The sequence below is a fragment of the Botryllus schlosseri genome, chromosome 1 (genome assembly GCF_051294905.1).
Source record: "Botryllus schlosseri isolate E-star chromosome 1, Bs_hap1, whole genome shotgun sequence".
Taxonomy (NCBI): domain Eukaryota; kingdom Metazoa; phylum Chordata; class Ascidiacea; order Stolidobranchia; family Styelidae; genus Botryllus; species Botryllus schlosseri.
Window position 1 is genome coordinate 39,115,859 of NC_137236.1, and position 288,358 is coordinate 39,404,216.

Below are 288,358 nucleotides of genomic sequence, written 5' to 3' on the forward strand. Positions count from 1 at the left end.
GCGCAGTTCGTGTATTGTTTTGATAGGAAAAGGAAACTCGATCAAGTGACGCGTTCATAGACAGTTCTTGAGATCAATCAAAAAGGAATCAGTCTGGCCATACGCCGTTAAAAGAATAGAACCGGCTAGTCACTGCTAAGAGCGCCAAGTATAGGAGTCAGGGTCGTGCTTTAGAGAACTGAAATACTAATTTGAGTTTGAGAACGAGAACGGGGAATTCAAATTAAGTCGCTGGAATTCCTGCAGCATGCTGTATTGTTCAGTAGGCCTGCAACTGTTTAGGTTTAATGCTAATGTATGATGAAAGAGATAATATATAATGTAACCTTTTCTTAGCCAATCGCAAGTTTTCACCGCATAAGCGACATTTGCCTCATTACGTGACTAAAAATTGGCCGTGAATGTTCCTGCGCGACATCGATCTGTCTAGCTATATATGTATTTGTAATATCACGTGGGGAGCTGGTCATCAGAAGATCTAACACCACAGCATTACGAAGTTGTAAACCGAGAGTAACTTCAATAGTAATTTGTCGTAGTTGCGGTCGCCTACGCCCTACGGGCCTACATGTCTTTGAAAGCTGCAACTGTCTGCAAACATAAATATCAAAATCACAGAAGCTCAAATATGCAGATGCCTGTGTTTTGTTTAGATTTTAGGTAATCTCATTCCCAGAGGTGGTCAAAGTAGTCAAGAAATCTACTCAGGTAGAAGTAGAAGTAGCGACGAAAAAAATCTACTTAAGTACGAGTAGAAGTATTTTATTTATAAGCAACCTAAAACTATTTGAGGTAGAAGTAGAATTGACTGACTTTAAAAGTACTCAAGTAAGTAAGTAGTTACGAAAACGATCCTAATTCGTTCACATGGATTGTAAAAAGGTGCAAATTGAGCGATAGGTGACGAGCTTGATTCATATTGATGCAAACTAGCAGGTATCATATTTTCGATAGCATAAGTATTCGTCCACATCATGGGATGAGAATGATAGCATTGATATCGAAATGCGATGCTAATCCTCTGTTTTCTCGAACAGCACGTTTTAGAAAATAGCATGGTACGGCGCCATTCCCCATATTATAAGGCCCGTAGTTTAGTAGAAGAGCAATACGGAGAAGTTGTATAGGATACGGTGTAAACACTTTGAGCGATTAGTAAACGTTATTAAAAAATATGGTGGACCGTAAAAATGCCATATTGTGTAGCTTTATTTCCAGAAATTAAAGGCATTACTACACTTGCTTTTATATTTCAACATGCATGTTATCCAGACAAAAGAACTGATGATAATTATAACTCAAAGTATATGATACTGGGAATTGAAAGTGAAATATAAATACTACTTCTAAAAGCAGGACATGTATTTCATGTTTTTAGTCCTGAAAGTTTCAAAGGTGGTATGCTAAAACAGCTCTAAAACTAAAAAAGAAGTCAGAGTTCACTTTTCGAGATTAGGACACGCCATGGACATGCTAGATTACGATATGACAAGTAAATGCTAGATTGCGAAACATCAGTTTCAAACGTTATGATGAGCCATATATACTGTGATGAATTATGTGATATGGACGAAGGGCAACAATGTGTTGTGAACGGAACCACGCCAACCCTCTACCTAAATTATATCCACCGATACTTTCGCGAAATCATATTGGTCACTCCGTATCCAGCACTGCGCGCGGAGTGCGACGAAAATCCTGGGCTTTACTAAACTTTTATGGAAATTAAATGTTGATACTCCGTGAAAACAGCCCCGAAATTCCTCAGGCTATCTTCCTGATCGGAAGATTGAACTACTTCTACTTGACAAGCTGAAAACAGCGAAAAGTAAGTAAGTAGATCACAAAATATTACGAAGTAGAAGTAGCGAAAATCAGATCTACTTGAGTAAGTATCAGAAGTAGAGGAAAACTACTTGAGTACTGCGAAAAAGTAGAAGTACTTCGTTAATGACCACCTCTGCTCATTCCTCATCGCTTCATTGCAAGAAGAATAAATGGATATAGCAGAAGTTTCAGTGTGAAAATAGGTGGCCAAAAGAACCCATCACTACTCAAGTCGAATTAGAAGTACTGTCACAGTTCCTCATTTAATTACGTGTACAAGCAAATATTTACCAGACTACTTCAAGAAAAAGTAGACAGTGACGTATCTCAAAAGTTTCAATTAGTTTGAAAAAAGTCGGAGCGTCGTGTCGTCAATATGTTATTAAGCAAGTACTTTGCGTCGAAAATAGTTGAGTAGAATTGGAAGTAGACTGAAAGGCAGGGTTGTAACCAAGGCATACAGTTCCGAGTCACAAGTCAATCTCACTTTTATAGTTTTGACTCTAGTCAAGTCGAGTCATTCTCCATTCTTAACCGAGTCAAATACGAGTCCAAGTCAGCTAGTAGAGGGTCGAGTCCGAGTCATAGTATTTCGACTCGGGTCCAAGTCCAAGTCATTAGGTTGACTATTCGGTTTGCAGTTCAATCCGGTACAACCCACTTTTTTCAACTCTGCCCGAGTGATATAGAATTGCTCGCATTCATAATATATTAATTTTCCTCAGTTTTAACAGCTTCTTGACCTATTTTCCGAGTATGTCAGCTGATAGACGAAATACCAATAATGTGTTTGTTGACTGTACTATTCTACGTAGCTACAATGAAATGTCTGTCCCTATGTATGTATGTATGTATGTATAGGGGGATGGAGGGGGGGGGGGCTTCTCGGTAAATTGAGGCCTTTTGCACCATGTAGCCTATATTTATTCATGGAGCTATAATTCCATAGTGGACGATAAATCAAAGTTTAACAGTGATTGAACCGTGTAAGGACTTTCCAATAGCAAACTAAATGATCGTGGAATATTATGTCTATGATCGGATTGAACTAGATGAACCCTGCATCGATCGTAGCGATTGCATGATGTAACAAAATACTCAAGCGTCTCTGGTTGATTACATGCGTGAAATGTCTGTCTTGGCCGTCCTAGTTTCGAGTATTATGACTTGGTTCGAGACATGCACAATGACTTGAGTACAAGTCGAGTCAATAAAAAAAAGACCAGAGTCGAGTCAAGTCTCCAAAGAAATCACGACTCGGGTCATTATAACCCTGCTAAAAGGACATGCACTTGTATAAGTAGCCTACCAGAGTACTACCGTAAAGTAAAAGCAATTTGTTACCAACTGCATGTATACTGATATAAGACGTGATTCCGTGTTTTAGCTGGATGACAATAGTATCAAGTGAGACGGAGTGGCAGAAATAAGTCATCTTCCTCGTTTCTTTATAATACTCCGGTGTGTTTAAAGTGAGGTTGCCATATTTTGAGACCCGAAAAAGAGGACACTTTTCATACAGATATTGAAAGCTAGAATACCGAAGGTGAAATCGGGTGAAGGTTTTTTGAGTAATAGTATTGGGTTGACTGAAAAAAGCTCATTTTGCCGACTCTACTCCCGAAATACCCGCCTCCAACTTGTGTTCGGCGTGTTGACTAACAAAATTGTCATTTTCCGACATCGCTCCCGAAATACCTGTCGGGTCGTATTATCTGTGTGTATTTTCTTGCCAAGCATGGTGTTCGCTGCTTCGGAGTCGAGTTTCTGCACGCATTTTAATACTTTCTTCTAGAAAAAGAGGAAAAATTCTTGAAAAGAGGACAAGTGGGCGTCTTCCGAGGTGACTTTAAAATTCTTGAAAAAAGAGCACAATTCGCCTAAAAATCGGATATGTGGTAAACCTAGTTAAAGCGGTCATCGTTGGTACTTAAGCATAGATAGAAGTTACATCGTAACGAACTACTCCCGATGTGGAGATATTGCGATTTCCAAACAAGTAGAAATTCCGCACTCAAGTCCTAGTATTACCTACTGTCAACTAGAAGTATTTTAAAATGATCTTGAGTTAGTAGCGCAAGTACACAATATCTATCTACGCAGACTGAAGAAATACAAGTAGTTCGTTACTGATCACCTTTAAATATACTTTGTATTTCGGACGATGCCTAATCAATAATCGTCTATCTTTACTTTTGCTATGTCGTGACTTAGAACTTTACTTTTCCCAAGTTCCTAAATGTTAACATAATACACCGACGATGGATGCCTACTGCACAGTTGCAGAACATCTAGCCGTTGACACGGAGCAGGACCACGGTATTGCCGCTCGTCTGTGGCGGAAAGTACTATGCCTCACGTCTGGTCCACTGACGGTGCTGGACATATTTGCGGGAGTCTACTCAGTCGTAATATACTGGATCGTAAAAGATGATTTGCTCCGTGGCACTGAGATCGCTGGAATATCTACATTCAGCTTAGCTTGCGGTTCAGTGCTATTCACGATTTCTATTATAGTCGTGGCTTTTCCGCATCGATTTGCAATGACCCGGGGATACGTCCATGAAAGTATAGTCGGTCTTAAAACAGTTGAGATCTTAACCGGGGCAATTCCGCGAATGTGGATAGCTTTACACGTGCTGTCCGCGGGTCCACCGCTACATATGTATCAACGGATCTATCTTTACGCAGCAGGCGCTTCATCATTCGTCTCTGCGTGCGTTGGTATGGCAATGATTGACGACCTTTCCCTGATAGGCGTTGAAAATCGGAACAAGTCCATTTTTATGAGAGTTATGATGTGTTGCGTTAAAGCCTCTGTGCTTTTTGCGAGGATATTAGTGTTCGCGTATATGACAACGCAAATAGGATGGTGGACTGCTCTGCTAGTTGGAGTGCATTGGTTCTTATTTGTTACGCTTTTCATGATAGCGGACAGGCAAAATAAATCCGCTGATTCATCGGGACTTTTAGAGACTATATTGTCAAACTGTGCCAGCGCTGCGTTATTCATATTTTCGTGGCCATCCGTGGCTGGTGAGCTCACCGGAGTGGCTGATCTTTGTATTTCGCTGGTATTTCTACTCGAAAACATGGTGGGATTCGAAATCGCGAAGGGAAATAAGGAGATGAATTCACAGCTTTTACCGCACGTGGACACAGTCGTTCGAGTGGTCAATCTCGTGCCCACCGTGCTCGTGATAGTGTACATTATTGCGACGGTAATAATTGGTAAAATCAGTCGACGTTCTTTACGCAATGAGGTTATAATTACGGAACATGAAGTCAGTACGTAACTGAGCTGGCTTTTGTCGTCTATTATTTGATCGTGGCACGATGCAATTACCCCCGTCCAAAATAGAGAAGCATTGACAACAACCCAAGCTAAGACCGCCGTTAACTCTTGTGCAACACCAATGGGTGCGGGTTCGAGTCCGACCGAGTTCGACTTCAGAATTCCGATATCCAAGTGTTGGAGGTTTACCTAGGCTCCTCCTCGCCACCTCATTCGCGTCAGCGGTGTCTTACAAAAGCCTAGAGGTGGGCCGTGCTATAAGTCGGCAGTTACGGAAAACACAAAGAATATCGGCTTGGTGTAAATGACCATAGTAGGCGACAAACATCATGAATACCCCAAAACAAACAAACAAACAACTCTTGTACTACTCCCAACACAAGTAAAGTTTTACTCTAACTTGAAATCAAGCTAACTTGACCGTACTGCAAACCACAGCACGAGCCAACATTTCCGTCGACCCTCACGAAATCTAGGCTAAGCCCGAAAACGATCTACCCCAACCCTGACCGTAACACAAGCTAATATTACCTCTAAGACGTAGGTTGGTTGCTGGAGTTCCAAATCCAAGCCCATGCCTTCTGAAATGCCAATTATGTATCCAATAATTGGCTCAATTGTAACTGGTCGATTGGTAATACGTCGCTATTTGGCGGGAATGCCGCTTCAACCTGTGAATAATTCGCAACAATTTGAGTTTCGTGTGTTCTATTGCAGCTAACAATCAATGTGTTGTGACTATACATACATCCTATCTGTTCATGACATCGCATTGTACATTATGTGTGACTTGTTCATATAAAAATATAACCCAACCATGTTATGTTATGTTATGTTATGTTATGTTTACATCAGAGATGAGCGGATTTGAAATTTCTATGTCCTAATCCAATCCAAATCCGAAACTTCAAATCCAAATCCAAATCCAAATCCATAACTTTTTCATATTCTAGTCCAGCGGTTCTCAACCGGGGGTCCGCGAAGCAATTTCAGGGGGTCCGCGAGACCTCTATTTTTTTTTCTGTTTGAGAAAGCATGATGCAGTTTCGCACCACAACTGCTAAAACCTCATGACTCATATCATCAGAATAATCGTCTGACATGAACTATCGTTACTAATTATGGAGATAGCAACGTCAATCAAGGTGACTTCGCAATGTCAATCAATCAATCAATCATTTATTTGTCACACCAGTGAAAATCCGGTACGGACCAGGATGACGACGAGGGGCCGCAAGGCCTTAGTACACAGTCGCCACCTGAAAGAGTCTGCAAAATGTCTGAAACCTTCTCGATTTGAGGTTGTCAGTCTCATCAAATTAGTGAACAGTCATTTGAAATAAAAATTTCCGAAGTATTTCCCTAATTTGTCCCATTGCAGGTATTGAAACCTCGCCACGAAATCCATTTCATCCTGTGATATACATAACCACTATTTGAACAGGTTCTTGGATCTACAGAACAATTGAATAGTATATTCATATTGAAATGAACCCGAATATTTTCGGCTGACACTCGTCAAAAATCGGACAGTGATATACCTGCTCTTAAAGCTCGCTCAGCTATCATATTTGGCGCATTCTTATTGCAGGTGCTCTATCGATATAAGGCTGGTTTTTTTGATGAACAAGGAGTGTTTCGTTGCTATCAGGGCATTACGCTCCAACTTTGAAATTCTTATCACCAGTTATATTGGTATGCAGCCTTGTCTTGTTAATGTTCAATTGTTCATGGTCGAAAATGTTTGCTCGTAAATTTATATGTAAACCGAAACAGAACAAGTCGTTTCATGACAGTGTTTCTCAGTGAAAGACTTGGATCGATTCTTTGGCGCATAAAATTTGTCGATACTTTTAGATTAGGATTTCACTTTGACGAAAGAAACTCTCTGCGGGCCGATCAAAATGCCACCGTGGGCCGAATTTGGCCCGTGGTCCGTATGTTGCCCGTCCCTGCCCTCGATGCTGGACATGATATGTTCACAAAATATATGTGTTTTTTTTTCATTTTGGTACCATAAATGTTGCGCTCACACCAAAAGTATCGTCGGAAGCGTTATGCGTTGACATTGTATTAGCCTCGATCTATCTTAGCGGGAATGGTTTTTGGCACTCTTCGTTCATATCAAAACGAAGACGCGGATTTTCAAGATACGACCAAGTACTTCAAGAAATACAGTAGCAAAATTAGCTTTGAAATAATAAAAGTCTACCAATTTCTACCCGAGAAAAGTCATTATTTTGCTGTTTATCACAAGCCTACAGTTCATATTTGCACAAGATAGATATGAAGGTTGCACCATAATAGAGCTAAAATTGAACTAAAACTTGAGGGGGTCCGTGAGGGTCCGTGACGGTCAAAAGGGGTCCGCGAAGCCAAAAAGGTTGAGAACCACTGTTCTAGTCCATGTTCAATCCTAATCCGATTCCAACTGGAAATTCAGAAAAAATACTAATTTATGCAATGGAGGGATTCGAAAATTTTCTTTTACAACCAACGATTCACTTGATTCTAGATAACTTAGTAACCATAAGTACATTAATAACTGATCTGAATAAAGTTTGTGGCCATTCGCCACACGACATTTCAATATCCCAGAAAATAGGTAAATCCAATCCAAATCCTAATCCGTTCCAAAAAAAAAATGTCTAATCCAAATCCAATCCAAATCCGACGAAATTTCACAAATACTGTTTTTTCAAAACCTAATCCTAATCCATGCTCATCTCTGCTATACATGTTTTTGGGAATTGGTTTACAATTCAACTGCGAATAATTTGTCTTTCGTTTTCCTACTCTATGATTTTAATTGTCTTATTGCGTTTGATTTGATTGCTCATTTACTGTACTTTTCGTCTCTTCCATTGCCATATACATTGTCTTCCTTAGTATTCTCTCAATCTCTTTCTATTTTTCGTGCATAGGCTCAAGAATATTGATATATACAACAATATCTTAAACCTTCTTCGTCTTGGAGCTTCTGGTTTTGTTCAGTTTAACACAAGACTAGTGTGCCCTACACAACGTTTGTCAAGTCCCAAAGCAAGGTTTAGTAGAGTCTACAGTATTCGACACCTGTTTAATCGATTCAGAATCAACTCGGGCTGTCGCATAAAATCAATCTATGTTTGCCAGAATTTATTCCACATCAAGATTCACGGTTGCCTCTCATCAGCAATAAACGTTATTAAGTAAAGGCGGTATCCGAAGACAATATATATAAATTTGTCTGTAAGTGCAGACTGAACTAGTCTCGTGAATGAAATATGACAGCGCTCATTGAAAAGTTTGCCTTTACATTTGGTTTTAAAGCAGGAGCGCGCAACTTCTCCAGTCGCGGACCGGATATGCGAAAATGATAAACGTGGCGGGCCGGATTCAGGAAACGATCGCTTTTTTATCTAGGCATAAAAGGAATAAATCGTATTCAATGTAAACTTCGAGTTGAAAGCAGAGACCCAAAACAGTATTTATTGAATTTATTAACGTAATGTAGCCTACTTTAATAGCCGTTGAAGTCAATGAGACATATCGGTGGTCGAACAAAGTTGTCAACAAGTTCTCTGAACTCTGGCTGCATGTCGGACGTACAAACCCTTAATAAAGACTGCACGTGGTCAAGAGTTAGATTGGAAGGCAGTTTTGTTTTGTTAATATTCAAGGTCGAAAATGTATGCCCGCAAATGTTTGTAGTAGACCCGGGCTACGGGTCACATTATCATAAAGACCGGAAACTGTCTGCGGGCCGATAACAATCCTCTCGCAGGCCGTATGTTTCCCACCCTTGTTATAAAGCTTAGTTTGAAAGAGTTTTCAACCAATGAAAAAGCCTGTGGATATATTCGTTGAAAATTCAGCAGCTGAGGACTGATATCAGGGTTGTAATGACTCGAGTCACCATTTTTTGATGACTCGACTTGACCCGAGTCATTTTCTAAAAATACGGTAATGACTTGACTCGACTCGAGTCAATCTGTATATTGACTAGACTTGGACTCGAGTCATTGCGCATGACTCGAACGTCAGACGGCCAAGACCGACATTTCAATGTAATTTCTAAGAATACTAAAGTAACTTCACTATTGAGATTTCGTCTATTGGTACTGGTACTTGAAAATGCGACCAGAAGCTGCTAAATGTCAGGAAAATTAGTATATTAGAAAGAGCTTCTTGGAGGTACAGAACTTCAATATACAATTGAATAGTATATTCATATTGAAATGAACCCGAATATTTTCGTCCGACACTCGTCAGGGGTAATCGTCAGCAACTAGTAGAGAAATGGAAAGAACATTGTATATCAACAATCGTATCACAAAATATGACGTCACCAGCATGAAATTTCGTGAATGAGAGAGCGTTCAATGTACTATTTTTAGGTGGTACACGAACTCCTTTTGTTGACAGAGTTTTGGTTGGTGTATTTTGATAAAAGTCGACTCCAAGGCACACAAATGGAATTGTGAACGGCCTCGCTAAACCATTCGACATCACCAAACAGAGTTATAAAAAGTGGATTTAACAAGACTTTAACTGGAAACTGAGCAGTCACACAATGACTTGGACTCGGACTCGAGTTATCATACCATGACTCGGACTCGACCCTCCGCTCGCTGACTTGGACTCGGACTTGACTCGGTGGTCAATTGAAAATGACTCGACTTGACTCGAGTCAAAACTAAAAAAGTGAGATTGACTTGTGACTCGTAGCCTTGTGACTTGGTTGCATCCCTGACTGATATCAATTGACGTACGGGCGTTGGGTGGCGCATTTGCTAAAATTTTAGCAACACGCTTCGACAACATCCTGACAACATCAACCTAAATCCGATACACCCAAAACACTGAACTAATTGTAGTTTATTTGCTGAAATTTCACGTACGTATGATTACAGCCATAATCATAATATTCCACTATTTTCGAAAGAAAAAATAATCGAGTGTCAATATACAACACGAATAAAGTTTCAAAATCATTTTTTCTTCAATTGATTTTCTTGATATATATGTAGGATGCATAATGAACGATGGTATAATTTGAAGAAAAAATCATACTTAGACCTCATAAAAACGGTATACAATGTTAGTAGCGCGAAAAATTAACATTCATTGGTAATGGTTAAAAAATCCGACCTCATATAGACAATGCGATATTCGTTTGGGAGGAAAATTCAGATTCAGTGAGTCATTCGGGTTTATGATTTATTTGCCCCTTAAAGATCGTAACCGGGGGTACAAATTCACATTTGGTTTTCAACTGAAAGACCGATTCTTCTCCTTTGCGCTATCAACTTGTCGCTCTGTTCTGCAAACGTAATGCTTTGTTGCATTCCTCATATTACTGTGAAAAGAGAGTACATGAGAGTCAAACAATATATGATTGTAACGAGTATTCATTGTAAATCAGGGAGACTATTGCTGTTCCCTTTCAGAGCCTAGTTAAGACATGCGATCCTCCACCTTAGAAAGTGCTATCGTATTGTTCGAGACGAAACGCCGTTAAACAAATTGCTTAATTGGTAATGTGATTAGTAATATTGGAGACAGAATAGGCATTTCAGAAGCAGGGGTTTGCGATTTCAAACCTTAACCTTCTTCCCTGTTTAAGCACCTAATTGCCTGCAGCCAATGGTGGCCATCCTGCGTGCCATCACGAATCATATGTATGACTCGAAGCAAAATTTACGACTCAATTTCAAGTCATTAATGATTAATCGATGTCTACTAAATCGCTGTATCTTGTATAACTTCGTATTGCTGAAGCTTCACTACTGTGCGTTTTACCGAGCCTCCATTGTTATATCACAAATAAATTGATCGCAAACGCAGTAATATGGGAGCTTGCAAATTAGGTTGTCGTAAACTTGCTCACATTAACCAACTTTCTTGTACGATTTAAATCAAACGAATATCGTTAATTCGTTTATAATTGTATATCATGGATATGTATAGGTGGGTAGGGTATTGCACCATATCATTTATTGAACTTTCTTGAGGTTTCGTATGTTATCCTGTATTTTGGCTGATAATTGTAGACTGGGGGTATACCGCTTTACGTGCGTAGTTTAGCAGTTCTACGTATGCGTGAGCGATACAGCGCCTTTTTGCGCGTATAATGAAGTTTTTATTCGTTCTTCGATTACGAATAAATGGGGACTCCATCTGTATTTAAAACAGTTAGCAAAATGCAATGACTTTGAATCATGTCTCATACTTTGAAAATTCAACTTGCCGTGATTAGTCATTAGTGACTTGTGACTCGAAGGTAGTGGTTTGATCCCAACACTGTGGAACCTCGGTCATCGAACATCGCTTCAGACTGAGCACTTGGAATACGTAGGAGTACTTTGTTGGGGACCACCCCTGATTGTGACGGATATTTAGGTTCTTACCTCGATCCCAAATTGTAAAATATAGGGTTCAGACATTCCGACAGTCGCAGAAGGCAATAGGCGGTGACAAAAAACTTCCATTCAAAACTGGCCTGCATGCTCTCTCCGCTGTTTCGTAGAGTAGCCGCTATGACTTTGTACGCTGCGTGAAATACGGTACGTGTTATCAATGCGTCGGAACAACATTATCATCACTGCTCTTACTCAAGTCTGGAATGTAGCCGAGCATGAACGAGGCGATTATGAGAACGAGTTGCATTAGGGCGTGCTTCTCTTTGCGTGAGCTCTTCCTGGCCGCGCCTTTTCTGACATCTACATAATTGGGCAAGTTCAGTATATTATTAACAATTCTATCAAATCAATACACCACAAGAATGTGATACAATGAAAAGATAGGAAGACGTTGAAACGATTTGGAGTAGTCTTTGAAATCAGACACCCATCTGACCTAGGAGATAAAGAGGAGACATGCACAGTGAATGAAAAGTAATGGAAGATAACATGAAGGCATAAAATCTTATGTCTCTACCAAATGTTCACCCGAGGTGGTCAAAGTAGTCAAGAAATCTACTCAAGTAGAAGTAGAAGTAGCGACGACAAAATCTACTCAAGTACGAGTAGAAGAACTTCTTCTTATAACAACCTAAAACTACGTGAAGTAGAAGTAGAATTGACTGACTTTAAAAGTACTCAAGTAAGTAAGTAAGTAGTTAGTTGTAAAAACGATCCTAATACGTTCACATGGATTGTAAAAAGGTTCAAATTGAGTTATGGGATAGGTGACGAGCTTGATTCATATTGATGCATACCAGCAGGTATCCAATTTTCAATAGCATAAGCATTCGTCCACATCATGGGATGAAAATGATAGTAGGCTATTGATGGGGAAATGCGATGCTAATCCTCTGTTTTCTCGAACAGCACGTTTTATAAAATAGCATGGTATGGCACCATTCCCCATGTTATAAGGCCCGTAGTTTAGTCGAAGAGCGATAAGGAGAAGTTGTATAAGATACGGTGTAAACACTTTGCGCGATTAGTAAACGGTAATAAAAATTATGGTGGACCATAAAAATGCCATATTGTGTAGCTTTATTTCCAGAAATTAAAAGCATTAATACACTTGCCTTTATACTTCAACATGTATGTTATCCAGACCAAAGAACTGATAATAATTATAACTCAAAGTACTGGGAATTGAAAGTGAAATATAAATACTACTTCTAAAAGCCGAACATGTATTTCATGTTTTTAGTCCAGAAAGTTTCAAAGGTGGTATGCTAAAACAGCTCTAAAACTAACAAAAAAAGTCACAGTCCACTTTTCCAGATTTGGACACGCCATGGACATGCTAGATTATAATATGATAAGTAAATGCTAGATTGCGAAACATCAGTTTCAAACGTTATGATGAGCCATATATACTGTGATGAATTATTTGATATGGGCGAAAGGCGACAATGTGGTGTGAACAGAGCCACGCCTACCCTCTACCTAAATTACATTGACCGATACTTTCGAAAAATCATACTGGTCACTCCGTATCCACTGCGCGCGAAGCGCGACGAAAATTCTGGGCTTTACGAATATTTTATGAAAATTAAATGTTGATACTCCGTGAAAACAGCCCCGAAATTCCTCAGGCTATCTTCCTGATTAGAAGATTGAACTACTTCTACTTGACAAACTGAAAATAGCGAAAAGTAAGTAAGTAGATCACAAAATATTACGAAGTAGAAGTGGAAGTAGCGAAAATCAGATCTACTTGAGTAAGTACTAGAAGTAGAGGATAACTTCTTGAGTACTTCGAAAAAGTAGAAGTACTTAGTTACTGACCACCTCTGATGTTCACTAGGTATGAACAGCAGTGAACCGGGCCCAGTGGGCCGTGTTTCTTAGAATTGCCAAAGATGGATTTAGTCGATGGGTCACATGCTTTTAGCAGAGGATCTGAGGTGACCATACCTGCCTATTTGCAGCTGCACGTTAACCCTAGGGTTACCATAAGCCGTCTTTTACCAGGATTTGTCCTCTTTTTTCCCCAAAAATTGAAGTGTCCTTTGAGGACCCCTAAAAGTCCTCCTTTTTGGTGAATTATTCTTCTTTTTGCAGAAAAAGTATTAAAATGCGATGAAAAAGTTGACTTCTACGCAGAATTGGTTAGCAGAATTGTATAAAAGTGGGAAATGCGGGAGGCGATCAAAATGATAACTTTTTTTTCAGTCAACTACCGGTACTCAAAAGTATCGTTAAAAGCGTTTTTTTCGGGAGGCGAGAAAACGTGATGACCTTTTTTAGTCAACGCAGAAGTTTTGAAAGAAAGCTTTTCAAATTCACGAGTTTTCTCAGCTGGTACTAGAGCTTTCAGAATTTTTGAAAAGTTGTCTTTTCATCGGATCTAAAAATCTGGTAACCCTATTATAAGGTTTCGTTTCGTGTGAAATTCATAATACAATGGTTTTGTTCCTTTAACCCTCTGTTGATGCACAGTTCGTTTTGTCCACCAGTAGTCTATTTAGTAATGTGCTGATGTGTGATAGTTACATGCGCTAGAATCTTGCTGTTTTTGCTCGGAGTATCACCGAAGGCTGAGAGATTGGCGTAAGAGTTTCCAAGTTTAGAAAAGGTCAGGATCCATTGAACTACATAGAAGTAGTTACGCGAAGAGCGATGGAAATCCCAACATTACCCTTGTCTCGTCGTACGATTCTCTTCGCTAGAAGCAAGCATACGACTGTAGCCACAATCACGACAGCTCCCATTGGTATGTAAGTGACTATCGGGAAGCCTATCTTCACAAATTCAGATAGCATCCCAATCCTGCAAAGATTGGTTGACACGTTAACCAACTGATCCTTGGCCGTGCCGTGCGTCATATGGAGGCTCATTCACACTCTTTGCGTGAATGTGAATGTGCATGTGCATCAGACATGGGGTAATCGCGATTAGTAATCGTAATCGATTACGACGATTACAGCATTTTCAAGTAATCGTAATCGCAATCGATTACATTCGAAAAAATCCCGAAGTAATCGTAATCGTAATCGACTACTTCCCATATTTAATCGATTTTTTTGTGAAAGAACGATTACTTTTTATTTGTACAAGGACTGTGACATAAATTGAACTCTCGTGAACAAGGAATACATATTATACTAGTTATTGAGAGCACAAGCGTCGGATTTTCTAATGCCACTGCTCATTATTACGTCAGAGGTAGCCTATTAGCTTTGTTCGTCTTTGCGTGAGAAGTGTCCAGTCCACACATTGTAAATAGATATTCGGTGTACATTAGTGTGATTGTAAGAAACCCCATCGTGCTGTAAATCGGGTTATCGATACATTTCAGACACCACTACCTCGCAACAGGATACTTAATCACCTCCCTGCCTAAGCAACTTGTGTATTGAAGTTTGGTTCTGCTTAGTTAAACTATAGAATGTAATAGTTCTGATTCTATAGTTAAATGCAGTTTCAGTTTTGCTGCTTGGCGAGCAGTAGGCCCATATGGTACGAACCTACACCAGACAAAGGCTTGAAATTTTGTACTAGTCAAATAAAACATTACGGTTTCCACAACGGCGCATTAAAATCAACAGCTGCTGATATATATCATAACTGAGCCGTTGGTTTGCCGTTTTCGTAACGGCAGCCTGCATTACATTATCTGCATTAAGTTGAAGGCATAATTTTATGTTCACTTTCTCTTATTCTCATATTATTCTTTCCTTGTCTCATATTATTCTACTCAACACGGGCGCCAATTTTTTACTGAACATTTCGACCTGCCGCCATAGCCATCGGCTTATATACCATGTTAGCGTGGGTTAGAATCAGGATCAAAACCGCAAAAGTTTCCCCCCCAAATATTGGTCTTGTGCCCCCATAGAGTAGTCAATTTTGAAGTTGAATATTTAATTTATTCAATAATATTGGTAATTGCATTATATTGCATTTTTATGCCTATCTCAGCGCCCGATGGCCAGATTAACCTGAAGAGCAGGGGGCTCCTAATTCATAATTATAACATCTGGTATCCTGCAATAATTACTTTATTGTATGCTTTTAATTCGTGACCTCCGGTCTGTTATGTAGCCAAAAGATATTGATTGTAGTGGCCCAAACATATCAGACTAAAAGAAAAACTTGCGTGAGACGCACTCACGAATTGTCATGTGTAATGCCCTGTGGGTGCCCGGGTGGCATTTGCGTCGTGGGCTCAGATTGAAAGGAATGGACTGTTAGTCACGCCCACCCAGCGCGGCTATTGACAATAGACACATACCCTAAGTTTCCGCCAATGTCGTTCTTTAGTAGCACACTTCGTGGAGTCTCATGTTGGCTGAAACTGCATATGTCTTTTGATGTGTCGAGGAGCGGTATTGAATGGCACCTAAATGCCTATTACTATGAATGATACATGCTTTATTTCTTGAGGGGGAGACGTATGCATTTCGAAATCAATCTATCCATACTTCTGGAGACATTTAAATCGCAAAGCTCAAAGAGAATTTCCAAGTTAATGAAATCTCTCGAAAATACTCTATAATTTATGTTGGTTTACGAAATACTTTTGAGTAGCCTACCCTCCAACCACGCTCCCCACCCTATTGGGGAATTTGGGGTGCGGCGGTTATGGACCTGGAAAGAATGCAAAACGTTGTGTGCGATAAACCGTCCTCTATAAAATGTGCAATGGGTGCATTATGACGTAACAAGGAAATGTCCCATCTCATGTAAAGACAGATGTTATATCATTAGGCCTATTCAGCGCTATCCATGTATTGTCTTCCAATATAACTACTACGATGCAAAATAAATGTAATCGTGAGTAATCGTGATTACTTTCCCAATGTAATCGTAATCGTAATCGACTACTTCCTGATTTTGCTGTAATCGTAATCGTAATCGTAATCGCGTGATTCAGAAGTAATCGTAATCGCAATCGATTACATTCATGAAGTAATCACCCCATGTCTGATGTGCATTACCCATCACAAGGTCAAAAAACCGCCATGATCACATAGCAAATTGAGGAATCCAATATAGACAACACGGTAAATTAGTACATGGAGTTACACACGACAGCAACATGCGTATGTAGACGTAGTGGTCACATAGTGACGTAATCATAACAGTCTACCAGTCTTGCGTCACAATGCCAATAACGACGGAACGGAGTAATTTCCAATAATGCAATGCTCAATTCCGAATGACAGAAACGATAGGCATTGGACTCGAGCATGCAATGCTAAATCTAATTGCCTAATTAGGCTAATTATACCGAACTCTAATCTATTCTAATCTAATTCCAATTTAATTTGTGAATAGTTTTTAGGCTCTCATTTTAATTCAAATTTAATTGCAGATTTGCATGAAATGGAACATGAGAGCTGTAAAGTGCAAAACGACATTTGCTACTCTCATGAATATGAAAATAAAATCTGATTTGATATGAACTGAAGTGAACTGAACTTGTATCCAAGTGTTCGCTAATTCAGTAATTCTAATTCCAATCTAGTTTGAAGAAACTGCGTAGCTACAATTCTAATTCGTGTATAATTTGGGGAGACAACTATTGAAGTAATTCCCTTATAATTTGGAAAAGCTGAAAGTTTTCCAGCGATGTACTGTACACGCCTGTTATTTATGTGATCCAAGTCCCAAGTGCGTGTTCGGTTAAAAGACTGCTCCAAATCGTTCCGACTCCTACCCATCTGTTCGTTGTATCGCAATCTCGTGGTGTATTTAAATGCTGAAATTGTCGTCTAAACTGTACTGAACTGATGTGTGTATACCTACCAATCACTGGAGGCCGTGCAAGCTTTCTGGATGTCGCCGTTAAACGTGCGTTTTCCTGGCGGAAATACTTGAGGCCAAAGGTAATAGATTACGAAGCCGACCGCGAATGTCTCGATCCAAATTACGACGACTGCTATCTGAAACGTACGTTGAGAATCATATGTAAACGGGAAGTGTATGGCAACTTGAATCTATTCAGGATAATGGCCTGTACTTCGTTGTTGGGCTTTTGGCTACACCTATGCAGAAGTTCTCAAAGTAGTCAAAATAGTGCGAATTTCCAAACTATGTCAAAACTATTCCGAGTATTTAAAGGTTGATCTGAGGATGCTACTTTTGAAATTGTATCTTCGTGATTAACGCGAAATGACCAATGACACTTCAAATATACGCTGTTTGGACCGGCTGATATAACGATGTCACTATAGTCAAAATGTTGCAAACATGCCCGAAACTATACTTTCTACTACACATGGTGTAAAAGGTATGTGGTTTTGTCTAATAAAAACTGTTAATTGCAATTGAATGTAGTCTAAAAAATAAACACCATTGATTTATTATGGCATGTACGAAAGCTGAGTACTCCGAAACTAGTGAGTACTTAGCTCATGATCACCATCATAGCGAGTAGCTACTTCAGTCGATGTGTTTCGGTAATATTAAACATAATTCATTTACAAGACGAGCAATGGATACAATATTATTATGCGGGATAGAGGGATTTTGACATACAAGAACTCATTTAATACGTCGTTGAGTATCAATCTAATTGCCTGATTATGCGTCAACCACAAATGCCAAACGTTTCAAATACGAAATATCAAATTTGTGATGCTTCGTCAATCCAAGCTTTCGATACTGTTTTTTTGTTTACTGGATTCCATTTTCCGTTTACAATTTCAATATGGTTATAGTTACATCACCAGCGAAATCACATATTACGCAATATTGGCATAACCTTAACTGCCGCTATAATGGCCATGATTGCCATGATAATATCATTAAAACGACGACTCAATATAATCAGTCAGGACATAAAAACTCAAGTTGGGCATTTGTTATCGGTTTGAACGCATTTGATAACAACTGATTCCAGCAGGCTCAAACATTGGGCTACGTTCGTTGAGCAAATCCTAAAGATATCGTATATCATAATATCGGATATCAGCGCTTTAGATATGTCCTTTTTGAAAAGTTTGTTAGCAGTTGCAACTCACCTTCGCGTGACGGGATGTGATCATTCTGAACTTGTGAGGAAATCGTACTGATATCAACCGCAAAAGGGTAAATAGCAAAACATGCTGAATGGTGGCACACGATGTCCAAAAGTCTACGGCTATGCCAAGCTGCAATGCATATCAGAATCAAGGTCTTCTCCAAATTTGCAATATACAATTGAATAGTATATTCACATTGAAATGAACCCGAATATATTCGGGTTGTCTTGTCAGTAGATGATAAGAATTGGAAAGGACATTGTAAATCAACCGGCGTATCTCAACAATATGACATCGCCGGCATGGAATTTTGAATAATTGAAGAGAGCGCTACAGATAGCCCAATGTAATATTCTAGATCAGGGGCGGGCAACATACGGCCCGCGGGCCGGATCCGGCCAGCGAAGGGATTTTGTCCGGCCCGCGGACATTTTTCCGTCTTACATGATAATGTGGCCCGCGGCCCCAGTCTTCCGAGATTCCCCACTAATTGCTTACATACATCAAATTTTAGTGACTGTATGTTTTTATACACAATTACACGTGTATGCGCACTGCGCAGCGAGCGAGGGTGAAGCGAGAAGACTTGCATTATCGGCGTTTACGATGTGCTCAACTCTAATGTCATTTGTGGTAAACATGGTTTTTGAACAACCGTAGTGCAGGCTACTTCCACACACAATTAAGATAATCTAATGTTGATGTGTTTTGATCGAGTAATGAATGATTACAATGGTAATTCACACCACGCCGATATTTCTTATTTTTGATTCCGTAACCGTCGACTTGTAGCACGGCACACTTCCAGCCTTTTGTAGGACACCGCTTATGCCAGGGGTCGCCATCTCAAAACAGGTCTCGGGTCACTTTCAAAATCCGAGGCCGCGTGCCGCATGAATTCAATATCGAGATAAAATAGGCCACACAGTCGAACAACCACGCTATCTCGTCACCTACTAAACCCTAATAAATTCATAACTTGGTAAATTTGGGGTACCGGGCTTATCGAACGCCTTGAAATCTTCATTAAGGATTGCACAGTGTGTTGATTGATCAGAGAGAAGCAGACATGGTGGTGCCTGTATGACAATGCTGTTCTCAAATCCACATTGTCTTCGTCATAATTGACGAGAAATGGCTTTGAAGTTACATTGCTGTCGTTAAAATACATTCGTTAAATACGATTTATTCCTTGTATATGTGGATAAATGGGCGAATAATGTATCAATTCAGCAATCCGGCCCGCCAAGTACTTAATTTTCCTGTATCCGGCCCGCCGACTGGAGAAGTTGCCCGCCCCTGTTCTAGATGGTACACGAAATCCTTTTGTTGGCACAGACTTGGTTTGCCTATTTTCATAAAAGTCGATTTCGAAGCACCCAAATGAAAGTGTGAATAACGGCCTCTCCCGACGACGCCAAATATGTTGTCACGATAATTTTCGCACAAATAGGATTGAAGAGCTTCTTGGAGGTACGGAACTTCAATATAAAATTGAATATACTATTCAACAAATAGGATTATGCAGCGAATGTCTACCACTGGCAGAATTTATGACATTTGTCTGCTCTGTATTAAGCTTCAGGGGATGAGTCAAAGGTGTGTTTTTCTCAGATCGTGATGCGCGTGTTTTTATAAAGCTACAGACTCACAAATATACTATTCAATTGTATATTTACTAGGGATGGTGTGAACCTCTGAAAGGTTCAGGTTCGTGTGAACACGAACCTTTCTGAAAGGTTCTGTGTGAACACGAACGTGAACCTCATGACGTCACGTGACGTCATATTGCTAATCCCAACCCTATCTTTCAATGAAGTGATAGCTTATATTATTGTACACGATATCTAGCGAAGACTCGGGCCACATAATGTCACAATGCTGAAGTGCATATTGGCGTCGCTTAATATATTAACTGAGGCGATCAAATGATATAATACTTCCATAAAATCAATATTATCCGTCGCTTTGCCAACAATTTCGATGAGGACTTGCCATGGAACATATGCTTACGCCTTAACAGTCTTGGCCAGACCGGACAATGTATTCAGCGTCTGAGTATTGCTACATTGATTTTGAGCAGAGTGTAAAACGGGGTTTCTATACTTGCTACCGATATTCTGCCATTAATAAGTTATACAGCAGTAGCCAACACCCCAATCGCACGGTGTTTTTTATGATACAATAAACATATGAAGTCAAGATTGACTGGTTGAATAAGCATCATTCGCTGACTACATGTAGTGTATTTCGCTCGTGACGTTGTGTGATTGCGAGTCGAGCTCTTAGCAGAGAGTCGCTAAATATTCACAAACGGAAATCTGGATATTTGGAGCAAACTTTTGTAGCAAAGCAAGTAAAATTTTTGAGATTGTCAAGTTGCATATTTGTTTTGTGTTGATTTTTTCTGCTGCCAGCGGCATGCACAGAGTGGCCCGCAGTTGAAATGCAATAAATTTGTACTAAAGATGTCATAATGAAGTGAAAATTGTAATATATGAAAAAGGTTCACAGTGCAGAACCTATCAAGGTTCTGTTGTGAACGCGAACCTCTGAATTTACGAGGTTCACACACAGAACGCGAACCTGAACCTCACGTTCACACCATCCCCAATATTTACGTTCCGTACCTCTTCACATTTGCAATATACTAATGAACGCTGACATTCTTTTCAATAGAGGTCGCGGTAGGTCCTTGTATAATTTTCACAGTGATGAAAACCAAGCAGCTAGTTCCATTTCTGTGAATCAGACTGTGACAACCCAGGATAACAGATAACCCAGTTGTAAAATTAGTGCGATCAGAGCGAAGTGCCCGTAATCATGTCATATGCTTTAATTGCATTTCTAATCTATTGTCGAGTTTGCCAGAACATGCTACAGGATACCTGAATATTGCGAAACGAGTCAACCTATGCGTACGGACATTTGCCATTCACGTGCTTACGAGACAGGACTCTGATATGGTATGAACTTATCTTGATTTTCGTTGTGTGTCTGTCTAATTCGGGAATTCTAAGTCCACTTTAATTTGGAAAGACTGAACACATTCTCTTAGTGAAGCGCTGCTGGGAATTTGTTCGCCCGATTAAGATATTAGACAATATTACAAGGAACTTTACAGTGACGTATATAAATAAGTAAATAGCAGATTTGATCAGCTAATCGGCAACGTTTAATATCCGCTGATTCTCAATTTATCAGAAGGTCGTTTCTCGTTACGATTTCATCAGATGTGTATAGGCTACTTGTAGACATTTTATGCGATCTTGTGTCTTCAGGTCTGGATACAATTAGGGTGTATACAAAATATACATATATGCATCAGCAAATTTCGGTACAATATTACACCTTTTCGCCCGTTACAGTGGATGCCAACCAGACAAATTTCACCATTTTAACTGGAGATAAATCCCATGGGTGTATTAGAGGGTAAGGTTTTCCTGTAACACTTCAAAAAAAAAAATGGTGTACATACAAAGGATATACCTCCATAAGGATTAGTAGAATTGACTAATTTTGATTAAGATGTTGTATTCGATTAATAAGGCCGAGGTAGGTTCTGGTCTTGTGTGCATTTGGTATATTCACGCCCGTATATCAGGGGTGGTACACTGGTTGGAGCATACTCTATTTTCGCTAAGAGTGCATGAGCATATTCCCTACCGTCGAATTTGCAGTGTGCAGTAGGCACTAACAACAACCAGCATATTTCAAAAACCTTGCATAGGAAATGCGGTAGAATCCATTGGTAAAAACCCCACGTGACTCGGTAGAGGATCAGCGGGCTGACGAGAGACGATAGGAAGTCCGAGACGCAGAGGCTCATAAGGAAAATGTAAAACGCGGACCTGAATGACGACAAAACATTTAGCTCTCGCTGTTAGAAATAGTCATTTGTTTCCATGAGTTTACAGACTAGTAACTATATATAAGGGCGAAAACTTCCCATTAACGAAACCGTTAGTTGACAATGTTAAGGATATATACAGATGTCCTTCTTGCAGGTAAGCCTACAGAACTGTAATATACAATTGAATAGTATATTCATATTGAAATGAACTCGAATATTCTGCGTCTGACACTCGTCATGGGAAAACGTCACCTACTAGCAGAAAATTGGAAGGAACCTTGTATATCAACAATCGTATCACCAAATATAACGTCACCGGCATGGATTTCAGCTTAATGTTTATGTGCTATTTTTAGATGGTACATGGAGTCCTTCTGCTGACACAAACTCTTTTGGCATATTTTTCTAAAAGTAGACTTAAATGAACACGGATAAAAGTAGATTTACCCTGCTGCACTGCATACCGCAGATTATACGCTTTCTACTTAACGTGACGCAAACCTGTACTTACAAATTTCCACTTTGGACTAATTCCGCTTCTACTGCGACAGTTTTGTTTAGCAAAACTACTATAAGAATTAACAATTTGGATTTTGAACAGTATAGAGTGCTTTTGAGTTAAGTCTGCATGAAGTTTACAAGTGAAATTGTCGTAAGAACCGGCTCGATTGGGCCCTGTATCAGGGTAACTGAATATATTTTCGATGCTTGTACCTATTAGTAGCGTCCGTGATCATTTGAATAATTATCACAAGTTCCAAACTAACCACCCCGTTATTAACCGCTACGAACCAGACATGGGGTAATCGCGATTAGTAATCGTAATCGATTACGACGATTACAGCATTTTCAAGTAATCGTAATCGCAATCGATTACATTCGAAAAAATCCCGAAGTAATCGTAATCGTAATCGACTACTTCCCATATTTAATCGATTTTTTTTGTGAAAGAACGATTACTTTTTATTCGTACAAGGACTGTGACATAAACTGAACACTCGTGAACAAGGAATAGATATTATACTAGTTATTGAGAGCACAAACGTCGGATTTTCTTATGCCACTGCTCATTATTACGTCAGAGGTAGCCTATTAGCTTTGCTCGTTTTTGCGTAAGAAGAGTCCACACATAGTAAATAGATATTCGATGTACAATAGTGTGATTGTAAGAAAACCCATCGTGCTGTATATCGGTTTATCAATACATTTCAGACACCACTACCTCGCAACAGGATAATTAATCACCTCTCTGTCTAAGTTAAAATAGCAACTTTTGTATTGATGTTTGGTTCCGCTTAGTTAAACAATAGAATGTAATAGTTCTAATTCTATAGTTAAATGCAGTTTCAGTTTTGCTGCTTGGCGAGCAGTAGGCCTATATGGTACGAACCTACACCAGACAAAGGCTTGAAATTTTGTTCTCGTCAAATGAAACATTACGGTTTCCACAACAAAGCATTAAAATCAACAGCTGCTAATATATATCATACCTGAGCCGTTGTTTTGCCGTTTTCGTAATGGCAGCTTGCATTACATTATCTGCATTAAGTTGAAGGCCGAATTTTATGTTCACTTTCTCTTATTCTCATATTATTCTACTCAAAACGGGCGCTAATCACTATTTCACAATTCTTTACTGAACTTTCAGACCTGCCGCTATAGGATAGCCATTGGCTTATATACCATGTTAGCGTGGGTTGTAGCTTAATAAGGTTCAAATCCGCAATAGTTTCCCAAACATTGGTCTTGGGCCACCATAGAGTAGTCAATTTTGACGATGAAGATTTAATTTAATCAATAATATTGGTAATTGAATTATATTGCATTTTTAATCTCATCTCAGCGCCCGATGGCCGGATTTACCTGAAGAGCAAGGGGCGCGTAATACATAATTATAGCATCTGGTATCTTGCAATAATTACTTTATTGTATGTTGTTAATTCGTGACCTCCGGTCTGTTATATACCCAAAAGATAGTGATTGTGGTGACCCAAACATAGCAGACTAAAAGAAAAACTTGCGTGAGACCAGAGGTGGTCAAAGTAGTCAAGAAAGCTACTCAAGTAGAAGTAGAAGTAGTGTCGCAAAAATCTACTCAAGTACGAGTAGAAGAACTTATTTCATAAGCAATCTCAAACTACTTCAAGTAGAAGTAGAATTGACTGACTTTAAATCTACTCAAGTAAGTAAGTCGTTTTGAAAACGGTCGTAACTCGTTTGCGTGGACTGACAACGTTTTATTAACTACGTTAAAAATATTGTGGATCGTAAAATTACCATAGTGTAGCTTTATTTTCGGAAAATAGAGGCATTACTACACTTGATTTTATACTTCAACATCTATGTTCTGCAGACAAAAGAACTGAAAGTAATTAAAACTCAAAGTATGATTCTCGGAATTGAACGAGAAATACAAATACCACGTTTCAAAAAAGAAAGTTTCACGGGTGGTCTGTTAAAACAGGTGTAACTTTCAAAAAAGGCAGACTCCATTTGTTCAGATTGCCATACGTCACGGGCTGCTATATAACGATATGATAGGTAATTGCCAGATTGCGAAACGGTAGTTTCAAGCGTTATGGTGGGCCATATTTACTGTGATGAAATATTCGGTACCTAAATTATATTCACCAAGACTTTTGCAGAAACATATTTGTCACTCCATAACTACTGTGCGTGAAGCGCAAAAAAATTTCTGGGCTTTACTTGACTTTTATGAAAATTAAATGTTGCTACTCCGTGAAAACAGCTCCTAAATTCCGCAGTTTATCTTTCTTATTGGAGGATTAAACTACTTCTACTTGACAAACTGAAAATAGCGAAAAGTAAGTAAGCAGATCACAAAATATTACGAAGTAGAAGTAGAAGTAGCGAAGATCAGATCTACTTGAGTAAGTACCAGAAGTAGAGGAAAACTACTTGAGTACTTCGAAAAAGTAGAAGTACTTCGTTACTGACCACCTCTGCGTGAGACGCACTCACAAATTGTAATGTCGAATGCTCTGTGGGTGCCCGGGTGGCATTTGCATCGTGGGCTCAGATTGAAAGGAATGGACTGTTGATCTCGCCCACCCAGCGCGGCTATTGACAATGGACAAATACCCTATGTTTCCGCCAATGTATTTCTTTAGTAGCACACTTCGTGGAGTCTCATGTTGGCCGAAACTGCATATGTCTTTTGATGTGTCAAGAATCGCTATTGACTGGCACCTAAATGCCTATTACTATGAATGATACATGCTTTATTTCTTGAGGGGGAGACGTATGCATTTCGAAATCAAGCTATCTAGAGACATTTAAATCGCAAAGCTCAAAGAGAATTCCCAAGTTAATGAAATCTCTCGAAAATACTCTATAATTTATGTTGGTTTACGAAATACTGTTGAGTAGCCTACCCTCCAACCACGCTCCTCGCCCTATTGGGGAATTTGTGGTGTGGCAGTTATGGACCTCGAAAGAATGCAAAACGTTGTGTGCGATAAACCGTCCTCTATAAAATGGGCAATGTGTACATTATGACGTAACAAGGAAATGTCCCATCTTTTGTAGAGACAGTTGTTATATCATTAGGCCTATTCAGCGCAATCCATGTGTATTGTCTTCCAATATAACTACTACGATGCAAAATAAATGTAATCGTCAGTAATCGTGATTACTCTTCCAATGTAATCGTAATCGTAATCGACTACTTCCTGATTTTGCTGTAATCGTAATCGTAATCGTAATCGCGTGATTCCGAAGTAATCGTAATCGCAATCGATTACATTCATGAAGTAATCACCCCATGTCTGCTACAAACACGACCAGTCGACCGAATCTACGTTTTAACTATACCGACATTAGTACTTTTCGGTACATTCATTTGTTACTTTCGCTTGAATTAGTGTTTCGCGGGTATTGGAAATTACTACATCTACACGTATTTGAGTGAAAATTTGCGGTAAAAAGGCTGTCGATGAGTAATTTTGGTATAGCATAATACCAAACCTAGTCAACTAGATAAGTCTAGATTTCTATAATTATACTAATTAGAGTGAGCAATCTGATCACAATCTAATTTGCGAGATGTTTCTATATGCTGTAACTTTAATCCTGTGCATGATGCGTACACATTGCAAACTGGTTTTGCAATAATGAAGTACAGATTGTTAAGGCTGTTCTACTCATAGGTATAAGTCCATACTTACTTGTGCAACTTCGGTGTTTTCAGAATGACTAAAAATGTGAAGAGGTTCGCCGCCATGCCAAACAAAGATAACGCTCCAATGTACGCCGATAGTGCAACGGCTTCGCCAAAAGAGAATATCTCGGCCAGTTTCCTGAGAAAGGGGGGGAAACGATTGAGTGTCGATCTCCGGATTGATGTTCCACTCCAGCTAATTTCATGTCTGTATCGCTATACTGTGTTTTTCACCCATCTTCGTCATGGCGAAGAGTGCACATCAGTACAGCAATCCATGGTGGAAGACCTTTGATATAGACTCGTGAATACAGCGAATTTCTATGGTGTTATACGCCAGGTAATCCAGGACTGGTCTATTCACACTAATTGGTGCAAAATGCCGATACAATCTAATTCTAATCGAATCAGTCTACTATTTCTATGCCATAGTTTTGATTCTAATCGCATCTCTACTTCCTTGAAAATACTATACTTCAGTTCACCAGTTTATTACGAAATTCATCATTTCAAAACACCACAAGGCTGCGATACAATCAAAAGATATCGAAACGACTTGGAGAAGGCTTTGAAATCCGGCAACCATCCGGGCCTAGGCCATGTGAAGATGCATGCACACTGAATGAAGAGTAAAAGAAGATAATACAAAAAAGACAAGCGGCAAGCGAGAACTGTTTCGCGTGAAACGAGCCGACCTTGACGCATTGAAATTCGCCATTCTCAGGATTATGAGAAAAAACCCTGATGAATATACCTTGATTTCTTTTTATCTCTCTATTAATCTGAATATAAGTCAATTTTCAAGTTGTCGTGAATTCAGCGAATTCTTATCCAATTAGGAAACGCTCGAAATTGCTAGTTGTCATTGTTGTCGAAGTCTGTTCCCGGACTGCAGTTTGCAGTGGTTCATGTTTACGAACGTCAAATCGTTGTGCTTTCATGAGATGGTACGAACACAGATGTAAACTGTACCTGGTTACAGATCTCCATAAGGATTCGTGTATTTTACTCATTTGCACTCACTAGAAGGGGTAAGGCACAATTTTGATAATGAAGGGTGCGCCATTTACCCATATTCACACCCCACGCTATGGTGTAAATCTAATAAATACACCTATTCTTCCCCTATACGGATCTACAGTTTATGATAAAACTCTAGAAGATAGAAGCTGTTGTGAGTCATGTATTTTCAATGTTGGTGCTCCCAGAAGATTTTTATGGGAACAGATTTTACACACATTATCCTGTAATCGCATTGTCTCATACGTACGCTTGATCCTCGTAATATCGCTGGAGCTGCTCCGATTGATTCGGCGTTACCGAGTGTGTAATTGCCGAAGCGGTGCTTGATAGCTTGCTGGCTATATCAGACATTTGAAGACTGGTTGCGGTGACAAAGGCGCGAATCTGGAACTGATAGATGGTCACAGTTATTGTAATGAAGCAGTTAGGCATTTTTTTGAGGTTTTCCTGATAATACAATGTACACTGTGACCACGAGTCTATCAATATGACTAGAACTACTCTGTGGTGAAAGGATGTCTCAGAAATGTTTCGGAGCGGTTAACAACTTGATAATACGCTATGTTTAGCATGTTGCATGTCACCGACATTATTGATAACGCTCTGAAAGCTCTTATGATGGTCTCATATGCAGGGTCAGAAAAATACGCAAAATATACTTCTCTGAATTTGGCTGGTGGAAACAGGCTGGGAGTCCCCGTTTTAGATGTCATAGTAGGCTATACAATTCAAGCCTCCTTATTATCGCAATTGAACACCTGCCATCGCTTCTCGCCACTAAAGGTAGCTATCCGTATTGGACATAGGAATCTTTGCACGTTACCGGTATAACTGAACAAAGGGTTGTATTAACTAGAGTCCGACCGTCAATATGTATGACTCGAGTCAAGTCAGATGACTCGGACCTGACGTGTGGAACGGTATCCCGCAGGCCACCCGACAGTCGTCGAGCATGTCCACATTCAATTCAAAATACAAGCAATTTCTACTGAATAAATACTAGTCCACCCCCAAGATTACCTAACCACCACCTGACCTATCGATCTCGCCTCCCGTGACATGCCACCCCATCTTTTTTGTCGCTTGCTTTTTATTATACCATCTATTTTTACTTTTCATTCAGTGTGCATGCCTCTTCTTTACATCGCCTAGGCCAAGGTGGGTGTCAGATTCCAAAGACAACTCCAAGTCGTTTCGACACCTTACGATCTTTTCATTGTATCGCATTTTTGTGGTGTATTGAACGGATAAACCGCTAATAAACCTGCTAATGAACCGAGCACTAGGTCGACCAAGACAGACGTTTCATTGTAACTTCTAAGAATACTAAAGTCACCACATTATTGATATTTCGTCTATTAGACCTGATACTTGGAAAATAGGGCCAGAAACTGTTACTACTGACGATATTATGAATGCGAGCCATCCTATATCACTCGAGTAGAGTTGAAAAAAGTTGAACCGCATTGAACTCAAAACTCAACAGTGGAGACAATGACTTTAACTCGGACTCGGACTCGAGTCATAGCACTATGACTATGACTCGGACTGAACCCTCTACTCACTGACTTGGACTCGGACTTGGCTCGGTGGTGAATTGAAAATGACTCGACTTAACTCGAGTCAAAACTATAAAAGTTGGATAGATTTCTGACTCGGAACCTTGTGACTTGGTTACAACCCTGTGAACAGCACTCATCAAACCAGCAGCAAAGTACTTAAATCTAGAATGCGTAGGTTATATCTGCGAACATTAATTATATATCAGTACGTACCTTTTAATATTACCAGCGAGTTATAGTCGAAAACCAAATCCAATTATAATTTCTTGTCAATATCTTCACCAGATGTTTGCAGGCCGAAATAAAAGGGCTGTACACTTATCAAATTGACAGACTGGTTTCGAAGGCTGTGAGCCGAAGACGTTGATTGGCGGTTATGAGTCTCTTCAATCCTTGTATGCGACAATTTTTTTCATACAAACGACCTAAGTACATACATGCATATTCTACTAGCTGCAAGCTGTATTGTTTCGAATAGAAGTATCATTTCTGGTCACACCTGATATACACGCTATACAAGTATACGATTCCTGTGAGATAATGAGATTCACAATAGAACGGGAATGACAAAACCTTTCCTAACTTCACGAGACCATAAAAAATCCACTAGACCGACATCTCCAAATTTTCACCGTGCAATGCAAAAGCGAACTTATATTTCAATTAGTACCTTTCATGTTTCTGTGCTCCATTTAAAAAAAGAGACAATTCTGTCGCTGTCGGCTGTGGTGCAGCGCCACTTCCAGATGTTTGATGTGTGACATGTTGTGAGTCGGGCGTAGCCTATATATCCAATTTGGTTATATACAAAACCGAACCGCGTTAATCGAAATGCCGATAGCGTGAAATTCAAGACGTGATACTATCTCTGAAATCAACCCAGTGGTTATAGGGTTGCATTTAAAACCAATCGCACCTGTTTAAAGCATTTGAACACACTGTATGCGTTGCTGCGGAACAAAGGGAATATTTACTTACCCCCACCCAATAGCAACCTGACTAAGAGATCTATCGACTACTCAGGACCTATATCATCTGAAATGCACTACCACATTCTATCCGTGAATTGCCTTATAATAGATTAAAAAGGAGCTGCTTAATTACGCCTTGTAGTCATATTAACGCTGTTGTCCTACCTCGCATAAACATTGCTTCATTGATCATCATTTCGTGATGCAAGTGGTGGCGAGATAGCGCAGTGGTGTAACCCGCGGCTGCAACACCAGTGGGTTACGGGATCGAGTCCGACCGAGGTCGACTTCAGAATCCCAATATCGACGGGTTGGAGCGTAAGCGTAAGCGGTGTCTCACAAAAAGCGTAGAAGTGGGTCGTGCTATAAGTCGACAGTTACGGAATGAAAATGAAGAATATCGGCCTGTTGTAAATGACCATAGCAGTCGACAAACACCATGAATACCACACAAAAAATGTTATGTACCTTCTTGCGATTTGACTTGATCGTAAACAATCGAACAAGCACAAGCATTTACCTACTTACGATAGGATAGCGGATATACAGAGCAGTCAACTTGGAGTATAATTAAAATCGAATAATAAAACTGCGTCGATCGTGATGTCTGACTCGAGTATAGGCGGATATGCTGATAGAGAAGCGTTGAAACATTTTTGGTTTAAATTGGAAACCTGAAGACAGCTCAATAAAAAATGCCAGATTCCATTTCATTCCAAATGCACTATAGCTTCAAACTACAATTGAATAGTATATTCATATTGAAATGAATATTTGCGGCTGGTACTCGTCATTCGGGTTGATTTCAATATGAATATAGGCCTAGTATTCAATTGTATATTGAAGTTTTGTATCTCCAAGACCTCTTCAAACAGCTTCAAACTGCCAAGTGTCGAACTATCATCATTTTCTATTGTCAAACCGGTAAAGTACATGTCACTAGTGGGGTATTCCTGTGATGTTATTGGAACTAGTCAATATCTAGGGAGTAGTAAAACCCTTGTTAACTTCACAAGACCATAATCAAAAAATATGTCGTAGCAACTCGCCAAACCGTCTTATTCAGATCGTCCATGTAGCTCAAACCAATTCCGGCGCCTGCCCTCATTTACCGCTGTAGGAGATGTTTAATGTATGATATGCCGATAGTCGTGCGTACCTAGACAATTTGTTTATACAAAATCATATTACTGCGATCGAAATTTCGGTAGCGTGAAATCGAAGTCCTGATACGATCTCTCAAATTAAACCCCGTAGTGCAGATTGCGTTTATGATATCGATTTCGGTTAACATTGCCTTCGATTATCACGAACTGTTTACTATTGCAACACGCGTACTATCGCGATATGGTTGTCACAACAAACTATTTAAACGAGATCAGTGGCGGATTTAGGAGAAAATCTTACCATTCAGCTTCAGATGTAACTTCAGTTTCACACAGGCCTCAGATGTACACTACGTGTGAAATTTATGCCAGCTATCTACAATTAGACAGAGTGGTCCCAATAAACAAAGCTGAGGATAAGACTTATGACACCAATTACTGGCCGATATCTGTTCTCCCGTGAATTAGGAATGTATGCATTTGAAAAGTTGCTCCTTTCCTTTTGAGTGATTTTTATTCAAGCATGTACATAAAATATCAATAATTTCATAAAGAAAATCTTTCTCCTTCATCGGGTCAGCTCGTCTCAGCCGTCGCCGAATTTGGATTTGTAGTCGAGGTCGTAGCCGCTCGGTTCATCTCATCTCGCTGGAGTCGATGTAAATTTGTAGTCGTGGTCGTAGTAGGAGCCGCCGGTATCTGGCGCTCGTTTGCGTTTGTGGATTGGGTTGGGTGTCCAGACCAATTTCATACCTCGCCAAAATGTCTATAATCTCCCCTAACCAATTCGGCTTCCGCAGCAAACAACAAACCTCACGCATATGCCCGCCTAATAGTGGCTGAGAAGTAATACCACGATATCCTGAGGACGTGAACTATCAGTTATTGACCGTGGATTAAAAAAAAAACTAACCGTAAACAAAGAGAGAGAGAGAGAGAGAGAGAGAGAGAGAGAGAGAGAGAGAGAGAAAGAGAGAGAGAGAAAGAGAGAGAGAGAGTCAGAGTCTTTATTTTCAACCAACCCAAATACATAACGACAGACGGTAGTGATGGTGGTACAGAAAATATGCATTCACTGCACAGTATTCGGTATTACAGGAATGGTCGATATGACCTAGGGTCAACTAGTCTGGTCACACCAGTGTTGGGATGACTCGAGTCATGACTTGACTCGAGTCAGACTCGAGTCAACTTTTTCGTATGACTTGACTTGACTCGAGTCACTTTGCCAAAATGACTTGACTTGACTTGACTCAGCGCTTCAAAAATGTGGATTGAATCGTGACTCGGAGCAAAATTCACGAGTCAATTTCAAGTCATCAAGTTAACTGGCTCGATCAAGTATCTGTGTCTTGTGTATGTTCGGATTGTTTGCGATACGCCGATGTCACTTGTTAGAATAACCACTCATTCACTGATTGTACGTTTCACTGATCCTCCATTGTTACATCACAAATAAATTGACCGCAAGCGAAATTATCACAGGTTACGTTGTAGTAATAGTAGATTAATCTAATTCTATTAGCAACGCATCTCTAATTCTTAGACGGCTCACCTTTACCAACTTTATTGCGTGATTTAAATCAAACGAATATAGTTTATGCGTTTATAAGCTTACGGATGTGTAGATGGATGGGTAGTGTATTGTACGATATCCATTTGTTTCAACTTCCCGAGGCTTCGAATTCGATCTTCAATTTTGGATGATAATAACAGACTGAAGCATGGAGCTATACAGATACTCACGTATTTTATTACCAGTTCTACATATGCATGAGTGACACAACACCTTTTGACATGTATTCAGCTTCAAATTTGTTATTTCATTCCTGATAAATAGCCAATTAATATGTAGCCTACTTCACGCAGCGAGCAAAATGTAATGACTTTGAATCATCACTCATGCTTCGAAAATTCAAATTGACTTGAATTGTGACTTGACTCGGGACTTGACTTGACTTGACTCGACTTGACTCGAGTCACCTCCAAAAAACGATTGACTTGACTTGACTCGAGTCACCTTCGAAAATCGATTGACTTGACTTGACTAGAGTCAAAATGTGCAATGACTCGAGATGACTCGTGACTCGAAGGTAGTGACTTGATCCCAACACTGGGTCACACTCGCGTCGATCAGGTACACTTGACTCTAAACAGTCTGACTGTAAGAAATGTTAGTTAAAAGAACGAAAATAAATAGAAAAAGTAAACGATGGTAGCAAAGGATCAATTAAGCACTGAATTGGCGAGGTAGGCCAACAGTGTTAATATAACGACAAGAGGTGATTAAATAGGTGTTTTTAAAATCTATTATAAGGCAATTCAGGGATATGTGGTGGCAATGCATTCCAGATGATAGGTCCTGAGTAGTCGATAGGTCTTTTGGCCAGGTTGCTATTGGCTGGTCGCTGGTCTGGTCAACATATTTCTAACGATAAAAATGCGACATACCCCGGGGATTTAGTGGACTCGATCACTCGAACATATCCGGGAAGAGTCACTTACAATAGCGAAAAACAAAACTATCACGGAACTGTTGTCTTTTCTACTGCCTTATGCCGCGCTCGGCCCTTCTGCTATCATTTCCTTTTATATCTTCTTTTCTTACTTTTGATTTAGTGAGCAATGAGCATGCCTCCTCTTTATACCGCATAGGCCCAGATGAGCGTTTGATCTCGAAGACCACTCGAAGTCTTTTCGACACCTTCCTATATCGTTTCATTGTATCGCAGTCTTATACTGTTTTGAATTGATGAAAATTCCGAATAAATCGAACTGCGGTGAGCTTCAAACTGTCATGACACCAGTGGATCGCTGATGTTGTTGGCCTATTTTAAAAGTTGTTTTCTCGCATTGCAGCGCCATTATAGGGACACTGTGCTTTAAATATGATGTTTTGTCACAAAATTATAGAAAAGAGTGAGCTGCGCTTCATGTATCTCTGTGGTAAGGAGATCACACGTCGTCACTACAAACCACTCGTCTTGTCTGTCATTTCATTGATTTCATGACAGTTGAATAAGTTTCTCGAAAAGTACGATATATACATCACAAACCTTAGCCTTCAAAAGACGCAACAGCACAAAATTTCATTGCAACTTTTAACATATACACATGTAGGCCTGCATTGCATAACCAAACGACCATACTGGTAAAGGATCGGTTGTACGCTATCGGTACCGTAAAGATGCCTTCTGACTGTGTGGGGAATTAACGTTTAGATCCGTTTTAGTGATGTTTATTCAAATATGTACCTAAAATATCAAAAATTTCATAAAGATCCGATCACGAATCAGTGGCGTAGCAGCCACTTGGCGGTTCTGGCTCTGCGCCGGGGGCGGCAGGCTCCAAGGGTCGGCAAAATGTGGCTGCACACTGTGTGTGTGAGAGAGAGATCGCGTTCTTTTTCGCCGGCACCATCGAACTTTAAAGTCTCTAGACTGTACCCCCGTTTTTTTCTCCTACGTGATTGCTGAGCGCCTAGCGGGATAACCGCGGATACCAGTGTTCGAGTCTTTGGTCTGACCCGGCCGGGGATCGAACCCACGAACTACCGATCAAGAAACGCGACGCATCACCATTACACTATTTCGCTCGGCACAGTGTGCACAGCCAGCTAAAAGAAGCGTAATTGGTGGACCTATAGCTGGTGTCCCGTGAGCTAAAGGTCTCAATTGAAAGCTAGTGTCGCGCTGATTCCCAAAACACGAATTATTATGTTAACATGGCGACGGAGACACTCCGAAATAGCCGTCAAGGCCGATTGCTCAGAAGGTTGCTACCTTTTCGTACAAACCAACATGAGGCCTCTAGGACGAACACAAATTAAGATATGATCATATGAGGTTGTTCAACTTCAGATTTTTAAAGGGTTAAGAGCGGAGCAGTGAAACCACGCTTGATAGTGGTGCAACAGCGTTTGATGCTTTACAATGGTTAGTTAATGCAAAGCTACTTGATTCGACGCCTTATTTATGCTCGTGTCTGAAACTTTATCTGACCATTGGTGAGGAGCTTCTCAAAGCTCAAACTGATTTCGTCTTATTTACGTTCTAGTATGAATGATGATCGGCTTCGGCTATCAGCTCTATCCATTCTGTCTATAGAAAGAGACTACGTTCAAAAACTTGAATTTGAGGATATTATTGCTGATTTTACTTTGAGGTGGATATTGATTTTTTATTTGCACAATATATTCGTTCCCTATTTCTTGTCTTTATTATTTTTGGCCTTAGTAACGTTGTGACGGTGAGGCTGAGACGCGGCATAATATTGGTATTTATTTTTATTGACAAGATTGCTTGAACGTGAATCTACTCATTCTATGTCGAAATATGCTGCGGTCTACTTAGAGGGGCGGCATTTCAAGCGAGAGCCAGGGGCGGCAGCACATGTTGTTACGCCAGTGTCACGAATGATCAATGATCAACCCGTAAGATTACCGTAATGACGATTTTGCCTCATTATTTGATTTCAGATGATGCTCATTCTCGGTACCAGGGCTTTGGAGCAGCCGTAAATTTAAACTGCTCCAGCTCCGGCTCCGGAGCTTTCTTCTATCATACATTAGCTCCGGCTCCAGCTCCGGAGCCGCATTATTTCCACTGCTCCGGCTCCAGCTCCGGCTCCGGCTCTGAAATTATCGAATGGGCCAGTCTATATCAGGGGTGGCCAAATGTGGCCCGCGAGAGGGTTTTGCGTGGCCCGCTAGGTAATTTCCTATTATATTATCGAAAATGAATTGCTCAGATTGTGAACTTGCAATGCCAACCAAAAATTACAAGTCTGGCTGCGACACTTAGGATGTTGATGACAAAAATATCAGTTCCGACGCATTGGCAGATCCCTGGTCCAGTCACATTTTCAGTAAATTGTCGTACATTACAATAAACTAAAATAGTAGTGAAATTTTTATTCACGCTTCGCGTGTTTAATTGTCACACGATTTCTTGCTTGGTAGCCTACCCCCTACCGTAAATGAAAAAAAACGCCCACCTTACCCGATTGAGTCTATTCGCAATTACGGGAGAAAGTCTTTTCGCGTTTGAGCTTGCATAAAGATCGTTGACGATGAAATGTAGGCACAAAATCATAATCGCATGTTATCGGAGACCTTCGATATCGATGTGGCCAGACGCCAAATAGTCGTGTCCTTGCAAACTGAGCCTAGCGGGCGGTATACAGTAGACCCGCAATATACTCAAGTAATAATATTATTGACCTAGTTTATATATAAACTTTGAAAATTTTACCCGCTTGGCGCGGCTAGTGGACCGCGCACTCGTTCGTCAATGCATGTGCCCCTTTAGCCGAAAAGGGTGGCCATTTCTGGTTTATATAGATTACTAATCTACCCATAGGTTAGTTATCTATATTAATCTAGAGTTTGTCAACCGACAGTATCATCCGATGTAGCAACGAAGACATAGGTGCCGCCGTTCCGGCTTGTGACGTTATAATGAATACTTATCAATGGTCGATAACATCATAGTTGCACTAGAACGCACTTTAGTCTATGCCATTGCTGTACACAGCATTAAAATTCAGGCCTGCTGTTCAATTATGATAAATCAGCAGATGCGGTTGCTGCATTTATATTAGCATATTATGAAATACGTCGGAGCCGGAGCTACTCATCAAATAGCGGGCTCCAGCTCCGGCTCCGGCTCCAGCTGAATTTTATGTAGAGCTCCGGCTCCGGCTCCACCTCCGGTGAAAATGCACGGCTCTGGGGCTCCGGCTCCGGGCTCCGGCTCCGGCTCCAAAGCCCTGCTCGGTACCATCCAACATCCATCGACTGGTAATGTCTTCGGCTGGTGTTACAGCATTCAGGGCTGTGGTCAAATCTCTGCAATGACCTTAATTCAGCATGGTTAATTTGAATCGGCCATTGGGAACTTCCAACCATACCTTCAGGAGAGGTTCATACAGTACCGGTATAGCGTACAGAACCCTACCTGGACCGGTACGGTGATTACAGGGAGCAAGTTGCAATGAGAGTCTGTACAGTGTACAGTTGCATCATATTGAGCAAAGTGACCAGACTTGTATAAACTACAGTAATTTCAAAGTCCGCGACTAGAACTAGAACAGTAGCCTAGGCCTAGTTGGTTAACCGCTAACCATCTAGTTTGGTGGTTTGTACAAGTCTATGCTGAGCGACGCATCCACCATTTACGCGTCAGCGAAAGTGTAACTCTGAAGAAATGCTGCCCATTTCTTCATAATTTGAGAATGCCCCTTTCAAGCCCATGAATTATTGTCCGAAATCAACATCTCGAGCAAAGGGGATATTATGAACCCCCGAAATTATGTCGGTTTTAATGATCATGAAATGCACAAATTAATATAGTGCACTGTTACGATTTTCTGAATCCCTGTTTAAGTCACAAAAACGAAATGCCTTCAAGATATTGATACATTGGTGTGCAGTTACCGGGGCGATAGCATACAAATCTGTCTTCACAACATTCGTTCATAACGCTACCGCGAATTGCGTTATCCACGATAGCCGGTTTCAATGAGCCCATTTACATGGTCAAGTCGTCTTGAAGCCAAGTCGTCTTGGAGTGACGTCATGAGACGGCTTGCCAAAGTGATCGCGTTTACATGGCTATGTTTATCGCAGCTCGAGTGATACTATAGATAACTAACCTACGGAGGTTAGTTATCTATAGCGATACACAGCACTTTGGGATTCAGCTCGGGAATATGATACGGCAGTTGAGATATCCAGAAATACTTCAACACAATTCTACAATGACCAAATACACCGTGTATATATTTTTTCTGATAGTGAGTTGTGCAAGTTATATTGTTGGCTGTACTCGCTTCATAAGTTGTGACGCTGAACAAGTAAGACCAGGTGCATATTATAAAAGCAGTACCATGTACTGATAGAGCTTTCATATTCACCCAGTTGAAATACGTGCCGGTTTCGTGAAATACGAACATGAAATGTTGGTATGTTGCTGTAGTCTGGATTCGTTTTCAAGTACCGGTACTGTTCAAGTCGTCTCCAAGCGACTCTGCGGAACGGATTGAGCTCAAGACGGATTGAAGCCGTCTGCCTTTTTCTCTTTTTCAAAAACGAGAGAGTCGGATTGACGAGTCAGCTTCGAAGCTGACCCAAACGGCCATGTAAATGGGCTTATTGACGCAATAAAAACCATATGCGCGACACTTGAGACGGAAACTCGGATTTGTTGCCGGCCGATTGACCGTGAACGCGGACTCTGTATTTCTCAACAATTGCCGGCGTGATTAGACAGTCCGATTTGTGGTGTTTGACAACGGGATACGCTTTCTAGTGGGAACAACATCAACAAATATAGGGTCAGGAGCGCCAATTACGTTCGCGTACTGCCAGTCAGTATAGCGACTTTAATTCATTTGATCCTCAACCTTGACTTGGGAAACTAGATGATTCTAATTGTCTAATTGGAGTGAAACGCCATTAGTCTAAGTTATGAATTGCTTCTATGCTCTGGGCGATTTCAACTCTATTCTGAATTTCCTGAAAATACCACAGGACAATTTCACACTCACACACGCTCCAAGTAGGCTACTGTACTTCGATTTGATAAGCTGTACTTGATTTTTGTCGTGGTTGTATCTGATTCAGAGATTTCGAGTCGTCGCAATCTAATTTGAAAAAAAAAACGATGTACAATTGTACATATACTGTTACTATTCTTTCGTAATAATTCTAATGTAGTTTCTGGTTTTATATAGGGCGAAACGAGCCAAGCTCGGTCTACAGAGTTTTGCCCTTCCCGTGATTACAGTTTTTTTGCAGGTAGGTCTAACTAATGAAGTCGTCGCTTTGGAATCAAAGCTGCTTGTGTTCATTTACGCATCTCGAGTAAATTACATTTACGTAAAGTTCCCGTTCCCTTTGGGCAAGATATAGCCGAAATGAAATGAATTTATATAAGTTTGATAAATGGATCTCAAAATTTGAAAACGTACATAAGAAATAACTAAGATTAGGCTATAGCCGCTATACCGAGACGAAGTATTCTTAGGCGTCGCTTTACCTAAAATATGGTTACCATATGTCCTCTTTTTGAGAGTGTTCTCGGAGTAAGCCTGAATGTCATTTTTTGATAATTTTGGTTGAATGTACGTGGAAATTGGACTGAGATATAGGAAATCAGCGGCCAAGCTACTCTCCGACGTGATTTCCGGGACTTGAGCAAGAAAAATGACTTTTCTAGTCAACCGACCACAAAGTCCGGAAAAATTGACCAGTGTTGCGACTCTGAAAATTTCGAAAAAGTGTCCTCTTTCCACATTTATAAAATATTATAGCCCTGCCTAAAAGCTGACAGCTATTGAATAGTATATTCGTATAGAAATGAACCCGAATATTTTCGCTTGAAACTCGTCAGGGTTAGGCCTATAGTCAGCAAGTAGTAGAAGAAAGGAAAGGACATTGTAAATAAACAATCAGATCACGTCACCAGCAAGGAATTTCGAATAATCGTGGCGGAAATTTCATGCCGGCGGCGTCATATTTTGTGATACGATTAATGTGTTGACCGAAAATATTCGGGTTCATTTCAATATGAATATACCACGCAATTGTATATTGAAGTTCTGTACCTCCATGGAACTCTTCAAACTGATCGCTGACTCATAGAATTAATCTAAATTCTCAACATATTGAGGAAGCAGTGATGGTACTGAAAATCTTCTTCAAGTCAAGTAGAAATCAATGACCACCTCTGATCGGCACAAAACATGTATTAGACGCGATTCGAGAAAAAACAATTTATTGCAGAAAAAGATAAGAGCGAGAGACCAGTATGCGTTGTTTCAACACGTGCGTGAACACGTCGGTATTAAATTGGCCATCCTGGTCCGTTCGGGATTGTCGTGCAGGCTCAGGTATCGCACGATAGCCGACGGGGAAGACGCGTCCTGGTCGATCAGGTCTCGCACAAGCACTTTCCAACGCTCGAACTTGAAGCCGGTCACCTATAAAGGCGAGTTAGATACCGTTTTCGGTTATCGCGGCATATGCAGTGACAACAGAATTGTACGAATTAGTGGATTTTCAAAAATGCGCAACTATAACTAGAATGACTCATTTTTCAAAATACAACTATGACTAAAATTAGAATTACTCGCCTTTCAAAAGTCCCAACTAGAACTTGATAAAATTGTAAGGTTACTTAAAAACACGAAAAACGCCGTACGCAAATTTTGGCTGAGTCCAACCAGCGCAAAGGAAGCTATCATTGTAGAAAAATTTGGATTTATGAGATGAAAATAAATGTGATTATTTAAAATGTTACTGGCAACCACAAGAAATTGAGCTCCGATTTTGCAGACAACCCTACATTTTCACTGGGTAGCCAGTCAAATTTGAAAATTTTCAATTTATTTTTATTAAATAAATCTAAGAGTTTTTACTATAATAACTAGGGCAAGTTTTTAAAACTTTTGCAGCTGTTTTTACAGCTTCCGCAGCTTCCTAAATACTCGGCAGTTACGCAAAATGGTGCTTTAGGCTGTTTGGAGGAATCTTGTATCGCAACTTTTCTCCATTTTTTCATGCAAATTTTTGCAACCTTTTATTTGATTTTTCATACATCTTTTTGCAACATTTTTCGATTTTTCATGCAATAACTTTCTACTGGAAATATTTGGCACCATATGTAAATAGATCGCGTGATTATTCCACCGTCGTTTGAATCTAAGGTCCTCTCTCATTTGACCAGGGGTAGGCAAACTTTTGAGCTCGCGTGCCGCATTCAACATCTGAATCCATTCGCGGGCCGCACTAGATAAAATTGGGATTATAAACCAAAACGCTTAATTGATATTTGATTATACAGTGAGGACATGGAGATAATATATGGGCATATTTAAAACAAACCAAGCATAGCTTTGATGATAACGTACACGCGTCAGAAACATATAGTGGCGAGATTTCATAGGCTGGCGAAGCTCAATCACCAATTTGTCAAAACTATAGATGAGATGAAAGTCGGTTGACCCGATTCTTAGAACAGGATTGAAATTGAAATCTGTGAGCAGCGATCTGTTCATAGATTTACTAATTCCACTTTTGGTTCAGTTCCAGGACACACAATGCTGACAGCATCATAACCATGTTAGCTTCAAACACGCTTCTACTGTAGATAAAATATAAATACCTAATTCTACGCATACAGACAACGAATCTACCTAAGACACGCCCGTATCGTTTTTTATAGGCACATCACTGAAATAATTAAAAAGGGAGTGGCCAATCTGAAATCCCACTCGTGATCCAAATTATGTTAATCTCGTTGCAGCTATCCCGCTATGATATCAAGTATTTACCTTAGATCATTGGTTCTCAAACTTTTTAAGACACGCCCCCTCCTCCTTATGAAGGTGAAAGATTTCGCGCCCCCATATCGTCATATCACAAAACGCAACCAAGATGCTAGCAAACCTAACGGGTAGTTTGATGGCATGGAAGGTTACGACTGTGAATGAGAGATTTTTAAATATGTAATTCAGACTAAATACAGAGCAATAACTATGAATTGGATGTAAAAAAAAATTTTCAGTTGAGCTCAGTATCGCGCCCCTCTTCAGGTGCTTTCACGCCCCTAAGGGGCGCGCGCCCACCAGTTTCAGAGCCACTGTTTTAGAATTATCATAGTAAAATATACTAAGAAAAAGTTAATCAAGTCTCTGCATTAATTCGATTTTTAGTACGCAATTTATCAATATTTTTAAAAAGTCTCTTTAGACTATCGCGGGCCGCACAAAACCGTGTGGAGGGCCGCATGCGGCCCCCAGGCCGTAGTTTGCCCACCCCTGGATTTGACGTACATTCAGGCTGTACCGCCGAAAATTATTTTTTCACTCGGTCAATTTTTTCAGGCTAATGATTTTGTTGAAGTGGCCAACACCGAGTATCTCATAGCCTAATAATTTCAAGGAATCTGTCCAATGTCCATAAATGAAACTCTTTAGTGCAACTTTCGTGAAAAATTAATGCGACTTTCGAGGGATTTGACTGCAACAAAAACTTGCCCTACTTTTCAGCTAGTGAGGAATAGTGTTGTAGCATACAAGAGAACAGCTTATTTTGAACAACAAACAACAACCGGATGTTTTAAACTGAAATCAATTCAAGCTTTCTCAAATGCTTCACTTGAGGGCTCTGGCAAAATCTCAGATGAGATGGAGGGACACGGAATATGACCCCAAACCTCGCGCATACCTCTTCCAGAGACTTGATGTCGTGCTCTTTGAACGAATAGCTGTAGTGTTTCAACCAAAACTCTAACAGCTTGCTCAGTTTCGTCAGCAGCTCCTTGCCGGTCGTGAAATAGTCTTCGCGATAGGTCGATATCGCTTTCAAATATCTGCCGAATGAAGTTCGCGAAATGCTCGTTCAAAAATTACATTTTCTTATTCAAATTTTACAGGCTACCTAAAAAAACGCTGTACACCAGTTTTGGCTCAATTCCAACCAGTGGGAGCAAAGTTATTGTGGTAGAAAATTTTGGATTTATTCAACAAAAATGAATATTATTCATTTTCAAATTTCACAGGCTACCCCATGAAATTGTTTGGCTGTCTGAAAAAACGATGCACAACAAATTTGGCTCCATTCAAACAGGTAGAAGCGGGGTTACTTGGGTACAAAATTTTGGATTTGGAAAAAATAGTATTTACGGTAGCAAATTCTTTCCTTGTTTATGATAGACCTACACACCATGAAAATACCATGATTTGAAATCCTAAATTTTCAACATTCAATAACTTTGCTTCTACTGGCGCTTTAAAATGCGACCAGAAATTGCTGAAAGTGAGGAAAATTAGTATATTATGAATGCGAACCATTCGATATTACGGAACAGAGTTATAATAAGAGGGTTTAACAAGACAGTAACTGGAAACTGAGCATTGAACACAATGACTTGGTCTCAGACTCGTGTCATAATGACTCGGACTTGACTCGGCGGTGAATTGAAAATGACTCGACTTAAATCGAGTCAAAACTTGTGACTCGGAGCCTTGCGACTTGAATGCAACCCTGTCTTAGCCTAATTAAAACATGCAGTCAGGGGCGCAGTCACAGGATAGTATGGGAACTGTTGGGTTATACAGTCGACCTTTACAGTATCTCACAATCCAACCCTAAAAATTTTAAAATACTCGTGCATAAATGCAACTTTCTCACAAGTTTAGTGCAACAAAAACTTGCCCTAATTACAAATAAAATTAGCGATTGTCAAGACAACTCAAAACCAACTTGGATGAAAACAAAGAAGGCCTGAAAAAGTTCAAATGATTCAATTCCAAGACACATAGCATGCACGCCGTAATTTAAATCTAGACACATAAGCATCGTGTACGAATTCAGATCAGTAATTCCATCGTTTGAGCTTACACTGGAAGCTCTCCGTCGAGATCGGCTATCAGTAATATGATGATGCTGGTATTGAGACAGCTTACGTTTTCCTGAAATAACAAAGAAATAAGTTAACACGATATTGTGATACTAAGATAATAATCAACACACGCTCACTTGCGATAACGTCTTGATGTCCAGCAGCTGCACGAGATTGAAAATAACTTCGATACGCTTTCTCAAAGGCGAGTAGAGTCTTAAGACTCGCGAAGACCTGATCAAGTCTTGAAATTTATCCCCGCAAGACCGGAAGTGCCGCAAAGACAGGACCATACAACGTACGAACATGTTCGAATCGACCAGGTTGTTCTCTACGATGTGACAAAGCCTGGAAAACTGTAAAAGAACAATATATGAGACAAAAATGATATAAAATAAACAAAAAATATTCTTCCGGATCAGTGGTTCTCAACTGGGGGCACGCTAAGCATTTCCAGGGCGTCCGCGAAGCCTCCGCATTCGCAAAATCGTTGATGAACTCTTGCGTATTTTTTTAAATTAGAGAAATAACGGGGCAGTTTCGGTTCATGACTACTAAAACTTCAGGAGTCAAATAAACAGAATCAAATAAACAGAACGGCCGTCTGAGATGAAATGTTCTACTGCGCAAACTCCAGGGTCGCAATGACTCGAGTGTGACTTGAGCAAATTTCTCAAAACACGGAAATGACTAGACGAGAGTCAATTGGAATATTGACTCGACTTGGACTCGAGTCATTGCGCATGACTCGAACCAAGTCATATGACTCGAGACTCAGACGGCCAAGACCGACATTTAGTTGTAATTTCGATGAAAAGCAAAGTAGCCGCACAATTGGGATTTCGTCTATTGGTACTGGCACTTGAAAATGCGACCAGAAACTGTTTAAAGTGAGGAAAATTAGTATATTGTAAATGTGAGCCACTCGATATCACCAAACAGTTACAAATAGTGGGTTCAACTTCAACAACACTTTACCTGGGAGCTGAGCAGTCTACTCAGTGACTCGGAGCCTTGTGACTTGGTTAGAACCCCGGCAAATTCATTTTCAATTGCCAACTTGCCAGACCGATACAAACATATTGCTGTTTAGAGATGTTTATTTGGGGTTTTGGAAAAATATTGTTTGCAAAAATTCATTTTCTCCCGTGATATACATCACCGCTATTCCAGAATAACTTCAAGATGAGCCGCGACATAGAAATGACTACGCTGAACGTTATATGTTCACTGAAGATCTGTTTCTAAATTTTGGTGCCAAATAGGCTAAGTTGCGAAATTGCGACCGTACCCGACGGTGGCGTCATGTTAATTTCAGGAAGGTCGTTTAGTGGCTGGTTATCACCAGCCTACAGTTAATACGTGCACAAGAGGTATGACGGTTGCACGAAAATCGAGCTAAATTTGAACTAAAATCATGGGGGTCCGCGAAGACAAAAAGGTTGAGGACCACGGTCCCAGACTTCCCAAATTTTTTCCAAATCTCTTTTTTCAATTCAAAAATTAATTAGGATTTACATTTTTACTTTCACAATATTCACGAAAATATAACACTAATACAAAACATGAGTTCCGTTTATTATTAATAATATTATCCAATCGAAACACCACAAGACTGCGACACAATGAAACAGCATCGAGTGCTCTTCGAAATCAGACACCTACCTGGTCCTACGCGGTGTAAAGAGGGGGCTCGCACACTGAATGAAAAGTAAAAGATAGGCCTTGAATTTTAAGAATTATATCATTTTTAAAAAATTACAATTTGACTTGACTCGAACAACTTTGAAAATTTGAGTCACTGAACTTGAAAAATTGAAAAAAAAAACTGGAAATGACTCGAGAATCAGAGGTAATACTTTGAATTTGAAAAATAGCGGAATTTGAGATGATTTTGTGCGAGTCAACCAATGATCTGGCCTGAAAAATTCCTAAACCACCGAGTCAAAGTATTTTAATGCGACTCAAAACGACTCGAGCTACCTTGTCGGCGCAGTCTACGATGCGAGAGAATCCCTCGAACGCGACGTCGTTGTCCTTCATGAGCGAAGCCAGAAGATCGAAGTGTCCCTGTATCACCTCGGACGAGGGGGTTTCGGGCGACAGCAGAATGCCAAACAGGTCCTGCGAATGTTACTTTCGATTAATTTATTACTTTCGTACGGATGTTTTCACTGATATTGCTGCGATTCGTTTTGATAATAATCGATGACTGAGGCTGGGCACAATGATTTTCGTAGAGTAGGGAGAAATACTTTTTTCACGTATTTTACCACTAACAGTTGATTTATGAATGAGAATTATAATTTTGATACTATTTTCCACTGTGATTGGTCATATCGTATCATACAAAACATGTAGTACAAAGCACGCAAGTGGAAATGACAGATCTATGAAATCATGATCAAGCCACGGCAGTGCAGTCGTATAGGGATGCTCGAAAAAAAGACCAAGTAATCTATAATGCAATGTAGGAGGAGTGACATTAAATTATTTGTGGACCCATAAAAGGTACACTTTCGAACTTCCCATCTCATCGATACTGCTGTGACGCGATAATGAGTGATACAAGACCAGACTCACAGCCATATCTATTACAACCCCAAGTACAAGTTGTCGTGATAATGTGAATCTACACTCGATTCCATGTATTATAATCAAAGGGCGATTTTGTTGACATGTCAAAATTTGTCATAATTTTGTCAATATTGTTTACAAAGTCCAAAATTTTCTGATCTCTGCATTTCGTTTGTATCGTAGATTTTGCACTGTCGGTGAGCTCGTCATTTGATATTTTACAGCTTGTAGCCTACTTTATGGGCCTACCGTTGTAGACGGCCATTTCTCTGCTCATTGTGAATCACAAACGGTCAAATGAAACAAATAGGTTGGCATGGTGTTGTGGTCAACATACCGCAATATCCTAACTGAAGCAAGACTAATCGGGCATTGCATGGTTCTTATATCAAGAAGCGCATGATGAAAAATTTTGATGTAGACAACATTGTCAGAATGAAACAACACTTTATGTCACCAGCAGTGTACGCACAACTTGAGTGTTGTCAGCCAACAACTGCTGCTGTTAAACGTTCTTTCTCCATTCTTGGCAAGCTACTTAGTAAGGAGAGACACTTTCTACCCGAGGATGTAGGAAAGTACTACGACAAATTTCAATTATTTCTACCATAATACGTGATGCGACTACTGGAATTCTTGATAGGGCCAGATTTCGTTGAGATACCAGTTTTTTCAGGTTAAAATTTGTCAGTTGTTAAGGCAAAAACGTTTTTTCAGGCCAAACTACTTCGTCAGGACAGACAGTTCAACCAGAAATGAAGATAAGTAGTACAATTTTAACAATATGTAGGAAAACGCCTAATTTGCATACAAGAGGTCAAAATTTGATCAAAATTCATTTTTTAGGTAAAAAAAGACGATATTTTGATTTTCCAGGTCACAATTTTACATTATTAGGTAAACAAAAATCGCCCTAATTATAATAATTCCCCCATGATATGCTACATATATGCTCCAATCGAAGACTTGCGTTCTCACCTCTAACAGCCCTCTCTTGAGCAAAAATACTTGATCGAATTTACAGCGTGCCCCGCGGAGAAACGATTCCAGCGTCCTCGTCATCCAGAACCTGTCAGAAATTAAGCCAATGCCTCTTCAGATGAGTTGTTCTTAAACTTTTTTGAACCCCCCCCCCCCCTTTATGATTGTAAAATTTTCGGGCCCCCTTATCGCCATATCACAAAATGCAATCAGAATGCTAGCAATGCCGACGTATCGTTTGATGCATGGAAGTTTACGACTGTTGCTGAGAGAATTCTCAAATACGAAATTTGGACTATACGCAGAGTAATATAACTGCCACAGATCGGTGAGTGCCATACATTGAAATAAACTGAAAATGCATATCGTTACCACAACATAACATTATGTCGTTATGTGATAGCTCTTCATACATTTCAGCACTTAATGCACGAGTTTGCAGACTTATTGGACTTGTCGCAATTTATACTTGACTCTGAGCCATTATTTTGATGTTAGTGAAGTTGTGTTAAAATTTATTCTTCACAGAGACGATATATGAAGGTCTATGACCAGCAGAAATCAAGATAATTCCTAGTCTGATGGGTGTTCATCCATGCGTATGACTATAGTCTGCAAGAATCTCTTTCCAGGTTTTCAGAAGCGGCCTTGGATGGATTTAAACATAACCAACATCCTTTATTTTAGCATTCACAAACAGAAATGGACTACTGACTATTGATTATATATATTGTCTTCTGTTATATTTTGTGGCATATTTAGAGGTCAATCGGAGCCGCAAGAAGACTACCTTGGACCATTTGATACAAATATTCGGTCATCTATACATAGGATCGAACCCAGATTACCTTAAATACGAATCCCGCGATTCCCTTTTCATTTTCTCGATGAGTTCCACCAGCAGCCCCTTGTCTCTTTCGCAACACTTTGTTTTATCGAGCTTGTCAAAATCGTCAGGCATCCGCATTCCTAACGACACTGAACACAAAAGGCTGTCGTAAATACGTCTTATCAAAAGGGGCGGGTCAAAATCGAGTAACAGAATGAATTGATTATTAGGTTTCAAGCATTTGAATGTCACTTATTATCCCGGCACAACTGTATGAATAATGAGGAAAGTTGATACACAATTTTAAGCGACTACATAGAACACAATGCTAGTTCTATATCACATTAAAGTACGATTGTAATGACTCGAGTCACTATTTTTTGGTGACTCAACTCGAGTCAATTTTTGTATTGACTTGACTTGTACACGAGTCATTGTGCATGACTCGAGACTAGGACGGCCAAGACAGACATTTCATTGTAACTTCGAAGAAAAGTGAAGTCACCACATGATTGGTATTTCGTCTATCAGTCCTGATACTTGGAAAATAGGGCCAGAACTGTTAGGACTGAGGAAAATTACGATATTATGAATGCGAGCCATTCTATATCACTCGAGCAGAGTTGGAAAAGTGGTTTGAATCGGATTGTACTTAAAACTGAACAGTGAACTATGACTTGGACTCGACCCTCTACTTTCTGACTTGGACTCGTATTTGACTCGGGGGTGAATTGGAAATGACTCGACTTGACTCGAGTCAAAACTATAAAAGTGAGATTGACTTTGAGACTCGGAACCTTGCGACTTGGTTACAACACTGTCATCAAAGATTATTTGGCCTTTTTCGGACAATGTGACAATGCTGTGGGTCGATCATGACTTCATATATCATTACTTCACGTATCATTTCCACTGAGAAGCGTAGCTCTACATGTTCCATATACTGTGATGCAATATTCCAGTAGAAAATAGAGTCAAAACCATTATTTTTGTTGACAAGTTAACAGTGAGTGGTGAGGAACATATGATTTCAGTACGGTAAAACATTATCTCGCACTGGACTCCCTAGAATTATTACTCAATTCAGATTTGAGTGCTTGAATTGGAGTGCCCAGTCCCAAGTATCAACCCTTGCTCCGAATTCGACTTACCTGCGATTGACTCGATCTCCGACAATTCTTCTCGATTTAAGAGAAGGTAGCGATGGATGTGATGGTCCGCGACCGCGTACAGCAAACGGAAGTAGTGTATCTTGACAGCCTGTTCCTGAAACCAATTACGGTGTCAAGATAATCGTGACTAATTAGAGCAAATGGTAATCTAATTCTAATTCTAATTCGTTAAATATTTCTATGCTTTAACAGATTTCCTGAAACTGCTTCAGGACAACTATAGCGTGCGAACTGCTCATACTCATGACAATGAACTCTGGTTTGGTGTAAAATGAACGCAATTTCATTTCAGAAGAAGAAATGGTTCTCAACCTTTTTGACCTCGGGCAGTAAAACTTCAAAATGTATGCTTCTGACCAGCGGTACACCTTCTAAATCCAAATTAATCCTATATTTAGTTACGGTTAATGTTTGCAGCAATGTAGGCTGTAGTGTAGAGCTACACTCTCTATAATTGAAGAGCTTCTTGGAGGTACAGGACTTCAATACACAATATTTTCGGCCGACTCCAGGGTCGTAATGACTCGAGTCCTTTTCTCAAAATATGGAAATGACGCGTCTCGAGTCAATCTGCGTATTGACTCGACTTGGCCTCGAGTCATTGCGCACGACTCGAACTAAGTCATACGACTCGAGAATCAGACGGTCAAGACCGACATTTCATTGTCATTTCGTAGAATAGCAAAGTAACCACACTATTGGGATTTCGTCTATTGGTACTGGTACTTGAAAATGCGACCAGAAACTACTGAAAGCGAGGGAAAAGAGTATATTATAAATGCGAACCATTCGATATCACCAAACAGAGTTATAAAAAGTGACTTTAACAAGACTTTGACTCGGACTCGAGTCATAACACCATGACTCGAGCTCGGCACTCTGCTCGTTGACTTGGACTCGGTGGTGAATTGAAAATGGCTCGACTTGACTCGAGTCAAAACTATAAAAGTGAGATGGACTCATGACTGAGCCTTGCGACTTGGTTAGAACCCTGCTTCACGGACAGGGACAGCTTACCGGGCCTTCCTCGTGGCTTGGAAAATGATCCTCGCCCGTAGTCACCCATATCAGTTTCTCCACCGACTTTTCGAGCCCCCGTATCAGGTCGTAGCTCATAACGTGTTCCTGCATCTGGTGGTAAAATAAATATAATATTCAAGCATTTTCAAGCAATCGTGATTGATCATAATCGAAGAAAAACCAAAGTATCCAATAATTTCCTACATCTAATCAAAAGAACTGTTACTCAACATTACATAAGATGCATCTTGCTGTATACAACCTAGCCACCACTTATTAACCGCTAAATTTAAGTGAACCTGCAGTCAAATCTGTTTGCCAAACAAGCTGTTTTGACACGCCTTGAAATTGGTACCAGGGGTGTAATGACTCGAGTCAATCTGTGTATCGACTCTACTTGTACTCGAGTCATAGCGCATGTCTCAGAACAAGTCATACGACTCGAGACTTGGAAGGCCAAGACCGTCATTTCATTGTAATTCCAAAGTGGAGTAAAGTTGACAGAGTATTGGTATTTCGCCTATCTGTACTGGTACTTGAAAATGCGACCAGAAACTGTTGGTAGTGAGGAGAATTGGTATATTATGAATGAGAAGCATTCGATATCACCTGACAGAGGGGTAAAAAGTGGGCTTAACAAGACTTCAATTCAAAACTTGACAGTCAGCACAATGACTCAAACTCGAGTCATATCACTATGACTCGGCGGTGAATTTAAAATGACTCGATTTGACTAGAGTCAAAACTATAAAAGAGAGATAGACTTGTGACTCGGAACCTTGTGACTTGGTTACAACCCAGATTGGTACTACGAATGGATCTGTGACTCAAAATTCAAGTAATCAAGTCGAGAGGCTCCGAGTCACAAGTGAATCTCACTTTTATAGTTTTGACTCGAGTCAAGTCGAGTCGTTTTAAATTCACCACTGAGTAAAGTCCGAGTCCAAGTCGTTATGTTGACTGCTCAGTTTCCAGCTAAAGTCCTGTTGAACCCACTTTTCATAACTCTGGTGATATCAAATGGTTCACATTTATAATATAATAATTTTCCTCACTTTTAGCAGTTTCTGGGCGCATTTTCAAGTACCAGTATCAATAGACGATATCCCAACAGTGTGGTTACTTTAATATTCTTCGAAATTACATTGAAATGTTGGTCTTGGCCGTCTGAGTCTCACGTCATATGACTTGGTTCGAGTCATGCGCAATGACTCGGGTCAAAGTCGAGTCCATGCACAGATCAACTCGAGTCGAGTCATGAGTTAATCTGTCATTAACTAAATGCGATATCTTGGATATTTTGTGACATACAATCAATGATGACACAATGGGAAAGTCTATCTATATTGGGCGGAGGCATTTTTTGTCACCCAGTTGGTACGATACAGCATGTTAAGCAATTTTACCAACCTTTTTCCTGCATTTTCCAGAAAGCAGCGTGCTCAGCATCAAATAACCGTCGGCCCGCGCAGATTTTTCGCAATACATGGCCGCTTGGTAGATTGCACTATCGCTGTATTCCTCTGCCAAAGGAATCGGAGATTCTAAGTATAACAATTTCAAAGCAAAAATGCCAACAATTAGCCTAATCACCAACATGATAACGTGGAAAAAAACGTGTAGCGCAATTCTAGTACTACTCTAATTTCTAAAAAAATGTGTAGCTATAATTCAAATTTCGAAAGAATGGTATACGGTAGGTGTAATTACGATCTAATTTAGAAAAAAATGTGTATCCATAATTCAAATTTTACACTTATTACAAAAGAAATGTGTAGCTATAACTCTGTTTCGAACTTAATTTAGAAAAATCGTGTGGGCCTATCCATAATTCTAATTTTACTCTGATTTCGAAAGGAGTGCGTAGCTATAATTCTAATTCTAATTCAATTTTTAAAAAAAATGTGCAGCTATAGTTTTACACTCATTTCAAAAGAAATGTGTAGCTATAACTCTGTTTCGAACTTAATTTAGAAAAATCGTGTGGGCCTAGCTATAATTCTAATTTTACTCTGATTTCGAAAGGAGTGCGTAGCTATAATTCTAATTCTAATTCAATTTAAAAAAAAAAATGTGTAGCTATAATTTTACTATAATTTCGAAAGAAGTGTGCAGCTATAATTCTGATTCTAATCTAATTCGTAAAAGCTGGAAATTTTCTAGTTCCACAACTCCGGTCGCTACAAGCCATCAGTAAATCATAAAAACCGGACCTAATCTCAACCGTGCAACGAGGGTTCAACCATACCTGCCATTTCCGCGTCGATATCCAACATGGAGAGGTCGAACGAGTCCCCGACCACGCGCAGGAGCAGTTCCGCAAAGCTCCCGGGTATCGTCGACGCCACCGATTTCGTAGTGGACGCGAATAGATGGTCCAGGAACTTCGGAAAACTCAAAAGGTACTCTGCGATAAAAATGTGTTACTCATGCTATCAGTCTTGGAAATTGAGATTAGAGGTTTTCAGTAATGACGTACTCATACTATTTCAAAGCGCTCAAATGTGCCCGCGGGTTCATTTCCTACTTTTTGATGAAGCCGCTGGTTGCAGAATCAATAATAGGGGCATTCGATGTATATCTCAAAATACGGAAATGACTCGAGTCCAGCCAACCTGTGCATTGACTCGACTTGGACTCGAGTCATTGCGCATGACTCGAACCAAGTCACATGACTCGAGACTTAGACGGCCAAGACCGACATTTCGAAATTTTGAAGTATAGTAAAGTAACCACGCTATTGGGATTTCATCTATTGATTTGATACTGATACTTGAAAATGCGACCAGAAACCGCTAAAGGTGAGGAAAATTAGCATATTTCAAATGCGAACCATTCGACATCACCAAACAGAGTTATTTAAAATGGGTTTAAGACTTTAACTCAGTGGTTCTTAACCTTGCCTCCAGCGCCCATCAAGGGGCGCTGGCGATTTTGAAGGGGGCGGAAACGCTCAGGGGGCGATATGGGGGGCGCTGGGCTCAGGAGGGCGGTATGGGGGGCGCTGGAGAAAAATGACTTCGCAGTAGACGATGTGGTGGTAGGACATATCCCTAATGAGTATTCAGAGTAAATTAACACCGAAAACTTCGTTATATATAGCCTACAAAAGACATATAGGTTTAGTTGTCCATGGGCGCCTAAATGACTGGCACCGAATGTTCCTGTCTTGGCAATCTGAACCCCAGACGACGAATTCCATCTGGCAGGGAAAATTATATGCAAGTGAAGAAATACCACTCTGAAATCGTGTGCGTCTTTTAGTTTAGTACGATTGGGCGACAGAGATATCTAAAACTAGATATTTTTGTTGGGCGATATCCCTGTTGGGTGATTCTATATTTTTTGACATAGCAGACAGGAGGTCACGAAATAACATCATGCAACGAAGTCATATCAACGGGTTCGCCCGCTCAAATATGCCTATAATTATCAGTTACGGGCCCTACAGTTTCCAAGACACCTCACAAGGTTCACTCTAAGTTTTGATGAGTCTGCGCACACTCAACAACTCACTGCGCTGCCCCTTGGACAACAGTGCGTAACGACTAAAAAAAGGTAATAACTTCGGATTTGTTGTGCGCAACGTAGATTTTCTGTGCACAGACACCGTGTAAGCACTGCGCACGAGCGCAGCTTAGAGGGAACATTGCACCTCACTCAGCTCTACCGGTAAATCTGGTAACGTGAGCAGAGAGGTCAAGAAATTGATAGCAATATATATGCAATTCCCGATCTTACTGACCGATTTTATTATGAATTAGCGAAAGTTTTCGCGCTTCGCACTGGCTCGCTAAACAGTACAGCTGATTCCTGGCAAAAGCGAACGACGTGATTGGGGGCAGTTGGTTTATCACCCTATGGGAGCCCAAGATCCAAGTTTTTTCGGGGGCCTGATGAAGTGCAGTTTCGTTCCTGCCAACATGTATACGCCCGAAGATGTATAATTATTATTGAGGAGTCCTACCTTTTCAATCACCCATCACTCAGCTTTACCGGTAAATCTGTTTACGCGAGCAGAGAGAGGATAAGAATTGATTTCAATATGCATGCAATTCCTGATCATATTGACCAATTCAATCATTAATTAGTGAATTTTTTCGCGGTTCGCTCGTCTAGGCGAGAATAGCTGCCTCTGTAAATGGACACCCAATTTAGATGACTAGTTTCAGCAAATAGCGGATAGCCGAAGGGGGACCCCCGGAAGTTTGGTTTATCACCCGATGGGGGGCCCAAGACCAACGGGGGGGGGGCTGACGAAGTGCTGTTATGGCCCTGGTAACGAATTAATTGTACCTACGGGCACGCCCAAATATGTTTAATTAATAGTTATGTGCCCTTTATTTTCCCTTACAACAGCTCACTTAGCGCTACTGGTAAATCTGATTACGTGGGCTGAGAGGATAAAAAGTTTATAGCGACTCATATATGTAAATCATTCATGCATTACAGAAAGTTTTGGTACCTAGGGCGACCAGGCCAGACAAACTTTGATGACCATCGAAATCACGCTACGGGGTTCTTGGGGGCAAAGCATTCAGAAGTTTGGTTTATTACGCTATGGATGCGCAAGGCAATTGTTTGTAGGGGGGTTGACGAAGTGCTGTTACGGCCCTCCCTCTAAGTCATTTTCTTTATTACACTCCTTACAATATGAGGTTGGGGGGCGCTGGAGCACGATAATTTTTGAAAGGGGGCGCTGGAGGAAGAAAGGTTAAGAACCACTGCTTTAACTGAAAATTGAGCAGTCAACACAATGACTTGGACTCGAACTCGACCATATACTCACCAACTTGGATTCAAACTTGACTCGGTGGTGAATTAAAAATGACTCGACTTGACTCGAGTCAAAACTGTGAAAGTGATATCGACTTGTGACTCGGTTACAACACTGCCTTGTAGACTGGCATCATCGTGGAAATGTGATGTCCTATCGTAATATGCGGCACGAATAAAATAGCATTTTTAAATAATTTAATTAAATTGTTGTTGCACCAGGCACATAGGCCTGTTCAAAAATAATTATTTTTCCGGATTCCAGCCATTCACTGATTAAATTGTCAGGCTACCGATAAAAACGCTGCACACCAAATTTGGTTCAATTCTTACCAGTATAAGCCAGTATAAGTATGCTTGCCGTGTATGTAAAAATTTCAGCTGAAGTTTATTCCTCACCTTGATTCGCTTTGTTCAGCTGAATTTTCGCGTCGTCCATCAGGATTTCATCGAATTTCTCTAAAGAAGCGTCCATGCCCATGATAGAGTCGCCTACCGCAATAGCGGAAACGAGAATGTGATACAGATGAGCTTGTTGTATGTGCATTAGGTCGCGATTTAGTACGGCCCTGCAAAACATCATATATAAAGCGTGTTAGACTTTAGTTTTGCTGTCCGATCTTTTCTTCTCCGCGGACAAAACATCTCCAAACAGCAATATATGTTTGTATCAGTAGGCTAGTAACAATTAAAATGAGTTGAAACAGAATAATATTTCATCTCTGACTGCCATTCTGTCCTGAAGTTTTAGCAGCTATGTAGCAAAACTGCCATGTCAGTTTTTCTATTTACAAAATACAAATTATGTTGATACGGTAGCCATTTTGTGAATTTGGAGGTTTCACGGAGCCTTTGACAATGCTTCACGGACCCCTAGGGTCCGTGGACCTCCGTTGAGAATGAGAGTCACTGTTCCGAGATATATGGAGGTGATATCAAAATTGTTTTTTGATCACTCAAGTTCAATTTCACTTTTATATTGACCTCGATGGGGCAGTCGGCGGGGGGGGGGGGGGGGGGCGCAATTTTGACTAGTTTTTAGTGCTGCTAAAGTGATTTTCATTGCATTTTTCTAACTGAGCAGCCAGCCCACTTCACTTTGTGTATTATGTAAAATTGAAATTTACACTGTGTCTTAGAGACAACCAATCAGTTATTAAACATCTGAATATGGACCAAAGCCATATTCACGAGACGAAAACATTAACAGATGACGTTAATCTTGATCGGCTACTATGAATTCCACGCAAAGTGATGTCATAAAAGCAGACAATGCATTCCCGATCAGCAAACAATGACACCGGAACGCAGCAGGATATAACTGCAATCGATATTTCGCTAATAACCGCGACGAATCCGCTCCAAAGCCATCACAATACAGTCACCATTATCAGGCCTGCATATTTTTTTACACACAAAGACCTATCGAATACAATAAGGACACAATATCTTAGTCGCTTGATAATGAGCGCTAGTTTGAAAACTGCATTTAGAAAAACTGTATTATGATTGGAAGGGCTGTAATCACTCGAGTCACGATTTTTTGGTGACTCAACTCGAGTCAATTTAGAATGCGAGCCATTCTATATCACTCGAGAAGAGTTGAAAAAAGTGGGTAGAATCGGATTGAACTTAAAATTCAACACGTGAAGGCAATGACTTGGACTCGAACTTGACTCGGTGGTTACTTCATAATGACTCGACTTGACCGAGTCAAAACTATAAAAGTGAGACAGACTCGTGGCTCGGAGCTTCGTGACTTGGTTACGACCCTGTCATACACTCACGGTAGACAAGGTATCTTTTTCATGTCGAGATAAACCACTCTGGGTTCCGACAACAACATTTCTTCGAGCAGTAACGTTGCGTCCGCGAACATCCGCTTTTCTCGGAGCGTCAGCAGGCTGAACAGGAAATGGAGCAGACGCACGTTTTTGCACAGATGCGATATGCCAATGTCGAGCTGTTCAAAATTTCAAAAAGTAGTAAAAAATTAGTCGGCCAAATTTCAAGAATAGAACACAAAACACGAACTAGGACCGAGTGAAATAGTGTACCTGAAAGCAGAATCGGACCAGGGTTGTGACCAAGTCAATCTCACTTTTATAGTTTTTATTCGAGTCAAGTCGAGTCATTTTCAATTCACCACTGCGTTAAGTCCAGGTCATCGAGTAGAGGGTCGGTTCCGAGTCATGGTATTATGACTCGAGTCCAAGTCATTGTGTTGACTGATCAATTAACAGTTAAATTATTCTTAAACCCACTTTTTATAACTATGTTTGGTGATATCGAATGGTTCGCATTCATAATATACTAATTTTCTTCACTTTTAGCAGTTTCTGGTCGCATTCAAGCACCAGTACCAATAGAAGAAATCCCAATAGTGTGGTTACTTTACTATCCTTCAAAATAACAGTGGAATGTCAGCCTTCGCCGTCCGAATCTCGAATCATATGACTCGGTCTGACTCATTCACAATGACTCGAATCCAAGTCGAGTCAATACACAAATTGACTCGAGTCTAGTCATTTCCGCACTTTGAAAAAATGACTCGAGTCATCAGAAAATCGTGACTCGAGTCAATACAACCCTGGTATAACATGCCTCTAAGAAACAGGGATTAAAATTCTGACTCGGATGACGAGTTGAAAATGACTCGACTTGATTTGAATTAAAGCCATGGAAGTAAGATCAACTTGTGACTTTATTAATAATGCAACGAACGATGGCCTGGACTGGAGTCACAGGCTACCATCACAAATTGTATAGCCTAAACCAGTTGATTGTGCGCCTTGACCTTCAACTCTTGAGACTAGGTTAGCAGAGCCCCTAGTGCCCCATAGAACACTGTGTTAGCCTACTCACAAACAGAAAAGGCACACTCACCGTACGACTCACAACTTGAATTATTTGAAGAATTTGTTTGACGACATCCATAACGTCTTCCGGCACTTCCTTGATGTTTACATCCTCGCCGATATTTTCATGTATATTGTAGAAAGTGTTTACAATGATGTTCACGCAGAGCTGTAACAAAATAACGGTCTCGATCTGACGCCAAAAATGCGCGAGGAAAATCACAGGATTTTTGGATAAATTAGCATCGTTTTTACGAGTGAAACTGTCATAAGAGCCGCGAGAAATGGCTCATGTACTCAGGGAACTGAATATATTGTACCTGTTTAATAGGGCTGTTCAAAATTAACCTTTTTTCCTGAATATTGCTGGTTACTTCATAATCGTTAGGTTGCCTTAAAAAACGACGCACACCTAATTTGAATTCATTCCAACCAATATTCGCGGATTTCGTAGAGTTTGAAAATTTTGAATTTGCCTAAAAATGCAAAACAAATTTTTTTTCAAATTTTTCTGCCAACCCCATGAAATTGTTGCGCTGTCTTCAAAAACGATGCAAAACAAATTTGACTCAATTCGAAGCCGTAGAAGTGGAGTTATTTCAGTTTTTCTTTGATAATTCTGGGATTATCCTTGATTGGTGGATCATCCCAGAATTATCATCAAAAAACTTGAATAACTCCGCTTCTGCAGCTTGGAATTGAGTCAAATTTGTTTTCCATCGTTTTTGAAGACAGCGCAACAATTTCATGGGGTTGGCAGAAAAATTTGAAAAATTTTTTTTTTTGCATTTTTAGGCAAATTCAAAATTGTCAAACTCTACGAAATCCGCGAATATTGGTTGGAATGAATTCAAATTTGGTGTGCGTCGTCTTTTAAGGCAACCTAACGATTTAATCAAGTAACCAGCAAGATTCAGGGAAAAAGGTTATTTTTGAACAGCCCTACTGTTTATAGTATCATCATCAATGCTACATCTTGACATATGGAAAGTGGCAGCCACTAACTATCAACTAAAATTCATCAACACTTACCAAATCTAAATTTTGAACTTTACCGATGAAGTAGGCTTACTTTAAAGACCATTTCCTATTTGTAATTGACTTTAAATTAACGGAATTACTTCTTAGGGTGGAGTGAAAAAAAAGAATTTTAATTTCAAAAAGTGCCATTGATATTTGGTCCCAAATCTCGAATGAATTGCTTCTATCATCACTTGGATCATTGCAAACTTGGTAAAAACCAAGCCATATTTTTAACGACGGCCTAAAAATCAATAATTTACTTGTAACTTTTTTTTCTGTATATACATTTTCAAGACAAAGTTTTACGGAAGTGAGATAGAAACATGTTGCTTCCGCAGCTTTTAAGCCCAAAACTAGCTTTCTGGCACAAGCGGTTATTAAGATCATGGCAAAATTAGCAATTTTTAGTGAAATTGCACGGTTACTAGAGGGAGCAGAAACCTGAAATGATGATAGAAGTAATTCGTTTGATATTTAGGACCAAATAACGATGGAACTTTTTGATATACAAATTTTTCTTTATTCAACTCCACCCCATTACTTCCACTTCAACTTGAGTAGCAAGGCTGACTGTGCACACCACCTCTGGCCATCACAAAAACGAACAATAAAACAAAATATCAATGCCCTTACCTCCAAACCCCCAGAATAGTACACCTCCAAACAGGCGTTCGTCACTGGAGGCTCCATCATGATTGGCTCGATGATTATCTGAAAAATTGACAGAGTTCGACCAACAGCAGAATCATAAAAGATTGGGCAAAAATATCAATCTAATTGTACTCTGATTTATTAAATGTTTCTCTGCTATCATTTCAATGCTAATCTAATTTTCGATTTTCTTGAAACGAGGCATGGTGTATAGACATGTAGTGCCATTCTTATACTTATCAGAATGTAGGCCTATGTATGATTAGATATCAACTGACCATGATTACTGTTGTATTTCTCCTTAATTCAGAATTTAATTAGGTTTCCATTTTTTTGCGAATTCAGTAGTTCTAATTCTAGTCTAATTTGAAATGAACATGTGTGGCTGTAATTCAGACCCTAATCTAATCTGACGTTTAATTCAATTTAGGATTTTGGATGGAATTCTGTCACAGATCAAACTCCCAAACATGATCTCAAAACATACCATGATCATCACCTCCCAAGAATCGAACACCAGATAAGAATTTTCGCCACAACATACTTGCCATGAGAAATATAGATAAGCCATGTTATGTGGTGACTAATGCTGCCCTATCAGAGTGAAATATACAAGCTTGTATAGTTCAGTTTAGGTTTAACAAAACTTTCATCATTTCTTAACACCACAAGATACTGTAAGGATAAAAAGATAAGAATGAATCACATTCAGCTGTGATGAATATTAATCCTCATTTTTTTGTTAAGTACTGTGGGAATACATGTATAAATGATTTGTTCTTGTAATGTAACACTGTTGTTGATGGGCGGACCATTTTGTACACTAAGTTAGAGCAATGTGTTCAATGTGAAATGTAACATAGAGGTATACAGATTGGACTAAGTGTGACGGGAGATAACATAAAAGGGCAAGTTGTGAAAATAAGGTGATGCGTGGCTGTAGGCAAAGTCAATATGTGGGATCAGGTTCCTGTTATCTCGAACTGACACTAATTGTTTTATTATGACAAATACAATTGAATTTGCGACTGGTTCAACAAACAAACTATGTTGTGGGTATAGTAAACAATTAAATCACTGTAAATTTGATGTAGTGTAGGCTATGTGTCTCAGAGACACGTCAATGTAAACAGGCCATTAACAATCGTGGATTTCAGTAGGTTACACAAACAACCTTCTAAAGCAGTGGTTCTCTAACCTTTTCGTCTTCACGAACCACTTTTGGACTGTCAGGGACCCATGTGGACCCCGAACACGTTTTAGTTCAAATTTAGCTCAATTATCATGCAATCGTAATCTGTCTTGCGCAAATGTTTACAGTGGGCTGGTGAAGAACAACTACAATTTGACATTTCATGAAAATAACTCCATCTATATGTAGGCTAGAATTTATCGAGACTTGTAGGCCATTAGTTCAAAGAGAATTCTGCAGCATCATATCCTGAAATATACATATGTGTTCATGTCTTGGAAATATTGCGGCCACTCTGCTGATGTGAGTCCTGCCGTCTGAGCAGTCATGAGGCGAAACCGTCTCATGATCTGCCCAGCTTGAAAAATTACAAATTAGGTTGGGCCTATAAATCATGTTGTAGGCCGCGGACCCCCTGGGCCTGAAAATATTTCACGGACCCTCGGTTGAGAAACACTGTCCTAGAGCACTGTTTGAAGACATTGTTGGAGGTACAGAACTTCAATATACGATCGGATAGTATATTCACGTTGAAATAAACCCGGATATTTTCGGCTGACACTCGTCAGGGGTAATCGTCAGCAACTAGTAGAGAATTGGAAAAGAACACTGTATAGCCTATCAACAATTATATCACCAAACGACGTCATTACTCAAGAAGACCAATGATCCCTCTAATTATTGACGATTTCGCACACACTCACCAACTTACTGCGTGGACCCTTAGACAACAGTGCGTAACGACTAAAAAAAGGTCATCACTTCGGATTTTTTGTGCTCAACTTATTTTCTGCGCGCAGAGACCGTGTCAGTACTGCGCATTTGCGCACTTGCGCAGCTTAGAGGGAACATTGCTCAAGACCACTGTTTCTTAACCTTTTTCTAGCGCCCCTAAAATTCTTTGCGCGGCTGTGTGCACCTTATGACATATATTATTTGAGAAGCTGATGACTAAATAAGGTAACCACCGCTGCTATGGTGTCATAATGCCCCCTGCTCACATGGTTGGCTACAAAGCAACCGGATAATAAAAAATAAGACAAAATATGGACGTTAGGTAAAAATAGCTTTAGATGTTAAAGGACAATATTTTGTTGTAGTTTCAACATTTGCATTTAATGCGGTATTGAACGATTAGATAATTCTACTTTTCCAGTATGAGGAATTTAGATCGAAATGCTGGCAATCTAATTCTAATCTAATTAGTGAAATGTTTCTATGGTCATATTTCAATTCCTATCTGATCCCTGGTTTTCCTGAAAATGCTCCAGCAGTACGGTGTAGTGAAAAAAGAGCCAAGCTTGATGCAGACGCATTTACTATTCTCTGATTTGATAATATGAAGTGAGTTCAATTTCCAGGTTGTTGTGAATTCAGCAATTCTAATTCTAATCTGATATATTTTGGAAAAACCCTTGTAGCTATACTTGTAATTCTAAATCTAATTCGAAAAAACCTCTATATAGGCCTAGTACTAATTCTAGTTTATTTTGGATGAGCTGTATAGCTGTAATTTCAATTCAGAAAAAACTGTGTAGCCACATATACCGTAATGCTAATTCTAATTTGATTCGGAAAAATTGTGTTGCTATAACACTGATTCTAGACTAATTTGAAAAAGTGTGTAAGCTATAATTCTAATTCGGACCTAATTCAGAGGAAAGTGTGTACATGTAGTCACAATACTAATTCTAGTGTAACCCGGAAGAAAACTGTGCAGTTTTAATACTAGTTCTCAAGTCTAATTCGGAAAAGTTTGTAGCTATAATTTTATTCAGACATAATTTGGAAAAGTTGAAAATTATTGCATCTTACTTTAAACAGTTCTTTCACTGCAGGACTTTTGATATCGAAGGACTGTTCCTCAAATAACTGAAACAATTTATGTAAGGCTGCTGGCACTCCATTGACTTCTTTAAATCTCTCTTGATAATCTTCCACAAATTTCCTGGGAAGCTGAAATAACAAATTGTTTGCATGTAATAATACATAGCCCTGTTACCAAACCACAAGAGGTACTTTTCCTAGAAGAAAATTGTGTCATTCATCTTATATCGCTGATATCGATACAGAGCCGATTAGGCTACCAAGCGTATCGTATTTCATGTTATGGGTGCATTTAGCCTACTTATGAACAGAAATAAGGCGTTGAATATTACAATCTAGTGAGGTATGGGTATATTAACACTGTAACACGACACTGGTTCAGTTGATATCCAAGTATATTTGTTCAGATCATGATTTTGTTTATAAGTTCTGTTTCACTACCAATCAAATGCCTTGGGGCGGAAATCAAAATCAATGGCTACCCACCAATGTTAAAATGATATATATAGAGCACACAATAAACATAATAGCAGCCTACATGAAAATTAGTCACTGCATTTTTAATAATGTGATGGTTGAGCTTGTTTTTGCTCCGATAATGTCTAATTGCTGACTTGATGGTGGGGGAAGAAAGTAGACCCAAGATCAAGAAGTATGTTATGGTAGTTTTAGTATTTCTGTTAAATTTCCATTTATTTCTATTGGTATAGTGGATAAGACTTAGAGATGATAAATTTGGTCAAACTTATTAATGGAGGCCTGATTTAGAGGCACATCCGCACATCAATAAGGTGACATAGATTGCGTTCAATTCTTCTCCAAGACTCAACGAGAACTGCCAATTGTTAAAAAATCATTGTACACAACAATAATGACCAAACCTTTGAAAAACATCTCTTTGGTCGTCCGAACACTTCAGAATTTGTGAACCCCCGGACGATATTGTGTGGTTCTATATGTCTCGGAGACCGCCGTGACTTTTTTGCCGCTCTCTGGTTACTTCCGGAGGCTGAACTTTCCAAACGGCTATCTCCATGATGTGTACTATCCATTATAACAATTAGTCTACCGAATGTGGGTAGGTATTCTGAAATTCAAATTGCACCAGAACATGATAACTTTTTTGAATCCACGAAGTAAGCAGAGCAATATTTACGAGCATATTAGGCCTGCTTCATACTCTGACATTGAATTGAAAAGTGTCGCGAGCTTTTCAAGCTACATAATTACAGTAAGGACATGCTGTTGTACAGATCACGGACTCGACAGACAACAGTAGGGCTGGGAACAATGATTCGAGTGCTTAAATCTGAACCGAGCATTACAGCTAATGACACAGTCGAGCATGGAGAGATGATTTTCTCGAACCTCGAACTATGAAATTACACGTTCATTCTCAAAATGAGTGTTACTCGAACTCAATGCCTATTGCTGGATTCAGAAAAGAATCTCCCACATCTGCCCAGTCCTATTCGTTACCATTGTAGAGTTGATTCAGGAATTTGTGGGATTTCAGAGAGACCACAACTTCACAAATTAGCAACAAGAATCAAATGCTAGTAACAGAATTCAGATTTTAAGCCAAATATCAAAGTATGGATGTTTGCAATGGAAATGCTAATACCGACAATAGGCTAGCTCAAACCAACTATTCAACAACACTAAAACATATTTTTAAAGACTATCATCAACAGACAATATTCAATGCAAAATTGATTATGCAGAAATATGAATTTGGCAACCGAGGAATGAAAATACTCATATGCAGCGAACTGGCATTTACTACAATTAGCCGACAAAGACTAGATACAGTTGCATGTAATAATTACCCTCAAGTAGGCTACGTTGATATTGAGATCTTACTGCTTTATGAAACTGTGATGTACAAGAACTCAACTATGATACATGCGGCTAGGTTTTCAGTGAAGGACCGAACACTGCCGCGACAGAATGATAGCGCACCTCCGCAGATGTCCTTGAAAAGTCTCATTTTCAAAATCATTGGCAGATATACAAAGGCTTCAGTCTATGATCGTATACACTGGGGGTGATATCAATCATATCATACATATATATATGAAGAGATAGTAATGAGACAATAAACTGACATAGTGCATTATAGCAAAGTAGGCCTACGTCATTGGTAAAAAATACCGTGAAATCAAATCCCAGCTCTAACAAACCTCATTATATATAAATAAAGATATCAACATCACCAATCAAGATTCCTATCAACACGACAAAATGCATGGCATTTATAATTTGGCTACGATTGTGCATCGTAAAATTAGAGGGCTGCGGGTCTATATGCTATAGCAAAATCAAGGATTTTGGTTAGATTATAGTAGTATCATCAAATTAGGGTTGGATTTTCATAAGATTATGGTTATAGGTATAGGGTGAAGTGAGGTCAGAGTTGAGGGTTACATTAGGTGGAAGTATCTTAGGATTAGGGTTGGGATAAGCGTAATGAATGTTCCTACAATACAATAAACTTTGAACCCTAAACCTCTTATAAACTTCACAAATTTTGACATGTTCATGGGGAAACCCAATTGATGATGATCAACTAAACCCCAAATCATTTAGCTTTCGCTAATTTGAGTGCGCTATACTATAGTACAGACAGACTATAGATCACATGGTGAATTTGAGTAGGCAAACAAGCAGTTATTATCACACTGTCGTGTTATTGAAATGATCGAATATTTGAGATTTCTAAGATGGCAGTACACAGATTTACTATTGAATAGTTTCAAAGCATCGTAAAATTTGATAAATAGAAGTAATTGTGCACTAATATACATTCAACTGTCTTTCTTCGATTCAAAACTCATTCCCTTTGATTCCAAGTCTTTCCTCGCCTCCAACACCTGTGCTTTAAGCTCTTCAGCGGCTTCGGGGCAGTCGTTAAATGTCATTACTCGATATAAGATGATGACGATTGATACGACTCCAAATATGAGGATCAGTATCAACGGTAGAGGCAAAAATGCGTCTTGCATATACTTGGGAACAGTTCCGGTGACGTTGAATGTGAAAAATATCCATACGGCCAGGATTGTAAAGGTTGCCAGCACCCATTCCATTAATTTTGTCATTTTTGATAGGTAGGATGTAGCTATTTATTACCAAAATCTGAAATACAGGGGGGGGGTTAAAATACGATGTAACGCTGTCTGTTTGCCTACAAGCATCCTATATATTGTTCGAGTATATTCTGTGAGCAACCTGAAAAATGTTGTTGCTCTTAGGTTCAAATTTGAAAACCACCAAGACCTTTTTAATTATAATTGTAATAAACTAGGCTTACCATATTCTGGAAATCTAAAAAGAGGACACTTTTTCAGAAATTTGAGACTAGCAAAACCGGAGAAGAATTTTCAAAACTCGGTGAATTTTTCCCACTTTGTGATCGGTTGACTAAAAAATAAAAATAAAGGTCAACTTTCCGCTCAGAAAGCCCAAAATACCGTTTTTTTTTCTCCCCATTGCTAGGTGGTTGACTAAAAAAAAAAAAAAGTCAACTTTTCGCTCAGAGCTCAAATCACCGTTTTTCACTCCGAAATACCTGCCGGAGCGTCACTTCTGTGCTGATTTACGGCATATCACTCGCATTTTGCTTTAAATGTTATTTAAATATTCAAAAAAGAGGACAAAATCTCAAAAAAGAGGAGAAAAGGGCGTCCTCCGAGGACACTTTCAAAAAAGTCAAAGAGGACAAATCCTTATAAAAGAGGACGTATGGTAACCCTATAATAAACCCTAACCCTGTTGTAATTATAACTTCAACGTTTGCGTCACGTTGAGGCTTACGGCCACGGGCAAAATGGTACCGGTATCATAATATATATATAATATATTATATTCGATTTCATTGATACCTCATTTCTGTACAGTATATTAATAAGTTGCACGAAAATATAACAATACACTTATATATAGCTAGAAGTATTTCAGCGTACGGAACATTTGACAAATTTTTATACTAACATATTCAAGCTAAATGCTTTTCAAAACACCAGCAGCAAGGAGAAGTTTACGGTAATAAAGTCCAAAGTCACTCAACTATGACAAGTCGTCCGAACGTATTTTCATGGAGCGAGAAATGTTGCACAACTTGATGTTATGTAGTATGGCGCCTTACGGCGAACGTCGTTGTAGGTTGGATTATTTGGAGTTCGCGGCGCAAATATGGCTGGATGTGCTGTGAAAGGTCAAGAAAATGACGCATAAAGGAAGGATAGCTCAAGAAGGAAGCAAAATAGTGTCTGACAGAGACTGTCCTGTTCTATTTCGCTTCCCAAGAAATCCAATCCTCAACGTCGTCACTTCTCACTTTAGAAGAAGTGGGATCAAAGGTACAGTACCGTAGTATTAGTAGTAAGTCTACTGTAGTACATGTAGTGTTCGTAAAAGTCAAGTATAGAGACCTTTAGCTTTCACATACGGTACACAATGAAATGTGGACTGTTAATTTCTCAAAACTAATATGGTGTGAAGTTAACTTGATACAGTCCATTGTTGTTATGAGTATATACCAATTGAGTAATAAAAATACTGAAATACAAATTTGATGTGTCTCAGGTGACCATCAGCATTGATCATTGCCTAGTGATATGACACGTTCATGGTTCATCCTCAGTGTCTTTATATTATCCTAATCATGGGTTATATTTTATGCAGCATATGATTTCACTGGAAGAATTCCACCAATGGAGAGAAGATTTTGTAGTCTTGAAATTATTTTTCGCTTGCTAACAAACCGGTCAAGGTGGTACATGTTGTTTTGGATGAGTCTTCGTGCGGATGTGGAAAGCGGCTGGCTGGTAAGATTCAATTGTATACTGCTGAAGAGTACCATTGCTTAGCATTGTATAATACCGTTTGCAGATAGGAATGAAATACCATCTGCTGATAATCTAAGATCAGCCCTGAGTTACCCGTCAAGCATATTCAACCATCCGTCACTAATCACGATACCATATGATGTTGCGAGAACAGCTGCACACTGCACAGGTAAGACATTGTTTGATGCTGCACAACCTTTTACTCATTGGAAACCTTATCCCTCGGTTATGGAACAGTGTCGGAGGTTCTCACAAACCCTGAATTTCTTAAAGTGGCAATATCATTTTCATCGTATTGTCGTGCTTTGTCATTATCAGTGACCTTGAGCATTTTTCAAATGATTACATCTGTCACTAAATGAAATTTCCAATAATAGCCTACATGGAAACCAGTTGAAGCCGGCATTTGACTATCGAGCATACTTTGTAATGTAGCCATACGCAGTTGGTGTTGTCTGCAAAACGCATCCTTGATTTTCTCTGGTTTGGGCAGTCCACAAAGGGTGCACTCGCAAATTTATTTAGTTTGGTACAAGATCAATTTTAGTGTATTTATTCATTTAGTATGTTATATTTTTATTCAGGTCTGCATGCGGGAAATTATCATGCAACATCAACGGAATTCATTGCTTCTTGTGAAAATGATGACGGTACCTCAATTCCATATTCCATGCGAACCCCAAATTGATGACTCGGAATATGAACGCATGGAATCGCTCTCAGACGTATCTTATACTATCTGGCCCTGGTGGGTTGGACATTCACCAATCGTTCATTTTTTCGTGGTGCACTGGACGATGTTCGTGCAGCCAGCCCACTATGAACCGGTCCTATACCAATACCGAGAAAACCATTGCCGAGAATGCTATTACCGAGAATGGACATTACCGACAGTCGTCAAGCATGTCTATTGTCTAAGTCTACATGCTTACTGTTTCTACCGTTCAATTGTTTTCCTTATATTGCCATCTTGAGGTGTTTTGATCTGATGGAAATTTCAATAAATGGCTGGGACTACCTATATTTCGTGTCATCCAAATACATGGATCTATCACAGAAAGCACCCGTAAATTTGTTGTCAGATTTAGAATTGTTGAAGAGAAACGAAGAATCGTACGAGGGAGAAACCAGTATGCTTGGAAATGTGCTGCAAGGTCAGGTATAAGACGAAAAATATTAAAAAACTTATTTTTACATCTGAGGACTTTGAGGATAAGGTTTCTACATGTTAGTTCTCATCTATTGCATAAAAGTTGCTGCGGACATGTGTTTAGAAGCGGAGGCTAGTCAGAAATCCCGGTGTGAATGGTGGTAGTTGTCTGCTTGCAGGTTGGTTGTCTAGTCAGTGAGTACTCCAGTTCCATTGGGCAGTGATACCAGGTCATGGAATTCGTGCGGCTATAGTGGAATGTAAAACTGGACGGTCATGACCAGCAATAATCCTGCATCCCGACTAGTAATATTTTCGGTCTACGCCAAGATTGATATTGCAGCATATATAAGGTATATTTCGTTTGAAGGTCAACCATATAGAAATATTTCGTTTTAATATCGTTGAAATACATACTGCAATCCTTGAAATCCCACACAGCCAAATAATTCTCGGGAAATAACCGTTAAAAGTCGAAATATAAGGTCGGCAAGCACGGATTTCCATTACCGCAGGTTAGCGCCGACGGACTTCTGTGCAACATTTTGCGCTCCAGTACTCTCATAACATTGCGCTTATTAGTCGGACGACTTGTCATAGTTGAGTGACTTTGATAAAGTCATCAAGGTTTTATTTGCTAACTACTGTGTTGAAGACAAGTATCGCATGTATCGTCATTTATACAGATTCCAACCTGCCACATGTAAGAGATCGAGAGAGAGATATTTATTGATTTGTCCTACCGGAAAGAAAATCATAATGTCGGATGAACATCATAATAAAAAACAATCAACGGTGCAGGATAGGATTCCATCGATATTACTCTAGAGTTGCCTTATTCTGGGATCCTGAAAAGAGAACACTATTTACAAATCATAAAAGTTCGACTAACGGACTAGTAAACGGGTAATTAGAACATTTTTACAGAAAATCGTCTTGTGTTGAGTGAAGAAAAAAAGGTCATGTTTCCAGTCCAACACCCGAGAGACACGCTCGAACGTCCACATTGCAGATTCTGCGTCATTTAAGGCGTTTTTTAGTTGTGCCTAGCTGACAAAGCTACAAAGGATTGCCAAAAAGGAGGATATTCAGGCGTCTTCGGGTGACATTTTCGATTTCCTGAAAAAGGAGGACAAATCCTTCTAAAGGGGGACAAATGGTAAGATATTACTCTAGGTATCGTCAACTACTGTGCTGCATTTGCCTGCATTCAACAATTGCAGATGTTATCTGGAAATTTGGTTAGGGTATAACATAACATAACATGGTTGGGTTATATTTTTGATCTGAACAAGTCACACACAATGTACAATGCGATAAGACACAATGCGATGTCATGAACATATAGGAGGATGTCGAACGACACGCATCAGTAGCGATCATTTACTCAGACACCTCGGCCTAGATCAGGGGGTCTCAAAGGGTGGGCCACAGAGCAATTTGAGGTGGGCCACAAGGCTATTTAGAAAATTTTAGAATGAAGCACGTTTAGTTTTATTTGTTATCTTAGACGCTAAAAATATATTCATAAACTTTTCATCCGACTTTGATGAGACGTAGTGGCACGTCTGAAGTCAGCATGTACATTGTACAATTGTACACGTCGAAAACGGGAAGGACAAACGGCGGCTTTTTCCATTGGCCATGACAACCAACGGCTAACAGCAACTAAAGTAATTTCGAGTATATGATAACTGGAAGGTAATGCTGAAGTAACTAAGTATCCCGGCAGGGTCATATGTCGTAGCCTATGCCGTTGAAAGGGGGTGCATTAAACTCGGAATGAAGTGTAATTGATGTATAGATTTACCGTACTTCGGCAGGTCGTATTATTGTAAGATAAAAAATAGCCATAATTGAAAATTATTAGCAACTTCTGATGAAGGTATACTGCACCGTCACAACGAATCGTAATGGATTGAGGATTTAGCGGAGCGCATTAATCTTTGGAGTCGGTTTAAAAGGTCCGGCCTGGAAATCATTGAACAAAATGTAATTTTCACATGAATTGATTTTATCATTGGATTGGATATTCTGACATTGCAACTTCAGTTGGTTTGGAACAAGACATACAATGTACATTGTACAGCATGCATATTAAAAAAATTATTCTCCACTTCTCTGTAGTATTAGCACCCCAATCAATAATGAATTGTTTGAAGCTGGCCCAGAATGATTATATTATTCCCCACAACAGTGGAACTAAAACCCTAATCACACAGTGGATGAGGGGACTTGATCATTGTGTTTCGCGACGTGAATGGAGCAGCGGACGATCATAATATACACAGGAGTTTAAGCCTATGATCTACTAGGGCCGTAACTGCCACACCCAAACCCCCAATTGGGAGAGCTCGAAGGGGCCCAACATTATTTCATTGGTGGTTTGTTGGAGGATTTTATTCAACTCAAATTTTTGTCGCGATTTCATGTCCCTAGAGGTCTAAATTTAAATATCATCAGTAAATTAAGAGAAAATGCGCTTATTTTAGATAAATAGGCATTTCGGCGCCGTCGACTACCACGCATTAAACAGGATTGTGACTCGAAGATAAGAGGTGGGCCACAGCGCATTTTCAAACCGGAAAATGGGCAACGGCCGAAAAAGGGCTGAGAACCCCTGGCCTAGATTGCCCGATGTCACAGTTCTTTTTCGATGTTGAAGCCGCGGCCCTTTCTACTAGTTCTTTCCAATCATTGTGAGTGCTTTCTTTTCGTCGGGTCTTTGTCTGGGCTATTTTGTCGCCATAAGAACGGCAACGGCAGGGGAAGAGGAGCCCAGATAAACCTCCGTCTGCGTGCTGGGTGCTTATCGTAAGCACTACACTACACTATAGGCTATCTATCTATCATTCAGCTCAGCATAATGTTGTTGGAACAAATGATCGTGGTGCGGTAGTCTCAATCGTTGACTTGAGAGATCGTTGTGCTCTCATGTAATTTTAGGTTGATTACGCGATTTTCGGAATCTCTGGGAGGCAGATATATCGTTGTTCTTGTTCTATGTTCTTCTTCTTATGATCATTTGCTACCATCGTTTAATTTTTCTTCTATTTTCCTTTTTTAACTAAACATTTTTACAGCCAGACTGTTCAGAGTCAAGTGTAGGGGAGATGTGGTACCGATGGATCAAAAATTGCAAAATGATCTCTGGCCCTCAAATCTTCAGCCGAGAATAGTGGATCTTTTGCTGTCTCAACACTTCGATACAAGCTCTACCTATCGCGGACATTTACATGAATATCCGCCTTTTCAAAAAATATTTATAAACGCTTAAAATTTGTTGCTCGAACGTGTCATCGGTCCCCACCCGGTGGGTCCAATGGCACACGACCATGGGACCTATGAGACATACGCTCAACAACTCAAATTCGTTAACTTGTTTTGTTGTGTACTATAAGCTAAGCTACAGCAAGCCAATGAAGAATGTTTCGTCGCGACCTTCAAGAATAAAATAGATTATATCAACTCAAATGTTGGCCTAAAATCATGTTTTGATTTACGCCTAAACTTGCAAAATTAATACCACATACATATTACCCGCAAATAGACATTTTGACTTTCAAATACCTCGTAATAGCGATAAAACACCACAGGTGACTATGATTTACAGCCTATATATATGTAGGCGAGTTTCTGTTGTTAGGTGATTAGTTGGTCCATCTATCTTGCTTGATTTGGCTATCGTATCATAGGTCCCCCGCCCCTAAATATTGTAATTGACTTGAAAATAGTCCACTCGAGGATGGTATTGATTCAAAAAATATGTGCCATTATATACCCTGATACAAGCCCTATACTTCACATCGAAAATTATGGCGGGTTTGTTAGTCTGAAAGGTGATATAGAAAAATGCAAACGTCGATCCAAATTTACTTTACACCCCCTAAAACGTAAATCATTCGTCACAGACCCCATAACTTACGCAGATCGATTTTTTTTGCATGAGAGGAAAGATTCTGTCAGCATGTCATTGTAGACAAATTCACTGAGTGTAATCATGGAATTATCATGGAGAATTTTCAAGTATTTTCGGTCCCATTGATCCATCGGTACCACATCTCCCCTACCTGTTTGATGCCGGTGTGATCAGACTAGATGACCTTCACGGTCGTATCGATCATTCCTATCTAATACCGAATACTGTGCATGCATATTTTATGTACCACCATCACCGCCGTTTGTTATGTACGTATTTTGGTCGGATGAAAATAAAGACTCTCTCCCTCTCTTACTATTGAATGCGTTGGAACTTCGCGTGTGCGGGAAAATTTTCAAATAATGTATTTTCATCCGCTCGATACGCGCAATGTGATGTAATGAGCTATAGATAACTAACCTACGGATAGATACGCAACATAATTGCTAATTCCATAGCTGACGACCCGCGCGCTTAAATTCGATAAAGTTGGTCTTATATGAAAGCTACTGTCGCACTGATTCCGAAAATATACATTAAAATCTAATCAGGGCAATGGAACCCCCTTGAAATACACCTCGAAGTCCGGAAATCGGCATTGTTTTGAACAATCGCAAACACGCAAGGGCCATTGTTGTGGTCATTGTGTTGCGTCGCCACGATTGTTTAGAACAATGCCGATTTTCAGACTCACAATACCGGAGTAAAATCCGGAAAAATTGGTAAATTTATTACGAGTTTGTATTTGGTTGAACAAAAAAAATGTCAACACTTGAGCAGGCTACTGATTTCCTATATCTCAGTTCAATTTTAACATACATGTAACCAGAATTTTCAAAAGAGAGGACAAATTCCCAAAAAGGAGGACATTTGGGCCTCCTCCGAGGACACTTTCAAAAATGTCAAAAAAGAGGACAAATCCTCTTAAAAGAGGACGTATGGTAACCCTATATTATTTAGGCCTACGCGGCATGGAATGTTTTTACTTTGGAATTTAAACTCCGAACGACGTAGTTTCGAGCTTATTTCGAATATTGTACGGCTCTAGTACCTATAGCTATCATTCCAATTCCATGAAGAACATAACTTGTCGCGTGCTACATCTCGAGTTACATTATTGCACTCTGATATTGATTGCGCAACGCGAGATCTGACGACACTTCTGTCGTGTTGCTCGACTATATAAAGCCGCGACGGACTCAATTCGAGAGACATTTTGTTATAACCGAACGTTTAAGTATATTCGAATGTCTTGATCGAGTAATATGTGTGGATTCAAGAACACCTCGTACGCACAGGACAGAACTACCCAGTTGAGTAGGTTACCCAAGCCAGCTACACTTAACACCTTTGGTTAGCTCTACTTCTACTTCACGAATTATAACTCCTAATCACCTGCAACACTAATGAGGACGATCCATACATAGACGAGATTTGGGCCCACAGTTAACTACTCAAGTCGTTGACAAGCAACACGATTTTAAAGTCTATCTTTCTCTGAATATTCTGCGAAACTTCATCTCCGTGTAGATCAGGTGTTCGGGCACGAAACTTCTGTTGGAGTAATACTCCCACCAAATTCCCTTGTCGCCCGTTTTGTTGAAGTTTCCATTCAGATTGCTGTTGGCGCAACTGCGATACCACCAGCCTCCTTCGTAGTCAGAAGAGCAATCGTTAGCGCTACTATCGTGATCGGCGTCGTACGTTGAGAATTGTCGATTGTTGTGATATGAGAAAGAATCGCCACTTGCATTCCCGGTGTATCCCGATACAGTCAGTCTGTAGTTGTCGGAAGCTGGCCCGATTTGGAAATTGCTGAAAATGAAGAATTGTCAAGGGGTTACTGAAATGGAGGAAAATTGTGTTTACAAATGAGGCTCGCAGATCTTGAGATGGCCGCATTGGACGCAACGAGGACGCTTTAGCTCAGATATCACTTTTTTAATCATGTGATCGCTTTAAGATTGTTACGGTAATGCTCTGGATGCCTTCATAAACGTTAAACTCAGCTCAGTTCTTACTTAGTCATCCACTCAATTAATATCCGGTGGTTCTCTACTTGCGGTCACGTTGTTTAGTTTTGTTCGTAATTTTATTCCACTAATAATTTATATAACTGGTTTATCGAATTGCGACTTGCCTGTAATTAGCCACAGAATGAATTCCGGTAGCTTTCGCGATCATCTTAATTTCCAATGCCATATTTCCTCCCTTTGTCCTTTCGTGCAATTCACCGAGTCCTGAAAAAACAACGTTCTGGAAATATGGAACGCGTTGGTCTTAAATCAAACTATACCTCGTCAGGCTAAGATTTCATAAACCAAAACCGCTACATGACGTAAAAAATGCATTCAATATAGACAATGAGCTTTATAACTGGTATGTGATACCAACTTAAGAGCGGCAACATCATCATAGAACTTGAAAAAGTCAAATCAAAAGCTTCCCACCGAGCCAGTAATCTCCTTCACTATTTCCAAATCCCTTCACGTAATCATTCCAGCCTCGATAGAAATCCACGTCTCCATACATTCTTCGCTGGAAAACCTGCCACGAAATCAGGGATTTCTAGAAGTCCTTGAGCGAAATGCATCAAACAATCAAAGTTTTAGAATACACGGGATTTCTCTTCTCTCAATGCGTTCAAAGTTATGGTTCAAAATTGTATGATGCCTCAGCCGTATTTTGACCTTTTGTTCATTTTGAACTGATCTTGATGCTCACTGTAAAAGACCTCCGTCTGTAGTCGATCATACACGATTCAACAACTGCTGTAGAGACTTTATTATACGTCCGTCCGCCGAAGCAGCCGGAAGCAAAAGAGGCAGATACAAGACGAGATATCACTACAACTGTAACAGGGAGGGGTATAGAGCACGTCTGCCACTCTCACGACGTATAGCAAGCGATTTATCTTTCAAAGATTTCAAAGTCGACTCACAGTCCAATCCTTGTCTGCAAGCCGTCTCTTTTCATCTTCGGCTTTGAGTTGAAGTTCATTCATTATCTTTGACATTCCATCCGGACCCTTCATGAAACATACACAGAATAGAACGTTCAGTGTATACGTGAAACTATACTCGCATACCAACCCCACAATCCACCTCTGAGATCCATTTACCGTCGACGTAACTTCTCGCGCAAGATAGCGCTGAAAAATATAAAATTCTCAACTCATTCAAGTTCAAACACGAGCTCCTGGTACCTGATGAACGCGGGCAGATCATCCCGAGTTTGAACACTAAAATAATCCAAATTTTAAGCGACATTTTCAGAAGCAATTTGATATTCAACATCAAGTGTCGTGACGATGCGTATATCCTACTGTGTAATCCACGTTTCCTTAAGTGTTCTCTCAATGTGAAATCTGGTAGTGTCGCGTGAAAATTGAGATATTGGCTAGTCGACTTTCAAACTGTTGCGACATATTCGTACGGCACATGAAGAGTATAATCAAAGAACCAAATTTACTATTATAATCGACTTAATGCTTTTCTACGTGTATGATATCGGCGTATATTTTCATCCACTGAAGAGCAAGATACAACAGACTCGAAACACAGAGCGATGTAATGAACATATAGGAGGATGTAAAAACAGCCTAGTGCGGCCTCTCAATGTGATCAATATATTTCGCTCTACCGGCATTACTCCTAATAATACTCGATATCTCTGCCTAACTCCTGATATGCCATTGTCATAGATTTCTATTTTAAACTTTTTCTCGATTTTTGCCATTTGCCCTTCAACTGGTGCATGGGCGTTTCTGCAAAGACGCCGAAAGAACAGCGTCGTGCGTTGCGTAGTTTTTGATGCTCTACGAAACTTGCTACTCAATAGAACTACGCGCACGTCATCGGCGTCTGCTCTTATACTTGAACGCAACTAAAGCTCACCATGCAGTTGCTATAAGTTCTTAACATCCGTTTCGGAAGGCGAGTCATCATGCCGAAAGTAATGATAAGTTTTTCATCTGTAACACCGCACATTCGTCACATGAGGGCGATGTTATCGATGCTTTGTTTAAAATTTAAATGAATGCAGCATGCTCATTACAGGTACATAGTGCCACACGGGGTTATGTCATGGTCATAGCTAATTTAATACGATGCAATACGATACGAGCACAACTTTATTTAGGAATCAATAATTGGGAAATCTTGGTTGATTGATTTGATAATAATAACAGCTGAAATGTTACAAACATTCAGGTTTCTGTGTCGATTTAGAGGATTGTAATATAAGTATAAAAACTTCCAATGCAGTTAGTTGGGGTCAACTGGGTAGTTCTAGTTGCGCATCTACTGAGGGATTTAGTTGGCGAAATATAGAAAACACATGCGTTCGTTTGGAGTGAGTAGTGAAACCGATGTTTTGCTGTGTGACATTCTTGCGACCATTGCTAGCTCAGAATCATCACTATACTAACAGTGGCGTAGAGCCAGGGGTTTGGGGTCGAAACCTCTCCCGTTTCAAACCCAAATCCCCGTCTTTTTGAAATACCGATTCTACCTCCAATATTTAGTCGCCTATCAATAAAGGTCGTTAGATATATATATATGTAGATAGAGAGAGAGAGAGAATCTTTATTCGTATACATTACATATCAGCATCACACTACTAAAATGTAACAGTGAAATGCAACATATGCAAGGTAGACGGGAGGCTCGATATGACAAAGTCTTCAGAGCCGATCCACCCAGGACAGGAGCAATTTTCACAGTCGATAACTAATAAATAAAAAATAAAATTAACTAACGAACGAAAAGAAAAATAAGACACAGTATCATGTACCAATTCGAAATACACTGCAAATACAATTTAGCGGTAATTAGAGAAAAGAGAATGAAAACATTGATTTTCAAAAGCACAAGAGTCTAAATTACGGAGATTAGGGGGCAGCTTATTCCAAACATTGACACCAATAAAACTGATTGAATTTTGTAATAGACTGGTAGAGTGGTGTTGCACAGACAGAGACAAGTTAGAAGAAAATCTGGTATGATGTTGGTGGGTATCTGAAAGTATCTTGAACAGATTATCAAAATATAGTGGCAGTTCACCCTGATGATAGCTATGCATAAATTTCATTACCTCAAATTTGGAAATGCCTTCCACTTTCAATATTCCAACGCTTCGATACATGTTATTACAATTTTCATATCTAGATTTCCGACAGAGAATTCGTATGGCTCGGTTTTGCAAGACTTGCAATTTCTGCAGATGTTTTTTTGCAGCAGGTCCCCAAACTAGGATCCCATAAATGAGATAGCAGTGAATTAAGGTTTTAGTCCTAGCTGTGAGTTCTAAAAAGGGAGAAGACTAGTTGTAATTCTAATTGCGCATTTTGAAAATCCAGTGGTTATTACAAGTCTGTGGCATAGTAGTGTCGCTTGGACTAGCCGTGGTCATGGACATGTAGGCGGTTGAAAGTCTGAGGGTGAGAAACTATATAGATAACCCTTGAAGTCTGAAAATCACCATTGCCCGAAACAATCGCAACCACGCAAGGATCGTCGATATGGTCATTGCGCTGCGTCATTGCGATTGCTCAGAACAATGCCGATTTTCAGACTTTGAAGGCTATTTGGGGCTGGTTCATTTGTCATGATGAACGTTGAATGTATATTATCAGAATCAGAGCGACTGTAGCTTTCAAATAAGATCAACTTTATTTAATTTGAGCGCTCTGGTCGTCATCTATCGGATTAGCAATTACGTTGCCGTTTCATGCTATGAAACGACAGCCAATCTGCCGTTGTCGCATGACTGGATCGTGAATCACGTGTTACGCATCTATCCGTACGTTAGTTATCTATAGAGAAACTTTGATCGATTCCGAGCCTACTGGCGCAAAGAGACTGAAACTAAATATGGAGCGAGAGAAAACGTAGTTAAAATCGTTGTGATATTACAAGCGGGAAAGTCTGCCTATGAGAGTTTGAAAATAGAGAGAGAAGTGCGATTCAACGATTTTGAGAGACGGCGGCGAAAAAGAAACAATTGAATTAAAAGTATAGTACTGCAGATTGCAGACATGCAAAACTAGCCTACTTGATTAAATGGATACAGCCTGAACGGAACAGTAGAAGAATATGGTTACCGTCTTAATAAGGGGGAGCTATAAAGATATGTTGAACTTTTTTTAGGGGGCGAGGAGTCAAGTTTGGGAATCACTGGACTAAGCCATTTAAGGTTTATAAACTAAATCAGATGTGCGTTTACTTTGAAGCATGTTTATTCACGTACCGTGTGTGTGTGCACTGCGCTTTAAGATGTGGTCTCAATTTGGAGATATTTATTAGCGTGAAATTATTTTCGGAAGCAATCATTTCCCACAGAAAGCCACCGTATTCAAACTGCTGTTTTACACGGAAGTTACTTTCCACACTAGACCAGTGCTCCTCAACCGAGTGTTACATAATTTTTACGGGTGTGCCACTTTGATGGGGTGTATTTAGGGTTGCATTTAAAACAAAAATCAGTTTAAAACAAACATAATTAAAACAAGGCCCTTGTTTAAAACATGTTTATTTTTTTAAGCCATGACGTCACCAATATTCAGTTGTGACGTCATAGTGGATTGACATTGACAATTGAAAATAAAGGGTAAGTATAGCTCCTTTGACGAAATATCTGTATTATTGTTGTTGAACCGACTATTTTGATGGTTCCAACCATCCCATATCGATATACGTCGGCTATATCCAGTGGTAATTGTCCGTAGGCTCATACAGCATGTTTTTTGGAAAGTATTTACACAATTATGGCATAATTTTACAACTTTAAAAAAACACATTTTTTTAAAAAAAGACCTCTATTTAAAACACTGTTTGAAACATGTTTTAAACAAATTCTTTTGAAACACCGTCTGTTTTAAATGCAACCCTAGGTGTATTGGGGTGTACCAGATACCGCAATAAACTGAGCTGGTAAAGTAAGACATTTTATGACAAACGAACATTCTGCTGATATGAGCCATGAAGTTTTAGCAGTTATGAAGACAAAACTGCATCATATGATATACCCTAGCTTACAAAATAAGAAAATAGATTAGAATCATTTTGTAAATATAGAGGTTCCGCGGACGCCCTGAGAATGCTTCGTGGTTCGCTGATTGGGTACCAACTGTGTCGGATTGAACTCCGGTATTCTCAGGCGACGATTAGTATTTAGAATTAGCATTTCCTAATACGATATTACCCCGATGTGCAGGTTAAACGAGCCCCGCGCATCGCCAACTACAGCTGACAACCAGTATTTTGTTGTTTCAAGGCTTACTCATAGTCTGACCTTGTCACGTCATTTCAATGTTATGAGTTTTATTAAATGAGCTTACTGATTATCCATGTGTAGTAACATGCAATTTAAAAAAATGCAAATCTTTTCCGATTATTTCATACACGGCCGATAATACGCAATGAACTAGAATCAATTGAAATTCCAAGTATATTTAAGGACACGGAACTATGGAAAGGCATTTGCGTGTGTGGCTCAGTTGAAGTTGGTCGCATTATATTCTGCACCTATATATTCGGCTGTACGTACACCAACACCACCAACTATCATATCAAGTTCTGTTGTATTGCTTCTGAAAATGGCGTTCAAGATCTGGATTCCTTTGATGTTCGGATTCGTAATCTACCTTCGTTCATCAGGTACGAAGAATTTGTGTGTTGCGTTCGAAATTGAATCCAAGTGTGTGTTTTGTATTTTCCAGCAACATTTTGCATGAAAAGGTACGTCAACGGTAAATGGATCTCAATGGGAGATTGTGGGGTTGGTATGCCAATAGTTTGACGTCATCGGCTAACATTTTTTTCTGTTTGCGTTACATGAAGGGTCCGGGAAGGATGTCGGAGATGCAGAAGGAACTTCAAATCAGAGCAGACCACGAAAAGAAATGGACTGTGGGTAGAATTTCAAATCTGTCGAAAATGGAGCTTTTGCAACGCCATGAGAAAACTGGTTTTGAGATGAACAAAGGTTCAAAATTAGGAGGACATAAGGTTTGAATCACAACTCTGTAAGTAGGCCTACTCGGAGAGGATAATTCATGGCATTTCTGATTCTGTGAATAAATTCGCACACAGGTTTTTCAGAGAAGAATAGATGGAGGCGTGAATTTCTATCGAAATTGGACCGATTACGTAAAACGGTTCGGGAGTAGTGAAGGCGATTTCTGGCTCGGTATGGAAGTTTAGGTTTGATTCCTTGGGCTGTCGAATTTCGTAGATCTTAAGTTTGTTGCAACCTGAGTAATACAGTTGATTCTGGTTAAGCAGTTTGATTTCAAACTGCATAATCAACATGATCGAGAATGACACAGGAACTCATTAGGTGGCTAAATACAGGAAGGTTTGGCTAGCACTCATTTACGTTACAAAATCTCAAAGCTACGGAATCCATTTGACGGCCAATTTTTCTTCGAATTTCTTGACACTAGCAATAATTCCTAGGCATATGCTCTTTCAGCAATGTAGCAACACACTATCTCCAGCCATCATATTAGTCACGACAATCCTTGCTATATTTAGCAATTTTCGTATTGGAGCCGGTTCCGACAACTAGGCCTACACACTAACCGTATCCAGATACTGGGAATGCAACTTTCCATGGTCTCGCATATCACAACAACCAGCAATTCTCAACGAAAGACGCCGATCACGAAAGTTCCTCTGTGAACTGCGCTTCCTTCCAAGAAGGAGGCTGGTGGTATTACAACTGCGCCCGCACCAATCTGAATGGAAACTTCGATAAAACAGACCACAAGGATAGTGGGAGGATGGTAGGGGAGACCGGGGACAAATGTAACTAGGGGCAAATGTAACAATCGACCTCACCGCTAGTAGGATGGAGAAATCAGCTTGATATTTTAAGTGCGCATGCAGTAGTTATCTCTCCTATTATACCTATTATATACGTTGAGTTACGATGCGAAACCCCGGAATAATTTGCAAAAAGCGAAATTTTTGACCCTTGAGTAAAGTTTTTCTGGTCTGGAATAATTTGTCTAGACGAATAGTAGGCCTACCTCAAGTAGTTACAACGCAATATGTGTAGCTGGAACAATGTTACTATAGTCTACCGTGATGATGGAAAGAATAGGACTTGCATCGCCGGGAAGCTACCATATTGAGACATTAATCATGGTCGAGCGTGTCAGGGGCAATCGTAACACTATGTTACTTTTGCCCCGTTAGAATATGTTATCAATTCTGAATGTCTTTGTTCATATGTTGGTATTACCATTCATCTACTGCAGAATAATCCTGCAACAGCCAGACGTTCACCAGAACAGATACTACCTTGCGATAGCAATTCTAACATGATCATCTGTCGAAACGGCCATACAATAGTGGTGATGTGAATCTGACGGTTCGGTTATTTTCGTGATTCAACCACCCTTTCTCATGTTGATCGACTTTTGGTGTGTCGAACTTCAATGCTCATGACTGAATTCTCGTCCTCTGACTTTGATCATGGCCCACTTTTTGATATTTTAGCCAGGTCGGTTTCGCACATTCGCAGGTGACCGAATGACCAACCCATTATGCATGCTGAAAAACAGAACCTTGGTAGAAGAGACCGAATATGTGTAGGGAGATGATGGCATGAATGTGTCTCTTGTACACTTTAAGCTTGAACAAGACACGAAGGGTGATATTGCATTCAGATGCCATAAATGCGATGGGGCGTAACCTGGAAGCGTTCAAAAGTCTCTTCCTTTAGTTTCGTGCAATATTACAATTTGTGCTTCCGTTTTCGTTGTTCATTTCGTTTGTGTTTAGTTATAAATAACACTGTTAAAATAGCCCCGCGAGGGTGGTACAATTGCCCCTGGGTGCGGGGCGATTGTAACATTTGAGCAGCGATTTTTGCGACCCAAAATTTCCATGATTGATTGTTGATTGAGTTCCAATTTAGTTTTTATATCAACTATCGAGTTGTTGGCTTCTTTATATAAAACTTTGGAAGTGAAATTTCCACGAGAGAAACACGTAATGTTGGAAAATACAAAAAGTGTTACAATTGTCCCCGGTCTCCCCTACCCACAGACGCTACCTGTGCTACTCGGAAATGAAGTTTCGCTGAAGATTACGAAAAGAAGGATAAACTTGAAAATAAGGATTTCTAATAGCCTGATGAAATGAAATATTTGTACATAAATCCGCATACGTGTTCAGAACAGTGATAGTCGGACCGTTGACACGAAAATTTGACACAACAACACATTAAGTGTAGGAGCACCTTCCTCTTGCATATGATTCAATGCCCCCAGCCCCCATGCGTATAGTAGTGTGTGAAAACCGGCTCGGTAGAAGAGATATTATTATATTTGGATAGTGACGCTTATGACCGATTAGGTCTTTAGCTCCATTGTATAGGCTACGTGGTTATTAGCATACACAGGATTTCACAGACATATCTCACACGATAGAACAGATTCCACAACCGGGGTTACCAATTGGGGAGTCGTGAGAACATTTTCAAGGGAAAACACGATGCCGTAATATTTGCACGATTCAACTAGAGATCGACGGTGAAAATAGAATCGAAAACAATATCATATAAAATGCGAGACTGTTTCCGGGGTGCCGCATTTACACAACTGGCAGACTGCGAGCATTTGATACGGTATAAATGTGAGTTCGCAAGACGATGACCCGTCCTCAGACGGAATAATATAGGGTAGTATACCCGACTCGATGCTTGAGGCGGGAATACGATAATTTATTCCGAAGAGCTCTGCGGGCCCGAATGTAGCTTGAGTGAAAATTCATTCCCTGTCTCATCTACTATTTCAGGCCAAGACAGATCCCATCAAAGGACATAACTGAAAGTGACCTACTGCATTTTATAAGCGCGCGTGTTTACTTTTACGTGGATCCAATGCATTAGGTACCGCGATATTGTGTGCTAATAATCGAATGACGGTGATGACTTATTTCGCTGTATATCGCGATGTCAATAGAACTGGAAATGTGTATTTGGGTGTGGACGGCCTACTGTTTCATAGGGATTATTTGAAAGCACTCTCATTCGTTTGTGGAATCTGTAGACCTCTGATAAATCAATAGCAATATCATATTTTATCGGATCGATTGACGTTGCCAAACAATATGTTTTTAAGACTAAAATTTTTCATAATATGCAAATAGCTTTCGTCTGAATTAAATATGATTTGCATATTTTATACGTGACTCATTTCTGCCGATGTGTGTTACTCGCTATATCCGATCTGATGTCAATTGTCTTCGTCAACTATCGCCTCAGCGCAAATCAGGGATACAGCATTTCTTGGCTGGATTGATTTCTGAGGTCATTATTGATATCTCGTGATTTGTTAATCATTGTGGGCCAAACTGGGGAGGATTTTCATTTGAGAGGCAGTATGTCTACAATTTTGTCTCCGTCTCGTCGTGTTCGAATTATTTTCGAACAGTCAAAAGTAATTACAGTTAAAAAGTAATGAACGAATTCGATCTCACGGGATTTCGCATCGAAATCACGCGAGTTTGTGCATTATGAGGGTATATTGGATGAATATTTGCTTTTTTCATAGAATTAGGTTCGAAGTCACGAGCCTATAGTAAGGTCGGCTTAGGAATGTAGACATACTTAGCTTCGTCGTACGCAATTACCAATGAGCGAATCAAATGCAAGTCAAATCTCCCGTCAAATCTTTGCTGCCTGCATACTGCATGTAGCTAGAAGATGTGCCATTTGCGATCAGTAAGAGAAATATAATTTCATCCTTATTCGTGCCGATATGAGACATCTAGTAGCACATATCAGCGTTTTCAACAAAGAATTCGTCAACATGTTTCAAGTAAAATGGTTTAAGTGTAGGATGATGACACTTCTAGCCGATTATCGCAGTTACTAGATTCCGTGCTTGACTATGATCGGATAACGACCTGCAACGATGCCATCGGACATCATCTCATAAAGACATAAATAATTAACAAATCAGCTATCAGTTTTTCATCGTTTATCGTGGTCGATTCATTTAACGGTCTTTCAATCAAACATTATATAGTAGTTAACGCAGTCGATCCTCTAATGCCCAAAAACATCTTTATACTCTGGGAATATTTCATTAGATTTGTGCTTTCATTGGGTTATTTTATACAGCCAACTTTGTCTCTGTCGTATTACCGCGTGTGACATCTGGTACAACACGTCTCTCACCTTTGAATGACTATGGTCTATTTGTTATCGTAGATCCATCAGCAGCAATGATTTGTGTACGACTTGAGATATCATGTGTTGGTCGGGTCTCGGGTGTCAGCCATAATAATGGATTCTAAAAGAGATTACTCCAAGTCGTCTCGACACCTACTATCTTGTCACCCTATCGCAGTCTTGTGGTGCTTTTAAATGCTAATAGACTGATACTGATACTGAGATTGCATCTGTAGGACCTATCGATCAAGAATTCCGGGCGCTCTGTAGTTACGCTATATTTTGCTATAGTTTATCAATTGATTACAACACGAACCGATAGAAGAGCATGAAGAGACGTACGTCAAAGTGTAATAAGAACTGCCCTGTAGGATGAGAGTAACCAACGCCGTCTCGTGACTCGGGGTGTTTCACGAATTGCTGAAGTAACTGTGAATGTAATGTGACAAAATTCGCATCATTGAAAAATATTTTTCTCTTATCTCGGTTACGGAAGAAAAATGCGTCTGGTTGCCATGAAAACTAAAGCTCTATACTTCCTTACGCACAAGGAAAAACCAGTATTGTCAGTAGTGTCGCAAATCAAATCAAACTAGGAAATCAATAGTGAATGAACTTCGACAAATATGTCATTTTTTTCCTGAACAGAAGATCCGTTAAAGGGAAACTGCGCTCTAAAAATTATGTGGTCTCAAATTGAAGCGCAAATCGAATACAAATCAAACAGCTATTTTCTTCAGAAAGCCACCATGATGGAGCTGCAATTAACTGAGATTTGCATTAGATCTTTCCGTTCCAGCTGTCGCGACTGCGGGTCATACTTTCTTAAACCGTTTCGACATTGAAAATTGACATCATGGAACCTATGCGATTTAGTAAAGTTTCCGAATATGTTTTCTGACGCTTCGATTCCGCTATTTATATTCCAGTACTTCTGTGGTGATGTTGGAGTCGGTTAAGTTGTTAAATAACTGGAAAATAATGACCTTTCTCTGCGCCACACGTTGTAATTTTCTTGCTTATGTCTGTTAGCTGTTTTCAAGTCGCCGCAATGTTGCACAGCGGTAAATCCGAGCAGTCAATGTTTGTACACGCCCGAGGGGTGGACATGCGAATTTGTAAAATTTAATAGCACGTTCAAGTACGGTCCGACGCGTAGAATAGCAACAGCAATAAATAGAATCTAACGAAGGTAACGTGCACGTAGAAAAGCAATAGCAACATACAACCCGATGAAGATAAATCACTTCGCACACTGAAGGGGGGGGGGGGGGCGTCCAGCAACTCTACAGGCAATGAGAATGAATCACCTAAAATTGGTAGGGATGCGTGGCGCTTTATATTACTGTAGAAGCAGCTCATCTGAGAAGGCTTGATTTCAAACGATTCTTAAATTACGAAGACAGATAAATCATACAAGTAACATGCGTAATCGTCATCAGATTACTAACAGTTCAGCACCCTAAGGTTGAACACCCCTGGACATCTCAAAAGCTTCTTGTAGTTCTCTTATAGTTATCGATACGTTGGTTTCTGTAGGCTAGGCTACATTATGCATAGTTTTATTTATATTTATATATGCTGGGGTGGAAGGCACACATATTGAAATGAACAAAAGCCGGTGACAATGATGAATAGGCCTACCACGAAGCGCGAAGAAGGTTTTCAAAATAAAGAAATCTGCTCCGAAATACTCAACTTTATGTAAAGATTTACGAAATCATGAGAAGTCACCTTCGAGCTTGCTTTGAGGTGCAGCAGTTACGGTCATGCGCTGAATATAATCCTTATTATTGTCCAGAGCTTGTAATTATGAAACTAATCACTAATTGCAAATATACGTTGAGCTTAACGCACGACTGTAAATTGGCGTGAATGAATGTCGCACCGTACTATTCTCATTGCGATCACAATAAACAAGAAAAACAGGAAATGCGAGGCTAGACACACGTCCCGAAACGATATTTTTTATCGTAATGTTATTATTTCTTTCATCGCAAATAAATCGCGAAAAAGCGTTTCAACATGAAAAAGCCTAATCGCTATATATGTTTTTGCTCTCGTATTTTGCGGTCATTGACAGCAAGCAAGTTTGATGGCTGAGTTTGTTCTTCGGGTTTATGTTGAGGGTCAGGCTTGCGATCTTAGATTTCGGTTGCAAGGTCGCAATGGAAGTTAGTAGTCATGGAATTCATACTGGTTTTGCGTGGCGATAATTCGGGCCTGGCACAATCAATAATTTATTTTAACGAGCACTGAATATTTTGTGAAAGTTGGGTTTTGCGGATCGGATATCCGGATATCTTCTCCACGAGTGCCGGTTTCATGTACTAGAATCCAATTAATGTGACAGTCTCCAGCTCCAATACAGATTAAAATATTTTTCCTTACAGTTCTACATTCCAGCGAGATGCGATTCGTTGCCAGTATTATTTTGCTTTTGGCCGTGGTCTTTGTTGGAGGTGAGTGCGGCGTAAGAATCGTTCGGAAACGTCATTTTTCAGAAAACTTCTTTCATTACAGTTACCTCAAATGGATCGACAACCAGACATGGCGAGGTAAGTCTGTGGAAAAAAAATTAACTTTCAATTTTTAATTATGGTGTAGCGACTTTATCCCAGTACAGGGCAGTGCCAATGTACCGGGCCATTCCACGATACACATACGCGAGCAACTATTACGCAACACCTGTTCGTAGACGACAGAGCGACATCAATCGGTTCTTACGTTCATACCTGTGGGCGCAAGTGTTCAGTGGTGAGTAAGCATTCAGACTAATATTTTGAGCAAAGCTGATAGATCTGGTCATATTTCCGTTCATAATGTTTGGTTTGAAGATTAATTTTAGAACAGGTGGTCTCTGTTCGCATCGAACGGCCCTCTGGCGAAATACGACTATTACGAATTAAGGGAAACTAAGTGAATGTTTATGAAATTCCACGCTGAACGATCGAATCAATTCTTACCTAATAGCATGCAATCTTGGATGCGATCTCGTGCGTCATATCAAATCCCACAACAAATATAGAATTTCGAGCTGCTGGGGTGTAATTTAAAGCAGTGGTTTCCAAATTTGTTTTACACCGTGGCACCCTTTCGATGGTCTCCCTATTTTTCAACCTATTGAAAACTGGTTCATACAGTAACCGACGATTGAATGATGAATGATATATAAATACTATATAGAATTAACAAGATAACATTTATTAACATTTCCCATTACTGTGGTGTTTGAGCTTGTTTTCTTGACAGTGTCTTAATTGATGATGGCTTGGTTGCGTAAAGAGCCGGACACATGTAATATTGAATATCAAAGTCACTGCGCCGCTTTGTTTTCTTAAGTAACGACATGCAATGAAATGGCAATATCGTTAGGCTCATAGTCAGCTTTCCTTAATTTTCACCGATCAATCTGTCTAGCTCTAGAAGCTCAATCGGGTTTCTGTGTTTTCCTGCAGTTTCTTATAGTAAGATGATTGAAAAATAAATTTCATGATCATGAGAATGAACTCTTGCTCGAGTTGAACTCATTTTTCGAGTTGAATATGGTATAATTCGGAAGGAAAACCGTGTAGCTATATTTCTAGTTCTGACCTAATTTGCAAAAGCTCAAAAGTTTCTAGCTGTCCGACTGTGCTTCTATGTTCGATATTCGTGTCATACGTCAGTAGGGTTGCATTTGAAACAAAAATCGATTTGAATCAAACATGTTTAAAACAAGGCCCTTGTTTTTATTGTTTTTGTTTTTTGTTTTTTTAATTGGCAATTGAAAATATAGGGCGAAGATGACTACTTTAACGAAATATCTGTACTATGTCTGTTGAACCAACTATTTCCAGGGTTCCAACCATTCTATATCGATATATGTCGTCCAAATCGGGTGGTAATTGTCCGTTGGCTTATACGATATGTTTTTAGGAAAGTAATATCACAATTATTGCATAATTTTACGACTTAAAATAGAAAACAATTTTTTTAAAAGGCCCTAATTTAAAACACTGTTAAAAACATGTTTTGAACAAAGTGTCTTAAACAACCATTTGTTTTAAATGCAACCCTACATGTCAGTAAGTCTGCCCGAGCGACAGTAGACTAATCTAACTTCGGTGAATACAGGTGTGGTCATGTTTTTTCCTGAATGTCTAACAAATAAAATTAACATATACCTAAATGCGTCTCTCTATCAAGCGACAAGTTAAATATTCGCCCAGGTCTGCTCTCGCCAGCCAAGGCTACAGAGGAGACGGTAGTGTCATCGACGACAACCACAACAACTACGACCACGACAACTGATATTCCGGTATGTGGAATGAGCCATTCGTCATGCCGCATTTTTACGGTCGGCGGTCATCATCATAATCAGAACATTCATTCCATAGCACTGATCTATATCTGCGTACTATCGCTGTTAAACTGACTGTCTCGTGGATTACAACCATACCATATAATATACGCCGGCTAAATCAGGTGGTAGTCGTCGGTATATGCTCATGCAACATGTTTTTGGAAAGTATTTACACAATTATGGCATAATTATACAACTTAAAAGAACACACAATCTTTTTTAAATAAAGGCCTTTGTTTTAAATTCAAACCTAGATGCGACTATATGGTAACCTGGCTTTGTAATAGTCACATAAACGAAAATGAATTATTACAGGTTTCCGAACCGATTCTGTTTTTCTATTGCCTGACGTACGAATGGAATTGACAAGTGACCATGCACACATTGTAATAATTACCGATTAACTCCAATACCAACAGATGTTGCGAAGCAAAATAGTGTAGTATAACGGCGACAGTGAAACGATTCTCGACCAATTTCAAGCAATTTTTAACTTGATTTCGGTTGTTGTTGTTGTTGATTATTATTTGATTGGCGATTATAACGCAAGTGGTTTTGTTCGCCATATCCAAAAAGTCATTTATCATCTAGGGGTGGATACTGCATTACAAAATATAAACTCAAATATATGGCTTTGTTGCGAGAACGAATTCCACAACGTATGGAAAAATATGCGTGTCAGTCAAAAAGTTTGTTACGGTGGGAGCGATATTCTTCCTTCGACACGTGTCCTCGAGAACTCTTCTCTGGTGTCTGTAATTTCGACACGTCAATAAATAATGGGCGACACTTTCTTCTTGGCGGCACGTTGAGGAATTGGCTGATTCTGCTATTCCCAATTTGAATAGATGTGCCTGTAGTCCACAATGTCCGGTTTGTAGTCGGAACATAATCGCTTGAAACCTTTTCGGTAGTCCATTCACGTCTGCTCTGTGGTAGACGGTTGGAAAACATTCCTTATATTGTTGCGACTTATCCGATTGCGAATAGCGGTTATTCCATAGTTCGATGCACGCCTTCCGACGCGAAGCAGCGATGTCTCGTACGGAAGGTCGTTCGCACACTGGCTTGACTCGCTCGTCTGGCCAATTCATCTGCCTTTTCATTCCCGGGAATTTGATAATGACCAGGTATCCGAACAATAGCGATCTCGTATCCTGCCTCCGATATCGGATGGATCGTTTGTAAAATTGGTGCGACGAAGTGATGTGATCGCCCATAAATATTGTCAATCGCTTGAATTGCGCTCAAGCAGTCCACGAGTATTAGTATATTGGAATTGCTGTTTTCCACAGCCCATTGTAGAGCTAAGCTTATTCCCACCAATTCTGCAGTGAAGGAACTCGATTCCTTTATGATAGTGGTTGCGCCGTTGATAGTTCGCTATACATAAAACGCCGCCGCAGTACCCGTCGTAGTTTTTGATCCGTCAGTGAAAATCTGCAAGTATCCGGGGAATCGTCTACAGATATGTTCATTGATTACCGGTAACAAAGAGGAACATTGTTTAAACTGCAGACTCGTCAAAGTTAAATCTATACGTGCCCGACGCAACGTCCAAGGTGGATGGGTTATTTTACTCAACTGCAACAGACCATCTCCATTTTCGTCGCAATTCCGGCGATATGTAATTTGACTGAAGCAAACAAATTGCTTTCTTTTCGGCCATTGTTCCTCCCACGATAACTGGAGAAGCTGCTCTCGCCACGGGTGCTGCAAATCAGCATTCACCTTGGATCTGAATTTCATACATAAATACCTGTGTCGTAGGTCCAGTTGCATTTCCCCACACGCAGACAGTATGGAAATAATTGGGGTGCTCCTCATCCCTCCGCAACAAAGCCGCAGCGCGTTGTTTTGTAGACGCTCTACTTTTTCTAGATATAGTCGGTGACCAAAATGAAATGCCTCAATTCCATATTCAATTATAGATCGAATAAGAGTACGATAAAGGTTAGCATAGTTTCTTTTGCAGCTCCCCAAGAGGTTCCTGAAATCATCCGCAGAAAGTATATTCGAGCAGTGCATGTGCATTTACGTAAAACAGATTCAACATGTAGTTTATATGATAACCTCTTGTAAAAGGTAATTCCGAGGTACTTTGCCGATTCTGCTGTCGCTATGTTCTGACCACTGTATTTAAATTGGAAATTTGGTATTTTCCTTTTGTTGCTAAAGACAACTGGCACCGTCTTTGTTGTATTGACTTTCATTCCCCATTGATCGCACCACCGTTTAAGACAATCCAAGTCGTTCTGTAAGGAGTCGGATACATCGTTCATGCTCATTCCAGACTCCCAAAACACAAGATCGTCTGCAAACAGAGCGTTCTTGGTGGAAAGACACTCTGGAAGGTCGTTAATCATGATCAAAAACAATATTGGACTGATTACGCTGCCCTGTACAATGCCTGTCTCGATATCGAATGTCTGTGACAGATCATTTCCCACGCGAACTTGAGCGGTTCTCTTCGATAGGAATGACGACAACCACCTAATGATTTTACCCCGAAGACCGGTGGCAAAAATTTTTGCCGGGAGGCCTTTCTGCCAGACCGTGTAGTAGCCTACTTGATTTCGGTGAATGGGAAATATGGGAGAGAAGTGGCGAAATATATTCCATTACACAAGCTGTGCGTATATGTCTTGTACCTACTGACGATGCTATGTCAAAATATTCAATCCATGTAATTCTTTCATTTATTTTATGTGCATTGTACAATGATTTCTGATTAATCATTTTACACTTAAATATAAAAGTCAATAAATCTTATCATCAGAACACGCTAAAAGCTTGATGTACGTTATATTTCAACAATATGGATACATCTTTTGTTGGAATCATATGACATATTTATATACACTTTTGTAACCGCTCGGTTCCGGAGCCACAGTGACTCCGGACTATCTGGTTGCAAGACCAGTCATGCGTAAGGTAGCATGCGGTATTGGGAAAGAGGAAGTGATTGAGTTCGTCTTTTGTATCGGATTGAAGTTGGTCTTGGAGTATCTTTGTGTGGAGTTGTTACTGTGTTAAGTCTTGGATTGGATTGGAAGTATTGATGTATGTTTATTGTGCCTGCCTCCGTTGTAATATATCCGTCGAATCTGCAATGTGTCTCTGGGTCCAGTCGAACCTGAAGTAACTTAGCCGCATTCAGTTAGATAGCGAGGACTACGACCGAACGGCTACAAATGGCGAGCACGCATCAGGGTGCGTGCTCGCCATTGTAGCCGTTCCCTCGCTTATCTAACACTGTAGCTGAAGAGGATGACTATTCCTTTCAGGTTCTTCCCTGGATACACAGACTGCACCGATTGGAGCGGATATATCATGTATTCACCAAAACGCACAGGGCACGAGCCCCTGCACGAGCCACGCTCTCGACAACTCAACTCAGAAGGCCTTTTTTCCCTTGCTGCATGCATGAGTGGTCTTGCCGCGCAGAGGTCATAGGTCAGGCGGTTACACTTTACCTGAATCCAATGCCCTAAATAGCTCTTCGTCCCACTTTCTGAAAACTTCTGTTCCATAAGAAGATATCATACAATTTCCGTGAAGCTAAATATATATATTCACGCCATTTGCTCAGAAAGCGTCAACCGAAAAAACGAATTCTTAAGCGCAATAGTCGCGGCGTGTGACACATCGCCAGTTTCAACATCATGAACGGGACATTTGGTGTTCCCTGGGCTATGTTTCAAACTACCTCGGCTAAGCGACTATGTTTCAGAAATCGAAGAACTCTATCAATCAATCCATGCAATGCGCATTATTACTAAGTAGGGCGGTTACGTGACATTAAATTATGGTTTTGGCATTAAGTAAGTATTTTGCTTGTTTTATTAGGTTATCGCGAAGTTTTGAAGGCTTACTAAGAAGGGCATATCCATCGGTCGTGATTTAGCATTATTACTACTAAATTTCTGCGTATCAGTGCCTCACTGAATCTGCATATTACTTCTACTAGGAAAACTGTAAATAGCGTAAAGTAAGTCACAACATGGGACGAAATAGACCTAGAAGAAATGGAAAATTAGATCCGTAATGACAACACAGGAAAACTACTTGGGTACTTCGAAAAACATAGGTACTTCATTAATGACCATCCCTGCGCAGCACGAGGTCGCAAATTAATAAATATCAAAATGCTGTCATGTTTCAGGAACGATTTAGGGATTGGGAAGAATACAAAGGATGTCGCTATCAGGGGGGCGGAGACATCACAGGTCCCTTCGATGCAGCACTTGCAGATTGTCAGGGAAAGGGCGCCAACCTAGCCCATAAGAACGTCAGGACTGCGGCCGATCGTGCGTGAGTAATACTGGTTGCTTCACGTTCAATTCACTTCAATTCAATCTTGCTTTTATAGTTCTGAATAGAGTCAAGTCGAATCATATTTTAACACACCATATCGAGTCAGGTCCTAGTACAAGGCAGGTTGCAAATTGTCAAGTCCGAGTCGAAGTGTTGAAACTCGATTCCGAGTCCAAGTCATTGAGTTCACTGCTCATTTTCAAGTGCAATCCAGTGCAACTCACAGTTTTACAAGATTTTTCGAGAATGAAAGTTGATGTACCCAGCATTTACAATATACTATTTCCCCACTTTATACAGATTCTGTCCTGTTTTACAAAACCGGTACTGATGGTGTAACCGCTCGGTCACGGAGTCATAATGACTCCGGACTATCTGGTTGCAAGACCAGTCATGCGTAGGGTACCATGCGGGATTGGAAAGAGGAAGTGATTGGAGTTGGTCTTTTGTAAGTAGTTGGGTTTTGTATGGAGTGGGTCTTGGAGTATCTTTGTGTGGAGTTGTTACTGTCTTGGTCTTGGATTGGATTGGAAGTATTGATGTGTTTATTGTGCCTGCCTTCGTTATAATATATCCGTCAAATCTGCAATGTGTCTCTGGGCCCAGTCGAACCTGAAGTAATATAGCCGCATTCAGTTAGATAGCGAAGACTACGACCGAACGACTACAATAGACTAGGGTTACCATCAGACATGGGGTAATCGCGATTAGTAATCGTAATCGATTACGACGATTACAGCATTTTCAAGTAATCGTAATCGCAATCGATTACATTCGAAAAAATCCCGAAGTAATCGTAATCGTAATCGACTACTTCCCATATTTAATCGATTTCTTTGTGAAAGAATGATTACTTTTTATTTGTACAAGGACTGTGACATAAACTGAACACTCGTGAACAAAGAAGAGATATTATACCAGTTATTTAGAGCACAAACGTCTGATTTTCAAATGCCACTGCTCATTATTACGTCAGAGCTAGCCTATTAGCTTTGCTCGTCTTTGCGTAGGACGTGTACACACATAGAAAATATATATTCGATGTACATTAGTGTGATTGTAAGAAAACCCACCGTGCTGTATATCAGTTTATCAATACATTTCAGACGCCACTACCTCGCATCAGGATAATTAATCATAATCACCTCTCTGCGTAAGTTAAAATAGCAACTTTTATATTGATGTTTGGTTATGCTTAGTTAAACTATAGAATGTAATAGTTCTAATTCTAGAGTTAAATGCAGTTTCACCGTTGCTGCTTGGCGAGCAGTAGGCCTATATGGTATGAACGTACAGCTGACAAAGGTTTAAAATTTTGTACTCGTCAAATAAAACATTACGGTTTCCACAACGAAGCATTAAAATCACCAGCTGCTGATATATATCATAACTGGGCCGTTGTTTTGCCATTTCTCGTAATGGCAGCTTGCATTACATTATCTACATTAAGTTGAAGGCAGAATTTTATGTTCACTTTATGTTATTCTCATATTATTCTACTCAAAACGGGCGCCAATCGCTATTTCACAATTCTTTACTGAACATTTGGACTTGCCGCCATAGCCATTAGCGCGGGTTGTAGCTAGAATCAGGATCAAAACAGCAAAAGCGTCCCATAACCAAACTTTGGTCTTGGGCCCCTATAGGGTAGTCAATTTGGAAGTTGAAGATTTAAATTCGTCAGCAATATTGATAATTGCATTATATTGCATTTTTAATCTTATCTCAGCGCCCGATGGTCAGATTTACCTGAAGAGGAGGGTGGGGGTGGGGGGCGTAATTTATAATTATAACATCTGGTATCTTGCAATAATCACTTTATTGTACGTTGCTACTTCGTGACCTCCGGTCTGTTATATAGCCAAAAGATATTGATTGTAGTGGCCCAAACAGCAGACTAAAAGAAAAACTTGCGTGAGTCGCACTCACAAATTGTCATGTCTAATGCCTGTGGGTGCCCGGGTGGAATTTACATCGTGGGCTCAGATTGGAAGGAATGGACTGTAAGTCACGCCCACCCAGCGCGGCTATTAACAATGGACACATACCCCAAGTTTTGGCCAATGTATTTCCTTAATAGCACACTTCGTGGAGTCTCATGTTGGCCGAAACTGCATAATTATGTCTTTTGATGTGTCGAGGAGCGGTATTGACTGGCACCTAAATGCCTATTACCATGAATTATGCATGTTTTATTTCTTGAGGGGGAGACGTATGCATTTTGAAATCAAGCTATCTAGAGACATTCAAATCGCAAAGCTCAAAGAGAAATTCCGAGTTAATGAAATCTCTCGAAAATGCTCTATAATTTATGTTGGTTTACAAAATACTTTTGAGTCCCCTCCAACCACGCTCCTCACCCTATATGGGGGTGCGGCAGTTATGGACCTGGTCAGAATGCAAATCATTGGGTGCGATAAACCGTCCCCTATATTATGGACAATGCGTACATTATGACGTAACAAGGAAATGTTCCATCTTTTTTAAAGACAGTAGTTATATCAATCGGCCTTTCCGGCGCAATCCAATTATTGTCTTCCAACATAACTACTACGATGCAAAATAAATGTAATCGTGAGTAATCGTGATTACTTTTCCAATGTAATCGTAATCGTAATCGACTACTTCCCGATTTTGCTGTAATCGTAATCGTAATCGTAATCGCGTGATTCCGAAGTAATCGTAATCGCAATCGATTACATTCATGAAGTAATCACCCCATGTCTGGTTACCATATTTGGAATCGTGAAAGGAGTTGGAATATCGGAATAAAATCCGTAAAAATGGTAATTTTCCCACGATATTGTAGTTGGTTGACTAAATAAAAGGTACAGTTTTCGGTTCAACACCAGAAATAGAAAGGTCATCACTTTCGTTCGAACCCCGTATTTCCCATTTAGCAGGGTTGTAATGACTCGAGTCATGACTCGACTCGAGTCCGACTCTAGTCACGTTTTTCAGATGACTCGTCTTGACTCGAGTCATTTTCTCAAAATACGGAAATGACTCGACTCAACTCGAGTCAATTTGTGTATTGACTCGACAAGACTCGAGTCATTGCGCATTACTCGAACCAAGTCATATGACTCGAGACTCAGAAGGCCAAGACCGACGTTTCATTGTAATTTCGAGGAATAGTTAAGTAATCACACTATTGGGATTTCGTTTATTGGTACTGGTACTTGAAAATGCGTCCAGAAACTGCCAAAAATGACGAAAATTAGAATATTATAAATGCGAACCATTCGATATCACCAAACAGAGTTATATAAAGTGGATTTTACAAGCCTTTAACTGGAAACTGGGCAGTCAACACAATGACTTGGACCCGACTCGAGTCATAATACCATGACTCGGACTCGAACCTCTGCTCGATGACTTGGACTCGGACTTGACTCGGTGGTGAATTGAAAATGACTCGACTTGAATCGAATCAAAACTATAAAACTGAGATTGACTTGTGACTCGGAGCCTGGTGACTTGGTTACAACCCTGCTATCTAGCGTCGTATATATATGCCCATTTTCACTCGAATCTATCCACTTTCTTATCTCTTTAGGCGTCCTCGGAGGACATTTTCAGAAACCCGAGAAAGGAGGACAAATCCTCCTAAAGGAGGACTAATGGTAACCCTATGATTGACGAAACACCAATAATGTGGTTGCTCACTATTCTTCGAAGTTACAACGAAATGGCTATCTTGGACGTACCATTCTGGAGTCATATAACTCATGCGCAATGACTCGGGCGCAAGTTTAGGTTAATACACAAATTGCCCCACGGCCCACGGTGAGTCGAGTCATTACCACCCTGTATAACAGACTGGGCTGATTTTCTTCTGGGTCATATGAATTGGTCGAGTCGTGCGCAATGGCCGAAGTATACAAGTCGAATCAATGCATTAGTGCTTCGAAGTCACGTCTTATATACTTGCAGAGATACTTCAAACCGCTTTCCCTTTTCAGAGCGCTCTTCCCGGACCTGTTGACGGCGACGTCACCCGTTTTTGTTTGGTTGCCTCTGTCCAACGTAGAAGACGACGCGGACATGGTCAGTCTCGTGTGGAATGAAGGAGATGACGCCAGCGGCAATCCGATCACGTCACCATACATAGCAGAAAGTGGCACGGAAGTCCTGGGGGATACTGGAGATACGAATGCCAATACGTATTCTTTAGATAACGATAAAATCGTCTTTACTACCACATCAGCTGCCTTACACGTATGCGAGTACTGCCCTCCCTAAACATACACGACATACAGTACATGTGTATCCGTAATCGGACATTTCTAATAATAATCGGTGCTATTACATCGAGACTCGGAAAAATAGGAAATTAAATTCGAATTAAAATGATAGTCATACGTTTTTATTCGCATTACACGAGAATCACAATTATTGGGCTGACAAAAACTTGGATATTGAATAAAATTCTGAAGTGAAAAATTTCAGTTTTTATTTTATTCCAAATTAGACTGGAATTATAATTACTGAATTCGCAAGAAACATGGAGATTGAGTGAAATTCCGAATGAGAAAGAAATACAGCAAAATTCAAGATCATTTCATATCAAACATGAGTTCATTCACGTAAGCATGCAAATGGTTAACGTCTATACACTAAGCTTGACTCGTTTCGCACTACGCTGTTCTCTTGCATGACTGAAACCTCTCTCGGATGGAGCTGAGGTTGCATTTATGTCTATTAGTTCTCGAACAGCAGCCTTCAGATGAAAAAAACTATTTTCTCTATTCCATTACCTCAAAACATCCAAGCCCATGCTCTAACGCTCTGCTGAAAAATATTTTCCACATTATCCTCTAATAAAATATTTTCTGGTTAGATCTGAAGCAAACTTCCTCTTGTTCTTTTGGTGTAGCTGATGGCATGATAGTGAACGAGCCTGCGGTAACTATCTCTTTTGTCGCTACTGCTCTTTTTATGATCGAAACTAGAAGGTTGTTCGCAGACTACAGGGTCAGCATGATGGTTATTGCTCGTCACAATGCCTACTGTGACTGCACTAGGGTTGCATTTAAACCAAATGTCTGTACTATTAATGTTGAACCCACTATTTTGAGGGTTCCAGCCATCCCATATCGATATACGTCGGATTTATCGGGCGGTAATTGTCCGTAGGTTCATACATGTTTTTTGAAAAGTATTTACACATTATGACATAATTTTACAACTTGAAAAAACAATTTTTTTAAAAGGTCTTTTCATAAAACACCGTTTGTTTTAAATGCAACCCTAGACTGCACCGTGTAAGTGATGAGATAGCGACTTGGCACTGAATTGACCTGCGCGAGAGGGCTACTACTGTTAATTTGCTGCGAAATGTCGCGGAAAAGGAAAAAAACAAATTTAAATAAAATTAAAATTAAAGTAATTGCACTGGAGTATAGAAGCATTTCTCAAATTAGATTCGAATTTTAATTAGAGCATAGAAGGAGTCAACAAATGAGATTAGAATTAGATTTTTGACTTTTCGCTCCAATTTAGTTGAATAGACAACTAGAATTATCTTGTTCTTCAAGACTGTCACAAGCATCAGAACGACAAGTGTCCAACTGTCCATGCACCATGCTTGGTTCGTTTTGCACTAAGCAGTTCTCATGTACTGCTTCCACGGAAATCAGATATATGATTAGAATTAAAATGCGAGCATAGATATGTTACACAAGGGACATTAGAATAAGAATCAGAGAAGAAAAGTTATCTAGTTGTCCCAGTCTGATGACAGCCTGCTGATCGATGTCAATTGTATTTTTCGCGTGTTTGTTGCGGATAATAAACAAGACCAGGTTGTGATGCTTCAATTTCTTCGTGTAGTCGAAATCTTATTCGAGTTGCGGTTCTTGGTGTTTTCGGTGCAGAGAAAAGGAATTTCTCAGCGCGGTTATACTGCGTAGTAGTGTGATGCCACAGCTATATGATTCGTAGCTTAAAATGTGGCTATTTCCATTCCCTGTTATTGTCATAACGTCATCAGCGCTGAGCACCAGTGGTAATAATCTGCTACCGTTTCGCTGTGATTCAGCGAGAACTAACATGAATTTCATGAAGCGTATATTAGTCGGGTGTTGCGGCCATTTTGGTTTCAGTTGCGAATTGGAATTTAAGCCTTCCTACACAACCTTGGTGTTGTAGGTTTATCTATAGGTTCCTCCTCGCCATCTCAACCGTGTACGCGGTGTTTTATAAAAAGCCTAGAAGTGGGCCGTGCTACAAGTAGGGTTGCATGTTAAAGAAACGGTGTTTTGAAACACGTTGTTTAAAACATGTTTTAAACAGTGTTTTCAACAAAGGCCTTTAAAAAACTGTGTTTTTTAGGTTAAAATTATGGCATAATTGTGTGACTACTTTCCAAAAAACATGTTGTATGAGCCTACGGACAATTACCACACGATTTAGCCGACGTATATTGATATGGGATGGTTGGAACCCGCAAAATAGTCGGTTCAACAGTTATAGTACAGATATTTCGTCAAAGGATGAACTTTACCCTATATTTTCAATTGTCAATGTCACTCCATTATGACGGCACAATTGAATATTCGTGACGTCATGACTTGAAAAAATAAATCGAATAAAAGACATGTTTAACTTCGGGCCTTGTTTTAAACGTGTTTGCTTTTAATTGATTTTTTTTTCAAATGCAACCCTAGCTACAAGTCGACAGCTACGGAATAAATATGACTTAAATTGGCCAGGTGTAAATGACCATAGTAGTCGACAAACGCCATGAATACCAAAAACAACAACAAACACAACGGTGTAACTATGCGAAGGAGTATCATTTTACTTGTATTAATGAATGTGACAATATGTTCGTAAAAAGCCCTCAATTCCTTTGCGTCTGCATACCAGTGTTGGGACGACTCGAGTCACTTTTTTCATGACTTGACTTGACTCGAGTCACGTTGCTAAAATGACTTGACTTGACTCGGCGTATCAGAAATGAGGATTGACTCGTGACTCGGAGCTAAATTCACGAGTCAATTTCAAGTCATCAAATAATCGGTGTCGATAAAAATCACGGTATCTTGCATTTTGTTCGGATTGTTCGCGAAAAGCTGATGTAAACCGTGAGAGCGACCAATCATTCAATGGTCGTGCGTTTTACTGGGCCTCCATTGTTCTCTCACAAATAAATTGACCACAAACGAAGTGATCGAAGCTTGCAGCTTACGTTGTCGTAAACTGGTATAGTAAAGTATTAGCAAAATGTCTGTTCTCTGTTCTTACCTTAACCAAACCTCTTGTTTTATTGAAATTGAATTCGAATATAGTTTATATAGTCCTCACACATTGGCGCAGGCTCGAATTGTATCATATTAATTTGTAGATAGGTAATGTATTGCATATTATCAATTCGTTTCTCTGTTCTTTATTTTGGCTGGTAGCTATAAACTGAGGCTATGCAATTACTTGGGTAGTTTAGCAGTTCTTCGTATATGTGAGCGATACAGCGCCTTCTTGCGTGTATATGTAACTCTATAATCGTTCATCGGTTCAAAATCATTGACCACTCAATCTGTGTTTCTGACAGCTAGCAAAATGCAATGACGTAATCATGCCTCATGCTTCGAAAAGGCAACTTGAATGGAATTGTTACTTGATTCGCGACTTGACTCGACTTGAGTCACCTCCAAAAATCGAGTGACTTGACTTGACTCGAGTCAACATTTTTGTAACCACGCTCAATCTGGGTCGCAATCTTACTGCGTCCTGGTGTTTGCGGCACAGGAATCAGGAATTGTTATGAGTAAGGCAATACTTCGCAGGGCAATATTTCTTGGTAAGTCTAAGATCACTCACAGTTAATAATATATAGTAACGCCATCGCCATTACGCCAGAGACTATAATTCTGCTTAGCGGTTGTGTGTGAGCGATAATGTAGAGTTGAAGAATACTGCAGAACACTTATATACGAATCTATTTCTCAGTTGTCTCGAGTCATCACGAGAAGTAGTTTCTTATGCGAGACATCGCGGAATATCATGGACGAGTGATCTCGGCAAATGCCGCAATACGCATTCTACCCCGTTGTAATTCTATGACCCAGCTCTAACCCTAGCCGACAGATAGCGTATTGGGGAGCCTTCGACGTCTTGATCGGTGAGTTGTTGGTTCAATTCCCAGCAAGGCCAGACCCAAGCACTGGTATCCTTGGCTCCCCCGCTTTTGGTTCAATTACCAGGCTAGCACGGACGGGATGTGCACAACATTTAGAAAGCATTACAAGTCTTTTTTGTACTTTGCTTGTCTAGCGGCATAAGCACATCATTCACCCATAGCATGCATAGCATGCATATGCACAGATGTACGATGTATAGAAAAAACAGTTCATGATCGCGCAAAACACCGAAATTGTTGACATGATCAATAAGGGGCATTGATAAGTGATCGTCATGGGCAACCACGGCTGTGGAGTCGGCCGATTTTACCATCGACTCCAACTCCGACTCCGGTCATTTTCAAAATACCGACTCCGACTCCCAAAACTAGAACACACACCGACTCCGAATGCAGCTCTGACTCGTAATATTTTTTTCGCAGAACTCCCGTCTTCGACTCCACCCTTCTCGTATATCTACTCAGAAAATTATACATTCATTAGATTCTGGTTAATGCATTTACCAAGTGATTCAACCTATTTTTTCGAAGTTAGCAAACCCTAGCAAAAATTATGTCTGTGAAAATCTACCTATGTAAAAAAATTGGTAACTGCACTTTTTAGTTAGATTTAAGAACAGTTAGTTAGTTCAGTTTTAAAGCAGTCATAGTTGGAGTCAGTGCATTTTGACCAACTCCGACTCCAAACAGTAAATTTTCCCGCAACTCCGACCCTAAAGAGCATTACAAAATTTTTCGGACTCCGACGAAAATTAAACGAAATTCCGAGTCCGACTCCGCAGCCCTTCTGGCGGCACAACTCGATGTGGATAAGGAAGTGCCCCAGACACTTATCACGCATAGTGCTTGAAATTACAGTCGGTGATAGAAACAACCTGACGGAATGGAGACATGCAACCATAATGTACTACAATGGTGTGGTCACAAGCAAATCTCCCAGCTCACTGCGATTGGTGTACGTGACTCTTTCCATTTGGCGAAAGGCAATTTGACTGTAGATAACTAACCTACACCTACGAATAGATGCGCATCACGTGATTCACGGTCGAGTGATGATACCGTCGCAGGTTTGTTGTCGCTTTATAGCAGGGGTCACCAACACGCGACCCGCGGGCCGCATGCGGCCCGCGAGGTCGTATTTTGCGGCCCGCGACTTGATTTGAGATTTCGGAAGAAAGCTAAGTAAACCATTTTGAAATGCTGAAATTGACTACAGTTTCAACATATTGTTGTTGTTGTTTCAAAATAAGCTATTCTCCCGTGCCCAACATCACTATTCGTCACCAGCAAAAACTGGCTCGGCGATGGTGATAGATAGCCTTCCATCAAGGTGAATCAGCTGATATGAATAAGCAATGGCCAATGGGCATATTGCCTTGACGTGCAATAGCCCAAACACTGCCAAGACCGAGAAGCTTAGATAACTGCTTAGAGTGGTGGTTCTCAAACTGGGCGGTGCGCCCCCGTGTGGGGACGTAAAAACATATGAAGGGGGCGCGGAGCTGCGGTCAACCGAAAAATTTTTCGCGCTGCGCGCGATTGGCCTCGGTTCCATAGTTGTTGCTCTGTGTATAGTCCGTAATTCACAGTACAGAAGTCTCACAACAGTCATAACCTTACACGCTATCAAACTATATCCGTTGGGATTGCTAGCATTCTGGTTGCATTTTGTGATATGACGATAAGGGGGGGACGAAATTTTTCAGTATCATAAAAGGGGCGTGTCTAAAATAGTTTGAGAACCGCTGGCTTCGGGCTTCCGGGCAAGATCAAGCTTTACGTGGAGAAGGTCTTTCAACTAGTAACGTATCCCGCTAGCTCCAATATCGCTTAGTCACTGAAAAGCGATTCCAGATATAGTGTACAGCTCGAAGTTCAAAATAAAATGAAGTTGATGGTAATGATTTTTGTTATATTTGTATTCCTTTAATAAAATATTACTTCTTTTGGGATCATTATGCCCATCGCCTATGTTAGGCAGCACAACGTTGTAGTAACCTAGAGTTTTAAAACGTGGTGGACTACTTTATATCGATATTGAATTCATGCGGCCCGCGGCCGCTGCGAAATTTGAAAAGCGGCCCGCGACCTGTTTTGAGTTGGCGACCCCTGCTTTATAGCATGAAACGGCAACGTAATTGCTAATCCCACAGATAACGACCCGAGCGCTCAAATTTATTAAAGTTGATAATATTCGAAAGCTACAGTCGCGCGGATTCTGATATTATACACTAAAATCTGATCAGGGAAGAGGAACCCCCTCGAAATACCCCTGAAAGTCTGAAAATCGGCATTGTTCCAAACCAGAGATGAGCATGGAGTAGGATTAGGATTTGAAAAAACAGGATTTGTGAATTTTTTTCGGATTCGATTTGAATTAGGATTAGAGATTTTTTTCTGAACGGATTAGGATTTGGATTGGATTTACGTCATCATCATCATTGGTTTATTAGCAATTTTATCAGTTCAATACACCACAAAAAATGCGATACAATGAATAGACAGGAAGATGTCGAAGCGACCTGGATTTGTCTATGGCAGTGGTTCCCAACCTTTTTCCACCCACGTACCATTTAGAGCAGAGGTCTCAAACACGCGGCCCGCGGGCCGCATGCGGCCCGCCAGAGCATTTTGTGCGGCCCGCGACGACATTTTAGATTTTTATTAATTTTACAAAATATAAGTGTCACATATATCTTTTCAGGTTATAAAGTGAAAATTTCCTCTCAAATTGCTCCGAAAGCCTTAAACTATTCATCAAACTTCACTATCACATCAATTACAAACGTTACCATGCAGTGGAACATTCACTATTTCGCTAATTTCCAATTCATGATGACAAAACCGGACGATTCTAGACTGAAATTTGTGAGTTGGACTTGGACGCGACCTTTCTTAGAATTGCTCAGACTCGGGCGAACTCGATGGCAAAATGAAAATGACTCGAGTGGACTTGAAGTGACTCGGAATACCGTAAATTTGTTAGAACCATGGACGCAACAAACTAATCGCGTATCAGGGGAATAGTAATAGATCAGAAGGTCGTAGCTTGGTATTTCGCTAACGAAGCAAGTATAGTTATGGCAACCATTGACAATCTGTTAGTTACATCTTTGGTCGCTAAACCATGTTATTAAGGCCACTTAAAGGTACCATGTACCGTAGTGGTACGCTCCAACGATGTAACAGTAACGGGTCGTTCGTCGTTCGGACATTTCAATCACTTGGACACATTCATTAATATATTTCTATTATATTTTTATTTTTTTCTGCACCTATATTTGAAGATATTTGGCCATGAGATTAATAGCCAACTTATCAGAAGTATACACGAATCCTGGATTGGAATTACAATGCTCAACTTAAAATTGTTTTGATATCAGATCAGTCCCTATTATCAGTCTGTTGGATTCAAAATATTCATAGTAGCTGAAAATGATAACCTGATAGCTTTTATGATGGCATCATACATTTGTCCGCCCATATGGTGTCTATATCTTATAGTTAATATATATCAAGTACAACAACAATTCTATTCGAATAGTTATAAATGTGATGATTCTTGTCGTGCCAGGCCTAAATTGATAATAACGTAAATCACAATTTGACGATGCGTGTTTACTGTCAGTCTGCTGAATTGGCTCATTTTCAATAGGAAAATTCATTCCCGCCAAATAAGGCCTACTTGGAAAGACATATAATACCCCTATAAATGCTGCGGCCCGCGGCGTCGTCAAAACTGGACAAATGGCCCGCAAGCACATTTGAGTTTGAGACCTCTGATTTAGAGGTTTTATACAGTGCTCGCGTACCACCTACATAAGGTACGCGCACCGAAGGCGAATTTCCGCCATTCATGACGTACTAATCACGTATTTGACCTATGCGTGGTGTAATAACAAATTCTATTACACCAGGGGTGGCCAACTTTTTTGCCATTCACAGCCGCATTTCGGCCACTCATGTATCCCACGGCCACATTCCAGGGCATAATAGTCGTAATGGACGAGCTGGACGCCAAATAGCCAGGTCAAGGTGTATATGGCCATTTCTGGTGAACTGCGGAATTTAATGATATAGGCTTACTATACGAACTGGTCACTGGTCACTGGTAATGGCGAGGGACATGCTTAGAGCCGCGCCAGGCGTGAAAATTTTCCCATATTCACCAATGAATTTCGTCATTGATATTAGTAGTTTTACATATTACTATCAAGCATTGATCCTTTCTCAGCCAACGTGATCAGATTCACCGGTATAAAGTTGATGCAGGGGGCGTTTTCGAAAATTAAGGGCCAGTTATAAATTATGATGCATCTTCGGGCGTAGTCATTCTTTTATTGCATGCTGTTATTTCTTGACCTCCCGTCAGGATTGTCGGTATAGTGAGGAGCGTTCACGATTCCGAGTTGGTATTTCTATACGAGGCACATCATTTTCCTCTGCTGCTGTTTGTATCTATATTGTGGGGCTCTGATTGCAAAGGGCACTATACTGTATTAAAATCGAAAAATGAAGTCACATTACCAAGATTAATTAAAAGCTTTCAAGAAATCGGGAGTTAATTCGTAAATTCAAATTGCATTTCGACGGCGGCACAATTTTCCCTCTACGGCCGCAGGTTGTCCACCCCTGCACTAGGCATTATCAGCCAGAGTTGATGGGATGCATGGAATTGTTTTTTCACCACCAGTCACAAAACGAACAACATAATGAAATAACAACAAAAGTCAATTTATTTAATGCGATGGCTGCACTTGTTCATTTTCCACTAGCTGGTCGATGCGTGGCATACGTTTGCTCACAGCGCATCGAAAGTCATGCAGCTTGGGCGCAACCAGTGAGTTTTGTTTCTTCGAATTGACAGTCATCGGGGATGAAAATCCTTGCTCGCACTCGGACGTAGAAGGGAAAATTAGGAGATTGGGAATAGCGCGAGAAGCTAGCGTCGAGTACAATGATGCCATGCTAAGCCATAAGTTTATTGGAGAACAATCTTATCAAAATCAACCCCACCTGAAAATAACTCCAACTCCCTTCGGTCGAAAAAAATAGAATCTACTCGCGTACCACAGGCAGAGGTGAGCATGGATTAGGATTAGGTTTTGAAAAAACAGGATTTGCCAAATTTTGTCGGATTAGGATTGGATTTGGATTAGACATTTTTTTCAGAACGGATTAGGATTTGGATTGGATATACCTATTTTCTGGGAGATTGAAATGTCGTGTGGCGAATGGCGACAAACTTTATTCAGATCAGTTATTAATGTACTTATGGTTACTAAGTTATCTTGAATCAAGTGAATAGTTGGTTGTGAAAGAAAATTTTAGAATCCCTCCATTGCATAAATTAGTATTTTTTCTGAATTTCCAGTTGGAATCGGATTAGGATTGGACTTGGACTTGAATATGAAAAAGTTATGGATTAGGTTTTGGATTTGGATTTGAAGGTTCGGATTTGGATTGGATTAGGACATAGAAATTTTAAATCCGCTCATCTCTGACCACAGGTTGGGAACCACTGGTCTATGGAATCAGACACCCACCGATTTTCTGGGAGATTGATTTGACGTGTGGCGAATGGCGACAAACTTTATTTAGATCAGCTAATAATTTACTCATGGTTACTAAGTTATCTTGAATCGAGGGAATCGTCGGTAGTGAAAGAAAAATTTATAATCCCTCCCTTCCATAAATTAGCATTTTTTCTGAAATTCCAGTTGGAATCGGATTGTGGTGTATTGAACTGATAAAATTGCTAATAAACCAATGATGATGATGATTAGGATTGGACATAGACTTGAATATGAAAAAGTTATGGATTAGGATTTGAAGGTTCGGATTTGGATTGGATTAGGACATAGAAATTCCAAATCCGTTAATCTCTGTTCCAAATAATCGCAACGACGCAGCGCAATGACCATAACAATGGTCCTTGCGCGGTTGCGATTGTTTCATGCTATGAACCGACAACAAATCTGCGAGTGTATCATCACTCGACCGTGAATCACGTGACGAGAATCTATCCGTAGGTTAGTTATCTATAATTTGACAGTAATTTTCGACCGGTTTGCCGAGCGCGAAATTTGATAAAATTGGTATCCGTCGAATGCTATCGCAGTACTGTACTAGAGTTATCATCTGATCTATGTGTTTCTGTAAAAGCCATGAAAATACACAATGTCTGCTTGGAGTTGAGTAGAAGTACTTTCAAGTTCCAGGCCTGGCTACATGGCAGAAACATCGTTCCAAATCGACTTGCTCTCAACTTTCCGACCTACCAGACTAAATAACTGATCTCCGTCTTGATAAAACAAGACAACTCGTTTGCAAATCGCGTTTTATTGAAGTTTCATTCCAATAGCGCCCGGCATGACTACAATTACATGCCGCAACTCGAACCGGGACGACCCGACGTAGCTTTGTACTATGATATCGCTAGCAAGATTACATGAAATTGAAGTCAAGCAAAGATAAAAAGTGCATCATATGGTAGGGAGAGGGGGGTATGACACATAAAAATATTCAAATTCGCAGCATGTACTCATACCTATAAATGATTTCATTTCATGAATGCGCAAACTAGTCAGAATAAATTCTGATCTTATGTTGTTGTAAACCTCGTTAATTCATATCCAACAATAGCCTCATGCTTTGCTACCAGGGTTTGCCCAAACAAGACCAGTGCTCAACAGTACACTGTGAAATCATAGCGTATACACATCTAGACATGCAAACGCCACATTCAATGTGCACTGAGCAGTCTAGGCAAGCAACATTCGGTCTTAGCTATGTTGCTGTACGTTTCAATGAAATAACAAACAGTCCAGCACAAGCATTGGAAATGTCGAGATTTGAGATTGTGACATCTCATGCAGTTAAGACACACCTCTAGATGCCAACTTTTTTCGCTAACGCTACAATTCCATACGACATGGCACCTTATAAACTCGTTAAAATAGTAACCTGTTTTCTAAATATAGATTTTGATTGCGTCAAAGCAATTATAGCTTTCAGAAAGAACAATTCACAAATTTTGCTACAGAAACGTGTGTGGTCTGGTCCATTTCGCGTTGCAGGGCTAGGCACTGAGGCGAATCATGATTCCAGTTAAGCATGGTATATTATCCTTGGTCGTCAAATCTAGAAATATCGCGCAAAACAATACGTTTTTCGCAGTAATAATAGTCATACATCGCTATTTAATAGTAGCTCTCGTCACCAGCATACCAATATTTTAGTTTTTAATCCGTTAAAACCAGAGGTGGCCATGAAAATATTACTTCAGTTTTTCTCAGTGTGCTCAAGTACGATAAATGGCTACTTCACTCTCACTCAACAATATTTTAGGTAACGCTACTTACTTTTAGTAGTTTAGGGATAAGTTTATATTACATATACGAAGAAATTGTTAAAACGACTAGGCGAAATAATCCGTGCATCATAGTGACTGAGTGTATTTTTGAACATTACACCAATTTATGGTGGCCCGAATTATTTTGCGCTAGTCTCGAAGATATATCCGACGATTAGCATTCTCCCAGAAGCTAACTTTACGATCTACGCCCTAAATATCATGGAGATGCGAAAAAAAGGCAGTACTGACGCTAAGGATACCGAAAACGTAATGCTAAACGCTAAATATTTGAAGAGATAATAAAAAATCGGGAGCACCTGCACACATTACGCGCTACTAATGACAGAGAATCTTAACCATATCACGCTACTATGCATAATCAATACACGGATCTGACGGATGTATAAATCCAACAGGGAATTTCAAAAAGTCAATGTACAACATGCATACAACATGCTAGGCTACCATTACATCAATAATTTGCTATTTGTCAACCATAAAATTCAAAAACGGAGCTGGGCAAGATCCAAGTGATTTGATTCTAAAATCGAGTCCAAGTTTTCCATCACTCATCTTAGAGGTGTTCAGCAACGAAGTACTTGATCATTTCTGAAGCACATTGCTCGAAAGGTCACGAATGGAAACTAGGAATACTCCCACTCCTACTAACAGTTTTCGGCGATAATATAACTATTCAACTCTCAGAGGGAAGGTGAGTATCATTTCAGAGGTTGAATAACCCTTTCTCACTGCTACACTAGAATCAATATACCCAGCCCTGAATACCACTTTGCACCTAACTGTGACATGTCATCAGATTCGATAAGGCCGACTCCGTTAAAATGAATACCAAGCTCTATACAGGCACAGACAGCCTTGGAGTGTACAGCTACCCAGTTATGATACCAACAGTACATATATTCTATCAAGTTGGATATCAATACACTAAAATATTCCCCCGACAAAAAGATATGGTTGTAGCTTCAAGTGAGCAACACACGGAAAGGTAATCGAAACACAGTTAAAATAAAACAGGCGCAATGCTTTCGACACGCATGGCAGCTTCGGAGATGCCATCGTTTCGATACCAGACGAATTTTAAAATGGTCTCGAAGACACGCCTTCCAATCTTACAGAAATGTTTGCGACGGTGAAATTGTCATTCTACACAACATTGATTAAGAATAGGGCCAGACAAATCTGAGTACCCGAGTGATTCGATTCTGAATGGAGCATTCGGCTTCGAGTCGAGTGTCCAGGGTTGTAATGACTCGACTTGAGTCGCGATTTTTCGGTGATTCGGCAGGACTCGAACCAAGTCATATGACTAGAGACTAGGACAGTCGAGACAGACATTTCATCGTAACTTCGAAGAATAGTAAAGTCACCACATTATTGCTATTTCGTCTGACAGTCCTGATACTTGGAAAATAGGGCCAGAACCTGTTAAGACTGAGAAAAATAACAATATTATGAATGCGAGCCATTTTATATCACTCGGGCAGAGTTGAACAAATAGGTCTGGTCCGTATTGAACTGAAAACTGAACACAATGACTTGGACTAGACCGTCTACTCACTGACTTGGACTCGGTGGTGAATTGAAAATGACTCAACTTGACTCGAGTCAAAACTATAAAAGTGAGATTGTCTTGTGACTGGAGACCTTGCGACTTGGTTACAACCTTACCAGTATCTCCCATCATGAAGTACAAGAGTATAAACTAAGAATGATGCGGAAAGTTAAAACATGTATGTTTTATGCGACCATAAAGAATACAATGTCGGTTCCACACCGTATCAAAGATAAATTGGTATATTTTCGGCCTTGAACTTTGTAACAATGCAGCGGGTTAATTACGACTTCACAGATACGTTATTTCCACTAAGGTGAGTAGCTTTGTATTACATGTTTCGTATGCTGGAATACGATCAACAAAGGTTTACAGCCTTCCTGAAGGGAAAATAATATTGAAACCGTTATTCTCGTTGATGAATCAATAAGGTTACATTTTCAGTACACCACCCGGCTCGAATCATTACAATTAATGCTCAATTCAGATTCGATCGCTCAAATTGTTGTGCCCAACCCTCTTGAGAATGGACGCGTATATGAAAAACTAACATTTATATATAAAATCAATGACCCAATCGGTAAACTGAGTTGTTTGTAGCTATGTCGGATATATACTAGGGCTCTTCAAAAATGACTTTTTTTCTCAAATCGCACTGGCTACTTGATAAAATTGTTAGGTTACCTAACTCAAGCCTACACACCCAATTCGATTCAATTCCAACCAGTAGCCGCATTGCTACTGGAGAAGAAAGTTTCTATTTACTATATAAAAATGAATAACAAAAATTTGAAAATTTTCTGTTCACGTCATGAAACTGTTAGGTTGTCTACAGACACGATGTTCACCAAATTTGGTTGAATTCCAACCAGTACAAGCGGAGTTATTGCCGTCGAAAAATTTGGATTTGAATAAAATAGTATTTACGGCGGGCACCACGATAATAAATAATTAAAGAATGGGTCCCCGTGAATACTATTTTATTCATAATCCAAATTTTTCGACGGCGATAACTCCGCTTGTACTGGTTGGAATTCAACCAAATTTGGTGAACATCGTTTCTATAGACAACCTAACACTTTCGTGGTGTAAACAAAAAATTTTCAAATTTTTGTCATTTATTTTTATATAATAAATAGAAACTTTCTTCTCCTGTAGCAATGCGGCTGCTGGGTGTAATTGAACCGAATTTGGTGTGTACGCTTAAATTAGGTAACCTAACAATTTTACCAAGTAGCCAGTGCGATTTGAGAAAAAAAGTCATTTTTGAAGAGCCCTAATATATGCAATGATTGAATGATATATTCATATTGAAATAATTTTTGTATAGCGATAGTTCTTTCCAATTCTCTACAAGTTGCTGACGATTACCCCTGACGAGTGTCAGCCGTACATATTCGGGTTCATTTCAATACGAATATACCATTCAATTGTATATTGAAGTTCCGCACCTCCGATTGTCTCTCGGCACGCAACGGTAGTTGGAATGACGCTTTATAACAAACTATAGAGAGTGCCGTAACCATTCCATTATACTCACAAGCCGCGCGACGCAGAATACTGTCCGTTCAATTAAAATTTAAAAAAACCAACCACGTTGGTTAGGTAGTTCGGTTCGAGCATGCGGGCGATCCGTGCGCCGATCACGATATTACAATACTCGAATTACACGGAGAGTCTAAATTGCCGAAGCTGGCGGTCCTTCGGACGTTAGTCTTGATGGCGGTCCGGAATTTATCGCCACAAACGCGCGTTGTGGCCTGAAATGCAAAAGAGAATTACAAACACTGGAAACGGTGTCAAATTAATAATAAAAATGAATCACATCGGGTAGATATCACGATTGGAGCTTGACCGATTATTGGATTGTCGATATCACAGATCGAAAGAAATATTGGTATCGGACACGGTTGTAATAACTCGAGTCAATCTGTGTATTGACTCGACTTGTACTCGAGTCATTGTGAAGTCGAACCAAGTCATATAACTCAAGTCTAGGACGGCCAAGACAGACATTTCATTGCAATTTTGAAGAATAGTGAAGTCCCCACATTATTGGTAATTCGTCTATCAGTCACGACACTTGGAAAATAGGGTCAGAAACTGTTATGACTGAGAATAATTACGATTTTATGATTTCTAGCCCCTCTTATATCTCTCGAGCAGAGTTGAAAATAGTGGGGCGAGCCGGATGGTGCTCAAAACTGAACAGCGACCATAATGACTTGGACTCGAGTTAAAACACTATGACTCGGACCCTCTACTCACCGACTTTGTCAGAACACTCAAGCAGGTTTTGATTGTGCCTACTATCAAAGTTAGAGTGAGTGTTTTTTACACCACTTCCGTTTCCAATTAATGTCTTGTAGGCAGGCGCGTAGCCAGCCGAAAAATAAGGAGGGGGTTTTGAAATAAAAGGGAGGGGTTTCGCTTTTTTTCAAATTTATTAATATAGCATCAATTCATTAGGGTCAAGTACATGCTTAAATGACGATCATACAATCTCCTCCTGTTGACGATTCTACGCGTATGATAAGCTTGTCGACGAGTCCGGAAGTGCTGTCAATTAGCGAGTCCCTGAACTGTCCTGAAGAATTAAACATGCCCGCTTATCTACGCGTCTTACGTAGCCTCGGCGACGATTCGCGCTGGTCAAAATGTCCAAGTATTTAAGGAATGGGTGCTATAATGACCGCGATTTCAGGTGGTTCAAACCTTTCCTCCTTTATAACTCAAGCCTTGACACACATCTTCTGATGGTTATGTTCAAGTAGTAGCGGAAATCAATTACGCATGTACGCAAGCGTCGCACATGTTTGCAGACATTCGATGTCGTTCAGTTTCGCGATATCACTCTTTAATCACAATTGTTAATCAGCATATACTTAACGGGATTGTCTCCAAGCCATCGGAAGATAGGAGCCAAAGCCTGCAAGGCCTGAGAACCAGTAGTTAGGCCAGCGATAATATCTTTCGCACTAGGCCTGTTGCAGATGTGATTGTGTAGGACAGCGATTATATCGTGCGCACCAGACCAATGCTGATGCGATTGCGAAGGCCATTGATGGTATAGTGTGCACAGGGTCTATTGCAGATGCGATTCTTCAAGCCTCCGGAACTAGGCTTGTCGGAGACGCGATTAATCAGGCCAGCAACGATTGCAGAGCGCGCGGCAATCAATGACCTAATTTCGCAATCATCTCAGCGGGAGATCGCGTCACGTTACAACGTGCACAGACAAATCTCGCTAAATGGCAGAACCCCTGATGCTAATTGGCCGCGCGCAACACTGACAATAAGACTTGTTAAATTGCAACTGAATATTAGCTTCAGAAAGGTCATTTCAAAAGGACGGGGTTTTGCGTTTAAGGAGGGGATTTCACGCTTCAAAAGTAGGGGGTTTCGACCCCCGAAACCCTCCCTCTGGCTACGCGCCTGCTTGTAGGCAAAACTGCTAAATTGCAAGTACAAGTTATGATGTCCTATACGTCCCAAAACCTCTTCCAGTGGACCCAAAACGACTTCCAGTGGAAGAACAAATATAAAGGTGTGAAATGTACGAGGGTTGCATGCTTTTAGCAGTTCAACGGAGTTGGCTACTGCGACCACAAAGAAATCATGCCAGGCCCACATCACCTATAAGATTACTTGGTACTCGGAACATACAACGTGGCAAAGCAACACTCACTTCCAGCTTCAAGGCCCTTTCCTTATTCAAGACGGCGACGTTAAACACCAAGTTGTTTTCGTCCGCGAGTTGCCGCAGCTCAAAATAATACTTTGCGTACACGCCGCTGGGCACGTTGGTGTTGAACTGGAGCAGTTCCAGAAACTGACGTTCCAGTTCGTTCCTGGAAGAAAATACACAGACTTTATAGCCGCGTGACGGCGTTCAGGGATGAGCCATTTAGTTACAGTAGAGCTGAGAGTTTCAATTACGCTTGACAGCTAGATAATAATTGTTGGATAATTAGACCTATTAAAGCGACATGTCGGTAAACTAAGTTGTGAAATGCTTTTATGCTATCATTTCAATTGAAATCTTTGAATACTATATTCACATTGAAATGAACCCGGATATTTTCGACTGACACTCGTCAGAAGTAATCGTCAGCAACTAGCTGAGAATTAGAAAGAACATTGTATATCGACAGTCGTATCACAAAATATGACGTCACCAGCATAAAGTTCAGGGTTGTAACCAAATCACAAGACTCCGAGTCACAAGTTTATCTCACTTTTATAGTTTTGACTCGAGTCATTTTAATTCACCACCGAGTCAAGTTCGAGTCCAAGTCAGCGAGCAGAGGGTCGGGTCCGAGTCATGGTATTATGACTCGAGCCCGAGTCCAAGTCATTGTGTTGACTGCTCAGTTTCGAGGTAAAGTCTTTTTAAAACCTTTTTTCATAAGTCCGCTTGGAGATATCGAATGGTTTGCATTTATAATATAATCATTTTCCTCACTTTTAACAGTTTCTACATTTTTAAGTACCAGTACCAATAGGCGAAATAAAAACAGCGTGGTTACTGTACTATTCTTCGAAATTACACTGAAATGTCGGTCTTGGCCATCAAGCACTCGAGTCATATGACTTGGTTCGAGTCATGCGCAATGACTCAAGTTCAAGTCGAGTCAAAACACAGATTGACTCGACTCGACTCGAGTCACTTCCGTGTTTTGATAAAATGACTCAAGTCAAGTCGAGTCATCAGAAAATCGCGACCCGAGTCGAGTCATTACATCCCTGATAACGTTTCAATTAAGACAGCGTTCAATGTAGTATTCATAGATGTTTACCATTTAAAAAAAAATTGAACATTGTACGTTCTGTTATTCGAAATTTCATGCTGGCGACGTCATATTTTGTGATGCGATTGTTGATATACAATGTTCTTTCCAATTCTCTACTAGATGCTGACGAGTGTCAGCCGAAAATATCCGGGTTCATTTCAATATCAATATACTATTCAATTGTATATTAAAGTTCTGTACCTCCAAGAAGCTATTCAGCGCTTCATTTCCTTCATTCTTGAAAATTGCTAATTCTACTTGTAAATGGCTAGAAATTTACAGCGATTCTTATACTTCTAAATAGTACTAATGCAGACTGATAAGACCACGCCCGGATGCAAAATAGTGCTGATTACAATATACAGAATCTCACATATCCTCCACAGTCATATCTTTCAAAATCTGGCAGTAGTCCACGTTCCAGACGGCCTGGTCGTCCCACACTTTCGAAGCCAAGAGAATAGCACCTGGACACAAAACAGGACCAGATTATCAGCTGGTCCGTCAATTCCTGCATCATATTTGAATACGGCAAAGTAACAATTGTGATATAGAGATATAAAAAGCAACACATCCATATTCGTAGCAGGGATGTAACCAAGTCACAAACTATCCAAGTCGATCTCACTTTTATAGTTTTGATTAGAGCTAAGTCGAGTCGTTTTCAATTCACCGCCGAGTCAAGTCCGGGTCCAAGTCAGGGATCAGAGGGCGATTCCAAGTCATAGTATTATGACTCGAGTCCGAGTCCCAGTCATTGTGTTGACTGCTCAGTTTCCAGTTAAAGTCTCGTTAAATCCACTTTTATAGCTCTGTTCGGTGATATCGAACAGTTTGCAGTTTATAATATACTAATTTTCCTCACTTTTAGCAGTTTCTGGTCACGTTTTCAAGTACCAGTAGCAATAGACAAAAACCCATTAGCATGGTTACTTTGAAATTACAATGAATTGTCCGTCTTGGCCGCACAATCATCATGAGCTTCTTTGTACAGGAACCAATACCCACGAAGTCTTGCTTCAGTTAGGATATTGCGGTGTGTCGAGCATAACAACATGTCAGCCTTTTTGTTTCATTTGACCGTTTATGATTCACAATGAGCAGACAATGGGTGGGCCGTCTACAATGGTAGGCCTATAAAGTAGGCTTCAAGATTTATGTGAAATTTATTTTATATTTATGTAAGTTCACCGACAGTGCAAACATCTAAGATGCAGGTTGCAGAAAAATTTTGACTTTGTAAACAATTTTGACAATTTTTGACTCAACGGTACAATTTGGACCTATTTTGACATGTCAAAAAATCGCCTATTTATTAGTTAGTTGTGTTTTAGTTAGCAAGTCGCAGTTGCTAGTTTTGAAGCCACTAGCTCTATTTCAAGTTCTAGTTGAACATTTTTAAAACTGGTAGAGACATCAATGGGCACCATCACAGTAATGATAGTGTAGCAGTGTTTCAACCTGAGTATCGTAACCAATTTACGGTCACACACAAAGAATACCTTAACCCAATAAATCCTACAACAGCAGTTTGCAACAGCACGACTTCGAGATGATTATAGACCACCTTTGAATAGGATTTTATCTTAAGCATTTAGATTTTTCCACTGGCGGTGTTGTGTAGGGTTATGCTGCTGAAGTGTGAGCCAAGTTGTAATACAGCAAGCCAACAACAAAATAATGTACGAGTTATACATATAAATAGACTATTAAAGCATCTATAAATGATATTGAAATATAATTTGATTTTGTGCCTGGTAACAATAGCCACTGAACGAGATAAAAAAAATCATAAGAGATCTACAACAAATATGTAGTTATGTCTTCAGCATCTGTAGCATGACACCATACAAAAATATTGCGCCAAAGTTGTATCTTCAGATCGATCTCCTTCAAAGTGGTCATTGAGATACCTTCAACCCATTCTTTAGTATTCCTAATGACTATCATGCAGTTAACGAGTGCACCTACCTAGTACGATACGCTTCCAATTCCCAGGGCATAAAATAATCTCCGCGTATGTTAATAACCTCTCCAAATAAACCTGAAAAGAGGAGGAACCAAGTCACTAATGGCACCGATAATCCATCCAAAGATCATCAGCAGCGTACCAAGAAGCAATCAATACAATCAATAACTGATTTGACGTTAATAATGTAAAAAAACTGTGTATGAGATTGGGATAAAGGCGCATATATATTGATAGATATAATTGTTCCGCCGATGACAACATTTACCGGTTAAATAGACGTGGACTGAGGAATATAAATAGAACGATATGAGAAAAAATCATTTTAATATACTGGCGTGTCTCTCATTCTTGATGGAATAGCGGTGCGCTCATTAGGATTGTTAAAAAATAACCTTTTTCTCAAAGTTCACGGCCCACTTGATAAAATTGTTAGGTGGCCTCGAAAAAACACTGCCCAGCACACCAATTTAGGCTCAATCCAAAACTATATAAGCATTGCTATATAAGAAAAAGTATCGGGAATATTATAAAATAATATTGCTGGCTACCCAATGAAATTGTTAGGTTGTATGAAGAAACGATGCACAACAAATTTGGCTCAATTCCAACCAGTAGTAGCGAAATTATTCGAGTAGAAAATTCCTCAATTGTTTACTAAGGAACTACCCACCGTGAACACTATGTTTTGGAATCCAAGATTTTGAACATCGATAACTTCGTTCCTACTGGTTGGAATTGAGCAAAATTTGTCGCGTATCGATTTTTCAGACAACCTGATAATTTTGTCAGGTAGCCAATGAAATTCGAAAAAATTTGAGGGTGGTTCTTAGTAAATATATCCACAGCTTTTTTCTTATATAGCAAGGCTTCCATAGGTTGAAATTGAGCCAAAATTGGTGTGCAGTGTTTTTTAGGCAACCAACAGTTTTTATCAAGCAGCCAGTAAAATTCGAAAGAAAAAGTCACTTTTGAGTGTTTCGTAGTTTCACGAATGCAATTTCATCGGTAATTGATGGCAAAACGAATAAACTTGACAACGAGCTCTGTCACGGGGATTGGGCAGTAAGGTAGAGCAAACAAAGAAGTCTCCCAGGAATTACAACTATTAGATATTTTATCGCATGATCAGCGGGCTGATAGAAATTTGAATAATATATTCATATTGAAATATGCTCAAATATTTTTTCGGCCGACACTCGCCAGGGGTAATCGTTACGAACTAGTAGAGATTTCAAATCAAGTTTGTAGCTCATATCGACAATCGTGATGTCATATTTAGCGATATGATTGTTGACATACAATTTTCTTTTCAATTCTCTGCTAGTTGCTGACGATTACCCCTGACGAGTGTCAAGCCGAAAATGTTCAGGTTCATTTTAATATGAATATACTATTCAAGAAAAGAAAATCCTCACCAAAGTAACTATTGCACATTCCGCAGTCAATTGCGCCGCGCTAAATAACGTCCTGATGAAGCGATAAATATGACGATGTTCCGGCTCTCGCTTGTCGTAATCCGACGGCACACGATCGCGCTGAAATGGAGATCGGAAAAACGCTGGTCATAAGTCTTGTTACCGTATCAACCAATCGAACCTTGGCAGGTTACTCGCGAACATTGCCGGCCATCAAAATACACCACTTGGACAACAAATTTTCAGATTTTCTAAATTAGATAGAATTATTGCTGTACATTCTTTATCCAAATTGGACTCGAATTAGAATTATAGCCACTTGACTAGTATATTTTCGGCTGACACTCGTCAGGGGTAATCGTCAACAACTAGTAGAGAATTCGAAGGAACATTGTATATCAACAATCGTATCGCAAAATATGACGTCACCAGCATGAAATGTCGAGTTAAAGGGCGTTCAATGTACTATTTTTAAGTGGTACACGAACTCTTCTTTGTTTGCGCGAAAAATTATCGAGACGACTGATTTCGCGTACTCGGAAAGGGTCGTTCACACTTTCATTTGTGTGCCTTGGAGTCGACTTTTATCAAAATGCACCAGCCAAGGCTGTGTCAACAAAATGAGTTCGTGTATCATCTAAAAATAGTACATTGAACGCTCTCGTATTCGAAATTTCATGCCGGCCACGTGAGATTTTGTGATACGATTGTTGATATACAATGTTCTTTCCAATTCTCTGCTAGTTGTTGACGATTACCTCTGACGAGTGTCAGTCGAAAATATTCGGGTTCATTTTAATATCAATAAACTATTCAATCGTATATTGAAGTTCTGTAGGCTACCTCCAAGATGCTGTTTAATTATAGCCACACAGTTTATTCCAAACTAGATTAAAATTAAGAATAATAGCTAGTTTTTTTCAAATTTGACTAGAATTAGAATTATAGCGACACAGTTCTTCCAAATTAGATTAGAATTAGGATTGTAACTGGTTTTTTTTCCAAATCACCTTAGAATTAAAATTGTAGCCACAGTTTATCCCAAATTAGATTAAAATTAGAATAATAGCTACACAGTTTTTTACAAGTTAGATTAGAATTAGAATTATAGCTAACACTTTTTTCCAAATTGGACTAGAATTGGGATTATAACTATTTTTTTCTCTACTAATTTCGTTAGAATTAAAATTGTAGCTACAGTTTATTCGAAATTAAATTAAAATTAGAATAACAGCTACACAGTCTTTTCCCAGTTAAGATTAGAACTAGAATTATAGCTAACATTTTTTTTAAAAATCAGATTAGAATTAGGATTATAACTAGTTTTTTTTTCAAATCACGTTAGAATTACAATTGTAGCTACAGTTTCCAAATTAGACTAAAATTAGAACAGCTACACAGTTTTTTTCCAAATTAGACTAGAATTACAATTAGGCCTATAACTAGTTTTTTTCTTCAAATTAGTTTTTGATTAAAATTATAGCTACAATTTTTTCCAAACTAGTAATTACTGACTTCGCAAAAACTTGAATAGATGGAAAACATAAATGGAATGGAGTTTGTCGATATCAAATCATAAGAGTTCAATTCTCATACGCACGAGAACTGCAAATGCCTGTGTACAGAAAACTCGGCTCGACTTCCAGTGTAGAGTTCTCCTGTAGCTATTTCAGGTAAACCAGAAATCAGGCCAACATCACGATTACAATTAGATCGTAGAAACATTTTACAGATCAGACTAGAATCAGATTGATGGCATCCGGCTTTTAGAATTAACTAGTTGTCCAAGTTTGCTACTAACGAACATGATATATATAAAAATTGATATTGGGTTACCGGCCTCCGAAACCCCCCCTCTGCTATGAACAACTAAAAATCGAAAATATCTCACTGTCAAAGGATGCTTTTTTTCATCGAAAATTTCCATAGTCTTCTTTTCACTGTCCCATTTTTCGATGAGGTGATAAACAGCTAATGCGACGCTGTATAGACAGAAAATACGGGTGGCAACAATATTGGGTAACGGAATTAGTTTCATCACGTGCCTGATATTGCAAATTGACTATGACTCACTTGTATCCGAATGGAGTGTTAATTCTGATTATTTGAGTCGAGAGAGATGAGATTTGAGAGAACTGAATTATAAGCTCCTCGCCACTGAGGGTTAATTTATCCACGATTGTAGTTTCAATACTATTCTCTACTGGGGAAGGGCTGTGATCCTAGCCTGGTACGTTAGTGGAAATGACCCCTTTGTGAAGAGGTGAAGTATTTGCAGTAGCAAAATTTCTAATTTCATGATTTTACAATAAATATTTGCCGAGTTAGTCACCGTAAATACTAATTTATTCAAATTCAAATTTTTCTACTGCAATAACTTCGCTTCTAGTGGTTGGAATTGAGCAAAATTTGGTGTGCGTCATCTCTACTGAATGAACAGCCCTACTGTGTATGCGCACTGTGCAGTTACACAAACACACAATTGGTACAAGCAGACAAAAGCTGTTCGAGGACTCCCAGAAAATGCAGTTGGTTGGCCACCAATGTGATTTTTCACTTTCACTGGGTCTCATGTACAAAAAAACAGTCCAAATATCAAGATCTATACCCACCACTTGATTGTTGCTTTAATATTCGGTTGGCTCACCGTGCTATCATCGATATATATGGTCGAGCATGAACTATATCTTTTGTGTACTCCGTTTGATAACTGAAAATAAAAGTACGATATTATATATACCTTTATTCGAGAGTATTAACCCCACTTGCAAAGGTGCCACAGGGTACGAAGGCAGACTTGTACAAACTAGACCACTGGATTTTCAAAATGCGCAACTAGAACTACACACTTTTCATAATTCGCAACTGGAACTTGAACTAAATCTACTCAAAAAATCCTGTAGTTAGTTGACTGTCAACTAGCCAGATATATGGGTAGTTTGTAAAATTCTGTATGAGAGACCATAATCTGAGCTTTCGATACATTCTGGGAACCTCAATTGGTCATATCGCAGAATCCAAATATTAAGCACAAGGCTATGAATATCCATGGACCACGGAAAAAACATTTCTGCGATCAACAACCCAGTATGGTAACAAAAAATACAATGATATGAGCAAAATTTATTATTGATGATATGTTATCGGCACTAAAATGCACGGGTTAAAAATGTGCATTATTGAATTTGTTTAGTTGTTCTTACTGTTATCAAGTCATAATGAGTGTTATGCTACAGCTGTGGTTCCCAAACTTTTTCAACTTGTGGCAAACTGGAAAAGTTGTAAAACTTGCGGCGCACTTTAGCCGAGAAAAGATGTTTTTTGATTGCATGAGCAGAACATATAAAATAGAAAGGAGGTCGAATTGTTCACAAACCTATCCGCATTTTGTAATGCGCATGCCTAGATAGTAGATATTAAAAGGATTTTGGGATATGGCTGACAAAACCACTTGCGTTGTAATCGCCACACAGACATAGTCATTAATTCCAAGCAGTATCTCTAGTTTACAGTTTTGAATTTCATTCGAAAAAGAAAAGCCACGTCCACTTTGCAATGAATATTGATTGTTTTTGCATTGATTGTGGAATAGGATTTGCTAGCAGACAGCTAAAAATCACACGATTTATTTTGAAGAAATAGTTTTACATGTTCGTAAATCAACTAGCTGCTCTTCTGCGGAAATATTGCTAATATATTAGGATGCCATAACTGATTTCAATTGTCACTTGTGTTGACGCTAAATGACAATACGGGTTTTCTAGTATTCAAGCAACTAATTTTGTTAAATGCCCAACTAGATCTAGAACTTATATCAAAAACAGCAGTTGGTTCACCCTCAACCAATTAGATGGGTATAGTTTGCACAAGTCTGGTTGAGTACAAGTCTACATGAATTGAAGGTATATATATGTTTGACATTGGACAAAGTTTTATCGGAACGGCATTGATACATAAACAAGGAATTCGTCGACTCACGGCTGCGTTTGCGGCTTTCTTCTTTTCAAGAACTGTAAATGGAAAGCATTTCCGCACACCGATAAACTAAAAAATATCGTTTTGCACTTACCTTTCACTCTGGACATGTGCAAAAAAATGGTTTCCGTTTGCGGGTGGTCGGAAGGCGGCTGGTCAAAATCTTGCAAAAATAAGAAGATAAATTAAATAACCTAATATAAACATTGAGCAAACATACTTTGCTATGATCCTACTCTGCACCAGCCAATTTGATGGTTTCGTGCATCAAATTAAAACCCAGTATGCCAGTAGGGCCTATACCTTACGATTGCCACCATCAGATAAAAATTTGTTGATCATATTATGGAAGATGTACTCGTATCTACGTTTGATCTTCACATTAATTTTGTAGACTTGACTTTGGTCTACTTTAAAATGAAAAATTTATTACATTCATTTTGAATACAGATATTTTCGACTGACACTCAACAATGGTAAGCATCAGCAACTAGTGAAGAACATTGTATATCAGCAAACGTATCATAAAATATGACGGCGCCGGTATGAAAATTCAAATGATCCAGCCAAACGGTTGGCCCAAGCTCAGTGTACTATTTTTTAGATTGCACACCGGATTGAATCGCGGCCCGTTTTATTCAAGTAGGCCTATATCCTGCAAGATGGAGCTGCTCTCGCCGTGACAGAGCCAGCCCTGCGGCATGACAAATTACTGATTTCAAATCACTATACTCCTATATGGAATCTCTGCCCATTTTTTGAAATAAATCCTGCGTGATGAGACCTTTTCTCTATAGAATAATTAAGGAATTAAACAGAAAATCCTGCGTGACGTTGCCACCAATTCCACTCCGGACTATACTCAGTCGGTGCCAAGAAAACATGTGCTCAGTGTTAGCAACTGACAAAGTGCAAGTGCTTCACCAACAGACTAGTGATAGTCAATAAATCCTGGTAAATACATAATGCAAAAACTTTATATACGGTACTACAAACTAATTACAATATCAGCATTTTTCAAAATTGATCTTTAGTTTTTTCAAATAAAATCAACGAGTCATAACCACGTGCAATTGTCAACAAAGTCGGCGCAATCCCGAGTGCCTCAAACACCGATTCCATACTGGATTATACACAGACTGAGTCGAAGCCAGCTGTTCGGCTCAATTGTTGGAAATTTCATACCAGTGGCGTCATATTTTGTGATAAGACTGTTGATGTTTTTTCCAATTCTGTAATAGTTGCTGACGATTACCCCTGACGAGTGTCAGCCGGAAATATTCAAGTTCAGTTCAGTGTTCAATAGAATCCCGAAATTATGCACCTTCAACAGAGTCTAGCCTATTCGGTACAATGTAAATAGAATAAGTTTCAAAATCAATCTTACCATCAAGAGCCTCTCTTTCGCTGATATGCGGCAGGACTGACACAGAAGGTAACTCGTCATCATCGTCGTGATTTGCGTTGGATGTTATGAGCCTGTTACCACGTTTCGAGACAGGCGGGGCCCTAGGTGATTTAGGACTGGATGTCTTGATACAGCTGCAGTGCTTATTTCCCATTTTCAGAAGCTTTTTCGCAGAAGTCTTGATATCGTGTGTTTATAACTTCGGAGACTTGTTCATGTCCTCACGGAAACGTTCATGGCAAACGTTGTGGGACGTAACTTCTTGATTATTTCACCGTGCAAAAAGGCACTGTCGCATGTTAAGCCAAGGTAAGCTCTCGGCATGTGGAATCGCGAACAGATATCAATTCAGGATGTGGATTAGAAATTACCCTATTTTCTGTATTGATAAATCAAATATTAGTGGCAATGAGCGTCTGATTGCAGCCTACTCGAAACAATATTTCTCACTCATCGAATCATTAAGTTCGAGCAATCAAATCATTGTGCCATTTCCAAGCCTATGACGGTGCTCGTGCAGATAAGCTCATTGCAGCAGCGGACCACAAGCCTGCGAAGATTTGCTTACAAGCATTCATTTCAATGAAGTAGTATCGAAGCAATACATAGCCAACTATACGCAAGGTGTATAAACGAAATTGCAGTATAGTCGACAGCAATCTTCGCTTGCTAGTCATCCGCCCGCTTAATCCGGATATGTCATCTCAGCTATCCGGTAATAAACAGAACATCGGTAGGACAACGGTAACGTTTGGACGTCTCCAATTTCAAATGGGTTTCAACAGCTAGTTAATCCCCTACACAGGCTCGCTGTCATGATTTTTTCTCCTGTCACCCCCACTGTCACCATATTCTCGTTTTCTATATATCCATATCTCACACAGTGTAGCTATAGAATGTAAACATGAAATGGCAACAACCGATTTTGCAGCTTCGTTCCGCTTCGCTGAAGCTGGAGTCAGAACTGTTTTGCGTAAGCCACGCCGAGCTATATAACCAACCAACCTTACTTCCTGTTGATTTACAAAATAATTTGGATCAGGACAGATTTTATTTTTCTTCGAACTTTTCTCCCCACTTCCCACGTATAGTTCGTATTTGGACCGCGGGCCGTAAAATGCTCAGGTCTGCCCTACGCTCATCTACAAGCCTTCGGAGAACCCCTAATTTTCAGTGAGTCACAAGAGAGAGAGAGAGAGAGACTTTATTTTTCATCCTTTTTCATCCAACCAAAATACATAACACACGGCAGTGATGGTGGTACAGAAAATATGCTTGCACAGTATTCGGTATTAGATAGGAATGATCGATAAGACCGTGAAGGTCATCTAGTCTGATCACACCAGCATCAAACAGGGACACTTGACTCTAAGCAGTCTGGCTGTAAAAAAGGTTACAGTAGTTAAAAAAAAAAAAAATTGAAGAAAAATTAAACGAAGCAAAAGTATAGCCTACCACAAGTGTTGATACCATATGTGTTGTAACTTTTAATCTGTAGGACTACCAGTAAAGCCAGGCTTGCACAAACTACCCATTTAGTTAGGTGATGGTCTACTAACTAACGGTTTTTGGAGTAGTTCTAGTTGTAGTTCTAGTAGCGGATTTTGTAAATTGGGTAGTTCAAGTTCTAGTTGCAAATTTTGAAAATCGATTATAGTTCTACTTAGTTATAATTGCGAGTTTGAATAACTGAGTAGTTGTAGTTCTTGTTCTAGTTGCGCTTTTTGAAAACCCAGTAGCTTGTACGAGTCTGTGTGCAACCTGCATTTGAGTCCTGTCAAAAGGTATTAGAGTTACTCAGCTGAAATAAGTGACGTTCGAATTAGCCAGATAACCAACCAACATATGGAGCAATATGCTCGGGGATTTTGCGAACCTGTTATAAAACACATCACGTGATTTATCAGTATCACTACCTACTTATGTCGTTATTAACACTGTTGGCCTACCTCGCCCAGACATTGCTTCATTGATCATTGCTCATTTGTTATCATTGTTTAATTTGCTTTTATTATTTTCATTTTTAACGAACATTTTTTACAGCCAGACTGTATGGAGACCAGTGTTGGGATCAAGTCACTACCTTCGAGTCACGAGTCATTTCGAGTCATTGCACATTTTGACTCGAGTCAAGTCAAGTCAATCGATTTTCGAAGGTGACTCGAGTCAAGTCAAGTCACTCGATTTTTGGAGGTGACTCGAGTCAAGTCAAGTCGAGTCAAGTCAAGTCAAGTCACGAGTCAAGTCACGATTCAAGTCAAATTGTCTTTTCGAAAGTATGAGGCATGATTTCGTCATTGCATTTTGCTAGCTGTCTGATTAACAGATTAATGTGGTCATTGATTCTGAACCGATGAACGAATATAAAGTTAAATATACACGCAAGAAGGCACTGTATCGCTCCCATATAGGCATATACGTAGAACTGTTCAACTACGTAAGTAATTGCATAGCCTCAGTTTATAGTTACCAGCCAAACTTGAAAAACGAATTGATAAGATGCAATACATTACTCATTTACATGTTGATATGATACCATTCGAGCCTACACGAATGGTTGAGGATTATATAAACTATATATTCGAATTCAATTTCAATAAAACAAGAGGTTTGGTTAAGGTATAACAACAGAAAACAGAAATGAATATTATGCTATTAAAATACCTCACTACTAGTTTACGACAACCTAAGCTGTACGCTTCAATTACTACGTGTGTGGGTATTTTATTTATGTGAGACAATGATGGCTCAGTGACACACACGATCATTGAGTGATTTGTCGCTCTCACGAGTTACACCAGCGTTTCGCGAATAATCCGAACATATGGAAGATACAGTGATTTTTATCGACACCGATTACTTGATGACTTGAAATTGACTCGTGAATTTTGCTCCGAGTCACGAGTCAATTCACATTTTTGATGCGCCGAGTCAAGTCAAGTCAAGTCATTTTTGCAAAGTGACTCGAGTCAAGTCAAGTCATACGAAAAAGGTGACTCGAGTCTGACTCGAGTCAAGTCATGACACGAGTCATCCCAACACTGATGGAGACAAGTGTACCTATTTGATGCGAGTGTGATCAAACTACTTGACCTTCACGGTCCTATCGATCATTCCCATCTGATACCGAATTCTGTGCAAGTATGCATGCATAATTTCTGTACACCATACTGCTGCTGTTTGTTATATATTTTGATTGGATGAAAATAAAGACTCTCGCTTTCTTTATCTCCTATCAAATATTTCATCATTTCAAAACACCGGAAGATTATTGCGATACAATGAAGATGTTTTCGATGCCACCGTAACTACAATGCGTATCACCCTTCACCCCTAATGACTTAATTTACCTAAATATAGCGGCATTTGTTAGTGGCGTAGGCCTATTTATTATACCACAACACAAATGAAAAGCACGAAAACATATGCAAATGCTTGTCCTGTCTGGGTATAACATGACTATAAGAGCACATTGGAGATTGTATACAGGTTCAATGTGACAATTGTGGCCTTTGGATCACGATCGATTCGTCTGTCTGTGATTCGAGTAAAGTTGCTGTTTCAACAGGTTCGTTAGAAGGCGTTTCGATTTGCATTGAAGAGGTTTTACAATACAATATGTTACGGCACATTCAACACATTATATGTTATCCATCAAGATGATGACGAATAGTTATTTACTAACGTGAAAGCAGGGCTGTGGAGTCGGTGAATTTTACCACCGACTCCGGATCCGACTCCACACATTTTCAATATGCCGACTCCGACTCCTGAATCTTTAAACGTACCGACTCCGACTCCTGGGTCTTCAAACGTACCGACTCCGACTCCCGACTCCGACTCCAGCATTATTACCAATTTACTTCGAAAATTATATGCCACATTGTCGGTTGAATGACTATCGTACAACCATTAAACATATATGCAAACATATGATTAACGGTGGCATGCTAAATTGTTTCATTGTGGCACAGCTCGAATTATCCACTATGCAATTAACATGAAAGAAAGATTTGCTAAATATCCTTCCTTTTTCAAGTTTTTATAACATGGACTCTAATATATCCTGAAATGTATGAATCATTCAAATATGGCAGATATCCCATCCTGTATAATAAAAATGTAGATAAAAAATCCAAGTGTAGCTCTTGTGTATGAGTCAGCAACTATAATAAAGAGATTGAACTTACTAACTTCGTCATTGCACGCTATCCTGATTACAAGCACACACACTCTTACTTACTAATAGACATTGGTCATAAATGGAATTTAGTTAAGTAGTCAAAGACCATAGCCTATGTCTAGTCTACATGTACTTAATCAAGTATTCAGCAAGGATTGGGGCTTGCAGTCTTTCTTGATCATTTGTTCGACCCAAACAGCTAAGCTACACTACAAATATTTTTTAATTTTGTCAAGTGGGAAGCATCGTTTCGTTATATTTAGCCTACATCATTTATACAATTTTACAAAACCAGCCGATGCATTTGCCCTGTCACAGTATCATGGTATAATTCCAAAAATTGCATCAATTTTGACTGTATCGCGAAAACTCATCTTGCGATTTTCTTCCCATCTGCAACTGAGTTGTAATTTGCAAGTAATGTCTAATTATATCTATATCAGGGGTGGGCAACTTTTTCGGCGAAAGGGACACCTGAAATTTACGAACCATTGCGCGGGCAACTCGAATGTTGATAACCTTTTTTTAGTCGTCGATAGGAGCGAACCGAATTAGGTTACATTTCAAACAGGACTTATATTATTCTGCTCTAAATTGATCACAATATGTCATGCAACTGTGCAGTGCGTAATCAGTCCCTGGTCGCGCGAAGCGCGAAAATTTTTTGCAAGATAACGACTGAATTAGGCTATATCAATAAATATGTCGCTAACATACATTGGGTGTCGCATCTGTATACTACTGGGCTCATTTGGCAAGGACAGGATTATTCGACGTTTAGACATAGCAAAATCGACGGTATCAGTGAACAATTGAACATGCCTCTATCATTTTGTGCAAATGTTTTGTCGACGATCTAGCTGCGAGTGCACAAGCGAAGCCGCATGTTGTACGACACGTTATCTCCTAATTGCTAATAGTTAGACTCAATTCGGTGAATAATATGTAGCCTATTTATAATTTTCAGAAGGGGGCTCAAATACTGAATGCAAGAAATCTAGTGACAATGAATCATGCGAAGTACCGGGAAAATATCAAGTCAAATAAATCAGCTATGAAATATTCTACTTTATGGTCATGTACGAAGATCTGGGATAAATGTTGCTGGCCCCTGGATACGTCAATGCGTCAGAACTGTTGTTTTAGTCATCATCAAATTTCGCGGTCATGCTAATCAAATTTTGGTTGGCCTTGCAATTGTACCTGATGTCATAAATAATTTCGAGAATTACCTCGCAGGCCACACCTAACCTTCTCCTCTGCCAAATTTGGCCTTCATGCCACGGGCTGGCCGCACCTGATATGTATGGTTATTAATAACAGTGATTGGTGGTACATAAAAATTATATTGAAAATTCTTTGAAAGCAAATGTTTTCATGATAGAGAAGTTGGAGTCGGAGTCGGAGTCGAAGTCAGGGTCATTCTCACAAACTTCGACTCCGACTCCAGTCAGTATTTTCCCACCGACTCCGACTCCAGCTATTATAGTTTTCACGACTCCGACTCCATCAACCGAAAATTACCCCGACTCCGACTCCACAGCCCTGCGTGAAAGTGCACATTTACACGCAGGCATTACTGGGAGTAGCGCTTTACGCCTCGGTGTGGCATGCACGCGTGATTCAGATACACTTAATTGACACCTCGTGTGGTGATACCATAGTGTCCTATATCGTGTCGACACAAGCAAATCTCACGGCTCAGTGAAATTGTATCACGTCACAATTTCCATTTGGCTACAGGCAATTTGACGGTCATTTTTGACCGGCTTGCCGTGCATTAAATTTGGTAAAACCGGTATCAATCGAAAGCTGACTCTGCACTGATTACGAATATATAAATTTTATTCCGCTCGCGGCCCTGGAACCCCCACAATCAGCCTCGAATTTTCGATTGTTATGGAGATTGGCATTGGGACGCAACAATGCTGTCCGCTCTTTTTCACTTGAGCTACTCTCTCGTTTTGCCAGACAGCATTTTTTTTTAAATCATCCACCTAGCAATGTGCAGAGAAAAACGGTATTTTGAGCTCTGAGCGGAAAGATGACCTTTTTTTAGTCACCCGATCACAAAGTGGGAAAATTCAACGGATTTTGAGAATTCTTCTCCGGTTTTGCAAGTCTCAAATTTCTGAAAAAGTGTCCTCTTTTTAGATTTCCAAAATATGGTAAGCCTATATGCTTACAGCAATTATATAAATTTGACGTCAGTAGGATAGGTCGGGCAATTCAGAAAGAATTTAATGTAGTCCAGTATAAAATTTCAGCTTCTCTGCATCTTTTGACATTATGATGCTCCTCTGAGAAGTGAGAACTGAACTTCACTACCAATAATTTTCCATCATTTTATAATTTTCCTGGACGAGTTTCCTGTTTTGTGCTTCTACTTCTTCCAGAAATTTGATTTTCTTGCGTTTTATCCATCGACTTCCTCTTTCTGCAGCTTCATAAAAGATATCGATCAAGTCTGCAGAAAATATATAATATGTTTATTTTACAGAGCAACACTGCTGTGCAGGCACCTATCAGGGCGTACTCGTCCGGCTCATACAACGTAGCACCGCTACCAATTTAAACTATCCATCGCAATATTGAATATATTGCTCTCAACAATTTCAATCCATTACACACCATCAAGCAACAACACTGGAGCGGAATAATACGAGACACACACCAAGTCGATTGTGGCATCAAGTCTGACTGCATTTCAGATTGGACTTAATCTAAATATGTCATGATTCAATATTATTGATGCAATAATAGATAGGTCATTTTAATAATAAAATGAGAATGCAGATAACTACAAGGAAGTCGTAGCGTTTATCCAGATTTTACGTTCTTCCATGCATGTTATCGGCTCTCTGAAAGGTGCAAGCGCACACAAGGAACAATTTGGCTATAGCCATTTCCAAGTTACACAGGCTATTAGCACAGTGTTCATCCGGCATTTATCCTCATAGATTCAATACATGAGCTATAACACAATATGACTATTTCCGCTGGAAACGGATCATGTTGCATAACGTATATCATATCAATAAGATCATTGAATATGCAGACAAGTGTCCAGTGTAACAGCAATTTGCTACATAATGATACAGACTGTAGACCAGTGGTCGGGAACCTTTTTCGTCCGAAGAGCCATATTGACCCTATATTTTCCATTTGAACTCCCAAAGAGCCATAGATGTCAGTCAACTATTACGTCACAATTGAAAAATCGTGACGTCATTGTAGCGCAAATTCGAAAGCACTACATGGGATTCGTCGTTTTCTCTGTAAAAACTCGTACTCATCATGCTGGTTGCCTTTATTTGAGTAAGGAGTACGAAAAACTTGAGTTACATAGGTCTTTTGAAAGTTATATGTTTTTAATTGTATTGCAATGAGAGGCATATCATATCTTTCGAAGCTTAAGACCTTTTAGATTTCCAACACACGTAAACAACAGTAAAAGTATTTGTCTAATTTTTAAACAGTTTTACCCACCTGTCTACACTAGATTTTGAACATTTTTCGGCCAAAATCACGCAGCTTGCCTAATTATTGTTCGCAAATAAAGTGTAAATGGAGAGGTACGGCATAGGTGAGGCACATCCGGGCGATGCTGTGCCTGTAATAGCGCAATTAATCGCAAATATCATATAATATAATAACTGATATTAATCGAATGTAATTGTCGCACAGATTCCGATTCGACTTCTCAATTCTCAAAGTATTCGGCGATAACATAACGTTGCGCCACACGCCTACATTTTAACAGCGACTACAAAGCTACGTTATCAATCAATAAAGTGGATAGCTATGGCGTTGTTTGTAATTTGAATTCGTAATTGTGATTGTCCCTTCCACGGTAGTTCATTTCTCGCCGTAGTTCAGGAAAACAATGTGTATTTGAAAACTGCATTGTGATATAGGTGCCGCCACGTATCCTACTCTCGTTGATCAATCAACGTATCGTGCAATCCAAGATTTCGTGGCGGGTACATCGAATTCGGGAGTGATATTGGTCGCTGGCGCGATAGCAACTTAAATTTGAGGATTTTGAAAGGGGGTCCGAGCCCCTAATCCCGAATATGCCACTGTATTAAACTCTCGAAGACATGTTTCTGCCACAAGAATAAGTATACTGGGTCGTGCTGAAGATTTAATAACAAGTTGCTGCAATATAGATAAATTAAGCACAAAAATAAAAATTTTGGAAAGAGCCATATCTTATGCCCAAAAGAGCCATATATGGCTCGCGAGCCATAGGTTCCCGACCACTGCTGTAGACTGTATTATACACGATTCTATAAATAGAACGCATATAACACCGAGCCCACATCATGAATACCCCACATAACCTGACTCAAGATTCCTCTAATACATGCTATTCGGTAATCCTATAGTATACGACTAAGGATAATACAGCAATAGTTGCTTCATCCGAAAAGTTGTCAGAAATCCATTCATTTAGACATGCCATGCTGATGCGTGCTTGCGACCATTCATGTTTATTGTAGGTTAGAACACTGCAAATACACACTAGCTCTACGTTATTACCATTCACCAAAGCCAGCTATTCCAAATTCAATGTAATTTTGCTAAATACCTTCATTTTCCGACCCTTTTCCATAAGAGCTCATAGTAAGTTTGGCCGGCCTTGTTCTTTGTTTACATCCAGCTGCGGCGTGATTGGTTCGCGGCGTGATTGGTTTGTGTCATAGGTCACGTAAGTGTCTATTGGCGGGATTGTCTTTAAACGATAGTAGATAGCAGCCAAAGACTGCGAGGCGGGCGGCGCGATAGTTCAGGCTAGCGACACGACATCTTGAGCACGAGGAGACCTTTTACCGACCTTTTACGAGGATACCTTGCGATTGCTAATCATTATACAATTAACGGTATTGTCTCTAAACGATATTAGATACCGTCCAAAGCCTGCGAGGCCGGCGGCGAATTAGTTTAGGCCAACGAACGGACATCTTGCACACGATGCCTGTTACAGGTGCGATCTTTACATAGCCTAGGCCAAGGTGAGTGTCTGATTCCATAAACAAATCTAAGTCGCTTCGACATCTTCCTGTCTATTCATTGTATCGCATTTTTGTGGTGTTGTAGCGTACCGCTCCGTGATTAACCTATAATTACCCTCAGTGATCACTAATTGTGTTACTGCTACGTTTTGTTGTGTTGCACTATTTTATGCCAGTCGCTTTCCGTCACCGTCCGAGGGCAGTCGGCTTTTAGTCACCGTCGGAGGTGCAGTCGCTTTTAGTAACCGTCCGAAGAACATCGCCGTCGTATTTTAGTTGTTCTAATAAAAATACATTATCTACACCGAGCCGCGGACCAAGAAGAACGCGCGCCCTCGACGGAGCACGCTATAGTGCAGGGCTGGCCAACCTTTTCGGCCAAAGGGCCACATTCAAATGACGATCTTTTGCGCGGGCCACTATCCGCGCGAATCGCGAAAAATTTTTGAAGTACATAGGCCAATAATATTGTCACTTGACTATATTGCGAGCCTGCTGCATATCGCTGGGCTAAATTTGCGAGGACTGGGCTATTCGGCGCATGGACATTTCGATATCGAAAGCTGTGACCAACATGCGTCAATCATTTCGTGCCTAGGCTTCACGGTGGACGGTCTTACTGCGAGCGCAAACGCAAGGTCGCATATGTTGAACGACACTTTGTTTCGTAATCGCGAATATAGTTAGACTCAATCTGATGCATTAGGTGTTCTTCCATTTTCACAAAAGAGCAACAATATTAAATACAAGAAATCGAGTGACAACATATTGCGCTAAGCTTGTAGAAAATTTTTACCTTTGATAAATCGATCGCAAATTATTCTGCTTTATTGTGGTGTACGAAGATGCACCAATACGTGAATGGCTGATGGATCTGTCAATGCGTCAGAATTGATATTTTAGTCATCACATCTCAAGTATTGCGGCCAGACTAATCAAATTTTGGGTTGGCCTTGCAAGCTCAAAATCTGTGCAATCCATTTTTGATGATATTAGAAATTTCGGAAATTACCTCGCGGGCCACTCAAAACCTTCTCGCGGGCCACATGTGGCCCGCGGGCCACGGGTTGGCCGGCCCTGCTATAGTGTATCGAACTGATAAAATTGCTAATAAACCAATGGTGATGATGATTGCGCCTAGGCTAACGGTTATGTCATGCGCAACTGGTCTGTTGGAGATGCGACTGATTACGCAAGCGATTATATCTTGCGCAATGCGCATATGGCCTCTTGCATATGTATAAATTGCATATGCGTCTGTTCGGGCCTGTCGTTGACGCGATGAATTGGCGAGAATGGCCGCGCGCGAGTGTCTAGTGACCTATTTCGCTCGGCAAACCAACTCAGCAGGAGATCGCGTGCTTGTGCACACGACTCTCGTTGATTGGCAACACGCTCTCCACTAATTGGCAGCGCGTTACACTTCATTATACGAATTACTAGGCGCGATGGCTGAAAGTGATGCGCGATTGGAAACAAACATGAAGATAGGTGTAATCTCAAGTTTTTTATTGAGGGATATTTTTTCAAGGTTTGTTGTACCCACCCCCTATTTTAGGGCAAAAAATCGTGAAAATTTTGCGCATTATACATGTAAAATTACGGTACTTACTTACTACCTTACTTGAGTAGATTTTAGCACTGTTGCTTCTATTTTTTAATTGCAGTAGTTTTGGGGTGTTTTCAAACAGACTACTTCGGCTCGTATCTGAGCAGGTTTTTGTGTCAGTACTTCTACTTCTAATTGAGTAACTGCTTTGACTACTTTGACCGCCTCTGCCCCCGGTACTTTCTGTAAAATTGATATTATTAGGTATATTTTGACTCCTTATGATTTAATATCTGTTGATTTGATATATAACCATGTTTACTCATAAAACAGTATCAGTAATATTTTATATATCCTTCACGAGTTATTAATGATCATGGTTCGGATTGTTTCTCGAAACGTGGAGAGGCGTGCAGTGAGAATGATGGAGGAACTACATCGAATGAAGCAAGATAAGGATCATTGTGATTTCATAGTCCAAGTGGGAAATGATATCTATGACACCCACAGAAATGTCTTGTCGGCGGGTTCGGATTACTTTAGAGCCATGCTAAAGCACGACACAAAAGAAAGTAACGAAGGAAGAGTCGTATTTAAAGATGTAGATTCCGAGTGTGTAAAACATTGCATCGATTTTATCTATTCCAGTAAACTTGAGATGGCGGATGGAAAAATCGTTGAACTACTTCACGTTGCAATCATGATGCAGTTGGACGATGTAAAGCATGCGGTATCTGATATTTTGGCTGAATCAATTACTGTGGAGAACTGTCTCTCTACCAGAAATGTTGGGGATATGTATGGACTAGCTGCCGTGTCTAGAAAGTCTAGAATGTTTTTGCAAAGAAATATTATGGAAGTCGCAAACCAGGCAGGATTTGGAAGTGTTGATAAAAACGACATTATCAGCATTTTGAAGTCGGTGAAATTGAACTTATGGGAAGAAGAGAAACTTGAAGTGTTGCTCAAATGGATTGAGACAGATGGAAACAAGAAATATTTGGATGAATGTCTCGAATTGATCGTGTTTGACGAAATCTCTCCAACAGTTTTGCAACAACTTCTAGAAATTCACCCCATTATCAGGAATGACTCCAAGGCTTACAAGTTGATCAGTGAACATCTTCAGGAAGCGTCGGTTAGAATTGCCCAAACAAAAGAATTCATAATTCTTTTTGAGAACGGCACGGATTGTGTCCGATCACTTAACCCAGTAACCGAGAAAATCACCAAGTTTCACTCTGAAACGTTCAAGCATTTCATTCCTTTCACACCGATTTCTCTCGGCATGTATGTCTATATTTTATGCGATAATAAATCCTTTTACAGGCTGAATGTTCAAAGCAAAAATTCCAAATGGGAAAGGATGAACAATATGATTTGTTACCATGGATGCAGACCTCGCTCAGTTTCTCTGTCTGGATCAATTTTTGTTATCGGAGGAAGTAATCGTTCGAAAGCGGATGATGTGTCAAGTTTCTACCCTATGAGAAATCGTTATGGAGAAACGGATGCTGTGGAAAGATTCGACCCCTCAGTGAATAAATGGTTTCTATACTGGAACATAAACCTAGTGCCATTTGCGATACAAGTCTTGTCTCGTTAAATGATTCCGTATATTGTGTTGGAGGTTATCGAGATGGTTTAGAGGTTTCTTCGTTCAGCAGATTCACTCCATCCTCGTCAGAGTGGGTTAACCTCGAACCAATGAGATACAAGGTGCATGGCTGTGGAGTTGTTGCAGTTGATCGAAATATATTTGTGACCGGCGGGCTTAGCGGAAAAGATACCCTCAAGAATGTAGAATGCTACGATGTTACTTCAGCTCAATGGACTTCATTGTCATCAATGAATTTTTGTCATGGTTTCAATACTCCTTATCACATCGGCAACTGTATTTTTGTAGTGGATAGGTTGCACTCCGATGACATTGAAAAGTACGATTTATCGACCAAAAAATGGTGTAGCATAAAAAATGAAGCAGAGGGATATTACTCACTCAGAGGATCTGCAGTGGTGAAGCTATAGATCACCGTCTCTTCAACTGAAATACGTACCAATATTTAGTGGACGCGAGATATTTAAACGTGGGGTCAAAACGTCTGCGAATAATGTGTAAACAAAAACGTGCATTCTTGATCTTGGAATGGTCTACTTTTGCTGAAACTTCACTCTGGTTTTTAGTAAGATTAGACGCACCATATTAGGGTTATTCATTTCGATCGGGTATAAGTTATACGGCAGATCAACCAGATTTACAGCTCATTTGAGTGATAAAATTGCTGATTGTTGTAGTGACACATTTAAGAGTATTGTTTTAATGGTTTGAATGACAGGAACGAAGTTTTTCGGGTGATACAATCTCGCATACTATTTGAATCGGTCGAATCCAACCCATATCTAACCTCTATCCCTAACTGCGTCTTACATCTAGCCAGATGTGGCCAAGATGTAAAACGTGAGTAGTTTTTTTTCGGCAATTTGTTTTATTGGTATGTGATCAATTGTCTGTTGCTTAAGGTGTTGGGTCTTGTGTTGTCGGATTTGAACTGTACGTATTGTTTAATTCATTTGTTTCTTGTTACAGAATTAGGTGTAAAAGGCCTATCTCAAGGTCAGAACAATTTATTACACTTAGCGGATGTTGATGATTATGAACTTGCCACTGGTTCTTTGAAAGAGCTCAATGTGAAGCAGAAGAACACCGTTGCGGCTAAGCATGGATTACTGCCTGGCGAGGCTACAGACAGTTATGTCATTCGACTGAAGTCACATAGCAAAAAATGTGGGTGTCGGGCAGTTTCGGCTGAACAATATCTGTTGGAGCTGATTTGCGATGCCTTGATCCCGGGATTGCAATGCAATCGCCATTAATCTGCCAGAGACATCGTGAAGAAAGCATGTTGACTTTCTGTGATGCCTGGAAGAAGACACACGCAATGGAAATGTCTTTTAAGGGATCCTAAAGCTTACCAAACTACTTCGTCATGTGCCACAAGACTGCATGCGCCGAGACAACAAGGCGGGAATTATACCTAGTGTAAGGATGGGAGCCCTCGTCGAAAACCAACCTATTGGAAGCAGATCTGTTTCTTTTGTTGAGACGCTATACATCCCGGTATTAATTGCCCGGCAAGATCACTGGCCATTACTCGAAGGTATGTCAATCTCGCCTAGGAAATCGTCCACGTATCTATACGGAAAGGGCCTCAATACAAGGCCCTGTATCTCCTAGCATAGGAGAAATAGAATTTGACCCGCGAATGACTCTATCAGCTACGGATCGGTCAGAATGCAATGTTAAGGTTGTCAATTTGAACGCTTCTTCATAAGATACTGGTTCTGGGGAATGTTTCATGGATCTACAATTTGGCGACGAATATAGAGAAAAATTGAACATCCAGCTAATCGTTGGTGCGGTTAGGGTAGCCGAGACTTCTATGCGCATGCTGGTTGAAGGTTAATACCTTGCTCGACACACCGCGGGGAGTAACAACTCTCGGAATCTTTCATTCCACATATTGATGACCTTGACGACTGATGTCATCATCGGCCAAACAATATATTCAATTAACACAAACGCGCCACATTCACGTTTTCGTGTCTTATCAAGATAGAAAGTTCCGTATCCGAAACCAGTCAGTCACCTTAACCATGATCGCCACCCAGTAGCCAACAAGCAACGGAGGTATTCGCGGGCAGATCTTGCTTTCATTGCAGAATAAATGCAACGTCTGCTTACTGACAATCTTAGTGAGCCAAGTAGTTCGCCTTGGAGAGCCCAGGTACTCGTCAGAAAAGAAATATTCTACCAAACGACGAATGGTCATTGCCTACATCAGGACAATAACCGGATTCACTCAACTTGACGCCTATAATCTGCCCAGCATTTACGATATTCCGAATAATCATACTCAGTATAAGCTTATCATCAACTCCAACTGAATCCGCGTGACCTCAGTTCAGCCGTTCTAGAGAGGAGAGACTAATGAAGGCTTTTCAAGCCTTAAAACTTCTCAATCTCGATTTCAAGGGTCGGTTACCAAGCGTTACTAAAATGGTTATTTCCCCACTATCGTCAATTAGTATTCACGATTTCCCTTTGTATTTTCTTATGCAGACATGTTCCTATTGCTCCTGTCTTTCCAGTCTTATGAATATTATTCGAGTTGCCGCGGTCCGTTAATCCACGGCCTTCGGGGTCCAAACGGCATTTATTAGTGGCGTGGGCATATTTATTATACCACAACACCAATGAATAGCAAGAAACCACATGTATTTGCTTGTTCTGTATATCCAGGGTATAACATGACTAATAGCACATCGGAGATTGTATACAGGCTCAAGGTGACAATTGTGGCCCTTGGATGTAATGTCCATCAACACTTAATCCTTGCTCACACTCCTATTTCGAGGCAGGGATCGCGATCGATTCTTATGTCCATGATTCGAGTAAAGGTGCCGTTTCAATAGACTCGTTAGGAAGCGTTTCGATTTGCATTGAAGAGGTTTTACAGTACAATATGTTACGGCACATTCGACACATTATGTTATCCATCAAGATGATGACGAATAGTTATTGACTAAAGTGAAAGTGCTCATTTACACGCACGCATTACTGGAAGTAGCGCTTTACGGTCTCGGTGAGGCATGCACGCGTGATTCAGATACACTTAATTGACATCTCGTGTAGTGATACTATTTGCGAGACTCATTTGATTGAGCTCATAATTTCCGCTCGGCGTTAGGCCACAGATAAGACCGTAACGGCATACGCGACGTAATATGCGAGCTCCAGGACAATGCGCATCATGAGATCTGAAAAGTGATCAGTTGAGAAGATGTGACTTTGACAGCAGCCGTTATTGGCGACGAAGAAGAATGCGTATTATTAAAGTGTATTTCATAAGAGTTCTTCTTTCGGCAGCGTAGTGCTTTCGGATTTGCTCACAAAGTTTGTGTGGGGTAGAAACAACGTATATATTCATTACTGACCGTTTCTGCGAGTACTAACGAGTGCTACATTACACCGTATTAGAGCTTATTACCGTCCGCTCATCACGTTTGGAAGGTATAGATATAGATATCTATAGGCTCCGTAATGATGGGATTTTCCTTTGCTACTTCGTATTACGGAGATCCACCGGACATCATTACATGATCCATTAGTATAATGTTAGGTGACCGGCGATGTTCCGTAAATTGTTTAGTCCGAATTTCACTGGTACAGATAGTAGATAAATTGTTGGGGTTACAAAAAACAACACATTTGGCTCAATTCCACCCAGCAGAATCGCTACAAACTCAAGTTGAATTTCAACAACTTCTGGAAGTAACAGTATTTACGTTGATATAAATTTTGTAGGTGTTGAGATTGTTGTACAGTTGCTTGGTACATGCCTATTCATATTTATTACCTGTATGGCTTTTCGAGATAACACTCATAACGTTTGTTTTCAACTGCGAGTTACGCGGAATGTGAGAGTTCCGACAGTACAACATATGTAATTTGGGCATGCTACAGAAAACAGAAAAGCTGGCTAAGACACTCAACGCCCACTACGATGCACTCCTCCGCTACGCACTCGGCATCCACCACCCGGAGCACATATCCACCAATGCTCTGCGCAGACTCACAAAAACAGTCCCATGCCGTTTGCTGGCTGCTGAACGACGCTTACGCTTAATCGGTCATCTAGTGCGGCATCAAGACGATCAACCAGCCGCCGCCATCATCAACCACATTCCGACAGAGCCATGGCGCAGAGGTGGCTGGAATATGGCGCTCAACAATAGAGACCGAGCTAGCGCAACGCGGGCTATCGCTCGAAGACGCCCACGACCGCCCACGCTGGAGACGCTTGATAAGGCCCCAAAACTGATATCTTGATGTTCCTTTGTTTCCTGTTTTCTTTTGCCCTTTTATTTAATTGAAAGCGGATATATATATATGCTACAATCCAGCATGCGATACCTGAACATGTGACTTTCTGAATTCCAAACTAACCCTAATCTATACCTTGCTCTATAACTTGACATCACCAAAACTATAATCTGTGTCGATGGAGTAGAGTATTAAAAGTGGAGGTAGTTTTAAATTTGAGGACATGGCAGTATGCATATAGTCATCAAATTGGTGAACTGCCACTGAATATTGATAAATACTTTTTTTAAGATACCTACCAACATCAAACAGGCCACCATTCTTGTACTAAATCCAATCATTGGTGTCAATATTTGGAGTAAGCTAACATATAATCTCCGTAATTTAGATTCTTGTTACTTCAAAAAACAATGTCTTGATTCTCTGATCTCAAACTACCGCTAAATTGTATTTGCACTGACCTTATTTTATTATATAAGATAATTGTTCCATGGTCCTGTGTTTCGTTGTTCCTAAGTTTTTTTTCATTCTTAGTGATTAATTGTTACCCATCCGCTGGAATCGTGCTTTGATATTCGTGTTGATTCATCACGTTGTAGATGAGATGCATATGCCAATTGAAACTGATCTGTTAGCGTGTGCGCGCAGGATATTCACGGTATATTTACACCTAAACACCCACGAGCAATGCGCACAAGTTGTATAGCATTGCACTCAAGCTCAGACCTTGCAAAACACAGAAACACGATTAGGCACGGCAGAAGATCATTGTTCTGCAATGTGATCTTACGCCTAAGAACGTATTTACTATTGAAATTCTGCTGGTAATCATTGTGTGATCCTCGTGACACATTTCCTGCGCGATGAAAAGGCTTTCGTCCGCCATTCATTTCTTACCAACCAACGAGTCCTCACATAAATAGATAAATGCCGATCCTTTGCCAGGTCTGTCGAAATTCCCTATACGATGAGATAGGTTGCAAGGAATTTTCCCCGTTGTTTATACCGAAATTTACGCCATACGCACTGAGGCTATTACTGCCAGTCGAACCGCGCTAGGAAATCAATACGTAGCTGAGAGATTTGAGAAGAGGTCCATCATGTCGTCAGCTCTCATTTTAAGCTCGAACTCATTATAAATCAATGGTTCGACAGACATTCTCAAAGCAACCATCGTAAGCAGACATGGACAATTGGACAACTAGAAAATATCGAGCTTTTTAAAACTGGAATAAGATTATAATTCGAATTATAGCTATACATTTTTTGGAATTCGACTAGAATTCGACATATGGCTACACAGTTTTCAAGATTACAGTATTATTATTATAATTGCTGAATTCGCGATAACTTCTTAACTTGAATGAAAATCAGTTCATATCACATCAGAGTTCATTGTCATAAGCACGAGAAGGACAGATGTCTGCACAGCAAGCTAGGCTCGTTTCGCACTATACAGTGGTGCTGTAGCATTTTCAGGAAAACCACAAATTATATTCGATTTAAAATAGGAGCATATAGAAGCATTGCACAAGTTAGATTGGACTTAGAATTGGAGCCAAGACACATTTCACAAATTAGATTACCGGCATGACGATCCAATTAGTCTAAATTAGACCGCTAGAGCTATCTAGAACCTATCTAGATATAGTTGTAGAAGTCTGATCGTAAGAACGTTGCTGATTCCACGAGTCTTGTCGTTGTAGCATATGTGCCAACGTAGAATATAGAAGGACTGCTGCTATTACTGCTGATGGTTAAATTATCGCTAAATCCTGATTCCAAAGACTGCCATCAGGTGTGCATCGAACTGCGTGTGCTCTGGATCGATTACGCTAATTCGGAGGATTTAATTGGAAAAGTCAACATTACTGATGTAATTCACTTAGAAATGAGGTTCTGTATCGTGCGATCTAACGTTACCTTGAAAATTTCCAAAATCTACGAACGAAACTGGTGGACGAGGTGGGAGTAGTTTTATAAACATCATCTTTTATCATAATAAGTGTGGTTGTCGGCGTGATCTGACGAATTAACGTGACGCGAATCGAAGTTGAATTGCAAAATTTCATATAGCTCACAATTGTAAGTGTAAAATGATAGGTGGAATTTAATATCTGCATAGTGAGCTGCAGCGTATCTATTTCAGTACTAAGATGAGGTGTAATCCGTTTTCTAATATGAATTTTCTGCTTATGGAAAACAGAGCTTCTTGGAGGCACATAACTTCAATTTACAATTGAAAAGTATATTCATATTGAAATGAACCCGAATATTTTCGAATGACACTCGTCAGGGGTAATCGTCAGCAACTAGTAGAGAATTGGAAAGAACATAGTATATCAGCAATCGTATTTCGAAAACAATCTGTGGTGTAGGCTATTATTATCAGTATTAATAATGATTCCATCATTTCAAAGCACCGCAAGACTGCGATACAATGAAAAGATAGGAAGGTGTCGAATAGACTTGGAGTACTCGCTGAAATCAGACACCCACCTGGGCTTAGGCGACGTAAATAAGAGACCTGTACACTGGATGGAAGTAATGAACAGCTCAAAAAGACTATAGTGATGAATACGAATGGCGCATGTGTCGATAGGCGAAGTTGATATGTCAGATCGAGGTCCGGTCATTTTGGAGGTTCACTTGTCAGGATTTGGCCTGGAACTCAAAGTCAATTCTTTTCGCATACTAATGAAGCGTATTTCTCGGTAATTCCAATGTGCGTTACAGCATACAATATATTATCTTGCATATGACGATGGCTTTGCCCAGTAAAGTCGTCGTGTTTACGTATTCCGTAACATTTCTGGTAGCTCTTCTGCCGCCACGCTGCGGAACAGTAAAATCTTGCGATCCATCCGTTAGAGACAGCTGTGGTTTCGGAGCGACATGTACTTCTGCCATGAAACTGGAACAGTTCAACTCACAGATGAACCCGGCACTGCACTTGTGCGTATGCGAACCAAAGAGTTGCTTCGAATATCCGATGGATTTAACGTGCGCGAAAGTCCACAGTGAACCGAGGTGAGTGAAACTCTTAGGTTCAACATGTGAAGCCGAAGTATACACGGGTCATGACTCGTGAGTATTTAGGGGCCGAACGATATCGGGTTTTTGAGCGTATACCCATAAAACCGATTACTAGCACCTGCACCGATATCCCCAATATATTCTGCCGTTACTGAAAAAAATATGATATCCGTAGCTTGAAGTGCATTTCCGAAATTTCGGAGCATTTATTTGAACAGCCCTCGAGTTTACCGGACCACGGCCAGGCATATCGATCTCGCCTTTCGACGAATGCCACATCTTTTTGTCGCCGGTTCTTTCATAATATATTATTTTATTTCTCCTTCTGTGTGTATTAAGGGTGTTCAAAAATGATTATTTTTTCTCAAATTGCACTGGCTACTTGATGCAATAGTTAAATTACCTAATTGAAGTCTGCCCGCCAAAGTTGGTTCAACTCCAACCAGTAGCCGCATTGTTAGGAGAAAAGAAAGGTAATTATTTATTATATAAGAATAATTTTGTTGTTTCAAATTCTCTGTTTTTCCCATGAAATTGTTATAGAAATGATTCTCATCAAATTTGGCTCAATTCCAACCAGTGGAAGCGGATGAGTTATTGTAGTTGAAAAATTTGGATTTGAATGAAATAGTATTTACGGTGGCGAATTCTTTAATTATTTATGATAATTCTGCCCACAGTAAATACTCTGATTGGATATCTCAAATTTCGAACATCAATAAGTTTGTTTGTACTGGTTTGAATTGTGTAGAATTCGTTGTGCATGGTTTTATTAGACAATCTAACAATTTCATTCTGTAGCCATTAAATTTTTATTTATATTTAATAAATCCAAACCTTTTGCTCTTATAGCAATGCCACAACAGATTGGAATTGAGTCAAAATTGGGGTGCAGCGTTGATTAGGTAACCTAATTATCAAGTAGCGTGCATGCCTCTTTTTTTACATCGCATAGGCCGTGCGGGTGTATGATTCCAAAGCTACTCCAAGTCGATTCGACATATTCCTATATTTTTATTTGAAAAGCTTCTTGGAGGTACAGAACTTCAATATACAATTGAATAGTATATTCACATTGAAATAAACCCGAATATTCTCGGCTGATACTCGTCAGGGGTGATCGTCACAAACTAGTAGAGAATTGGAAAGAACATTGTAAATCAACAATCGTTTCACAATGTTGACGTCATATTTTGTGATACGATCGTGGATATACAATGCTCTTTCCAATTCTCTACTAGTTGCTGACGATTACCCCTGACGAGTGTCAGCCGAAAATATTGGGGTTTATATCAATATGAATATACTATCCAATTATATATTTTTATTGTATCGCAGTCTTGTGGGGTATTGTCATGATGAAATTGTTAATGATAATTTGATTGATTGATTGATTGATTGACATCTTTCCTACCATTGCTATGCTTGGAAATCAAATAAATGATAAAGGCTGCATCTTGACACCTGTAATCAGAAGTGGTCAGTAACGAAGTAGGCTACTTCTACTATATTATTATTCGAGTAGGTTTTGCCTCACTTACACCCGCAGTTGCTCAGGTGCTTATGATTCTACACTACTGACTTAACAGTTTTCAGTTTTTAAAGCAAAACTAGGCCCCAAAAACGCACTTTTTACTTACTTGGAAATCACTACTTTTACTTGTACTCGAGTCGAAATGTACTACTTTAGCTCTACTTCTATTTGAGAACCAACGATGGGTACTTTAACCATCTCTGAGTGTAGTCACGCTTGAAGATGTCCGAATTTCGAATTTCCATGACGTGTTGTCTTACTGATTTGCAGGCTGTTTTTCAACCGGGAATGTGTCGCTATGAAAGAGTGTGAGAAGCAGAAGAGTGTACGAATCGTTGGCTTGAGAGAATGCAACGCCACCGCAACGACATAATATACAAACCTAGGAGTAGGCCTCTAGAGACTTTGCGTTAATGCAGTTGTTCCTAACCTTTGTTGACGAGCGGAACACTTAACGGCAATCTTCAAGACTCCACGGAACCCCAGATATCCTGATTCATCAAACCAAAACCCGCCGCAATACATATCGTAAACATTACTAGAGGTTATTGGTGTACAAAATGATCTTTGTGGAAAATGTATGGCCTGCATCGACAAAGTGTCAAAATAACAAAACCATTTAAACATACATATTAGGATTGTCCATATTTTGGAAAATCTCAAAATTCATGCGTATCCATGTCTCATTCCATAGATTATAGGTAAAAAACGTCAATGAACCTGCAATAAGCTCACAGGAAAGTCGTTAACATTTGTCTAAATGCATTTGAAAGTAGCTGCCGTAGAGTGGGCGTGTTAGCGACCATAGAACGGCAAGCAGACTAGTAATCACGAAATCACGGCGTTTGATTGGCTAATCTGCCATGCTTCAATGATCACGATGTTGGCGGCTTATTGATCAGCTGGTCAAGGAGTCGGCTGACGGCGGTGATTCTGTAAGTGCATTGTAGGTTGGTCCGCAACTAATGATTTAGGATTAATTCAGAACATGTTGAGTTACGAAATACATGATGAACTAAGAACAGCTGCTTCACAATATCTTTAAATACATGACTGGATGGCTTATTTTGAAGGTAACCGTTGTAGCCAGTATGCCTTGATTTCATTGATGGAAAGCACAAAAAACATTCGGAAAAATAGTGCAAAGGCGCTTATGCAAGTGGCAAACGAGTTTCTAGTTTCAGAGGGGATGTACCATAATTGAATACAAATATAAAGCTTGACATTGACACTACTTTGTCTGATCTTATTAGGCTGTTGTCGTGGTACATAATTGAAGTCTTGAATGCTGTAAGGGCTGGATGAATCAGTCATTTATGCTTGGCACTTGTCAGATTCTTGCAGCATAATGAATCATGCCCGCAAGTGCTTTCAAAGTCATCAATGATGCCGGGCAAAGAAGTCTGAAGATAAGCACAGACTATGCTGGTAGGACCAGCAAAATACAATTTGCTTGCATTGGTTAGCATGTCCTTAATGAATGTTATATCATTACCGGCTGCATAACGACTAATACTTGAATCAAATTAGACATGGACATAAAGAGGCTGGATTGAAGCGGTGTGGTAGTTACACTCTTCTTCAGAAATCCAATGTAAGCTACCTGGTCGGCCCACATGTCTTCTGAACATACAGGACGGTGTCCAGCATCCATCTCACATGTCATGCTGCACCAGTTTGGTGATGTCTTATATGCCATACCTGCACCCAGAAAAAGCAGGACCACTTGGCATAATCTCAAGCATATCATATAGGTATTTCTTGGATCTTTACTTAGTTCTATAAGTTCACAATCATTTGCTGTTCCACCTCTGTCATGCCTGTAAGAGGCTATTGTTGCTCTAAACCTATCGTTACCTAGTTTTAACACTAAAACATTCAATGACCAGATGTCTCATTTTATTATTAAATCACCAATGTACAATGCGCTTACAGAATCATTGCCGTTAGCGATCTCCTTGGACTAGTAGAAGCACATAATCAGCAAGCCGCTGAGTTCGTGATCATTCAAGCATAGCTGAAAAACCAATCAAGAGACGTGATTTCGTGATTTCTAGTCTTCTCGCCGTTCTATGGTCGCTAACACGCCCACTCTACGGCAGCTACTTTCAAACGCATTTAGACAAATGTTAACGACTTTCCTATGAGCTTATTCCAGGTTCATTGACGTTTTTTATCGATAATCTACAGAATGAGACATGGATACGCATCTTTTTTGAGATTTTCCAAATTATGGACAACCCTAATACATATACAGTTCAGAAATGCGAGGCTTTACCTTGGAAAGTGTAATCGTATTGTTTCTTTAAAGCGTTGTAGCGTGGTACCAATTGCTATATTACAAAAAACCCTTATCAATATTAGACATGGAACTGGCAATTTAAAAAGACGGGATTTTTATTTCGAACCCCGATCCCCCCTGCGTAGGCCACTGAACACGCCGTACCATTACAACAGTCCCAGTTCGATTACTGGTTTGGCCTAATTATACGTACAACCAACTGTAGCTAAACGGGTGTATCATCATAAATCATAGGTATATGGGTTGATTTTAGGTAGTTACTTGCATAGGGAACTCCCAAGTCCAACTCGGAGAACCCCCTAGTGTTCCATAGAACACCACTAAGAAAAAAATCGTTGATGTTACCTGTTTTTGATTTAGTTATACATCAGTTTGGCTCCGTGAATGTATATGATCACAAACAACATGGCTTTTGCTACACTTCCACATCCTTACCATCCTTTCAACACGCAACTTCAGCTATCTCGTATCATCATCCCGCTCAACTCTATGGCTGCGGACGCATGTTGTTCGAACTTATTTCTCGTATTATAATTTCCTTTATTGCCGATGATTTCCTTTCCGGCGTGGTAAACTGCTTTTGTGTCCTTGCTTCGCTAACACGAGTGCACGATTTGCAGCATTCATCGTAGCAAATATTCAATCTAGTAGCATCCAAAATAGGCAAGTGACACTGGTTCTGGTAGAAATAATCGGAAATCTGCAATAGGCTTGATAGACTAATCACCGTGGCTGTTGAGAGACAGAAACTGACTATAGTGTCAATATTTCGACGCGACACTTCAATGAGCCGATTTATCAGTGCGTCGAATCCTGTCTGCTCAGTGCTCATCTGTAAAATCTACTTTTGGACTCGACAAATGCTGCGTATCGGTTTTATATTCCACTTAATCCAACCAAACAACTTGGTATTTCGTTATAGAAATACAACGACGATCGCAATAGTGCTTGCTCGTCCGATACTCGATGGAATAGATGAACAAGAACAGATGAGCGAGGACAGTATATAGCACGGACGTAGATACGGATAAATCAGTAATCAATTAATCAAATCGCATAGAAACGGATAAAAAGCGCCCAGCACGCAGGCGAACCGTGCTCGATTCCCGTCGGAGGTTTATCTGGGCTCCTCTTCCCCTGCCGTTGCCGTTCTTACGGCGACAAAAAAGCCCAGAAAAAGACCCGACGAAAGAAAGCACTCACAAAGAATGGAAAAGAACTAGTAGAAAGGGCCGCGGCTTCAAAGATATCAACATCGAAAAAGAACTGTGACATCGGGCACTCTAGGCCGAGGTGGATGTTGGAGTAAAGGATCGCTACTGATGCGTGTCGTTCTACATCCTCCTATCTGTTCATGACATTGCATTGTGTCAGATAAAAATATAACCCAACCATGTTATGTTATGTTAAACAAAATACAGAGGACAGTTGAATCGCAAACAGATTCCCTAAAAAGATGAGTCGCCTCACCATCAAATGAAATGATGATAACAAAAAAAAAATAATGACAAATTACATGCACAATTGCTAATTGAATTTAGTTTGGGCGAGTATGATTACATTACCCAGGGATGCGAAAGCTAATGTACCACTTAGTAAAGCAATGTAGAACACTATACGGTTCACGTCATAGGCTGAAACTATTTTCTCGTTTGTCACATAACAATTGGTATCCGGTCAATACCGAGAAAACCATTACCGAGAATGGACACCACCAAGAATGGACATTGCCGAGAATGGACAATATTGAGAATGGACACCACCGAGAATGGACATTAACCAAATTTGGTGTGCAGCGTTTTTTAGGGTAACCTGACAATTTAATCAGTGAATGGCTGGAAGTCGGTAAAAAAAGTTATTTTTGAACAGCCCCAATGGATATTACCGGTACAATTCGGGCCTTGTTGCAGTCACGGGCGATAGCAGGTCGAAATTAGTGATTTTCAAACGGCGACTACGAGCCGTTCGTAAATCCTATCGTCTTCGGGTCACTTGTTCCGGCTGGATCCGACCTAGACGAACGCGATGACACTCGAGAGGTGTCTAGGACCAAGACAGGCCTAGCGTTGGTCAAGTAAAGTCTTCAATTTTGATAAAGTTTCGAAATCTTTGATTTTTCAAACGAAGATTGCGAGACCCCTATACGGCCGATCTTCGCCGTGTCCAATATTATCTTAAGAGCTACGCTAGACGAACTCAAGGACACCTTGGAAGGGTGTCTGCGATCAGACACGACTGAGCAAACGTGCGCGAAAGTCTTCGGTTTTTGACCAATCGACCAACAAACCGTTACCGGCAACCTGTTGGGGCAAATGCAGCCATCTCGAATCTGCTATTCTCAGAGCTCTCCGATGCTTAGTTACGGAGATACAGGTTATTCGTGTATAGAATCGGTCTCATGAGTAGAGGTCGACCGATATTGATTTTTGCAGGCCAATACCGATACCGATTATCGACACATTCGCAAGGCCGATAACCGATATTACAGGCCGATATTAATATGGAAGGAGCAGAGGACCATTGCGCCAAAAATATTATATATTAGGCAAGATGGCACTTGTATATGCCACAGGAAGCTAAACAACAAACGGGAAAACTGGTATTAAAGAGAATTATTACCTAATTGTGCACATTCATTGAAATTTTGGATAACTCAAAAAGCAAAACCTGATGCAGAATCGCACATTGGTCCAGTAGAGGTAGATTGTAATGCAGGAAGCATAGTTTCTCTCAGGGATAAATTGAAACTCTATATGCATGCTCACGCAGTTAAACAATCGTCCTGCAAAGGTAAATCTGTCACGTATCGCCAATTATATCGTTGGCTTCTTCAAGAACACGGAGCATTTAATTTCCAATATTTTTGAATTTTTCTACATATAAAAATATCGGACATCATAAGCCGATATCAATATTCGGGAAAGTTCCAAATAGCTGACTCTATAATCGGCCATGTCGATAATTGGTCGACCTCTGCTCACGAGTCCCTATGTCACATTTCGAAAATGCTATTTTCAGAGCTTTGCGGCGCTTCGTTACGGAGATACGAGTTATCAGGGTATAGAATCTGTTTCACGGGTCCCTGTATCACTGTTCCGGTATCGTGACTCAGTGTGGACTTTTGCATTCTCGGAATTTGGCGTCAATGTCACCGACTTTGTCCTAATACTAATTCGACCAGAGTGAAACTGCAACACTGCTGTCGGATGAGTATAATGTGGTCCATGCACAGTGCACAGGTTCCACATTTGTTGTCTTTGATTCTTACAAAAAACTAAACCTTTGTTTGAAATAGGCTGAAAAAGAAAAGTATTTTTCAATTGCTCTACCTCATGTACACAAAGCCAATCGGAGATATTTGCTGTCGCCATGGTTTCTTCCACCATTGCTACGCGGATGATACACAGGTCTACGGTCTTATAAGAAATAGCAATGATTGGGAGAGCGTGTCATCCAAGTTACAGCGATGTCTTATTGATATTGAGCTCTGGATGACACAAAATCGTCTCAAGTTAAACAAAGAGAAAACTGAACTCATCATTTTTACGCCAACCAGACGCAACATCGACCACAATCAATTCACCATCAGATTCGGACCAGACACCATCCAAGCCAAGACCTGTGTACGTAACCTAGGTATTCACTTTGACGGCATGCTCTCAATGGAAAAACATATCGACCATACATCAAAGATCTGTTTCATGTATATCCACAATATCAGTCGAATCAGGAACTACCTATCTGAGGATGCATGCAAAGCCATAATACTGTCGCTGGTGATATCACGGCTTGACTACGGAAATGCTCTGCTTAACGGGGTAAACCAAAATTGCATCGACAAGCTACAAAAGATCCAGAACATCGCTGCTCGTTTGGTAACTCGGTCAAGGAAGCGTGATCACGTAACACCGATTCTTAGATCCCTACATTGGTTACCCGTGAAATTTAGTTCTGAATACAAGCTTCTTCTGCACGTCTTCAAATGCATGGAGGGAAGTGCACCAGCGTATCTTCGTGAGCTAGTGTCAATGTATAATCCCGGAAGAGCGCTACTCAGCGCTACTCAGCGCCTCTCAGCAACTCACTGAGCGGAGCTAAGCTGAGGCAGAATAGAAGTGGTGAGAGTGAGTCGCCTTGGAAGATACCATTGCATATCTGAATTGTACAGGTTTCTGTTTCACCTTGGTCATGTTTGATCAACAGTTTTGTATGCCAATTTTTCATTGAATTTTCAATAAATCTGATGATGATCGGATTCATTTTGTACATACGCATTGTTTTCAGTATCCACGTGTGAGGGACTGAATCGACAGCTTTTTCGTAGTCTATCCATGCCATGCTGAGGTTAGTGTGTCTCCTCTTGCAGTTTTCAAGAATGGATTTGTCAAGGAGCAGGTGGTCCTTACAGCCAAGGGCGCCTTCCTTGCAACCTTTCTGCTCAGGCGGTAGAAGATTTTCTAGGTGTTTGTAGCTTCGTTTTGCCATGATTTTGGTCAGTGTTTTGAACATGGTTGTCAGGCATGTTATTGGCCTGTAGTTCTTGGCGTCCCTGGTGTTTTCATTTTTTGGAATAAGATAGGTGATCCCTTGTGTGAAACTGTGAACCAGGCTGGGATCTCCTGCGAGCTGGTTGAGGATAAAAGCTCAATGTAGGTCACCGCTAGGTAACTATGTGTTGCAGTTAGTTTTTTTAGCCAAAAGCTTTTGATCTGGTCAGGACCAGCTGCTTTCCAGTTCAGTGAACTTTTTAGGGCCTCCTTGATTTCTTGTTTTGTGATTTCGGACCATTGTTGTTCTGGTGTTTGTAGATGGTCAGTATGGAGGACTTGTATCCAATTTGCATTTGAGTTGAGCAATTTTTTGGTTTCCCATATTTTCTTCCAAAATGATTCCACATCTGCAGTGGCTAGTATTTTGCTGCTGGTAATTTTTTGATTTGACTTTTGTTTCATCATTCGAAAAAATTGTCCAGGTTTGCGAGCAAATAACAAATTTTGGCGATATTGTGTTTCTCGTTTTTTATATCGTTTCAATCGTTGTGCTTTGGCGCATATTCTCATTTTTATTTCTTCTTGCAACATTGTCACTTTTTCTGTTGACTGCAGTTTGGTTTGGTGCTCCAGTTCTATTCTTTTTACTTTATTTTTTACTTTGCGGGAAACATTTCCTTTTTTTAGTTTTGAGAGTATCGCAACTTCACACCTTAGTTTTGCGATTTTGTTTTCAATTCTGCGTTGCCAAGCTGGCGTATGGCTTCCCCTTTTTTTGTTGACAGTTCTTGGTATTTTGCAGTGCCTTTCTGAGATAACTGCCGCAGTGCTGTAAATGAGGTTGTTGATTGTTGTCAAGGGACATTGTGGTCTTTCTCCTTGTTTGTCATTTAGAGTTGCAGGTAGTATGGTTTCTGTCAAAATTTTTTTCGCTACTGCAATATCAGTTTTCAGGTTCTTTGTAATTTGTAGGTCAGGTAACTGCACTCTGTCATTTACATTCAATGTGGATTTCATTCTGTCGATGATTTGATTTTTGATCTCCAATTCTAATTCCGTGTCTATGTCGCCATCTTTAGGTGTTGTTGATTCATTCGGGTGCCCGGTGGTATTTTGTAATTCTATTTCTGCGATGTTCGGGTCATCAAGTGATTGTTGTGGGTTCAGGTCATCTTGGCCGAATTGCAGTTCCAGTGCCTCAAAGTTTTCTATGTTTTTGTTACACATTTCTTCCTCGATTTCTGCGAGTTCTTGTTCAGATAATTTTTTATTACACAACGTCTCATTGTTGCCAAGGTATTGGCAGTCATGGTTGGAGAGTTGTTTGTTCTCTCTTTCCATTTTTGAAAAGTTCCTTCGGTTACTCCTGCCGAGTTTTCAAATTTGGCTAAGAAGTAACATCTCATTATTTCTTTATACTCTTCTTTACTCCATCTGTGTCCTTTCTTTTTTTCTTTTGCAGCAGAGCTGTTTTGTGAGCCACAGTTCGGTGTTGCACAGGCGCCATGTTGAGAAATATCTTCTCTTTGGTGTTGCTGTGTAGTCGGAGCTGACGAGTCCTCTGGGGTCATCCGCTTGGTCCCAGGGCGGGTACGTCCAGGTGCGATATATCCAGATCGTTTCGCAGGCATCCACAGCAGTGATGCGTCAGTTCAGAAGTTAGGTTAATTTAAAGTAATTATTATTGTTATTATTATTATTATTACTCAGAATTGCTTCGCAGGCTGAACTACAGCGTCTGGAGGGCCGTATGTTTGACACCGCTGCTCTATAGGTCAAGATGGGTGTCTGGTTAAAAACTAATTGAAGTCGTTTCGACACCTTCTTATCCTTTCATTACATTGCAATCTTGTGGTGTATTGATTTGTTTAAATTTTTTTTAAATGATGACTAATGCTGAAGAACTTCATCTCTGATTTAATTGGGCGATTTTTTTGACGTGTCAAAAAAAGTCAAAATTTTGTCAAAATTGTAGCGTTAGGTTAAATAATGGAAAAATTGTGTAGAAAGTTTAAAAAAATTGCAACCTGCATTTCGTTTGAATTGTAGATTTTGCACTGTCGCTGAACTTATCATGTGACATGTTACAGCTTGTAGCCTACTTTATACTTTATATACCTTTGTAGACGCCCCATTGTCTGCTCATTGTGAATCATAAACATTCAAATGAAACAAATACGTTGACATGGTGTTATGCTCAACGCACCGCAATATCCTAACTGATGACTGTGACTGAACAAGACTGTGTGAACCAATGTTCCCTCTGAGCTGCGAACGTGCGCAAATGCGCGGTGCTGAAACAGTCTCTGCGCACAGAAAATCTTGGCTGCGCACAAAAAATCCGAAGTGATGACTTTTTTCAGTCGTTGCGCACTGTTGTCCAAGGGACCGCGCAGGCGCGCAGAAAAATTATAGGGAACATAGCCAGGGGAAAATAGTACTCTCGCTGAAGTCTGAAGCCGGGGTACAAGTGCTGCCCGCAAAGGTAGATATTGCGCTCCGTGAAGAAATGAGAATCTGCAATCACGTGCGCCTCACGAACGAGATTTTTCTTTTAGTATGGTGTCCTACGCGTGAGCGATACTGATTTCATTTCAATAGCGCAATCGTTTCTGGGAATGGCGAAATAACATGGTTTAACAAAGTTATAGGTAACAATGGGCTAGCTCAAAGTTAATCTGCGAGAAACTAACGAATAGTCTTTTCCGCGTGGCATGAACATTGCGTAAGATTTACTGTACAATTACATGCCGTGAATTTTCGAAGTCATCACCTCCATCAGGCGAATGTGATCACGTATGGTGAGATAGGATAATATGCAAGCCAAATTAACAAATAAGTGCGATTCGTTTAACATGAAATGATTGTCGGAGCATGTGAAAACGGAAGAAAAAATTGTATAATTAGTTGAGAATTTTTCTTTTTCGAGCGAGAAAGGTCTGCTCTGCAAAATATGTCTAGAAGCAAAATATGGAAAAGAATAGCATACATTTTCTTAGGAAAGCCACCGCACTCGTACTGAAGGCAAATCACCTTCAAAATATGCACCCAAGCACACATGCGATATCCATGATGTCGAGATTTATCGCCATTGCACGTGAATGCTTCTTAAACCTTTGCGACACCACAGAGTCGCACGTGTGTTATGGTGCATATCTTGAAAATATTTGAACGCGGTGGCTTTCTGCAAATAAATGCCCTCAATGGATCAACTTCAAGTCGAGACCACATCGTGTTTAGAGCGTAGCTCCCCTTCTTCACTCATAATGTGATTATCTGGTGTCATGCAATAAAAATAAATGTAATTGCTGAACTTTGATTCTATCAATGAATCATGTGACTCGAATGGATACACGCACGTCTGGGTTACGCACAGGACCCTAACGGCCGCACCCTAAACCCCCCAATTGGGGGACCCGATCTCAAAAAGAAGCCAAAATTATTTCGTGAATAAACATGAATCATGGAGTATTTTTTTGGAAATTAATGCAATTTTTTCAAAGAAATGACAATTTGAAACCGCGTACGTCTTAGTTTAGTACGTTTGGGTGATTTCAATATCTTCTGACACAGCAGATAGGAGGACATGAAATAGCATGTACCGAAGTCATTATACCAACGGGTACGTCCGAAGATGTTTGATTATTATTTAGGGGCCCTACCTTTTCGAACGCACTTCACTCGATCAGCTCTACCGGTAAATCTGATTACGTGAGCAGAGAGAGGATAAGTGTTAATAGCAATATATATGCAATTCCCGATCATATTGACCGATTCAATCATGAATTATATAAAATTTTCGCGCTGTGCGCGTCTAGGCTATAGACCCACTAAGGGACACCCAACGTAGGCCTAGATGATGAGTTGTGGCAAAAAACGTAGGTGCCGAGAGGGGTCTGGGGGGGGGGGGCGAATCCCCAGAAGTTCGGCTTACCACCATATGAGGGGCCTGGTTGCGCACTGTTGTTCATGGGCTTGCGCAGTAAGTTGACGTGTTTGCGCAGACTCGTGAAAAATTAGAGGTAACATTGGTGTGGACACTGCATGGTTCATATATCAAGAAGAGCAAAAGAAAAATTTTGATGCAAACAGTCTAGACACCAATGTCAGAATGAAGCAATATGGTTTGTCACCAGCAGTGTACGCACAACCTCAGGTACGTGATGTCTGGAATTCTTCATAGGGTCTGAAAATGAAGTTTTTTTCATGTAACAATTTGTCAGATTTAGAGTCAAAAACAGTTTTTCAGGCCAAACTGCTTCGTAAGGACAGACAGTTCCAACCAGAAATGTCTGTTCAATTCTAACCATATGTGGGAAACACCTAATTTGCATACGTTAGGTCAAAATAAAGTTTTTTAACCTTCCATTCTTACGACCCTGAATCACTGAAAAGCCCCCTGAGCTCGGTTCCACAAAATGTATAAGAATGATGGTGTTCTTATACTGCAATAGAACTGCAGAGGAATATATAGGAAGTTACCTGAACTGAAGAACTTTTTAGAGCAACTTCCTAGGCCTCCTGATATTATGTTAATTCAAGAGACGCACCTTATTGATAAATATGTTCCAGAGATTACTGGATACAATATGGAAAGGAAGTATGAGGTCTAGCCAATCAATTGTCTTATTGAATTCTTGATATTCAGTCACCCGGTAGTGGTATGGATAACCTGTACATTGAAGTGAACGGTTTGCGGATCTGCAACATATACTGCTCTCCCGAGTACCGAGTTCTTGATGGTGACCTAGACTTCTTGGGTGACCTGTCAAATAGGTCTTTGATATTAGGGGAGTTCAATGCCCATCATTGATCATGGGGTGCTTGAAACTGGAGTCGCAGAGGTCACATATTGTATGATTCAATAAAACGGCGTGAAGTGGTAACTCTGAACGCAACGAGTCCAACTCGCATCAATACTGCAAACAACGCAGTACTTGGATTGCACGATACCTTGATTGACGAAAGAGAATAGCAGACATAGCTACATTTGTAGAACAATGCAGTTTTCAAATACATAATGTCTTCCTGATTCACACCGAGAAATAAAATGCCTTTGAAGTGACATTCGCAATTACAAATTCAAATTAAAAACAACTCTATACCTATCCTTTTTCTTGATTGGTTATTAGCTATTTAGCACCGCCGTAAAAATATGAGTATGTAACGCAACGTTACGTTACGCCGAATATTTTAGGAGTCGATCAATACTTAGATTTTCAGAATCAGCGTGACAAATACATTTGATTAATATCAGTGATTATAAATTCTACGCTATTTACGATGAGTTGCGCTGTCACAGGTGAGGCTTGGCCCGCCTGTGCCTCATGTGAGTCTTACCTCTCCTTTCGCATTTTATTTTCGAACAATAAATATGAAAATTCCGTGATTTTGGGAATAAAAATGTTCAGAATCTTGTCATTAATAAACATCGATAGAAGATACCAATAACTATTGAAGGGTTCACAATTTTCCTTCACTCATCCCTGACGACATGTAAGGCACTGCCTCAATTGCCTCCACTAATCTCACGTCACTGACGTATCTCACTGTGGGTATGTACTGCTGTAGTGACCATGTTTGGCTCGACCCACGTATGTGGGCAGAAAAATGGCAAACACTACGAATCCCATATATTAGTGCTACCAATAAGTTACGGATGTTCAATTGTGACGTAGCAGTTGATTGACATGTATGGCTCTTTGGGAGTTACAATTGAAAATATTGGCCCAATATGGCTCTTATGGGTCGAAAATGGTTCCCGACCAATGCTATAAACTATTTCTACTTTGGGTCTGTTCTATTTTATTTGCATAACAAAGAACTATATGATGGATTAGCTGCATCTCATTGTTATCTGAGGCATAATACACTCATAATTCAACAAAATTATAAATGCAACGTATTACTGCAACAAAAACTTGCCCTGCTGATGACCTCTGGTCTGTATAATGACGATAGAGAGATATATGTTGAACCTGCACGTGCATACGGCCAAATACTAACTTGATGAAAATGATGTTTTCCAAGAAGATGAAAGAAAAGCTGTCAAAAGTCTGCTATTTCTTCAGACACGATTGACCGACAAGCGAATAAAATCAACGTCAAAGTTGCTCGCTATCGACGTAAAACATGTATAATTTTATATAGGTCACAGGTGAGCAAACAGATGTACCCACTGCGCAGCAGCCACATGTGGCCCACGAGAAGGTTACCGGATGGGCATAAGTTCTAAAATGGTATATGAATTGCGATATCAACGCGTGAGTGGTGACTAGGGTTGTTCAAAAATAACTTTATTGCGGCTGTTGGGAATTCAATGATTAAATTGCTAGGTTGCCTAAAAACGCTGCACACCAAATTTGGCTCAATTTCTACCAGTAGAAGCCGACGCAGAGTCGAATGAAATTTAATTCTTTACTATCAAAATAATTAAACTGATTTTTCAGATGTTACTGTAAACCCCACGGAATTGTTGAGTTGTGTACGAAAACGATGCAAAACACATTTGATGCAATGCCAACCCGTAGAAGCCAAGTTATTTGAGTTTTTCATTTATAATTCTGGGTTTTCCCACCGTCAATGCTATTTTTGCAAATTTTAAACTTTCAACTGCAATAACTTCGCCCCTACTGGTTAGAATCGAGCAAAAATCATTACCCATCGTTCTTTTCAACAACTTAACAATTTTATGGGGTTGACAGTACAATTTAAAAAAACAACTATTCATTTTTTTATGATAAATTCAAAAATTCAATTGACGCTGCGTGGGCTGTTACTGATTGGAATCGAGTCGAATTCAGTGTGCAGTCTTCTTTAGGCAACCTAACAATTTAATAAGTGAATTCCCGGAATCCAAAAAAAAATTATTTTTGAACAATCCTGGTTGTTACCCTATGATTTACCGTTGCCGGCCTCATTTGACCACGCAGGTCGTGTTTTTCCCAAGCCTAATCTATCGATGCATCAGTGGGGTAATCGCGATTAGTAATCGTAATCGATTACGACGATTACAGCATTTTCAAGTAATCGTAATCGCAATCGATTACATTCGGGAAAATTCTAAAGTAATCGTAATCGACTACTTCCCATAACTAATCGATTTCTTTGCGGAAGAACGATTACTTTTCATTTGTACCAGGACTATGACATAAACTGAAAATTCGTGAAGAAGGAAGATATATTATACCACGTTAGTGAGAGAGAGAGAGAGAGAGTCTTTATTTTCATCGAACCAAAATACATAACAAACGGCAGTGATGGTGGTACAGAAAATATGCGTGCACAGTATTCGGTATTAGATAGGAATGATCGATAAGACCGTGAAGGTCATCTAGTCTGATCACACCAGCATCAAACAGGTACACTTGACTCTGAACAGTCTGGCTGTAAAGAAATGTTTAGTTAAAGGGAAATAGAAAAAAAATTAAACAATGGTGGCAAATGATCAATGAAGCAATGTCTGGGCGAGGTAGGGCAACAGTGTTAGTGTAACGGCAAGAGGTGATCAAGTATAGGGCTTTTTTGAATCTATTATAAGGCAATTCACGGATATGTGGTGGTAATGCATTCCAGATGATAGGTCCCGAGTAGTCGATAGATCTCTTAGTTAGGTTGCTATTGGGTGGGGGTAAGTAGATGTTCCCTTTAGACGAGGATCTCGTGTAATGGGAATGGACATGTTTAGCAGGTATGAAAAAGTCATCAAACACAGTAGGCAGACTATTGGAAAAATATTTGTGAACAACTTTTGATACTTCGAAGCGATATAGTTCATCAACTCGCAAAATTCGATGCTTACGGTAGTAAGGCGATAAATTGGTACGTAAAGGTACAGATGATAGCACAAACGCATGATTTTCATACGCCACTGCTCATTATTACGTCAGAAGTATTAGCCTTGCTGGTCATTGCGTAAGAAGTATCCACCCACATGTAGTAAATAGGTATTCGATGTACATTGTAGCGTGATTGTAAGAACAACCGCTATGCTGTATATCAGGTCATCAATACACTTCAGACGCCACTACCTCGCTGCAGGATAATAATCACCACTCGTCCTAGTTTCAAATAGCAACTTACGTATTGATGTTAATGTTAGCTTATGCTTAATTACGCTTTAGATTCCTAACCGACGGCTACCGTAGGTTAGCAATCTATAGCTAAACGCAGTTCGACCGCTGCTGGTTGGCGAGCAGTAGGCCTATGTACTGTATGTACGTAAAAAAACGACAAAGATTTGAAATTTTGTACTCGTCAAATGAAACATTACGATTTCCGCAACGAAGCATTAAATCAACAGCTGCTGATACATATCATAACAGAGCCGTTCTTTGCCGTTTCTCGTAATGGCAGCTTGTAGAATATGTACTAAGTGGACGGCAGAATTGTTTGTTCACTTTATCTTATTCTCATATGACTCTATTTGAAACAAGCGCCAATTGTTATTTCCCAATTCTTTACTCAACATTCGAACCTGCCATCATAGTCATCCGCTTCTCCCCCAGGTTAAAGCGTGGGTTGTAATTGTAATGTAGCTAGAATCAGGACCAAAACAGCAATTCGTCCCCGCTTTAAAACTTGATCTTGAGCCCCCATTTGGATGTCCTGGTCATTTTTCAAGTTGATGACTGCATTTCGTCAATAATATTGGTACTTGCATTATATTATTACTCTCATAGCCCCCCGATGGTCAGATTTACCTGTAGAGCTGGGGGCACGTATATTGATAATTATAACTTCTGGCATGTTGTTATAATTATATTATTGTATGTTGTTGATTCGTTACCTCCCGTCTGTTATATAATCAAAAGATATTGTAGTCGCCCAAACGCAGCACACTAAAAGAAAAAAACTTTCGTGAGACAAATTGTCATATCTTCATTCCTTTGTGGGTGCGCCGGGTGACATTTGATTTGGGGATCTGAGATTGGAATGACAGGACTGTTCGTCACTCCCACCCAGCGCGGCTATTTACATAGGACACATACCTAAAGTTCCGGCCAATGTATTTGGTAGCATACTTCGTGGAGTCGTCGGATGTTAGCCGAAACTGCATATCTTCTTTGGTGTGTTATGGCGCGGTATTGACCGGTACCCGAAATGCCTATTTCTATAAATCCTGCTTTTTTCTTGAGGGGGAGGGTTATGCATTTCAAAATCAAGCAATCTAGAGGCATTAAATCGCGAAGCTCGACGAAAGTTTCCATGTTAATATAATCTCTCGAAAATACTCTATAATTTATGTTGAGGTATGAAATACTTTTGACCCCCCTTCAAGCTCGCTTCCCACCCGATTGTGGTGTTTGGGGTGCGACAGTTACGAAGCAGGGAGGAATGCAAATCGTTGGGTGCGATAAATCGTCCCCTATAGATTGGGGCAGTTGGTATATTATGACGTAACAAGCAAAGGACGTCACATTTATAAAGAAAGTTGTTATCTCATATAGGCCTTTTCATCTCAATCCCTAATTGCTTATATTTCTTTCAATATATTTTTTAAGTTTAGTTGTACGAAGCAAAACTATTGTAATCGTGAGTAATCGTGATTACTTTTCCAATGTAATCGTAATCGTAATCGACTACTTCCTGATTTCGCTGTAATCGTAATCGCAATCGTAATCGATTACATTCATGAAGTAATCACCCCATGTCTGTGCATCACCGTCTTCCATAAGCGAGATAAAAGCCATACTCATGCTGACTGAATCCAGATCTAACATGACAATGCTGTATCAAGACAGTTGGAATACATTTGGATCCGATAGACACTGTGACTGCGTTTCCATTACCGTTAATCTCAATTGGCAAGCCTTACCAGCTAACCCAAGTTATGAAACCTGATATACATGCCAATGTTGTATGGTATTTTGACATCATGCATTTACTGTGCATTCATTTATATAGAATCCCATAGCACGGCCTCTATCGAGTCTATAACAAATTGCGCAATTACAAATTTCCAACATAATAAGCATATATTCAAGTAAAATTACTTTATAGTACTTATCTAGTCGTATCAACAACCAAATTTCCATTCTACAAGTCTAAATCAAATCATATATCATCAGCATGACATATTTTACTATTGGAATTGTAGTGCGTCACGTAGGCTAATTGCCATGCAATAATAAAATCCGTTGCTTCATCACAGAATACACATTGCTATACGACAAGTTTGATGCCGTCTTCGGGATATTTACTTTGGGTCATGCAATTCACTTAATTTCGAATAAATTTTGACAGTTGGTGCAAAACACCATTCCGGTCTTTGCATACATAATTACGTGTCCACATCGGGGACAGCTTTCCGGTCTGTTTTCTATCTGACAAACTGCGTATGCTTGCGCTCCTCTTTTTGCATTGAATCCTAAGGTGAAGTTCACGCGTTGCTTTGATTTAGCGTGATAGCTCATGAAGCGATTTTTTGTTGTGAATGGTAATTCCATGCGATTGCCGCGCATCTCAATTGTTCCCATCCACGTCCTCACGTCAATTATCTGACCGTCAAATCTGTGGAGAGGCTGTCGCTTTTCGTTAGCATCATGTAATACAGACAGGTTGGTATCACCATTGAGATCCTTTATGAATTCGATAGGCTTTCGGACTATATTGGACCTGAATAGCCTCTGACAATCATCCAAACGTTTTTTGCACTTGTCTAATTCTGACCGATTCCCCGGTGTGTAATCCAGCAACGTCATTACGTATTGGATGATGTATCTGTACAGCGGAGCAAATGATCCGCCCTCATTCCTCATATCCCAGAGATCGGCATAGTGCTTAGCATAACGTAGTGAGGCTGGTTGCATTAGATTGCGCGAAATTCTCATCCAATCCTCCATGTATGGAGATATTTTTATGTGAGATGAATCTTCGTGATTGATGATATCTTCAAGTAACTTGATATATTCAGCATGTTTATATTCCGGTAAATTCTTTATTACATCGATATGTTGATTCCCCCCCTCGCATCTACAGGAAAGACGCATTAATGCTGCTCGACAACGTTTCGAGGTGAGTGATGTGGCCGAATCTATCCTCAACACAAAGTCCCACAAACGATCTTGAGCAGAAGCAAAACAGGACATGTAGTCATCTATCTCATTCTGGAATTGTAGCTGACCTTTTCCTCCTTCTGACAGCTCAATACATTGTTCGAAAAGATACTCGATTTCCGCGAAGGTGTCGAGAATAAAATCCCACATGAAATGTAAAGAATGCTCCGGAGATGAGATCGTCATTAGATCGCGTGCATTGTGATTGAAACAGTATTTTGTTATCAGCAGACGGACCTTGATCTCTCCGATGTAATCATGGAATCGGATGACACCTGAGCAGAATTTGTTCCGACTTTCTGCGAATACATTGACAGCTGCTAAAGCTTTCTCTTTTGCTTGTTTGAGTTTTCCGATATCCGGAACGTCTGTGCGGGGATACTTGTTTGAAATCATATGACGTAATATTTCAAAATAGGCGAAGCCAAGCATGTTTCGTACTCGTTGAAGCTGCTCATCATCCGTCGGCATATTACCGCTGGTACTACTCTTCCTCAAATTGTCACTTCTGATTTTTACAGCTTCATTTAGAGCATTTTCAGCCTCTGTATTATAGGACGTGTTCGTGAACTTCTTGGCCACAAATCTCCCGAAGTGCGCATGAAATTCCGCATTATACGGGAATGCTTCCACCAATAGCTTGAACACTCCTCTCTGCTCATCTTTGTTGCCAATATCAGTGATAAGTCGTGAGAAAGCTGATTTTCGCCCGGCCATGTCATCAACATACTTCCCGTTGCGGACGATGAATACGTTCGTCAAAATGTCGATGAAATTACTTTGTAGGGTATCTCCAAACCTTTCGTGTTCTTTCATGCATATGATGAAATAACGGGCCAATTCTGCAAGATTTTGACAAGCGATTTGGCTAAGTTCTGGTTTATTTTTATCACTTGGAATGCGGCCAAGATATTGTTCCAGTACCTCTTTTGCAACTAGGTAGTGTGATATTCTCCACTCCTCGCCATCGGAACATTCGCGTATTAACTGTTGTCCTAATCCCGGGATATCATTTTCCAAGATCACCCTTTCAGTTTCATTTTTTTCCAGAATGATTGAAAAGAATTCTGCTGGCAAATCTCGATTTCCGTAGTAATTTGTCAATGATAGCATCGCAACGACGTGGTGCCATTTGCTCTTGATGTCTTTCAGTCTCAGATGATTTTCGACATACTTTCCGATCCCTCTGAAATCTGAGTTGAAAGCAGTCAGTCCATATTCAAACAGAGAGTGTTGGTTGCCAGATAGAGTACTTTTTGTCAGTTTTTCCAAGGATTTTTTGGTTCCAGCTGTGGCACTTCGTAGAAATGCAACTTCGAAGTTATGAGCTTCGTTTGACGAAACTCTATCATGAAGAAAAAAATGGTCATTGTTGTCTTGTTGGTTAATAATGTCGTAATTCCGTTCCACCTGAATGATAACAATGCTTTCATCTTGGAACATGCTCATAATATTTTTTGCTTCTTGACTGGACCGTCCATCGAGTAACAATAGGACGGGTAAGCCTGATATCTCAAGTATCTTCTCAAGTTTCTCCTTGAAGTCGTGTCTAAGTTCTATTCTCTTATCAAGGGCCAGGCAAGGAACTTCGGACCTGAAACTCCATAGTAGCTGTCGTCCGAGTGTTGTTCCACCACTTCCAGGGGAATGATGTAGGGTCACGATTCCTGTTTCACGATTGTTGACTAATTCCTGGATCCGTTGCTTTATTACATCGAATTTGACCCTTTTAACGGCGAATCCCCCATACTTCAGAACTTCCCACGTGAGATCTCCACCCTTCAAGAATTCGATTCCTTGGGCTTTAACTTTTTCGTCGTCAAACTCTGAGATAGGTCCTTGGAAAAACGATAGTGTTAGTACATGAAAATCCACGGTTAGCCATGCCAATATTTCTTGGTCGAGTTCACAAGATGATACTTATCCTTTATCGTCTTCTCCCTTCGATCTTGGCAATAGTGTGGCTTCAACGTCATGATCTACGGGAATCAGATCATCTTTCAAGCTTTCGATCCACTCACAAATTCTATTTAAAGGAGCGACGATTGTTTCGTCTACTTGTTCCTTAGATACTTTGCTCATTTTGCCACTGTCTTGAACTTCCTTGGATAAGCAAAGTATAATCTTGATAGGCCTATTCCCAAAGCTTCCTTCCACTTTGGAAATGAAATCTCGAACATTCTCTTCCATTTCGTCATTGACATCATTATGATACCAAAGAATTACCATGGTAGCTGATTTTCGTCCCGAGCAAAATTTCGCCAACGACGAGATATGCTTTTGCAGTTGCCTTTTCACCTTTCTATTCCCACCTTCTGCAATGCCAACCCAATTGACTATTTTATCTCTGATTTCCCCTACTTCTTTTTGATCAGACGTCGTCAGAACTTCCAGACGACTTGTTGGTAATGATTGTCGTAAAATATTTAGCAAACCTGAGGTTTCATCGGTTTCTCCGTCAAAGTCAAATACTTTGCTCCAGGGTACTAAGGAAAGTGCGTTGTAACAGCTTTGATCAGTGGAAATATGTTTAACGCAGCCGGTCAGTACGTACAGTCTTTTTCTATCAAATCTTTCTACAGCGCCAAGAAAAACATCCTTGTCCCGGTCCGGGTCTTCCATTGATCGTACTAGCGATTCTACAAAAAGTATTGCGTTATTTTATTGAAGAAAAAAACTGACAATATATATACCTCCATAAGTACCTGTATGTTCTGCCGTTGGCGATATAATTTCAGGCTCGTTCGACACGTGACTTGAATTCTTTTTAACAAATTCCAAAATTCGGTCCGTTATTTCCTGAGCGTCTGGTTTAGGGCGCATAGGCTTCACTGGCAAATCGAGTAGCAATTCCGGGATCCTTTTCTTGTGTGCGTCGCGACAAAGTATCAAAGTGTTTTCCCTTGAAAAGTGCTCTCTCTTGAACACGTCTTTGTATGCAGGTTCGTTCAGATCGTTTTAAACGAATGCGGTGTTAATGAAGAATATCCTGCGAAATGTTTATGAAATGGATAAGTATAGGCCTACTTTCCATTGACCAAGAAAACTTTTAAAAAATGAGTATCATTAGGTATAGAAGGCTATTATCAGATCTTCGCGGTTTAAATGGAAATCTGAAGTATAAATATAGTTCAGACAGCATCATCAAAAAACTTGTCTTGGAATACAAGTGCATGTTTATGTCTGTCGCAATTTGACGAATATTTGTCGTATGTTCGTGTATCTTGAAATGAATAAGCTGGAATGTTGGCATAGTAGCATAGGCTACTTATCTACATAGATGTAACATTCCAGACAAAGAACTCATGCTACTAAATTGGAGTTCTTCCACACTTGTCCACTTTGGTAGAACTTAGGAAGCTAAGAATATAATTTGAGACTTGACTTGGAATTAATTCATGACGCTAACGTTAGTGCGAATATGAGTCACCACGCAAGATTTGAAATTTGAAAACGTAACATTCAGTTATTCTAGACTAGATGTTACGGTGCAGCTAAAGGATTCAGGAGATTTTTCGATATCGAGAAGCCAATATCGACTTGATCACGGCAGTGCCGTAAATGCCTCACGTGGGGGTTTATATCACATTGTTACAAAAGTTACCAATAGCTTCATATTGAATCCCACTCAATTGATTTACAGCAGAGGCTGGACTGATATATCAGCGCCCAAATCTGCCTTATTATCATTAATCCAGGACCCAGATTTAAACACTGAAGTCCAGCAAGAAATTTCCGGGAAAATCCAGACATATCGCTACCCTTATTATCTGAGACCAAAGCATTGCCGACAATTCATCACATACCCGTTCGAGGTTTCGGAAATACGATGTCGATTATACTTTTGTCAGTCGTCTTTATTAAAATCTAGAAATTTTGTTTTAACTTACTTGCATCTACTCGATAATGCACTGAAAACGGCTTGCTTCGTAGTTGAGTTAGCAGCATATGTGCATTGAATATTCAATCCCTTTTGTCGTAGACGACGTATAGCATCTGCAACTGGCTCCGCAACATTGCGGTGGCAAAAAATATGGGCATCACTTCGTTCCTGCTGAGTCACTGCAACCGTTGGTGAATTGAACTCTGAATATAAGCAAGATTTGCGAAGATGGTGAGCCTAATTCTCCATTACTACTCCACAGATGTTGTGAGTTGGATGATGAGATGATATGGTGAGACGTATATAACGAAAACGTGATTCAATTGCGGATCTTTGTCGCATACAAAATATGTACCAAAGCAGTGTACGTACGTGTGCAAATCTGTTCACGGGTGCACATTATACAGTGTTTACCCGCGGACAAAACGTGAATTTGTTGGGACCATTTCTCGGATACAAATAAGTAGCGTGCTATGTCAACGCACGATTGTTTGACGAAGGTTCTGTGCGTTTACAAATGTACATTTTACGTTATACACAAGCTACCGTTGAACGTCAAAACATGGAATCGTTCTCAGTTGTGAGTAGGACACTGTTGATAAAAATATCGATTTGAATGAAACAGCTTTATTTAAACCTATAGGCCAGGGGTGTCAAACTCAAATTGCGTCGCGGGCTGGATTCAAGCCTTCAAATCGCTCGCGGGCCAGACCAGTCAACAGATTCCAAAATGTTACCTCGTGCTCTTGCTTTTCACTTGAATACCTTAAAAGCATGTACAGATAATACACAGATCATGGGGTTTTCAAAGTAGCAATGCGCAACCCCTTTTTCGCGAACAATGGAATTGTCAAAAATACGAGGATTGTCTGGTTGAATACAGTTAAGAACCGCCAAAACAGTGACGCCAACGACGATATAAGTTGGCATATTCTTTACTATGCTCCCTTTGATTTAGTCGTAATCTGGCGTCAGCCCTGCATAAATGCGTTGTGAGCGATACAAAATATATTTAATTAAAAACGCGGACGTTGGAAATTGGTTTATTAGCATTAAACCGTGAGTCTGGTTTATCTTATGTCTGGGGATCTATTGGGTCGAAAGTGACACCGCAGTGCGATCATAGATATTTCAATTATATATATGTGCAACTAATATATTTTCCATGTAAACTGCATATAACGGTTTCTCATCTGCATTTCGCTTCTGTATAAGTAGCTGCTTTTTGATCCATGTTTGTATAAAACTCAGAACTCTTCTTGAAATTGGATGTCGATTTCAATGACGTGTTATTAGTGGTAACTATAGAGTGAAATCAGCGCCGTTGTCGGGTGCATGGTTATAATGGGGCCAATGAACATTGAAGCAGTTCCTGCAAAATATCTCAACATTTGTTGCAAATGTGCTGGAAAATATAGGAATTTTTCAATTTACTAAGAATTGCTTCGCGGTTCGGATAAAATCGTCTGTCGGACCGGATGCGGCCCGCGGGCCGTATGTTTGACACCCCTGGTATATACCTAACAACAATCAATCAGCGATAACGATTGGGAAATTGTACATTAAATTGCAGCTGATCAAATGTTGCGGTTTATGAATTCTTCATCGCAGCGAGTAACACCTTAGAGCAGTGGTTCTCAACCATATTGTCTTCGCATACCCCTTTTAGGCCATCGCGGACCCCCGCCGATCCCAAAATAAGTTTTTGTTCTAATTTAGCTCGATTATCGTGCAGTGGTGTAGCCGTGTCGTGTATCGTGTCTTGTGCAAATATTAACTGTAGGCTAGTGATAAAAAGCAATAATATGACTTATCATGAAAATAGCATCATAATATATGTGGGAATTGTGTATATTTTCATCCTTTCAAAGCAAATATTGCAGCTTCATCTCTTGAAATACATGACCGTGTCCTGAAAATCCGCGCTTTCGATTTTAAATGCACGAGAGCCGAAAATACGTTAGCCACAACAATGATAAGTGAAGCGAATAAAATAACAGCGTGTAACGCTTACGACAACACCTTTGATCGCATATCGCATGATCGCATCTTAGGCCCAACAACAACGACAACAACAACGACAACACATAACCAGCCCAATCATTTCTATCCAGCAGCTCATCTCGAAGTTATTCTGGGATAGCACAGCACTGGAGAGAACAGTTAGAGATTCCGTGCTGAGGTTTCAATTCCTTTGGTACAGATTAGAAATGAAACTTTAGGAATGATCATTTCAAACGATTGTCCACAAATAAAAGACTCTACGGCAGGGGTTCTGAACTCGCGGCTAGCGACATCTTCCAATATGAACGCAATTACTACTGGCAACGCAAATCCACTATGACCTCACAATTGAATATTCCTGACGTCATGGCTTAAAAAAAAACTATAAAAACATGTTTTAAAAAGGACCTTGTTTTAAACATGTTTGTTTTAAATTGATTTTTGTTTTAATTGTAACCCTAACCATATACCGAATATCATCTATCATTGGCGGCACGCAGAAGGCCGGGAACGGAGACAGGCGCCGCTGCTAACTCACCATTAATAAATGATACTGATAATAATATTATTATCAGTTGCGGCTCGTTACGTAGGACAACTGAGGGCATTGCTCCACCTATAATTCTTTTTGAAACCAACAATTAAAATTTATCGATGGAGAAAAATGAATATGGCGAAATTGAGGGGGAAAGAGCGGTACAATGTGCTAATAAATAAGAATTGATTGGCATCAAAGAATTATACATGATTGGGCCACAAAGAAAAAAAAGGTTCTCTCAGTAGCGGGGAACTTTGAGATTTTATTGATTATATACCGTCGACGGATGGCATTTTTCGCTGGCATATCGACACCACAATTGTAGCAAAGGCTACTATCAATGTACATTCTCACGGCACACTAGTTGAAACGCACTACTCTGGACTATAGTACTGATATTAATTCCACCACTAACATATAAATGTCACAAATCACATTACGCCAATATTGCTAAAAGTTGTCGCGCTATCCGCCGCGAAATTGTTAGTCTCTGCTCCGCTATCCGATCTTGAGGGAGCGGCCGCTGTTATCTGTGATCAAAGGAAGCGTAATATCTGGCATATGACTTGAGTTTCAAGTCACAGTAATTTCCAAATTCAAATACATTAGATATATAGTTAAGAATTTCACCTTCCGCTTGACCATCCTTGATCTGTTCTCTCCTTTGTGTTTTCTCAGAGGTTTTTGGAACTTGAGAACTTTTTGTGATGAAGACATTCTCGGGTCCAATATCTTAAATGAGAAGCAATAAAACAAGCACCTATAAATTCTCTCTAAGTTACCAAGTACCATATATATCGATATCGACAAAGTATTACTCGGTAGCGGTAGCAGTAGAATTTTAGACTCTATATGACCCCCATTGCTGTCCCTTTTCCGTGCCTACCACGCAGCAATACTGACCATGGGTTATTTGTGGCGAAAGAGAAGATTGTCATTGATTCAAGAGAAATTTGGCTAGCTAAAGTACAATCGTAACCAACGCCACAATGTTGAATAATTCGACTGGACGCTGACCTCTTATCAGTCAGCAGGTAGGTGGACGACGGTGACATGTACATCTGAAGAGTATATCGCACCCCCTCAAATAGTCGGCACCCCTGCATCAGATGTATTCACGCACATGATTCGCAACTCGATGCATATATTGATATTCGGAGAGCAGGCCAGATTATGAAGGTGAATGGTCATGGTCAAGTTATCTAATAATTGTATCTTTATTTCGAGTAGGCTTTTCAACTGATTTCTTGGTTGATTCATCATTTTGTTATGAGATGCTTTTCAACTTACTTCGTTCTTTCTTTTGGCTCTTTTCGTTTGCTAGTTCGCACGGAGAACTTTTTGTATTGCCGTCATGTTGAATGCCTGAACGTGAGTAAATTTGGTAAATACATTCGTCGCAAAATGACAATACTTACCATCGAAAAAGATATCATCGCGTATTTCTTTAGCAGTAGGCCGTTTTGCGGGATCGTGTTCCAACATGCGTTCAAGCAAATGTTGCAATTTGTACCTTTTGTAAGATTCATCGGGAAAAATTGGGATGCCAGATAAATCACGCTCCTTATTTTCCTTTATGTTTACGGCCCATAATAATGGGTCAGGACCGAAGGGGTGACGTCCATGCGTAACGATGAAATAGGCAATTATGCCCATGGGATAGATATCCGCTCGATATCCGAGCTTCTCCACTTTTGTATATGTCTCAGGAGCTCTAAACCCATCGGTTCCAGCACTTGATTGTGTCACGGTGACGTTAGTTGCGTCGTCCGGGATTTCTTTGCTGATTCCAAAATCGGATACCTTGATCCTTTTCTTGTCTTTTGAAATGAGAACATTGCTAGGCTTCAAATCTCTATGCATAATTCCGCATTGATGGATATGTACCATTGCCATAACCATTTGTAGAAAGAACATTAAGGCCTTATGGAGGTCAAACTCACTTTCCTGTGTATATTCATTAAGATTTTGCGAACATCGCTCCATTGCGAGGTATATTCTCGGAATGAAACCCGGTAAGATTCCGGAAGTAACAATTCGCATGACGTATGGGTCACTGTCCATCTTTTGTAAAATTTTAATCTCATTCTCAAGTTCTTTTGTCTTGCGCACAAGTTTAATTGCGAGTTCCTGCTTATGGCCATTCGCATGCTTCTGATATCCGAAGTAAACTTCTTTCCCTTTACGTATCGGTTCAAGAATGTTCATCCATATGTTGCTTCCGGGAAGGTTAGTACAACCTATGACATACAATCATTGTAATTACCAGAAGCTTGTGGTTAAGAATGGTTATAATATATTATTGCTGTGGCACCAGTCTGCGTCATTTGCTGAGAGACTTCTCCAAAAATACGTCTTTCGTGCCGAATGTTACAATCGAAAAGCGACAATGCCTGTCAGTTTGTAGGGAGTAACTAATTCGTTCTCTACCAATGCATAAATCACCAGTACGCACAATTTTCCAAGCATTTACAATCCTCGGTATAGAACCAATGAAAGTCAGTGATGTCAAACTATATAAAGCATGTGCGCTTTTATTTAACCGGAAAATCTGTCCAGCATATGCAGTAACTATATCTGAATAATATACTTGTTTACTTAACAGTTAGCCCCATAATATAGCACCGTATAGCGATAAAGATGTAGACCCGAGCACAACAGATAAATTAATCTCCCTATCCATGCGCAAGACTGGCATTAGTTGACCTGACAGGAATGATTATTAGCCACATCGCACATCTCCGGAAGTCGAGCAATCTCTGATTTCTTATATGAAATTAACGATAATCTGCACGTCACTATACCATTGTTGAAGGCGCAGACATGTTTTACTGAATCGAGAAACATTCCCCGCATAAATTTTGAGCTTGGTGTTCTACAGATGAGCTGAAGTTACTCCCACTCACCGTCATGAGACACTCCTTCGTGTACATTTTCACTTCCTGTGCTCCGTTTTCCGTCGCAGTTTTCACCTACATGTACCCCACAACGTTAATTCATTGAATTCGAACCAATCCATTTTATTCGGAACAATTTCTACTTCAATATGACTGGCTGCGTGGCGAGAGTTGGTACTTAGCTGTCGTCGCGGCAATGATATCAATGTATTACTTCTGACGCAAAAGGTCTCCGACATTCAAAGAAGTTCAAATACCTAATTCTAGCGTCACTGTTCAGTTTAATCTCCTATATTCCTGACAAGGGGGCTTCAATAGAGCATTCCAGTGAAAAACAAAGATGTTAGGGTTTGGTGTTAACATTTCGGAATCATTTGACTGGTCCGGCTCGCAAGCTATCTAATAGAGGATTGAATACGGACCTCGACGCTCGACCCCAGTTTAGTTCGACCCGCTGCTATAAACCTATAATCAGCATTTTACCTGCTGCATTCGCGGACTAAGTCCTATCCATACAGGTCAAGGAAACGCTAGTAATGTGTGCTCACACTTATCCAAAGCAACTATAGAAAGTACCGACACCCATCATCAACAGCGCAACGTGTCCCTAGAGCCCTACACAACAAGCGGGCTAAGCCAATCGATATCGTAATAATCTGATATATCAAATGAATACAGCTACCTTGACGGAAAGATCTCTCTATACCAGTGGTTCCCAAACAGTGTTGAATTCAATGGTTTCTGATGGGGAATAGACGCATTTGTTCAAAATCATATACAGGACTGTCGACATATTCACGGAGACACATGCGCAATTACCGTTACCATTTAACTGCTCTGGATCGAAAACTATGTTGCGTGTTGTTCACAAAACCTCCTTTTCAACTAACTCTGGATTGCCAATGATGGCCTCACAAACGCATCCAGCACGACTAGTTGGACATGAAATAACGCTTTTGCGAAATTTTGAGCGTTACTGGCATCGGTTCGCAATACGTTTTATGTTGCAGTTATAAGCGATTGTCTTGCGTACTGGTGTGGTTGTGAAGACAAAAGTGCTGGGTAGTGGAAAACAGGATCGTAACTGTCGCACTCAAAACCCTCCAATTGGGGGGCGAGCTCGAATGGGCCCAAAATTATTTCGTGAATTATCGTATTTAATTAAAGTATTTTTTTTAATTCATGCCACTTTTTCAAAAAATTTCCACGGTGGGTGCACGATTTAATATTGCCGAATATCTGGTTATTAGGTACCCTTCCCCCACGAAAATACGCAGAATTTATAGAAATGGCCACTTGGGCGTCGGGCATTACTGCGCCACGACGCACCAAGGCATATGAAGTTATAGGCCATGTAAGATGCAACTCGGAGAAGTGTACCAGAACGATCAGCAGCGAGAAGACCATGGCCGAAAATGAAGGCCCTTGTGGTGATCAAAAACTTCGATAGATATAGGCTACAATATACATATATGTTTAATTGGTTAATGGCTGGCGCCGAATGTTCCTATCTTGGCGATCTGAACCCCATAGGACAAATGCCATCCCGCAAGGAAAAATTATCTGCCAGTAAAGCAATAACAATTTGGAATCTTGTGTGTCTTTTACTTTTGGCGATCTCCATATCTTTGACATAGCAGATATAGGAGGTCACGAAATAGCATAATGTAACGAAGTCAATATACTAATGGAAACGCCCGATGATGTTCAATTCTTATTTAGGGGTCCTACCTTTTCCAACACACCTCACTCAGCTTTACCGGTAAATCTAATTACGTGACAGAGAGGGGAGGCAAAATTGACAGCAAAATATATGCAATTCCCGATCATATTGGCCGACTCAAACACGAATGATATAAATTTCTCGCGCTTCACGCGTTTAGTCAAAATAAGGCGATGCACTAAACAATAGACTCAATGTAGCTATAACTTGCAGAGAAAACGCGTACAGGCTCATCGGGGCTGAGAGGGTTCTGGGGGCCTAAGACCAACGTTTTGGGCGGGGCAGAAAAGGTGCTATTACGGTTCTGGTGGGGAATGAAGACTCGGAATAAATCTGAAGTGGGGAATGAAGACAAAAAAGTTGGCAACCTCTGCTCTATACGTTGAATGACAATGCACGAAAATTTGTAGGGCCCAAATGCATTCTGTAGACACAGTTCTACCGCTACAAGTGAAGGAAAGGCTGGTAATTTGTGTACTCATCAATACCGAACGACTATAGAAAGTATTAACTGCGCAACGTTTCTCTGCGACGCGATTGCACTTCGAAACACAAGCTCATTTCCCAGCTGGGCAGTCACTCTCGCTGCGCTGTCACTCATTTGCTCCTCGGTAGAAATGGATGTAAAGTGTGGAGTGCCTCAGGGCTCAGTTTTAGGACCGACCCTATTTTTGATCTACATCAATGACATTATCAACTGTTCCTCCTTTTATACTACACTGTTTGCCGATGATACCCATCTTTTTCTTTCATCCGATACTATAAGCAACCTACAAAGTTCTGTGCAGAGTGAACTTACAAAAGTCTCTCAATGGCTTGCTGCTAACAAACTAAGTTTAAATACCGATAAAACTGTGATGATGCTCTTTAATACTGCTTCTGATAACCTTACTGTGAATCTAGATAATAACTGTATCTCACTGTGTGACTCAGCAAAATATCTTGGAATCATCATTGACTCTAAATTGTCATGGAAACCGCATATTGCTCATACCATAACACAGCTTTCTAGATGTGTAGGTGTAATGACAAAACTCAAGCACATAGTTCCTAGATCTGTGCTTAGGACAATTTACTTTTCGCTTTTTTACTCGTATCTACAGTATGGCATAATTGTATGGGGGAATGCTTGTACTTCACATTGTTCTAAAATTCGTACCCTGCAAAACCGAGCCATGCGTTTGATGGCTGGCTTGCCCCAACGAACAAGATTATCCCAGTACTACCGCAAATACAAAATTCTAAAATTTGACGATATTTTTACATTTGAAGTAGCTAAATTTATGCATCAATATTTTTCAAATGAATTGCCTCCTGTGTTTAATGATTTCTTCGCCCTTGCTCAAACTGTTCACTCACATAATACCAGATTTTCTTCCCAAGGTAACATCTATTTTCATCGACCCACAAGTAACCTCACAAAGAAATCGATCGACTATGCCGGTCCTGTCATATGGAATGCTATACCCTCATCAATACGGGACCTCCCATACCACTCCTTCAAAAAGGAATTATTCAGTCACCTCCTCTCCCGTTACCAATGATCCGCTTGTCTCACACCAATTTTTTTAGTTTCTTCAGTATTTTATTTTTATGCTGAGCTGAATTGATTGATCCCAACCAATGCATCCAAATTTATGACACGATATCTGTATTTGTTAATGCAGGGTGTGATCAGACTAGTTGACCCTACCCAGAGTCATATCGGTCACACCCTGTCCTATACCGTTAAGTTCATTTATTGTTGTTTCATGTGCCAATGATGTTTTCTTTACGGTTGGACAAATCAATAAATATCTCTCTCTCTCTCTCTCAGCTACGCTCTCGTTTCGCCAGACAGCATTGCTGCGTCACTATGTCACTCTGTATAACAAGGGAATATTCGAGGCTGATTGTGGGAGTTCAAGTGTCAGGAGCGGAATGACATTTATATTTTCGTAATCAGTACAGCGGCAGCTTTCGATTGATACCCGTTTTATCAAATTTGATGCTCGATAAGCCGGTCAAAAATAACCGTCAAATTTCCTTTATCCAAATGAAAAATGTGACGTATACCAATTTCACTGAGCCGTGTGATTTGATTGTGTCCACACCATATAGGACACTATGTTCAATCGAAAACCAAATTGCAAAGAATGGCGCAACAATGCAATAATAAAAATGAACGCTACAGGCAAAGTCATCTGTACCGGTAGTCATTACAAAGAAGAGAGAAAATTAAATTATACAATACACATAAGACATTACACAGACAAATAGCGGTATAAAATTTTGGAATTTTTTTAAGAATTGTATAGAAACTGTTTCTGCCGGCATAAATTAGGATTGGTCAATTTTATGATAGTCGACTTCAACACAGACATATGGAAGGCAGATTTACATTCAACCAGGACCGTAACAGCACTTCGTCACCCCCCCCCCATAAGAAAAAACGTTTGTCTTGCCCCCCCCCCAATTGGATGATAATCCAAGCTTCTGGGGGGCTTGTCCATCAGTTTGGTCGTGTTTGCTGCGACTTGTCATTGACAATTATTGTAGTGTTTAGTGACACGACCGTTACATCGCCTATACGCGCGAAGCGCGAATATTTTCAGCAGTTCCTAACTAAATCGGGCAATATTATCGGGAATTGCATATATACTGCTATCAATTTTTTATCCTTCTTGCTCACGTAACAGATTTCCCGGTAGATCTGAATGAGTTGTCTTGGAAACTGTAGGGCCCGCGCGTAAATAATATTTAAACTATAAGCATATTCGGGTGATATAAAAACTTCATTACAGGATATTGTTTCGTGACCTCCTGTCTGCTATGTCAAAAGATATTGAAATCGCTCAAACGTACTAAACTAAAAGAGGGACAGGATTCCAAATTGGTGTTTCTTCACTGTCAATTAAATTTTCCTTTGGGGTAGGCATTTGTCTTGTCGGGTTCAGATTGCCGGGACAAGAACATTCGGCACCAGCCTTTTACGCGCCTATGGACAATTAAACAAATAGGACTACGTATATATAACGAAGTTTTCGGGCGGCATAAGGGCAGTCATATTCGGCCTCGGTTTTCTCGCCGCCGATCGTTCTGGCACACTTCTTGGATTCGCATGTTACATGGCCTAAAACTGTGTATGTCTCGGAGCGTCGTGGTGCGGTAATGGCCGACGCCGAAATGCCCATTTGTATAAATCATGCCTATTTTTCGTTTTTTTTTAGGGGGGGGGTAGAGTACCCAATAAGCCAGATATTCGGCAATATTAAATCGCGCGGAGCGCGAAAATATTTTTAAAAGTTGCAAAAATGTTCAAAAAGTAACTCTATAATTTATGCTAATTTACAAAATAATTTTGGGCGCACTTCGAGCTCCCCCCCAAAAATTTGGAAGTTTTGGATGCGGCAGTTACGGTCCTGTATTTAGCAATCACAGTGAACATGCCGTCATTGTAATGACTGGCACAGACATGATACTTCATAATATGTTGGCCGATTGCTGAATTCAACGCTGTAACCTCGTTATACGAACCAGAGTCGACCGCTTCCCTAAACCACAAGTACAGAACGATCGATAGGTTAGTTTACTGAGCTAATCGATTTAGGCATATTTTGGTTCCCTCGTCCAGCCAACCGCAAAGTTGTGCGTCCCACATACCGACTATCACAGTCTCATGGGAAATTATATATAATATTACTCTTTTAAAAAGCAGGAAACACATCCTTGTGGGTGTGAGGCTTGAGCGGTCTAGTCATAAACACCACTCGAGGAATGAGCATAAAATAGGACGATTGCATAGTTGACCTAATCTGATAAGCAAAGCGGTCTGACACTGACACACGCGAATGGAAGTGTATGTACACTGTACCGTAGTACCAGCGGCTGTTTGAATTGCCATATTTTCTTTGTAATTCAGTTGCCCAATCTGGATATCCATTGTCGATCAAAATGGACTTGATATTATAAATTTCCACCACAAGCCGAACATCGGGACAGATCATTAGCGCACGGCAGTGAAGAGCCCGGAAAAACCTAGCAGTTGGTCAGTACCGGGATCCAAACTCACTTCGTGACTGCAGCGCGTAACCAACTGCGCCACTCGCTTCCCGTATAAATATATAATTTCAAAGAGTCGGCAGTAAATATAGCTTCGAATATTACATTAGATATGCATACATTTGTCGCAATGAAATTTAGGTTTAATTTTGAATTTTTAAGGTTCACCGCCGCGCAACACTTATTTTAAAGTTTTATCGGTCCGCTAAATCAAAAAGGTTGAGAACCACTGGATTAGAGAATCCAAGGAAACATTGCCGTCGTCTTGACTGTCTAAAATTGCAAATGTGTCATCTACATTTTTAAAATACATATGCGGTTTGCTTACATTAGAAAAATCGCTTTCTTAGAAACCAGCGAATAAATTCGTCAACCTAGGCCCAAAAAGTGACCCCATGGCAACATCATCAATTTAGCGATACATATTGTTGTTAAAGCTTTACTTTCATGTCGATTTTATAGTCTGTAGTCTGAAAAGAAAATGGACAGTCATATTTTGCGGCCCTCGACGTGATTTGAGATTTCAGAAGAAAACTGAGAAAACGATTTTGAAATGCAGTTTCAAGTATTGTTGTGGTTGTTTCGAAATAAGCTATTCTCATGTGCCCAACATCACTATTCGTCACATAGCTAAAACGGCTTTGGAGATGACAACAGCATTCCATCGAGGGAGAATAATCTGCTGGAACGAATGGGCTGGGCATATTGCCTTGACGTGCAATGACCAAAACACTGCCAAGATCGAGACGCCTATAAAACGGCATACGGCAGTGGTTCACTGGGCTGCGCGCTCCTCTTGTGGGGGCGTGAAAGCATCTGAAGAGGGTGCGGGGCTTCGGTCAACTGAAAAATTTTTCGCGCTCCGCGCGATTTACGTCAAGTTTGGTTTTTGTGGATGTTCCGTGTATTTTGTGTATATCAACAGTCATAACCTTCAATGCCATGAAACTATCCGTTGGGATTGGTAGCAATCTGGTTGCATTTTGTTATATGACGATAAGGGGGGGGGGCGAAAGTTTTCAGTATCATTATGGGGGGCGTGTCTAAAAATGTTTGAGAACCACTGGCTTAGGGCTTCCCCACAAGATCAAACTTTACGTGGAGATGGTATTTCAGCTAGTACCGTATCTCGCTAGCCCCAATATCGAGTCCTTATTCGCTGAAAAGCGTTTCCAGTATCGTGCACAGCTCAGACTTCAAAATAAAATGAAAAGATTGATATGATTTTTTGTTGTAGTTGTATTTCTTTGATGAAATATTACTTCTTTTGTGGTCACTACGCCCATTGCCTAAATTAAGTAGCACGGCGTTATACTGACGTAGAGTTCCGAAACGATGGTTGCCTAGTTTATACCGATATTGAATTCATGCGGCCCGCGGCCGCTGCGAAATTTGAAAAGTGGCCCGCAACCCGATTTGAGTTAGCGACCCCTGGTCTATACTATGATTATAGTGAGATTATTGTGATAATTGCTATAAAATGTTCAGTAGTACTTTTGCATATGGGAAGCGAGTGACGTAGTGGTCACACAGATCACTGCAGCAACATCACTGGTAACTGATTCTAGTCTTGGCTTTGTGAGGACTCTACGAGTCGGATATTTATCTGGACTTCTCATGGCCGATCCTCATGTAGGCTACTAACCGTGTCCCGAAAAGCCCAAAACTAATCGAGAATGTTCGACCAGTCAGTAGCAAATACTCCAAATTTGGTCTCACTGAAGAGTCTAAAAGTGTATGATGGGACAAGTGAGCGATTGAAAGTCTTACGCCGATGAATAATACAATTGCGAAACTTATGAACTGTACAATTATTAATTTCTACTTAAGACCGATAAGAGCCGGAAATCATCTCACGATCAACAAGGGAGGATAAATGGAGATCGAGAGAAGTCGACTGTTAGGTATATTCGAATATAGACAATTAATTAGCGTTAGAAGCTTACCAGATCCACCACCAGACGTTGATATGTTGACTGCACTGTTGTGGATTCTGAAATATTTTATAAGATATATTTCCCCATAAACTATAACGTCTACCAACAGTATACGGCAGTGGTCGGGAACCTATGGCTCGCGAGCCATATATGGCTCTTTCGGGTATAGGCTCTTTGACTTATTTTTAATTTTGTACTTAGTTTTATCGATATTGCAGCAACGTGTTTGTAAATTTTCATAACGGGCAGAATAATTATTCTCGTGACAGGATAAACATGTATTTAAGAGGTCAAGACAATGGCGTATCCAGGATTAAGGGCTTGGACCCATTTACAAAATCCTCAAATTTAAGTTGCTGTAGCGCCAGCGACCGATATCCCTCGCGAATTCGATGTACCGGACATCGCGCGCTGCGTAATCTTGGATTGCGCCATGCGTTGGTTGATAAGAGAATAGCAGACGTCTGTATGACGATCTAGTTTACAAATACACATTGTCCTCCTAATCTACGCCGAGAAATGAGCTGTGAAGGGCATGTTAATTACAAATTCAAACTACAAACAACGCTTCGTTATCCACTGTTTTCATTGGTAAGTCGGCCTAGCTTACTATTAGCCTACTGCTTTTAAAATGTAGGCGTGTAGTGCAACGCTTATGTTACCGCCGAATACTTTAAGAATTGATAACTCGATCAATTCTTAGATTTTCGGAATCAGGGCTATAGTTATATTAAATGAATATCAGTTATTATAGATTCTGAGCTACTTACGATGAATTGCATTATCGCAGGATGATTAGTAGCCTACCAGTTTTTACAGAGGACACATGGCGCCCACGACAAATCCCATGTACTGAGTTCGAATTAGTACTACCATGACATCACGAATTTTCAATTGTGACGTAACAAGTGGTTCACATGTATGGCTCTTTGGGAGTTAAAATGGACAATATATGGCCAACATGGCTTTTCAGATGAAAAAGGTTCCCGACCACTGGTATACGGACTTCCGGCAGCTCTTGCTCGTACGCGAGGATTCAAAATATTATTGCGTACCGCGTGTTTGACGTACCCAAAATGAGAGCAGTTACGTGGTACATTGCACTTATTGCTCACGAATGAATGCTCTTAGTAACTTAAGGCCCGTGTACCTGTACATAGTTAGATAAGGTGGTCTCGAAGATGAATTGTTTTGGATTGACGTCACGAGAAGGCTTGCCTACGTTTTAAAAATATGATCAGGTTTACATGGGCATTGCCCATTGGGCAATATATTTGTCGCAGTTCGAGAGTTACCGCCGTTCATGATTGATATTGAAGGTTACGCTGCACCTTTTGCGGCAACCAGAGATACATTTACCAGTTCTTGAATGACTAATTGACTATTTACACGAGCTCTATTCAAAGAACTCCTTTTCCAAATCTTGCGTACTATACGATTAAATCGTCAGGTTGCCCAATGAAAAACGATGCACATCAAATTTGAACTTTTTCCAACCGGTAACCGCGAATCTCTTACACCTATCAGTTTAGAAATTTAGAATTTATTTTAAAAGATTTTTGAATTTGTTTTTTCAAATTTCACTGGGTAACCCATCAAAATGATACGTTGTCTACAATGCAAAACAAATTTGACTCAATTACAACCGGTAGAAGCCACGTTATTTTAGGTTTTCGGTGATAATTCTGGGATTACTTACCGACAATGCTGTTTTTTTTTTCAAATCCAAAATTTATAACTGCAACAACTTCGCTTCTACCGGTTGCAATTGATTCAAATTTGTTTTGCATTGTTTATGTTGACAACTTATCAATTTCATGGGGTATCCAGTAAAACTTTAAAAATTAATATTCTACAATGAGTTCAAAATTTCAAAACTGTAAGAGCTTCGCGATTACCGGTTGGAAGGATTCAACTTTGGTTTGCATCGTTTTATTAGCCAACCTGGCGATTTAATCATCTAGCAAGAAAGATTTGAAAAATAGTTTTGTAATAGTCCTAATTCGCGCAAAATATTTTTTGATACTTCTGCTATCTCTTCTTTTGAAAATCCATTTTTTTCATTTACTTACGTGATTGGCTGCATATTTCCACTTTTTTTCATTTCGTCATTACCCTCTGCCATTATCATTCAATGCAGGATATAAAGCGAGCAATGGTACAGCATTAACTATTGGTCGATTGTTACGTCACGTGCTGAATCTGCGAAGAATGGATCAGGGTGAAACAATAGCACACAGTAAGATAGATCCATCCGAACCCTCCTGAATCGGAAATAAGTTTGGCTTGTCAGCATACTTACAATATACACACCCTGTCCCAGGCTAAGCCTATTCATTTCATTATATTTAAACATGTCAGTGCATACCATCCAGTCATACGAAAAACTATCATACCAAGACGATAATTCACACTCAAATCACTCGATGCGGCGAGATAGCGCAGTGGTATAATCCGCGGCTGCAACACCAATGAGTGCGGGCTCGAGTCCGACCGAGGTCGACTTACGAATATCGATACCTAAGTGTTGGAGGTTTACCTAGGCATGCACCTCCTAGCCACCTCATCCGCGTCAGCGGTGTCTTACAAAAGTCTAGAGGTGGGCCGTGCTATAAGTCGGCAGTTACGGAAAATAAGAAGAATATTGGTCTGGTGTATATGACCATAGTAGTCGCTAACACCATGAATACCCCAAAACAAGCAAACACTCGATGCCACAGATCACGAACGGAAAATATCCAAAAAATCGGCACCGACAATATTATAACTACATTTAGATTCTAACAATGCAGTTCTAACAATCAATTTCCTGATACGATAAATCGTCGATCTACTATGTCTTTGAAAGCAACTTATTTCCGCAAGTCACATTCGGACAGTCACATTCAGAACCAATAACGCCCTGATTGGCGCATTGTAACTATTTTCCTCTTCAATCGTGTTCTGAAAGGTCGCTTGGTCGTGTTTCTACGGATGATGTGTAATCTAAAGAACGCCAAAGCAATTAATTTTGAAACCTTTCATGACGTTTGCGCTCTTTGCCAATGTAAACATGGGTAACGGTAGATATGACTCGAGTAATGCAGAGCTATTCATCATTGCTATGTCTACTATATTCCTGTCACGCCCCGCTAACGAAGCGCAATTATCTGTCGCTGAAGCTACTATCCTGGCTTTTCGGAATGAGGCTGGCAGTAAAACAACTGATGTCTGGCTATTCTCGCGCGTACGCACACACCATTAAAGTCGTTGATGAACGCCTCTGTATTCGTTATTGGTGATCGTGGTCTGTTTCCTGTATGCCAGTGGTCCTCAAACTTTTTCAGACACGCCCCAACCCCAACCCCTTTATCATAGATAAATATTTCGCGCCCCCCTTATCGACATATCATAAAATGCAACCAGAATGCTGGTAATCCCAGCGGATAGTTTGCTGGCATGGAAGGTTAAGACTATTGATGAGAGAAGTCTAAATATGAAGTTCAAACTATAAACAGAGCAAAAACTATGAATTATAGCTCAATCGCGCCCAGCGCGAAAATATTTTTCAGGTAACCGCAGCTTCGTGCAGTTCAGATACTTTCACACTCCCCAGTTTGAGAGCCACTGCTGTATGCGATGGTTGATTACATCAAAGATGAAACAGCTTATGACAGAAGTCGCCCACTCAAAACGGGTCGCAGGTCACTTTTTAAGCTTCGAGAGGTCGCCGGCCGCATGAATTCAATATCGAGAGGAAATAGGCCACACAGTTCAACAACCACGTTTTGGAAACTTTACGTCTCTGCAGCGTCGTGTTCTCCAACATGGGCGTTGGGCAAATATTTCTACGGCCAAACAGTTTCGTGCAGTGTGAGCTGCGCACGATACCTGACAACTCTTTCGGGCGACTAATGAAGCGCTGTTGGGGTTAGCCAGACACAGTACATGCTGGAATACTATTTCGTCGTGACGGTTTATCTTGTAGGGAAGCTCCAATTCGTTTTCTAAGCGTCACATTTGCGGTAGTGTCTGGGACAATGCACGTCAAGGCAATATGCCCATGCCCAATTGCCCATTCATATCAGCTGATTGTCCTTCTACAGAACTCAATACCGTCACCGAAGTCGTTTCAGCTAATGAGGAATAGTGATGTTGGGCACATGAGAATAGGTTACTTTGAACAGCAATAATGTTAAACTAAAATCAATTTCAGTATTTCGAAATTATTTACTAATCGTTCTTCAAAAATCTCAAATCAGTTCGCGGGGCGGGCCGTAAAATATGACCTCGCGGGTCGCGTGATGAGACCCATAGTTTTTTGGTGAATAACAAACCTTAGCAAATGGTATTCCGCCATAGATAAGTAACCTACCTTTAGGTTATTATTGAGGTTGCACACTGCAGAGCACACACATGGCTAATCGCGAGTTGATTTCTTACGATCTAGACTTACGCGAAGCAGTGAAACCACGTTTGATCGTAATGGAACAGCGTTTAATGTTTTATAGTAGTTAGCTAAATCACACCTTCTTGATTCAACACCATATTCATGCATGTGTCTTGTGTCTGAAACTTTATCTTACCATTGTTGTTACAATTGCGAGCTGTGAGGAAAGTTTCTGAAAGCTCAAAATGATAAAGCCATATTTACGCTCTTTCATCAATGATGATGATCGGCTCTGTCGATTCGTTCTATAGAAAGAGACTTCGTTCAAACACCTACATTTACCGATATTATCGCTGATATTGCTTAAGGGAATGCTCGAAAATACCTATTTTGGGATGACTGTTGATCTTTTATTGCCTAATACATTTGTTCTTCATTTTTGTCTCCTATTATTGGCCTTACCGCTGAGACTGTGAAGCTTCTTTCTCAAGCTGTATAGAATTTCAGAGACGCGGCACATTTATTTTTATTGTAAAAATTGGTTGAAAATTAATCTATTTCAAATTTGCTGCAGTCTACTTACGGCGGCGTTTTCGACGAATATGCTCCTACTCCACTGCTATCAACGTCAGGGGTTCTTAAGCTAGTTTTAGTGGGTACGATTTTCGAATCATAGCTCCCTTATCATGTTCGACACAAAATTTCACCACCCCATATTTACGGATCCCAAAATAGAGGACATATAAACGTAACATTTATTCACCTAACTCTGATCCCTGCTGAAGTGACTAAAAAAAGGTCATTTATCCGAGTGTTTGCTCAGAAAATGGGTTTCGCGTCTACTTTCCGTTGAGTTGACCTTTCTTTAGTCAACTTTCGCGTCATATATAGAACAAGCCATTTGCGCGTGCTCTGGTCGTGTTTAGAAAATATATCTCACTGGAGCTTCTAATATTTCGCCCCCTTTGGTATTGTATCAACATTGGTTCTCAAAATCGCCTACTGGGGACGATATGGCCCATATTGGAAACCCTTGGTATACTTATCATGTTTCCAAGTAACGATAAATATATAGCACATAGGTTATCAAACCGGGCCCGCTAGAGATTTTTTTGGTAAGGGGGGGGGGTACGCGAGCAACTTCATTTTATGGCACTGTAATAATATTCTGCGACATTTTGCGTTTAGGTGACAATCGAGAAAAGAGTATAAATTCTACAAATGCAGAGTTTCTCAAGGCTTAAAGCACCATGCATTTACATCGCCATGCAACGTTACGCACCTCATCTATACATTACCTGAAGTGAATTTCTATTTCTTTACTACCTCAGTGATGGGACTTACTACGAAGCCTTCCGGGGGCCCAAATCCCTGGTTAGTTCTGCCAAAAATACTGTCATCTGCTTATTATGAAGGCCGATTGTTGGTGATATAGCAATCTTCGGTGTTTTGCTTGTGCATCGAATAGAATACATAGAATAGATCTACTCGTGGACTTACGTCAAGCTCATCTATCGCAGTGAAATGTTTGAGAGTGTAAATACATAGTTTCTTTATGTGTTCTGTCTTTTAGTTAGTGTTCCCGTTATGCAACAAGTTGAAAAAAGCCAAACTAGCCAAACTAACAACAGCGAACATGAGAACAGAGGTTCACCGTACATTTGGTTGTCTTCCCCAAGTATCAGCCATTCTGCTACCATTAAGGGTAAACCAGATTCAGAGCCACTGTATTACGGTAGTTAGTGGCCAATGAGAAACGAACCAGAAATATGTTGCACAGCACTTGTTGATATAGGCGGTGAACTTGCGTATGCCTGCAATTATTTTTGGTATGCGGCATACCTGGAATTTCGTCGTCGATTGTACCTTTACTTATTAGTAATCAAACGAAGCAACGCGACAGGATAATACGCGGCATCGCTGGATGTCAATTTCGGCACGAGCGTTTAGAAACGCCATCGTATATAATAGTCGTTTGACGACCACGTTCACGCGCGTTCTCCTACTCCAAATAAATCACATTTGCATCGATAATGGCCTGCAAGCCGTGCTCAAAATGTGTTGTGCTTCATGTGTGGAATATGTATTTTATCGGAGCGCAAAATTCGACACTGTTTATGTCTGGATTGGATTTCATTCCTTCCCATAATCGTTACTTCCATAATGCTTTGCGAACGTATATAGGAAACGGACATGCAGCAATACAGCCAATATCGCCGTTAAAATCACTAAACAGTTGCCGCGATGCGAGCTACTCAGTGCGAAATCGGAAATGCATCATCTTGGCGGCCGTACGAACAATCACGGAATGAATACGCGCTGTCTCGTTTGTCATCATCAATCTTCTCTGCCTGGCACATTCGTATTCCACAATTGTCGCGCCGTGTTACTTGACATTGCGCAGGTTAATTCGTTCTTTACTCACATGGCGCATTGTGTTTGAACTACGTTCTCAGATATGGATGCGACAATAAATTCTCAGTGGCACGAAATATGATTTTATTCGATGCCTTTGAACGGAGACCTTCTATATTCCAATAAATCGATCGCCGTCGGACGGACTGGTAACGCAGTTCCACTTTGGACTATAATCGTAACGTTATAATATTCCATTTAATAATTCACCTGTGTGAGTGCAGCGTCGATGGAAAAACGTAGCATGCGTGGTAGTAAAGTGCATTCTAGTGTGGCTATAACGTCATCGATTAGGAATGATGTTGACGTTACATGATTCCGCATACCCACTCAAAATGACAATTCAGCGCCTATGCTAGTTGATATGTCGTAGACCGAATAGAAAAGGTTGTAGACCGCTGCACTTTCCCTAGACTTTGGTACGGTAAACTAATTTGTTCGTGACTCGTGTAAATAACTTGAATAAGTAACTTATTGTTTGTGTAGACTACATCGGTACGAACTCTACACACAATACAATACCAAATATCGTTGGTATGTCTTAAGTATATAGCCTACGCATCGAAACCTTCGCGGAAATCACCACGGTTGTAATGACTCGAGTCATGACTCGACTCGAGTCAGACTCGAGTCACGATTTTTTTATGACTCGACTTGACTCGAGTCATTTTCTTGAAATGGGAAAATGACTCGACTCGACTCGAGTCAATATTTGGATTGACTCGACTTGTACTCGAGTCATTACGCATGAATCGACCCAAGTCATTGACTCGGCTTATTTTATATGACTTGAAGATGAAGAAATTTGCGAATCGTAATGGCTAGATCAATGCATCCGACGAATTCTGCCGACATCGCTATTTGTCAATACTGCTTTCGTTGCACTTGTCTGATATCAGATATGCCACCGTAAAAACAACAGAAAATGATACATAGTAGCAATAATGCATTGTACAAAATCGTCCAGTGATGAAGAGGTAATAGATCCTCCGCAATTAAAGTACTCAAGACTTTTCAATTATACAAGCAAACAATTGAAGCAAAGTTCAATTAGAGCCAATGAAATGACTCAGATTGTCAAGAGACTGATAAGCTCATGTGTAGATTTGAAGGCGATGATTCTTTGCATTTTTGGGCGACTAGAAAGAATGAGTATTCAATGCTCTTCAGTGTGGTTCAAAAATGCTTGTCAATTCCTGCATCTAGTGCACTAGTGGAACGTGTATTCAGTAGATGTGGATTCATTCTACGGCCATGCCGCTTTAACATATCTGAGGATCTCCTTTCCACATTAGTATTTTTGAGGTGTAACTCATTGATTTGATCTGCTGTCTGTGATAACACACAATGCCCCTCGTCCATTCGATGTTTTGTTAGGTATGTGCATTGTGCACGTGAGCATAATGATGAATGGCTAATGTTGTGTGATGTTTGTACAATATGCTGTTCTAAAATAACTTCTTTTTTATTTTACTGGGTGGTTACTTGATAAAATTGTTATGTTGCATAAAAGGAACACTGAATCTGGTTTAATTTGAAAAAAGTGGAATCAATGATGTGAGAGGAGAATATTTTGGATTTGAAACTAAATGGAGTATTTTAGTGAGAAATTCTTTCATATAATATAATTACATAGTAGCAAGCCGACTATTTTTTCATATCCAAAACATTCTACTCTAATAACTTCACTTTTTCTAGTGGGAATTGAGTCAAATTTGCTATGAATCATATTTTTACACAATGTAACAATATCATGAGATAGCCGGTAAAATTCTAAAATCTCTAATTGTAATTAGTCTAAAATTTTCTTTCATAGCATTGCTTTCTACTGGTTGGAATTGAGCCAAATTTGATTTTTTAGGCAATCTAGCAATTTAAAGAAGTAGCCGGAAAATTCGAAAAAAATGTTTTTGAACAGCCCCGTTGTACAATTATTTATCCAATGCTGTAACTGCGATGTAGTCTGTAATGCAATTGGGAAAACCTCTAGTATAATCAAAAGGTATCTGTTCTGTTGTCACTGCACAATGCACATAGTTGCATGCACGCTTTTACAGCATGCTGGCCTGTTGTAAATACCTCTACATAAACATGCATCAATTGATTCTCTATCTACTAGTATCTTGACGTGAATTTGTTGGTTCTCTATCAGATAGTATGTAGACGTGAATTCGTTGGTTCTCTATCAGCTATTCGTGAGCTATCGTCAATGTGCTCATAATAAAAACTGAATGCTTGTATTTGTGATATATCAGACTGACAAGAGAGATATTTGATTTTAAGTTCTAAGATTAGTAAAGTTATATTTAGCATCGGTAAATGAGGCCAGGACCTGTCCGTTATCTGCCTAAATAAACACGTGCCAAGACTCTGATAGGGACAAAATGAGCATGTTTCGCAAACAAGGAATTCGATATCACCCAAGCAGGATTGAAAACATGAGATGAACATGGCTTCAGTACTGTGACTTGGACTCGACTCGAGTCATAACACCATGACTCGGACTTGGCCCTTTAAACGGTGACTTGGACTCCGACTCGAGTCTGTGATGAATTGAAAATGACTCGACTCGACTCGAGTCAAAACCACAAAAGTATGATTGACTCGTGACTCGGAACCATGTGACTTGGTTACAACCCTGGAAATCACACAATGTAATTTCTCTGATTTTGTGCTACGCAGCGCTACATCATTGTCTAATGCAGTGGTTCTCAACCTTTTTGTGGTCGCGGACCCCTTTTGGACCGTCACAGACCCCGCGGACCCCCTCAAGTTTTCGTTCAAAATTAGCTCATTTATCGTGCAACCGTCATCTGTCATGTGCAAATATTAATCGTAGGCTAGTAAGAAATAGCCACAAAATGACTTTTATTGAAAATAACTCCATACTATATGTGAAAATTTGCTAGGCTTTTAATATTTCGAAAGGAATTTTCCAGCTGTATTTATTGTATAGGAAATCCGAGTCTTCGATTTGATATGAATGAGTGCCAAAATCCATTTCCACCAAGATATATTGGTGGCGAATGTAATATTACCGCGTAACGCCTCCGACGACAGCTTTTATTGTGAGTTTTTAATGAACATATCACGTCCAGCCTAGTCATTTCTATCTAGCATCTTATATTGAAGTTATTTAGTGGTTATATCACAGGAGAAAATGGATTTCGTGGGGAGATTTCAATTCCTTCATTGGGGCAGATTAGGAAAAAATTCAGGAATTTATATTTCAATTTGCTGAGACTGATAACTCCAAATCCAAAATGTTTCGCAAACATTTAGAAGTCACCCTGTTTGACCTTGCTATCTCCAACATTTCATTTTTCCACAAACCCCAACAAAAATCTCTAAACAGCAATATAATTGCTTTAGCAGGCTATTGGCAATTTGACAATTAAAATGAATTTGCACATTCGGATATTTTATATCAGACGACCATTTCGATGATGCGAGTCCTAAAGTCTGAGCAATTATGAAGCGAAACTGGCTCATGCTTATTCTAATTAAAATAAATAAAAAGTAGGTTGTCGATCATTTAAAATTTTAGAGGCTTCGCGGACCCCCTGAAAATGCTTCACGGACCCCCACGGGTCCGCGGACCCCCGGTTGAGAACCACTGGTCTAATGTGTATATTCGAAGTGTTGTCAACTCTATAACAAGGGATATCCAATTATATATCGACTTGTCCGATACAACAGGGCAAAGAAACGACTATGTAACAACGAGCGAAATAGGTAGACCTGTTTGCACTGTCGCATGACAGTCATGGCGAAAAGCAAAAACAATGATATTGCTGACTTTTCGATAGTAAGTCATATTGCAAATTTTTCCCGAATGATTGTGGTGATCGCTATCGTCTCATTTCTCTCTTTTTATTATTGCTGAATTGGTTGATTGTCTGAACGTTATCTGCTGTAGGCTTAGGTACAAAACTATTAGGTTTCGGTTCGCTGTTTGTCCTAATAAATTAAGTTATTAAAAGCCTTGGATGTAAAGAGGTGTATTCGATTTACAACAATGACCACCACCTTGATTTATATTTAATATATGATGGTTTGTAGCCAATGGTTTAGGACAGTGGTTCTCAACCTGGGGGGCGCGGGGGGCTCTCAGGGGGGATTGGCGCGAGAAATATACGAAGTCTGTATGAATTCTGACTAAACATGAGCTTCACAACCCTTCTGAGAGGAAGATTGTTGAAGATTAAATTTATTTTGTATTCAAGAAAGCACGCCAAATTCAAACTCCAGCAGTCGCGATCAACGGAGTGTTAGGTGATTTCAACTTCGTTTGAGAAAATGTTTGATATTCTTTGAAGATTTATACCAATTCCCACGTGTAAGTCACTCATTAGTTCATATCTTTGGCAGTAGCCTAAAGCTCTGAGCGCTGGGTAGCTGTTGTAAATAGCTGGTGAACTGCACTGCCTAAGACAGATTTTGATGCAATATAAGTTGTCCGATTTCGCCCTCAATTAGGCTACCCTAAATCAACACAATTTAATCCAATTCTAAAACTGATCAAATTTAGCATGGCAATACAGAACGACGTCGTGCTCACTGTAGTCACTACCAGCATTAGGATTAGTCTCAGTGCCACCTACCTTGAAATAAATTGATGTCCTGTTCAATGTTTTTGCTCCGTTCAAACAGGTTTGGGGAAATTTGTCAGAAATATTAAAGACCCAACCACTGGAATGCGGATTCAAAGTTGCCGTAAGACATACCATATGTATACTATTAGATCAGGGTTGTGCAGCCTGCGGCCGTAGAGGGGAATTTGTACGGCCATCGACGCACCTGATTCAATTAGTATGTGTTGGCGGCCGTCGACATGAAAATTGAAATTAGGAATTCACTCCTCAATTTTTGAAAGATTTTAATTATTCTTAAAATATTCCTCGCGCCCCGTGCAATTCAATATTACTTCATTTTTTGATTTTGATATAATACCGCCATTCTCAATCTGAGCCGGAATCGGAATCGTGTGCTCCTCACGTAAGAAATTTGTTTATAGTACATTTGAGCGATTTCAATATATTTCCACTATATCCACTACCGATACAATCGACAATCCTGATGGGGAAGGATCAAGAAATAACAGCATGCAACAAAGTGACTGATAACAATTCGCCCATCCCAAGATGCAATATCATTTATATAACTTGCCCTATATTATCTAAAGCACTACCTTCATAAACTCTACCTGTGAATCTGATCATATGGGCTGATGAGAAAGGATATATATTTGATTGTGATATGTGATACTTTTACTATTAAATACGGATTTCATTCGTGAATATGAAAAATTCACCAATGCATGCTAATATGCTTTTCTGTATTAGGTATCTCTGGAGGATGTCGATGGGAATAATGCTAGAAAAGTTTGCCAATGCCTTGCTTACAGGCTAATGAACAATGTTCAAAGTGGTCTTCTACCATTCCGGCTGTAAATACTAGACAAAATCAACGATCAGCAATCCCAGTTCTAACGCATTCTAGAAACATGCCCCGTAACTTCTATAGAGAAGTAGTATGCGCAATTATGGCTGCGAGCAAAATCGAGTATCGGAGTGATTCGATTGAGGATTAGGCTCTGATTCCTCAGATTCGACGTGAGTGCTGTAGAATCACTCATTATTACTTCACAACACCAAAGAATGTATTGACAAATCTACATCATACTGAACGGTATTTGCAAAAATATTTCAACTGTAGGCTACTTAAGAACCTAAATCATTGCGTGATCCTATCACCAACAGCCACAAGGGCAGCTCTCAAACTATACAGAGCATATTATTGTTGTTGCTAAGTCTGTAGATGTCGTATCGCTTCTAAACTATGAAAGACAACATAAACATAATTCAATAAGTTATCTTGGCGCCAGTCAGTATTACATAGATACCACCATCGTAACTGCTCAGATAGGCATTTCTATTCGTTAAAAGCCGTTTATAAATACTACAAGAGTTGTACAGTTCTGCCTATGTACCAAATAGCAATGAATGCCCTCGAAGTGTATCTCAAAAATGACCTTCATCTCCGCCCACACCAGTAGTTGTGTGGAGAGTCAATGCGTCACGCTCAACGAAGCTCACCTGAAACTAGAGTTTCATATCTTATACAAACACGTCGTATTTAGTGCGTGTAATGGGAATGGCAGGGTCCACTACACTCGAATCAAAATCACATCGGACGCAGACGGTTAATTCAAATTTAAAGCCACATGCATTTCCTAAATTCCTATCAAATGAAACTAGCAATAGCTAGTCAATCTTTATTGACAATGTTGAAGTTGATTATTATGGGGGTGGTGGTTCATGGTGAAACCCACGGTTGTAATGACTCGAGTCATGACTCGACTCGAGTCAGACTCGAGTCACGATTTTCCTGTGACTCGACTTGACTCGAGTCATTTTCTTGAAATGGGAAAATGACTCGACTCGACTCGAGTCAATATTTGGATTGACTCGACTTGTACTCGAGTCATTACGCATGACTCGACCCAAGTCAATGACTCGGCATATTTTATATGACTTGAAGATGAATAAATTTGCGAATCGTAATGGCCAGTTCAACACATCTGACGAATTCTGCCGACATTGCTATTAGTCACCCCTGCTTTCGTTTCACTCGTCTGATATCCGATATGCCGCCACAAAAACAACAGACAATGATACCATAGTGTCCTATATGGTGTCGACACAAGCAAATCTCACGGCTCAGTGAAATTGATTCACGTCACAATTTCCATTTGGCTACAGGCAATTTGACGGTCATTTTTGACCGGCTTGCCGAGCATTAAATTTGGTAAAACGGGTATCAATCGAAAACTGACTCTGCACCCATTACGAAAATATAAATTTTATTCCGCTCGGGGCCCTGGAACTCCCACAATCAGCCTCGAATTTTTCATTGTTGTGTAGATTGGCATTGAGACGAAACAATGCTGCCTAGCACTTTTGCTCTTGAGCTACTCTCTCGTTTCGCCAGACAGCATTGTTGCGCCCCAATGCCAAGCAGGGTCGTACCAACCCTGCTCTCAATCTACAACCATGCGAATAGGCACATCCTCACTGTAAATTTATATAGATAATTAACCTACGTAGGTTAGTTATCTATAGTCAATTACTTGCACGCATTGGTTGAAGCATTGAAAAATTCTATTTCAAAGCGTTTTGCAGGAGTGTTTGAGAATGTGAACATGATCACAACTGATGCGTCTTTGGATAGGCCTATCGGTAATCCCGAACCGTTTGGTGAAACCATCTACCTCACATCTTGCGTGCTCGATCCGAAATTTGCTTTCCATTGGCTTATGGATCTAAATTGCTCAGAACAATCCCGCATTGCACTGCGGCAGAAAATAATCGAGTTGACTCAGATGGTCAAGTACTTGGAAGAGACTGATAAGCTCATGTGTAGATTTGAAAGCGATGATTCTTTGCATTTTTGGGCGACTCGAAAGAATGAGTATCCAATGCTCTTCAGTGTGGTTCAAAAATGCTTCTCGATTCCTGCATCTAACGCACCAGTGGAACGTGTATTCAGTAGAGGTGGATTTATTTTAAGGCCATGCCGCTCTAATATAGGCCTATCTGAGGAGCTCCTTTCCACTTTGGTTTTAAAGTGTAACTCATCATTGATTTGATCTGCTGTCTGTGAAAGCACACAATACCCTCTGTCCATTTGAGGTTTTGTTGGTATGTGCATTGTGCACGTGAGAAATAATGAATGGCTAATGCCGCGTGATGTTTGTACAATAGGACTGTTCAAATGCAATTTGGAAAATCTTAAGTAATATCAACAGGTATCTGTTTTTTTCACTGCATAATGCACATTGCACATAGCTGCATGCGCGCTTTTACAGCATGCTGGTCTGTTGTAAATACCTCTACATAAACATGCATCTGTTGATTCTCTATCAGCTGGTATCTTGACGTGAATTGGTTGGTTCTCTATCAGATAGTATATAGACGTGAATTGGTTGGTTCTCTATCAGCTATTTATGAGCTATCGTCGATGTGCTCATCATAAAAACTGAATGCTTGAATTGCTGTTGTATCAGACTGACAAGACAGATATTTGATTTTAAGTTCTAACTTAGTGAAGTTATCTGTAGCATCGGTAGATGAGGCCAGGACCTGTCCTTTAACTGCCTAAATAAACACGTGCCAAGACTCTGATATGGACGAAATGAGCATGTTTGGCATGCAAGGAATTCGATATCACCCAAGCAGGATTGAAAACATGAGTTGAACATGACTTCAATACTGTGACTTGGACTCGACTCGAGTCATAACACTATGACTCGGACTTGACCCTTTAAACGGTGACTTGGACTCGGACTCGACTCGGTGCTGAATTGAAAATGACTCGGCTTGTCTCGAGTCAAAACCACAAAAGTAAGATTGACTCGTGACTCGGATCCATGTGACTTGGTTACAACCCTGTGAAACCCGATTAGTCACCGGTTATCACGATAATGGGTTTATTCCGTATCAGAGCCAATGCGACACCTTTGACGAGCATATCCATGTGGGATCGATGCGTGCATTGAAAGAGATACTGCAGTCTGAAATCCGGTTTCCCTTTCTTTTAAACGCAGGACTAGATCCTGACCGGTTTTTGATTTTTGATAAAGTCGATATCTACCCCCTTCATCGATACATTTAGCAGATATTTAAAAATAAGGCATCTAAATTTTATTAACGCGCATTTCCACAACTCCAGACCAGTTCCAGGGTACTCAACTGATTTGCCTATTTGCACTGATTAATCATGTGGTTATGATTTCAGAATACTCAATAGTTTTCCAAACGATACCTAGGATACTTACTTTTCAACTTATTCGGAAATCCTCGTTTCTACTTGTATACTTGAGTGGAAGTGAACGACGTTAGTTACACTTCACCTTGAGTACCGACGGGGCCTACGGTATCAACTATGACTACTCTGAATACTTCAGCTTGTACGGACGATTCCCAAATCAAGCGTATTTTTTCGCAGCACAACGAAATCACGGTTTTCCCGCTATCGGCACGAACCCAATCGTCAGTCCTCGTACGTCTTCAGCAGGGTTCTAACCATGTCACAAGGCCCCGAGTCAGAAGTCAATCTCAGTTTTACAGTTTTGATTCGAGTCAAGTCGAGTCATTCTGAATTCACCACCGAGTCAAGTCCGAGTCCAAGTCAACGATCAGAGGTGCTAGTCCGAGTCATGGTATTATTACTCGAGTCCGAGTCCAAGTCATCGTGTTGACTGTTCAGTTTCCAGTTAAAGTCTTCTTAAACCCACTTTTATAACTGTGTTTGGTGATATCAAATGGTTCGCAATATAAGATACTGAATTTCCCTCAATTTTAGCTGTTTCTGGTCGCATTTTCAAATACTACTACCAATAGACGAAATACCAATAGGGTGGTTGCGTTACTATTCTGTGAAATGACAATGAAATGTCGGTCATATGACTTGGTTAGAGTCATGCGCAATGACTCGAGTTCAAGTCGAGTCAATGCACAGATTGACTCGAGTCGAGTCGAATCATTTCCGTAATTAGAAAATGACTCGAGTCAAGTCGAGTCATCAGAAAATCGTGACTCGAGTCAGGATCGAGTCGAGTCATGCCTCGAGTCATTACAACCCTGGTCTTCAGACGGGGCATTACCGACTTGCCAACCACCTGCTTCTAATTGGGAGCCACGAAGACGAGCTATGTCGACCTTGCCAGCGGCATGAAACTGTGGAACATTTCCTCAGTCATTGCCCAAAATATTCATGCGAACGGGAGTACCTGGAAGGCGTAGCTCGGGAACACGGCGTGCCTTTCTTCATAGGTAACATACTGACCCATCCCGCCACGATTTCCTCGGCAACAGAATTTCTTTTGTTGTCGGGAAGAGAGATTTAATGGCATAATGCATATATAACTAATTGACCTGATGCACAAGGCCATTGCTGCCGAGCACCAAAAATTCCATACCAACAACAACAACTTCGGCTTATAGGCTGGAATACAACAATATTCCAAGTCTAGCAGTCACAGATTATGGGTCTCTCACTCCCTTCCACCGTGCTGTGACGTCTCGAAAAATGCCGATTTGTTTCTACCTTCAATTGCCGATACCGATATTTCTTTCAAAGTGCTATATCGACTCCATATCATTGGCGAAGCGATAAAATCGGTCTGGCTATACACATGACTGCAAATCAATCAATGTAATTGATGTCGCGTAAATGACACCAGCTACTACGTAAAGATGTTGATACTTTCAGCGATTCTTCAATAAATAAGCCTCGATAATAGCTATAATTCCGCTTTAGATGTCGGACTAACCGAGCTGAGTGAGAAACAGAAATTGTGGTAATCTTAATTCAGACCAAAACACGACCGCAACAATGTCAGCGTTCCTAGTTGTAAGTAATGGTGGTGCTCCTCGCAACCTAACCGTAGTCTTGCGACACCACAAGCATGACGCGCAATAACATATTTGTAGCAACCAAAGTTCAATTTTAGTCACTGATGCTTCTAATAATAGATCGCATGGAGAGCAACAGAAGAATGTCCGTCCTAATCCAATTTCGAAAGAAGTCGATTAACTTCCGATAACGTAAGTATGTGAGAGTGGTTAATTTGATCTTGAGAAATCTCGTACAGTGGATCTAGTAGAAGCGTTCTCCATGAATAAAGTGATTTACCGTATGCAGTAACCGAGAGAATAGTTGAGGATTCATCGTAATGACGTTGATGAGAATGTGGCGATTCCATCGCGTTTGCCCCTGGCAATTAAATAACTGAGCGTAATATTAAACATTCACCGAAAGTCATCATCTTACAGTTACGATTAGCCGAACATTGGCAGCAATGACTCAGTACATTCACAGTTAAGCGGTAAACACATAGGATATCAACCTGGTAAAATCTAAAAAAAATATTGTCATTCCGACATTACTGCTCTAAAAATAAATAAAAAGTCAGATTCCACGTTTCCAGATTAGGACACGCCATGGACATGCAAGATTACGGTATGACAAGCAAATGCTAGATTGCGAAACATCAGTTTCAAACGCTATGATGAGCCATACTTTGATGAATTAGTTCATATGGGCGAAGGGCGACAATGTGGTATAAACGGAACCACGCCAAACCGCGACCTAAATTATATCCACCGATACTTTCGTGAAATTATACTGGTCATTCTGTATCCACTGCGCGCGAAGCGCGACGAAATTCTTGGCTTTACTAAACTTTTGTGAAAATTAAATGTTGATACTCCGTGAAAACAGCCTCGAAATTTCTCAGGCTATCTTCCTGATTGGAAGATTGAACTACTTCTACTTGACAAACTGAAAATAGCGAAAAGTAAGTAAGTAGATCACGAAATATTACGAAGTAGAAGTAGCGAAAATCAAATCTACTTGAGTAAGTAGCAGAAGTAGAGGAAAGCTACTTGAGTACTTCGAAAAAGTAAAAGTACTTCGTTACTGACCACCACTGATTATACTATAGGATATTATAGTGATTCTTATTGTCTTCGCTCGCAATCTGCATTGCGCAGTACAATCCGTGACAAGTTATTTTAAATAAAATTCTTACCAACGGGGAAGTAAGTCTATCGTCATGAACAGCGCATTGACTACGTGATCTTAATTACCATTTTCAGAGCATGGCATACAGTTCAATCGCTGATATTTCTATTAATAGTAGTTTGCAACTGTGAAATATTTGATATGATTCTATTTCGAATAAAATCGATAAAAATCCGAGAACATCACCCTTTTAGGGCGGTTCATATGTTCGCAGGGAATCTCGTTAATTAATCTCCGACGAAACGACCACCAACAATAACCGATTCGCTGAATGATTGCCCAAAAATAAGCGAACGAGAGAATTGTTTATGATGCACCGGAATGCTGCAGATTTAGAATGCCGCGATCTGGTAACGTTTGCCCCCTGGCGGTGAGATAGTTATGACTCGGCTCGTTTGCCAAAATACTGTTGAACTTTCCCCTCAATTCATCATAACAGTGACAACAGTGACTAAGCAGCTCAACAAAGCCGCATTCAAGAACAGTCTGCCGAATGGTCTACTTTCTACATTTGATACGAGCAGATCGAAGAGAAATGCAACAAATGATTGAACATTATATAAATCTGATGTTTTACAACTGTCCAGTTTCCATCAAATTTATTGGCTATAGCAGTGGTTCTCAATCTTTTTGTCTTCACCGACCCCTTTTGGACAGTCACGGATCCCCGTGGACTCTATCAATTAGTGTTTATTTAAAATTTGATCAATAATCCTGCAATCATCATGTATTTCCTGTGCAAATATCAACTGTAGGCTAGTGATAAACAGCAACAAATTGACTTTTCTTGTAAATAACATCAAAATGCTTGAATATTATATAAATCTGATGTTTTACAACTGTCCAGTTTCCACCAAATGTATTGGCTCTAGCAATGGTTCTCAATCTATTTGTCTTCGCCGACCCCTTTTGGACAGTCACGGATCCCTGTGGACTTTCTCAATTAGAGTTTGTTCAAATTTTGATCATTAATCCTGCAATCATCATGTATTTCCTGTGCAAATATTAACTGTAGGCTAGTGATAAACAGCAACAAATTGACTTTTCTTGAAAATAACATCGAAATGCTTGCATCAGTATTAAGTATTAGTATAAGTAATAAAATAAATAAGTTTGTACCAGTTAGGATTACTCATGTCAGACAGTCATTATGTAGATGTGAGCTTAGCAGTTATATGAACCTTATAAACTCTCTCATGATTTTCCGAGTTTAGAAAATTACAAATAGGGTAAATTTGATATTGCAAATGTAGAGGTTTCGCGGACCCCCGAACATACTTCGCTCACCACTATTTGAGAACCACTGGTTTATAGTTTGCACACGTTACTTATGTGTAATGGTATTTGTTGACAGCCTGACGCTGCTATGTCAAAGGAATAACTTTCGATTGAAACAATGATCTGAAACGTACTCGAGTATGGGGTTTCAAACTGTAGGCTAAGCCGGGGGCTAAGATTATAAGCTACTTTTAGCTGTTGATTCGAGAGGAATACTTTTCGAAGAACGAGGTAGGCCAACATCTTCGCGATTGGCGGAAAATTCAAAATAGCACTACAAATTGGTGCGGTTTCCGAAAATAAATTCAGTCACCGTTGTACAGAGGCTATTTATCCAGGTTAGAAACTTCACCAAAAATGTAATGCAAACATACCCCCAAACTACTTTCTACGTTACAAACCAACTTTCTACTTTACAAAACTGTAAAGTAAAGGTATTATAAGTAGTCAAAAACATAAATGCCTGAGTTAGTATAGTGCAAGATGGCAAAAAGTAAAACAGGAGCTCCGTGCAAATACTCTGGCTTCTAATAATAGAAGTCAAAAAGCCGAATATCTACGTGACCTAACCTATTTTGTACTACATAGAAAGCGACCCGATAACATCAGAATGTCGGGATTGCTTGTTTGTGTGCGAGGAATCTTGTTGTTCAATCTTTGAAAAAACGATGACCGCAACATCGTAAGATTACTTGCCGAGAGATTTATGACTCGTCAGAATACGTGGATCGATCATGTCACGATTCCGTCCATGAAATTGTATGAATATAAATATATGCATGAGCTCTTCACAATAATAACATAAATTCCCGCGATTTAATCAAAACAGCGCTACAGGAACAAGCAGCTAATCTGATCGGCAAGTCAATTAATACGCCGTTGAGCAGAGAAGTCACTGCATGCCGACCAGATTTATGCTATAGATGATAACATTTTATGGCAGTCGACGTGTTTACCATAGAGCCCATTTGGTTGGTTTCCTACCGGCACGAATTTCCTTCAAAGATAGGTCAAAGCATTCGACATACGTTAACCAGGTAACAGAAGGTGGCTACTTTAATATATGCTAGATGCTAGATATATTTGTGACTAATGCAAAACGAAACAGGACACGACTACAAACACCCCCCAGTCTTTGAAACTGTATTCAGTTACCGCGGATTGTTGTTGTTGTTGTGGTATTTATGGTGTTTTTCGACAACCATGCTCATCTACAGCAGGCCAATCTTCTTCATTTTTGTCCCGTAGATGCCGATTTGTAGCACGGCAGACTTATAGTCTTTTGTAAGACATTCCTCACAATGATGAGATGTCGAGAAGGAGCCTACAACCTCCAGCCCTTAGGCAGGAATTCTAGAGTCGAACTATAGGTCGGACGCGAACCAGCAACTCATTGATGTTGCAGCAGTGGATTTTAGGCTATCTCGTCACCCATGTCACCGATTTGTGGGCAATGGTGTACTGTACGCAGTCGCAATGACACAATCACTCGTGAACGTGATGTAAATATATCCTAAACCGCTTTCTACTGCACAAAATCAATGTTTCAAAAGAAAGTTGTTTTACTTCTGAAATATTAATGGCATCTTTCACTCGGGATTAGTCGTGACGACGTGCCCTGGAAGTTAAAAAGTATCAACCTGTTGCTGTTGTATTTGTTGTTGATTATGCTTGCTTGACGATTACATTCGTCAAAATACAAGATTCCTTTTAATACAATAAATCGTTTAAACTCAAATGTATGGAAAATTCAACAACGTATGAAAAAAATCAGTCCGTATGTCCGCAAGTTCATTAAAGTGAGAGCGATATTTTATTCCGACACGTGTTAATGGTGCCTCCGGTGTCTATGATTGCGACATTTCAATAATTAATGGCTGACGCTCTCTACTTCGTTGAACAATTTACTGAATCTGCCATTCTCAATTTGATCAGGTGAGCTGGTCCCGTCCGCAATGTCCGGTTTGTAGCCGGAACAAAATCGATTGACATTATCAATATTATTATAAGTAATGGCACATTGACGGTGGTGCTTAACGTCTTTTTCAGGGTTTGTGCACCACGACACGAATATTTGTAATGTTCATATTTCTTTGCCTTTCGTAATCTTGAGGAAGACTTTGACTCTTTCTCTCATTCAGACGTCCGTCTCTGTCGATTCAATGCGTTCCCATGGTGGTCTTTTGCTACCGACTTGTAGCACGGCTCACTTTGGGGCTGGGCTTTACAACGTACTATACGGTAGTAGTGAAGTCGGAGATGAGGAGTCCAGAGAAACTTCCGGCAGAACCGTGATTCGAAACCACTTCCATTGGTGTCGTGACTACAATGATTAGATTTACCAACTACGCCACTCGCTTCTCCAAAAGACGTTTGACATCTTTTCGGCAGTCTATTCGTGTCAGCTCTGTGGTAAACGGTCGAAAACATTCCTGACATTGTTGTATCCACCTATGGCTTTGACGACGTTTCGACCAAATTTTCTATTTTGAAGCTACTTCCTTGAGTACATTTCAAAGATTTATTTTCAATTTCCACTTAAAGTATATGTAATGGGTATCGCTACTTCGACCTGTATTTGAGTGGTAATATACGTGGGAGCTTCTACTCCTACTTGAGTACCAATGAAGCCTGCTTTAACCTGCCGTGGATGGTCAGTAGATATGTTCTGCTTGAGATATTCAAAGTTACTGAAAGAATGTTATCAACGGGTTCTGTTCAGTTACCACAATGAGATACGTAAACAGCTTGCATCTACTTATGGTAATAAAGGCCAAGCTATACTTCGTCCTAAAACACCTTTTTGGGTACATTATAAAAGCTCGGTGAAAGTATGACACCAATAAAAACTCTGTTCCTCGAAAATAATATCTCGTGATGCAATCTCAAGAACCTGCGATGTTTTATTGTAAACAGTGTAGACTCCGGAAACCTCCGATCTGAGAACTTGAAAAAATGACTCTCCTAAAAAAGGGGCGTGAAATCCCGCCTATTAATACAAACAGCGCTAAATCGTATATAACCCGAATATCTGCCGGACCTGTGTAGATGATAGTCGGCATAGCATGCCGCGCATGAAGATAAGCGGGTGTGCTTTGATTGTCAAAGTATTCAGAATTTTTACTCAAAGCAGTAGAAGAATTCAGACATGGACAAGCACATAATTCTAGCTGTCACATGGATTTATAATACGGGCGAAATGCTGGTTGTCTAATTCACATTTAATTCCTGAAATCTTTCAATGGTATCATTTGAACTCCAAGCTATTTCGCGATTTCCTAAAAATGCTGCAGCAGAACTGTGCAGTGCAAAACGAGCCAAAAAGCTTGATATAAAGACATTTGCCATTTTCGTGCTTATTAAAATGAGCTCTGATTGATATGAACTGAACTTTTTGTTGTATTTCTCTCCAATCCCGTGTACAATTCAATTTACAAGCTTTTCCGAATTCACAAGTTCTGATTCTAATCGAATTTGCTCAAGCTGAAAATTTTAAAGCTGTGCCATTCCGGTGGGGATAAGGTCGTAACTTTAATACTCAATTGCAAGTAAAATTAGCTTGTATACAAGCCAAATCTGCATAGAGCGAAAGTAGGACAGAAAATGTCCGAAAACTATTCCAAGAAGTAGTTCAAAAAATAGGTCTGGTCGGGGGCTCGCATAATAATAATTAGTTACCCGGATACGGCTATTCTCGAGATTACAGCATATATCTTCGGACCAAAAATGACTCTACAAATAGGTACGATCTTCAGGAACCGCATGATATATTTCACGCGCTTCTTTCGATAATTTAACTCCCGAAAGCGATGGACCCATATCCAAAAACGACTTTAAACTTATTAACATTATAATTATAAAAAGTGAGTAGCGTTGCTTAAAAAGTGTTGAAGTCGACGTGAAAGTAATTTAAAACACATAACCACCTCACTAAGTAGTGAAAATGGTGTGTGTATACACCAAAAACTATATGTTCTTAGTCACTTACTCACCTAGACTTTTAGTATTGTGTCACATTTGCAAAAATAGCATTTTGACTCTTGTTTATGATTATGAGCTTCAGGCAAAATCAATTCTCTGCCGCGTTCCAGATTTATCACTGTATACTTCTGCAGTCTGTATAGATCGAAATGCGATTCCACGCGAGTTTGATTCTACTTTTAGCGGCGGGTGAGTATGACATATGACGTGGTCGCTGACGTGACCTACATCAATGTTTACCATTACAGTCGTGTGCAAAGCAAGTTCCACGAATGGACAGCGAACGGATCGTGGATTGGTGAGTAAGTCGCAGTCGTTACGCGTTTAGCAGCCGACAACGCTCTTCTTTTCACCGCCCTTGATGCATTTCAATACATCCCAAAATGCCATATACACCGTACTAAACATAGGTCGTCAGATGTGAAGAAATGTTGTATTTGTTTGATAATATCAATTTGGTTTCGTCTGTACTGAAGAATTTGATCATGTGGTCATGTTTCAGACAGCTTTCTCTTCTGCTTGAGATAAGCAAAACTAGTAGAGTGGTTATGATTTAGACGACGTCGAAAATACCCACTGATTAACTGCCACCCTCTGCGAAACCGCGACCAAATCTACTTCATGAAACAATACTCAGTTGAGGTGCTTTCGGGACGTCTCAGTAATCGCTACTTCTATATGTACTTGAGTAGATGTTCTCGTCATTACTTTTAGTTCTACTCGAGTAGCATCTCAAGTGAAACTACTTCGTTCCTCTTCGGAAATCTACTGTTCGTTGAGCGGTTATAGCTAGAAATCAATGGTTATGATATTACCAACGTTATGACATTCGTGGTTTATCTGGACTATATAATTCCTGAATAATGATTATATAATTTCATGTTTTTCTTCATTGCTGTAGTACGTGGACTCAAAGTTGGTTAACAGCGGATACAGGGTGCGTACGCCTAATCGTCCACAGAGGTACTCTCAGACATCCTTGACAAATTACTGGATTTCTCTGTGGCTCAGCAGTAAGTATGAACATGTGTTATCAGAATATATCAGGGATCGGTAACCAATGACACGCGTGTCATTTGCACAAGTCACATGCGGGTTAATGTTTGTCCTACCTCCTAAATCAGTCGCATTTTTCGAAGCAGAAGTTTTCAAAAATTATAAATCATGACTGGAACCAACGAGTTACCGTTTTTGGTGACCCAATACGCCAGTTTATAGAATACCACAACTAATATATTCTACTTATGTCTTAATCTTATCGCAATTCATGAAATATCATCACAAGCGTAAAATCGGTGCGGTAAGACGCAACGGCGGCTCTCAGATTTCAGCTCAATTGTTCGGATTTCTTGCCTAGTTCGAAAACTAGGAACGAAATCGAAATCTTGCACATACTACATACTACTTCATGCTGCGACTAATAATAATATTATACCCCTAATCCCATTTTTATATCATGAAAACGTAACATCACTCTATAAAATGCAGTCAATGTCACCACAAATATGCGCAATGTTTACAAGTGATTTAGATACCGTGGTATATCCAGGGACTATTTACCATGTACTTTCAATGGCAATTTCTTCTATGAAAGCGATACCAATTTGGGCTACCCCGAAATTGGTGTCTCTAAAGTGCAGTTTTGAGTTGAGTTTCTAAGAGCAGTTTTGCAGCGGTAGATTAGAGTATAGATCAGGGGCGGGCAACTTCTCGAGTCAGCGGGCCGGATATAGGAAAATTGAGTACTTGGCGGGCCGGATTGCTGAATCGATACAATATTCGTCCATTTATCCACATTCCACATATACAAGGAATAAATCGCATTTAATGAATACATTTTAACGACAGTAATGTCACTTCAATGCCATTTCTCGCCGATAATGACGACGACAATGTGGCTTTGAGAATAGCCTTGTCATACATGCGCCGCCATGTCTGCTTCTATCTGATCAATCAACACACGGTGCAATCCTCAATTAAGATTTCAAGGAGTTCGATAACCCCGGTACCCCTAATTTACCAACACATATATTCGTTAGGGTTGAGTAGGTGACGAGATAGCATCGTTGTTCAACTGTGTGGCCTGAGAAATCTCGATAATGAATTCATGCGGTCCGCGACCTCTACGAAATTTGAAAAGTAGCCCGCGACCCGTTTTGAGTTGGCGATCCCTGATATAAGCAGTGTTTTCGTCTTACAAAAGCCTAGAAGTGTGCCGTGCTACAAGTCGGCGGTTACAGAATGAGAAATAAGAAATATCAGCCTGGTGTAATTGACCATTGTAGTCGACAAACACCATGATTACCACAAACGACATTAGGGTTGAGTACATCCGAAATGCCGATAATGCAAGTCTTCTCGCTTCGACGAACTTACGCGTAAGCTCCACTCTAGCACGCTGCGCATATACGTATATAATAACATGCACTAAAATTTGACGTTGTAAGCAAGTAGTGGGAAATCTCGGCAGACTAGGGCCGCAGGCCACATTATCATGTAAAACGGAAAACTGTTCGCGGGCCGGACAAAATCCCTTCGCGGGCCGGATCCGGCCCGCGGGCCGTATGTTGCCCACCCCTGGAGTAGATGATACTCTTGGAGATACAAAACTTCAATATGTAATTGTATAATATTATCGTATTGAAATAAACCCGAATATTTTCGTTTGAAACTCATTTGGGGTAACCGTCAGCAACTATCGGAGAATTGATAAGTGAAAGTGCAAGTAATCTAACCATGTTGAGTACTGAGAAAATGTAAAGGCACTTCGTTAGCGACCAATTATATACAAATCATTCGCACGTGAGTTGTTGATACTTAGATATTCAGACAAATTTCCGACCCTTAAACTATAATTTCAGCATCGGACATCGGGATATATTCCAATATCCCTCAAATTGTCCTTTTCAGATTTATTGGAAAGCTCTTATGACTGGGTGGAGTACGAGGGTTGTCGCTATCGAGTCGGACCGAATGTAGCGACCGCAGAAGAAGCAATATCGGATTGCGCCAAAGTTAGCGATGGACACCTTGTTCACATGAACATCAGAACTGCCGACGACCGCCTGTGAGTGTAATTAAATTCAAGCAAAATGGCGTCAGATCTGGCGCAAGCCGGTGACGTAAGCGGCGGTGGTCGAAATAGTCATAGTCTCTAAAATAAAAGAAGACGTAACGGTGTCAATGTCTACTGAGCTACCACTAAAAGGACTACTTTCCAAGAGGTGTAAAAACTACCTCAAGTTGAAGTAGACTATGATAGGTCTGAAAAGTATTCGAGCGGATCGTTTCAAAACCTATATTCGGCCTGGGAACGACGCACGTTTTAGCAGTTATTAAAATTTGACTGCGTTCGGAATCGCAAGAGGAAATGTTTCGTGACTGCTGCATGAATGATTGGAATATCATAGAGAACTATCCAGGCACACTCTGTGCCACTGTGTCCTCGGCAATACATCTAACATGCGTGAGATAGTTTAGGCATGTCTTGAAATAGGTACTTCGACTTATCGTTCAGAATCATCTATGATTATTATGACCAGTAATCAGAGGTGGTCAATGACGACGTATAGCTACTTTTGACGTGCACTCAAATTGTTTTCACCTTTGCTTTGCCTACTAAGGCTCCGCCTACCTGCTATACTCACTCCACTGATCGTGCTTTACACTTCGTATTCTTTTAATGTTGTAAATTAGGAAACAATATTAGGGTATATTTGCATCAGTTTTCCGTGTCAAATAGTCATGCGGTCGTCGAAATAGCTGGAAACTGAACTAACACTGTGACTAAATATATTTTTGAAAATTGCACATATTAGTAGCTCCATTAATGGTTCGGGTTGGTCGCGAAGTTACACTTCGCAATTTCGTAAGAATATTCGCGTCCGATTAACTGCGACAACTGCTGACTTGAGTACTTTTCAATCCCTTTTCAGCTCGAATTGGTTTTGACGTGTCTTGCAAATCACCACTGCTACTTGTAATTGAATATAATTTGCGACGTGAGCTGTATACTTCTAGCTTAGTAGAAATTAGAAAGGCTGAATACTTGTGCATGTCTAGGTTCGTGTGCTGGATGTCTGATTTCAACGACTATTTTTCTAATTTTTTCATTATATCACGAACTTGCAGTTTTCTGGAAGGATGAAATTATCAACAATAAACGGAACTGAGCCGAACCCTTTCCTACTGTAACAGATCATCATTCTTCCTCGTTTGAAATCGTTTTCGTGATTTCAGTGTGCTTTTCCGTGATCTATTGGGTCTGTCTGAAAATGTTTGGATCGGATTGAAAGACACCGACGGAATAGGGACCGCGAGTCCCGTTTGGCTCGACGAGTCGCCTTACGTCACTGAAAGGATGACATTCGAGATCCCGCCGACAAGCAGGAAATTAAACATCGGCGCCGCAATTTCAATCTCGTACAGAAACATCATGTTTGCCCCGCCTGCATCGAGATACCACTACGTGTGTGAGGACTGCGCAGTTTGAAGGCACATAACATTGTAGTTTGCGCATCTTTGACAATGTCGCGTTATCGCATTTTAAACGTATTCCGTCAATCCATGTCTTTATGTATTCGTTGTATTTTGCGGGTCCGCTCGAGATTAACAAAGACTCAGAAATGCTATTGCTATATCCAGGTTTTGTTTTCCATTGCAGTACTGTTGTTGCTGTTTTGGGTATCCATGGTGTTACGAACTGTGGTCATTTACACCAGGCTGATATTTCTGATTTCCATTCCTGGTCTGTTGATTTGCAGCACGCAGACATGGACAACTTGATAATTCTAAATCTCTAGTTGGAATAATGAGAACGATATCCTAATTTAATTTGTGAGGTGCATCTTAGTTCTATTTTTAATTCCAATCGAATTTCTGGTTTTCCTGAAAATGTAACATGAGAACTGCACGGTGCGAATTGATCCAAGCTTTCTGTACAGACGTTTGTTATTCTACTGTATATGAGAATGGGCTCTAATTTGATATGAACGGAACTTCATTCAATGTCCAACTTTTCGCGAATTCGGTAATTCCAATTCAATATTGCGTCAAATTTGAAAAAAAAAACTGCGTAACTATAATTCTTATTCTAATCAAGTTTGGAAAAGATGCAAATTTTCTAGTTGTTCAAGTCTGCTATGGCAAAGACTCAATTTTCGTTTTAGGCTTTTGTAAGACACCGCTTGCGCGCCATAGTGGATAGATAGCGTAGTGGTATAATCCACAGCTGCAACACTAATAGATTGCGGATGTGAGTCCGACCACGGTCGATTCTAGAACTCCTATCTAATTGTTGGAGGCTCGGCTAGGCTCCTCCTCGCCATCTCATCCGTGTAAGCGGTGTCTTACGAAAGCCTAGAAGTTAACGGTGCTGCAAGTCGGCAGCTACGGAATAAAAATCAAGATATCCCTGATGTAAACGACCATAGTAGTCGACAAACACCACGAATACCAAAACGAAAACGCCGCTTTCACGGATCACATTTATCACAGTAATTGACAGTACTTTTGTGTATTGTGTCTATCTTGGTCGTATGGGCCGGGATTCTCACAACGAATCTTACAATAAAGGAAAGGCTTAATCTGAAAGTAAAAGCAGTGCGGTACGTGTAGCATGGAGCCAGTTCTCGCGTTCTTCAGGATTTGGGCAATTTGCCTTTGGTTAACTGCATTCCCGCCAGCAGTTGGTAAACAAAGGACGCCAACTGGCGGCACATGATATCCGTGCATGTAAACATTTAAGTCACGATGCTCGAACATTCCACTGAATGAATACTGATGTGCGTTCGAGTTTGTTGGATTGCCATCTGATATGTCCATTTAGCCTGCTGACATATTCCACTTCATTTCAATCGCTTGTACGTTTTGTGTTATTTTATGTTATTAGTTTTGATTCAGTGTACATTCCTCTTATATTATACACATGTTCCAGGCCAAGGTGGGTGTTTGATTGAAATACTATTGAATGGCGTTTCGTCTTCTTCCTATCGATTCATTTATCGAAATCTCGCGCTGTTTTGCAACGATTACATTATTACTAGGACGATTATTTGACATGTCAAAAAAGTCAAAATTCATTACTGAACAAGACTACGTGGGAATTGGTTCTTATGTCAAGAAGCGCATGATGAAAAATGTGATGTAGACAACATTGTCAGAATAAGGCAACACGATGTGTCACCAGTAGTGTACGCACAACTTCGGTGTTCCCAGCTAACAACTGCTGCTGTTGAACGGTCTTTTTCCATTCTTAGTAAGGACAGACACTTTCTACTCGAGAATGTAGAAAAGTATCTTTCATTGTATTACTACAAATTTTAAATATTTTTACAATAATGCATGATGCAACTACCGGAATTATTCTTCACAGGTCCATATTTTTTAAATAAGGTTTTTTCCATGTAAACATTTGTCCGTTTCTCGGTGAAAAAGTTTTCTTTCATGACAAACTACTTTGTCGGAACTGCCAGTTCTAACCAGAAATGAAGATAAGTAGTACAATTCTAACATTGTGTGCGAAAACGCCTACTGTACAAGTACATGCACGAGGGCAAAATTTTGTCGAAGTTAGGTTTTCCAACGTAAAAAAGTAAAAATTTAGATTTTTAGGTCAAAATCTTCCATTTATAGGTAAAAATATTCGCTCTAATTATTACTAAACTGAACTGACATAGGCCTATACGAGTGTCCGTTAGACTCGAAAATAAATCGATTCCAGTTTGACATATTAGCAAATAAAGGCGTGACTCAGTTTTGAAATTCCAATAAATATTTTGAAGAACTTCTTGAAAGTACAGAGCTTCAGTATACAATTGAATAGTATATTCATATTGAAATGAGACCCGAATATTTTCGGCTGACACTCTTCAGGGGTAATCGTCAGGAACTAGTAGAGAATAAGAAAGAACATTGTATATCGATTGTTACGATTGTTGATATACAATGTTCTTTCTTATTCTCTACTAGTTGCTGACTATTACCCCTGACGAGTGTCAGCCGAAAAATTTGGGTTTCATTTCAATATGAATATACTATTTAATTGTATAATAAAGCTTTTGTGTTACCCTTGTAAAATGAAGATTTATTGGCGTCGAAACTATAATGTACCTCCTCCGTCAGTCATGTATGTGCGATTTGATCACGGTAGCGACAAGGACTGCCTCTTTACGCACGTAACTCGACCTCCACGTAACTTAATTTTGTCCAAAAACATCAGTTGCACCCAGCCAGACTCGCGGGGTTTATAAGGTTTGAGTGTAAACATAGAGCTTTGTATTTCTGTGTCACCATTTTCGGCTCTCGATGCGCTGATTGTGATAGGCGAATTCTGTCTCGTATAGAATCCATTTCGTAGTTAGATTTCAGGGCGCAGTGTGATTTTTAGATTTACCTATTGCTTACGGCGAGGTCGTTTGAGTTACTACATTGGGCCGAGTCGATTGGTAACAATGTAGATTCACCACTTGTTATGTAACGCAATGTCGCGATGTTTCAACTGAGAAAACACCACAATCATATAAGATATACAGTGATCAGATGGTGTCGGTTCCGTTTACGCAATAGCTTTGACGAAATCCGTAATCAGTCGAACAAGCCCGCTCGCTGAAGGTTTAAAATAGGCAGTAGGGAATATTAGTGTGGGTAGTACGAACATAAGTCAAGTTAGCGACATGCAAATAAGTGTTGATACTAGGTAAATTCGCATTTGCATAATCCCGCGACGTCCAGCAACATTTCCCACATTCGAACGAATTCAAGTCGTTACCGCGATGTATAACAAAAGATCCTGACACAAACTTTACCGCGTTACCATTCGTTGAAAGGAGAAATTACACACTGGTATTAATATTTGTCCGATGTGATACGGATTTCATCCGATATAAGATCCCGTGACAAATCACAGCGCAAACCTACGATTGGAGTGGGGTTTGGGCGCTGTTGTGTCTGAAGGGCAATATATCGCGTCCTTGTTACGAAATAATTCGTCTTGTTGCTATGGTTTGTCAGAATTCACCACTATCAAGTTGAGTCCGTGGTCATATGAGCATGCAACAATTGGGTATGGGAAACATGATCATGTGGGTAAAATTCAGATGTGGTCAGTAACGAAGTACTTCTACTTTTTCGAAGTACTCAAGTAGTTTCTTCCACTTCTGGTACTTACTCAAGTAGATCTTTTTTCCGCTACTTCTTCTACTTCTACTTCCTAATATTTAGTAAACTACTTACTTACTTTTAGATATTTCCAGTTTGTCAAGTGGAAGTAGTTTAATCCCCCAATAAGAAATATAGCCTAAGGAGTTTCGGAGCTGCTTTCACTCAGTACCAACACTTGATTTTCGTAAAAGTCATGTAATACCCAGAATTATCGTTGCGCTTCGCGCAGTAGATATTGAGGGACAAATATGTTTTAACGAAAGCATCGCTGAATATTTAGATACCGGGTTGCGTGGACCTCATTGTCGCCTATATCAAATATTTCATTGCAGTAAGTATGGCCCCCATAACGCTTGAAACTACCGTTTCGGAATCTAGCAATTACCTAATATACCTAGCAGCCCGCATGACGTGTCCTAATCTGGAAAAGTGGACTTTGACTTTTTTGAACGTTAAACCTGTTTTAGCTGACCATCATTGGAAATTTCTGGACAAAAGACATGAAATCTATTTTCCGCGTTTTAGAAGTTAAGTATATGTAGTTTTCTTTCAATTTCGAGTGTTATACGTTGAGTTCTAATTATAGTTTCAGTTCTTTTGTCTGTAGAACATCAATTTATAAGTATAAAAGCAAGTGTACTAATGCCTTACATTTTCCGACAAAAAAGCTATACACTATATGTGGCATTTTTACGATCTGCCATATTTTTAATCAACCTATACTAAGCACGCGAACTGTTAAAGCAGTATGCGACACAACTTCTCGTATTGCTCTTCGACTGAGCTAGGGGCCTTATATGGTGGAGGGCGCCATGCCCTGATATTCCCTAAAACGGGGTGTTCGAGTAAACAAAGGATTAGTATCGCATTTCCATATCAATACTATCATTTAGATCCCATGTCGTGGACGACTGCTGAAGTGCTTATTCTGTCAAAAATTGACACCTCCTGGTACGCATCAATATGAATCAAGCTCTCTACACCATCCGCATATCTCCATTTGCAGCTTTTGAGAGTCCTTGCGAACGAATTACGATCGTTTTCATAACTACTTACTTGAGTAGATTTAAACTCACACAATTCTACTTTTACTTCAAGTAGTTTAAAGCTGCTTATGAAAGAAGTACTTCTACTCGCACTCGAGTAGATTTTTTCTTTGTTACTTCTACTTCTACTTGAGAAGCTTTTTCGACTACTTTGACCACCTCTGGTAAAATTACGGGTTTCGCGTGGATTAGTTTTATATTTATGGATGAATTAGGGACTTGGGGTTATGGTTCGGGTTTGAATATATATTGGTGATAATTTCAGGGTTATGTGTGGTGTTAGGGTTAGCTTTGGTGTTATAAAGTAAAATGCTTAAGTGACGCATGCTAAAGTGTCCCATGCTCAACTGCCGTTTTCCATTGTGTCGCAAGCTCACATGTCGGGCGACCATCGAGAGGGCATTACAAAGACACCAGACAAATAACAATTGCGGCTAGTTTATTAATTTTCGGTAAATTGTTAGTGGGTAATCATTGTTAGTTGCGACAGTATTCCTATTAGAGATATTTTAAGTGGTAGCAGAAAATGGACGGTCTGAAAACTGAAAAGGCGGATTTGGAGGCAGTATGACCAGATTTTATGAGACATTGATATTCGCTAATAGCTAATTTGTAAATTATAAGATGCATATTCAAGACTAACGCAAAAAGACTAATGACTGTGCAAATATTCAGTTATCGTTAGGGGTTATATCGCAAACTTGTTATGACAATTTAACCCCTAAACGTGTTACCAACATATCCCAAAACCTCTCTTTGCTTTCAAAATTCCAAGTCTGAAAAGTAAGTAGTTGGGACTTGAAGACTGTGAAATTGAAGCCGTAGTCCAAAGACATAACAGCTTGAGTAATTATACAGTAGAAGTAGGGAATACCTACTTCGGTACTATTGCCTCTTTACTGACAATCTCCAGAGCTACGTTACACATGATTGTAGATGTAGACTCAAATGGATAAACCTGTAAATTTTAATTCGTGGTGCGAACTTTGTGGTAACACCTTGTTTCTAATGTCGGACACATATGATACTATTACAACAATCGATGGGTATGCCATTTATGGTGGTTGGCGGACGTCCTGTGATAAACTCACAATGAGGTCATCCAGCCAGCAAAGAATCAAATATCAGCTTACAAAATACTTGTAGCATCACCTATAAAAGAAATCCGCTCATTCTTGTATCATAATAGTATAAAGTCAGTTCGGTATCGGATCAAGACGGACGTGTCAAGCATCCAATGACGATTTGCATATGGCATACGTGCTTGGAAAAGAATTAACTTTCGACTATTTGCGACAATACTTGGGTCTGAAGTGACTTCAGTAGCGATCCGGATATCATGAGCTTGTTTGGAGCATATTTGTCGTCTGTGCTGTCACTGGTGAACTTTGTGACGGATATCTGCTCGGTTTGGATATACTGGATGCACACGGACGATAGTTTGGACGGTTTCTATGTAGCGCTTATCTCTACACTGATCTTATTTATAAGTCCCATACCTATTACCATGGGTATAGCGTGTACCTTCACCAAAATATCAACTAAAGTGGAAACAACTTTGCGCAAAGCAAAATCGATCGAATTGACATTGACAGCTATACCTCAACTATGGATCAGTTTATACGCTTTATCAGTTGGCGCAAATCTACTTAACGGGGAAAGAACACTGTTACTCGTGTCATCAGCTATGTCGTATTTATCAGTATGCGCGATCCTACCACGTGCCGATAACAGAATTTTAGGTAAAACATTCCAAAACGATTGCATGACTGACTGCGACCGCTTCGTGGTTAACTCCTCAAAATGTGCGATATTTCTGGCGCGAATGTTGTTGCTGGTTTACATGACCTCACAGATAGGATGGAATACGGCTTTGTTTTTTGGGACGCACTGGATTTTGTTATCTGCTTTGTGTTTTTGTGCGATTTCAAGGCATTATACGAATCCGTGTCGAAATGCAATTGACGCGATCGAATCAGGACTTTTGCATTTCTTCTCGTGGGTATGCCCGGTTAAGCGGACTTGGTCTCACTTCTTTATAACGGTGTATTTTATTTTGGAACACATTCTAGCGTGGATTATATTGCTGTGTTTGCCTAACAACCAATCTACTTTTCTCATCGCCAATGTACTGGCATTTCATGTGTTGATGAATACCATCGCTACTTTTTTCATGGTTGCGTATGTTATTAAGAAATAACAGTTCGGATATAACATATCCTGCTACATTGAAGGGTTTACAATTACGCGGGAAGTAATATAAAGTCAATTATTGCATGGAGTCTCGTAGTATTGCGCCCAGCGCATGACCTCACTAGATAGGCCCTTGTGGTGCGTGCAACATATTCCTGCTGTGCGTCAACTTATATACCCGTTTCATTTAATTTCGCAAACAGCTTTTTCATTTCGAAGTATTCAAGGTGATTTATTTATTTCCATTGCCATTCTTGGTCTCTAGTAGACTATTTGTATTTACCGAATGCGTTAATAAAATTCAAAAGTGCCGAAATCGACAGTTACCAGACTGTTGTTCCATGTCAATGAACTACGAAACAATTACTTTAGTATGGAAAAGACATTGTAAAAGAGAGGAGTATTCATCATGGAGTGTGTATACGTCATACATAGAACTACTATAGCATACTCAATGTATATCCATTTTGGTGAATATTGGTTTGAAGAGCTTCTTGGAGGTACAGAACTTCAATATGCAATTGAATAGTATACTCATATTGAAATGAACCCGAATATTTTCGGCTGACACTCGTCAGGGGTTATCGTCAGCAACTAGTAGAGAATTGGAAAGAACATTGTATATCAACAATCGTATCACAAAATATTACGTCAGCAGCATGAAGTTTCGTGAATGATAGAGCGTTCAATGTACTATTTTTAGGCGGTACACGAACTCCTTTTGTTGACAGAGTTTTGATGATGCTGATCAATCAAAGGCCATTAATTCTGCCATCGGCAAACATCTGTTAGATAATCCGATTTGTGCGAATAATTAGCGAGACGACCGATTTCGAATTGTTGGTCGAGGCCGTTCACAATTCCATTTCTGTGCCTAAGAGTCGACTTTTATCGAAATACACCAACCAAAACTCTGTCAACAAAAGAAGTTCGTGTACCACCTAAAATAGTGCATTGAACGCTCTCTCATTCACGAAATTTCATGCTGGTGACGTAATATTTTGTGATACGATTGTTGATATACAATGTTCTTTCCAATTCTCTACTAGTTGCTGACGAATACCCCTGACGAGTGTCAGCCGAAAATATTCGGGTTCATTTCAATATGAATATAATAATCAATTGAATATTGGTTGTACTCGCAGCAAAAAGAAAATGTTGTATTCGGTGCGTACGTCTTCGTATCATTCGTATTTGTGTGACACAGTCACAGCTGCCAGCGCAATGCACATTTTTCCTAATGACATCGTGCCATTTGAAAAATATGACTTCCATTGCCCCAATGCTCGCATCAGAACAAAATCAATTCAGAATTATTATTCATCAAAAGATCCGTGGAATAAACACGAATTGCTAAACAATCAAACATAAAGAATACGTCGAAACAACTTCTTCAACACACTCGATCAACTCCTACCTCGGCCTGCAGGCTCTAATGGGCCGGAAATCATCACAACATTAGGAAATTGCACATGATATGCGCACTATATGAGGCACGAGGTGTCGGACAAACTGGATCATTTACGCCTCTCTTTCGAATCACGTAAAACATAAAAGTTTATCACACATGATAATCTCATAATCGGGGTGTCAAATTTGATTTTAAATAATTATACGTATTGTTAAGTGGTGGTAAGTATGTAAATAACTTCAACGGTATCGAAGTTGCAATATAAGTTTCTCAAAGCCCCTCGTAAATCACACAGGCTAGGGTTTTGGCTTTGGATCAATTCGAAATACAAATAAAATCGTTTCAATAATATATTCATGACAGAAATATATTATAACCCGAAGCTTTTCGAGCTGACACTCTTCAGGGGCAATCGTCACATAATGGGGAATTTCAAAAACATATTTCTGTCATGAATATATTATTAAAATGTACATTAAAGTTCTGTACCCCGAACAGTCTCTTCAAATAAAATCGTGGAACAAGCGTGATGTTCATATTTTGACAGATGGCCCACTGCATACGATAAGTAGCCAACCCTTGACCTACGGAATTATCGAAATATTGGACAAGCAATAAAAATCAAGATACCATTTTCAATACGAGGCACAATGGAAGTAATAGTGTCAGCCAAAACATATACTAGCATTTGAATAGCTTCTTGGAGGTACAGAACTTCAATATAACAATGATTAGCATATTGATATTGAAAGATTACCCCTGACGAGTGTCAGCCGGAAATATTCGGGTTCATTTCAATATGATTATACTATTCAATTGTATATATTATCTAGAATGTATTCCAGTTTCATACTCTTCTTTCTCCTTTCTGCGGATGATGTCATATATGAAGTGGCGGAAGAGCATTGTTTCAAGTCTATTGTTATAGCGTTGCTCCATTCGTTGCCTACAAACCCAGTATAAAAGTACGGTAATGTGACCGTGCCTGTAATAATATATTGCGTTGTAGTCTACGATTCTCACGGCGTCATGTTTTCATCACTGGCCGCGTGATGTGATTGTGATACTATCGTCTGTTCCAGGCGAATCACGTTGCAGACCACCTGATCTGCGAAGGTGTGGGCGAGGCGTGACTTATTACTATGCGAATCGCATAAACCCGATATCAACTTCGGGCAGCGTGTCTAATGTCAAGTCTAACGTCAACATTTGATCTAAGCAAATCTTTTTGGTGTCGACATCAGACGCTGTTCACGAATCAATCTCGTCTAAACATCATTGGAATATTGCCAGATCGCAGATCGCATATGTTATGTACCGGTTGGAATGTTTCCGTGCGGGCCGTTTCGATTTTTGATTGGGTAGAATCGCATGTGTGTTTGGTTTGTAAATAGCATCGCGTAATTTGCGTAATATGTATTGTATAAGTCTGACGTATTGTAACTCAATGTGCGAACTCACCCCACTTGATTTCGACGATGTTGTCAGTAATACTTAGTAGAAAAGTCACCATTTCTGATTGAGCTAACTACTTCGTTACAGCTTAATATTAACTTACTTTAATTGGCGTGAATATTTGTTATGCTCCGTACAGTATACACATTTTTTGTGGTTTTGTAGTTTTCGTTAGCATTTTACTTTTAGTAGCAATATCCCAATCGATGCTATATATACAATACATTGTATATAATGCCGGTGACGTCATTGTTGGTCATACGATTGTTGATTTACAATGTTCTTTCCAATTCTCTACTGGTGTTTGACGATTACCCGAAACCTTCGGATTTGTTTCAATATGAATATATAATTCAGTTACATATTGAATTTCTGTACCTCCAAGAAACTCTTCAAGTTGATATCATTTCTATATTATTATGTACGGATGCAGTAGCAGTAATTAGTCATCGGCCACCTCTACATATCTCGTAGATATATGACCAGTGGATTGTACGATTTACATATAGCACATTCCAGAAGACTGACCTGACAATACACTTCGCCTAACGCTGTACGAAATACGCGGTGTCTGGCCAATATATTCGTGTCTATCAGTCACACGCGGCATTCATAACATGCGTCAATCCCGTTCACAGCAACTGAAACGCCTACTTGCGATGCGAAAAGATGTCTTCAAATACAATATTGTTGTGTCATGACTAGCGTCTGCTGGTAATATTTCCTGGTTCAAACATACGGGATATCTCACTTCGAGTGCAGTTAAATTGCCGCATCACGTCGCTTTGAAATGGAATGACAGATTCCTCGCAAATAGGTAATAAACCCGGATAATTGAGATATCAATAAAACTCGATAACTTTGCAGTAAAATTAGTATGCTGTAGCTTAAAGTTCCTCCGTCGAAAGAATCTGTTCCGTGTTCAGTTCAATGTTAATATGACAGATAGCAAATGGACGAGGATTGAGAAACCGCTCGGCCTGATCATTTCAACGCCCGCAATTGATATCAACAGGTATAAATAGCTACCACCACAAGCTTTGGTAACGCCGAAGTGTACGGGAACGGGTAATTTACCGTTAATATATTGATCAATCTGTTTGGGTGAGGTCGATGTGAATAGAAATCGGTAATTCGATGAAGCAAGCCGCTGCATCAAGTCGACCGAAATTCTGGCAGCATACGTCAAATGATACCACTGCTGAATCTCTCTTCTCAAATGGAACCGACAAGTTTTGCCTTCCAAGTTATAAAGCTCGAATCTAGTTATCTCTATTGAAAGGATGGTAGCCTATGTTTACCAAGGTCATTGTATTTACGCCGTAGCGTAACGATGACTTCTGATCGCGTACCAGGGAAATACCTCAAGTATAGTTCATAGGGAGGATAAAAAATGACGTATTCTATAGAACTGCTAAGGCAGGCCTCATAGTCGTTATTGTAAAATGATAGCTATGGCTGACTTATAACAGCTGGTTCGCATTGAAGTAAGACGTTGTGAAGTTGCGTCATTGGAAGTCATCAGATTACTTGGGATACACATCATGTGTTTATCGCAGTAGTGGAGAAATTCGGTACCTTGACTCATGCGTGACTCTATAGTGAATACGATCACTTATACGGGGAAATATTCAGGTATCTTGCTCAAACTATGGGTATGAATACTTGAGATCAAGCGACACAGACGCTTTCATCGTAATTATCATGTTTCGATTCCAGATACTTCAAGACTTGCAATACAGTTAATAAAAAGGAAGGAACAGAAACGACTAATTAATCAAACTCATTTCTTAGCCTACAAATATATAGTTAGCAATCGGACAAAAAACGTGATAAAGGAGGCATACACGCCATAGTCTAGTTTTAATGAGAAATGTCATTCAGAATTCCAGGTAAACAATGAAGAGACATTTTACAGAATAGTGTACAGGCGAAGTCGCTGTGTCAAGATCAATTCGACAATCTCAATACGCACCCTATATTAATCCGATAAAATGGGCATGCATTTAGACTTCAAGGTGGTCATCGGTCATACTTTGAAAGCTCTGCCATCGAACCAAAGAGGGCTTGTACACATGTGCGTTAGATTTCATAGTACTGAAGGTGTCAAATTCAGCGGACAGATACATAGATTGAAAGAATACATTAACTAGCAATTTCTAGCTACCTCGTTTCTTTATTATTCAAGGCTCGATTTGATCGAAAAGAATCTCACAGAACTAACTTACATAATATTAGTCGTATAACTGAATTCGGTATACGTATTTACAGGTGATATAGTCACTTTCGTTTAATCGTGTTTTTGCGTTTGGTTGCTACTACTGCGCCAACATTGGGTTTGGCTGTGAATAGCTGGTGCTTTCGCGTGTGTCATCATTCTCCTAGCGAACGTATTAGATCGTTATGCTATTCACTCCCAGTTTTCTCTATTCAATTTATTGTGTGTTATGAACTTGAGCTGTATAAATGTCGTACGATAGGGGGTGTTCTTCAAGGATTCTGCTGTAGACCCTACGTACACTGTACCGGAATCATACTTATTGGATTACATGAGCGTGAGCTTGAGCATCCTGTATAATGAATAATTGTCCGATCGAATTTATATCAAACAGTTCAAGTTGCCTACATAAGAGGCCCTTGATTACAGGGGAAATGGCTATCCCATTTGCCTGGAAAATAACTGGACAGTTGATAGTTATACAGTTAGACAGTTCTGCAGGCGATAATGTGTTGATTATAGGTTGCAAGGTCAATTTGATTTTGATGCTATAAGGTGGTAGCAACAGGACATGTTTTGTTCAGATAATACCACTTATACAAGTTTCTTTAATATTACGAACTGATGATGTCGGGGAAGCAGTCGGTTCCGGAGCTGCAAATTTCGCAGACAATAACAAAGCACCTTCAGAGATCACGTTTCAGTGGGAAGTACGCAGATTTCAAAATCATAGTCGGCAGCAAAGTGTTCCCAGCTCACCGCTTTATTCTCGGAAACAAATCGGCGTTTTTCCGTGACCTGATTCATAATAACGCAAATAAAGACACCCCAGTATCGTGTGATCATTCGGAATACTCATCAGATGCTGTCGGCGTATGCTTGGAATACATTTACACAGATCGACTCGAGTTCGAGTCTCACAACGCGCCGGCTGTTTTGCGCGTGGCGCATCATTGGACTTTGCGTTATGTCGTCACGAAGTGCGAGCAATTGCTGAAGACTAGCATAACGTCGTCAAACTGTATCAAAACAAGAGCGCTGGCTACGAAACTTGGCCTTGCGGACCTCGGGGAGTGCGCTAACAAGGCTATTCTTGGGCATTTTGAAATGGTGACTAAAGCTAAAGATCTAATCATTTTATCAGTTGATGATATGAAGTCCATTAAAGAGACAGCTATGGAAAGAGCATCAGTACGCATTAAAGACTTATGGACTCTATTTTACACATGGCACAAACGAAAAAACAAGGCTGGATCTCACATCTTATGCGAATGCTTGCATATATTCCCGTTCGACCAGTTTACAGTCACAGGTTTCAAAGAGCAGATATGGAAAAACGAACACGTGTCGAACTGTGACCAGTGTCAGGAAGTCGCGGTACGGGCGTTTCTGAGTACATTTGACGAGCCACGTAAAGGCGACGACGTTTTATTCCTTAAAAAGCTCGCGAAGAAATACGATTTTCGTACGTTGAACGAAATTACGCGCAGACACATTGTAGAGAATCATTTATTTATATTCACAAATCACGACATGGGCGAGCTCGATAACGATGATTTGATGGAGTGCATTAACGATATCGAGGACATGTGCACGCCCGGTGAGTTTACGGCGATCGTGAAATGGATGGTAAAATCGAAAAAGCGACAAGAAATTTTCCCGCAAATATTTAAATGCGTGGAGGATCCTACCTGCGCGCCACACAACGTGTTTCTGTCCAGTATTGGCGGATTTTTTGGTCTTTCCGAACCCACTGCGGCAGAAGTAGCATGTTCTATTTCACGTGAGCAATATTGGTGGCCGAAATACTGCCTTTTCCTCAAAAAGCTGGCGGGAAAATACGACTGTAGCGTTACAGAGAAATTCGTGGATCAATGCATAGCCGGGGGTTTTGCCGAGGTCTGTGAAGACGTCGGTTTTTTAGAACTACGTGCTCCTGACTTGATAAATTATCTGTCGTCGAAGTCCACGTATAGCTGTCGTGAAAGCCAGATTTGGGGGGCGATCATGTGCTGGATTCGTCATCACGAGTCGAGACGGGAGTCGTTTCAAGCTATCTTCGATTCGCTAAAGCTAGAAGAATTTACGACCGGTTTCCTGAGGTCGAACATATTAATCAACGCGTTAGTGATGGAGTCCAAAGCCAGTGTTTTCTCCGTGATGAGGGAGATTCTGCGAAGATTAGAAATATTGGAAAGCGAACACGCGGAAATGAAGAAAAACCTTCGTAACAAAATCGATCGGAAACAGACGAAATGAACGACGTATGTCTTTATCCCGGAACGTATAGATCTGCTCTGCTCGCTGAAACGCAGACATGTTTACCAAGCAAGGTTTGCTGGATGCAGTATTGCTTTGTTAGGCTTAACCTGGTGCTAACTAGAGAATGGGTTCCCGACCATTTTTTGGCGTAACCCCGTATTTGAATTTGAAAATGTATCAGTTATTCAGCCGCGCCGACGGCTTATATGTATCTGTATATGTATACTATTAACACATGAAACTACCGGTTCATTCGTAGATTTCCAGGAACGAGAAATTACAGTCCTATTGATTTCCATGCACTCGACACTTTAATACTCATAGCAGTGGCCGGATATCATTCTCACTTTATGCCAGGTGGGGCTTTAAAATGATGCTCCTACTTCGTTCTTTTCTATTAAGAAAAATGAATTCGGATTTTCAGAAATGGCCCGCCCATAAAATCCGTATCCCTATAGTTAACATTCTCGTAATAGTCATTGGTATTTAATTTCCGTCCCCAGGCCATCCAGAGATAGATAAACGACCCAACGTTGAAAGCTTTCGAACTAAAGTCTCACTGGTATCAAATTTTCTCAGCTTTCCTATGAAACCAATATTTGCGGATTGACAGTAAACGTTTCCATATTTAGTGGATTGCTGATTTGCATAAATTTATATACCTGTTGATCGCAGCACCGTGACTAGGTCTACATTCCTTTCTATCAGTGGATACCTCTTGAATCGAGGGACTGCTAAACATTTTGCAGACGTGTTCGAATGTTTCGGTGAAAATACTTATATTTCAATAATACTTTACTCCATATTATCCGTTTTGCTATGCTCCACGAATTTTATAAGTTTTTATATTGATTCGTATCTTTGATGTGAATAAAATCTTTATTATATCCTTGAACTATGTTCTATGCATCGCAATATCATAATATTGGCAAATTTATATTGTGTTAGCACGGCAGTCGATCAAGTGTCGTTGCCGATCGATTTGCACGCTGCATTTTTGGTTCGATTTGACAGGACATGCCAACGATATGTTAGAGCCGTCGTGAATTATAAAAAGCCCGTCTTGGACACGAAAGAGAGCATATGGTGGCTATTTCGCCCTAGCCACAGTGAGGAGCATCGGAGCGGAGTCGGAGTGGATTCGGAGCGGAGTTTTGCCGATTTTGTGACAGTCGGAGCGGAGTCGGAGTTTACTACAGATATTTTGTCGGATAATTTCGGAGTATTGTAACTTTTGTCTACGATATATTTATATAGCTCTGACCAAAATACCCTATTGATTATGATTACAAACCAAAACACAGACAGTTGACACCTTGTAAAGCTGTAATATGACGGGTAACATGCAAAAATGATTGCCTAGTGCATAAAAATCAGCCATCTGCACTGCAATTGGGGACTGGAAAGTAAGCAATACTATGAGGCCAACCATATTATCACATGTACCATGTTGTACCATGTGTGCCATGTACCCCCTGATAAAGTGAGGCTCACGAGACGATTTCGTTGAGTCTGCGACAGCCTCTCGACCAAATTGCTACTAAGCAGGAAAACGTCAAGCCGAATTCAGCACAAGGCCGCTAGTGAAATTGTTCAACTTTTCAGGCCAACATATGAGCTAACGTGAAAAACATACCGTACAAAATTCATCGATTCAACTCAAGTCTATAGCAAGCGGACTTGGTGATTTATTTTTCGTCAGCAGCGACCCGACCGGTCAAAACAGGTCAAATTTGACTGTACTTTACCAAAGTTTAGTGCGGTCTGCATTCGCCATAGTTCGGACAAATCTGAATATGTTTGGTCAATAATTGCTCAGTCAAAAATGGTTGCGCGTTAAAAACCACATTTTTTCAGTCACAGGCAACTTTTTCATAGGGGGGAATTTTTGCTCAAGTATCGGCCAAGGGCATGCACGAGACAAAAAAGGTTGGGAACCACTGGCCTAGTGTTAGGCAATATCGTTGAGATATACCATACAAAATCTTGGCAGCCATCTCAGTAAGAAACATCGTCAAAATCAACGCGCAACAATACCGACTTTTGCGTATTTTATGCGTAGGTTTGATGACAGAACGGCGCTCACCTATTCTATACAAGACGTTTGGTACAAATCAAAAATCATTACATTGGTTCATGCTTATGCATGTGCACAACATAACATTCATGACATATTTTGCAGTGACGTCCACGCACGGCAGACTGAGCTCAGCATGAAGCAGCGATTACTTTCCTTCGGCGCGTTATCTTTAATGTCATATCCATGAACAGGTCATCCAGCGCCAGGACTGGATTTGTAAATCATATTATATTGTTTCTTCAAATATGAAATAATGATGGCTGGGATCGCAGAACGGAGAGTAGTTTTGGCAATACGGGACCAACCAATTATCGAATGTGACTACAGTCGAATCTAATTATCAACTCAATGTGTTGTGGAACAGATTTAGCAACTTGAAAGACGAATAGCGTTCAAAATGAGCTGTGTTCTCGAAAAAGAATTGAAACTTTTAAAGATTTTTGGCAGCAACCAGTTCTCTCAGAATGCAACTGTTTTCGTGCTACAGATGCAATATTGTATCATACGGTTGCTCCCTTTTACCTCATCCATCTCTGTGGTATCGAGGTCACTCATCATCACGTGCCATCGCTTCTTAGCTCTTAGCAAAATGATTACCACGCGATCAATCAGTCAGGAATTTTCGATACATATCGGTCGACAATAGGAAATAGGCCTATATGTGTACCACGAAACACGACGGTTTATAAACACACAGTTATGTTGCATTTAAAACTAAAATCAATTTAAAACAAGACCCTTTGTTTAAAACATGTTTTTATTGTGTTTTTGCTGTTGTTCAATCCATGACGTCATGAATATTCAATTGTGGCGTCATAGAGGATTGACATCGACAATTGAAGATGTAGGGTAAAATAGCTCCTTTGACGAAATATCTACGTCTAATGAGCTATGTCGCTGGCAATTCCCATTATTCCAAATGCACAAGTGGCGGCTCGTCCTGTAGGGCAGAGGTCTCAAACTCAAATGTGCTCGCGGGCCAGTTTTCCAGTTTTGACGAAGCTGCGGGCCGCAACATTTATAGGGGTATGCTATGTCTTTCCAAGTAGGCCTTATTTTGCGGGAATGAATTGTCCTATTGAAAGAGAGCCGATCATACTGACTGACAGTGAACACACATTGTCAAAATGTGATTTACTCTTGTATCAATTTAGGCCTAGCGCGAATAGAATCATCACATTCATAACTATTTGAATAGAATTGTTGTTGTACTTGATATATATTAATTATAAGATATAGACACCATATGGCGGACAAATGTATGAAGCCATCATAAAAGCTATCGGGTTATTAGTTTTCAGCTACTATGAATATTTTGAATTTAACAGATTTATAATAGAGACTGATCTGATATCAAAACATTTTTAAGTTGAGCATTGTAATTCCAATCCATGATTCGGGTATACTTCGATAAGTAGGCTATTAATCTCATGGCCATATATCTTCAAATATAGGAGCAGAAAAAATATGAATATAATATAAATATATTATTGAATGTGTCCTAGTGATTGAAATGTCGGAACGCCGAACGGCCCATTGCTGTTACATCGTTGGAGCGTCCCACTACGGTACTCGATACCTTTAAGTGGCCTTAATGACATGGTTTAGCGACCAAAATGTAACTAACAGATTGCCTATGGTTACCATAACAACTTGCTTAGTTAGCGAAATACCAAGCTGCGACCTTCTGATCTATTACTACCCTGATACGCGATTAGTTTGTTGCGTCCATGGTTCTAACAAATTCACGGCATTCCGAGTCACTCCAAGTCTACTCAAGTCATTTTCATTTTGCCATCGAGTTAGCCCGAGTCTGAGTAATTTAGGCAAAGTCGCGTCCGAGCCCAACTCACAAATTTCAGTGACGAATCGTCTAAGGGTTACGATTTGTCATCATGAATTGGAAATGTGGCGAAATAGTGAATCTTCCACTGCATGGTAGCGTTTGCAATTCATGTGATAGTGAAGTTTGATGAATAGTTTGAGGCTTTCGGAACAATTTAAGAGAGCATTTTCACTTTTTAACCTGAAAAGATATATGTGACACTTCTATATTGTCAAATTATTAAAAATGTAAAATGTCGTCGCAGGCCGCACAAAACGCTCTGGCGGGCCGCATGCGGACCGCGGGCCGCGTGTTTGAGACCTCTGCTGTAGGGCAACTGGGGCATTGACCAACCTAAATGTTCAATGACAATGATTTGCTATTTATAGGCGCTCGCAATCAATATTTACTGAAATCATGGCGGAAATCGCATTCTTTTTGTGCTTTCGCTTGTAAATGCCAATACATAGCGAACTCTCGACGAAAATCGAATGATCTTCTCTGTTTTCGCTTTGTAAATGCCTAGTCGGGTCTTGCCCTGGTAGCGCTCATAACAAGCTTTCACCATAGTGTCCTATATGGAGTCGACACAACCAGATCTCACGCCTCAGTGAAATTGATTCACGTCACAATTTCCATTTGGCTACAGGCAATTTGACGGTCATTTTTGACCGGCTTGCCGAGCATTCAATTTCGTAAAACGGGTATCAATCGAAAGCTGACTCTGCACTGATTACGAAAATATAAATTTTATGCTGCTCGTGGCCCTGAAGCTCCCACAATCTGCCTCGAATTTTTCATTGTTACGGAGATTATTGGCATTGGGACGCAACGATGCTGTCTGGTGAAACGAGAGAGTAGCTCAAGAGAAAAAGAGCCGATATCAAGGTGTCACCAATTTCATTAATATCTGTAGTGCAGAATATGGATTCGGCTATTTGACCGTACCTGTCCAGGGTTATTAAATGCAATATGGCTTCAAGTCGGCGTTGTAGCTGAACTTGGTTGATGTGTTCATAATGTCGGACCACTTGTAAATACCGGCAGACTATGCAGAAGCTTCTATAGCCTCACCTGTCCTCGCTCGCTGCAACACTATTAGGCAGAAGCTGAGCAGCAAAAATCTCCCGTATCTTTGCCAAGCTTTGCATACGATAATGTGCATCCATCAATTTGCAGCATCTCAATTCCGTCAGTTCAAACAGCCGTAAAATGCCGCCATCGACTAAATTTACCATCCTTGTTGAGAAGTTTCGTACCACCAGTGCGGCTGGCGTAGAGGTTGTTGCGTACGGTTTTTAACAAATGGAGAGGGTCGAAAATCAAAAATATCTCATGCTGGGGGTTGAATATATTTTTGCATTTGTAAGGATACCGTAATTTTCCAAGTATAGTACGCCCCCATGTGCAATACGCACCCCTAAAATAGCATGTAAATTCTGGGAAAAAGCCTGTACCCACGATGCCTATTACAGATGCGAATGCGCCTAGGCTAACGGTTACGTCATGCGCAACAGGTCTGTTGGAGATGCGACTGATTACGCAAGCGATATCTTGCGCACACGGCCTCTTATGTATGTATAAATTGCATATGCGATTGTTTGGGCCTGTCGTTGACGCGATGAATTGGCGAGAATTGCTGCTCACGACCAGGGCCGTAACAGCACTTCGTCAGGCCCCCCCAAAAAACTTTGGTCTTGGGCCCCCCATAGCGTTGTAGACCGAACTTCTGGGGGGCTTCGCCCCCCACACCCCCCTTCGGCGATACCCTGTTTACCGCTGTTTATCATATTCGTTACTTCTTTGTTTAGTGAATCAGCTTTTGTCGCCTAAACGCGCGACCACACAATAATAATTAAACATCTTCGGGCGTGCACCCGTTGGCAAGAACGAAACAGCACTTCGTCAGGCCCCCCAAAACGTGGGTCATGGGCTCCCACAGGGTACGCTTACCATATTTTGGAAATCTAAAAATAGGACACTTTTTCAGAAATTTGAGACTTTCAAAACCGGAGAAGAATTCTCAAAAACCGGTGAATTTTTTCCACTTTGTGATCGGTTGACTAGAAAAAGTTCATCTTTCCGCTCAGAGTTCAAAATACCGTTTTTCTGCCAATATTGCTGGATGGATGACTAAAAAAAAGGTTAACTTTTCGCTCACAGCTAAAATCACAATTTTTCCCTCCGAAATACCCGCCGGAGCGTCACTTCTGTGCTAATTTACGGCATATCACTCGCAATTTGCTCTAAATCTGACCTATAATTTCAAAAAAGAGGACAAAATCTCAAAAAAGAGAGAAAAAGGGCGTCCTCCGAGGACCCTTTCAAAAAAGTCAAAAAAGAGGACAAATCCTATTAAAAGAGGACGTATGGTAACCCTACCATAGGGTGATGAAACGACCCGTCCATCACGTTGTTTGCGTTTGTCACGAAATCATCTGTACTGTATTGTGAGCCAGCGCGAGGCGCGAAAATTTTCGATAATTTATGATAAAATCGGTCAATCAGATCGGGGATTGCATATATATTATGTTATCAATTTATTGTCCTCTCTACTCACGTAATTAGATTTACCGGTAGAGCTGAGTGAAGTGTCTTGAAATCGGGAGGGCCGGTAAATAATAATTAAACATCTTCGGGCGGGCGGACCCGTTGATATGACTTCGTTACATGATGTTATTTCGTGACTTCCAGTCTGCTATATCAAAAAATATAGAATCACTAAAACGTAGGCTTCTAAACTACGAGACGCACACGATTTCAAATTGGTATTTCTTCACTGGCATAAAATATTTCCCAGCGGGATGGTATTTGTCTTGTGAGGTTCAGATTGCAAAGACAGGAACATTCGGCGTCAGTCATTTAGGCGCCTATGGACAATTAAACCTATTTTTATTTTATATATATAACGCAGTCATCGGTCAGCATAAAGGGCATAGACCTTTTCGGCCAAGGTTTTCTCGCTGCCGATCGTTCTGGCACACTTCTTGGAGCCGCGTGTTATACGGCCTAAAACTTGATTGTATGTCTTGGTGGGTCGTGGCGCGGTGATGGCCCAATACCAAATAATAAAGATAAATGGCTAATTGAATTCGCGCACAGCGCGAAAAAATGTTGAAAAATTGGCTCAAATTTTCAAAAAATACTTCATGATTTATGCTAATTCACGAAATAATTTTGGGCCCCCTTCGAGCTCGGGCCCCCCAATTGGGGGGTCTGGGGTGCGGCAGTTACGGTGCTGGATATAGCCTACATATATATTTAATTGTTCATAGGCGCCTAAATGGCTTGCGCCAAATGTTCCTGTTCTGGCGATCAGAACCCCACAAAAAAATGACATCTCGCAGATATACCTATTTGAAATCGTGTGCGTCTTTAAGTTTAGTACGTATGGGCGATTTGAATATCTTTTGACATAGCAGACAGGACACGAAATGTCATTACGTAACGAAGTCATTATACCCACGGGTTCGCCCGAATATGTTCATTGTTCAATTATTATTTACGGGCCCTACATTTTCCAAGACACCTCACTCAGCTTTACCGGTAAATCTGAATACACATGAGCAGAGAGAGGATAAAAAATTGACAGCAATATATATGCAATTCCCGATCATATTGACCGATTCAATCATGAATGATATAAATTTTTCGGGCTTCGCGCGGATTAAGCCGACTAACCTAAGAGTCCAACAATTTGTGCTGAGAAGTAGCGGTAAAGAGGTATCGGGGGGAGGGTTTGGTCTGATGGGTGCAGAAGTTTGCTTTGTCGCCCTATGGAGGGGGGGTCAAGACCAACGTATTGGGGGGCTGACGCAGTGCTGTTACGGTCCTTTTGGAATCAAGTCGGAGAAATCACCTTTTTTGTTAGTCAACTCACCAAAATTTAGCTGGAAAAGTGTACTTTAGAGGTCGACTCGAAAATTTGACCTTTTATCTTAGTTAACTCGCCGGTGATTTCAGTCTGTATGCCCATTTTTCGGTTCCCAATATTTGGGGGGCAATGATCGGCGTGGAATTTGAAAAGGGGGCGATGAGTCGAAAAAAGGTTGGGAACCACTGGATTATATCTTGCGCACATGGCCTCTTGTGCATGCAATTGTTAAGACCTGTCGTTGACACGATGAATCAGCAAGGATTCCGCGCACTCTTGTAGCAATCTGCGACCTAATTTCGCTCGCGTACAAACGGCAAACTAACTCAGCAAGAGAGCACGTATTGTGCAGAAGACTCTCGTTAATTGGCAACACGCTTCTCTATTTGACAGCGCCGTACACTCTATAATACGAATTACGGGGCATTGGAAACAAACATGAAGAAAGGTACGATTTCAAGTTCTTGATGGAGGGAGATTTTTTTCAAGGCTTGCTGTACCCATGTATAATGCGCACAGCCTATTTCAGGGCAAAAAAATCGGTAGAATTTTGCTCATTATACATGGAAAATTACGGTATTCCCCACTAGAAACCATTGAATTTCCCACCAGTGGCGAATTCCCCACCGTTTGGGAACCACTGGTCTATTATATCGCATTACGTTAACTGTTTATATGTATCCTCACATCTGCACTACGCTTACCTACCAGTGATGAGCGGACTGTGATATTTTTCGGTCCAAGTCCTATCCTGAAAATTTTTAACTCACTCCTACTGCATCCTGATCCAAAAATATTTTCAAAATTCACAGTCCAAGTCCGTTCCTGAAAATTTTCAACTCAGTCCTACTATATCCTGATCCAAAAATATTTTCAAAACTTACAGTCCAACTCCATCCTGATCCAAAAATATTTTCAAAATCTGAAGTCCCAATCTATAAATAAAAAACAGAAGAACATGTTATAGAGAATAATTAGGCTATCTGAAATATAACTCTGGTCTGTGAAAAGATGTATATTTCCAATGTTTGCCTTAACTCGAGCTGCAGTGGGCCTACATGACACAGCAACTTTAATTTTACATTTTAGCAACACGAATGTAAATATGTAGACTGGCTAGATGGCTATCAATACCTAACCATCAAATCATGAGCAATGTGCATGTACGTACGTACAATGACATCAGGGTTGATCATTATAGTTTTTTTTTTATAAATTTGACTGGCTAGTTGATAAAATTGTTAGGTCGGTTTGAACAAACGCTGCACATCAAATTCGATTCAATTCCAGCCTGTAGAAGCGAAGTTATTACAACTGGAAAATTTTCAATATAATAAAAAGTATACACACTTTTTCGAATTATACTGGCTGCCCGTCCCTATAAAGGTTTGTAAGAATGGTGCATAACAAATTTGACTCAACTCCAACCCACACGGTATTTACTGTGGGATATTCTCTCATCAATAATTATAGATCTGCAACACTACTTTGAAGAGCTTCTTGGAGGTACAGAACTTGAATATACAATTGAATAGTATATTCATATTGAAATGAACCCGAATATTTTCGGCAGAAACTCGTCAGGGGTAATCGTCAGCAACTAATAGATAATTGAAAATAACATTGTATATCATCAATCGTATCACAAAATATGACAGCCGAAAATATCCGGGCTCATTCCAATATGAACATACTATTCAACACCATTTTTCTAACCCAAAATTTTCCACTTCAAAGAATTCACCTACACCGGTTGGAATTCAACCAGTAGCATCTTTAGCCAGTAAATTTCGAAAAAAAGTTATATCTATCCAATCCTAATGTACCTACTATCCATACCAGACAAACAACTAATATATTCACGTTCCGGGTCGATACACAACAAACTTGCCATAGTAGTTTGTTCCGTGAGTACATAAAATATTTTAGACGAAAGAACCAGCCAAATCACAAGATATAGGTGAGCAACTACTACATTAACGATCAACTTGAATCAACGTCCATTGGCAACACTGGGAACAATTCTTCTCTCCATCCGCCCGCACTGAGGTATATAAACAAACACTGAGCTATATTAAAATACCCCCCACTTCTGGTTGCGAAATCAGCGTGCCCGAGTCCGGATTTTGGCATGCTGAAAGTCCAAGTCCAACTATATTTTTTTAAATCACAATCCGGTCCGAGTCCAAACTTTTTTTTCAAAATCACGATCCGGACCTAACGAAAATAACCCCATATTCCTGATCCTGTCCAATACAATGCTCATCTCTGCTACCTACCTCACCTTAGAAAAAGTTCTGGCGCATACATTTTCTTCCGATGGCTATGCAACTTCTTGCCCCCTTCTACGCTTTCGCATGATAACACACGCTGATTAAGTCTCCTCACACCGCAACAATCCAACCAAATTTACTACAAGTTTAAATGACTAATTATTGTTTATTTCACACTAATTCTACACATTACATAACATGAAAATGAGCTGCATGAACAAAATACAATCAGCGAAAATTCAGCTACTACACTCCTAGTCTAAGCTAATGTACTTCGTAGTCATTAACAATTTTCTCGGTTTGGGATAATATTATTGTTGTTTCAATCACAACGGATAATGAGGAATATTTGTCAACGACAAAATGTTACAGAATGTCAAGCAGCGAAGCATAATAATTTCGTAATAAGTGTTTAGTGAATAGTGTTTGGATAGTATATTCCTATTGAAATGGCCCCGACATTTTCGGCTGACCATCGCTAGGTGTAATCGTCAGCAACTAGTAAGGAATTGGAAGGAATGAATATACTATTCAATTGTATATTGCAGCTCTGTAACGCCAACAAGCTCTTTGAATCACATTTATACGATTTCATAAATTCCGATTGTTATACATTTAGAAATTGTCTCTTTATCTGTTAACTTGAGTATATTAGACCATTAGGAATTAATTATTCACATATAATAATAAGCATGGTCACTAAGGGGGATGTGGTAATGATATTTCGGTTTGGTCATTTGGAATCACCAAGCTAGCATAAAACGTGAACATCGAAATTGAACCATGAAAATCATTGACTTGAAATACAGCGACCATCATTATGCAACAGCATAATATCAAGCTTTTTGATGAGAGAGAGAGAGAGTCTTTATTTTCATCCAACCAATATGTCATGAAATACCTTGCCAATGAAAGTTATAAAGTCTGTTAGATTAATATTTTTTTTTCCGTGACGCCAACTGTACTCAAGACATAGAAAGTGATCACGAGAGGATGACGGAACATAGAAGATACTACATAATTGATATTACATTGGGATTCATGCACTACTAGAGACATCTATGATCAACAACATTTTTTTTTTCATTTTTTTTTAGTTATTCATTTTTTATTCTATTTTTTTATCATAATCAACCATTAAAAATGACAACACACTATACACGATACATGTGGGATTAGTAACATTTTTTTTATTCATTTTCCGTGTTTTGTATTTTTTTTGTACATCATATTCAATTATTTAAAACCATCACACCTGATCACTAACACATATCGAGATTTTAGTCTTTATATACACATAACTACCTTCTACAATCATCGTGAAAGTTTGCATGAAATGTATATTGTATATTGGCTTAGAAAAAGTAACATCACGAATATTCATGATAACTAGTGTAACAGTAGTATGGATTAGAGTTGGACAACGATTGCTGATTTGACAAATAAATTCCAGCATAATTATTCTTTGACATTCTCCGACCTGGTGATTTAGAAAGAGGACATTGGTTGCTACAACGAAATATACAGTATGACAATAATTCATCATAGAAGACGGAAGATATTTATTTTGAAATGAAGCTATTCCATTGTAACCTGCGTATCAATCATGATAAATGCACCAAATCCTACATAATCACGGCTTCAAGTCTACTCTAGTGGAAGAACTTGTCTGTTCAAATTCATTAAATCAGTAATTAACGCCTTAAAACACACATGTGATGAAAAGCGAGAATCGAAACGATATTTGCGGACATGAATGTTGTTTTTGTCGTGTCGTTAAACCTGCGCAACTTTTTCAGGTTACCTAACTGTAAAATGCACGATATAAATCGCATCATTACATTGTAACGTGTCAATTGTGTCAATCGAATGCGAAATCGTCAACTTGAATTCTAAAATGCAACGCAGTCATTCCGCTCGTAAATCTCAATTTTTGCTGATGACGAATTGTTGGCTATTGTACACGATTACCCTCGTTGCTTCTGTCGCCTTTTCTTACGCTCGCTGAAAAACAAGTAGGCAACCTCTGAATAAATCAATATCCTAGTTAATCAAACAAGTTTTCCTACTATTCGGATAATCAGAGGGATATGCACCGTTCGCTCGTTTACGTCATTAGAGCGTGTAAAATAGAATTAAACTTTTTGTAAACGACCCAGGCTCATAGTCGGATGCATTGTAGGGATTTAATCTACAGATGGACTTTGGATTTCCATTTTTGCAATATGATTCACGAGCATATCCGGCTCACAATCCAATATACGGCGACATATCAATTCAGTACACGCCTTTCTGGAAAAGAAACTTGCAGGCAACACATCGTATACCAGGGAGTGGCATTGACCGGGACGCTCTACTTACTAGAAGGCTTTGTTGACACTTTACATTTCCATCACGTAAATTACAGTGTAGTTACAAATGTCGAGTATCAATGACAATTGGAAAGATGGCTCAACACTTTGATGGAAAGTGTCTTTTTAGCGCCACTAGGATCATCTGTATGAGTGGAAACGTCAAAAAAAATAGGGTCGTGCATTTCTGCATCAAGGTAACCTTAAATGGGTGACAATATGCGTAATGATATCACACTTGGATCATTGGATAATTCTAGTTGTCTAATTAGACTAAATAGAGTGAAATGCCGGTAATCTAATTCGAATCTGATCCGTGAAATAATTCGTCGTTCTCATTTTGATTCTAATCTTATTTCTGGTTTTCCTGTAAATGCTGCTGAGAGAACAGTATAGTGCGAGACGAGCCGAGCTTGCTGTGCAGACATTTTCTATTATCATGCTCATGTGCAGGAACCGTGATTTGATATGACGGGACATGATGAAATGTCCAAGTTTTCGCGAATGCAGTCATTCTAATTCCAATCTAATTTGGAAATAGTTGTGTAGTTATCATTTCAATTTAATTCAATTTGGAAATAACTGTATGACTCTAATTCTCATTCTACTACAATTTGAAAACGCTGTAAATGTTATAGTTGTCCAAATCTGACTGTTATTAATCACGAAATTGCGTCTACTTGCGGCTCAATTTTTGACGACACGTTGATCCATACGATACGTGCGGAAAATTTGTAAGTTGTCACCTGCGATTACCTAAGAAAAGTATGACACAACCCATCAAAATAATCATATTTTAAATTCCCATACTTGAGTAATTTTCATCCTTCATTTACAATACTTGTTCTTGTACCCAAGAAAAAAATGGACGGGATCATTCCAACTTCTGCACGAGTCGAATCAAGGACTATTTCGATCGTTTCTACAAATGATGCAACCACATATTCCGACCATCCACTCTATTTTTTACTTCGAGCAGGTAAACAATGCGGACGGATTATTTTTATACTTTTGCCGTGTTAATAATGCAAGCATCTCGTCAAATGTCAGTTTTTATTATCCAATACTTTTCGCAAGAAAATGAGATCTACGTTAGATGAATGCAGCAAGTAATCGTGCATTGAAGTGACGCATGAATGCCGAAGCTCAACTTTAGTTTTATACATTGGAAGAGGTTGACAGCAACCAGGTACTTCTACTTTTTCCAATTATAAAAGTAATTTGGCCCAATTTCACTGCTTACTGGGATGCATGACAGCGCTATTATATTCTTGCAGAATAAAAAAAGTTTTATTTCAACGACACTTCGTTTGATGCACCGTGTGACATCGTTATGACGACACTATACGACACCACATTAATATTTAATCTAAAATACTTTTTTTTACTATGCATGAGAATGGAAGGATAAATCTCAACACTCATTTCTAGAACCGGTCAGACTTCGCAACATCGACTTACCTGTCGAAAAATGCGCTGTCGAGTTGCTGCCAGGCGTCTCTTTCTCGATGCACTGAAATGAGAAAGAATTTAGAGAATATATAATGCTTGTTATTCAATGATGTATGCGTTGGTCTAAATCAAAATCCTGTTACTGATTAGAATTTCAAATCCAAATCCAAAATTATTTTGTATCGGTGGTCAATAACTAACTACTTTTACTTTATCAGAGTACGCAAGTAGTGTTGCCTGCTTGCACTCATTATTCTGGTCGTTTCAATTTTGAAATACTTTCATTTTTACTGGTTGTAACAGTTTTTCGACAAAACTACATACTTCATGCAATTTGGATTTTGAAAAGTAGCAAGTAGTTCCGGGATGATTTTTCGTCATTTTTGTTGTGTGAAAGTAGCATAGGAGTCGCGTGAAATAGCCAATGTATCGCGGTAACTTAATATATATTTTACAATATTTCGCTCACTTGCCGTGTATTTAGTCATTTTGCATTAGTCACGATGATATATCAAGATTGCAATTTGGAAAGTAAATATATTCCGTTAACTGCTAAAAGTAAGCGACCCGTCAACGAAATCTACTTTAGAAACGACTTCCTTGAACGCACCGACGATCATTCAGGAACTCGCGTTAGCAACTTTCAGAACCAATGGGTGTCAGTATGATCACCAGATGTCGCAAAAAATCCATATAGAGCACTGTATTTTCTCCTACGGTTACGAAAATATTCGATCCCCAATTTTTTTTGACTCATCGCCCCATCATTAAGCACTATGTATCTTTAACACAACCCCAAAAGCTAGGGTGTCATCAGCTGCGAAGTACTTCTACTTTTTCCTAGTACTCAATTAGTGTATAGCGACTGGTGTACTTACTCAAGTAGTTTCAATTGAGTACTATTTCTACATCAGTTTTTTAATGCTGGGCAACTGAATTTTGCATTCTTGATATTGTCAATTGAAAAGTAGTTTTTAGACGCGCTTCAACGACGTCTTACTTCAAAATTGACAAGACCTCATAAACAAGTTCACGATCAGCGACGTATGGGAAATCATGCGTAAAACAATTATTCGTATTAAATATTAAGTATAGGATATCGAATTACACTACTATTCAATACTACCGAGCGTTTTCAGGTAATCGTGGTAACAAAGCTACGTCACACCATATCATGTCATAACCACAAGATTTCAAGTTGTGTCAGTAACGCATCAGGCATGTTACGTGAAATGAGCATTTCATGCAAAATGATGGCAAAACGTATATACATACGTAATATAACACCTTACCTAATAATATACCGAACCAAACCATGACTCACCTTCTAAAACTTCCAACTCAGTATCGGTATCATTTGCAATCTTCTGCACTTCTTTCAAATCGTCTCCTTTCAACATGTCGTCTTCACTGAAGTATATCAATGTTACTTTCTTCAAAGTAGAGTTGTTGACGAGAGACGAAACGTCATAGACTGAAGCAAGCTTACATCCAAGGTGGATTATGCATCTGATGCATTCGATCTGCGACGGGAGAATATTACTATTAATATTGTATATTATAATGATGCTTCTTGCTATTGCTAGGCATGTCACCAGGGGCTATGATTTGTTACATGGCACTTTAGATCAGGGGTAGCCAACCTTTTTGCTGTTCATAGCCACATTTCGATTACTCATGTCGCCCACGGCCGCATTCCAGGACATAGTCGTAATGAACTAACTGGATGTCAAATATCTGCCCATGTCCGTTTCCGGTGAACTCCAGACGAATCTATTTATAAACATCGGCACACTAATTTCTGGAACCAATTGTGGTCGCACAAGCCGTGAAATTTTTTTCAGATTCGGGAATGAATTTTGTCATTAATATTAGTAGTTTCACATATCACTGCCAAACATTTCATTTTTCCTTCCTCAGCCCATGTGATCAGATTCACCGGTTGAGTTCATGGAGGTGGGAGTTTTCGAAAATCTTGGGCAAATCATAATTGATGATTTATCTTCTGGTGGGCCGATAGTTAGTAGTCACTTTGTTGTATCCTAACTGTTGTTATTCCACCTCCCGTCAGGATTGTCAGTGTATAGTGGAAATATATTGAAATCGCCCAATAGTGCCAGAATCAATATTCTTTCGTGAGGAGCACACGATTTCAAGTTGGTATTTGTATGTCGGGCCCTTCATTTTCATATGCTGTTCACATCTGTACTGCGGGGCTCAGATTGCAAAGGGCGCTCCTATATTAAAGTTGCGCAAAAAATATTTCCATATTGATCACTATCAGGAGTCGATTTGTAAATTGAATATGCATGTTGTGTTGAAGGCCACCAAAAAATAATAATTGAATTACGTGTCGAAGGCCGAACAAATTCCATTCTACGGCCTCAGGTTGGCCATCCCTGCTTTAGATAAACTTATTGATAAGAATTACGAACTCCGCATCTGGGGTGGATATCTAGGACAAGAAAAATAAGTTAATTCATGTGAAGGGGATTCGAGCTGAGCGGCAGAATTCAATAATAAACGTGTGTTGGTGGAATATGTACGTTGAATCTGTGCAAATAACACCGGATCATAATTACTACCTTCTTTTGCTTGAAAGCTTCTACAATATTTTGGAATTCATCTTCTTCCTGGAGGAAGAACATTGCATGGATACTGCCAAAAGCGGAAATTTCTCTGGCACGGTTCAAATGTCTGTTGTAATCCTCGACGGAAATCTGGCCATTCACAGCAATTTCCAGGACCTCCATCTTAAATGCGGAAGACATAAGTTGTTAAAGCTTGAAACAAGATTCAGGTAATTTGATTAAAGACAGTTATTCCCGGAAGTTAAGATAGACACCTAAAGAAGGATCAATTCCGATACTCGAGATATAATGATAGGGAAATATAAATGAGTTTGAACGCATTCCTAAAACCGAATGAGGAATCGTACTTGATACTTTTTCCAAGACGTTTCAATTACCGACCAATCGATATCTTGTTCCTCCGTGCAATCGAGCAATATCTTGCTTATCTGAACACAATATTGGCTTCATGAGGTAAGATGACATCATCGTGACGTGATCATGTATTGAAATCGATATTCATATATTTACAGTTTATTAGTGATTTGTTACAATATTTGATTGTACACAATGCATACACTGCATTAGTTTTAGTCTCATTCCTGAGCATGAACTCTCGTTAAAATCTACTCGTGAATATTCTTTGTATTGTATAAAGTAGTGGTGGTCAAAGTAGTCGTCGTCGATACTCAAGTAGAAGTACTCAAGTACATTTCTACCAAAGTAGTATTAGCGATATACAAGTACGTAAAAAAGTAAGTACTTCAGGCCAAAGAATTAAAATTAGAGTTATACTGTTTTTCAAAATTAGATTAGAATTAGAATTAGAGCTGCACAGTTTTTTATACGAATACCATTAGTATTAGAGATACACAGTTTTTTTCAAATTAGATTAGGATAAGAATTAGATCTACACAGTTTTTTTCTAAATAAGATTAGGATTAGAATTATAGCTACACAGTTTTTTTTCCAAATTAGATTAGAATCGGAGCTACACAGTTTTTTTCCGAATAAAATTATAATTGGAGCTACACAGTTTTTTCCAAATAAAATTATAATTAGAGCTACACAGTTTTTTTCCAAATAAAATTATACTTGAAGCTACACAGTTTTTTTCCAAATAAAATGATAATTAGAGCTACACAGTTTTTTTTCCAAATAAAATTATAATTAGAGCTACACAGTTTTTTTTTTCAAATAAAATTATAATTAGAGCTACACAGTTTTTTTCCAGATAAAATTATAATTAGAGCTACACAGTTTTTTTCCAAATAAAATTATACTTGAAGCTACACAGTTTTTTTCCAAATAAAATGATAATTAGAGCTACACAGTTTTTTTTTTCAAATAAAATTATAATTAGAGCTACACAGTTTTTTTCCAAATAAAATTATAATTGGAGCTACACAGTTTTTTTCCAAATAAAATTATAATTAGAGCTACACAGTTTTTTTTTTCAAATAAAATTATAATTAGAGCTACACAGTTTTTTTCCAAATAAAATTATACTTGAAGCTACACAGTTTTTTTCCAAATAAAATGATAATTAGAGCTACACAGTTTTTTTTTTCAAATAAAATTATAATTAGAGCTACACAGTTTTTTTCCAAATAAAATTATAATTGGAGCTACACAGTTTTTTCCAAATAAAATTATAATTAGAGCTACAGTTTTTTTCCAAATAAAATTATACTTGAAGCTACACAGTTTTTTTCCAAATAAAATGATAATTAGAGCTACACAGTTTTTTTTCCAATTAAAATTATAATTAGAGCTACACAGTTTTTTTTCCAAATAAAATTATAATTAGAGCTACACAGTTTTTTTTTTTCAAATAAAATTATAATTAGAGCTACACAGTTTTTTTCCGAATAAAATTATAATTGGAGCTACACAGTTTTTTCCAAATAAAATTATAATTAGAGCTACACAGTTTTTTTCCAAATAAAATGATAATTAGAGCTACACAGTTTTTTTTTCAAATAAAATTATAATAAGAGCTACACAGTTTTTTTCCAAATAAAATTATAATTAGAGCTACACAGTTTTTTTTTTCAAATAAAATTATAATTAGAGCTACACAGTTTTTTTCCAAATAAAATTATAATTAGAGCTACACAGTTTTTTTTCCAAATAAAATGATAATTAGAGCTACACAGTTTTTTTTTCCGAATAAAATGATAATTAGAGCTACACAGTTTTTTTTCCAAATAAAATTATAATTAGAGTTACACAGTTTTTTTTTTCAAATAAAATTATAATTAGAGCTACACAGTTTTTTTTTTCAAATAAAATTATAATTGGAGCTACACAGTTTTTTCAAATAAAATTATAATCAAAGCTACAGTTTTGTTGCAAATAAAATTATAATTAGAGCTACACCGAATTGGATTAGGATTGAAAATGGAGCTACACATGTTTTTACGACGTAGAATTCAATTAGAATTAGAGCTACAAATTTTTTTCAAATTAGATTTGAATTAGAATTTGAGCTCACCATTTTTTTCCAAATTAGATTGAAATTAGAATTAGAGCGTTTTTTTCCAAATTAGATTGGAATTAGAATAGAAGCTACACATATTTTTTTTCAGAATTAGAATTAAAGGTACAGAGTTTTTTTTTCAAATTAGATTGGAATTACAGTTATACAGTTTTCCAAAATTACGGTACATTAGGATTAGAATTAAAGCTAGTTTTTTATCGAATTACATTAGAATTGGAATTAGAGCTACATAGTTTTTTACGAATTAGAATAAAAATAGAATTAGAGCTACACAGTTATTTTCAAAATTAGATTCGAATTAGAGCTACACAGTAGGGGTGTTCGAAAATGACTTTTTTCCAAATTCTATTAGCAATTTGATAATTGATAGGTTACCTAATTGAAGCCTGCACGCTAAGTTTGGTTCAATTCCAACCAGTAGCCGCATTGCTACTGGAGAAGAATGTCTTTTCAATGATTATATAAAAATGTTTAAAAAAATTCAAAATTTCCCGTTCATCCCATGAAATTGTTCGGTTTTCTAAAGAAACGATGTTTACCTAATTTGGCTCAATTCCAGCCAGCGGAATCGGAGTTATTGAGTATTAGTATATTGCCTTGACGTGCAATGGTTCAGACACTGACAAGACTGAGATGCTTAGGAAACGGCCTAGGGCGTCACTAGAGTGTTGTCAGGTATCGTGCGCAGCTCATAATAAAAGGAAGTTCATGATCATGATATTTCTTGTTGTATTTGTACTACTTCAATAAAATATTACTTCCGATGCCCATGTTAGTGAGCACAGCGTTTTAGTAACAGTAAGTTTTAATACGTGGATGCTCAACTGTGTAGTCTATTTTGTCTAGACATTGCATTCTTGCGGCCCTTGGCCTGCACGAATTTTGAAAAGTGGTTGGCGACACGTTTTGACTTGACGACATCTGCACTATAAAGTTCTCCTGAATGACTGCACGGTGCAAGCAATGCGATGGCGACTTGGCACCGGATCTCTCTGCAAAATGCCTTATGCAAATAAACATTTTCAGGAAAACAATAAACTAGATTAGAATTAGAGCAAAGAAGCAATACATAAATTAGATTAGAATTAGATTACTGGCATTTCGCTCCTAATTAGTGAAATTAGTAACTAGAATTATTCAGTTGTCCAAGTCTGATGGTGAGTAACCAGGGCTGTGGAGTCGGAGTCGGAGTCGGGGTAATTTTCGCTTGATGGAGTAGGAGTCGTGCGAACTATAATAGTTGGAGTCGGAGTCGGTTGGAAAATACTGACTGGAGTCGGAGTCGGAGTTTGTGAGAATGACTATGACTATGACTTCTCTATCATGAAAACATTTGGTTTCAAAGAAATTTCAATAGAATTTTTATGTACCACCAATCACTGTTCTCATTAACCATACAGATTCGGTGCGGCCAGCCCGTGGTACGCAGGCCAAATTTGGCACACGAGAAGGTTAGGTGTCGCCTGCGAGGTAATTCTCGAAATTATTTATGACATCAGGTACAATTGCAAGGCCAACCAAAATTTGATTAGCATGACCGCGAAATTTGATGATGACTAAAACAACAGTTCTGACGTATTGACGTATCCAGGGGTTAGCCATATTTATCTCAGATCTTCGTATATGACCATGAAGTAGAATATTTCATAGCAGATTTAATTGACTCGAAATTTTTCTCGGCACTTAGCATGATTCATTTTCACTAGATTTCTTGCATTCAGTATTTGAGCCCCCTTCTGAAAATTATAAATACATATTATTCACAGAATTGAGTCTAACTATATTCACAATTAGGAGATACGGCTTCGCTTGTGATGTGCACTCGCAGCGAGATCGTCGACAAAACATTTGCACAAAATGATAGAGGCATGTTCACTGATAGCGTCGATTTTGCTATGTCTAAACGTCGAATAATCCTGTCCTTGCCAAATGAGCCCAGTGGTATACAGATGCGACCCCCAATGTATGTTAGTGACATATTTATTGATATAGCTATAGCCTAATTCAGTCGTCCAAAAAATTTCGCGCTTCGCGCGACCAGGGCTTGATTGCGCACTGAACAGTTGCATGACATATTGTTATCAATTTTAGAGCGTATTAATAGAAGTCTTGTTTGCAATGTTACGTAATTCGGTTCGCTGCTATCGACGACTAAAAAAAGGTTATCAACATTCCAGTTGCCCGCGCAATGGTTCGTAAATCTCAGGCGTCCCTTTCGCCGAAAAAGTTGCCCACCCCTGATATAGATAAAATTGGACATTACTTGCAAATTACAACTCAGTTGCAGAGGGGAAGAAAATCACAAGATGCGTTTTCGTGATGCACTCAAAATTGATGTAATTTTTGGAATTATACCATGATACTGTGACAGAGAAAATGCTTCGGCTGGATTTGTAAAATTGTAAAAATGATGTGAATATGACCAAACGATGCTTCCCACTTGACAAAATTAAAAATATTTGTGGTGTAGCTGAGCTGTTTGGGTCGAACAAATGATTGGGAAAGACTGCAAGTCCCAATCCTTGAATACTTGATTAAGTACATATAGACTAGACATAGACTATGGTCTTTGACTACTTGACTAAATTCCATTTATGACCAATGTCTTTTGTTAGTAGTAAGAGTGTTAGTGCTTGTAATCAGGATGGTGTGCAATGACAAAATTAGTAAGTTCAATTTCTTTATTAGTTGCTGAGTCATACACAAGAGCTACACTTGGATTTTTTATCTACATTTTTATTATACAGGATTGGATATCTGCCATATTTGAATGATTCATACATTTCAGGATATTAGAGAGTCCATGTTACAAAAACTTGAATAAGGAAGGATATTTAGCAAATCTTTTTTTCATGTTAATTGCATTGCTTCCAACTTCCAACCAGCATATGCCGAGGTTGCTCAAATTGAAATTTCGGTCATTTTTGAACAATTTCGTCACAATTTCGTCACCAATTTCGTCACACCGACATGACCAAATTTCGTGTTCCAGGTATGCCTGAAGTGACAGGGATGTATTTTCCACTTGTTTTGATCTTAACAAGGGCCTATGGTGCGGTTTGGACAGGGTTGTAATGACTTGAGCCGTGACTCGAGTCATGATTTTCTGATGACTCGCCTTCATCCGAGTCATTTTGTCAAAATACAGAAATGACTCAACTCGACTTGGACAAGAGTCATTACGCATGACTCGAGCCAAGTCATATGACTCGAGACGCAGACGGCCAAGACCGACATTTCATTGTAATTTCGAAGAATAGTAAAGTAACCATAGTATTGGGATTTTGTCTGATTGGTACTGGTACTTGAAAATGTGACCAGAAACTGCTAAAAGTGAGGAAAATCGGTATATTATAAATGAGTAATTTCCTCTCAACATGCAAACGCCCGTCTCCACACCATTTCAGATCAAATTGAAAATTTTCACATCGATCAGGCATTAAATTTGGTGCATAACAAACTTTGTTTCAAGAAAATCGGACAATTCGTTACAGAGTTATTGCAATTTGAAAAATGACATTTTGTGCTCACTCGGCCGTGACGCTATACCGCTTGGAACCTGTGTCTAATTGTAATTAACATTATAGTGATCAAATTGCTGCCGGGCAGACTTAAATTTCTGTAGTAAGATATTTTGGTATATGCTTATTGTGATAGACCTAAATTTTTAACTTTACTGATGGGGGTTAGGGGTCAAATGTCAATTCAAAGTCACCATGTTTTCAAAATCAGCCATGCGTAACAAATATGCAACTCTGCCTAGCGTAATTCTATTTAAACCGATTTTTTCGAGGAAGGTGTCTAATGGAAGCTTGGAAAGAGTAGAACGTTGCTGAATTGGTATTGCATGTGATCTTTGAATGCCACTTGTCTAAAACTTCATTGAAAAGATGCGCTCTAAACAGTGCATGACCTGTTCTGCATAAAGTGTCAAAGTATATTTTTAACCGTTGTTCCTGTCTTATATTCAATTCACAACCAATTCTGATGGATTCTAATTGGTAACAGCTTTCATATGACACCTTACTTATGAATTTTGAGTTAGATAGAGTCGTGCCAGAGAGTTCAGAAATATCGTCACGCATCACCGATTTTAACATACTGGTATGTCAATTTTCAAATCAAGATTTGAAATATTATTTGAATGTTGACTCGAATTACTGATAGTCGGTAAATCCAGAAGCACCTTTTCAAGCATAATGCACATGCAATAAATAAAAGTACTCTCTGAGCATGACAATAATTATCTACTGAAACACATTATCATATAAGGAGTAGAATAATGTCAAAATCAGATAATCACTGAATTAATATAATTAAATTAATTAAAAAATGACCTATTTTGCATTATGCACCATATAATATTTTTAACCATGTTGCTGTCAAATATCAATAATAAAACCAAGTTTCGTGCATTCTAGTTGGAAACAGCTTTCAAATGACACCTTGCTTGTGAATTTTGGTTTAAATAGAATTGCACCAGATGAGTTGAAAAATATCGTTATGCCTCACCGATTTTAACATATGCCAATTTTGAAATCGCGTTTTGAACCTTGACCCAATACTGTGGAGCGGGGAAATTCGTGGTAAGTGAAGAACATGTACCAACAATTATTGCCAAATAACATTCAAACCTTTACTATACGTAACCTCTGAGCTATATCAGTTACAATCATACACACGTTTTGTGTTGCCAAATTTCATGGTTGAGTAATCACAAAATCATCATTTTTCAAACTGCAATAACTCGAGAGCCGTTCAACGAAATTTTCCGAAATAAATTTCGTTGTACTCAGAACTAGATACTTTGGTTGTATATAAATTTAGAGAAAAATCTGAGAGGGTGTGGAGACGGATTTAAAAAATATTTGCATGTTGACAGGGAATTACTCAAATGCGAACCATTCGATATCATCAAACAGAGTTATAAAAAGTGGGTTCGGCAAGTTTTCAACAGGAAACTGAGCAGTCAAAACAATGACTTGGACTCAACTCGAGTTATACTACCGTGACTCGGACTCGATCCTCTTTTTGCTGACTTGGACTCGGACTTGACTCGGTGATGAATTGGAAATGACTCGAATTGACTAGAGTGAAAACTGTAAAAGTGAGATTGACCTGTTACTCAGTGCCTTGTGACTTGGTTACAACCCTGGGTTTGGATGAAGACATCGCCAGTAAAAGAAAAAAGATGTGACACGGATTACCTAAAAATTGGTCCACTTCGTTGAAATTGACATGTTGAAACGATGGTGAGATAATTTTCAAATAGAGTATTTTACGCACTGAAATTACCGACCACAAAAAGGAAATGAACCGACAAGCAGGTAAAATACCGGTAAATATATTTCTCAAGTGATAGTCAAGACGTATTTTTTGTCGGACCAATTTAGATTTCACGAAATCGATCCCAGTTATGCAAGACATACCGATGTCTCTCTGCCTTGATTCAAAGTTTTTACTCTTTGCAAAGTCGCCATTCCCAAAATCTCATACACAGAAACGTCAGTTGCATTCCTCAGCAGCTCCGGTGTTAGAATATTTCTCTGCTACTTGACATTGGCTTATACAAGGCGTTAAAAATAGTGCTGATTGCAATTCAGAATGGGCTATGCCACTGATTCGTATTTATGAGTTGATAAAAAATTCTGATACTTCACATAAGCGTTGATACTAGAGCTTTTTATGTGTTCGAAACTTTGCGAGATTCAAGGAAACCAAAGGGTAACCCAATGAGCTTACAAAACACATTTGTCATTTTCTGGTCTTTCAATATCACCTGGGCCCCCTTGTCATGGAATAATAAAAAGCATTGGTGTTTTACCACGATACATGGATACAATTAGATGGTAGCAACCAAATATGGAGGATGACATGACGAGAGGATGATAACTTTTGATAGGGAGAAAATCTGTCACGATGCCCATTAGTCTTCTAATTCACCTGTGATATAGTACTACAGAAGTGTTGCAGAGCAAATAATAAAATATCATAGAATATCAAATTGTATCGTGAAGAAATCTACATTGGACCGGCAAAGAATATAGATATTGTCTATCACTTGAGAAATATATTTGCCCGTGTTTTACATGTTTATTGTCAGTTCATGTCCTTTTCGTGGTCGTCAATTTCAATGTGTAAAGTACTCTATTTGAAAATTTTCTCACCATCGTTTCAACGTGTCTATTTCAATGAAGTGGACCAATTTCCAGGTAATCCGTGCGATATCTTTTTTTCGTTTACTGGCGCTGTCTTCATCCAAACCCCACCATAGGCCCTTGTCAAGATCAAGACGAGTGGAAAATACATTCCCGCCACTTAAGGCATACCTGGAACACGATTTTTGGTCATGCCGGTGTGACGAAATTGGTCACCGTAAACACTATTATTTCAAAAATGACCGAAATTTCAATTTGAGTAACCTCGGCTTCTACTGGTTGGAATTGAGTCAAATTTTGTTGTGCAACGTTTTTTTGGTAACCTGATGATTTGACAACTAAGCCGATGAAATTTGAAAAAAAAAAGGTTGAACTCCCCTATTGGAGACGCAAGATGAGGAGGCATTGACAACACAATTTTTAATTGAAAAATCCGTCTTAATGAACTGTGCACCGTATATTTAGTAAAAATATCAAATTAAATATTTTATATGTTTTTCCCAATAAAAATAGTAAAACTTAAGATTCCGAAATACCATATCAACTCTACTTGAATTGCAACAGAAAGTCATTCCGTGCAGATCTGAAAAGAAATAGCGCATATGCACACGAAACACCCCGAATTATGCTCGATTCAGGCACGCACAAGAAATCGTTCTATTCCTGATATCTGTTATATAGTCAGACAATGATGACTTGATTACCTCCTTCCGGATAAAGTATGGATGAAAGTAGATGAAGAAAATATAAAAGAATCGGTTACCACGATTCAATGTTCAAGTTTGAACCAAACTTGAAACTATAAATTTATGAGAAGAAAAATATCAGTAACTGACCTTTTCCAATTTGCAATCTGATAACTGCCGCAAATCATCCTGCTTGGCCAACAGATGTCGTTGTTCGTCAAATTTGATAAATTCTGCATCGAAAAGTATCCCGAGAAATCCAATGACGGCTGCACTATCGACCCGGTCGAAAAACAGAACAGATTTCTGTGAAAATGTTGTCAGTTACATCACATCCTACGTACGAGTCATTCTCAGAGATACGATCAATCATGAGAGAATATTGTCACTTCATATAGCCGCTGCGGGTAAGGCGATTGCAACTCATTATCAGAACATAGCTTGAAAACGAGTCGTCTGAAATTGCGCACATGAACCACGCAACCGCTACATGAATTATATTGACTGAGACGTTAATAGAAATATCAGATCCATCCATATCTATTTTGCGCAAAGTGTCACCAAATTCTTGACTCTCTTTAAAAACAATCACTGAATTTCTCCGTCATGGTCTTTCTCTCTCTCTTATTGGAAGTTCATAATACTTCTACTATACGAAAAGTTAAGTTAGTGGATCACGAAATATGACAAGTACAAGTAGAAGTAGAGCCACAGAAAATTTGATTTACTTGAGTGAGTACTACAAGTGCTGCCTACGCCATAATAACGCTCATAATTACGTCATAAGCTACAGCCTGGCTACACTACACCGTGAATCCATTGCTGTATGTGACTATTATGTTGCTTTACAGCAGGGGTGGGCAAACTACAGCCCGCGGGCCGCATGCGGCACGCTACGCCGTTCTGTGCGGCCCGCGAGAGTCTAAAGAAACATTTCAAAAATTTTGATAAAATGCGTACTAAAAATCGAACTGATGCAGGGACTTGACTAACCTTTTCCTAGTATATTTCACCATGATAATTCTAAGACAGTGGTTTTCAAACCCCCCTGGAAGGCGTGAAAGCATCTGAAGGAGGGCGCGAAGCTGAGCACAACTGGGAAAAATTTTTGCTCTCCGTGCGATTTACATCCTATTCCTAGGTATTGATATGTATTTAGTATGAATTACATAGTAGAAGCGTGTTTGAAACTAACATGGTTATGATTAGGGCCATTTAAAGTCATTAAAGTCATATTTTTTTCTATGCATCAGTAAGTCGTGAAATCAATTTTAACGCAAAAATCGCATCCATATGGGGTATATTAAGAAAGTTATAAAGTCATATAAAGTCATATTTTCCTGGTTAGGTCATATTTGAGTTATAAAGTCATATTGTTGGATACTTTCAATAAAAAGTGCCAATAGAAGCAATTACGCACTAAGAAAGTAAGGCAATTTCTGATTGAACGAAGGCAAACTGTAAGGTTAGCCTACATGACATTACAGTCGCTGACCGATGAGGTCACACATTGTATTATGAGGTCACACATTGCATTGTGTTGCCACACAATCTGTTTTACTTCTGTGCACTGAAGTGGGACGTCATTTGAAGTTCAGAGACTTCCACAAGCGAAAGAAATAGTCAACTCGTGGGAAGCTGAAGGAGTTATTGTAAAGAGCGTCAAAGATTCATTGAATGATCCAAAGTTGACAAGTCAGTTAACAGAAATATGCCTCCACTACAACAAAATTTCAAACTTGATACTGAAAATGAGGCTCATGTTGATCTAAATGCCCTCGATTTCGGAAAAGATCCACTTGAGCTCAAAAATTACATTAAGAAGCGATTAGACAAAAACGATGTGAAACGAATTATGGAGCTACAAAGACAAGACATTTCACCAGCGCCGTATGCAAAACTGCAGAAGTGTCAACCAACATCAGCGTCTGTGGAACGCTCATTTTCCTTACTAAAGTCATTTTACGTCCAAATCGTAACTTTAAAGACTCCAACATTCCACACTACATGAAACTGTACAACAAAAGTGGTTTAAAATAAAAATGGATGTGTCATAATGTTATGTTGTTCATGTTTTACTCGTCAGTTCCATGAGTGACGTTGGTTATATGTAAAAATACACGATTTTCGCATAAAGTGATATAAAGTCATATTTTACCAGAAATAAAGTCATATAATTGATTTTTTAAGGTCATATAAAAATGGCCCTAGTTATGATGCTGTCAGCATTGTATGTCCTGGAACTGAGCCGAAAGTTGAATTACTAGGAATCGGGCCAACCGACTTTCATCTCTATAGTTTTGACAAATTGGTGATTGAGGTCCGCCAGCCTATCAAATCTCGCCACTATATCTCTCTGACGCGTGTACGATATCATCAATGCAATTTTTGGATTGTTTTAAATAAGCACATATATTGTCTCCATGTCCTCACTATATTGCGTTTTGGTCTATAATCCAAATTTTATCTAATGCGGCCTGCGATTGAATTCAGATGTTGAATGCGGCCCGCGAGCTCAAAAGCTTGCCCACCCCTGCTTTAGCAGCTTTGTAATGAAGTCGGTGAAATAAACAGACATCTGATCATCAGCATGAGCCCCGTTAATATAAAATACTAAATTTTATTTTGTCTATGGCTCTGGAACCCCCAAAATTGCAGTTTTGCATTGTGACGGAGTTTGGCATTGTGACATTGCTGCTTGGTTCCCTGTTCCTGATCTGCAGTATCGTTTTGTCAGACAACATTGTTGCGTCACAATGCCAAACAACAACACAATGTAAAATATGAAGCAGATTTTGGGGGGTTCCAGTGCCATGGGCAAAATAGAATTTATATTTCCGTAATCGGTACAGCAGTTGCTTTCTATTGGTACCCGTTTAATCAAATTTTCCACTCGGCAAGTCGGTCAAAATTGACCTTAGATTGCCTTTGGCCAAAGGGAATGTATGACGTATCCCCAATGCAGTGAGCCGTTCAATCTCACTGTGTCCACACCATATATAGGTCACTATGGTGAATTGAACAAAGGTCCGATCATTAGTAATGAAATCATCATTCCAACCTTAATGGTAAAGTGACCGCTAACATCGTCAGTTATCTCGATGACATCTTCTCCGTTCTTCAAATCAAAACCCGATCCTTCTGAAGACAGCTTGACAACCTGAAAATTGTTAAGAAACTCGATTATTCCATCATCCACCGACACGGATTACATTGTTAGGTTGCCTAAAAAAAACCTGCGCACTAAATTTGGCTCAATTCCTACCAGTAGAGGGCGAGGCAGAGCCAGTTGAAAATAGTTATTTTTAATAACATTTACTGTAATCCTCATGAAATTGTTGAGTTGTCTACGAAAACGATGCGAAACAAATTTGACGTAACTCCAACCCATTGAAGCCAAGTTATTTGAGTTTTTCATTAATAATTTTCGGTTTTCCCACCGACAATGCTATTTTTGCAAATTTAAAACTTTCAACTGCAATAACTTCGCTTCTGCCGGTTGGAATGGAGCAAAAATTGTCATGCTTCGTTCTTTTAGGCAACTGAACAATTTTATGCAGGTGGCAGTAAAAGTTGAAAAATTTATTTTTCAATTTTGGTATAATAAATTCAGATTTCAATTGGCTCTGCGTCGGCTTATACTGGTTGTAGTCGAGCCAAATTTGGTGCGCAGCGATTATTTAACGAACCTAACAATTTAATCAGTGAATCTCAGAAATCTGAAAAACAAGTTATTTTTGAACAATCCTAATGTATAAATGTTTATTGTATAATATTGTATGCATGAGCAGACCTGATATGGCATGATAGTGACTTCTACTATACTTTTACACTGTTATTATCGGCAAACAATTTGCGGATGCGATGTCAGAGCTCACTCTAGAATTGCCGTGCTCCCAGTAATGTTGCTTGTTACTAAAGGTAGTCGGTGACCAAGTACTTCTACTTTTTGAAGTACACAAGTCGTTTTCGACTACTTCCAGTACTTACTCTAATATTTTGCTACTTCCACTACTACTTCATATTAGTTTGCAACTTACATACTTTTCACTATTTACAGTTTGTGAATTAAATGATTATATTATTCCAATAGAGAGAGAGAATGAGACTAAAAAAATTTAGTGACGTTTTTTGTCGAGTATGAAAAATAATTCACATATCACAAAAGTTAAAAAAGTTCGGAATGTTCGTTGTGCTTCGAGCGAAATAGATATGGAGCGACAAGAATGTTTTCATGGAACTGTTGGTCAGTATCATTTAGGTGGGTTCATTTCATAACATACTTTCGCCTGTATGACACGTTTCATCACAGTCAATATGGCTCAGAAAAAATATTCGGAACTATCTCATCGTAATCTTGCATTCTAGCCGCACCGCGAGTGCTCAAACAGGGAAAAGGTGGTCCTTGACTTTTTAGCGCTAGACCGTTGAGCGTCAACCACCGTTGAAACCGCCTGAAACCTGTTTTAAATACTGTAGTTGAATTTCTCTTCATGCACGGTATCATTACAGTTGGTTTTTAATTAATCTTAGTTCTTTTGCCCGAGACACATACGCATAGAAGTGTAATATTACGAAGTAAATTGAAACGTGAATGGCATTATACAATCTACCCTATTGTTGTTTCATGTAACAATCATCGCACAAATCAGTAATACGGTTTCTGATACAACTCCGTATCGCATTTCGCCTCAACTACGGGTTTTATAATACTGCAGAGTGCATAATTCCATGACATTATCTGAAATCGAGCTCTGGGGTAAACAAAAGTTGAGAGCCGCTTCTCTGCAGCAAAACGATCATTTGCATCCCACGATGCGGTCTAATTCTTATGTTAGGAAACTTTGCACTGAGAAGCAAGAATCCATCTCTCTGTGCCATTCTAAGGGCCCAGTTTCGGCTTTATTTATGACTTCTTCTCACAACTACTTACTCCTTTGCTTACATGAGTACATTTTAGCTTTGCTACTCCTAATTCTACTTGAGGTAGTTTTAGGATGCTTAAAAAACGGATACGTTTACTCATACTGAAGTAAATTTTAGCTTCGCTACTTCTACTCCTACTTGACTAGATTACTTGACTGCATTGGTCACCTCTGCTTGTTACTCGCACAGTGCATTTCGCAGTGGCATGTGGCATTGGAACACGCAACTGCGACATGATTTGTAAAAAATATTGATGCCCAGATTCTGAATTCATTCGAGTTGCCAATAAAGTTGAACGCCGAATAACTGACAGGTTTCGAGAACGCCAATATCGAACTTCAATCAATTGTGTATTTAGTAGAAAGCTAATTTCTCTGTTTAGGTCTCAACATGCGCTAAGCCTCGAATTGGTGAGTCATCAAATCCATGATAAATGTACGTCTTGTGGATGAATGCAGATGGCATGCAGCGGAATGCCGTCTCTAGCGACTATGACGCCACAGATCATGAGTGATTATGACGTCACAAGTCGCCGCACACCCACATAAAATTACGCCTACACTTGTTTGTGCGCAACTAAATCTTAGAATCGAACTCACATTCCAATCCAAATTTCCAGATAGCGACTCAATCTGACGATGTCCAAGAAATGAACATAGTGCTGTTGCCGAGAATTTGTTGGCTCTCAAATCCACTTCTATCACCTGAAACGATGGAAATATTATATAAAGTGTTGATCAAAACTATGTGTGAAAGTCAGTTTGAAATCTAATCATGAGCGTCGAAATACAAAGTAACTGAGCCGTAATCAATTCGCCGACTGTTCGACTTAATTTTTCCTGCGCATTCGATGTCGCTTCTGCATTTGACGTGGGCATACGATTCAAATCTCTTCATCATTGTAACGATATAACATAGTAGTTGTACTAGCCATAGTCGTTAAACCAGGGTATGGTGAGTATGCCGCAGTCATCCTGTATTGTTATTAGGCCTAAACGGCATACTTGCAATAGGAGTATTCAAAAATGACTAATTTTCAAATTCTACTGGCTACTTGATAAAATTGTTAGGTTGCCTAGTTGAAGGCTGCACACCAAATTTGATTCAATTCCAAGCAGTAGCCGTATTGGTACAAGAGAACAAAGTTTTGAATTTATTGTTTAAAAAATGAATAAAAATTTTCTCAAGATTTTCTGGTCACCCCATGATAGTGTTAGGTTGTCTATAAATGGTGCTCAGCAAATTTGGCTCAATTTCAACCAGTCGAAGCGGAGTTATTGCAGTCGAAAAATTTGGATTTGAATGCAATAGTATTTACGGTGGCCAGTTTGAGAATTAGCCACCTTAAATATTATTTTATTCAAATCCAAATTATTCGACTGCAATAACTCCGCTTCCACTGTCGAGCCGTGTTACTTGCTAGTGCATTACTCACACGGTGCGTTGTGCGACAATTACGTTGTCAAATATTGAAGCAACAACAAATTTTCAGCAGCACAAATTCTCACAGTATTCGATACATTTGAATGGGAACCTAGTGTATTCCAAATAATAAATGGCAACAATTTTCCTAATGGTGTCGAAATGAATTATGGCAAGTACGGGGAAGCGGCGTATTGAAATTTGTAGCGGTATTTGTTATATTGATCAAGGCTTTTGTACAGTTACAGTGTAGTACGACCGAGCCCCGGCTGGTATCATGATAATACAATATACATTTATATATATGGTAATCAAAGGTGGTCAATATAGAAGGAGACTCGTGTTGAAATAGAAATGGTGATGCAGAATTATATACCGGTATAATCAAATACGAGTTGAAGCAGTGCTGTTCGAAGCAGCTCAAAACTATTTCAAGTGGAAATCGAATTGCTGTCTTCGAAAACTACACGAGTAAGTAAGTAGTTTTGAAAAGCAATAATAAATACGCACTCATAGATCGCTAACACCTGGAAACTGAGAGCTGGTTCTGTGTTGCTACATCCCCAGGGAATTATTACGGCATAAGGATTCTCTTGCATCATGCGAAACAAATGATAGCTTTGCCATTGAAAAGTGGTTATGTACTTGTTTTGACCCCGGTGCCCCCTTCCAGAATATATGACTCTATTGCGCTTTTTCTCGTAGTACAAGGCCCATAGTTAATGAGGCGATAAACGATACGGATAAGTTGGTTCTGATACTACATTCACGCTTTGATCGACTAGGAAGGAACCTGGAAATATGGAAGATCGTATAATTCCAAACATTTTTGATGAGTGCCATTTACTGTGATGAAACTGATATATGGGCGATGATGTGGTCTTAAAGTTTGCACATACCACATAGGACAGCTACATAAATCATATTGACGGAGAGAGATTAGGCATATACATTTCGCGGAATCATGGTAAAAATTCCGAGAAAACAGCTCCCCTGAATTTCATCGTCTTGATCTTATTAATTCTCTTATCGGATTATTTAAAATACATCTTCCTGATAAACTGTAAATAACGAAAAGCAAATAAGTAATTCACCAAATAAAACAAAGTTAAAGAGAAAGTAGCTGGAAAGCGGATTTACTTGAGTAAGTAGGTACTGAAAGTAGAGGAAAAGTACTCAAGTAGTTTCAAAAATGGGTAACGAAGAAAAGTAACAAAGTACCTCATTGCACAATGCATATTTTGAGTCAAGTCAAATCAATGGGATTTTGAAAGTGACTCGATTCGATTCAAGTCAAGTCAAGTCACAATTTTTGACAAGGTGATTTTTCACAGTACGAGGCATAATTGTGTTATTGCACTTTGATAGCTTTTTGAAAGTTGCCATTTATTTTGAATCGAGGAACGATATGATGCAATGCACTAGCCATCTACAGATCCGTGAGATCGGTGCCGATGGTTGACGAGTAACATAAATTCATTAACTTCATTAAAATTTGATTTCAATTTTACAACAGTTTACCGACCACCTTAGGCGCTGAACTCTAATTTACCGAAGGTATGCGTGATCGATGTCGGCATGAAGGGGTGACGTGATAATAGTCAGAATTGACGAATTAGCCGACTCGCAAACGTTCAATAGTCGGTTGTATATGCTGACAAAATTACGATACTATTAAGCAGGCTGCCTGCTGAATTGATTTCAAAACTTCCAAGGTAGCATCAACTTATTAGGTTTAAGTACGTGCCCCAATCCCGATAATGCTGTTTTTTTTTCGTGCTAGAAATGGACGGAGGAGGAATGCATGGGGATTACACATTATCGAATACTAGGTTATGGAAGGCATCACTTTGAAAATCGCATCGGCTACGATGATGAATCTAGAAAACCGCTATTTGTTGTTTTCCTACGGAAGCCATGATCTAATGAAGTGACTCACGTGTATTGGATCCTTGATGCACCTTGTTATGATGTCCAACAGCTCATCGTCGATACTGCAGTCGTATAATTTCAAAGAACGAAGGCCCTGACTCCTTGCTGCAAGCGTTCCAACGATATGAGCTTCATCGCGACTCAATGTGATGTTAGAAGCATCGACAACGTCAAGATCTTTCATGAGATCGTCGTCGCCTGATTCATAGATCGCTGTGTAAAGTTCCACGCGACTGCGATCAAACTGGCGACCGATGAAGTCTCTTTGTATTCTTCTTCTTGAATTCTTCTTGAATTCTTTTTGAACATTCTTCTTGAATTGGAGGTGGAGTGATTGTGATAAAACTTGTTTCTTCCTCGTTCCATCGGAGACTGTGACGAGACAAGAAATATCGTGGTAACCGTTGACGGCACATGGCCACGAAACAATTGGACGATGTGCGCCGCTGCGACAAAACCAGGTTAGTAGCGATTGAACTCTCGGGTCGAGTTTACAGCGTTTTGACACCAGTGGCAACGACGAGCTTTATCATTAACGAAGGAATCCAGACATCTGGGTTTTTCGACCCATATCTGGGTTTTTCGACCATCACATGAGTTTCTGGGTTTTTGTCCTTGAAATCTGGGTTTTCAACATCATGTGCACCAGGTTAATTTTATGTTCGAAAATCAATTATATTACATTAGTGAGTTCATAATGTCGATGTGTGTCGATGTCATTATAGAATGTAAACGTGAAATAGCAACGACCGAATTTGCAGCTTCGTTCCACTTCGCTGAAGCTTTACTCAGACTTATTTTACGGCAGCGAGTTAAATTTTGGAGGATTTTAAAAAGCGGGCGGTGCAAACCCCTAACCCTGGATAACCCACTGCCTTGACCTCTCAAAGACATATTTGCGCTGCCACCAGAATAATTATCCTCGCCGTCATGAAACTTTACTAACAAGTTGCTGCAATATTGATGAATTAGGTACAAGAATTTTTCAAAGAGCCCCATATGTTATACCTAGGGCGGTTTTTTTGACATGTCATTTGTCAAAATTTTGTCAAAATTCTAGGGTTAGGTCAAAATTTGTCGAAATTATTCATAAAGTCAAAAAATGTTGACGTCTGCATTTCGTTTGATTCGTAGATTTTGCACTGTCGGTGAACTTATATCGTTTGATATTTTACAGTTTGTATCCTACCGTTGTAAACGGCTTATTGTCTGCTCTTTGTGAATAACAAACGGTTGAAGAAAACAAATAGGTAGACATGGTGTTATCGTCAACGTACCGCAATAGCCTATCTGAAGAAAGACTTCTTGGTCATTGCATCATTCTTACATTACGAAGCGCATAATGAAAACATATGATGCAGACAACATTGCCAGAATGAAGCAACGCGGTGTCACCAGCAGTGTATTCACAACTTGAGTGTTGTCAGCCAACAACTGCTACTGTTGGGCGTCATTGGCAAGATTCTTAGTAATAGGCTTACCATATTTTGGAAATCTAAAAAGAGGACACTTTTCCAGAAATTTGCAACTTGCAAATTCTCAAAAACAGTTGAATTTTTCCCACTTTGTGATCGGTTGACAACAAAAAAATTTGCGGCATAACACTCGCAATTTGCTCTAAATCTGACCTAAATTTTCAGAAAAGAGGACAAAATCTCAAAAAAGAGGACAAAAGGGCGTTCCCCCGAGGACACTTTCAAAAAAGTCTAAAAAGAGGACAAATCCTCTTAAAAGAGGACGTATGGTAAGCCTACTTAGTAAGGACATGCACTTTCTACCCAAGAATGTAGGAAAGTAGCTCTCGTTGTACTGCAAGAAAATTTAATTATTTCTACCACAATATGTATCGTATCCACTGGAATTCTTCATAGGGCCAGATTTCGTTAAAATATTGATTTTTTCATGTAAAACGTTTCCTGTTTCACAGACAGAAACGTTTTTTCAGGCCAAACTACTTCGTTAGGAAAGTCAGTTCCAACCAGAAATGAAGATAAGTTGTACAATTTTAATATTATGTGGGAAAACATCTAATTTGCATACGTATGGTCAAAATTCAGTTTGTTTAGGTCAAAAAAAGTCAACATTAATATTTTTTAGGTAAAAATTTACCTTTTTTTAGGTCAAGAAAAACCGCCCTAGTTATACCCAAAAGAGCCATATATGGCTCGCGAGCCATAAGTTTCCGATCGTTGATTTACAAGATAGATAACAGGCGTTATATTAGCTCAGTGGTTGCATAAACGCTACATATTTGGCTTTAGACGTAATACATGATGTTACGACGTCATATTGGGTGATACTCCATCACTCCATTCGACTCGAACACTGAGCTATATAAACACTCGAAGCCTCGAAGCATATTACGTAGGACTCGAAGCATATTACGTAGGACTCAAGCATATTACGTAGGGTTACCATACGTCATCCTTTAGCGGGATTTGTCCTCCTTTTTCAGGTTTTAGAAAATGTCCTCCGAGGACGCCCAATTGTCCTCCTTTTTGAGATTTTGCCCTCTGTTTTGAGAATTTTGGTCAATTTGACTGTGAAATTGGAGTGAGATGTCGTAATCAGCACCGAAGTAAAGCCCCGGCAGCTATTTTGGAAGCCGTGCCGAAAAAATGACGACTTTTTTCTAGACGACCACCTGTAGACGTGAAGGAAAAAACTGTATTTTGAGCGCTGGGCGAGAAAGTTGATCATTTTTTTATTCGACCGACCACGAAGTGAAGTATGAACATTTTGAAAAACTGTCCTCCTTTCCCGATTCCAAAATATGGTAACCCTAATATTACGTGATTCCGAATCGAATCCCTCCGGTACTCGATTTTACCCAGCCCTAATAGCAGAGTTGGTCAGTAACGAAATCCTTCTACTTTTTTGAAGTACTCAAGTAGTTTTCCTCTACTTCTGGTACTTACTCAAGTGGATCTGATTTTTTCTACTTCTACTTCTAATTCAAATAGCTGGTTCGTGGTACAGAACTTGAATATAGCTTTCAATACAACATCCATTGTAGCAGTATATTTATTAAACACGAAGACTTTTCGGGTGCCTCTTTTCAAGAGTTATCGGCACACTAAAGGGATTTAAACAGATTTAAAAGCAAAACCAAAAAGGCAAAGTATGACGCAACAATCAAAATCACAGACCATGAAATTCGCATCGTATCAATGGCAACAATAACAAACTACGAAGTATACGGACATACGGTACTATGGTTGCCAGTGAACTCGGCACCTGGTGAACTCGGCACCTTCAACTCGGCACCTTCAACTCGGCACTTGGTGAACTCGGCACTTGATGAACTCGGCACTTCGTTTGACCGTAGATGCTGTGCGATCTCTATTGTTTCAAGTTTATGACAATACAATGTTCCCCATGACACCAATAAATGTTTCCCATGAACACATCGAAACTTATGAAGGCCAAAATAATCAGTTTTTGCCTTCAAAGAAACGGATATTATAAATTAAATATCGCCCTTCAACTATATTTTGTTAGCAGGATGTTTCCCTAATGTTACCCTTCACCTTGCTCCTTATAAATTAAATATCGCCCTTTAACTATATTTTTTTAACAGGATGTTTCCCTAATGTCACCCTTCGACCTGCTCCTGACCAGCTACCTGTGACAAAATCACACCTTCCTATAAGTAATCAGCTAATACAAAATCAGTATTGTTGTGTTGTATTGAACTTATAAAATCTCTAATAAACCTAACAGCTGAACTTATCAATAACTAATCAACTAATAAATAAAATATGTGTGCCGTTAACTCTTGAAAAGAGGCACCCGAAGTCTTCGAGTTTAATAAATATTATTTTACAATGGATATTGTATTGAAAGCTATAAATAAAATACATATATTTTGCACGATTCTTGCATCTCCAAAGAATTGAGGCATGTTTTTTTCTTCATCTTCCTGGTGTAAGAACGATCGACTTTAGTCGTCAAACAGCATATCTCATCCTCTTTGCGATACACCCTCCAATATTTTATTAGTTGACTCGTCCGAGCATGACATTTCAGAGTTGACCTGAGCAGCGGACACATCGGATAACGACGACTCAATGAGATCATCTTCCTGCAAACAAAATTATAAGTTAAAATCTGATCACTCATATCGAATTAATTACCACTATTCGACTTACCTGGTTGTTAAGATCGGCTACCGGTTGCGAACCCACTTCAATATCAACGGCATCTTCCTGCAAACAAAATTTAGTTAAGATCTGATAGCTCACATCGAATTAATTAGCAATATTCGACTTACCTGGTTGTAAAGATCGACTACCAGTAGCGGCCCCACTTCAATCTCAACGCATATGTCCAATTGTCCATGTCCATCGATTATATCAATCATTCCCTATATCCGTCAAATTAGCAATACATGTACCGAGTAGACCAACACCGGCATACGGCATTGTTGCGTCACAATACAAGCGCCGATTTCACCAGGTGCCGAGTTAAAGGTGCCGAGTTCACCAGGTGCCGAGTTCACTGGCAACCGGTACTATCATAGCCTTTATAAGTCTTATAAAGGCTATGGTACTATAGTAGCAGCACAATTTGTAAATAAACAATTACACGCACGGAACAACACGCACTAATGAGAAATTTGTAGGTTATAGAGGAAATCTTTCTGTCTGCATAAAATAGGTTTGCTCAACTGAATAATAGTAGACTCTGTAGCGTACCGCTCCATGATTAACCCATAATTACCCTCGCTGATGACTGATTATGTTACTGCTACGTCTTGTTGTGTTGCACTCTTTTATGCAGTCGCTTTTAGTCACCGTCCGAGCCAGTCGTCTTTTAGTATCCGTCGGACGAGCATCGTCATGTTTTAGTTGTTTTATTAAAAGAGCAATGCTGACTTGTCTACTTTGACTTATCGAGCCGCGGACCAAGAAGAACGCGCGCCCACGACAGAGCACGCTATAACTCCAACACTTTTAAATGAAACACAGACCTACCACGCGCAATGACAGTGAACATATTCTCATCATAGTGCTGTGCACAGGCAAGGTTTTCGCTCAGATGCTGACCGATTGACGAAGCATATGCTTGGTAATCATCATAGCAGTCTGTTTTTGCAGCCAATTTGCACTGACGTGTGAGCTCCGTGCGATCATTTGCGCATGTTTTTGACCGAATCAATTTTGGGATATGCTGCTTAATACGCTCAAACAATCTTTGAGATGTACGTCCTACATACCTACTATCACAGTGGCACTTGTATTGGTAAACAACATTACTTGCATCAAAGGAAGGAAGTACATCTTTTCGAGAGTTGGGTAACAAGGGTTTCGTCGTGTACACTACATGCGTGTTAACGCTGTAGTAGCAACGGTGAACAGCCGATTTAATAAGCTTTTCAAATCGGCTAGACACGTTACCTAGCCAAGGTAGGTGTAAAAATGCCGGGCATTTTTCTGGGCCATATTTGGAGCTGTATCCGATTTTTTCAATACCCTAGAGATGGAGCATTTTAATATGTGGTCCGGATATAGTACCGTATGTCTGTATACTTCGTAGTTTGTTATTGTTGCCATTGATACGATGCGAATTTCATGGTCTGTGATTTTGATTGTTGCGTCATACTTTGCCTTTTTGGTTTTGCTTTTAAATCTGTTTAAATCCCTTTAGTGTGCCGATAACTTTCGAAAAGAGGCACCCGAAAAGTCTTCGAGTTTAATAAATATACTGCTACAATGGATGTTGTATTGAAAGCTATACTTCTAATTCGTAATATTTTGTGATTTACTTACTTACTTTTCGCTATTTTCAGTTTTTCAAGTAGAAGTAGTTTAATCATATCGTAATCTAGCAGCAGCCCATTAGGAGTCTTGCTAATCTGGAAAATCCAGTTTTTTGAACGCTTCTCCTGTTTTAGCAGATCACCTTTAAAGCTTGATGGACCAAAGACATGAAATATAGTTTCTGCTTTTTAGACGCGGTATTTGTATTTGACTTTCAATTGCGAGCATTTCGACATGCGAACCCTACTGACTGATCCACAAGTACTGCGACATGTTGTTGAATATGTTAGATCGACTCGAGGAATATTGTAAAACCTTTTTATGTGCACATGTGTACCTATCTTAGTTATATAATATGAACTTTCTGTAGCGTTTAACTTGTTTCTGTCCGTGGCGCAAAAAGCCTTCAGTTGTGATAAGCGCCACTCATGCCAATGTTTTTACCTATAATAATAATAATAATCATACTCCGAGTTCTAATTACTTGCAGATCGTATACTGATCGCGCAAAGTGATGAAATTGTATCCAATAAAACTTCTACGTATTGCTCTTTGCCTAAACTAGGGACCTTATAATATGGTGTAGGGCGCCATACCATGGTATTCTTTAAAACGGGGTCTTCTAGTAAACAAAGGGATAGTATCGCATTTTCATATCAATACTAGGCCTATAGTTTGAATCCCATGACGTGAAAAAATGCTTATTCTGTCGAAAATTGGTACCTCCTGGGATGCATCAATACTAATCAAGCTCTCTGCATCCTCCGCATCGCTCAATTCGCAGCTTTCGACAGTCGATGCGAACGAATTAAGACTGTTTTCGAAACTACTTTCTTACTTGAGTAGATTCAAAGTCAGCCAATTCTAATTCTGCATCAAGTAGTCTTAGATGGCTTATTGAAGAAGTACTTCTACTCGTACTTGAGTAGATTTTTTTCTTGGCTTCTTCTACTTCTACTTCTACCTGAGTAGCTTTCTTGACTACTTTGACCACCTCTGCCAAATAGTACCGTTATAGTATTTCAATACATTTGACGGCCACCTAACTAGGAGGCGGTATAAACTCACTTGAACTCTTGTAGTTCGAGAAATGACAGGACGCATCGAATGGAACACGCGATGGTAATATAGTCATGTCGGCAATCTCAATAATGGATGACATTGGCCCAGAACTTATAGTGTAGCGTTCAACAAATTGCCGTTAACCAGTGGTGTTCTTTCGTCAAAATAGAAATTGAATTATCCAAAAACTTTGTGGTTCTGGATTTGGGCAAGCTGAAAATTATCTAGTTTTCCAAGTCTGGCTAAAGCAGGGGCGGGAAACTCCAGTCGGAGTGACAGATACAAGATAATTAGGAATCTGGCAGACCGGATTCCAGAATAGATACATTATTCGCAGATTTATCCACCTATAGTAGGAATATATCGTATTTAATGTAACTTTAATGGTTATTGCAAGACCAAAATCAGTATTCAAAGAATTTATGATTGTAATATACTTCATTATCTGTTGGAGTCAATGAGACATCTTGGGCAGATCAAAATAATCAGCAAGTTCTTTGAACTCTGGCTGCATGTCGGACTTAGAAACCATCAGTTAGATTGGAACGCAGCTTTGCCTTGTTCCTATTCATGGTCGAAATTGTTTGTCTGCAAATGTTGGCCGTCGTAGACCGGAATAGAACAAGTGGTTTTATGGCCACCTTTCTGACGTTGAAAAACTTGGATTCATTCAGTGATGCAGAAACGCACAACTTGAAGAAAACAAAGAGCTATAGAATAACCTACAGTCACTATAGTTTGACGTACTAAGCAAGTAGTGTGAGATTGCGACAGACTGTGGCCGCGGGCCGCATTATCATGCAACACCGGAAGCGGCGGGCCGCTCAAAATCCCGTCGCTGGCCATATGTTGCCCAACCTGTTTTGTTCAGTTCGTAATTATCATGTGATGGAGCAATTCAAGTGATTCTTTGGTGTCTTTAGCCAAAAAACATACCTCCATAACCAAGCAGCTGCGTAACATAAGAAAAAGCAGACCACGATATTTGCATTTGTCAGAAATTTTGATATGTCATACATATTTCTGTTATGGTTGTAGGATCCACAAATGAAAACATTCTAGCGCAGGGAATCTCTCTTTTGGGGTGGGGTGGGGTGGGGGGGGGGGGCGTTGAAGCATCTGAGGAGAGGCACGAAGCCGTCTGACATAAATGATGTTTCTTCAACTTGGAATGAGTTTAATAGGGATGGTGTGAACCTCATGACGTCACGTGCCTTCATATTGCTAATTCCAACCCTACATTCCAGGGAATTGATATATTAATGTACACCTAGCAACGACTCGGGCCACAATGCATCAATGATGCAGTACATACTGACTTTTTAAACGTCGCCAAGTGTACAAATGGGGAAATCAAATGATATAATAATTTCATAAAATCAATATTTTCCGTCGCTTTGCCAACCATTTTGACGATGACTTGCAAGAGATTATAAGCTTAAGCCTTATCGGTCCAGTCAGGACAATGTATACGGCGTCTGAGAGTTGCTACGTTGATATTCAGCAAAGTGCGAGTCGGGTTTCTATACTTGCTACAGATATTACCCCATTAACAAGTTATACCGCAGTAACCAATACCCCAATCACATGGATTTTGTTATTATGATACAGTAAGTATATGAAATCCAGATGGACTCCCAGGCGGCCGGGTGGTGGGATGGCGCAGCCATCCCATGACACATTTATGGGGTGGCGGCCACCCCATACAATTAGATCAAACACCCGCCGTCTGCGATTTTAAATCTTCAGCGCTGTCAATCAGCGAGTTCGTTATAGCGCGAAAATGCCAACTATTTAGCATTGACAGATACGCGCGAATAATTGATTACGCTAAATCGTCATCGACGACGAACTATAACGCCCAATAAGTTGTAATCCGTGATTAGTATTCAGACAATCGAAGCAACCTCGCTTACGACGTCCATTTCTACACGCTTGCGCTGAGAAACACCATATTCGCTCTCGACCAGAGGAGCGAATGCCCGTTCTCTTCCCCTAATTAAATTGTATTTGCGCCAATATTCCTTTAAAAAATACTTCGTTATAATGCGCAAACGATTGTCGCAATGACAGAGTTGGAAGTTCCAAGTTGGAACCCCATTGTGCTGTACGCAAGTTGAGGAATTACTGATTAGATGCGCGCTTTCTCATTTGCTATCATCGGTAGGCTACTAATTCTTGTCTGCTTCATACAATCGTATTCCTTAGGTGTCACTTGTCGGTGTTTCATTTGGTATTAATACTGCGCATTGTGCAGTTCGCGGCGTTGAATTACATTGTCAAATATTGGTGCAACACGAGCTTCTCGATGGCGCAAATTTTGAATTTATCCAATTAGTTTGAACGGAAACCTTCTATGTTCCAGTAAACTTCATTGCTGGCCGGACTCTATCTAGCGCAGGGGTCGCCAACTCAAAACGGGTCGCGGGTCACTTTTCCAATTTCGTAGAGGCCGCGGGCCGCATAAATTCGATATCGATAAAATAGGCAACAACGTTCTAAAACTCTACGTCAGGTCAACGGTGAGCTAAATAACATAGGCGATGGGCATATTGACCGCAAAAGAAATATTTTTTATTAAAGGAATACAAATACAACAAAAAATCATATTTTGAACTGTGATCTGTGTACCAGTGCACGATACCTGAAAATGATCTTCCGCGACTAAGGAATCGATATTGGGACTAGCGAGATACGTGACTAGCTGAAAGCCCATCTTCACATAAAGCTTGATCTTGTGGGGAAGCCCTAAGCCAGTGGTTCTCAAACTTTTTTAGACACGCTCCACTTTATGATACTGGACGATCGTCATATCACAATATGCAACCAGAATGCTAGCAATCCCAGCGGCTAGTTTGATGGCATGGAAGGTTATGACTGTTGATAAGAGAATTCTACAAGATGAATTCCGGGCTATATACAGAGCAATAACTATAAATTACCCGTAACTCGCACGGAGCACGAAAAAATTTTCAGTTGAGTGCATCTGCGCCTCCCATTCAGATGCTTTCGCGCCCCCACGAGGGGCGCGCGCTGCTCAGTTTGGAAACCACTGCCCTAAGCCGTATTCTAAGCGTCTCGGTCGTGGCAGTGTTTCATCATCATCATTGGTTTATTAGCAATTTTATCAGTTCAATACATCACAAATAATGCGATACAATGAAAAGACAGGAAGATGTCGAAGCGACAAGGAGTAGTCTATGGAATCGGACACACACCTTGGCCTAGGCGATGTAAAGAGGAGGCATGCAAATTGAATGAAAGTAAAGAATATAGTATAGAAAAAAAAAGCGACAAGAAATAGGGCGGCATGTCATGGGAAGCGAGATCGATAGGTCATTCGTGGTCCGGTAATCTTGAGAATGGACTGTATTTATTTAGTAGTAATTGCTTGTATTTCGACTTGAATGTGGACATGCTTGTCGACTGTCGGATGGCCGGCGGGATACTGTTCCACACATCAGGTCCGGCATATTTGATAGAGCGATGATCTTTTCGGTCGATCATATGATATCTGGACGACGTGGACGCGCGTGTGTTGTACTTGTGCGCTTTTGATTCAGAGGTAAAGAAGTCATTGAAATATTCGGGGCAACGACCGCAGTGAAACTGATACATGAACTTCGCGATTTCTAGTTTCCGCATGTCTTCTATGTTTAGGACGCCGAATCTCTTCAGCAGCGACTTGTTTGGGCCATTGCAAGTCGAGACTGTATGCCGATTCAAATTAGCTGATTCTCCCTCGATGGAATGTTGTTGCCATCACCACAGCCGTTTTAGCTAGCGGCGAATAGTGATGTTGGGCATAAGAGAATAGCTTAATTTGAAACAACAATAACAACAACATGTTGAAACTAGTCAAATTCAGCATTTCAAATTGGTTTTCTATGCTTTCTTCCGAAATCTCAAATCTGGTCGCGGGCCGCAGAATATGACTACGCGGGCCGCGTGTTGGTGACCCCTGATCTAGCGCAGCCACATCGCGGATCGAATTTCAAACCTTTGGGATATGTATTTCTATTGATGAGGTCACGGCATGCGCCCATAATTTTACGATCATATTCGACAGGCTGATATTAACCAGCGCGTTGTCGGCATTTATACCCCAGGTGCGTAGCCCTAGCCAGGTAGTTTCTCATTTATAACTAGAAATACCGTCCTTTTGAAATGTCAATTCACGAATTCGTATTATCGATGCTGCGTACTGCAAATTAGCGAGAAACATTTTATGCGAAATTGGTCATCGATATCTCACGTGCACTATCCGCGGTGGTTTGATTTAGCGCGTCCGCATGTAGGCTTGCTACCGTCCGCAGATACACTTTCGTCAAACAGTAACAATCCCTGAGTGCAATATTGTTTGTATTTATGTATCTTTTTCATTAAAACTTATGCCCGCGTCGGAACAAATTGTGCTCGTTGCCATTGCCGAATCTGGGTATCTAGGTATGACTAGCACACCCTGTAACTGTAATTATCGCAGGTTAGCGGCATGTCTGCAATTTTGTTATCAGCGCATCTTGCCGGCCGATTGAACAGTCCAATGAAATTATACACTACTAGGTATTTCACTCAGCGTACTGAGGCTGATTTCAGCAAACTAACGATCCTTATTAGACGTACGAATTCGAACGCATCGTTAGAAACGTAGATTCGAAACACAATCGCGATTTGACGAGCAAATATACGTTCACCTTCTACAAATTAAGGTGCATTATTTGCATTGATGAGGGCTGCAAGCTGCGTTTGAAGTATTTTGTAGGGATGGTGTGAACGTGAGGTTCACGTTCGCGTTCTGTGTGTGAACCTGGGGAAATTTGAGGTTCGCGTTCACAACAGAACGTTGGTAGGTTCTGCACTGTGAACCTTTTTCACATATTGCAATTTTCACTTCATTATAACATCTTTGGTTCAAATTAATTGACTTTCAAATGCGAGCATGGAGCATGGAGCTGGCAGCATAAACATTCAACACTAAACGAGCATGCCCTTGACAATCTCAAATATTTACTTGTATTGTAACCAGAGTTTGCTCGAAATATCCAGCCTTCCGTTTGTGCATATTTATTGTCTCTGTGCTGTGAGCTTGACCCGCAATCACATGATATCAAGAGCGAAATGCACGGTATCTTGTCAGCAAATGATTCTTATTCAACCAATCAATGAGATTGATATCATCTTCTGATGTACAAATCTGAGCTGGATATTTCAAGCAAACTTTTGTAACAAAGAAAGTAAAATTGTTGAGATTGTCAAGGTGCATGCTTGTGCACTGTTGATTTTTATGCTGCCAGCGCGATGTATAGACTGACCCGCAGTTGAAATGCAATAAATTGTGACCAAGGATGTCATAATGACGTGAAAATTGTGATATATAAAAAAGGTTCACAGTGCACAACCGGGGCCTATCAAGGTTCGTTTGTGAACGTGAACCTCTAAATTTCCCCAGGTTCACATATAGAACGCGAACACGAACCTCACAAATCATAAACTGGAATTTTTTTTGGCGTTCCGCGCCACTTTCTTCCAGCTAGAATTTATTGTCTCTCTGTTCTTTCGCGTATCTGACGTCACGTTAACGTTCATGATCCCCACAAAACTGTAGTAGGCCTAATATACGAATCCGGCATAGTCTCTTTATGGTTAGGGTTCTGGTAAAAATCCTTTTGCCTCTGCTTAAATTCTCTTCTAATCGAAGCAATAATTAAAATCATGATTTTTACTAATAATAAAACAATAAAAGAACATGGGATGAATGAGGACCATATCAATTAATATAATGGAACATATCGAATAAACTCAATAATTCGCAGCTCGGAGACACCATCCCATAGTTCAAATAGTTCAATATCACTGGCAGAAATGGGTCGCCAGAATCGCCATTAACCTGTTCCAGATATGTTGAGTAGGGCAGGTGCAGGGTTGCAGGTCAGAAGGTTCTCAGTCACAAGTCAGTCTCACTTTCACAGTTTTTAATCGAGTCAGGTCGAGTCATTTTCAAATCACCACCGAGTGAAGTCCTAGTCGGAGTCGGATGTAGGACAGGCATTATATTTTTGTGGTTGCAAAAAGTGTACATATTCTAATTTTTCTAGGTCAATGATACAATTGTTATTTCAATAATGTGTGATACTCGAATATTCGACTAAACGCCAAATGCGCGATCCAGAATCGATTCCCTCAGGTAATCAATTTCGATCAGTGCAAATGTTGAGTCAAGTCTGAATTATCCATAACACTAGCATATGTAGCATTAGTATCATTGATGATATCTGGAGTGATTTCTGGATGCGAAAAACTATGTCCGGTTTATGTACAATGCACATGATTAATAAATAATAAGCCATATTCATACAAATCCCCAGAAAATGAAACAGCCGCAAAAATATATAAAGTCAGCGCGGAGGAATTAAATCGAATATCAAGGGTGAATACCTGATATAAATCGACCTGAATTAAATCTGCCTTATAAATTCAATATCGGAGTGAACGGGGCAATATTGAATAATTACCAAATACATAACATTTCTTTTAGTGCAACACGCTGTAGATTTTTCCATGGTAATGTGAGTAGGCCTACATTGCAGATTTATTGATATCACGATGACATTTTTTAAATCGAAAGAAATCCCGAAAACTTAAATCCCGAAAACTTGAATAAAAATTGACATTACGGATGGTCCCCACACATTTCCAGATGGTGACCCCTCAATTTCTGCACGCAAGGGGATAAAAATGCACATTAACAAACTAAATTAAACATAATATATCTGACCTTTGTAAAGATCGTTTTGTGATTTGGAGAAGACGACGCCTGCCACGAATCGTCGCACAACGGACCATCGTTCTTCGTGGAGATGTTCTTCATCGAAGCGAGAGAACTCGTTGAGATTCATTTCTGTTATGAAAATCGCTGCCAGATATTCTTGAAGGCTTTGATGACAGAAAAACAATGTGAAATTTCCTTCCATCAAATGTCGGCTTAGTAGGTTGTTCCCCGGGACTTTAGTCATCAAATCTTGGACTTCATCTGCCGAAATTCCAAATTCCTTCAAGTCCGCCTCTTTGAACACGACCCGTCCTTCTCTCATGCCTCGAAATGCCAATGACTTCAGTTTGTTGACGATCGATAAGATTTGTTCCCGATTTCGAATGTTTTCGACGCTTTGTAGAGATGATATGATCCTGGTGTATAATTCTGTCACCGTTGTTGGAGGAGGTTTATCTGGATCCCTTCCCATCACAACTGCCGTAAGAATCAGAAAAACGGGCACAGAGATTAAATTGATCAATCTTGGTGACATAGTCTCAATTTTCTGCCAGAGGTCCTCACCATTCTCTTGGAGTAAAAATGCAAATAACCTATGCGCGTCATCATACGTAAGGCCATTCAGCGTGATGATGGTTTCGGGTCGCGCCATCGCCGGTAACTCTGAAACCTTGAACTCGCGCGAAGCTATGTAGACATTAACGTGACGCAGGATATTCCGGGATAAAATGTTGTACATGACTGTGCTGCAGCTTGCTTTTTCGTGCTTTTTCATTTTACGTGGATTTTTCTCAAAATCCCACCTTGCTTGATCAAGTCCGTCAAATATGAGGAGTGCATCGGATTGATGTTGATCCAGCCATTTGAATGCCTGATCCTCTTCAAATTCACTTTCGAAGAGCCCTCCAAATAAAAATTTTGATGGTTTAATATCGCCCTTCACTGCAACGTCTTTCAATTCAATATAATGGACCATTCTTTTACCGAAAGGGGGCAGATCCTCAACATGCTTAACTTTTGGAGATGTATCGAGAGCTCGTCGAGCTATTCTGCGTGTAAGTGTGGATTTTCCCGATCCTGCAGATGCCACAATAGCGGTTATACCAACTGTTACTGATGAGCCTGATTTTTTCTTTTGCCACATGGATGCCATAACGTCCTCGATCCCGATATCTTTCGCTTCAATCGTGTCCTTCCGAAGAAATCCAACTTCCTGTGTCAGCTGATTATGGCCATAGCGACCTTTGTAATAATCATCAACGTCAATTTGACGCATCTGTGGGTTTACTTCAAAGTCAGGTTGCTGAAGCGTTTCGTGTCGAAAATCATTAAGGATATCAACGGCCGTCAAATTCACGGTATTTTCGTTGCAAATTTGTAATAGCTTTTCGTTACTGATATCTGAAAAATACGACATAGAAAGTACAGATATGAAAGATAGAGACAAGTTCAAATCTTCTAATAGATACACTTTCTCGAGCAATCGTTCTCACACGGTAATTTGACTGCAGATGAGCGCATGCGATAAGACTTTGTTTGGCCAGGGCTGGCTATGGCTGAACGTTAACACAACACCCCCAATAATGATAATGAATTCCCATACAAGGAAAACCATTATTATCATGACAGTCCTATATGTTGTCCGGTATATTAGCATATAGTAGCAGAGTTGGATCAATTACATTATTTCAGTTCAATTACAATTACAATTACTCCATGCTAAAAATATCAAATTACAATTACAATTACAATTACTCCTTGCATGCTTCAATTTCATTACAATTACAATTACAATTGCTGCTGTTGAACATGTAATTGAATAATTATAAATTCAACCGTGCTCCTTGACAACCATAGCGTCGTAATTAACAACAATTCGAGTCTAGTTCAGATTGTGTAGTAATAAATGCGTTTATGTGCGTACATACTATGCTATGTAAGATGTCATTGTGACGTAATATGAGCGTGTTTTGTATGCTCGGTAATTATGGCTTACGTAATTGGAAATGTAAAATGTTATTTACCTAATTTCCTATGGGTTAGGATTAAGGATAGGGTGCAGTATGTCGTTGAAAAAAGTATTATAATATATGCACGTGTTGGATTTGCGTATATAGTATATAATTAAAGAAATAATATTATTTTTATCGAGGGACGTAGGAATTAGGATGAGGAGTAAAAACAAAACCGTGCTTTGTGAGATAAGACGTTATATAATATCCAGTGGTCTGGTTAGTTAGCCAGACGAAGTAACGATGCAGCATCGTGATCTGAAATCGTATTGTAGATTGCCGACCCACGGATAGATGCGCAAGATGTGAGTCACGGATGAATGCACCGACAAACGTACTGCAGAGCCGGCTAAAAGCAGCAAACTTTGTAGTCCTAGAGCTGGCGATCCAAGCCTCCAAATTTGATGCATCTGGTCTTTATCGTAAGCTATTGATGCACTAATTCCGAAAATACAAATTAAAATCTCGTCAGGGCAATGTAACTGCTCCAAAATAGCCGTTTAAGGCCGACTTTTCTGAAAAGTGAGAGCGCGGCAGCAGCATGACCACAACAATGACCAATTACGCCCAGCGATTGTTCAGAACAATGCCGATTCCCAGACTTTCACGACTATTTTGGGATGGTACCATTGCCTGGAAATATACTTTTATTGCAGAATCAGTGCGACACTAGCTTTCGATTAGGACCATACATATCAAATTTCGACGCTTGGATCGCCAGCTATGGGATTATCAATTCTGCTGCTTTTAGTCGGCTCAGCAGTTCGCTTCTCAGCGTATTCAATCGTGAGTCACGTGTTGCGAATCCATCCGTTGGTTAGTAATCTAATAATTTTATACAATAGCAGCCGAGGCCAGCATAGCGGTAAAAATAAAAAACTTCGCCCGCAAGGGCGCAGTCAAGGGCTTCCGCGAATGCATCCACCAAATTCCTTGTCGACATTTAAAGAGAATGCATTATAAGTCAATTATTTTACGATGTGCTTGTCAGGTCTCAATAGCAATTTAATGTAATTGAAATTGTAATTGAGCAAAATTTTTGTTAAATTACAATTGCAATCACAATTACACAAAATAAAAGTGCTTAAATTACAATTGCATTACAATTACATTGAAAAATGTAATAATTACATTGAAAATGTAAATAATTACATTACAAATTACAATTGATCCAACTCTGTATAGTAGTATGTGGTAGTATATACGACATATTGAAAACGACAGATAAGCGTGAGACACTTAAGCATGCGTTACTTTGGCATGTGGTTTTACAACCCTAAAACTTACCACAACCCCGAAATCAACATTCATAGATATTATAATCACAAACCCAACCCTAACCCTAACCCACTTCTCAATATAACTAGACTGCAGAGGTCTCAAACTCAAATGTCCTCTTGGGCCAATTTCCTAATTTTGATGACGCCGCACGCCGCAGGTCGAAGTTCTATTATGATAAGGTTATTCAGGGTCGAGTATGAACAGGGACGTAACAGCACTTCGTCAGCACCCCCCCCCAAAAAAAACAACTTTGGTCTTGGGCCCCCCATAGCGCTAGGGGCTATAGGGCTATAGGGCATAGGGCGAAGCCCCCCAGACCCCGCTCCGACGATACACTGTTTACCACTGTTCATCATATTCATTGGGAGTTTCATTTGTTGCCTAAGCGCGCGAAGCGCGTAAAATTTCTAGAATTCCTGATTTTATCGGTCAGTATGATCGGGAATTGCATACATTTTTATCAATTTTTATCTTGTTTCTGCTCACTTAATCAGATTTGCCGGTAGAGCTGAGTGAGGTGTGTTTGAAAAGGTAGGACCACTCAATAATGATTAAACATCTTCGGGCGTATACCCGTTGGCAGGAACGAAACAGCACCTCGTCAGGCCCAAAAAACGTGGGTTTTGGGCTCCTATAGGGTGATAAAACGACCCCCCCATCACGTTGTTCGCGTTTGTCACGAAATTACCTGTACTGTATTGTGAGTCAGGGCGAGGCGCGAAAATTTTCGATAATTTATGATAAAATCGGTCAATCAGACCGGCGATTGCATATATAATATGTATGCTATCAATTTATTGTCCTCTCTACTCGCGTAATTTATTTTACCGGTAGAGCTGAGGGAAGTGTCTTGAAAACGGGAGGGCCAGTAAATAATGATTGAACATCTTCGGGCGGGCGGAACTGTTGATAAGACTTCGTTACATGATGTCATTTCGTAACTTCCAGTATGCTATATCGAAAAATATAGAACCGCCCAAACGTAGGCTTCTAAACCAAGAGACGCACACGATTTCAAATTGACATTTCTTCATGGCATAAAATTTTCCCAGCGCGATGGTATTTGTCTTGTGAGGTTCAGATTGCAAAGACGGGAACATTCGGCGCCAGTCATTTAGGCGCCTATGGGCAATTAAACCAAAATGTATTTTGTATATATAGCGAAGTCTTTGGTCTGCATAAGGGCATAGACCTTTTCGGCCAAGCTTTTCTCGCTGCCAATCGTTCTGGCACATTTCTTGGAGTCGCATGTTATATGGCCTAAAACTTGATTGTAAGTCTTGGTGGGTCGTGGCGCGGTGATGGCCCAATACCCAATAATAAAGATATATGACTACTCGAATTCGCGACCAGCGCGAAAATTTTTTAAAAAAATTGCATAAATTTTCAAAAAATACTCTAGGATTTGTGCTAATTCACGAAATAATTTTGGGCCTCCCATCGAGCTCGCCCCCCTCCCCACTTGGGGGTTTGGGGTGCGGCAGTTACGGTGCTGAGTATGACGGATTCATGTATACGATCCAAGTAGGCCTTGTTTGACGGCACCTTGCAGACAGGCATTCCAAAAGCATCGTGAAAATGCAATTTACTATTATACTATTCAAGCTTTGCACGAACAAATTGCATTTTCAAATGTTTGAATCAAATCGTTTTTGTGCCGGCATAATTTGTTAGAATAACGAGTTATAGACCTCATGCGAGAGGACACTTGATGACACCGTAAAAACTGTCGGATTATATTATTGTAGCTAGCGGACCTTTGACGTGCCACAATTTTATGTTGAATGTTTTAGAATTTACTAAATATTGATCTGATATCAGAGCATGTGAGCGGTGTAGCCTAATCGGGGTTTCTGATATAGTCGCGATAAGTAGGCTATTGTTACTGTCATTGCCAAAGTCAAATTAAACCAGCGTTAGATTTTTTCCGGTAATATTGAAAGAGGTCAAAAACAACTCAATTTTTTTGTTTTTGTGGTATTCATGATGTTTGTCGACTACTATGGTCATTTACACCAGGCCGATATTTTGCATTATTACTGCCGATTTATAGCACGACCTACCTCAAGACTTTTTGTAAGACACCGCTTACGCGAATGGGATGGCGAGGAGGAACCTAGGTAAACCTGCAACATTTGGATTAACAACTTGGATATAATCATTATTTGGTCATAGTTATATCATTGTTTCTAAACCTTTTTCTGCGATCGTACACATTGTGCTTTAAATGAGATTTCCGGTCCCCACTGTCCATTACAACACAATTTCTGAGGGTATATTATCCCGTTGAATAAATTGGCTAAGAAAATATTCCACAGCATATAGGCCTATTTCCACTATGGATCTCGTATCCTTAATGTGGTGCTTCCTACCACGGCGGGGCTATGGTAGGATTGCCATACGTCCGGAATTTTCCGGACATGTCCGGAATTTCACTGTTCAATCTGGCGTCAGGAAGGAATTTCTAAAATATGCCAAATGTCCGGAATTTCGAAGACTTGGCATAGGCTCATAATTTTGTCGTAAATCAACATGAAAACCTTATTTTTGGGACTATTTATGCTGATACATGATATTTTTCTTCGCGCTGGGCGCGATTTACCATCACTTTTATTGATTTTAATATGTAGACTATCACCTTCGCCAAAACTGCAATAAAATATAAATGAAAACAAGCCTCATTTACTGGAATAAGCCTAATTGTAATCGTAATTATAGGGGAACAGTATATTCCTAGAGATCGTTAAGGCCGTTGAAATGCTTTATTTAAAGATAGTGGTTCAAAACGTGGGGGGTCATTTGCCTTTATTCTAGGGGCTGCGAATATGTTGAACATAATCAGCTTCCAAAATAGCCCATGAGTAAGTCTGGGCAAAGGTGCTGACTTCTTTAAGTAATTAGCTCGTCAAATTTTGATCTGGGCCACGGAACATTGGAGATCGAGTCGCGGCCATAACAGGCTGGAAACTACTGGATCTGGGGTGTTTATAAAGCTCCGTGGTGCGCACCGGCATAAGGCTGATATTTAATCTTATCGGTAGGACATGAACATGACTTAACGATGTGCAATGACGCTCCCTGTATTTTCGAACTCATCGTCCTCCACCAGCTCTACCGCTAACTCTGATAATGTGGGCGGAGAGTATAGTATCTATATAGTAATATACGGAACAACCAATATTATTGACATAATTTATTCAACAAATTTAACGACCAGATGCATATAGTTAGAAACCAGATTCAGATAGAAAGCACCCCCATAAGTTGCATCGATTACCCCATAGTGTGGGCTCAAAGTCATTGTTCATTTGGGCGGTAAGGGGTAAAAAACATGTGCTTTCGGTCCCGGTTACACAACACACAGCCACATACTCCTGGGCCATATCGTGACCACCTCTAGTCTACAAACACAGCTTTACTAGTGTGACGTCATAACTCATTTTGAAATTCACTAGTGGGCGCTGAAGAGTGTCCGGAATCTGAGTAGCAGAAATATGGTAACCCTAGGCTATGGACCCCAGGTTAAGATCCCACAATGCATCTCGTATCCTTAATGTGGTGCTTCCTACCATGGCGGGGATGCGGACACCTGGTTAAGAACCCCTGAAATAGAAGTGACTAATCGCTAAAGAATCCATAGGTCTTACAGCGGTGAAACAATATCACCACCTTACTCGTCAGCGATAATAACATGGACAAAGAGAACAAACAACACCAAAGATGTCACCAAATATGTGTCACGGGGGCCATACAGTGCCCATGGTTTCCACACATACTTGATGGACAACGCAAGCTATGTATGGGCTTTTGATATATAACTATATTCCCCAAGACAGTTTCATAGATTGTTACGTCCGCAGGATTACCAAGTCTCTATACAGAGACGCAAGTCCTTCTCTGATTTTAGCGCTTGACCCGACTCAACTCGAGCCATTTTAGCTTATTATCACCCAGTCAATCTAAAACAGTGTAATTTGACGAAAGGTCGCACCAAACAAATTCATAATTTTTAAGCACGAATCATCAACGGGTCATGTTTCATCATCATGAACCTGAAATGTGACGTAACATGCAACGCATGGCAGATTTTAGAAGTGATGTCATAGTGAAGTGGGCACTTCAATATTGTCGATTACTTTAATTTCCCAAATGCTTTCGCTCGCCGCACAAAATGTTCCCGCGGGCCGCGTGTTTGAGACCCTTTAACTAGACCAGTGGTCGGGAACCTATGGCTCGCGAGTCATATATGGCTCTTTTGGGTATAAGATATGGCTCTTTGCCAAATATTTTTTTTGCGGAATTGATCGATATAGTAGAAAATTTTCATCACGATCAAACTAATTATTGCCGTGGCAGTGTAGACATGTCTTCGAGAGGTAAAGGCAATGCCGTCTTCCGGGTTAGGGGTTCGAACTCTTTTGAAAATCCTCAAATTTAAGTCACTGTCTCGTCGGCGACCAATATCACTTGCGAGTTCGATGTAGCTTACCAGACACGAAATCTTGAATAGCGCGATACATTGGTTTATCAAAGAGAATAGCAGACATGGCGACACCAATATGACGATGCAGTTTTCAAATACACATTGTCTTCCTGATCTACGGCGCGAAATGAACTGCCGTGAACGTGACATTTACAATAACTAGCTCGAATTACAAATGACGCCATAGCTATCCGCGTTCTTGATTGGCAAGTAGCTCTACCGGCGATTAAATAGGCGTCTAGGCGTGTAGCGCAACGTTAGATGAACCACCGAATACTTTGAGAATCGAGAAGTCGATCAGTATTTAGATCTTCGGAATCAATGGCGAGGCTTGACCCGTACGTGTCTTACCTTCCGTTTCGCACTTTATTTTCGAACAATAAAATGCGAATTGTGGTAATTTGGGAGAAGAATGTTAAAAATCTAGTCATTCATGAACATCAATAGAAAATACCAATAATAATTGAAGGTTTCCAAATTTTCGTCAACAGCTTACAGTGCGTAGGCCAGGCCTATATAGATTACTGTAGTGACCAATGACCATGTTTGGCTGCACCTACTCATGTGATCATATGTACTCGAGTATGTACTCGATTTTGCCCAGCCCTAGATATACATAACCATTTTCCGTAATAACTTCGATAAGCTGCTAGATCAGTGGTTCCCAAACGATGGGGAATTCTCCCCTGGGGGGGGGAATTCAATGGTTTCTGGTGGGGAATAGACGCATTTGTTCAAAATTATATACAGGACAGTCTACATATTCACGGAGACGTATGCGCAATTACCGTTACCAGTTAACTGCTTTGGAGTGTATGTATCGAAAATTATATTGCGTGTTGTTCACAAAACCTCATTTTTAACTCTGGACGGCCAATCATGGCGCCACAAACTCATCCAGCACGACTAGTTTGACGTGAAATACCGCTTTTGGGAAATTTTGACCGTTACTGGATCGTTTTATGCTGCAGTTATAGACGATTGTCTTGCGTACTGGTGTGGTTGGGTGTCTTGTGTAGTCAAACCAGCAGATATCAGCTCTGTGATGAAAAAAGTTTTGGGTAGGCTAGTGAGGAACAGGACATTAACTGCCGCACCCCAAACCCAACAATTGAGGGGGCGAGCTCCTAGGGGCCAAAAATTATTTCATGAATTAGCATAAATTAGAGAGTATTTTTTTTAAATTTGTGCCACTTTTTCAAAAAATTTCGCGCTGGGGGCCCGGTTTAATATTGCCGAATATATTGATTATTGGGTATACCCTTCCACCACGAAAATACGTAGATTTTATAGAAATGGAGACTACGGCGTCGGCCATTACCGCGCCTCGATGCACCAAGGCATATGAAGTTATAGGCCATGTAACATGCGCCTCCGAGAAGTGTGGTAACCGAAAACTTCGATATATATACAATATACATATATTTTAATTGTCCATGGGCGACTAAATGGATGGCGCTGAATGTTCCTGTCCTGACGATCTGAACCCCTAAGGACAAATGCCATCCCGCTGGGAAAAATTATTTGCCAGTAAAGCAATACCAATATGAAATCGTGTGTGGCTTTTAGTTTTGGCGATTTCCATATTATGTGACATAGCAGATATAGGAGGTCACGAAATAACATGATGCAACGAAGTCAATATAGCAACGGGTGCGCCCGAAAAGATGTTTAATACTTATTTAGGGGTCTTACATTTTCCAACACACCTCACTCAGGAGGTTCTGGGGGGATTTATTTGGTTTATCACCCTGTGGGGGACCCAAGACCAACGTTTTTTTCGGGAGGGGAGGGGGTAACGAAGTGCTGTTACGGTCTTGGCGGGGAATGAAGGCTCGGAATAAATCTGAAGTGGAGAATGAAGACAAAAAGGTTGGGAATCACTGTGCAGAAATGCAGTTGCGGAATTCGCTTTGAAATAATAAAAGTCAACCCAATTTCTTGACATGAACATTGAATAGTATATGATCTTATTTTCATTTTTGTTGCGGTATATCACTAAGCCTACAGATATCATTTGTGCAAGACAGATGACGATTGCACGATATTTGAGCTAAATTTGAACTAAAACTTCGTGGGGGTCCGCGGGGTCCGTGACGGTCCGTAAGGGGTCAGTGAAGTGAGTCAGTGAGAACCACTGATTTAGGAAGTCATCGAATGATGCTTTCAACCAAGCAATAAGATTGATATCGTTGTGTGATGTAAAATAATCTAGCAGGCCGGGTCAATCTTGATTTCATAGGTTATTGTATCATGAAAACCAAATCCGTGGGATTGGGGTGTTGGCTACTCTTGTATAACTTGTAAATGGGGTAATAACATTAAGTAAAAAAAACGTTTTGCAATCTGCTCAATATCACCGTAGCAATACTCAGGCGCGAAATACATTGTCGGGTCTTGCCTAGACCGATAGGGTGTTCGGATATCTATCCCCTTGCAAGTCCTCGTCGAAATGGTTAGCAAAGCGACGGAAAATATTGATTTTAGGGGAATATTAATTAAATTTGATTACCCCAATTGGTACATTAAACGACGGTTAAAACGTCTATATGTCCTTCAGCATTATGGCAATATGTGGCCAGAGTAGTTGCTAGATATCGTGTGCATTAGTATCGGCTATCACGTCACTGAAATGTAGGGTAGGAATTAGCAATACGACGTCACGTCACGTCATGAGGTTCCTGCTCGCGCTCACACGGAACCTTTCAAAAAGGTTTGCGTTCACATGAACCTGAACCTTTCAGGGGTTCACACCATCCCTTAAGTATTCCCTGTGAAAGAATATTTAGTTCGTATTGGGACTTGTCTGTTGTAAAAATATATTCTCCTAGTCAATAGTTCAGATCGGTGTTTTTCAGACCATTTCACACAATCCCCCCTGGCAACGAACCAGGTATCAACGCCCCGTAACCCGCGAAACGATCGTTACCATATCCTTACTTTGGGACTAGATTTGATATAAACAAATCCCTTGAAACGCAGTGAACATTGAAACTACAACAGCATGCATATCTCACCTTTGCTTGGTGCCGAATGATCCTCAACTATGACGTGATGATGGTGTTGAATAATCTGGTTCCCAGCTACAGCATTTACAAAGCTATTTTCGAATGTTTGAGCGACATTTTTTCCCTCGCCTAGTTTTGCAGAATTTGCAGAACCTGTGAAGATTTGACGTGTGAAATCGCGTAGACTGTTCGGATGATAAATAAAATATGCTATCTCTTTATTCAGTCTTTCCGATGCTTTCTCATAATGCCTAAAATCTCTCTTCAATCTAGTGCAGTGGTTCCCAACCTTTTTCATCTCGTGCCTCCCTTGGCCGAAATTTGAGCCAAAATTCCCCCCTTAGGAGAAATCTGCCCGATGATTAAAAAAGGTCATTTTTAACCGAGCAATCGCCTGTTGACCGAAGAATGAGACGGGCGGTACAGAGTGTTTGTTTCTAGCAGTGCTGTAACAACACTTTGTAGACCTCCAAAAACAATGGTCTTGGTCCCAATCAAACAAATTCTGGAAGGCTTGACTCAACAGACCCCATATTTCCATTCGTGTTTTCGGCTTATCATGCACTAATCGCTAATATAACAGCTGTGAAAAATCAGTATGCATAAATTTACTGGTCTCGCGATTTTTTTCTCAAGTTTGCGTATGCATTTGGCCAATAATATTGGTACTTTCATATATAGCAGGATTGAACACACTCGAATCGAACTCGAGTCAGCATTTTCTGATGTCTCGACTTGACTCGAGTCATAGTTTCAAAATAGGGAAACGACTCGACTCGACTAGAGACAATTTGTTTATTGACTCGACTTGGAGTTATTGTACATGACTCGAACCAAGTCATATGACTCGTGACTATAAGACGGCCAAGACCGATATTTCATTGTAATTTCGCAGAACAGTAAAGTGACCTTCCTATTGGAATTTCGTCTATTGGTCCTGGTACTTGAAAATGCGACAATAAACTGCTCAAAGTGAAGAAAATTAGTATATTATAAATCAAAATCATTCAATATTACCAAAGAGAGTTATAAAAAGTGAGTCTGACAAGACTTCAACTGGAAATTGAGCAGTCAACACAATGACTTGGACTTGGACTCGAGTCATAATACCATGATCTGACTCGACCCCATGCTCGGTGACTTGGACCGTCGGACTTGACTCAATAGTGAATTGAAAATGACTCGACTTGATTCGAGTCAAAACTATTAAAGTGAGATTGACTTGTGACTCGGAGCCTCGTGACTTGGTTACAGCCCTGATATATACCCTGATATACGACATACACGTGATCAGATTTCCTGCTTGAGCTCATTGAAATTTAGGACACTCATTCTGTTTCGGCAACATTGTACCAAGTTTAACATGCATTTTTTCGATCGAGTAGAGGTTAGCGATCTCTTTGACTTGAGTCGATGGCGTTGGAATATTTTGTCACTTTATGAAAATGTTGACTTGAAAATATAAGATAAATACTTTCGTTAGAGGCCTTGTTGTGTTAGATTCGGCAGGACATTTGCTCGCTTAGAATATATTTGATTGAGAGGCCGTCTCTGGCCTACAAAATTGTCTTGCGAACTGCAGCACATCTGAACTAGTTTTTAAAAAACAAGGACCTTGTATGTGAGAAAGAGATTTCAAATAGCAGTTGAATATACTTTCAGCAAAAAAACAGCTATGAGGAGCATACGTTCTGATATAACTGGTTGACTACATGACAGTTCGGACATGAACAATTTGGGAAATCCGTTACAATTCTAAAGTGGAATTCCTCCCTAAAAATTGCAAAATTCCCCCCAAGGGGGGAATTCCTCCCCGGTTGGGAAACACTGATCTAGTGCATCATTTCACATACCCAGTGTTGGGGTAACTCAAGTAATGACTTGACTCGAGTCATACTCGAGTGAACATTTTTGTATGACCTGACTTGACTGGAGTCACTTGCAAAAATGTCTTGACTTGACTCGGCGCTTCAAAAATGTCAATTGATTCGTGACTCGCCGCAGAATTTGCGAGTCAATTCCATGTCATCCGGTATACGGTGTTGATTCGGATTGTTTGCGATACGCACTTGTGAGGGCAACCAGTCATTTACTCATTTTGAATTGACCGCAAACGAAACGATCTCTGCTTCCGTTGTCGTCGTCGTAGTAGTAGATTAATCTAACAGTAACGCATCTTTGTTTCGTAGACGGCCCAATGCTTACATTACGCAGTACTTACCTCTACCAAACATATTGTATAATTTAAATGGAACGAACATAGTTTATGCGTTTATATTATCGCAGATTTGTAGATGGGAAGTGTAGGCAACTGTACCATATCAATTTGTTTCGACGCCTCAATGCTTCGTATTCGATCCTCTATTTTGATTGACAATAACAGACCATAGCATGTAGCTATACGCACCACTTACCCACGTATTTCATCACCAGTTCTAAGTGTACGTGAGCGATACAACCCATATTTGCATGTATATTTAACTTTATATTTGGTATTTGATTCAACATGTCCAATTAATCTGCCAGTCCCCAAGTCAGCAAAATGTAATGCATCATCACTCATGCTTCGAGAATGCAATTTCACTCAAATCGAGACTTGACTCGTGACTTGACTTGTCTTGACTCGACTGGACTCGAGTGATCTCCAAAAATGAGTGACTTGACTTGACTCGAATCACCTTCGAAAATCGATTCACTTGACTTGACTCGAGGCAAAATGTGGGATGACTCGAGATGACTCGTGACTCGAAAGTAGTGAGACTTGATCCGAACACGGCACATACCTCAAACGAATTTGTAGTGTCTATCACATAAATTCATAACCTATCAATTCAACCGCATTGCAAAATCTTTGAATAAAAAATTTATTGGCCTGAATTGTTAATGCTCCCATACGATGAAACTTGGATTTTAAGTATTTATCATCTTGAAAACGGAAATATTGTTTCAAACAGGCAATGAATCTGTATTAGGAAACATGCTGATGATATATGTGTCGACGACTTGGTACAGAAACTGGCGTAGTCAATAATCCACAGCTGCAACATCATTGGATTGTGTGAAGATAATCGTGCATGTCGAATATTTGAGCGCTAGATTCGTATTTTATATAGCCTATATTATATTTAAAAAAAATTCTGACACTTCAGCAACTGCGCTTTCTGTTAATACGAAATGAGGTAATTTTATTTCTGATGCAAAGTGAAGCCAATATATACTGTGACATATACTCCAATCGCACGGAAGGACAAACAACACTCGACCGGTGTTTTTATATCGCATAGAAATACGACGTAGTATATGACCGAGCTTATGTCATGTAATGCAATATATCTAGGGAAGTCCAGATGGCATGTGATGGATCACTTAAGATCAACTAGGTTAATTAAATTCGCGATGGAGTACATGATTACTGAAAATCCGTAATCTCATATCTGTAACTCAAACTCTGTGAAATGGTCGCAGGTCTGATAAACGTCTGTATATTCCAGGAAACTAACATCCCGGCGTCATTACTCGAAATTGACAATAATTTGATGTGCATAGGCTTAGCGAATATTGATTCACATTCTTTGATTTAAAGATGGGATGCAGCTTGATCTTTTAGTGCATGAATGTTCAGTTTAAAGCCTAATCATGCTGAACCTGTTCATACACAGGGGCGTGTTCGTTGCGGGATTTACGCCTGCATGTTAATCTGTTGAGGTGGATACAGCTAACTGATTGACAATCGACCAAAATAACCAGAAGTATGATCAGTAACCGAGCACTTTTATTTTTCTGAGTACTCGAGTAGGCTTCATCTATTTTCTGAATTGTTATGTTTTCAGATGATCTCAATTTCTACATACAAGTTTTTGACGCAGAATTACTTAATTATCACCCTATGACTTTCACGAACTAGAAAGTAATTGGTCTCTGTCAGTTTAGTTAGTCCAATAATCAAATCAATTAGTCTAGATTACACCTCTGTGATGGTTGTTAGAGTATTATTTCGAAAAAAAACTCTCCGATTTGCATAGTCATCAGTCGTTTTTGGTTGCCGCGAAGATGCAACTTGCAATTTCGAGAGTAGCTCACCCCACTTGAATTGGGTTTACGATGTCTTATAAATATTACCATGTACTACTTTAAATATTTCAAGTTTTTACTCCAACCTTGACGTGAGTGCAACAGCTGAAGCCGATGTCGACCTATGAACGAAAAGATTGATAGCGATGCCTACCTTTATCATTTTCTAATGCAGACATTTCACTTTTGTCTCCTCGAATATTCTTCAATGAATCGTTGCTTTGCGTTTGCCAGACGACTGTTACAAAATGATTCGATATGGAGCTGAAAATATTCTGTCTCGCACGGAAACTAAATGATGATTGGCACGAGAAACAGTGATGTAACATTCTATTTTCGCTAATGGAATTTCCGTACTGCCCTGGGGCTAACAATCTCTAAAATAATACCCCCCTCTGAGGACGATTTTGTTAAGGAGACGAAAAAGTGCCGACTTTTACGACAAGCAAAACCACACGAGCCAGTGGATACAGCCTATATGGAAACTACGGAAATGTAAAGCAATAACTTTGCAGATGATGTCTTGCGTCAGCTATAATTCAGGCGATTGGGAGCGGTGGAAGTAAACGTGGGCGGTATGGACTATGGGAAACTGTTTGAGAAAATCCGTAAATAAATGTTCTTCTTTGTGCACTCAAGTCAGATTTATGAATATGTGTTCACGTCGTTGGTGGTCGTACGTGTACGGTGTATTCAATCGAAAATCTCTAACAATGCTATTAAGGTTTTGTAACGAACCAAACAATTTTTCAAACAACAAATAGTTTAATTATTCTGTGAGACTTGCGATCAGAACGAAGTACGATAATTTGGAAGAGAGTGTTTTCGAGTATTGAATAAATTTAGAATTTGGCTTTGTGCAATATGTAAATCTTTTTGTAATACTGATACAAACGAAGATAGAACTTGACCATTATTTTTATCATTTTAACTACCATAATAATTTTTCAAAAAGCTTAGGATCACATCTCCTAATTCTTCCGCAATGGTTGGCTTTCATAAGCGGAGATTGGTTCACCGAGTAATTGAATACATGATATCTCCAATACTCTCATATGGAATAAAGGCCAACCGAATAATAGTGAATATGCCCTCACTATTGGTTTGCGTCATTTTGATGCTGATTCGTTAGTAGACGGGTTAAATGCTATAATGTCGTGGTATGAACATTTCTTAGCAACTTTCCCATCTTTGTTGAAGTTCCGTAGAAGTCCCTTTTATCGATTGCAAAACGAGGAGAGTGCAACGATTGCATTTCACACTAAATCATATTAAATCATCAGAGTCTTGGAGTCTTGGGTGTTCAGTTGGACAAATAAATTTACTAACTGATAAACATATCTTGTCACAGCTTGTGTAGACATCGTAAACAGGGGTATGTTAGATCAATTAACTGACTTCCGACGCAAGCACAAGGAATTTATTAGGGTATGGTGTGAACCAGACATGGGGTAATCGCGATTAGTAATCGTAATCGATTACGACGATTACAGCATTTTCAAGTAATCGTAATCGCAATCGATTACATTCGAGAAAATTCCGAAGTAATCGTAATCGTAATCGACTACTTCCCATATTTAATCGATTTCTTTGCAAAAGAACGATTACTTTTTATTTGAACAGGACTATGAGATAAACTGAACATTCGTGAACAAGGAAAAGGTATTATACCAGTTAGTGATAGCACAAACGTCAGATTTTCAAATGCCAATGCTCATTATTACGTCAGAAAGGGACCATTAGCTTTGCTCGTCATTGCGTAAGAAGTATCCAGCTATCCATACATAGTGAATAGATATTCGATGTACATGTACATTTGTGTGATTGTAAGAACACTCACCGTACTGCATATCAGGTTATCAATACATTCCAGACGCCACTACCTCGCAGCAGGATAATTAACCACCACTCTGCCTAGTTTCAAATAGTAGCTTTTGTATTGATGTTTGGTTATGCTTAGTTAAACGCGGTTTGACCGTTGCTGCTTGGCGAGCAGTAGGCCTATGTAGTACGAACGTACACCGGACAAAGGTTTGAAATTTTGTAGCCTACTCGTCAAATAAAACATTACGGTTTCCACGACGAAGCATTAAAATCAACAGCTGCTGATATATATCATAACCGAGCTGGTTCTCGTAATGGCCGCTTGCATTACATTATCTGTATTAAGTTGTAGGCAGAATTTTATGTTTACTTTCTCTTATTCTCATATGATTCTACTTGAAACGGGCGCTAATCGTTATTTCACAATTCTTTACTCAACATTTGGGCCTGCCGCCATAGCCATCGGCTTATATACAATGTTAGCGTGGCAGGACAAACACAGCAAATCGTCCTCCACTCCAAACTTTGCTCTTGGGTCCCCATAGGGTAGTAAATTTTCAAGTTGAAGATTTAATTTCGTCAATAATATTGGTAATTTCATTATATTACTATTCATTTTTAATCCTCTCTCAGCCCCCGATGGTCTCTCTTTAGTGATTTTATTTCAAAGTGCATGATAAAGCATAATAACCAAAAGTAAGAAAAGAAGAAATATAGTGCGTGCCTATGTGAATCCTGGATGGCTGGACTTAAGATCTCAAGTCTTATACGCCTGCACCATTCTTTTTATATTTAAATGGTCCTTGGGTTTATAGTCTTTAGGGTGTTATTGGAGCGTGACGAAAATTGAACTCATATTTTCAGTCATATTTATATCTCAATAATTTTCCATGTTCTGGGTTTGTCCATTTTTAGAAATTTGCCAATCATCGTAATTATGATATTTTCAATATTTATGTTCCCAATTACCTACCTTACATTTTAGTTTATGGTGACCCTGGTAATTTTCTCATTTCCAGGATGACGATATCTCCTATTGGGTGGTTTTGGTAGGGTGTGGTGTTGGTGGAGCCGCTGTTGGGGTATATGGGATGTGATATTTCCGGGGAGGAGTATTGGGGGGTAGTAAAACACACGAAATGGCAGTTTTATTTGCATATGGAAAAGGAAAAAAGGCGTAAAAATAAATATTCATATTGGTACATGTATATGGAATGACTATACAATATGCATTGCATATATACGCGGGAAATTTGAGATATGCATGTAGTCATATTTCAGGATATTAACTAAATTTTGCGATCGCGTGTAAAACGGTTATTTGCGTCGCCTTTAGGCTTATCGCGTGTTGCCCAATTTCTTCGATATGCTGTTGGTTATGGCCCGTATTCGGTCACCCGTCTATGGTCAGACTTACTTGAAGAGCTGGAGGCACGTAATTCATAATTATAAAATCTTGTATCTTGTAATAATTAGTTACTTTGGGGTGTGTTGTTAATTGGTGACCTCCGGTCTGTTGTATAATCAAAAGATATTGTTGTGGCCCAAACGTAGCAGACTAAAAATACGTGCGTGAGACGCACACACTAATTGCCATGTCTTTAATGCTCTGTGGGTGCCCGGGTGGCATTTGC

The 288,358-nt window shown here is 39.7% G+C and overlaps 12 protein-coding genes and 1 long non-coding RNA gene across 16 annotated transcripts in view; 5 read left to right on the forward strand and 8 right to left on the reverse strand.

The window, feature by feature from the left end:
- Nucleotides 1-9,472: 9,472 nt before the first annotated feature.
- Nucleotides 9,473-28,021, reverse strand: LOC145436580 (growth hormone secretagogue receptor type 1-like). Its single transcript, XM_080313963.1, has 9 exons — nt 27,837-28,021; nt 26,574-26,705; nt 22,255-22,384; nt 18,534-18,662; nt 17,317-17,453; nt 14,204-14,334; nt 11,719-11,826; nt 11,515-11,656; nt 9,473-10,463 (listed from the first exon to the last, which is right to left on the reverse strand). The coding sequence occupies exons 1-9, from the start codon at nt 28,019-28,021 to the stop codon at nt 10,376-10,378; spliced, it is 1,182 nt and encodes a 393-aa protein (XP_080170089.1). The 3' UTR covers nt 9,473-10,375.
- Nucleotides 15,661-124,557, reverse strand: LOC145436590 (cyclin-Y-like protein 1). Of its 2 annotated transcripts, none has more exons than XM_080313982.1 (10): nt 123,927-124,557; nt 122,634-122,702; nt 122,543-122,574; nt 121,177-121,274; nt 120,456-120,546; nt 118,565-118,684; nt 117,149-117,221; nt 115,551-115,644; nt 114,073-114,235; nt 15,661-15,732 (listed from the first exon to the last, which is right to left on the reverse strand). In XM_080313982.1, exons 1-10 carry the CDS (start codon nt 124,099-124,101, stop codon nt 15,676-15,678), a joined length of 972 nt encoding a protein of 323 aa, XP_080170108.1. In that variant the 5' UTR covers nt 124,102-124,557; the 3' UTR covers nt 15,661-15,675. The 2 variants fall into 2 exon arrangements, with proteins under 2 accessions (XP_080170108.1, XP_080170099.1); XM_080313973.1 differs by lacking the exon at nt 15,661-15,732 and adding an exon at nt 107,781-112,144 and having other exon boundaries at nt 123,927-124,543.
- Nucleotides 28,431-209,595, forward strand: LOC145436782 (uncharacterized). The gene is made up of 6 exons (XM_080314015.1): nt 28,431-28,441; nt 203,764-203,844; nt 203,904-203,953; nt 204,557-204,668; nt 206,566-206,722; nt 207,895-209,595. The coding sequence occupies exons 2-6, from the start codon at nt 203,805-203,807 to the stop codon at nt 208,145-208,147; spliced, it is 612 nt and encodes a 203-aa protein (XP_080170141.1). The 5' UTR covers nt 28,431-28,441; nt 203,764-203,804; the 3' UTR covers nt 208,148-209,595.
- LOC145436491 (short transient receptor potential channel 4-associated protein-like) lies at nt 39,989-65,353 on the reverse strand. The gene is made up of 17 exons (XM_080313855.1): nt 63,423-65,353; nt 62,530-62,670; nt 59,505-59,582; nt 57,877-58,017; nt 56,778-56,953; nt 55,390-55,559; nt 52,463-52,621; nt 51,625-51,737; nt 50,212-50,325; nt 49,174-49,288; nt 48,042-48,171; nt 47,191-47,281; nt 45,619-45,759; nt 43,773-43,991; nt 43,635-43,705; nt 42,459-42,603; nt 39,989-40,210 (listed from the first exon to the last, which is right to left on the reverse strand). The coding sequence occupies exons 1-17, from the start codon at nt 63,591-63,593 to the stop codon at nt 40,049-40,051; spliced, it is 2,337 nt and encodes a 778-aa protein (XP_080169981.1). The 5' UTR covers nt 63,594-65,353; the 3' UTR covers nt 39,989-40,048.
- On the forward strand, nt 66,593-68,451 carry LOC145436879 (uncharacterized). The gene is made up of 4 exons (XM_080314082.1): nt 66,593-66,902; nt 67,228-67,370; nt 67,435-67,560; nt 67,976-68,451. Exons 1-3 carry the CDS (start codon nt 66,767-66,769, stop codon nt 67,465-67,467), a joined length of 312 nt encoding a protein of 103 aa, XP_080170208.1. The 5' UTR covers nt 66,593-66,766; the 3' UTR covers nt 67,468-67,560; nt 67,976-68,451.
- LOC145449449 (ficolin-2-like) lies at nt 73,157-76,309 on the reverse strand. Its single transcript, XM_080327811.1, has 6 exons — nt 75,666-76,309; nt 75,553-75,611; nt 75,402-75,488; nt 74,911-75,007; nt 74,601-74,700; nt 73,157-74,275 (listed from the first exon to the last, which is right to left on the reverse strand). The coding sequence occupies exons 1-6, from the start codon at nt 75,754-75,756 to the stop codon at nt 73,948-73,950; spliced, it is 762 nt and encodes a 253-aa protein (XP_080183937.1). The 5' UTR covers nt 75,757-76,309; the 3' UTR covers nt 73,157-73,947.
- LOC145449456 (uncharacterized) lies at nt 87,007-98,166 on the forward strand. The gene is made up of 6 exons (XM_080327822.1): nt 87,007-87,111; nt 87,173-87,207; nt 87,271-87,406; nt 88,861-88,949; nt 93,160-93,308; nt 97,277-98,166. Exons 1-6 carry the CDS (start codon nt 87,060-87,062, stop codon nt 97,554-97,556), a joined length of 741 nt encoding a protein of 246 aa, XP_080183948.1. The 5' UTR covers nt 87,007-87,059; the 3' UTR covers nt 97,557-98,166.
- On the forward strand, nt 135,012-136,445 carry LOC145449465 (kelch-like protein 20). The gene has a single exon (XM_080327830.1). It carries the CDS (start codon nt 135,068-135,070, stop codon nt 136,301-136,303), a length of 1,236 nt encoding a protein of 411 aa, XP_080183956.1. The 5' UTR covers nt 135,012-135,067; the 3' UTR covers nt 136,304-136,445.
- Nucleotides 143,267-145,779, forward strand: LOC145449475 (uncharacterized). Its single transcript, XM_080327839.1, has 2 exons — nt 143,267-143,611; nt 145,422-145,779. Exons 1-2 carry the CDS (start codon nt 143,340-143,342, stop codon nt 145,522-145,524), a joined length of 375 nt encoding a protein of 124 aa, XP_080183965.1. The 5' UTR covers nt 143,267-143,339; the 3' UTR covers nt 145,525-145,779.
- LOC145436496 (serine/threonine-protein kinase/endoribonuclease ire-1-like) lies at nt 161,789-183,355 on the reverse strand. 3 transcript variants are annotated; one of them, XM_080313874.1, is made up of 9 exons: nt 182,096-183,355; nt 180,033-180,079; nt 172,332-172,397; nt 170,844-171,665; nt 170,716-170,790; nt 170,056-170,157; nt 166,891-167,086; nt 165,706-165,989; nt 164,449-165,639 (listed from the first exon to the last, which is right to left on the reverse strand). In XM_080313874.1, exons 1-8 carry the CDS (start codon nt 182,152-182,154, stop codon nt 165,959-165,961), a joined length of 1,398 nt encoding a protein of 465 aa, XP_080170000.1. In that variant the 5' UTR covers nt 182,155-183,355; the 3' UTR covers nt 164,449-165,639; nt 165,706-165,958. The 3 variants fall into 3 exon arrangements, with proteins under 3 accessions (XP_080169986.1, XP_080169995.1, XP_080170000.1); XM_080313860.1 differs by lacking the exons at nt 166,891-167,086; nt 170,056-170,157; nt 170,716-170,790; ... (2 more) ...; nt 180,033-180,079; nt 182,096-183,355 and having other exon boundaries at nt 161,789-165,639; nt 165,706-165,958; XM_080313869.1 differs by lacking the exons at nt 166,891-167,086; nt 170,056-170,157; nt 170,716-170,790; ... (2 more) ...; nt 180,033-180,079; nt 182,096-183,355 and having other exon boundaries at nt 161,789-165,639; nt 165,694-165,958.
- A 23,003-nt stretch (nt 209,596-232,598) lies between the features above and the next one.
- LOC145436426 (protein NLRC5-like) overlaps nt 232,599-288,358 on the reverse strand; it is a 233,178-nt gene continuing 177,418 nt past the window's right edge. The window contains exons 4-9 of the mRNA XM_080313775.1: nt 253,698-253,802; nt 251,234-251,332; nt 248,323-248,478; nt 239,194-239,274; nt 238,841-239,008; nt 232,599-237,778 (exon numbers count right to left, since the gene is read on the reverse strand). Of these exons, the coding sequence (XP_080169901.1) occupies nt 237,548-237,778; nt 238,841-239,008; nt 239,194-239,274; nt 248,323-248,478; nt 251,234-251,332; nt 253,698-253,802 (840 nt within the window). The 3' untranslated portion in view covers nt 232,599-237,547. The remainder of the gene's footprint in view (nt 237,779-238,840; nt 239,009-239,193; nt 239,275-248,322; nt 248,479-251,233; nt 251,333-253,697; nt 253,803-288,358) is intronic.
- LOC145438130 (protein NLRC5-like) lies at nt 255,302-271,491 on the reverse strand. Its single transcript, XM_080315507.1, has 3 exons — nt 270,052-271,491; nt 256,460-256,824; nt 255,302-255,313 (listed from the first exon to the last, which is right to left on the reverse strand). The coding sequence occupies exons 1-3, from the start codon at nt 271,460-271,462 to the stop codon at nt 255,302-255,304; spliced, it is 1,788 nt and encodes a 595-aa protein (XP_080171633.1). The 5' UTR covers nt 271,463-271,491.
- LOC145449484 (uncharacterized) lies at nt 260,121-260,881 on the reverse strand. Its single transcript, XR_013918274.1, has 3 exons — nt 260,726-260,881; nt 260,604-260,660; nt 260,121-260,536 (listed from the first exon to the last, which is right to left on the reverse strand). It is a non-coding gene; the product is annotated as an uncharacterized LOC145449484 (long non-coding RNA).

Coding starts and splice junctions, on each gene's coding strand:
- LOC145436491 (XM_080313855.1), bottom strand. CDS start 63,593: ATGGATAGTACACATCATGGAGATAGCCGTTTGGAAAGTTCAGCCTCC. Junction 62,671..63,422: donor CAAAGAGATGTTTTTCAAAG/GTTTGGTCATTA, acceptor TTGTTATTTCAG/CTTCCCAGGAAATTTGTGGA. Junction 43,992..45,618: donor TCGTAGACTGCGCCGACAAG/GTAGCTCGAGTC, acceptor GTTCTTTTACAG/TTTTCCAGGCTTTGTCACAT.
- LOC145449456 (XM_080327822.1), top strand. CDS start 87,060: ATGCGATTCGTTGCCAGTATTATTTTGCTTTTGGCCGTGGTCTTTGTT. Junction 87,112..87,172: donor GGCCGTGGTCTTTGTTGGAG/GTGAGTGCGGCG, acceptor CTTTCATTACAG/TTACCTCAAATGGATCGACA. Junction 88,950..93,159: donor CCACGACAACTGATATTCCG/GTATGTGGAATG, acceptor GTCATGTTTCAG/GAACGATTTAGGGATTGGGA.
- LOC145449465 (XM_080327830.1), top strand. CDS start 135,068: ATGATCATGGTTCGGATTGTTTCTCGAAACGTGGAGAGGCGTGCAGTG.
- LOC145449449 (XM_080327811.1), bottom strand. CDS start 75,756: ATGTTGAATATCAAATTGCTTCTGAAAATGTCGCTTAAAATTTGGATT. Junction 75,612..75,665: donor GATCTGCCCGCGTTCATCAG/GTACCAGGAGCT, acceptor TATATTTTTCAG/CGCTATCTTGCGCGAGAAGT. Junction 74,276..74,600: donor CATTCTGTGGCTAATTACAG/GCAAGTCGCAAT, acceptor CTTCATTTTCAG/CAATTTCCAAATCGGGCCAG.
- LOC145438130 (XM_080315507.1), bottom strand. CDS start 271,462: ATGTCGTATTTTTCAGATATCAGTAACGAAAAGCTATTACAAATTTGC. Junction 256,825..270,051: donor ACAAAACGATCTTTACAAAG/GTCAGATATATT, acceptor GTCTCGTCACAG/TCTCCGATGGAACGAGGAAG.
- LOC145436782 (XM_080314015.1), top strand. CDS start 203,805: ATGCGATTCCACGCGAGTTTGATTCTACTTTTAGCGGCGG. Junction 203,954..204,556: donor AGCGAACGGATCGTGGATTG/GTGAGTAAGTCG, acceptor TCATTGCTGTAG/TACGTGGACTCAAAGTTGGT. Junction 204,669..206,565: donor GATTTCTCTGTGGCTCAGCA/GTAAGTATGAAC, acceptor TGTCCTTTTCAG/ATTTATTGGAAAGCTCTTAT.
- LOC145436496 (XM_080313860.1), bottom strand. CDS start 164,449: ATGAGCATGTTCCAAGATGAAAGCATTGTTATCATTCAGGTGGAACGG.
- LOC145436580 (XM_080313963.1), bottom strand. CDS start 28,021: ATGCCTAACTGCTTCATTACAATAACTGTGACCATCTATCAGTTCCAG. Junction 22,385..26,573: donor AAAACACCGAAGTTGCACAA/GTAAGTATGGAC, acceptor GTCGTCATTCAG/GTCCGCGTTTTACATTTTCC. Junction 11,657..11,718: donor CGGCTACATTCCAGACTTGA/GTAAGAGCAGTG, acceptor TATTTCACGCAG/CGTACAAAGTCATAGCGGCT.
- LOC145436879 (XM_080314082.1), top strand. CDS start 66,767: ATGACGCATAAAGGAAGGATAGCTCAAGAAGGAAGCAAAATAGTGTCT. Junction 66,903..67,227: donor TAGAAGAAGTGGGATCAAAG/GTACAGTACCGT, acceptor TATTTTATGCAG/CATATGATTTCACTGGAAGA. Junction 67,371..67,434: donor ATGTGGAAAGCGGCTGGCTG/GTAAGATTCAAT, acceptor TACCGTTTGCAG/ATAGGAATGAAATACCATCT.
- LOC145449475 (XM_080327839.1), top strand. CDS start 143,340: ATGACGATGGCTTTGCCCAGTAAAGTCGTCGTGTTTACGTATTCCGTA. Junction 143,612..145,421: donor AAAGTCCACAGTGAACCGAG/GTGAGTGAAACT, acceptor ACTGATTTGCAG/GCTGTTTTTCAACCGGGAAT.
- LOC145436590 (XM_080313973.1), bottom strand. CDS start 124,101: ATGGGAAATAAGCACTGCAGCTGTATCAAGACATCCAGTCCTAAATCA. Junction 120,547..121,176: donor ATTAAAGCAACAATCAAGTG/GTGGGTATAGAT, acceptor CTGTCTATACAG/CGTCGCATTAGCTGTTTATC. Junction 112,145..114,072: donor AAAGGGCCTTGAAGCTGGAA/GTGAGTGTTGCT, acceptor TTTGCATTTCAG/GCCACAACGCGCGTTTGTGG.